This window comes from Drosophila arizonae, chromosome X, assembly GCF_054131065.1.
Source record: "Drosophila arizonae isolate 15081-1271.41 chromosome X, UAZ_ARI_1.0, whole genome shotgun sequence".
NCBI lineage: Eukaryota > Metazoa > Arthropoda > Insecta > Diptera > Drosophilidae > Drosophila > Drosophila arizonae.
In genome coordinates this window covers 16,767,252-17,001,556 of record NC_142927.1, presented here as the reverse complement: position 1 = coordinate 17,001,556, position 234,305 = coordinate 16,767,252, and the positions used below count along the sequence as shown (strand labels likewise).

General features: G+C 37.8%; 26 protein-coding genes, 1 long non-coding RNA gene and 1 pseudogene across 65 annotated transcripts; 18 read left to right on the top strand and 10 right to left on the bottom strand.

Annotated features, from left to right (window-relative positions):
- Nucleotides 1-6,448: 6,448 nt before the first annotated feature.
- Nucleotides 6,449-10,357, bottom strand: LOC149267955 (uncharacterized). 2 transcript variants are annotated; one of them, XR_016271029.1, is made up of 4 exons: nt 10,296-10,357; nt 7,688-7,943; nt 7,372-7,574; nt 6,449-7,259 (listed from the first exon to the last, which is right to left on the bottom strand). It is a non-coding gene; the product is annotated as an uncharacterized LOC149267955 (long non-coding RNA). The 2 variants fall into 2 exon arrangements; XR_016271028.1 differs by having other exon boundaries at nt 7,372-7,943.
- Nucleotides 10,358-13,206: 2,849 nt separating this feature from the next.
- Nucleotides 13,207-18,737, top strand: ppk8 (pickpocket 8). The gene is made up of 6 exons (XM_018015911.2): nt 13,207-13,654; nt 13,732-14,032; nt 14,087-14,235; nt 14,997-15,790; nt 16,397-16,759; nt 17,091-18,737. Exons 1-5 carry the CDS (start codon nt 13,422-13,424, stop codon nt 16,738-16,740), a joined length of 1,821 nt encoding a protein of 606 aa, XP_017871400.2. The 5' UTR covers nt 13,207-13,421; the 3' UTR covers nt 16,741-16,759; nt 17,091-18,737.
- On the bottom strand, nt 16,783-18,697 carry LOC108619356 (nucleolar complex protein 4 homolog B). The gene is made up of 5 exons (XM_018015910.2): nt 18,536-18,697; nt 17,736-18,468; nt 17,338-17,673; nt 17,070-17,269; nt 16,783-16,945 (listed from the first exon to the last, which is right to left on the bottom strand). The coding sequence occupies exons 1-5, from the start codon at nt 18,695-18,697 to the stop codon at nt 16,829-16,831; spliced, it is 1,548 nt and encodes a 515-aa protein (XP_017871399.1). The 3' UTR covers nt 16,783-16,828.
- Nucleotides 18,738-18,820: 83 nt separating the features above from the next.
- On the top strand, nt 18,821-19,495 carry LOC108619361 (uncharacterized). Its single transcript, XM_018015914.2, has one exon. The coding sequence runs from the start codon at nt 18,937-18,939 to the stop codon at nt 19,477-19,479; it is 543 nt and encodes a 180-aa protein (XP_017871403.1). The 5' UTR covers nt 18,821-18,936; the 3' UTR covers nt 19,480-19,495.
- Nucleotides 19,496-19,675: 180 nt separating this feature from the next.
- NdufV3 (NADH:ubiquinone oxidoreductase subunit V3) lies at nt 19,676-20,177 on the top strand. Its single transcript, XM_018015917.2, has one exon. The coding sequence runs from the start codon at nt 19,777-19,779 to the stop codon at nt 20,107-20,109; it is 333 nt and encodes a 110-aa protein (XP_017871406.1). The 5' UTR covers nt 19,676-19,776; the 3' UTR covers nt 20,110-20,177.
- A 287-nt stretch (nt 20,178-20,464) lies between these two features.
- LOC108619354 (uncharacterized) lies at nt 20,465-25,467 on the top strand. Of its 3 annotated transcripts, none has more exons than XM_089473146.1 (2): nt 20,465-21,187; nt 21,732-25,467. In XM_089473146.1, exon 2 carries the CDS (start codon nt 21,745-21,747, stop codon nt 24,631-24,633), a length of 2,889 nt encoding a protein of 962 aa, XP_089329272.1. In that variant the 5' UTR covers nt 20,465-21,187; nt 21,732-21,744; the 3' UTR covers nt 24,634-25,467. The 3 variants fall into 3 exon arrangements, with proteins under 3 accessions (XP_089329272.1, XP_017871396.1, XP_089329273.1); XM_018015907.2 differs by having other exon boundaries at nt 20,466-21,088; XM_089473147.1 differs by lacking the exon at nt 20,465-21,187 and adding an exon at nt 21,526-21,635.
- A 652-nt stretch (nt 25,468-26,119) lies between these two features.
- dsh (Segment polarity protein dishevelled) lies at nt 26,120-28,821 on the top strand. The gene has a single exon (XM_018015908.2). The coding sequence runs from the start codon at nt 26,600-26,602 to the stop codon at nt 28,415-28,417; it is 1,818 nt and encodes a 605-aa protein (XP_017871397.1). The 5' UTR covers nt 26,120-26,599; the 3' UTR covers nt 28,418-28,821.
- Nucleotides 28,822-29,160: 339 nt separating this feature from the next.
- On the top strand, nt 29,161-30,176 carry Pa1 (PTIP binding protein Pa1). The gene is made up of 2 exons (XM_018015916.2): nt 29,161-29,407; nt 29,479-30,176. The coding sequence occupies exons 1-2, from the start codon at nt 29,202-29,204 to the stop codon at nt 29,636-29,638; spliced, it is 366 nt and encodes a 121-aa protein (XP_017871405.1). The 5' UTR covers nt 29,161-29,201; the 3' UTR covers nt 29,639-30,176.
- A 455-nt stretch (nt 30,177-30,631) lies between these two features.
- Nucleotides 30,632-38,023, bottom strand: hop (tyrosine-protein kinase hopscotch). The gene is made up of 10 exons (XM_018015906.2): nt 36,444-38,023; nt 35,370-35,530; nt 35,100-35,306; nt 34,278-34,597; nt 33,743-34,205; nt 33,314-33,666; nt 32,152-32,645; nt 31,925-32,091; nt 31,688-31,855; nt 30,632-31,632 (listed from the first exon to the last, which is right to left on the bottom strand). The coding sequence occupies exons 1-10, from the start codon at nt 37,527-37,529 to the stop codon at nt 31,350-31,352; spliced, it is 3,702 nt and encodes a 1,233-aa protein (XP_017871395.1). The 5' UTR covers nt 37,530-38,023; the 3' UTR covers nt 30,632-31,349.
- On the top strand, nt 38,012-39,031 carry Tim8 (translocase of inner membrane 8). Of its 2 annotated transcripts, XM_089474125.1 has the most exons (3): nt 38,012-38,151; nt 38,205-38,296; nt 38,364-39,031. In XM_089474125.1, the coding sequence occupies exons 2-3, from the start codon at nt 38,207-38,209 to the stop codon at nt 38,538-38,540; spliced, it is 267 nt and encodes an 88-aa protein (XP_089330251.1). In that variant the 5' UTR covers nt 38,012-38,151; nt 38,205-38,206; the 3' UTR covers nt 38,541-39,031. The 2 variants fall into 2 exon arrangements, with proteins under 2 accessions (XP_089330251.1, XP_017871407.1); XM_018015918.2 differs by having other exon boundaries at nt 38,053-38,296.
- Nucleotides 38,205-40,376, bottom strand: LOC108619360 (uncharacterized). Its single transcript, XM_018015913.2, has 3 exons — nt 40,135-40,376; nt 39,551-40,079; nt 38,205-39,427 (listed from the first exon to the last, which is right to left on the bottom strand). Exons 1-3 carry the CDS (start codon nt 40,215-40,217, stop codon nt 39,062-39,064), a joined length of 978 nt encoding a protein of 325 aa, XP_017871402.1. The 5' UTR covers nt 40,218-40,376; the 3' UTR covers nt 38,205-39,061.
- Nucleotides 40,377-40,821: 445 nt separating this feature from the next.
- Nucleotides 40,822-84,511, top strand: dlg1 (MAGUK family member discs large 1). Of its 17 annotated transcripts, XM_089474103.1 has the most exons (19): nt 46,776-47,791; nt 48,183-48,314; nt 49,610-49,734; nt 50,354-50,512; nt 56,030-56,221; nt 63,578-63,601; nt 64,017-64,622; nt 64,701-65,514; nt 66,973-67,060; nt 67,170-67,383; nt 67,455-67,868; nt 68,789-68,891; nt 70,095-70,169; nt 71,369-71,413; nt 75,185-75,265; nt 78,587-78,736; nt 78,803-79,085; nt 79,157-79,248; nt 79,310-84,511. In XM_089474103.1, exons 1-19 carry the CDS (start codon nt 46,912-46,914, stop codon nt 79,414-79,416), a joined length of 4,584 nt encoding a protein of 1,527 aa, XP_089330229.1. In that variant the 5' UTR covers nt 46,776-46,911; the 3' UTR covers nt 79,417-84,511. The 17 variants fall into 17 exon arrangements, with proteins under 17 accessions (XP_089330239.1, XP_017871388.2, XP_017871391.1 ...); XM_089474113.1 differs by lacking the exons at nt 46,776-47,791; nt 50,354-50,512; nt 70,095-70,169 and adding exons at nt 40,822-40,996; nt 45,002-45,224 and having other exon boundaries at nt 64,701-64,947; XM_089474105.1 differs by lacking the exon at nt 70,095-70,169.
- On the bottom strand, nt 84,509-86,154 carry Gr10a (Gustatory receptor 10a). Its single transcript, XM_018015912.2, has one exon. The coding sequence runs from the start codon at nt 86,071-86,073 to the stop codon at nt 84,649-84,651; it is 1,425 nt and encodes a 474-aa protein (XP_017871401.1). The 5' UTR covers nt 86,074-86,154; the 3' UTR covers nt 84,509-84,648.
- Nucleotides 86,155-86,213: 59 nt separating this feature from the next.
- Nucleotides 86,214-93,305, bottom strand: Or10a (Odorant receptor 10a). 3 transcript variants are annotated; one of them, XM_089474122.1, is made up of 7 exons: nt 90,271-93,305; nt 90,094-90,172; nt 88,010-89,004; nt 87,767-87,954; nt 87,421-87,710; nt 87,189-87,341; nt 86,214-87,129 (listed from the first exon to the last, which is right to left on the bottom strand). In XM_089474122.1, exons 3-7 carry the CDS (start codon nt 88,540-88,542, stop codon nt 87,070-87,072), a joined length of 1,224 nt encoding a protein of 407 aa, XP_089330248.1. In that variant the 5' UTR covers nt 88,543-89,004; nt 90,094-90,172; nt 90,271-93,305; the 3' UTR covers nt 86,214-87,069. The 3 variants fall into 3 exon arrangements, with proteins under 3 accessions (XP_089330248.1, XP_089330250.1, XP_089330249.1); XM_089474124.1 differs by having other exon boundaries at nt 90,094-93,305; XM_089474123.1 differs by having other exon boundaries at nt 88,010-90,172.
- Nucleotides 93,306-95,735: 2,430 nt separating this feature from the next.
- Gs2 (glutamine synthetase 2) lies at nt 95,736-103,169 on the top strand. 2 transcript variants are annotated; one of them, XM_018016179.2, is made up of 5 exons: nt 95,736-96,064; nt 98,252-98,424; nt 101,465-101,805; nt 101,885-102,076; nt 102,136-103,169. In XM_018016179.2, exons 1-5 carry the CDS (start codon nt 96,054-96,056, stop codon nt 102,526-102,528), a joined length of 1,110 nt encoding a protein of 369 aa, XP_017871668.1. In that variant the 5' UTR covers nt 95,736-96,053; the 3' UTR covers nt 102,529-103,169. The 2 variants fall into 2 exon arrangements, with proteins under 2 accessions (XP_017871668.1, XP_017871667.1); XM_018016178.2 differs by lacking the exon at nt 95,736-96,064 and adding an exon at nt 97,826-98,044 and having other exon boundaries at nt 98,240-98,424.
- Nucleotides 103,170-106,316: 3,147 nt separating this feature from the next.
- On the bottom strand, nt 106,317-126,186 carry Evi5 (ecotropic viral integration site 5). Of its 5 annotated transcripts, XR_001916255.2 has the most exons (10): nt 125,671-126,186; nt 112,543-113,077; nt 111,415-112,450; nt 111,205-111,319; nt 110,821-110,838; nt 109,683-110,344; nt 109,507-109,624; nt 109,345-109,443; nt 108,576-108,795; nt 107,299-107,527 (listed from the first exon to the last, which is right to left on the bottom strand). XR_001916255.2 is itself a non-coding variant. In XM_089474117.1 (9 exons), the coding sequence occupies exons 2-9, from the start codon at nt 112,757-112,759 to the stop codon at nt 107,390-107,392; spliced, it is 2,403 nt and encodes an 800-aa protein (XP_089330243.1). In that variant the 5' UTR covers nt 112,760-113,077; nt 125,655-126,186; the 3' UTR covers nt 106,317-107,389. The 5 variants fall into 5 exon arrangements, 3 of the variants coding, with proteins under 3 accessions (XP_089330243.1, XP_017871662.1, XP_017871663.1); XM_089474117.1 differs by lacking the exon at nt 108,576-108,795 and having other exon boundaries at nt 106,317-107,527; nt 125,655-126,186; XM_018016173.2 differs by lacking the exon at nt 108,576-108,795 and having other exon boundaries at nt 106,317-107,527.
- On the top strand, nt 116,280-119,985 carry Sk1 (Sphingosine kinase 1). 4 transcript variants are annotated; one of them, XM_089474121.1, is made up of 2 exons: nt 116,280-116,686; nt 117,780-119,985. In XM_089474121.1, the coding sequence occupies exon 2, from the start codon at nt 117,817-117,819 to the stop codon at nt 119,848-119,850; it is 2,034 nt and encodes a 677-aa protein (XP_089330247.1). In that variant the 5' UTR covers nt 116,280-116,686; nt 117,780-117,816; the 3' UTR covers nt 119,851-119,985. The 4 variants fall into 4 exon arrangements, with proteins under 4 accessions (XP_089330247.1, XP_089330246.1, XP_089330245.1 ...); XM_089474120.1 differs by having other exon boundaries at nt 116,281-116,686; nt 117,777-119,985; XM_089474119.1 differs by having other exon boundaries at nt 116,281-116,697.
- A 70-nt stretch (nt 126,187-126,256) lies between the features above and the next one.
- Nucleotides 126,257-127,411, top strand: dod ((peptidyl-prolyl cis/trans isomerase) NIMA-interacting 1 dodo). The gene is made up of 3 exons (XM_018016183.2): nt 126,257-126,624; nt 126,720-127,046; nt 127,112-127,411. The coding sequence occupies exons 1-3, from the start codon at nt 126,567-126,569 to the stop codon at nt 127,219-127,221; spliced, it is 495 nt and encodes a 164-aa protein (XP_017871672.1). The 5' UTR covers nt 126,257-126,566; the 3' UTR covers nt 127,222-127,411.
- Nucleotides 127,412-127,976: 565 nt separating this feature from the next.
- On the bottom strand, nt 127,977-134,920 carry peng (Pumilio and CPL domain-containing protein penguin). Of its 2 annotated transcripts, XM_089474118.1 has the most exons (11): nt 134,266-134,920; nt 134,116-134,150; nt 133,989-134,031; nt 133,897-133,922; nt 132,687-132,717; nt 132,582-132,616; nt 130,177-130,393; nt 129,409-130,105; nt 128,937-129,339; nt 128,345-128,871; nt 127,977-128,272 (listed from the first exon to the last, which is right to left on the bottom strand). In XM_089474118.1, exons 1-11 carry the CDS (start codon nt 134,292-134,294, stop codon nt 128,096-128,098), a joined length of 2,220 nt encoding a protein of 739 aa, XP_089330244.1. In that variant the 5' UTR covers nt 134,295-134,920; the 3' UTR covers nt 127,977-128,095. The 2 variants fall into 2 exon arrangements, with proteins under 2 accessions (XP_089330244.1, XP_017871664.2); XM_018016175.2 differs by lacking the exons at nt 133,897-133,922; nt 133,989-134,031; nt 134,116-134,150; nt 134,266-134,920 and adding an exon at nt 132,811-132,856.
- LOC108619532 (uncharacterized) lies at nt 130,569-132,537 on the top strand. The gene is made up of 4 exons (XM_018016181.2): nt 130,569-131,327; nt 131,388-131,531; nt 131,595-131,998; nt 132,125-132,537. Exons 1-4 carry the CDS (start codon nt 130,875-130,877, stop codon nt 132,144-132,146), a joined length of 1,023 nt encoding a protein of 340 aa, XP_017871670.1. The 5' UTR covers nt 130,569-130,874; the 3' UTR covers nt 132,147-132,537.
- Nucleotides 134,921-135,065: 145 nt separating the features above from the next.
- On the bottom strand, nt 135,066-136,270 carry ND-24 (NADH dehydrogenase ubiquinone). Its single transcript, XM_018016182.2, has 3 exons — nt 136,109-136,270; nt 135,477-135,995; nt 135,066-135,396 (listed from the first exon to the last, which is right to left on the bottom strand). The coding sequence occupies exons 1-3, from the start codon at nt 136,145-136,147 to the stop codon at nt 135,226-135,228; spliced, it is 729 nt and encodes a 242-aa protein (XP_017871671.1). The 5' UTR covers nt 136,148-136,270; the 3' UTR covers nt 135,066-135,225.
- Nucleotides 136,271-136,436: 166 nt separating this feature from the next.
- Nucleotides 136,437-138,143, bottom strand: Zpr1 (zinc finger protein Zpr1). The gene is made up of 2 exons (XM_018016177.2): nt 137,344-138,143; nt 136,437-137,273 (listed from the first exon to the last, which is right to left on the bottom strand). The coding sequence occupies exons 1-2, from the start codon at nt 138,035-138,037 to the stop codon at nt 136,576-136,578; spliced, it is 1,392 nt and encodes a 463-aa protein (XP_017871666.1). The 5' UTR covers nt 138,038-138,143; the 3' UTR covers nt 136,437-136,575.
- Nucleotides 138,144-138,579: 436 nt separating this feature from the next.
- mei-P26 (E3 ubiquitin-protein ligase meiotic P26) lies at nt 138,580-148,008 on the top strand. 3 transcript variants are annotated; one of them, XM_018016172.2, is made up of 7 exons: nt 138,580-138,740; nt 141,601-143,042; nt 143,450-145,461; nt 146,480-146,930; nt 147,022-147,185; nt 147,301-147,533; nt 147,754-148,008. In XM_018016172.2, exons 2-7 carry the CDS (start codon nt 142,480-142,482, stop codon nt 147,856-147,858), a joined length of 3,528 nt encoding a protein of 1,175 aa, XP_017871661.1. In that variant the 5' UTR covers nt 138,580-138,740; nt 141,601-142,479; the 3' UTR covers nt 147,859-148,008. The 3 variants fall into 3 exon arrangements, with proteins under 3 accessions (XP_017871661.1, XP_017871660.1, XP_017871658.1); XM_018016171.2 differs by having other exon boundaries at nt 146,462-146,930; XM_018016169.2 differs by having other exon boundaries at nt 146,399-146,930.
- Nucleotides 148,009-170,914: 22,906 nt separating this feature from the next.
- Nucleotides 170,915-171,659, top strand: LOC108618352 (uncharacterized). The gene has a single exon (XM_018014323.2). The coding sequence runs from the start codon at nt 170,945-170,947 to the stop codon at nt 171,614-171,616; it is 672 nt and encodes a 223-aa protein (XP_017869812.1). The 5' UTR covers nt 170,915-170,944; the 3' UTR covers nt 171,617-171,659.
- A 4,126-nt stretch (nt 171,660-175,785) lies between these two features.
- Inx5 (Innexin 5) lies at nt 175,786-188,209 on the top strand. Of its 2 annotated transcripts, XR_016271322.1 has the most exons (5): nt 175,786-176,194; nt 182,332-182,993; nt 183,204-184,152; nt 184,218-186,848; nt 187,919-188,209. XR_016271322.1 is itself a non-coding variant. In XM_018016859.2 (3 exons), exons 2-3 carry the CDS (start codon nt 183,487-183,489, stop codon nt 184,752-184,754), a joined length of 1,203 nt encoding a protein of 400 aa, XP_017872348.1. In that variant the 5' UTR covers nt 175,786-176,194; nt 182,332-183,486; the 3' UTR covers nt 184,755-185,102. The 2 variants fall into 2 exon arrangements, 1 of the variants encoding a protein (XP_017872348.1); XM_018016859.2 differs by lacking the exon at nt 187,919-188,209 and having other exon boundaries at nt 182,332-184,152; nt 184,218-185,102.
- Nucleotides 186,847-201,059, top strand: LOC149267954 (uncharacterized). The gene is made up of 3 exons (XM_089475823.1): nt 186,847-187,558; nt 188,877-189,334; nt 200,884-201,059. The coding sequence occupies exons 2-3, from the start codon at nt 188,975-188,977 to the stop codon at nt 201,004-201,006; spliced, it is 483 nt and encodes a 160-aa protein (XP_089331949.1). The 5' UTR covers nt 186,847-187,558; nt 188,877-188,974; the 3' UTR covers nt 201,007-201,059.
- On the top strand, nt 191,513-199,232 carry LOC108620007 (protein boule pseudogene; annotated as a pseudogene). The gene is made up of 3 exons (XR_016271323.1): nt 191,513-194,347; nt 194,459-195,319; nt 198,117-199,232. The product of XR_016271323.1 is annotated as a protein boule pseudogene (transcript).
- A 432-nt stretch (nt 201,060-201,491) lies between the features above and the next one.
- On the top strand, nt 201,492-225,462 carry RhoGAP18B (Rho GTPase activating protein at 18B). 4 transcript variants are annotated; one of them, XM_089475822.1, is made up of 6 exons: nt 202,024-207,892; nt 209,575-210,873; nt 219,769-219,943; nt 222,133-222,139; nt 222,205-222,699; nt 224,517-225,462. In XM_089475822.1, exons 1-6 carry the CDS (start codon nt 205,565-205,567, stop codon nt 224,698-224,700), a joined length of 4,488 nt encoding a protein of 1,495 aa, XP_089331948.1. In that variant the 5' UTR covers nt 202,024-205,564; the 3' UTR covers nt 224,701-225,462. The 4 variants fall into 4 exon arrangements, with proteins under 4 accessions (XP_089331945.1, XP_089331947.1, XP_089331946.1 ...); XM_089475819.1 differs by lacking the exons at nt 222,133-222,139; nt 222,205-222,699; nt 224,517-225,462 and adding an exon at nt 201,492-201,904 and having other exon boundaries at nt 205,403-207,892; nt 219,769-222,087; XM_089475821.1 differs by lacking the exons at nt 222,133-222,139; nt 222,205-222,699; nt 224,517-225,462 and adding an exon at nt 219,432-219,480 and having other exon boundaries at nt 202,006-207,892; nt 219,769-222,092.
- Nucleotides 225,463-234,305: the final 8,843 nt, after the last annotated feature.

The window sequence follows — 234,305 nt, the reverse complement described above, 5'->3', positions numbered from 1 at the left end:
TGTACACAGTTGAGTTGATATTGATCATATATCAAGACGATTTTAAAAGTATATAGCTTAATGGAATACACATTGAAAATAATTGTCTAGATAGGGTCCTAATATTTCGTTTAGTTTATAAAATATATTTGTAAAATTATATATTATAGATATCGATGTAAAAGACATTCAGAAGGCAAGACAGATAAATGGACTGTGGCCTATCGACATCTGTCCTAGGAGAGATAGACAGATGTAGTACTTCTGCTAGAGTGCGTCAATCCCAGAACATTGAAGAGCTAGGAAGGTGACTATGGCATGCCTATAGCATGCTCAGATCCAGTACTTGGGAGATACATGCAAGTACTATGTCTTCTTAAGGGGCTTTCTGAATATGTATATAAGAAACTTCAGTTTTAAAAACTTGTAAGAGTGGAAGTCATCAAAATTTTGAGTTGAATTTCGGTGCTGATCCTTTAAGGATCGCCTTTAAAGGAGTTGACGGAACTGTAGGTTATACAAACTAAAATATAATTCTTAAGAGAACTCTTTATAAAGTTTTTTAGGAGGACTATTCATACAATCCCAAAGCTTTCTTATATATGTAGCCTAGCCTACCCAAGAATCTTTAACTTTATATAAAACATCTGAATAAAGTAACAAAACATTGCCTAGAAGCCAATATAGACTTTTTCGCTGTATGGGCGGGTATTAAAATGCGGTTGTGCGGTGTGGGTAGCGGATGGGGAAGCGGTATAACAAAAGGGTATCCAGCGTAGCGACGTAATGTGGTGATTCAATTCAGTTTGTGCAATGAGCAGCCGGCAAAACTTTGAAAAATGGTAAGAAAAATGTGGAACGAACAGAAACGGCGGACGTAGCAAGTGCCTGTGGCACACACACACACACACAAATACACATATACAGAGAGAGAAAAAGAGAGAGAGAGAGGCAGTTCTTCTATTGGTATTGAAATGCAAATGGTCGTTGCCTGCCGAAATTAAATTATGTGGAAGTAATGATAACCCTTCTGCTAAGCGACCGATGCGGCCAACGGCGATTCAATTGCCAGCCACAAGGACAGCAGCTTCACTTCTCCCCCTCTGCCCTCTAGCAATGCGTCCTGGGCGACGCAACGCCCCTTTTGGCAGCTGTCTTCTGGAGACTGCACTCACGGATGCTAAATTAATTGTAGTAGGTGTGGCATCAGCAGTAGCAGCAGCAGCAGTAGCAGCAGTAGCTCCTGCTAACTGTAATTAATTATCTACTCAAGTATTATAATGAGACAAAAAAATGATATAGCACACTCCCAAGTGGGAAAGGTGCTCAATATTATGGCAGACTATGCGCTCAATACAATTTATGGCAGGCCATAAATAATGCCAGAATCAGAAATAGGTCAATTTGCCATTAAACTTGGCGAAGTACCTCTGGCAATCTTATACATATCTTATATATAATATCGATATCTTGGTGAGCATATTTTATTTGTTTATTTGCTTATTTTACTATTTATTATTTATTATTATCTATTTAATTTTAATTTTTTTTATCATATATTACTTTATACGTACATATTTGATGAATTTCATTCGCTTGTGCGTTTCTTTTATAATATCATATAACAAAGAGTGAAATAAATTGAAATTGAAAAATTGAAAATAAAGAAATTAACCTTTTTTAAATTCACAATAGGCCATTCACATTTTACCCTGCTTTCCAACTTTTGAAAAGCTGGATCCGACGGGAGAAAATGCCAGAATTGGCAGCACTGTCTACAACACATACATACGTAATTGAAGCAAGCAGTGTGCAGAGGCCTGTATGCACGAAATATTTATAATTCCCAACTCATTTATTCGGCCTAGTGTTCGTATATGTCAGTGATGCCAATTTGTCCTTTTTCCGGACAGATCTGTCATATTTTTAAGGGCTTCGTCCGGAATAATATCAAAATCCTCTATCCGGAAATCTGTTCTTTTTTTATTGCAAATCGTATTCATATTTTCCCAGTTGGTTGGTTTTTTTTTCAGTTGATCAATTGTGGATGCAACAAAATTTTACTGATTAACATAGCAGATTAGTTGAATATCATTTTAGCATTAAATATACTAAATTGTTTTCCGCTATTCGGTTAAGAACCGTGCCAAAAAATTGGATTGTGTCGGTGCTTTAGGCGTACTGCAGAGTCTGAAAATGTTGCATAAATTGCAAATTAAAAAAAATTGTTAGCTCTGTTATCTGTCCTTTTTTCCGTATTTTGCGGAAATTTTTGCCTTTTTTTCCAAAACTTCACACTTGTCAACTGAGAAAATGCCAAGATCTCGTATCTTGTATCTTGTATCTTGTATCTTGTATCTTGTATCTTGTATCTTGTATCTTGTATCTTGTATCTTGTATCTTGTATCTTGTATCTTGTATCTTGTATCTTGTATCTTGTATCTTGTATCTTGTATCTTGTATCTTGTATCTTGTATCTTGTATCTTGTATCTTGTATCTTGTATCTTGTATCTTGTATCTTGTATCTTGTATCTTGTATCTTGTATCTTGTATCTTGTATCTTGTATCTTGTATCTTGTATCTTGTATCTTGTATCTTGTATCTTGTATCTTGTATCTTGTATCTTGTATCCTGTATCTTTCTAATAAAATAAATCTAATTAAAGAGTCCTAATAGACGTGCTGGTCGCAAATGCTAATTTGAAGATACGATTGTTTTTGAATTTGTCCAGAAAATAAACGAAGCTCCGAATTTGGCATTATTTATTGAAGCGACGCGACAGATAACGAGGTGATTGAATAGAGCAGGAGCGGAAGCAGCAACGGGCACAGCAGAAGGAGGGGCAGTTGAAACTGTAGCAATAAAGCGCTGTAATCCACTCAAGGCATTTCCGACGACCAAAAGGACAGATACACAGAGAGAGAGAGAGGGACAGAACGAGAGCCAGTTTAGGCCGTGGCGTAAGGATGGCGCAAGGAAACATTCGGAGTTGAGTTTTGGGATAGAAGGAGTCAAAGCAATGAGGACTGGCCGCCAACAATTCACAAAATTGTTTTCGTGACTTAAATTTTTGCGTTGTGAAGGACGTGTTTGGAAAGCATATGATGTGATTTGCCATCAAATTGAGTTGTCCTCGTTGTGCTAGCTGCCTGCTACAGATTGGCCAAAAAGCTGGAAGCAGGCTGCTCTACGAACAGCAGCATAAGCAGGAGTAGGAGGAGGAGCAGCACCAGCAGCAGGAGGAAGCAAGCAGAAGCAACAGCAACAGCAACAGAGACCAGGCCACAGCTCAACCGACAGACTGTCACTCAGCTCGGCTAGCTGAAATGCAATTAAATTTAGAAAAATATCAACAGCAGGCAGCTAGTTGGCAGAATAATAGTTTATAGCCATAATAATAGCAAAGTAGCTGCAACGGTCCAACACTCCGTGCGCACACAGCCAGGACATGGGCATGGGTCTAAGGATAGGATAACTGAGTTGTATGATAAGCAAGCAAAGTGCTTTGTGTTGCCTTTAACTAAATAGAAATGCGCCAACTAGCACGTAAACTTCTCTGTTGCCTATGCATATATATGTATATATATATATATACTCTACCCACTTTTGTAGCCTTTATTATTGTTGTTGAATAGCTCGTAGCGCCCCATTTTCTAAGATTTACTTAGGCTTAGGCATGCCAGCAACTAGGCCTCTTCCAACTGAATCAGAAACTGAAACTGAAACTGGGAAGCTGTTAAAAGTCTTGAGTAAATTCTCTCTTACACTGTGCGAATGTGTGTGTGTGCTCTGAGTTACATTTTGTACAACAACTAAATTACACTGTGCAAATATTTGTCTTACATACGTATTTAGACAAATATATATACATATATATATATCACTCTATATATGTAGGTATATATACATCTTTCTGTATGCATCTTCCATATAACTTATCTTCTGAACGACAATTGAAAGCAACACAAAGCAAAACCTCACAAAACAATTGCCAAAGCACTTTATGTCCTTTGCTTGTGGGCCAACAAATGCTCATGGCCCAAAGCAGCAGCATTTCTAGTTGGCCAAGTATTTGCCTGTGCATATCCAACATACAGTTACATATGTCTATATGTTTATTTATATACTAGCTGAAGGTCTGCACATGCCACATAGCAAATACTCTTGACTAAATAGCGCCTAGCAGTGAGATTTATAAAAAATAATAAATTAATTTAAATAATTAAAAATAAACTAGTTTTTATACTCACTAAATGAATAGAGTATATAGGTGTATTTGTGCAATTATTACATTAATTTGAAAAAACTTAATTTTTATTATTATCAATTATTGCTATTATTAATTAAAATTGGATACACACTTTAATTTAAATTAAATTTTCTCGATTTGTTCGAATAAGTTCTAAAGTAAACAAATTTCACAAGCAGAACAAAAGATTTGCACACAGAAAAAAAAAAGAAAAAACAAACAAATTACAATTAAAAAACATTAGCTGATTACTTTTACTTCACCCTGTAGCTAGAGAATATATTATGTAGGAAAGCTATACTACCCATAGGTAGAGCATGTGCGTCTATGTACCTTTATACCTTTGTTTGCACAAAGGTGTTTTGCAGCAACTTGTGCCACACATGTTTTTTTTTTTCTTTTCATTTAAAAGCTCTAAATTGGGTTACTAAAGCTTGATAAATCTAAATAATATTATAATTTATGAGAAAATGCAGAAAGTATTTAAAATAGTTATTTAGATATATAATAATAATAATAATAATAATAATAATAATAATAATAATAATAATAATATGGATAAATACATTACATTGATTACATATAAGTATATAAATTCTTTATATCTTTATATACATACATACATATATTCGTACACAATTCATCTTCGCTCAGCTCAATGAGTGCTGCTGCATTTGATCATTTGCAATTCATATATGGTGTGCGTGTGTATGAGAGAGAGAGAGCAAGAGAGCGCGTGCCAATTGCGCTCTCAGTGAGCAAAAAAATAACTGGTTCTGCTTGCCTCACACACCACAGACAGTGTTGCTTTTTTCGCAGCATGCAAAGCTAGATTTAGCTATAAAAAAAACTGCAAAAACAGCTGAATAGCGAAGTGAGCATATATTATTAATTTGTTTATTTTATTATTTATTATTATATATTTCATTTTTTTTATTTGATATATATTACTACATACGTATGTGATGAATTTTATTCGCTTGTACGTTACTTATATAATATCAGTGAAGTCAGTTAAGTAATTAAAAGAAGTAAACCTTTTTTTAATTCACAATAGGTCAGATTTGTCATTTTGCCCTGCCTTTCAACTTTTGAAAAGCTTGATCCGACGGGAGAAAAATGCCAGAATAGGCAGCACTGTCTACAACACATACATACGTAATTGAAGCAAGCAGTGAATACAGGCCTGTATGCACGAAATATTTATAATTCCCAACTCATTATTCGGCCTAGGGTTTGTATAAGTATAACTTCCGACGTTCAGGCAGCCGGGCGGTCGAGTGCCCCACAGCAGCAAAGGGTTGATCACATCTCCCCGACTGATTGTGAACTTCACACTCGTCAACTGAGAAAAATGCCAATATTCAAATTTCAAATTAGTTCAAACTACACTTTACTTCCCCCCTCATAATTCGTCAATATTCATCCCCCTCAAGAATATGTACGAAATTGTATATAATACATATACACCATTTACAAATTAAGCATAAAATGTGTTTAGAGTTAAGTTCAAAGTTATCTTCTAGTATATATATAGAAAATATATATGTACCACACACACTCAGCATAAAAAACATGTTGAGAACTTATAAGTAGATATATATCCCCCATCAAGGAAAGTTAAAATTAGCGCACACACAAGCAAAACAACACATAAACAAACACATAAATGGGCAATAACCTGTGAAAGAAATGCAATTTACACACACAAAAACAACACCCTACATAACATACATTACACCAAAAGAAACGTGTCAAAAATGTGTAAAAGGAGTTAAGGAATTGTGAAAAATAAAATTGAGAAATAACACCACCCTCAAAAGTCTCTGATATGGCGCCGTCACCGCTAAAAAAGTGACGAAATGAAAACTGCTGTGGGAAACACGCCGGATGGAAAAATTCCACCGGTAAAATGATCGCCTATTTTTTTTTTTTTTTTTTAATTTTTTATTTAAAATAAAATATATAAATTAGTATATATTTTTATATATATATATTTTATTTGCAATCTGTCTTGTACAAAACAATAAGCAAATCTTTAAACTATAACTATAAATAACCGGATGGTTTGAACTCCAACGAGATCAATCCATATATTTACATATTTACATATTTTTAGCTAATCTACTAGTATATAAAATAAAAATAATAAATAGTTTTAATTTGTTTTTATTTATTTACTCTTTATTTATTTATTTTATTTTTTAAACTAAGCCACCCCCTTCAGAGCCCTTTAGTTTAAACTAATTGCTAAAACGATTAAGCAGCAGCAGCAGCGCGTGTGACGATGACTACTTATAATAATCATCAGCTTGCTTAAGTAGCAAATGGCACAAAGATACTTTTACCGTACATGCATATACATACACATACACACATATACAAAGAAGAACCACAAAATTAGATGCATGTGCTAACAGCTCCAACCCTAACTCCTTTCAATCCTGACCCAAGGCCAAAAACTAGATGACGGATTTGGAAGACCCAGAGAGGAGAATGCTTTAAAACAATTAATTATACATTTTTGGTGCCAAGCGAGTGGCAGCAAAGCGCAGACATTTAAATAACTCTGCAAACACACACACACACACACACACATACACATGCACGCATTGCTATGAAGAGCGAACAAAAACAAACAGTGAAAATGGATTTCCATTTAAGGCGGCATGTTGAGCACATTGTTTTTATTAAGTGTCGCATGATATACTTATGCTAGTGTTTGTGTATGAGCATGTGTGTGTGTGTGTGGGAGTGTGCCTGTGTGTGTGTATGTGACACATAAACACTTCAAGTGGCAACATGGCGTGCAACTAATCCGCTGCCCAAAAAATATGTTACAAGTGGCCATAAGCAGCCAAAATTGAGCGAACGAGCGAGAGTGGGCGGCGGATGGTCGGTCGAATGGTTGGATGGATGGATGGATGGATGGATGGCTGGATGGTCGAATGTAGCTGGTCCACGGGTCAAGCAAGTCCCTCGAAAGCCAGCCGACCAGCAAGTGGCACAGTGGTCAGCAATCAATTGTAACTAAAGGGAATATATTACAGACAGGATTAAGGATCGAACTAAGTGATGCACCGAAGAACAAATGATACAGTCGAGCTGGAGTTAGTTCTTCAGCTCAATAAGAATTACATACTTTATATATATGATAGGCCGATGCCATAAACTTCACTTTTTTAAGTAACATATATAGTTCAAGCGGCTCCTCAGACAACTTGGAGTGAACTAAGATGGTTTCCAATGAGAGATGAACAGCTGAACCATTCTAGAGTCGATTGTCTTTCTGATCCCCAATCATTATGCCATTTTCATCAGTTGAATATATTTATATAATTCATTCTAGAAATAGAGAAACAGTATATATTAATAATCCGCAACTTAAAGTTATAATCATATTATTTAAACTTATTCCTCGAATACTTGAAGAGTTTCCGTTTTGCTTAACTACATACATATATAAACCATATATGTTCCCATAATAATCTTAGCTCGCCCAGTAAGTCCGGCATATGAATGTACAGATTGAGCCAAGAATAAGCTCTTGAGAAATCTATAATAAAAAATATAAATAAGTTAATTTTAAGAATTAATTTAATATTCTATAGACAGTCCACTGTGCCCTGCCGCAGTGGGGCAAACAAACATATCGTCATCATGGAAACAGACATCGTATGAATAGCATATGACGAAGGCAAACTAAAAGCTGCACTGCAAGAAAACAAGAGAGATTTGATAATGATTAAAAACAGTCAACTTACAAGGCAACTTAGTTTAAGTTAAGCTACAAATAATTAAATTTTTTTTCAAATACATTTAAATAATAATTTAAATGAACTCTTCAACTGACTCACTCTCTGCTTGCAGTGTAAAGAGCTAGAGAAAACTGGAGCCAAGGAGCGAGAGAGAGGGCCAGAGCGATAGAGGTGTGAGAGTGGTTTAGAGGAGGTCACATAATGCGCGCTAAATACATAGTTTGAAAATAGTTGTAAACCCTTTCATCAAGAGCACAACTGCTGCCCAGGACCGCACTATACCGCCCGACCGCCCACCCGTCCGCTCCCAAATCCCAATTTCGTTTATCCGAGCTGACAAAAACCCATGGGAACTCGACTCGTCGTGGCTTTACAGCCAAAACAAAATGCAGAGCGAAATGCAGAGGGAGTGAGAGAGGGAGAGGGAGAGGCAGAGGCAGAGGGAGTGGGAGAAGGAGTTGGAGCGTTGAGTGTGGGCGGCACGGCACGGTTAGCTGTCAGTTTTGGTTTGTGTTTCATTTTTGATAGTCGTTTGACCTTTTTTGGCATATTTGCAGTAACATTTTGTCAGTGGCGTAACTGCCATTCCACCAGAGCCATTCCGTCAGCAGAGCCACAGCCGACAGCCGGCCAAGTGTGAGGCGGCAGAGGCTGAGGCAGAGGCAGAGGCAGAGGCAGAGGCAGAGCTGCCCTCGCTACGACTCTCTGCTGCAGCGCTGATAAAAGGCGACTTGAGCATAGACCATAGACAGACATAGACACATATACTCTCTGTATGTGTGTGAGTGTGTGTGTTGTGTGTGAATGGCTGTCGAAATGAATGCTGCAACTAACGAAATGAATAAATGAAAATTAGTAGAAAAAGGCTTTTGTTGTTCATCAAGAGCATATGCATATGTATATATACATACACACATACATTTATGGCGTTGTAGATGTAAGTCCATTCCTCACACCTAGCAAATACATGTCATAAACCTGAGTTATATTGACTGCGTTTAGGCTATGATTAATTTAAAATAAGCTTAGAAAACTGTATTTTTTGGAAGATCTCTGAGCTGAAAATAATACTTATAGCATAATATTTATAATAAAAGCATCTATTGATTTTCTGCAATGTCCGCTTTGCTGGTTTTCGGCGCGAAAGCCACCTATTCCTAGGTATCGTTATCTAGATTTGCTCCCTATGCCCATCAGAAGTGCGGCTATATAAATACTTTATGGTGTATGGAAAGAGAGAGGGGACAGAGACTTCAAAATTCAAATTTCACTTCAATCAAAACCAATTTTCTCTAGTATATAATATGAAGATAAATCGCATATCGTAAATTCTGCAAATTGTTTGTAGTTAGTATTAGAAATGTGCAGCCAAATTCACAATGAACTTGAGAAGTCAATCGATAAATGAATCACAATATTTGATTTCGCATCGAATGCGGTTTTTTTTTTTTTTTTTTTTAGTCAGTTCAGAAGTCGTTAAATCGTTAAACAATTATTTAAAGCTATCGCAGCGCTTATTTCAACGCCGATCCATCTAGGCAATGGGCCACACTCCCGGTAGCTACTATTTTTTGGGGCCAAGCATACATAAATATTATCGTATAATTCGCTAGACCAGCGGGCTGAAGGGGTGCAGGCAGCGACTTGGATGGAGGCGCTGAGATGGCAGGTGGGTGGGGTCTGTGTGACGCATTGAAGCGAACGCATATCTATCATTAATATCGCTGCAGTCAGCTGCTGTTGTGCTACGAAAAAGGCTGCTGCAAAAAATATATACTTCACACACACACACACACGCACGTAAGAGCCATGAATGCCAATACACACACACACACACACACATACGCATGCTGGCATTGTGTGGCCTCCTCTCTAGCACAGCGCTCGCTGAGGTTTACTGCAGCAGCGGCAGCAGAAGCAGCAGAGGCAGTAGCAGCAACGCTACTGACTGCTGAACTACTGCCAACTGCAATTAATCATTTTTCTATCATTTTCAGATTTTTTATACATACAAACAGCCGGTGCCACTGCAACTGTGTGTGCGTGTGTGTGTGGGTTGTGCATAAGTATGTTCATATGCATGTGTGCATGCATTGGTATGTATGTAGCTATGTGCATGTGTGTGTGTGCATGTGACTGGTAAGTTATGATTTTTTCTCAATTGTCGTTTTTTTTCCTTTTCCATACCCTAAACCTATTCAGCATATTTAGACAGGAGTATATTAGACTATGAATAAAAGTATATGTACATATATAATTAATATACATATGTATGTTTGTACTAAATTTGAGTCATTAGGCCACCTACCATTTTAATTTTATGCTTTGTCGCTGTGCTCTCGCTGTACGTCAATTTCTAGTCGCTTCTCCTCGTCTACTGACAATTAGAGCGAGCATGTGCGTATAGCTTCAATAGCCATCTCGCTCTCACTCAACAGCTACATATATCCAGCAACAGCTATCTTTGTCCCGCTCTCTCTCTCTTTCTTTCTCATTGCGAATTTGGCGTATGCAGTGCAGAAATAAGCTGCGAAAAGCTAAGACGCAAACTCACATGGATAACGTTTTTACAACAATGCTATAGAAGCTCTCAGTCTCACACTAATACAACTGCAAGAGTTGCTGGCAAGAAAGAATTGGGAAACGAACTCTGCCATTAAGCTCAAAATACATGTGTACACTGTACATGTATATACATATGTATGTAAGTATTATACTTTATTATTTTGTGGAAGAGATATACATACATACATATGCACATTTTATATATTGCGTAACTTGATAACCTGCTACATATATAATTTCAAATTCAATTACATATATGTATGCATCAATAGCCAATAAGGAGAAACTAGAAAGGCCCACAAGACGATATGAAATTTTTAGCAATTAGTAGATCTATAAATGAACTGCCTATACGGCACTAAGTCAGAAGCAAATTCATTGAGTTTTTGCATGTAGCATGTACATACATATGTATGTATGTATATACATATGTAGAAATGTATTGAGGTATGCACGCATTTGCGAGGTATGTTCGAAAAGGAATGCAAATTTTTAGTTTTCAGTTTCATATTTCAAAGTATTTTTTTAGCTTTATATTTATAGTCAGAATATGTACATGCGAAGAGCTGAAGACGTCATTAAAGAAGGAGCTATGAAGGTAAAATAAAACTTGAATACAAAAAAAAAAAAAAAGCAAATAAAAAATAATAAGCTCATTGAGAATTGTCTAGCATGTAATTGGAGCTACTTTAAAGTAACAAAAAATATAAATTAATTAAGTAAAATTAATTCCCATTTTCAATAGGTTCAGGGTATACTAAGTCAATAGTCAATACTTTTCAAGCCGACCTCGTACATACCCTTGTATGTGTGTCTTCATGTGCGAGCGCTTTAAATGACATCCTTGCTTGCATCCAGGCAAAACGGTTTCTAATGGCGTCTTCACTTAGATTAGGTCAATTGGTAAATGCTGTGAGCACTCGATGCGACCAAACGAAAGAAAAAAGCCAGAGTAAAAATCATTCATTTTACATACATACACGTACACGTACACGTACCCGTATGTATGTATGTGTATATGTATATGTATGTACAGATATCTGGTCAGAAAGCCAAAGACGCAAACTTTTCGATGGCCATTGATGGTGATACGTCCGGCGTGGAGCACTGTGACCGAGCTGCGAGCTGGGCTAGATGAATGCGGAAATTTCCAGGTGCGGTTGCGGGCACAACCTCCGGGACCGAACACCACCCAGTCCGCCCGCCCAACGGGACTGTTGCAGCCAAACTGCTAACTGCTGCTAACAAGCTGGCAGCGAGCAGCGTTGACAGCGTCATGGGAACAGTGGGAACAGTTCGGGCTCAGGTCCGGTTGGGTTTAAGTGTTTTATGAACTCGTTTCAATGAAGTCATACAAAGTGCGTGAGTTGCACGGACACAGACACACAGACACACATACCTATATACAATATAAATATATGTGTGTATACATATGTATATAGTTATATGTATGCGTGTCGTTGCAGGTGACATGTGGCAACAGAAACCATGTCTCTGTGCCTCAGCTGACCTGCCCGTGGTGCTCCAACTCGACCCGTCGTCGTCTGTCGTCTGGGGCATTGAAGCTTTTAATTTGATTTTCGTTCAAGTGCGGTTTTCCAACCAATCCATAGTCACCTCTCTCACCCACACACACACACACAGTGGACAGGTATGTATATGTGTGTGTGTGTGTGTGTGTGTGTGTGTGCATGTGTTAGTTCGAAACTCAATTCGGCTTTGTCGGTTGCATTGAACTTGAGCTCCTGCTCCTGCTCCTGCTCCTGCTCCTGCTGCCGTTGCCTCTTCAGCTCCGTCTGAGCAGCCCGAGCGCATGTTGCGCTCTAATGAGCAACACACATCTTAATTACGGCTAGTCCAAAATATCCACACGAAAAACGATTAAAAGAGAGCAGTATGCATATCTTGAGCTGGAAACTCGTTGAACACTTCACAATCAAATTCAATTCCAAGTGCCTTTCTATGCGATTTTCATTGGTTGAAATGTTAGATTTTCTCTATATATACATACATGTGTGTGAGTTAACAATACCGAAAGGTGCCGGAGACATGCCAGGAGAGAAGACAATCAATCAAGCTTAGACTAACTAACTTTGTAGATATGTAGAGAAATCACTATAATTTTCATAAAACTATTGTATAATGATTTAAATTTCAGATTATTTATTCATTTTATATATTTTATAAAATACTTACTGAATTTAAAATGTATGTAAAATCATTTTTTTATCTTCATTTAATTGAATTGAATTATAAAATATTAATTGTGCAGTTTACATTATCAACACAACAAATATGCAAATCAGTCAGGTGTAAAAGTGGATAAACATAGACAGAAAAACAGTCAGATTGCAATGGCCAACAGTGTCCGATTAATGGATACCCTATAATCGAAAATGAAATGAAGATACCCTATAATATATGGAACCCTACATATGAAGCTTATGCACTTGTACATATACATATTATACAATTATATATATTATAATAGTTAATTAAGACTAACAGATACCCTACAATCAGCAGTAACTTCAATTTTAAAATATATACGTATTATATAAACTAGCCTTAAGCAGTTAGCCGTTAATCAGTGGGAGCTTAGACAAAACAAAAAACAAAAAAATTGGTAAACATAGGTCCTGTTTATATTTTAGAAATCATCAACATGCTCTAGGCTCAACCTCTCTAGGATTTCACACTGATCGATATGGCTTAAGCAGTATACTGTTACATAGACTTTCAAGCAAAACAGACTACCCCTTTTGCCAAGCCACTTACAAAGGCTTTAGATTAAGGAAAATATAGTACGTGCAAGGAGTAGAAGCCGCAGGAGCTTCACAATTGGCGACCATTTGCTAAGGAACTCGGCATGCGGCTGTTACGTCAGGTGTTGGCCAAATGGAGGAGGCGCCGTGGCGCTGAAACGGAACGAACAGCTGGGCAGCTGCATTGGCACACAAGGGGTCGGACAGCTGTGGATGAGCCCGCATCGGCTGTGGGCTGGCGCAGCATACTGGCGTTAAATACGGACGAATTTTGTCGCAACACGAGCATACACGGCCTCAAGTACATCAACAGCCGCAGGCTGCACGCCGCGGACAGGTGAGGGCGTCAAAGCCGGAAAGAAAAAAAAAAAAAAGGAAAATGAAGGTACATAAGCAAAGCAAAGATAAATGCAGATTCTTCTTTGGGCTCGCTCTGCTGGCGGTGCTTGGCTGTGCTGGTTTCCTAATGCAAGACGCCTTCGTCAAGTGGAACACGACGCCCGTGATAGTGGGCATCAATCCGGAACCGACGTACATCACCAAGGAGCCCTTCCCGGCGCTCACCATATGCAATCTGAACCAGGCGCTGGCCTCCCAAGCCGCCCGGCTGCCCAACGACTCATCGCAATTCGCCATGCTCCAAGTCCTCTGCCATCGAAAGCCGCGCACGCAGCTCAGTCGCGGCAACAACAACTGGGAGCAGCTGATCAGCAATGTGAGTACCTTGCCCACCATCCATCCCAGTTGATCTCTATCTCTCTTTCGCCAGATCTCACAGCCATGCGGCGACATGGTCATCGGCTGTCGCTTCGGCGCCGTCGACTATCAGTGCGAACGCATGTTCCAGCCAATCATCACCGACGAGGGCCTCTGCTGTGTCATCAATATGCTCCATCCACGCTTCATGTACAAGCACAAGTAAGTGCAGTAATCAGACTTCAAATACTGCTAGCAGATGCCCTGCAAAATGCATAATTTTATATGTATATACATATGTATGTATGTATTCCATTATGCATATGTATGCACATTGCTCCCAATAGCTACGACTGAGGTATTAATTATATGGATGTTTTTCCCCAAAAGTGTAAGCCATAGATTCATAGATCATTCCAATGAACAATCGGCCCAACGGCTTTTTGGTATACATATGTATGTATGTATGTACGTCATACATACACATGTATGAGCAGTTTAAAGCTTAATTTGGAGTGCTTTCTAAGCAACGAGTTGAATTCTCAGCAGAGCTTGCAAATAATAGTTGCTGGTTTGATTCCTTACTCTCTATTCACGACATCAACTGAAAAAAAAAATCATACTATCTCGCTCTCACATTCGGTTCTTTTCGTTTCTGTTTTCTGTTGAGCGCTTTGAACTTGTCGTGTTGCGCTCTTCTAACGCACATCGTTTAGGGAGAGAGAGCCGATTGACGCTCACACAATGAGGCGCAGTAAAGCAAGAATTAGGTACACATACACTTGCACACACTCAATTCACGTACGCATACATGCACATACGACGAAATTTCTCACCAAGCGGTCAGAGAACCAAAGCGATTAATAAGCGGTTTCTAGCCGATCGCGAACGAGCTCGTCAAAGAACCGATGGAATCTGTTGCTCTCTGAGTTTTTTCTAAAAATGTGAGTAAAAGAAACACTCAATTGGCATTTTTCTTGCAGTGTGCCGTTGACGCTCCGCAATTGGAACGAATCGAAGCGCTATCGGGCAGTCGACTGGCATGCGGAGCTCGGCTACAGTCGCAACCTGGGGAGCGACTATTATCCGCGCTCCTCGCTGGGCACGGGCGAGTCGCTGGGCATGTCGCTGATGCTGAACGTGGAGGCAGATGCGTATTACTGTTCGTCCAGCAACAGCATTGGCTTCAAGATCGCGCTGCACAGTCCCAACGAGTCGCCGAATGTGCGTGAGACGGGCGTGCTGCTCTCGCCCGGGCTGGAGACAAAGCTGCGCATCGAGCCGTCGAAAATGATGACGGAGCTGAGCCTGAGGCATGTGCATCGCAAGTACAGGCACTGCCTGTTCCAGAACGAGGGCAATCTCAGCTACTTCGCACACTACACGCAGCGCAACTGCGAAATGGAGTGCATGTCGCGGCTGCTGCTGCAGCGCTGCGGCTGCGTCGTCTTCTACATGCCGCGCATCAATGGCAACGACACCGTCTGCAGCATCCGCGAAGCGCAGTGCGTGGAGAGCGTACGGCTGCATACGATTGGGCATGTCGTCGAGTCCTGCCTGGACAACTGTCTGCCCAGCTGCTTCGATCTCACCTACCAGGCGATCACCTATGCCACCAAGATCTCCTACAACGACTTCCGGCACGCCAACGCCCACATGCGCAACCTCAGCCAGGCCTACGTGGAGCGGAACATAGCTGTTGTCAATCTGTACTACAAGGATCATACGTTCCGTGCCAACAAGCAGACCGAGTTCATCGGCATATCCGATTTTTTATGTGCGTCAAGGCCACCAAAGAAAGTTTTGCTAGTTTCGGCTGACCGACTCTGAAATACCCTTGCTACTTTAGATAAGGCATATAGGATATACAGTATAAATTATCATTGGTTTGAACCATATAGAATGTATATTTTTGAAAAAGATCCGATATACAAGCTCCTCAAGACCATGAAATATCCTTGGTAGCTGCTTAATATTAAACAGAGAAATCCTTACTAATTCCTTGGGATTATAATTTGTATATATAAAAGATTCTGTACGCAACATACATAGAACATATATGTATATTATAGATATTCAAGATCTCCAATATTGCTAAACATCCCGAGTATATCCCGAGTATATCGTTTTGGGATATATAGAATATATGTATGTACATATATATAGCAGAGCCGATTTCTCTCCGAAATTTAAGTGTAAACATGATTTCTAAGGAATTCAATATTCCAGATTGTCAGCCAAATTTCAAAGTACCCCATAGCAGGGATATACGAAAGCAAGGGTATTCCGAACAGATTGCAAGGGAGAAAAAACTTAAACCACAATTGAGACTTCTCTGTGTGTGTATGTGTGTTTTTTTTTTTTTTTCTTTCGAAATTTTCAGCCAACGTTGGCGGTTTAATGGGCCTGTTTCTGGGCTTCAGTTTTCTGTCGATAGCCGAATGCGTGTATTTCGCCCTCATACGTCCGTGCCGCATTTGCGCACAGTTACGGCAGCAACGCGCGGTATCAGCCTTAGAGCTAGGCAGAGGAGGCGGAGACAGAGCGACACCGCCAGTTGTAGTTCCAATTAAAAGAACCAAAGTGCACGTAAGTGCGATGATGCCGCACCAGCAGTGGCAGCGCCAGAGGCAGCGGCAGAGGCAGAGGGCATGGCAGCCGCAACAACACATTTACCCCGCCAACTGGTTCCAAGCGGAGCTGAGCCAACAATACAATTTGGCTTAATATTCTGCTTTAAATTTAGGTAAAGAATTTCAAATCTTACTATTAGCATTATAAACAGATATACACACATATGTATATATATTTTATTTTATAATATATCCCAGTATTTGGTAACTATATCATATTGAGGCAGCGCAAAGTTTGTTGGTCGCTCGTAGGCCATCGTAAACTGTTTTACTTCCTTTTTCACCTCATCATCGAAAATCTAAAAAGAGAGAATTCAACATTATATATATAATCTCTATATATCTTAATCTTAAAGAGAGAATTCAACATTATATATATAATCTCTAAATATCTTAATCTTAAGTATCAAAATCGATACTAACATTGCATTCCTTTATTTCCAGCAGCGACGATAGATCAAATTCGACCATGGGCAAACTTTTGTTGATAAACTTAGCGGCATTGGCTACCTCGGGTACCGCGTGCTTCTGCAGCAGCACCAGCTCCCAGAGCGAGCTTTGGAGGGCGCCCGCTTTGACCGGATCTAGTTCTGTTTCATCATAGGGATCCGCAATTTCAGCGACTGCAATTACAATATACACAGATATGTCACAATATCTTTCAATTTAATACATGAGGCACTTGGCTTACCGCTTGCCGCACCCGTTGCACAAATGAGACGCTGCAGTCCTGTGTGGCGCAGCAGTAGATTGCATATGAAACGTATCATTATGATGGCATCCTCGGTTGGACTCTTGAGGGCGAGTCTAGCCAGACGCTTGGCGAAAGCGGCCACCAAATTTTCTGGCAAATGCGTTGAGGTCAGAAATATATCGGCCAAATAAAACAAGCGCGCCTTGTACTTGTTGTAGAACATGCGCGGATAGAACATATTATAGAGCTTCTGATAGACATCTGGGTATGTGATATTTTGCTTTTGCATCAACGTGAAGATGCCCTGCAGAGCCAACAGGGCGATGGGTCCATCTGCAAAGATGAAATTTTCAATTGAATTTTTATGTAAGTTAATCAATCTCTCGTCACCCTACCAAACTGATGCAGTGAATCCATTAGAAAGTCTGTTAGCAATATGGGATCCTTTAGGTGTGGTAGTATACGTTCCAAGAGCACCACAAGAACCTGACGATGCACCTTCTCGTCCACGCCATTGCATGATGCAATGACACCACTCCAAACCTTATTTAAGAGCTGACGCGTTCGCTCATAATCAAAGGTGGACTCTGGTCCAATATGGAATTGTTTGTCGTTTAGCACAGTCTTGCCCAAGTCCAGCACATTGATGATGGCCAAATAGTTAAACGCTAAATTTGGTGTATCGACAAAACTTTTTGGTGCCAGACCAGGCAACAGTTGATATGTGAACTGCAGGACGTCCAAGCAACGAGTAAATTTGGCGAACTCCGCCAGAGCTGCGGTTGGCGTTGCCTCTGCATTGATCAGCGCCTCGAGGATGCTGCGCAGTCGTGTAACGGGCCAGGCATTGGAGCTGCTGTGCTTGGCCTCGGCTGCTATCAGCTGCATGCACACCTTAAGCGCACCGCCAGCTTCCTCCTTGGAGGTATTTCCCAAGTTGGCCAGCAATAAGGACCAAGCTTTATTGTATTGTATTTGACATGTTGCGTTGGGTTCTTGTGGCTTGGCTTGAGCATTACCCTTAGACTTTTTATTCTCGGCAGTCGAAATGAGTTTGCGCTTCAGTAGATTTCTGAAGATCACCTCAAGCACGTACATGATGCCGACGGCATTGCTGTCGGGATTTTCCTGTAAAATTGTGACATTGCATATATATTATTTTATTTTTGCATTTTATCAACAGTAATTTACTTACCAAGAGATTAACCATTTGCTTTAGAGCTTTTGTGTTCACAGGACTGGAATTCAAGAAATCGTTGGCTTTTTGCTGTAAAGCGGGTGGCACATTGGCACGCTTTGCGGCCAACTCTGCAGCCTGTTTATTGCCTGATTTATTTTCTAAACTATTTTGTTTCATACTGCACACTTTACCATTAGTTAATGTTTAAAAAACAAAACATGTAGAGAGAGAATAATAATAAAACGTGCGCGCAGTTGTAATGCTGCCAACTCGTTAAACTATTTACGCGGACTTTGTCTATAATTAGTACATTTTTGTCACTGCTTAGCACATGTGTGCGCTTGTATGTATATACGCTTAAGTATTCAGTGCAAGTTATTTTTCCTAAAATTGTGCATAATAAACAGTTAATCGACATGAATGTCAGTACGGATTTTAAGCCTGTGCTGACCCGCGCCGCGCTTGCATTGAAGAAATCAGCGGATGAAGCTGAATTTAAGGCTTTGGTATTCCAGGAACCACAAGCGACAATAACAACAAACCAAACAGAGCAATTATCAACAGATAGTAGCACAGGCAAAACAACAAATGTAAAGAGGCCAAAGGAAGAGGATAATGAATTCGACATTAAGAAAGCACGCCAAGAGGTGCTCAACTTTGCCATATCCAATCAACGGACGATCAAGAGCAAACGAAAAATGGAAATATTTCAGCTGGTCAAACTTGGCGCCAAGCCACCAAAAAAGGCATACAAAAACTACAAGGAACTGAAGGCGGAACGCAAACGTCTACAGGAAATCCGAGAGGAGCGCAAGAAATTCCATCAATTGGGCAAAAATCAAACTGGCGCAGCGAGCGTCAAGTGCAACAAGAAAACGAAGGAAAAGCGGCGAGCGCCTGTTGCTAATATAAGCCAGCATTATGGCAAGGCAGAACCGAAGTTTAAGAAACGAAATTAAAAGACTTAAAACTTTATTAGTGATTTTTCAATTCTAATGGGGAGCATTTTTGAATGTTGTAAACAAACTAATACACATATTAATACATGTACATATATTCCTGTGTGCGTCTGTATGAATAAATGATAGTTGATGTTTAGAGCTAAATGGCAACGCCACAAACTTGGAGCTGCCAATCTTCTGTAAATCATCTGATTTTTGTTGTTTTTTTTTTTTTTTTTGCACTTGATATTTGTCAGTTGTGCGATTACGTGAATTCTGTTGGACGTTTACGTTTGTATTGAATTTGCCATAAAAATGAATGCAGCCCCACGAGCCGCTTTCAACCAACTGCTACGACGCGGCTACAGCCAAGCTGCTAAGGGCACAGGTGCCTCAAGACCCGCACCAAGCAGCGGGAGCCGAGTCGCCGCCACACCTGGACCAGCAGCACCACCCGTAAAGAACGTAACTGGACTAAGCAGCGCCTGTGTGAGGCCGACATCGACACCAGTTGGTCCTGGAGCATCTCCAACTGGCGACTACAAAGTTCCCGAATATTTCTGTTTCAATCGGTTCAGTTATGCGGAAGCTGAGGTCGAAATGGCCAAATACCGTTGCCCCCAGCCATCCGCATTGAATAAAAACTAAAATATTGTAATTAATGAGCAAAGAGTCATACAAAGAAATGTTAAGAATAAAAATACATATATAATAAACGATGATACGGAAATATATCCTCAAGAATAGAGAAAAACAAAACACATACGGGCTCACGTATATATATAAATATATTTTTATACACATATTCATATATGTGTGTATGTATATACAATATATGCATGCGTAGATATGTATAAAAACATCAAAATGTAGTCACGTATGTATATACATGAATTGGGCATGCCCACCTGTTACACAAGGTTGGCAGCCCAACACATTTTGGCATCAGTTGGCAGTCCGCTTTGCTTCTTTTATTTTGCACTCGCTCTCTCTCTCCTCTTCCACTTCTATTACTCTTTATAATTTCATGGCGAGTGGCAGTGCTGTGGTGTTCTGGGTAATCGACATCGAAAATATTGAGCGCGGGAAGTGATATTATTACAGTTTAGCATCCAATTTGTTAATATAAAAAACAGAACTAAATAAAATAAATTTTTTAATTTAATTTGTGTTAAATTCCCAGTGTATCAAACCCCAACCAAAAACAATTATAAAAACAAAACTATACAATTTGTTGCACGGCGCAAGCCACGGGGTAGCAGCTCTGTTTGTGCGTGTATGTGTGGTACAGTTGGGTAGAAAAACATTGCTGGCCTGGCAGCGCCGCACAAATTTATGAGCTCCAGAGCAAAAGCAAAGCGAGCGAAATCAACCAAAAAGATCTTTGCAAAACAAAAACAGTGACGTTACGGAAATTTCAGCGAATAATATTACTGACAAAGACAACACAAATACAATCATTTAACTGCAAATAAATATGTATAGCGTTGCCAATTTGCTGTTATAATTCACAACAGGGACGTCTTGTCGAGCACAATCGAAAACGCAGTGCAGTGAAAGTGTGCGAAACAGAATTCACAGAAATCGCTTAGGAAAAGGAAAACCGAAAAATGTAAAACCATTTAATGTAAGTGCGAGACGATTTTCAAAATACAGCAGCTCTATAAAAAAAAAAATTTTTCATTGAAATGCGACAAGAGAGAATGTACATGCGTTATGTGTGTGTGTATGTAAATATATATTAATATTAGATATATGTGAGTGTATGTACATACAACTGGCGCGCAAAAATCAACGTAGTTCCTAATAGAGCACCAAAAATGACAAAAATGGGCGCCAGAGTTGTCGCACAATCAGAATAGGGAGGAGGACGTGATGAGCTATTTGAACACGAAAAAAGCACGAACAGATAAAACATATAAACTATATTAATATGATTGTAAGATTTGAAGGCCATTTTAATGCATTCAAAAGTTCTTAGATTCATCATAAATATATATATATATATTAATATAAATATTTATATTTATACAATATATATATATACTATTGAGTTTTATTATATATATTCGTATATTTTTGTACGATTAACATATCAAATGCCATTCACGAATCAACGAGACGCCCATCTCGAATTAGAGCTCTGACCGTGTTGCCATTACACTGCATTTCAAGTTTTGTTTTGTTTTTATTATGTTTTATTTATATTAATATAATTCCTAGCATATTTGCAATTACAAATAGTTTATACGATTTTTAATTCATTTTAGTGACTTATGAAAAATGCGAGCTGGAAAAAAGACGGAAGCTGAGATAGGAAAGACTCGACCGTGTATAGTATACGTAAAAAATCTAAAGGAATCCGAAGCCACCGATATAATCAACAACTCATCATCGACCACATCCGGTAAACAGACGAAAGCACTGCGTACCTCGACAAGGCGAACTCTTAAGGAAAAAGATCTGGATCAGCTAGTGGTAGAGACAACGCGAGCGACGCGCACTTCCAAACGAGCGACGACCGTTACAAACATTGAGCTGTCTCCAATCAAACTCAAATCAATTGTGAGTACTCCACGTACGCGTAACACGAAAGCCGACGAACCATCTACAGTACCGCGGGCCGCAGCTAGGACGGCAAAACAGCAAATCAAATCAGTGGCAACACCAGTGACCAAGCGGCGCAACACAGCGCTAATATTACCCGTGGCCCGGCCGTGCACTCCGCTGAGGAAGCGGCGTGACACGTTAACCCAGACCCAGATCCAGTCCCGGCCACAGACCGAGGAGATCGTTAGCGAGCCGAAAGCGAAAATGTACAAACAGTCAAAGCTGGCCTCCACGGCGGTGGCAACGCCGCCGCCAACTATTGCGGCAAGTCGTTCGCGCCGCTCGATCAAACCGAATCCGAAATATGCTAGCGATGATATGGTGACGCCAAAGTATGTGTCCGCACTGGCCAGCGAGAATCCCGGCAAGCGTTCGGTCAAGCATCTGTTTACCGACGACGATGACGATGAGGACGAAGATCTGCGCGATTTGATCGAGGAGGACAATGACGACGAACTGACAGACGCGGCATTTAATCCGCAGCTGCACAAATCCGACGATGACGATGACATCAGTGAACGCGACTTTCAGCAGCAGCTGCGACGAGAGAAGGTGCCGCCGAAACGTGGACGTGGACGTCCACCGAAATCGGCCAGCGCCGCGACAGCCGCGAGCAACAACAGTCTGCAGTCCCAGGCGGGACGTGGCGGAGCCACACACTTGCAGCAGCTGCGACGCACCTTGGCGCCCAATCTGGCTCGCTCCCACGTCAAGGTAATGGCTTCGCCGACGGTGGGCAACAAGCGAAAGCTCGAAGATAACAATGATGGGCCCATAGCACGCAAGCGCATGACCAGCGACTGGCCCGTTATCAATGGCAGCACATCTGCATCCAAGACGTCGGGTCTCACACTGTCCAAATCGAAGGTAGTTGTGAGCAGCAGCAGTGGAAACAACAACAACAGCAGCAGCAGCGGCGGCGCCAGCAATGCCAGCGGTGGCTTACGCATGCTGCAATCGACCAACGCCAAGGCACGACCGATGTCCGCTTACAAAGTGGCCACGCCCACAGGTGGCGGTGTGCGCAATGCTGGTTCCACTCAAGTGGTGCGCACAGGCACAGTGAGTCGTCCGTCCGGCTCGAGCAATGTGCTCAAAGTGCAGAAGGCGTCTGCAGCAGCAGCTGCGAATGCTGCGGTTTCAGCCATGAAAGCAACAGAAGCAGACGATGTGCCCACATTCACCATCGTCAACATTGATGACATTATTAACCAGGACGATGTGCTCATTACACGCTCCTCTTCCAATGGTGGCGGCAACAAGAAATTGCTCTCTGGCGCGAGGAGCAACAACAATGCACGCTCAAATCAATCCACTTCCTCCCCCATAACAGCGATGAGCAGCAGCCGGAATAGCGGCGGCACGCCAGGCGTCAATGCGGCAAATAAGCGTCTAAAGACAACAAGTGGTGTGGGAACAGCTACGGGAACTGGAGCGACGGCCAAGCATCCATTGACTGTTAATCATAATAAACAGACGTCGCTGGTCGTCTCTGTGGGTCAGGCGAAGCCGCGTCCGCGCATCCTCAATGCCGAAATGGGCAAGAAGACGCAGCCGATGATGAAGCCATTGATGAGCATGGGCAAGGAGTTGTGTCCGATGACTGATGGGGACAATACCGAGGATGAGGATATGGCCAACGATCTGGCTGACGACGACATCACCATATCACCACCTGCAGCAGCAGCAGCTTCAAATCAGGCACGCCTCATGCGTCGTGTACAGACGAATACCACAAAATGGATGCCCAATCGACGACAAGTGCTCTCGGCGACAGCGTCGTCCAATGCCAGCAACAATCAAAGACAACAACAACAACAACAGCAGCAGCAGCAGGATCGCAAGTTGACTAAGCTGCTGGGCGAGGGCAGCGATGATGATGTGTTCAAGAAGCCGGCCAGTCCGTCGACGTCGACGACTGCGGTGCGTCGCTATAAGGAACATGCAACAGATGAGGATACAGCGGTGATGGCCGCCGAACCGGAACCGGAGGCCAAACAGCCCAAATACTTTCCGCCGGAGACAACCACATATTGTGAGGAGGATGGCAGAATAGTCAAGAAGATAACCTGCTATGAGACCTGGCATGTGATCAGTACGCCCAAAGAGCCGTCGAATAAGACACGCCAGCAACGCACCTGCCTGGAAATGGCGCTGGTCAAGCTGGCCAATATGGCGACAAGCATCAAGGTCCCGTCCAGCAGATGGACAAGCAAGGTGACCCTCTACAAGCTGTCGCCAGCGCTGCAGCGCCAGACAATGACCGTATTCAAGGGAGATCTGAAGAGCTACAATATACCCGAAGAGGAACGCCACAAATATCAGCCGTCGTGCGTGCTCTTCCGTCGCTCCGTGCTCGACCGGAGCAAGTGCCGTGTACCCTTCGATCGTGCCATCATATTCAAGAACAAATGCTTCTATGCCAACATCGACGGCAAGCATGTGAATCTGTTGGGTGCACCCGAGGTGGTCAGCACCTTCAAGGATGTAGAGATACTGATCGATGTGGTTGACACGCTGGCTCTGTCCAGCGATCTTGTCGAGATGGTCACCTCCAAGTAATGAGTTGGCCTGGGTATGTAGGGATGTGAGATCACTGAGGAGGATTCTAAATACATACTCCAGTATGTATGTGTGCGAATGGAAATATATGCATACATACACACACACATAAAAGTAAACACCCACACACACACACACACACACACACACATATATATATATATATATATATATATATATATATATATATATATATATATATATATATATATATATATATATATATATATATATATATACACATATATATGTACATATATTCTATTTTTTTTGGATTATCTATAATCTATTTTTTTTTATTCGATTTAAATTAGTTGTAATAGTTACTTTAGCGTAATAGTAACTTTAGCTGTTCGTTATATCTACATAAATGTAATAAAAAAAAGAAAGAAAAAAAAAACGGATTTCAAGGTAAACTTCACTAAATCCAATTACCGATAGAAAATCCTGGAAATCTATATGGAGGTATCTATATAAACTGTTTCAAAACTCTGAATGGACGAATGACTTTCAGTGTGAAATGTATAATTTTAACATAACTTAAAAAAAAACATACATATATATACATATATATATAGTCGTAGGATTACGTTTTGAAATGATAAATATCACTTTTTAATTTGCAAATGAAAAAATTCATGTTTAGTTGATTAATATTCGATGTAATAAAACAAAATAACCATTGTACACCCAAATGGCCGGTGTAATATAATATTAATAATAATGATAATGATAATGATAATGATAACGATAAAATAATAATAATTTTAATTCTATGTAAAGCGATGAGAATGTGTAATCAATAAAATATTTAATTTTTTATTTCTATGTAAAGCAATGAAGGGCGTAATCAATAAAATGATTTGATTTTATTATGTGAAAAGAAAATAACAAAAAAGAACATATTTTAAATACTTTCGTTCAAACTACTTTAAATTTTTTCCTTTTAAACTGATCTTTTTTTGTGACCATTTACTGATTAAACATAATATCAAATATCCAATACTATGAATGACTTTTTATTCTATTAAATAGGGGGGAAAATTAACATATATAAAAAATATTAATTTAATCTGTAATGATAATGGAACAATTCTGGCCAGTGTGTACACACTTCTACTGCTATAAAATTTAATCGGGTCTTCATTGGATCTTAATATAAATCATTGTACTAAAATGCAAATACATAGCTGCATAGTTAGCGGCTAAAAATAGTTGGGCAGCAAACACATAATGGGCATACACTTGTTTCTACAACTTATGAATACAAAAAAAAAATCGATAAGTACTGAGTATTTACAGAAGAGTTAACTTTTAGCTAGAAAAATAATAACATAAGTTCAACATATTTATTACTCCTTTGATTATAAGAGAAAACTTTTCATATTATTATTTTTCTGTTCTCAACAACAATTGTTCTAAACATACGCCTATCGATAGCTATCGCCCAGTTGCGATATATCTTTTGTGTTTTTGGGTAAGCGTGGCAGCATCCCTGGTTCGATACGTGTATCGATATCAGTCTAGCGCTGTCAATTATTTACCTATATATATATATTTTGTCTCCCCAAAAATTATAAATTTAAACGCCCAAGAAAAAAACAATTGTACACAATATTGCAAAGTGTGCGAACGCGTGAAAAAAACGCCCGCAAATGCTCGCCAAGCATTGTTGAGCCGCAATAAACGCAGTGGAACGCCAAAAAAAAAAAACTACAAATGAAGGAGGCGGAGAGCTGCTGCGGCTCCATTGACAACCCAACCCAAAAAGCATAAGCGAGAGGAGTACATACATGTAAAAAGTAAAAAAAAAGTAGAAAGAAAGAAAGAACAAAAAAAGGGAAAACTACACGAAAATTTGGCGAGTTTGTGCAGCGAAAAAGAGTGTAGACCATATATATTAAATAAATATATACAAAAATATATAGTAATACAATTGGTTGAATCGAATTGAAATTCAGCCACAATGGATACAGAGAGACCAAATAGCCAAGAGACAAAAGTCATTTATCACATTGACGATGAGAGCACACCGTATCTGGTCAAAATCCCGATACCATCTGCTCAGGTCACGCTCAAAGACTTCAAAATGGTGCTCAACAAACAGAACAACAATTATAAATATTTCTTCAAGTCAATGGACGCTGATTTCGGTGTGGTCAAAGAGGAAATTGCGGACGATGCCACAATACTGCCTTGCTTCAACGGACGCGTCGTCTCCTGGCTGGTCTCGGCCGATGGCACCAATCAGTCGGACAATTGTTCCGAGCTGCCGCCCAGCGAATGCGAGATGCGTGTGCGTAATCACTTGGCGCTCCAGCAGCAGCAGCAGCAACAACACCAGCAACAGCAGCAGCAGCAACAACAGCAGCAACACCAACAGCAGCAACAGCTACAGCAGCAACAGCAGCAACAACAACAACATAAGCTCGGACCATTGCAAATGCTGCAGCCGCCGCCACTCACATATCAATCGGCCTCGGTGCTATCGAGCGATCTGGACTCCACCAGTCTCTTTGGCACCGAGTCGGAGCTGACATTGGATCGCGATATGACCGACTATAGCAGCGTGCAGCGGCTGCAGGTGCGCAAGAAGCCGCAACGTCGCAAAAAGCGGGCGCCCAGCATGTCCCGCACTTCATCATACAGCTCCATCACGGACTCGACCATGTCGCTGAACATTATCACCGTTTCGATTAATATGGAGGCGGTCAACTTTTTGGGCATATCCATTGTGGGACAATCGAATCGCGGCGGCGACGGCGGCATCTATGTGGGCAGCATCATGAAGGGCGGCGCCGTAGCGCTGGACGGCCGGATTGAGCCTGGTGACATGATCCTGCAAGTGAACGATGTGAACTTTGAGAATATGACCAATGATGAGGCGGTGCGTGTGTTGCGCGAAGTGGTCCAGAAGCCGGGACCCATCAAGCTGGTGGTGGCCAAATGCTGGGATCCAAATCCAAAGGGTTACTTTACCATACCACGAACGGAGCCGGTCCGGCCCATCGATCCGGGCGCCTGGGTGGCGCACACACAGGCGCTAACCTCGCATGACAGTATTATGGCGGATATACCGGAGCCGATCAAAGAGCGGCTCGATCAGAATAATCTCGAGGAGATTGTCAAGGCCATGACGAAGCCGGATAGCGGACTGGAGATACGCGATCGCATGTGGCTAAAGATCACCATACCAAATGCGTTCATTGGCGCCGATGCGGTCAACTGGGTGCTGGAGAACGTTGAGGATGTGCAGGATCGGCGGGAGGCGCGCCGCATTGTGTCCGCCATGCTGCGCAACAATTACATTAAGCACACGGTCAATAAGCTGACCTTCTCCGAGCAGTGCTATTATGTGGTGAATGAGGAGCGCAATCCAAATATGCGTGCCCAGATGCATCCGCTGGCGCATGCGCTGAGCCATGCCGACACGGAGAGCATCACCAGCGACATTGGGCCGTTGCCAAATCCGCCGATCTATATGCCATACTCGGCTACGTACAATCCAAGTCACGGCTATCAGCCGATACAGTACGGCATCGCCGAGCGTCACATCTCGTCCGGTTCGAGCAGCTCCGATGTGCTCACCAGCAAGGATATATCTGCATCGCAAAGCGACATCACCTCTGTCATACATCAGACCAATCAGCTGACCATCGCTGCCCATGGCTCCAACAAATCGTCGGGCTCATCGAATCGCGGCGGCGGAGGAGGCGGTGGTGGCGGCGGTGGCGGTGGCAATACCAACGATCAGGACGTATCCGTATTTAATTACGTATTGTAGAAATTTTTTGCAATGAAATTGTGTGTTTATTATTAATTAATTAATTAATATAATTATTCTTTTTATACATATACGAGTATACAACAAACAAACAATATAATATGTATATTTATAAGTCATGCTGATAATGATGATGGAGACGAAGATGGAGATGGCGATGATGAATATGAGATGCAGCTGGATGATACAATGGATACAGTGTCAACTAGAAATTAGTTCGAATTGCGCTTGATGAGGCTGCTCACGCGGCCCGCAGGCAAAATGAGAGAGAACATCGCATGTTGGATGAATGTAAGCCAGTTAAATGAGTATAAGAATGAGATGATAATTTTGAATAAAGTTCTAAGAATTTAGTAATCAAAAAGCAAAAAACAAACAAAAAAATAAAAAAATATAACAAATAATCTTGATGTTTATATTTGCATGCGCTGAGGGAATATCAAAGATATTTTTGTTAAAGCAGTTATTTAACAGCAAAATAAATTTGGAGAAATTCAGTAAATTATATTGTGTTGCGGTCGTCAATCTTTGTATGGACTAAGTGCATTATATGTCTGCTAAGTAAGTTTTGTTTACAGCATGGCTGGCTATTAATCAGATGGCATTTTAGATTTCCATTCAATTTGATCAATTCTTGTAACAAAATATTGGATAAACACAATAATAGCAATTTCAATTCAAATGAAGCGCCAAATTGGCAACCTTCCAACACTGTGTTTGCACTGACTGCAATCGATATCGATAGTTAATTATCGAGTTAATGTAAATTTAGACGAAACAAAATATGGCTGCAGAAGTGGAAAACTCGGCGGCGGTTGATAAAACATCAGCAAATGCTGAAGAATTGGAGAACTATTATTTAATGCTCGAAGCGGGCAATATACCAGAGCTACAATGGCAATTCCCTGGACGTCGCCCGCCTTCGCCGGATGCCAATGCCGGGAGCAACAGTAAGGAATTGGAAGCCGCGGCCGAAACTGTGGAACAAGAGTAAGTCAACACTGTGAGAGAGAAAGAGAGATAGATTCGATTTCTAATTATTTATTTACTATCAATCGCAGACCACAGAAGGCAAACGATTTTGATTTCAGCGACGATGTTGCCCCCACTCAAATGCGTGTACGCAGCCAGACCTCGACGCCGAAGTCCGCCAAAAAGAAGACGGCCAACTTTGCCGGCGTTATGGAGACGCTTAAGAAGAAGAAGACTGAGGGCTCCTAGCATACAATAACGCTGATAGTTAGACGATAAGAGAATAGTCAGATATGTAAATACAATGAAATCCGCTGTTCTACTGTATATGTATGTAGAGCCAACTAAATGAAAATTCAATTACATGTAGGTGTTAAAATCATGCTATTTTATCTAGATTAAGTACTGTAATACTTCCGGTTATTGAACTGTATTTTCAATTGATAAACTTCATAGAATATCGGAATATTGTTATAAGATAGAATATAATGCCAACGTTGTAGACTTTTTCAACTCAGTCAATAATGCAATACGATTTAGTTATAAGCTATACTTAACTACTTGTCTAAAAACATATGTATATACATACATATTTGACTAACTTTCTGTCATGAAATATTTATGTTTCATTCTTTCCAATATTATGTATATCTATCTCGCTCTCTTTCATTTTTCTGTGACTATAGGAGATGAAGACGTGGTAAACATTTTATTATTGCTATAAATGTATTTAATTTTGACTAAGAACTAGAAAAGGCATAATTAAATTTTTTGTTTCATTTGAGAAGTGTTTTAGTTTATTTCTAAATAAATCATATATATAACTTTGTACATATTAAATCCAACTGAAGCTAAAATGATATTTCATATTTGTTGCCTCTCTTTGTGATTATCATAAATGTTGATGAGCTTTAAAATGATCTATTACTCGATATTGATAATATCCATGGCTGTTAAACTTACATCTAAATATGCCATTTATATGAGGGCATATGTAATATAGCTATCTCGCTTTCTCTTCAATTATGTTTCCCTTTCAAATTGCTGCATTCACTCGTCTATGAGAACCATGACTTGTTCTCGCTCTCTCTCTCTCTCTCTCACTCTCACTCTCAAAATAAAACATTTCATTTTAATTTACTTCATCAATTCATTTTTATTGGTTTCAAATGGCATATATATATGTATATATATATATATATATATATATATATATATATATATATATAAAGTATGCTTGACTCGCGTTGTCAATCGTTTTTATTGTTTATTTTTTTTTTTTATACATAATATACATAACATATACATTAACTATATGTGCACAGATATTTGTTGAGTAACTGTTACATAAAATACGTTTTTATATATTGGCTTGATTAGATTTAAACATATATAAGTGGACTTCAAATACAGCGTGCACGCCACTTTTGTACATTTTTAATTATATATTTTCTTTATATATATGTATATATCAAGCTAAGCAAAATGTAACAAATGTTGTCTAAATGTTATAACAAACTAAAATGAGAATCCGATTAGAAGGTAAAATGTGTGAAATAAAAAAAAAACATCAGGCGATGTATGTGAGTTGATGATGCTAAAGTAGAGTAATTTATATATGTATATATATATAAATAACTTTATATATATAAAATGATGATGACGTATATTAATATAGCTTAAGTTCAAATGAAACTTTGTTGCCGTAAAGCACGTGCGTCCGACGTTTTAGAAACGTCTATGTGTGAGTGTGTGTGTGTGAAGTTGTTTGTGTTTAAGTAGTTAAGATAAAAAATAACAACTTAAAATGATAAAAAGAAAACATTAACAATGCAATTTCAATGCTGCTGTCATATCGAACACGCCCTCTTCCAATATCAGATTGGGGCGCACTATCTTATACACATGAACCATGCGCTCATTATGTTATCTGCTCGCCCGTTTCTGCCAATGATTCATGTCATTCGTTCTCTAACGTTATACTTCTGTTGAATTGTTGCTGTTGTTGTTGCTGCTGATGTTGGTGTTGTTGTTGCTGCTGCAGCTGCTGTTGTTGTTGTTGCTGCTGCTGCTGTTGCTGTTGTTGCTGATTGCCCGCTGCGGCAGCAATATTATCACCAGTTTCGCGTGTTATGATTTGTATAATTTGCTGAAATGATGGACGCGATTTGGGCGTCTCATGCCAACAAGGACGCATCAGCTCATTGTAGACAAAATCCGAGCATAGCTCAGGCTTAGGTAGCCTGCAAAAATCCAATCGAGTTAGAATCAGAGTTTGCGTAAATTGAGGCCACTTACCGTTCGCCCGCCCGCAGTCGATTTAGGAACTCTTCCTGCGTCAAATCTTGTCCCGGCACCAGATTTGGTATTTCGCCGCGTGAGAACATTTCGAACAGCGTCACGCCATAGCTCCACACATCGGAATACGATGAAAATTTGCAGGTTTCGATAGCTTCCGGCGAGTACCTGCAAGTGGAGTGGAGCGGAATGAAGTTCAATGAAATTGAATTTGAAATGAATGTATTTGCCACTCACCATTTAATTGGTATATCCCGCTGACTGATGCCGTAGTAGTAGCCATCGGCATTGGCGAACTGCGCCAGGCCAAAATCAGAGATTTTCACACATGAACGATCGACTAGAATGTTGCGTGCTGCCAGGTCGCGATGTATCAGACCCTTGCCCGATAAATAGTTCATGCCCTGCAAGCCATAAATGTTGCTTCAATTGATTCCATATGCATACAGCAAATTTGTACTCACGTGGGCTATGTCCAGGGCGAAGGTTAGGAGGCGGGCATTGGTGAGGCTGGGCTTGCGTGAGCTCAAATAGACAATGAACGAGCCAAACTCAAAGTACTCCATGATGATGCTCAGTGACTTTTCGGCCCAATATTTGAACTTGACCACATTGGGATGATCGAGCTTGCGCATGATGTCGATTTCGCGCAGAAAATCATTGGTCACCTGCACAGTTTTGAGCTTCTTGATGGCCACCTGCTCCTTGGGTCGATCCTTGTCGTGATATTCGAGCTCGCCCCGGTAAACGGTGCCGTAGTGGCCCTGGCCAATTTTGTGCTTCTCGCGATAGATGACCTTGCAGTCGTACAGTTGTATGACCAGCGGCAGATCGTGCGAATTGGCAAAGAATTCACTGCTCAGGCCAACGGCTCCGTTGCACAGCGTCAGGCTGTCCGTGTCGACCGAATGGAGGCGGCCATTGGCCATGCCATAGCCATAGCCATCCGAGTAGTCGACTAAATGGAAATGAAGATTGAGTAAATGATTCAGTAAAAATGCTCTAGCTTAGAGTTGGATTGAAAGTCTGATGAGGTGATAGCAGCATGAGTTGTCCTGTCCTTGTCTAGAGAACTTGGTGTATATATATGCACAGTAAATATATACAATAAACATTTGGCAACTTTTAACTGCGAGAGCTTATATATTGTATTATGTTCATTATGATATGTGCTCCTAATTATTTAAATTATCTTCTTGAGTTTCTTAAATATCCTAAATGATATGCTCTCAATAGTCACCCAGCTCCATCTTTATCTGATATGTCCTAATGCACCTCAGCACCTTCTACATCCACTTTATAAAACATTAGCCTTGACTATCTATCAGTCTGATATGATATGATATAATATAATCTTTCACTTTCTTAAATATCCTACATACATACATACAGTACATATATTATTGTACTCTGCCTATTCATTCATTCATCTTTCAGCTCTGTTTCTATGATATGCCTTTTGGCACCTCTTCTATGTCCCTTTCTAAAACAGTAGCGTAATCTATCCACACATGCTTAGAACTACTGCTCTTTATGCATATATAATACAGCCTTTTACTCTAAACCCTCTGGCGACTTCAGCCCAATCATAGACACACATCGTAACGCTTAGTAATCTCCACTTACACGACTCCATTTCTGTGTCAGGCACATCGTAGTTGCGTTGCAAACGATTTTTGACCGTATTCAATCGAGTGAAGATGTCGTGATGGCTGAATCGTTTGTCCGGATCATCGCTCCAGCCATCCATGATGGTGCTGTACATTTCGGGGGGACAGAGACGCGGATCCAGTGGCGCCAATATGCCACCATCAATGGACCGATGGCGTATGAGATCACGCTGCTTCAGCTGCTCCAGCGCCAGCTGGCCACGCGAGAATATCTCATAGATGGTGGTGGCAAATGCCCACAGCTGTGTGCTCGAATCCTGCTTGGCAGCCTCCAAGTTGTTGTAGTACTTGATCGGTATCCAAGGTGAGCTACAATAGAACGGATGTAAAAATATTCAAATAAGTCTCTGCTGTGTCTATTCGAATGGGTTGACTGGCTGCTCACTCGGATTGCTTGTATGGACGTGGATAGCCTGGATCGCTGATTTTGGCATCGAGTACATACTTCTCGGAACTGTATTTGGTAACATACAAGTTGGCGCAGCGTATGTAGCTGTGTATGATCTTATTGTCCTCCAGATAGTGCATGCCGCGCACCAGACCGTGCATCACATCCAGCAGGCAGTACATGCTAATGTTCGGATTCATTTGCAGAAACTTATTCAGCGGTCCGTATTTCGAGTACTCCATGACCATGGTATATGGCACCGACAGCGTTAGGCCGTACAGTTTGATGAATTGGGGCGACTGGATCAGGCTCCACGTTTGCGCCAGCTGCATGAACTCCACAAAGTTCGCATCGTACTTCAACATCTTCATGGTGACGGGCACATCCTTGAACGAGCCCTGCTGTATCCAGTCGCCGCGCATTGTGAACATCTTGTCATCGTCGCTGTGATTAATCGAGTCTGTGGCAGGAAGATGCGCAGGTTGAATGAAATAAGCAAACACGAAATCATAGATCAATGTCTTCATCTTACCTCTGTACCATTGTAGGTCAGTTTTCGGATTGAAGATCTGCGGATTACGTCGTTGTAATTCCGCTTCACTCAATTCCGCTTCAGTCTTTTTGGTTTTCAAATTTTTTGGCAAGCAGAGCAGCAACAACGGCGGCTTATCATATTTCGATGCCGGTATCCGTATGCGATCCGGACTATCGGTGTGTATGCATTGCGCCAGCTCTGATAGCTGATCGAAGTAGTGCTCGTTGCTCTTGTAGGCCAGCTTCCATTGCTTGTCCTTGCGTATTATCTTGAACGTTTCCGTTTGGCAGCGTTCGTGATCGCTGTTCTTCGCCACGCTGCAAAATGTGTGTAAATGTCATTTAGTCAAAGACCAGTAAGAGTACGATATGGGGTATGCCCGACTGGAAGATACCCTGAGTTTAGTAAATTTGGTTACCACAAATAGAACTAAAGTCAATACTTTATCAAGTAAACAGAAAACTAAATACAAAATTTGTAGCCTCTAGCTTCAATGATGTGCAAGATATAACTGAATTAATATAAGTATTTTAATCGATAGCATTAGATTCGAATCGGGAGTGATCGGTTAATGTAAAGGAACTAGATCTACACTTGCTATAAAGTTTGCTATAAAATAGATTTCAAGTCTCCATTTCTTATAGATCCTGAGAGCGACGTATTTATATATAATGAGAGTCAAACGGACGGACTACATATACTTTATGGTCTATACCACGCCTTCTTCTGCCTGTTACATGCATTTCCTCGAACCCTGCTGGTTCAGGCTATAAATATTTGTTCTATACACATATCAATATGTGGGTGTGTGTGGCTTACATTCTCGTATTGATATCAATATAATATGTGTTATATTCCCGATCGCACTGCCGCACTATATAACTGCCGCACTTGTCGCCGTTCTCGTGCAGTTTCATAAACGAGTAGCCGCCACCAATGGGTCCATGGCAATACAAGCGATCCAGTTCCTCGAGCGAGGGTGTCTTATACGATGGACACAGGTCCTGCATCCATTTGACAGTTAATCTGAAATAATATTAGTGTTAGTTATAGGTTTTTTTTTTAATTGCTACAGCCTTGTCTAGTTACCTTATGTAAATGCCCAAATATGATATGAACGACTTCATTTCATGCTCCGCCTCGAACCGCATGTGATATCCCTTGGGAAAGCCAACGATTTCCAAGCGCACCAGCTGTTCGCTTTCCTTGTACAGCGAGAAAATGTCCTCGACAACGGCAACGAGACTCCACTGCAATTAGTTCAGAGAGGGAGACATTTGAAGAGGGGGTGAACATAATATGGGCTGAGGTTAAAGCAAAACGAATGCCATAAACTGAATGTGTACGAGTGTAAAGGATAATTTGGATAAAGAGATTGCTGAGAGATAAATATAGATAATAATGCTGATGATATTTGTATTACATTATTTGAACATTTCCAAGGATTTTAATGGCAAACGGCAGATTATAGAATATAGATAGATTTATAGATGGTCTATATAGTATAGATAGTCTAGTATAGGGTATTGATTTGATTTTGAAGAAGAAATCAAAAGCTATAACTTTTTTTTTTTTTTTCAATATTTGATAAATATATAAAGATATGCATATAAAATATATTGCATACATAAATATGTATATGAGTTATCTGGAGGCAGAAATGCTATAAAAAAGTCAGTCCAATGTCAGATAAATTGAAATAACTTTCGAGTGCTTATAGAAGAGCAGCTCCAATTGATCTAAAGATATTAATATATATGTATATACATGTATATATATATTTATATTAATGTATATATAAATCTGATTGAGCTGATATGTAAACAAAGCTCTTCTTATGAATGGAGTGTATGAGTTGATATATATATATTGAAGTCAGATCTATATCTATATGCATCAGCTGGAAGCGCGTGGAGCCTCCTCTCGACGCAGAATCAACAATTTGCAGCCTCTGTTTGGACTAAAATAAAGAGAGAGTATTGTTTGGTTATAGACGGCCGATTGCAGTGATTCTCTGATTAAATTATTCAAAATTGAATTGCTTTGATTAAACATAACTTTCGCATGACTTTTGTAGATGATGATAGCGTCGCTTGAAATTCCTTGGAAATGTCCAAATGTTGAACGATTATGGTGCATAGCCAACGGCCTACGATTACAAACCTTCAGCGTGGCCTCGGATGTGACGCGCGCCACCTTGAGGCCCGGCTCCGGCGAGTCATGATGCCAGAGCCTCACATAGACAGGTATCGAGTTGGGCAGCTGCTGATGGGATGACCTGTGGCGGCTCGGCTGAAACAGATGGTGGCGGCCGCGCAAGGTGTGCGTGTCGCTGCCGCTGTCGTTGCTGCGCTGATTGGCCCCCGGCCCGGCACCGCTAATTGTGGCCGAGAGCGTCGTATTGGAGCCAGTCATTAGCGTTGTCGTCGATGTGTGCGTTGAGCTGCCGTTGTCGTGCGTCGGCGGCTCCGTTGTCGATTCGTTGGGAAAATACTCGACCGTCGCCTTAAACTGTTCGGTCAGATAGGTGGGCGCCAGATGGCAAATTTGATGGACATAATGCCACTTGAGGCTGTCCACATTCGGCGGATCGCTGCTCAGCCGACGAAATGTGCTGCGTATTTTGGAGCGCACAAAGATGCGATGCGCACGCCACAGGCTGCGCGGCAAATAGCTTTTGTATGCCTTCTCCACATCCTGGGCGATTAGCTGCTGCTCCTCCTTGTCGATCAGCATGTCCATGACGGCCAGGCCCATCACCTTGTCCTTGTGCTCCGGATAGCGGATCTCGTTGATCTCCTCGTGCAGCATATCGTAGCGCATCTGATGGTACAGATACTTATGGCAGTGCACATCAATGACCGGCAGTTGTCGGTCCAGTTCCGGGACACGGAAACGCATGCGGAAACAGTAGCGCACATTGCAGTTGAGCAGCTCGCCTGGCAGCTGCCACTTGTGCTTCACTTTGTCGGCGGGCGTTGGATCGTTGTTATTGTTGTTGCTGTGCTCACGGATGCCGAACAGCAGCACTGCCGTGGGCAGTATGTCCATGTGGCGGCACATTGTGGTGCATATTTCCTCGCAGTGGAGCGTCGGTGAGAATTTCTCGTAGCTGCCCTTGCGATAGTTGTAGACGTGGATGAGGCCATCGTTCTCGATGTTTTGGCTTGAGCTGCCACTCTGCAGGGACGCAGTTGCCAGGCTGGCACTGTCCGCTAGCGAGGTGCGTCCGCTACTGCTGTCGTCCATTGTTGCACCAATAACAACAACAACGGGAAACTCTTCGACCACCTCCCACCCGCCAACGCCTGCAACTCACAGACGCTAGCTACAATCACCGCTTGGCTAGGAATATGGTCGATTATATTGGGGCTTTGTACGGGTGCCACAGACACAGCTAAAGCCACAGTTACATTCACAGCCACCAAAACCAAAACAAAACAAAAACAAATTCAATCAAATATATTTCTCTTTTTTCTTTTTCTCTTTTTTCTTTTTTTTTTGCCTATTTTTGGCTCAGTTGGTGTTTGCGTCGGTGCTTCATTAATATGCCGTTTATTTGCTCAAATTTTCACGCACTAACTAGCACTTTTTTCTAATATTTAACTATCTACGTTGCGCAAAAAATGTAAATATAGCGGATGGAAAAAAAAAATAATATGCACTATTAGCATTGATTGTTTTTGTCTAGTTATTTTCTTTGAAGCAGGTATCGATAACTTGTTGCAGACTGTGTTGCGTGATTTTACAACACTCTCGGTATTTATTGTCAAGCGTCTGGCAGCACTGGCAGGTCTGTCAATTCTTTATATAACCTCAAATCTAAAAATTTCAAGTATCGGGCGAGAGGAGAAATAGTTTAATTTTTTGTGTAAATATATATTCACTGAAAACTTGACAAAAAGCTTTAACCATATATATCAGCTATGTCCGACTTCGAGAATCTAACCGACAATGATAAAGAGCTGCAGGAGTTTCTTATGATTGAGAAGCAGAAGGCACAGGTCAATGCACAGGTAACTGAATTGATTACACATAAGTACATGTCTTGAAATGATAATACATATCTAATTATGAACTTAGATACATGAGTTCAATGAGATCTGCTGGGAGAAATGCATTGGTAAGCCGAGCACCAAACTGGACCATGCCACAGAGACGTGTCTCAGCAATTGCGTCGACCGATTCATCGACACATCGCTGCTGATAACACAGCGCTTCGCACAGATGCTGCAGAAGCAGAGCTCCGGCGGCATGTAGGCGACTGACTGACTAGTCACAGTACCGTTGTAGAGTACATTTCATGTTGCAGCCAACAGCCAACAGCAAAAACCACAACAACAACAACAGAAGCCGCATCAGCATACACTTTTGTGAGCCCAACCTGAGCTGGAATTGCAAACTATTTGTTTTTGTGCTTTACACACACACACACACACACATATACACACTCGTTACCAACTAAATAATTTTGAAAATTACTTTGTAAGAAGTTTGATGTGCGATTCTCTCTGGACAATGCGGTGCAAAATTTTTATTCTGTCGTTCACCGTTCGTATTGCTAGCGACAAAACTTCCAAATTCTAAAACACTAAGAAACCCAAAAAAGAAGCAAACAAGACAAGACAAGCAGAAGAATTAACTATGTACATATGAAAAATGTACAATTTTATTTATTTTTTCTTTGTTGAAAAGTTTAGTGTTTGCTAAGTAAAAAAAAAATAATAATAATAAACATTATGACAATGTTAGTTAGTTACTGCTTAATGACTATTATTATCCTATGATCCGTGCTGAGCTTCAATCTGTTTCTTTTTCAGTTGGCGATAGAGATCGACCATTTTGTTGCGTTCCCCCTCGAGCATGTTGCGTGTTGCAGCGGGCAGATCTTTGCGTTTGCCCTTCATTTGTAGCTTTGTGGGCGCACTCTGAGCTGGAACTTTCTTTTTACTGGGCGGAGAGCTCTGTGTGGTCGCCGTTGCGCCATCAGCAATCAGCGACCTGAGCAACAGATTTGCTTTGCGTCCCGGCCTGGGCACAGTCTCATCTTTGTTTGCCTTACGCGGCAGAGTCTTCAGCGCAGGCGGCGCATGCACGATTTCACCAAATTTAATTACATCCCTCTTGTATTCCGAAAGAGGAGCAGGCTGTAAATGAATGAAAAGAAAGTCAACAATTGAAGCACATGATTATCTACATATACAGCTGCGGTCATGAGAATAGTACTGCAGCTGATCATTAAATTTATATATATTGTATATATAGCCCACCTCCTTCTTCGTCTCTTCATCGGCTTCCTTGAAGGCTCTTTTTATCAGCTCTTTGCGCGTCTTAGCATCCATGCCATTCTTGACCACTGCATTGGTTTTTCTGCGTCCATTTTTCAGATTGTGCCGTTCCTTTTGTTTCTGCTTGAGCAGCTCGTCAATCTCATTCTTGGGTCGCTTCTGTAGCGTTATTTCGCCCGTTTTCGGATTGCGTATAACATTGACACCATATTTCGCCTCGTACTGTGCTTCTCTCACGGATGCATTGGTTATGCGATTGACTCGCCGCAGATATTCCTCATCCGTTTCATTGTCGAACTGTTTGATTTTGCTTGCCTTTTGGCCGCCTGCCGTACTATTTGGCGTCTTTTTTGTTTTTGTTTCCTTGGGTTTGTCTTCTTTGCCGATATTACCGATTTTCAGCTTTTTACCCGCCTTGGCAGCCTCCACAATTCGCTTGAATTGCGTGAAATTGTGCGACGTCCGCTGTTCGTCGTTTTGTGTCGGCGGATTGTTCGTCACGTTGGCCAGCCTAGATGATAGAGAGGATTTGCTATAAAGTGAATAAACGAGCGTTAAATACATACTTTCTCTCTCTTTCTTCAATCTGCTTCAGTGGATCTCGCACTCCATGATGCTTGCGTACAGGTATTTTGCGTTTTCTCGCCATATCAACAAATGTTTCTTATAATGCAAACAACCAGATTGCTCTTGGTCACGTTTATTCAAAATACATGCAACAGCTGATTTTGTATATAAGTATCGGCGATACATCGATAGAGAAAAATTCTTAAACCAGTTTATTTATTTACAAAATTTATTGATATTCTAAGACTCCTTTGCTTGATATTTGTGGCATAAACTTGTGCCTCTGTTTAATTTATATTGATAATTGTATTAATGTATATGAAGAATTATTTTATTTATTATTTATAAGAGATATCGATTACCGTAAAAATCGTCGATATTGCGTATTTTGTTGCTGTTAAACAGACCCGGCATGTTATCGAAGGGCTTGTATCCAAGGACTGCATAATAATACATATTTACACACAAGCATACACATGCACAAATACGCATATATATGTATGCAATACATTTATTTTCTATCAATTTGTATCTTCATACAAATAACCCCATGCACATATCTATCCATGTATATGTGTTCATTGCAATTGCCGTGTTCTCTGCACTGCACATATGTATGTATGTATTTAGCGCGCATGCGTTAAATATGCGAGACAAGCAGAAAGACAGAGGCAGGCAAACACAAGCAGCCACAGCCACAGCCAGAGCCAGCAGCCCAAGTAACTAGCGAGCTTATAAGAGAGCAGAAAATCGTAATATATTCAACGTGCTTAATGCTGAACGCAAACAGTAATTTATTTATATTTATCATAAAATGCTCGAGCCCTGTGCCAAACAAATGTCCTTTTGATGTGTGAACGTGTATGTAATACAGATTGTGAATAGTTATTTATCTATTTTTTTTAAAATATTTTTTTTACCTACTGATTGTGACAACATTATTTTGATAAAAAATACTCAACTGCAATTTGCAGTGACAACTGAATACGGAAAATAGTGTGTACATATGTATGTATGTACGGGCATATATATATATATATATATATATATATATATGTACATATATATGTATGTACAATTGTACATTCGTTCAACGTGCGTGTTTTAAATTTTTTTTCATCTATTTTTTTAATACATATGTATTTATGTACAAGGATATACAAATTGTACAAGGGATGTTGTTTAAAAATGAATAGTGATGAGTGCCCCAGCAGCAGCAGCGGCAGCAGGCAAATAATCAAATACACAGTATGCAATACAGATAGATGTACATACAATTAGACACACATCTGCATACATACATATTTGCCCTCACATGTATGCCCGTACGTATGTGTGTGTGCGAGTGTAGCGTGACAGCCGCAGCATCAGCTGCCAGAGCATCAGTGAGCTCATAACGGTGCGCGAAAACGTCGAAAACTTACTTTTTGTCCCAACATTTTGTTCGTGAGTGAAAAAAGTTCTTAGATATGTGCATAAGCGAAAATCGAGTGAAAAAAAGTTGTTAGATATGTGCATAAGCGAGCATTGATTACATATATGTATGTATACACACACACACACACACGCAGAGTAAAAGCTAGTTATGTATAAGTAACATCAAAGTATGCTATAAAAATTATCGAGCATAATATCTGACACACAAGGATCGTTATGTATGCACGTACGTACATACACATCTTAATTAAATATACATATAACGAATGAAAATACAGTAGAAGTTCTTCTTCCATAACCAATAAGAATATTTAATAACAATTTCGTTGCTGAAGAAAAATTAAATATTTAAATGCCATCAGTGCATGAAAGCATAATATAAACATTAATGACACAAGCACATGTACATATGTATGTATGTACAGCTACACACAAACATATATAGTTGGCGGCAAATTCGGCAAAAAATGTTGCTGGCACAAATTTGTTGAATAATAAAACTGAGACGAAAACATGTAAATATGTTTGTCTGCTCAAATATTTTGCCGTAATGTTGCCTAAACATAAATATATACACATATATACACATACAGCTCTATCTGTCTGTCTGCATGTACGGTTTGTCTAAAAATACTATCGTACATAAATTCAAATAAATAAATCTTGCTTTCATGTATAATTGCAATTGGTTTTGCTGTGCGCGCCTTGTGAATAAGAATTAAATGCCAGAGTTTTAGTTTTAGTTTTATTTTTCATATATGTATGTTCATGCATATATACAAAAATGTATAAAAATACATAGCTCACATTCAATATAGAATATGGCTGTCAGCTAACTGTAAATCAAAATTCAAACGAACGTGCCTCAAGGTCATCTCATAAATTTATCGGTGTCCGTACGCAATTTTTAAATAATCGAAATGGAAATCGAATGCGTACATACATACACATATGCAGCCGTACATACTATCATATAAATACTTACTGAGCCACTTTTTTATAGCATACTTTAATGAGCTCTCCTTGGCGAGCTACTGTGCGAGCGAGTGAGCGAGCTAGCGACCGCACGTGTGTAACCTACAAACATACATGCGTGTGTGTGTTTGTGTGTGTGCGCGTGGATGTGTGCTTGCGTATGTAAATTTTTTGTACGCACATCAGTTGCGATAATTACACCAGACTATATTTGACATGGCTGAACCACTTGAGTTGTGCGATTTGGCTTGAACGAATACCTATAAATATGTATGCTTATTAAAAGCATTCCATTGCCGCATATTAATCATACGCCACGTATAATTAGAGTAATTGCCACAATGAAAGAAAGGCAAGCATTATGTGCCTACATTGCTGCATTACGCGCAACGGAACGTAAATTATTAAAAGCACGTTGGCAATCAATCGTCATTTGAGCCAAACGACAGGATAAGACGACAGTAATCGGTTTGTAATGCCATTCCAGCCAGCTCGAGGTGATTGAACTTGCCGGCGTTGCCACTTTAACCACACGCACATACCATACACTCACATACATACAAAGAAATGCCCATATATATGTACGTACATACGTACGTACATATACATACATAATACATATATTCGTATATTTATATACATATATGTACATAAATATGTATGTATTTAAGCCCGCATTTGTGCTCTCTCGCTCATCAGTATTTTGCCTTTACGCTTTGCTTTCGCTTTTTCTGCGCTTGCCTGCTTCCATTGTTTTAAGTAATATGCACATTACTTAAAACAAAAGACTGTGAGAATTTTGTTCTCATTATTTTCTTGCCTGTTGACTGAATTCAATCGATATAAAATTGAATCTAATTAGCTAACGATAGTATGTATGTGCTGGGAATAACATATACTTAACATACATTCTAAATGTTATCATAACGAATTGCTCATTAAAGGAAACTAAACATACAATAATTATGTACATATGTATATACATATGTTCATATCAGTTGGCAACAAATTAACAGTTAAACACGATCTAATGCACGCATGTCAAAGAGAAGAGCGCAGCAGAGCAGAGAAAGAAAGAGAACGAGTGAAACGAGCGAGTGGCAGTCATCGCTTGAGCACTTCAGATGCGAACAGTGTTGCCATAATTGTTTATTGTTTCGCTTATTAGTGACGCGATCAGCAGCAATTTAAAAAGTAAACACAAAACAAAGTGAAGTAAATGAATTGAAAGTATATTGCGCAATGTACAAAGACATAAATTGGGTCTCCAATTTTCCACGAAAACAGTGGAATTGCATTTTAATGGTCTACATTTTTGTTGTTTTTATTTATTTCTTCGTTTTCTGTTCCTTTTCGAGTCTCGAGTGAACGCTGGCAACACTACTCACGACAGGCTCGCTCGCACGCTCGTTTAGCTGCTCGCTCACTTAGTCAAGAGACAGTTGTTATGCTGAGAGCGGGCGCGGGTGCGACGCTTAACGGATTTCGAGCATGATTAGCGTAGTATTGCTGCAATGGTCAGGGACGGCACGCGTTGAGCCAATCAGTTATTCCCTCGTTTCGCTAACAATTCAAAAATAGGAAATATTTTTTAATATCTGACTGATCCGCATTGTATGTATATATACATACACAAATACATATACATTTGCGCACAACAAATACCCAAACAAAAAGAGAATTTGCTGAAATAGCGCAAAAAGAACCGCACTCATATGAGTATGTACATTTGTGTGTGTGTGTGTGTGTGCATATAGACGTCAAAGCAGACGGCAAATACTAGGAATCAGACAATAGCCGCAACACTCGCGACAAAACAATTTTGGGGCGACAAAAATTTCAACATTCAAATTTATTTTTCATTTATTTTTATTTTGTTTTAGTCTCACGAAATTCGGTGCAAATGCAATTGAGTGTATATACGTGTATCTGCCGAACTATATATATATATTTAAATTTTAATTTAAATTTTAATAATTTTAATCGAAATTGAAATTTCAATAATTGTGTTTTGCTTATTTTTTCAGTCTTATTGCCGCTTGCCATTTGCATGAAAGTTTGAATATGAATTGAAATCAATTACATTTCCTATGTGCACATGCGTGCCCCGAAATTATACACACACGTGCACACAAACGCACACACATGCAAGTGAACATACGTCAATCGCAGTGAAAAAAGTTCAAAGTTTTGTGACGTTAAAATCCGAAATTGAAATTGAAATTATAAAAGTAAATGCCAAAGCCAGAATAATAAAAAAAAAAAAAATAAATAAATAAATAATTAATTTAGTGAACATATATACATACATAGTTTTTAACTTAACCAAAATCAATGCAAATATAACGGGACAAGTAATACAATAAACTAAAGTATAGACAATATACATGCTTCTAAAAAATCTATATAAATATATACAAAATGAATAATATATTTGCAACTCAAATATTACAGCACAGTCCATTAAAGTAAAGTGATATATATATATAATTATATATATATACATACATATATATATCCATATACATATACATATACATATATATATGTATATATGTATATGTCTGTATGTACATATGTATATATATAGAGTTTAACGACTTTCGAATACAAAAACAAAACTAAAGCAACCACAAATACAACAACAACAGCTACAAAATGCCAGTGAAAAAGCAAGGTAAGCCGTTCCCCCAATTTATTTCAATATATGCACATATATATTTTTATACGATTTTCGAATATTTACTGTATACATTGTGTGGTGTAAAAGAGGAGTATATTGCTTTTGCACAATGTTTAGAAACTTGAAAATTAGGAAATTTAATAAACGCCCAATAAAAAAGAAATCAAAACTGATCTTTGGCAAATTTAAATTTTAGTTTATATGTAGTTTTGCGACTTCCAGGTTTCAGTCTCGACCTCCTGTTAATCTGCTCTTCGAATACTTCTACAACTGAATATATTAAATTATGTCTATATAGATCTAGGGTAATATGCATTAAAATAAAAATCTTGAATTAAATTTTATACATTTCCATTTTTAGATTAAAGGAGCATTTAGCAGTCGGCTATGCCCCACTCTTGTTTTCCTTTGTTTATTTATGCAATCAAATTAAAAATTTATTGACTAAATGGCGCAAAATAAAAACAAATAGACTTTCTGAGTTGTTTTTCCTTCACTAATAAACAATTTTAATTATTAAAAAAAAAAAAGAAAACAACAACAACTAAATTGGAAAATGTTGTAGAGCTTTCATCAGTTTTTAATGGACATTCATCAAGCTGTGCAAATAGATCAAAATTGTGCCAAACTCTTGAAGATAATTAAAATTTTGTTATTTTATTAGGTTCTTTATGGAAATGTGTTCGTTTTGCAAAACAAATATTAAATGTTTATATTTCATTTATATATATTTAGGGGAAATGAGTAGTAAACCCATGAAACAATTGCTTGTGGAGAAGCTCAGGATTGCTACAAAATTTTAAATTCTTTTGGGCGAATGAAATAAAGTTTTAACATAATTTTCAATTGAAAATATTTTTACAAAATTATATATTTGCTACGAGGTTGGAGCTATTTTTTTTTTAAATTATTATTATACATATTTTTATATTTTTATGCAAATTCGCAACAGTCTGCGATGCCCAATTTTGCATAGACTACAGGGTATATGAGACAAATTAGAAACAAGCTGATGTTGCCAAACTTTTTCAAATGAGCATTAAACGAAGGTCAGCATAAGTATGTGACGTGCATTGTCAAGACGCCAAAATAGTTATATACATATGTAAAATATATGTATGTACATATATTTATATATATACATATTTAGATTCAGATAGGTAGTATGCAGGTGTGTGTCCGACTTTATGGCAATGTCATCCATGTTTGCTGTGCACTGACCCCAAAAGATTTGTAAATGCCTGGCGAGGCGCAAAGCCTGAAACTGTGACGAAAACTGATGCAAAATGAAAAAGGTGGAAAGCATAAATAGTTGGCCTAAAGCGGAGTGTAGATGTGCCAGGTGTGGGCAGGTGCGGGCAGGTGTTGCCCGGTGAGCGGTTAACCAGGCGAACTAGCGGGCCAGCGGGCCAGCGGGCGGGACCAGATACTAATTTTGCTTTCTGTTATATTTTGTCGTTATTCTTTTTGTTTTTAAGTCAATCTTTATTGATTTATTGAACTAGTGCCGCACTAGCAGAGAAATCGTGTAGATGGTAGATGGTTTATTTGGATGGGTATTATTAGGCAGTACGACAACGTCTCCGCACAGAGCAAGTGCTGGCGGAACACTTGAGCTGCCTTGCCTTGCCCTGACTGGACTTGACTTGACTTGTCTTGTCTTGTCCTGTGCTGTGGGGAAATGGACTCGGATACGGATTCGGATAGGGAAAAGAGCAGCGATCCCAATGAGGAGCTGCTGAGCAGCGATGATAAGACATTTCACGATGATGATGTTGATGATGATGATGAGGAGGAGGACTCATCCGATCGGATCGATCCAATTAGGCGAATCGATGCGGAACAAGTGCAATCAACAGCAGAGCAACTGCTGGTGGTGCTCATGCAAGCGGAAGCCATAGAAATGCAACAGCAGCACGAACAACAACAACAACAACAACAGCAACAACAACAGCAACAGCAGCAAATCGATGTCGAGGTGGATGTGACTGACATGTCAGTGGCAACAGCTTTGGAACCACCAACAGCCACTCCAGAGCCACCTGGCCAGCGTGTGCCCGCCGAGCCACTGATTGCCAAGTATAGCGAGAGTGTGCGTGAGTCTGTGGAATGTTTCTACTCTGCCCAGGATCTGCTGGAGTATGGCCATATGCTGTCCACGGCGGAGCAGCGCACGCCGGATGTTGAGTCTGGCTATTTCGATAAGTCCGAGAGTGACGATGTCTCTCGCGAAGATTTCGAAGCCCACACTGGCTGCTTGCGTCGTCCCAAAGGCGCCCATGCGCTGCCAATCCTCTCCAGCCAAGAGTTGGCATCCACAACTAGCAGCTCGGAGAGCTTGCGCATTGAGCTGAGCCGCTTCTGCAGCTCCATGGAAGCATTCGAGCTGCAGCAGCAGCAGCAACAGCAGCTGCAGGTGGAGGAGCGGCAGCAGCAGGAGGAGGAGGAGCAGAAGCAGTTGCTCTTAAAGGAAGCGACCGCTGCTGGAGGGGATTTGGCTACGGACGAACGTTTCCTTGACACACAAAGTGAGCCATATGTTATGCAGGTGTTTAGCCTAGGTAAATTGAATGATTGGCCAAGCCAGCTACAGAAAGACAATGCTCTAGCAAATAGACTATATAGGAGGGGTGGAAATATTTCATTTATTTTCCGCCAGAGTTGGGGGAAAATATATTGAGAAATTGGCAATAGACTAGAAATATACATATATAGAAATGGGTATTATCTAAGAAATATTTACAGAAATGGGAAATATTTGAGCAATATTTAAGGAAAGGGGAAATTTTGTTTAGGATCTTAGATAAAAATCGCACTTTTCAATGATTGTATTTCTTAGTGTCGCTTTATCTAGTCTATAACTAGTTTCAAGTTTTCTCATTTATGTATATATCATGCTTATTAAATTAGGTCTAACAATTGTAATACTCAAATTTTCTTCAAACTTTGCAGAAGCTCATCGAGCCCTTGAATTGCTCGAGGATTATCATGCGCGTCTCTCGGAGCCACAGGACCGTGCGCTGCGTATTGCCATCGAACGTGTGATTCGCATCTTTAAGTCTCGCCTATTTCAAGCGCTACTAGGTGAGTGTATTACAATAGATATATAGGGCTCTATATGTATATACTATATGGTAGCTAATGAGCTATAGAGCTCTGCGTTATAGAGCTCTCGAAGTGCGGTTACTTTAAGCAAAGTTCTCATTGCATATCTTCAGTATGTGCAATGGGATTATGTTTTTATCTATCGAAATTACCATCCCATATACAGTTTCTCATCTCAGATGGAGAACTCTGTCGTATGCGAGCTGCTTCTAGATATTTAAGTGCTTGCTCAAGATATGCTCGAGTCTTGGGTTTTTTTTTTTTTTTTTTTTTTTGGATTAGGTTTCATCCAAAATTTCCAAATGCTGTGCATACAGTTCGCTCGTATTCCCCCTCCTCCTCCTCTCTCCCTCCTTCTTGTTCTGGCTTTTGAGCTGACTCAAGCGAATTGAAGCAGCTGAAGCAGCTCGTTAAATCGGATCCATAACTTGATACACACACTCGAGTCGAGCGTTGCATAAACAAACGACTCGTCGACAACGCCAACTCGACTCTTAGCTAATAGCTCGATATGCATGTATACAAAACAATGTATCTTGGAGGGGGTGGGGCTGGCTCTGTGCTATATAGCCATTGCTATATATGCATTCCGTTTCCTTCTGGCCACACACGTCGCCGTCTCGACCATGGACACAGCTGTGGATATTGACGTGTGCAGGAAATTAAATGGACGCATTCACATTTTTACATTTAGGCCACTTGACTTTGGGGCTGCTTATTGATGAGCTGGGCGTGACTACGCCCACACACACAGACAGACAGAACCACGAACCGACCCACTGAGGCTTGACCTAAAAACATGTTATGTGCTCATCAACGGACGATATTATTTCCCACTTCCACCAAGGCGATATACAAAATTCAAATTGAGTTCGAGCAAATTGCATTTAATACTAGTACTGCAAATACCCTGTAAAGTAGATTAATTTGTGTTTATTTTATTTTAGAATTGGATTAATTTAATGTTGTAATTTTCGTATAAGGCTTATAAAACTACTTTATAGATACCCTGTGAAAAGGGATAGTGCGTATTTTCTAATAAGTAATTTTATTTCAACATATTCGCTGTTGTAGGAGAAATATAATATATAATGATTTCTTATACATATTTCTATAAGATTTTTTTATCAGGCTTCAAAGATTACTCTAGACATACCCTGTAAAAAAGGAGTATATTTTCGTTAATAATAATATAAAGATTTAATAGTAAATTAAATGTACATATTTTTATAATACAAAATAATATTATATTATTAATTGTTTGCCTATTACAGATATACAAGAATTCTATGAATTAACATTATTGGATGACTCAAAGAGCATACAACAAAAGACCGCCGAAACCTTGCAGATTGCGACCAAATGGGAGAAAGATGGACAAGCGACAAAGATAGCCGATGTAAGTGGAGAAAGAGCTAACTATATAGTATATAGAATACATAGTATATATGATATGTATACCTATTCTGTTCTTAGATCTATAGACTGATCGTTGTAACTAGACTCGGTGTCGTAGATGTTGAGCTGAAAAATTGTATTATAATGAGATTATAGTACTCCTTGGAGAACACGATTCTCCAGCTCAAACTTAATATTAGTTTCTATATTAATATATTTTTGTTTTCTTTATGTATAAATATATATATATAGATATATGTGTTGTGTGGTACTTAGCTATAGGAATCCTATTTATATAGTTATATATGCGTGCCTTAGAGCCTTTCGATATCATTTGAGGTATATTTTTTGAATCATTTAATCATATAATCATTTTTCGATCTATATAATTTACTTCCTTATGCATATAGAAACACCCGTTCTTCATAAGTTTTCCTGTTTTCAAACTGTGTTTAGCCAACCTGAATATTTCGAACTCTATGCTCATGTTGCTCTCTATCTGTCTTAATTTTTCTCTTTATCTCTATCTATCTCTCACTCTCTCTCTCTCTCTAACTCTCTCTCACTCTGTCTCTATCTTATGTCTTTAATCTTCTATCTACTTAACCCACTCTATGCAGTTTATAAAAACTACCAATCTAAATCGCAATTGCGTCTATGAACTTAACAACGATGCCACAAATCCCAATCCAAGTTCAAATCTTAATCAAACGGTGAACGCGGCCGCGCATGCCGAGGCCTTGAGCAGAACATTTAAAAATGAATTGGAAGAGATTTTGGTAAGCGCATTAACTCATTATCATAAATAACATTATCCATACAACTACAACTATTCATATCATACATATTATCTATGCCTATTGATAAACATGCTATATACATCCATATATACAGAGGGAAGAAAATTTATCTTAAGACTTAAATAGAGCTGAATTATATAGCTTTAAGCTTATGTCTGATAAACAGTCTATAAAGTTATATTTCTTCAATGAAAAATCCAATTTTATTGAAATAATTATTTTTTATTAGTTAAGATGAAGAAAATTTAAAATCATAAATTTTCATTTAATAAGATTACATTAAAATGGTTGATTTGAATAAGTATGGATGCTACGACTTTAAAAAATATTTCAAGGAAGCGGAATAGCTCAAGAAATGAAGCTAAGCTCAATTAGCCGGAAGTGTATTTGTGTGCCTAAGGCTAAGGCTAAGCAATATCCTTCAAGCTCTTTGCCTACTCAGAATTATTTATATGACACCTAAGAGTGCCCTAAAGGGGTGTGCACGACTAGGATAATACCCTGAATATATACTGAAAGAGTCATTCCAATCATTAGAATTGACATATCAAACTATACATATGACATCTATTGTGTAAGGCGAAAGGTGTCGAAGTTACGAAATATATTATTTATGATCGGACTACGAAATGCACAGTAATATGCTTAAAATGAAGACTTCACAATATTTATTAGTCAAGAGTATTTTGTAAAAATATATATACTATATATCATTTTGATATATTTATTTTTATGATCAGACTGTGAAATAAGCATAAATATACACAAAGTTTTTTTTTATTATTCAATATGGATTATCTGTTACTTAACTTATATGTCATAAAGAAACTAACTTTATGACATCATTAAATGAAATGAGACTGCAGATAAACTTCCATCATTATGCTAAGAGATAAGTAAAACAAATTGTTGTTTTGCTTTGCTTAGTTTAGTTTAGTTTGTGTTTGAATGATGACTTTACTTGAATTAGACCCAAATTGATTGATGGCTTGCGAGGCGAGAGATCTGGACGGCTGCTAATGACGGTACTACTACTTGAATATTAACAGTTAAACATAATATATATATGTATATATATAAGTATATGTATATAACTGTATATACAACAGTTTAGCGAACTGAAAGTTCTGTTTGCGTGCGTAAAGGAGCGTAAATTTGAAATCGGTATGCCGTTCGCATGCAAAGGCAAAAGAAAAAGCAAAAGCAAAAGCAAAGCCAATGGGAAAGGCAAAGGAAGTTGAAGCAAAGTTTTTGCTCCGGAAGTGCCCAACTAGGCAAGTGTCAAAACATTTGAGGCGGGTCACTTTTACAGGTTTTTACTGTAATACAAGCACTGATTGCTTTTATCGCCAGCTCTCACTGTCGCCCTCACTCGCTCTCCCTCTCTTTCTCTCTTCCTCTCTTTTTGCTGCACGCTCGCTGCCTCTGCTTAAGCTGTTTTTGTGTGGGTCTGTGTGTAGCCAAGCAACCGTTAGGCACACGCGCACACCCGCACACCCGCACACCCGCACACTCGTACTCATTCACACACACATGCATATACACTCATACAAACAGCTTTAAATTTGATAAGGACTTAACTGTTAGCGTCGTCTGTTTCGTATTTGCAACATGATTTGTGTTGACCCAGTCAGGGGCAGAATAACGGGAACATGTTGTACAAGTGGGCGGCTGGGCGGTCGTAGCGTAGACCGTCACGCTTTCGCTCGTGGCCCGGATTCGTGTTCGGGTTCGGGCTCGGGTTTGGGTTCGAGTCCGCAGTCATTCGTCCGTTTTTCGTCATGTCCTGCGCCGACGCCCTGCTTTTGTTATTGCACAGGCGATATCCAGGCGAAGGTACGTACGTATTATGCTGTTGACATGCGTAGTACGTTAACGTAAAACGTAAAACTCAACGTAAGTTGAACGTGTGTACATATGCTAAATTGTAAACGATGTCTATGCAAATGTAGCGACAGCTTTTGCTGATTTTTTCTTCTGACCTGATTGCACGCCGATAGCTGATAGGTTTGAGGGTGTGTCTCTGTGTGTGTGTGTGCGAGCTCTTAAGGATGTGCTCATGCAACAAATGCAATATCATCAATTGTTCAACAGCCGTGCTTAACGTATTAACTAGTACAAGGCGGCACATTGCTCAAACGCCCAATACAGACCTTTCTGCAAGCCCCCACCCCCTGCCCACTAACGACGTCTTTAGCTGTTGTTGTTGTTGTTTTTGTTATTGCTGCTGCTGCTGCTGCTGTTGCTGTTGCTGTTGCTGCTGGCATTGGCGATTCGTGCGTCGCGCGTGGCAGTAACAGCAGCGCTGTCGACGTGTCGAGTCGCACAACTTTCGCGTATCCGTCAACTGTCCCCGTCTCTTTGTTTTCTGTCTCCGCTTCCTGTGCCCGTCCGTCTCTGTTCTTTCGTCTTTGGCCAACGTCTTTTTGCGCCCCATCGTGTGCAAATTGCCCGGCATTTCCAAATTGGTTCGACTCGACGATTTAACCACCTTTGGCGCGCGTGCCTCCACATAGCGGCTGTGCGTGCGTGTGTGTGTTTAGAATATTTAATAAATTTGCTTTAATAAATTAAATATCCAAATGCAGTTAAAGCTAGAGTTGTGAACAATTTAATATGTATATTTTAAAAATTAGTCCTAAAAAATACCATGCCTTTGCCGTTAACACATTATAAATGCATAATTGTTCAACACTAGCAGCGCGCAAAAAAAATACAATTACATATTTTTGGCACTTTGTAAATTGCACACTTTCCAGCGCTGCATACACATACACACACACACACATACTCCCACAGCATGTGGCGTACAGCTGTTAAGCATCAATGATGTACACACGCACATACAGTTTTTGTTAGGGCTGCTAATTACATGTTGCTATCCCGCTTCAACTGCCTTTTCGCTGTTCAACTAAAAAAGGAAAGCTGAAAAAAAACCAAGCAAATGTCATCCATACTCGACATGGATGCTGTCAATGTTAAACGCTGCCATAGTTTACAGAGGGTATAAATTGTGCGCTGATCTCAACGCTAAATGGTTTTACCTGTAAGCTAAATGTACATGTATGTACATATGTATATATATACACATATAGGTATACATATATACATATAGTATTGTATTTACTGTATATTACGCATACGCCTTGGCAAAGTATTCACAAAATATATTTTCGTTGTCTCTCCACTTGTACGCAGACATATTAACATACATACATATATTTGTATATATAAATGTATGTATATGTATGCATACATATATATTCATATGTACATTAATTCGCTCGCATTTGGGCTTTTCATTCAGTTTTTCTCCGCTGGCATTGGGCAACTTATTGAAACAACAGCAAATTATATATGTACATATACCTATCTATATATACAATATATCTATGTATACATATATATGTATATCTGACTCTTCTGTTTTGTTTTGGCATCTTACTTGACTGCCGCCCGTCGTCGCGTTCCGTCTTTGTTGTCTTACGCCAGTTTTTCGCGCACATTCGATAGAAGCGCTAAGAAACGCGGCTTTTTCTATTGTGATATCCGGAATTATACCTTTGTATAAACATATAAATATATATATTAATATATATAGGTATATTCCTGTGCGTTGTTGATTTATGGGCTCGCCTTCCGATCAGTCACGCAAGCTAATGCTTAATCCAATCTACAGATACAGTCAGAGAATAGAGTGAATAGCAAAAAGTAAAATTCATTTTTGAAGGATTACGAATATGAAGTTGCCATAGATATATTCATATACATTCCTACATGTATACATACATAGGCATGTACATATATTTGTAAAAGTATTCATTTCGTGGAAAACACACAAACACGCACACAAACAGATTTCAGCTACTTTTTATGTGTGAGCGCACATTTTGGTCCACCCCAAAGTAGACACATACCCTCCGATACCATTGACAGTGTAAAAAAAAAATATAATAATTCAAGAATATCAAATTTAATTCAACTATCTGCTTCTTCAATTGTATTACAATAATTTCACTAGAAGCAATCAAGCATCAAATTCTGAAGTGTACCTAATCAAATGCCGTGGAGTGTGCAGCTATAAACATCCATACACATGCCTGTTTTAGTTGCCAGATTTTTATTTGATGTCTTTTCGGGCTGTTCAACATGTGAACTTATAGTCTGTTGCAAATACAATATACACTCACACCCACATGCATGTGATTGTGCATGTGTGTGTAAATAGACAAATAAATAGGTAAAAATATTCCTCGTACGTTCAAGTCAAGTCAAGCAAAAAAAAAAAAAGAATCTATGGGAAATGAATACATCTACAATTATTGTATATACACACACGAACATATGCACATGTATTAGTTCTATACGAGATTTACATACATACATATGTACATATTTCTTCCAGTTTCCTTTATGTTTACACACACACACAGCATCCGCACGCACACGCACACACAGCAGCTTCAGGCCGAGGATTGTCGAAAATGAAAGTTGAGCTTGAGGGTGGATGTTGAGGCACGTACACACACACATATACGCACAGTCTCAAATACACACACAAACACAACTTGTTGCTTGCGTTTGCTCTTGAGAGTTTTTATACAATAACTGTGTATTACAATATGTACTTAGGCAAAGAATAACAAGCTGTAAATTCAACACGCTCAAAATACATAAAAAGTAACTTTATTCCAGTGCTTTTGTGTGCGTGTGCGCGTGTACGTGTGCGTATTTGCGTGAGCTTGTATGTTTGTTAAATTGTAAATGCAACGCTGTGGGAAATTTTTAAAGCCCGAACTACTAAATAAAAAAGTACTTTTCACAACATGATCGATTGGGTATCGATAGTGCGGCATTCGCGACGACGTTTCTCCAATTATGTTGGTGCGCGGTCGCCGGTACGAATGCGTCGACGTCGACGTCAGTTGACTGCACCGCCGCCACCGTCACAGCAGCAGCAGCAGCACCAACAACAACAGCAACAACAGCATCAACAACAACAACAACAACAGCATAAATCTCGTCTACAGGAGAATAAAGCTAAGGAGCAGCAGGAAATCGATGCCGACGGCGATAGCAGCAGCGTTAGCGGCCGTTACGTTTGCTGTTGTTCCAACGTAAGGCAATCGTCTTATATTTCACTCATACATTGATGGCAAGAAAAAATACTTTGAGCGTTTCCAGAATTAATTTAAATAACATTTAACTGATGTGATTATGTTATGGAATAATGTTTTAAGGAAATTAATTAGCAATAGAAAGCGAATATTTATAAGACCAGAGCTTTGTTTGGAGCTCAAAATTGTATACTTTTATTATTAAATTTGAAGTATATGTCTTTTAAGATCTTTGTGACCTATATCGGTTAGCAATCAATATACTTCAAATTGATTTAACGTTTCCTATGTCTCTTCAAGTGTCACTTGAGTATTTTCTTGAAATGCCTGTCAAGTGTTAATGCATTCTTTCATTTATATAAATATTTATCTTTCGCAGAACCAACGCATGCGCATTGAGTCCGATTGCGAGACTGCCAAAGATGCTGCAGCCGACGATGCTGGCATTCAACAAGTGCGCAACTCGCGCTCACCCCAGCAGCAGCAACAGCAACAGCAGCAGGTGGTACAACAGTTGCAGCAACACCTTAGTCAATCACAGTCCACGGCAGCTAGAAGCGGTACTCAGATAGTAAGTGGCTGCAATTGAATGAATTATGTTTGCTCACTGCCCATAGCTAAAGCTAAATCACGTCACACTAATGCTCCAGTTGAGAACAATTATGGGAAAAAAAAAACTTAGAGAAGGCTATAAAAACTGCCAAAGGGCGAAGCCACTGACTCTAAATGGCCAAACATTCCAAAAAATATGCTGAAATCAAATAATAATAACAATAAAAATAAAGACCGGATGGCCAAAATCACACACAAATCGTTTGGCCACAGTTAATTTCGCTTAATTAGGCGCTTGAGTTCAAATGAAATAAAATGGCTGCCAATACCGCTTGTTTCCGTTTCCGCTCAAACTGTTGCTACACAGCCTTTGTAGATTATTTCATTAATTGTAATTGAAACCTAACCAGTGTTTTTTTTGTTTTTTTGTCCTTACTATTATTATTGCCAGTTAATGTTCGTTGTAATATTGTATTAATATGTTATTACCCTGTATTCTCATATACTCTCACAATTTTCCAATCACGTTATTTTCAATAAACAACAAAAACTGAGATCAATTACCTTACTTAGTTATATTTTTTATTTGTTCACATTAATATTGATGTCATCTATAATTTTGGGCATGTCTATATTCTTATACTGTGTTACTATAAGATTATGTACTTATGTATTTAAGAAGCCATTAAAAACAATTGAATTAATTTTTCTGATTGTTTGATTTGAAAATATTATGGTTTGTATAATTTAAGATCTTTATTTTTTGTTTAAATTTATTTCACTTTTAATGTTGGTTATTATATTAAAGATATAATGTTGTGTTTGTCACTCTCATACATTCAGAGCACTGTAAATGTTATTTATTTTAATTGTTGACCTAGATTTGTAGTTTTTAATGGGTTTCACTATTAACCATCTATGGTTAGTGGTTTTACCTATCCATTTAAATATTTTGAATTTCGCGCCTAGCTTACAATCAACTCTGATTTATATTCGAAGAATGTTTTGCTAACACTGGTTGTTGCGATCGTTGGTATCGATAGACGGGCTTAAGGCTATCGATCTCTAGTCCCGTCTCTAGTGATCCAAGCGCAAGCGTCACTCCCTTGATAAAAATGTAAAAAGTAAACACGTCGTTGCTTACTAATTGTGCGTGTCAATGTGCAATCGTATGTTAACATAAATTTAAATTGACGTGCATTATTAATAAAAAAAAACCGATAGTATAGTGTAATAACTTCGATTCTCTCTAAGCTATAAACTATATAGTTTGGTGCTGCCAGTTAAAACTGTTGATGTATCAGCGGTAATATAACCGGTTACGCATACCAAAACACCACGACGATAGTTTGTTAGCATGCTAGAGGTGGGTCGGGATTGTGGGCTCGGCAACAATCGAACGGTTGCGCAGCTCTAGTCAGTCGCTGGCTCGCTAGAAAAATGCCAACAACACAACACGGGAAAAGAAGCAGGCATCGCATAATTGCGGCGTAAACGCATTAAGAAAATACATAAACGGTCTGTGAAAATCAGCGCCAGCAAGCCTATATACAAAATCAATGCGAACCGCGAGTAGAAATGTGCGTGTTTTATTTAGAAATGTGCTCGAAAGTGACCTGAAAAAAAATCCAGAACAAAAGCAAAACTCCTCTGTACATAAAATATTAATGTTTATCAATTTATATATAGATACGTGCCACAAACCACAAACCATAACAAAGTGTAATCAATGAAAAATTGGCTATCATAAAAACAGCTAAAACAAAAATAATGTCTTAAAGTTGTGCCTTTTAGCTTGCGCTACTTTTTTTTATTTTTTTACATTCGTCAGAACCGCGTACATATACGCTCACACATACATTCATACGCGTACGTTCACATACACGTATGTATGTTGGCTATACACATGCAAGGCATAGCGCAAAAAAATACCAAAATAGTCGGCGGTTGACACAGAGAGTGAGAGCCGAGAGCATTGCGACTGTTGACTTTTTTTTTGTTTTTTGTGTTTTTTGCTACTTACTCTGGCAAACAATAAATAAATATGTGTGTATGTAATTTGGAAAGCATAACATGAATGTATATATGTGTGTGCGATTAGAAGATTCTCTCACGCTCAGTAACAGAAACAGAACAAACGGTGCCCAGCAAGTTTTCAGCGATAGTTGTAGTTAGAACTCGCTCACGTTGGCAACGCGCCGCTTGTCTGTGTTGCTCTTACATATTTATTAGTTGTTATTATTTACTTATTTTTTTTTTTCGTTTTGCCTTTTTTTAAATTATTTTTTGCGTCTTGTGTGGATGACACTTGTTAGTGAGTCACGCGGCGGCGGCGAGCGAGAGTGCAAGTAACATACGCTTATGTATGTATTTGTGGGCGTGTGTACGTGTGTACGCTTATACTTTATATTAAACGCAAAGCTAAAGGGAAATTTATAACATTTTGTTTGCTTAGCACGTAGTGAACGAACGAGACGTTGCAACGTAACAATAATTAACGTAAACGTTTACGCGACTGCGACGTCACTCAACCGGCATTTGTGATTGTGCTACGTTACGTGCAACGTTCATTGCTGTGTGCGAGAGAGAGTGAGTGAGTGAGAACAAGCGCGTTGTGATAATAATATGACTACACGCAAAAAGAAGCGTCAGGATGGAAGCAGCAGCGGCGGCGGCGGCTTCATTAAGAAAGTCTCATCACTATTCAATTTGGATTCGGTAATGAAAAAGTGCAAATATAGTAAATTAAAAAAAGAAAACACTAAGTATTTATAAAATAGATCAAATGTTCCATGCTGATCAAACTTGATAATGATATGTTAGATAGTTATCTCTGCCCCTGCCCCAGCCTCTGCTCTATATTTATGCAATATTTTCATTCTACGGCAGCTAACAAAGTTTTCGGATCTTTTTATATATATTTTCAATGATGATTCCATGGTTTATTTTTAAATTCCGCCATATATTCAGACAGCATAAAAAGTATAACAGCAAAGGCAACAAGCAAATTCTCTCAGTGCGTCTTTGTCATCGCATTTGTATGTCCAAATTTCAGTGAATAAACAAATTGTCTTTACGCATGCGCAACTCAATTTCTCCCAATGACACATGCATATACATACATACATATATATATTTATATATAAGTAGGCAAAGTAGTTGCGAATGGGCGTACAATGTAGAATTTGCAAAAATGACAGCTGCATCTTTCTCTCGCTCTTTCTAACTTCCTCTCCTCTGCATGCCGCCACGCATAGTGTCACCTACTTAACTGTGCATGCATGCATGTGTGTATGTGTGTATGCATATATGCATCGGCATGTGCGTGTGTAAACACGACGTCCGTTTGCTCATCTAGTGTCTCTTGCTCTCGCACTCGCACTCGCGCTCGCTCTCTCGCTCGCTCTCTTTCCCTTACTAGATCGCTCAAAATAGAACTCGCTCGTCTTCACAATTAGCGGCTGCCTTGAGCACCACCCAAATGCAACAACAAAAGCTCAATGGGCTCTCTTAACGGTGTTTGCTTGAATAAGCAGGCAGACACATACTCATATCCATTTAACTACAGTGTGTGCTCGATATGAGAAACAGTTCTACCCTAAATTGAGCTTAATTATCGAGATTTGATTGACAATTAGTGTTAATCACTTCATTTAAGCTAAATATATATACGTACATATTTCAGTTACTCATATGTATTTATTCAATGAGTCTACCAAATGACTGCAAATTCTTAAATCGCTGCACGTCTTCTAATTTGTATACAGTTTGAATATTATTTGTTTGCCTTTTTTGGCAGCCAGATGGAAGGACAACAATGTTGATATTGAACCACATTTGGGGGGCAGTTTTGATTGGCTTTGGCTGCCGGTGGAGGTGCAGGTGTCGATTTATTTAGGCATAGTATATATACCCATTCAGATATATGTACATATATATATAAAATTGGCATTGTGGTCATTTCATACACATCGGCAATACGTGTGTGTGTGTGTGTGTGTGAGCGCATGCAGTTGGCTTTGCGTCAAATCGTCACAGGGTTCCAATCAGACCAAAAGTGAAGTAATGCGAGCGAGAGGCAGAAAGAGAGCATAGGACGTATAATCCACACCCAACCAAACATTTCGTACTCATTCGCATTTGGTGGCAATTCACGGAACCATATTTGGAGCCTATATATACTATATACATATAAGTATGTATGTGTATACCTGTATATATATGTATAAGTACACCTATAATCAGTGTAATAGAAGCAGTAATACGATAGTAAAATAATAAAAATAATTGTAATAGTAGAGTAGGGAGCCGATAGTCTGCCCAAGCAGTACTTAAAAATGGATAATCTTATAGACAAGCTTGACTGTAGTTTACATATTAAGGAAACTAAACGCACGGCTAATTCAAGGTGTAACTATTTTTTTGTTTATAGAAGAATATTTACTCATGCTACTTTAGCAAGTGCTGCCTTGTATTTGCCGTTAAGTAAATAAACTGTAATTGCCACACTCTGAAACTGGAACTCGTACATAAATATGTATGCATGTGCGTGTGTGTGTGTGTGTAAACCAACCCCAACCCCAACTCGAAAAGTAAACCCAAAGCCGAAACCAAAGCATATTTAAAAGCCATATGATTTTCACTGATAAGATAAGGTGTGCTTGGTAGCTGATATGAAGACTATGTTGCCGATAATATATAGTCCAGTGACTATATATAAATACATATGTATGTGTATGTTTAAACATAACAACAAAAACAAACCACAACAATTGAAAATATTTTTGCGGTTTTTTGTTTTCTTCATATCGTTTGGTGAATGAGAATATGCCCGCTAAAGCATTAACCACTGAAGCGACCTTCAATGAAAAAGGCTTTATAAAATTCCAATTGTAGAATTGTGATGCAATTGTTTACATAAGACACAGACCGTCCCCCTCCCCTCCCCATTCCTTTATATGATTTCATCCACCTTTAAATTGTCAACTTAATTAAATTGAATTATTAAGCATAGCAGAGCCGTATGAATCTAATCAGTAGGAATTCGGTTAGTTATTGATTGAGTTCAGGTTCGTTTCAGGTGACAAAAGCAAAGCAAAGCAAAGGCGAAAACAAAATGTACATGTCAAATATTTAACATATTGCTTAATTTACTTTACTCTCTTCAGTTAAATTAAAAGAAATTTATTTCTCAATATTTAACAAGAACTTGGATTTGTCTCTTAATGTATATAGCAAAAGTGCATGTTAAATATTTAACATCAGCTTAACTTCAATGCATAATATGCATTCCATCCTTGAGTGTGACTAGAGTTTGACATTCAAATGGAACGAGACTCTTCCTAGGGCATTACCAAAATACTAAAGACGTAAAATAGCACAACTGCATGTCAACTATTTGTTTGACAGGTGAATAAACTGCCATATAATGAGCCATGAAAGCTCCGCATTATGAGCCATGTGCGCTGGGTTAAGCAACAATTTGATCCAATTTGAAGTTGATCTGCGAATTAGTCACAGCACGTAGCTGGCAGACAGACGAACAGACAGACAGACAGACAGACAGTTGACCTGTTCACCCGGCTTACGTCAAAGGTTAATAAGCAATTTGAAGCGCACGTGAGCGCAGCCAGTTTTGCATTCGAGCTGCAATTACTTACAGTCCGCTTGCCTCTCTGTGGCTCTGTCTGTCTGTCTGTTTGTGTGTTTGTCTGTTTGTGTGTGTCTTAATGAACTCATCTACACCCAGTTGCTAATCAATTGAACTCGTTTTTTTCACGCGTTTGCGTGTGTAGGTGTCTGTGTGCGTGTGCGTGTGTGTGTATTGTCATGTTTGTCTCTGAATGTTGCAATTTCACATAGTCGAAAAGCTGTAATTCATTTATGTAACTTGTAACTTTGGCATTCCATTGATGTAGCTGTAAATGCGCATCTTGTGCTGTCCGTCAGTGCGTTCCACACAAAAGCGTACAAAAGTTTCTATAGATTGATTTTTGGGTGGGGCCTTTGCTAGTTTACATAGATACTTACATGTGTCGAGTGGGGTGCCTCGGGTGGGCTGTGTGTTTGTGTGCGTGTGTGTGTGTGGATTGAATTCCAGTTCCGCTATATGAATATTAAGTAAGATTTCAATATCATCTTATATATGCATACATATATATTTATAGATATCTCAATACAACATTAATAGGAATACACTTGACGCTAGAAAGCTAATTTCGTTGGCTCGAAACGTATAGGTAGTTCAAGTTAAAGCTGCAATAAGGTCTTCTTGGAATAGATGATCTATATAAATACATATTACATGCATTTATTTATTTCGTCTGTTAGTTTATTGTTGGAAATGATATATTACTGTAGCTCAAATTCAACATCACGCTGGAAACTTTCCTACTTCTTTTTTAAACCTAAGCCCGGTGAATTATGGTTTTGTGGAAATGTTTATAAATATATAACAGACAGATGGAGGTAATAATACATAACCCGATTCAGGTTACGCTTTAAACACTGATTTTTATAATCGATTATTGCCAAAAGAGAATTTTCATAATTTTTTAGGGTTAGATCATCTTTATTGTTATTATATATATTTAAAAAAATAATTATTTTCGATTATTATCTGTGTTAAAAAAAATTGTAAAAATGATTATTATTCATAGATAATTCTTGTTGTTATCGATTACATTTATGATAATGATCGTTAAATAATAATGATCATTATTATCAAACGGTAGTTGATATCGTTAAATGATTATTCTTATTTTTAATATTCTTATTATTATCTATAATATCGATGAATGACTCTTATTATTTTTAAAGCCAATAGATAATTATGTTTATTATAATTATCGATAAATAATAATTGATGATTGGAAATCGTTTTTAAAGCGTAGCCAACTATTGAGGCAAGGAACTTCTCTTAAATTATAATTATTTGGGATTATGAATACCTCCCGCGTGCCCCCTAACATCCGGATGTCATTACTGCGCAGTAAAGCGTAAAATAATTAGCAATTGGCAATTCTGTGCAGGATTTAGGGTATCGCCTAGTCGGACACTCCCTACTAGAGCACTTTTAATTGTTTACCATGAATCAGTCAGCTTTTATCAGTTAGAGAAATGAGTCTCGAGTTGGATTTCTGAGCAATATAATTGAAACTGCCTTTCAAGCATTACAAATGTCCATTAGAAATTGAGACCGTCTCAATTTGAATCAGAAATATTTAATAGATGATAATGATAAAAGAAATCGAACCAATGGTCTCTTAGTCATCGAATCAGAACATAACTCTTAAGCTTAAAGTAAACAAATCGCATTGCAAAACGATTGATCTCACAATTTAAAGTTTTTCTCTCGGTCCCATTCGATTTTCAGCTACACAGGGCATCATCGACGAAGGTAAGCCGAGATTCCAAAATGCATATTCAGTGTTTGTCACTTAAAACAATAAAAACCAAGACATCAATTAAACAACTGTCTTTATCTGTATTTTGTATACGTCCTGTGTTTTGTCAACATCCGGTGCGGAAGTGCATATAATATGATGTACTATATACATACAATATATATGTATGTATATATATATTTGTATTTGTGTGTGTCTGTGTCTGTCTTATCGTTTTACTTACAAGTCGTAAATGCATTTTCAATTAGTTATGCATGCCAAGCTAAAGTTAATTAATTACAACTATAACAAATTAATCAGCGCTGATCCATTGGCCATTGGAGTGTGCGTCCTCTCATCCAGCAATTTGTCACACATTGGAATGTGTTATCGATGCCATTGCTAATGCCTTTGTGATTCCATTTGCAGGTGAACGGCGATGACAGCTGGTACTATGAGGACATACAGCTGGAGCGCGGCAACTCGGGGCTGGGCTTCTCGATTGCCGGTGGCACGGACAATCCGCATATTGGCACCGACACATCGATCTATATAACGAAACTGATACCCGGCGGCGCAGCAGCCGCCGATGGTCGTCTGAGCATCAATGACATCATTGTCTCGGTGAACGATGTGTCCGTGGTGGATGTGCCGCATGCATCCGCCGTGGATGCCCTGAAGAAGGCCGGCAATATTGTGAAGCTGCATGTGAAACGGAAACGTGCCACCAGCGCTACAGCAGCAGCAGCAGCCGCAGCACCCACAGCCGATGCACTGGACAGTGTTAGTGCCACGGCCATGTCGGCGGCGTCGGCGTCGGCATCGGCAGCGGCAGCGGCCGGGCCAAAGGTGATCGAAATCGATTTGGTCAAGGGCAACAAGGGACTGGGCTTCTCCATTGCCGGCGGCATTGGCAATCAGCATATACCGGGCGACAATGGCATCTACGTGACCAAGCTGATGGACGGCGGCGCCGCCCAAGTGGACGGACGTCTATCGATTGGCGACAAGCTGATAGCAGTTCGCACCAATGGCGTAAGCATTCCGAGCAACTTTCTTTCTTCCATTCAATATAAACTAAAACTGTTTCATTCTTGCTGCTCCCAAAAACAGAGTGAAAAGAATTTGGAGAATGTCACGCACGAGCTGGCCGTGGGCACGCTCAAGTCAATCACTGATAAGGTGACGCTGATTGTGGGCAAGACGCAGCATTTAACCAGCAGTGTGTCACAGTCGGGCGGCAGTCTGGGCGGCCAGCTGGGCCAGCAGTCGCAGGCGCAGCACTCGCAGTCGCAGACCCAATTGGCAGCCACACGCCAACAACAGCAGCAGCAGCAGCAAGTGAACTCGGAATCTGCAGGTGCGCTTAACACTGTTGGGCAGTCAGTTGTTGATTCAGTCACAGATTCAGTCATCAGCAACTCCACTGTTACCACAACCACAAACATAACCACTTCCAATACCAACAACATCTCCACCACCAACACCATCAACACCTCCATATCCACCACCACCACCAACAACAACACCAATTTAGGCTCAAGCAGTAGCCATCTAGTGCAACATAATATTGCCGCAGTCAACAACAGCAGCAGCAGCGGCAGCAGCAACACTCTTAACCTAAACAACAACAATAATAATAACAACAACAACAGCAGCAGCAGCAGCGCCAACAGCAGCAGCAACAGCAACGGCAACAGCAACTGCAAAACCAACAACTACAATAACAACAGCAGCAACTTGGTTGCAGTCGCTGCAGTCACACAACCACAACAACTACAACAACAGCTACCACAAGCACCCGCCTCTGCCACTGCCTCTGCCTCTGCCTCCGCCCCAGCTCTAGCTTTCAATGCTAAGCTTGCAATGCCAATGGCTGCTGCTGGTGGCACAGAGCAAAGCCGTTCCCAATCACCCTTGCCAAGGCGTAAGCGAATCATATTTGAACTTCAACTAATCACAACTCTCGATAAATTAACAACTCTCTCTATATGCATTTCTCAACAAGAGCCGCTAAACAGTCCTGAATCACCTACTAGCCCACACTAATACATTGCCAATATATCAATATATCTGCATATATCTCTGTATGTACTATATGCATGTGCATATCGAATAGATACACTCATTTAGGTTGGCTACAAACCTGTACAGCATACAGAATTTAGACTGGGCTCTTAACTAACTGCTAATCTATTGTTGCTATCTCTTAAGCTCTCGTACTAACACCGCTCCTATATATGTATATACATATATCATATATATATATATCTCTAACTTAGTTGTGATAGAGTTCGATTCCCGCAGCACTCTACGGAGCGCTTGCACGGCTTTTGCTTGCGTGCTTGCTAAGCTGCTCGTGCTCCCGTGTTGTTCGTTAAACACTCAACATTTTGCAACACTGGCCCACAAAGCCGTGTTGTTCATTCCAATCTATACAAATCGAGACATTTGATCAAATACTGCAAATGTCGACCCGAATCTAACATGGCACTCGTCTTCGTATTTGCATGCATCAATCTATATATATATTTATAAAATATATATATATCAGTATATCAATATATTATATTTGATATTTGTCTTATGTGTTTATTATAAGATCATATTTATCATACATCTGAATGTGTCATAGGCGATATATCAAACGAACACTCCACACGATTCATATGGATTTTCTTTTAGTTTAATTTCCTTTTGTTTTTCTCTCTGCCTGTTTGTTATATGTTTTGCAAACATTTGATGTCCTTCCGGTTTTAACTGTTTGTTCAACGTTTTATATACATACTTATTATGTTCAAGTTTCCATTGGGAAATTATTGATCGATGTTTATCGTGTATCGATAGATCAACCTAAAGTACATTATATCCTATTCAAATGTTATTATCAAATGGGTGTTCCGTATTATGAGCGATAAATCTTTGATTTCTCTTAGCCATCCTCTTTTGTTATTCTCTTTCTCTCTATCTCTCTTTCTAATCCTCTGTTGTTGGTTTCTGGTATCTGGTTTCTCAACTTCTTTGGTTTTATCAACTTTTTTCTTTCTATTCTATTCACACTCTATATTCCACTCGTGAGAGATTCGAATCTGAGTCTCTTGTGCTGTGGCTGCTATTATAAATTTCCTTAAGATTTATATATATATCTATGTGAATTCGCGACCTTCACTAATTACCCTTACCCCTCTCTATTTCATGTCTCTAAAAATGCACGTGTGTGCATTACTTTGTGTGTATGTGTGTATACATTACCGTTACACGCGTTGTGCATTATTATTTTTGATTGAAAACCAAACAAAAACAAACAAATTAAAAAAAAAAATCAATACATAAATTGGAAAACAATTATATGAATATAAATTTACAAAATAAATAATATATATAGAGCCTGGCTCAAGATACGCATCGACAAATGTCCTGGCGACCGTGCCACCGGGCACACCACGCGCTGTCAGCACAGAGGATATAACCAGGTGAGTGAGTTGCGCCCCAGCCACAGTGAATATATACTATATAGCAAACAATTGCAGCTGCTTATGATCTGATATGTGTATTACATTTATATTTATTTAATGCCAACAGAGAACCACGCACCATTACCATACAAAAGGGACCGCAAGGTCTGGGCTTCAATATAGTCGGCGGCGAGGATGGACAGGGTATCTATGTATCATTCATATTGGCCGGCGGTCCGGCTGATCTTGGCTCCGAGCTGAAGCGCGGCGATCAGCTGCTCAGTGTGAACAACGTGAATTTGACGCATGCCACACACGAGGAGGCGGCACAGGCACTCAAAGTGAGTTGTTAAACTAATAATATTTAATGTATATGATATGTATGTTTAACTTATGTGCATTTAACCAACAGACATCTGGCGGCGTGGTCACTCTAGTTGCACAGTATCGTCCAGAGGACTACAATCGCTTCGAGGCACGCATTCAGGAGCTGAAACAACAGGCGGCGCTTAGCGCTGGCGGCTCGGGCACCCTGCTGCGCACCACACAGAAGCGATCGCTATATGTGCGCGCTCTGTTCGACTATGATCCAAATCGCGATGACGGTTTGCCATCGCGTGGCCTGCCCTTCAAGCACGGTGACATCCTGCACGTGACCAATGCCTCCGACGACGAATGGTGGCAAGCACGCCGTGTGCTCGGCGACAATGAGGACGAGCAAATTGGTATTGTGCCATCGAAGCGGCGCTGGGAGCGTAAAATGCGTGCACGTGATCGCAGCGTCAAGTTCCAGGGTCATGCGGCAGCTAACAATAATCTAGATAAGGTATAAATAACGCCTTCTGCTCAACAATTTAAAATTGCAACGAAGCGAAGTGAAGATGCAATAGGCAGATATATGTAGATATACAAAAGTTGAATGGAGTTAGTATAGCTCATAGTTATAGTAGATGTGCCGTTAGCCATATGAAAGTTCAATGAATTTTCCACGTTAATCGGCTCCATTTTTATAAAACTGTCTCAAGTCTTCATTGCTTAGTTCTAAATTCTGTGCTAGATATGAATCAAGATTTGTAATATATTCAGCATTATATATAATGTTATATGTAAATTATATAGAAGAACTCGCTTAGAAGCTATTAAGCAATATTGAGTTCCATTTGTGAATTCTTTGAGACATTTTAGTATACTATTTTGATAGCTTAGAAATCATAACAGGCCTACTATATTATTACTATACTAAGCTCTATATTTTGTTTGATACTGAGTGATATGTTTATGTAGAGCTGTATGCTAAAATTCTTGTTATATGAACATCTAGATTTGCAGTGAGCTCAGCATTATACAGTAGAATCTCAATAGTTCGAAATAGCAAGGGGATCAGTTTTTTTTTTTTGATTTACACAGAATTTCAAATTATCTAGAATTATTGAGAACTAATTGTGGGCTAGCAATTTTTTTCTCGATATATCGCGATTTTCGATTTACGAATTATCGAGACTCGACTGTATATAATATTTTGTATAGACATTTTGTTGTACCATATTAAAGGGTTTACAAACGTAACTGAAGTAGAAGCTCCACTTTCTTATATCATCATTATCAGCCTTTGCTACACTTCAGCCCACGCTTCGAGGCTTAATGACTGGCTATTTTTATTTTTAGCCAGACTTATTGTTATTATATTGTTGACTATAATGAATGTAACTTGTCACTAACTGAATGACATCCTCCCTCTTATTACAGCAATCAACTTTAGATCGCAAAAAGAAGAATTTTACGTTCTCACGCAAGTTCCCCTTCATGAAGAGTCGCGATGAGAAGAACGAAGATGGCAGCGATCAAGAGCGTAAGTAGCATAGCTCCAGGGCGTGGCATTCAACCAAACAGAAAATCTATTGAAAACGAGATTAACGCGTTAATCCAGCATTTCAACAACAACAACAACTACTACTACTACTAACAACAACAATTATTACAATAACAACAACAACGACAACAATAGCATCGAGAACAAACAGTGAAAAATCTTGAGCAACAGAGCAACAATTTATTTCGATAATAATTTGTTAAACGCTCTCTCACTTCCGCTGTCTGCCTATCTCTTTCTCTCTCACACTCGCTGTCTCTCTCTACGTGTGTGTGCTTTTGTCTCTGTCACACTGTATTAAATGCTTTTCGTGTGGCATCTTCTAAGTGTGTGTGTCTTCGCGTTGTCTAATTGCAATTACAATAAGTGTGTGTACACCTGCCTTTATCTATCTATCTGTCTCTGTCTCTGTTTCTCGTCGTCTCTCTGGCTGTGTGTGTTGGTGTGTGAGCACACGGCTGGAGCAATTTTAGGTTTATATGACGTACATATATTGTTATAAAGTCAATTTTAATGTTATTTATTTTTATTTTTTTGTGTTCGTTTCTATTCGAATATGTTAATTTAGTTTGTAAGTGGAAAATTTGTCGATTTTCAGTTTCTTTTTCGAAATATATATATGTCTATTCATATACATATGTATGTATGTATGTTTCATAATTGTTCTTTTTTGCTTATGATCAATAAACAATTTATGAATTATAAAATTTAACTGTACTACGAATTGTGTACACACTCACCCACAGTCGACTATACACACACACACACACGCAAACACCCATATAATCTTTATGATTTGATCATATTTCGGCTTGTAGACGAATATATTTGTTATATTTGTTATTTTTTTTATACATATTTATGTTTTAATATGTTTTCTATATGTTTGTCTTTGTTGAATTGAATTTGTAACAATTATTTCATGCATTTTACATTTGTTTTTCGTTTATTTTCATATTTGATTGTGTTGTTCCACACACACACACCCACACATTTGCGATGCCTACCTGCGATTCCTTCATTTTCGACAAAAACAACAACAACAATATTGAATATATATATATATACGCACACACACACACACATGATTGCTGTGATCACCTGGATTGTACTGTGATTTCTCTTGCTGCGTGTGTGTGAACTATGTGAACTTTTCTATATGTAACTATATATGCTATATAGCGAACGGATTTGTAAACAGCAACAGTGAAATCGATGTTAACAATGTTAATAATAATCAAGCGAATGAGCCCCAGCGTAAGTCTCTCTCTTCAGATCTCCCTCTCTGTCTTTCACCTTCTCTCTATACCCCGCTCTGTCACTGTGTGTGTGTGTGCCACGGACACAACCACACACACACACACACTTGTATGTGTGTTTACTTGTTACTTGTGGGTTATCCATCTCAAGTTGTTATCTGTGTACATTGAATATACATCAATATATATAACTATTATACTATATCTACTTATATACATAATGTACAACCTTTGGCATAGGCCTATGTATGTTATCTTACATTGGTTATGTTTAAGCATAAGTTTTGCACACGGTTTATGTTTTAGATGGGGTATTTGTGCTTGGGTCCCAGGAAGAGGGTCTCTCATACACACACACACATACACTTACAACCATACACCCACACATCTGTATACGAAAACAGCATATGTAATTTGAGCTCTACTAACAAAACGCACATACTTTAAAGACCTATCTCTCCCTATATATACATATATTAAAGTGTTAAGAGCTATATTTGAGTATGTAACCGCCCCAACTCTTTATGTATATTATATACCTACCTACATTTATATATATATATAAATCAACGTGCTTCAGCGTTCGCTACAAACAATGACAACGACAGCAATAGCAACAACAACAACAACAACAACTATAATAACCTATCTATGCTCATTACATTAATATATCTACATCTACATCAACGGTTACAACAGCTGTTTGTGCACACATACATACATATACATAATGTATACTGCGTGTTCTGGAATAGCTATTTAACGCTTATTACCTGTATTACCTATAGAAGCAGCTATTGCTCTAGCCACGTACTGCTGCTAAGCAAGCAAAAAGATACAGGAAATAATACTATAACATCATCATAATCATCGTCATTATCGTCATCAACTCGATTCTCGCTAAATCTAGCTATCTATCTCTCTGTCTGCCTCCTCTTTTCTCTCACTCTCTCTCTCTCTCTCCCTCTCTCTATCTCTCTGCCCTTCTTCCTACATTTGCTGAGGCACACCAAGTTGTGTCTCGAAACCAAATCGAAACTGTTTAATCATCTTTCATTGAAACATACATGAAACTATGAAACTACTTTAACTACTACTCTTACATAATTATCTATATTTTTACTGCTATTCTGTTTTAAACTGACCAAAGCGTATATCTTTTTCGATTCTCTTTTTGTTTTTCTCTTCATTTTCCAGCTTTTATGCTTTGCTACACACAAGACGATGCCAACGCTGAAGGAGGTATGTACTTGACTATAAACTTGATGCCTAACTTGAAGCAATTACATATAGACACACTCACACATATACATATATATACATATAGACATACACATGAACAACAATTAACTCTCACACACACACATACTTTTCTCTCTCTATTTACGTATATTTGTATTTACACTGACAAACTAATTCGATGTTTCATTCAGAAACACATACACATATTTGTATTATTTTTGTATATGTGTTTACATACATACATACATACATACATACATACATACATCCACGGTTACATCAACTACACTAATCCACATGTAATGCATACTAAACTCACTCATTTCAATAAATATATTTTAGCATTTTACGCATCTTTAGCAAGTGAAATATCTAACAATTACATACATATACATACTTACATACATACTTACACATATTATTTAATTAGTTTTGAATAGTTAATAAAGAATAATTTTGTGTTTTTGTTTCTCTTTTTTCTTTGGATCTCATATTTCTCATAATTATTTTATTTCTCGATTTATTTTTACAAATTACCCTTAAGTCCTCTCTTAACATAGACTTAAACATCTGATACATACATATATTACATATACCTATACATATTAATATTTATAACCATTTCAATGCAGATTGAAACATTTTAACTTTAAAAATTTAGAACATTTCTCAAAGTTATTGAAATATATAAGGAACTCAATTTGATATGACTTACCAGTCCATCTAGCTGAATATTTGATTATATATGTATTCATATTTATATTCTATAAACTTGATCAAGAAACGTTTCTTCATATATCTCAGAATTCAACCCAGATAAGGCCTAATTCTCTTTGGCTCTCTTTTGTTTTTCAAATTTCTCTTTGCTCTCGAGTTTCGTAAAAGTTATGGCATAGCTATAAAATGTAACTGTATTTTCTATAATCCAATATATACATATATCTGAGGTACATGAATCTATTATATATATATATATACACACTCACACACATACACATGCATCTTTGGCATATGTAAATAATTGATATTTAATTGTGATCATACTTTGGTTTCTCTTCTTCTTAATTGTGTACAGTACGATGTACTTATATTGTGCATATATACATATATATATATATATATACATATATATATATATAAACTATACATATATTGTGTATCTATAGCAAGCGAAGTGATTCGTCCCAAAACGAAATACCAAATATATTAATCGAAAACGAATTCTCTATTTTGATGTCTTGTATATTATTATTTTGATCGTTCGAATTGATTAACCGATATTCTATGTGCATATAATACGTACATATATACACAGAAATATATAGATGTATGTATGCATCGAAGTATATAGCATATCGGCCATGTCATATAATATATTTAATCCAACTAAAAATATTTCCAAATATCTTAATGTTTATTGTTTTTCTCTTATGTTCAAATTACCATCGAAGATGTTGCGTAAACATAAACATTATCTTCTTCAAACTACATAATCAGTGATAGAATTCCATTCATCTGGCATTACTTTTGCTCCGGAGCATATCTCTATTATATATATGTACATATATATCTCCAATATTTCAACTCTCACAACTTTCAGATCATCATTTCAGATATATACATATATATATATATTTTACTAAATAGTTTCTGACTTCAGATTCGTAGTTTTATTTTTCCACATTACAATGAAGACAAACCGATTCTAGTCGATTATAATATATTTGTACATAATCACATTTCTGTGCGTGCGTGTGTGTGTGTGTGTATTTGTCACTAATCGTTGTGCCAATTTAAGTTAACTAATAAGTAAGCTTATACTTGTTTAGTACTTAGTACACACACACACTCTCTCTCTCTCTCTCGCTCTCTCTTTCTATAGATATCCTATATATTGCAGTCTATCTTTATATTCATTTAGGCATTATTATTATCGTTTTTTATTTACGTTCCTCTTATATTAGTAATAAAATTCCACATGATTTTAGGGTTTTTATTTGATCTGTTGGCATATTTGGATCATTTTCTCTGAAATTCACTGTTCACCTTCATATTTCTTTTTTTTTGGTTTACTGCAATTCGAATAGCTCAGTTTAGAAAACCCGAAAACTCCATTTGAACAGTCTAATATATAATCATGATAAAAAAAAATATCCAATAACACGAACATACAAAATATCCGAAAATAACTGGAAAGAGTAATTAGCCTCGGCATTCCGAAGAATTTATACCTTTGTAGATATGCGAACGCTTTCTAAATGAAACTTGTATAAAGCATATTTTGAGTATATATTTATAAATAATTTACTTTTATAAAGTATGTACAAGTCAAAGTATATTCTGCATTGGGAAAAATGAATATATTCCTTATAATGCCTTCTCTAAAGTTAACTCAAAGAAAAACCTTTTTTCCACATGCACTCCAGAATTTTATCTGATGGGCAAACAAATATTTTTTCTCCACAATACCCAAATAATAATATTTGATGGCCATGGATAACTAAGTAATATCCAATCATTTCGTTTCCAATGTATGTTCAATAAATAACCAGCTGAATAGGTAGTTTTATGAAGTGGGTATAAACATATATCAGACATAAATCACTATCTATATATTATCTATATATATTAGATAAAAACATATATATTTATTAGTCCTTATCTATAAAAAAAAAAAAAAAAACGATAAGCCATTCTTTGGTTGCTTTTTTTTTTTTAATTTATAAATTTTGGTTTCTTCACACCAAATTATAGACATACACACATACACGCCGAATACGCATTCACAAGAAAGAAAATATACACACACAGACCACACGCATATATACACACAGACACACAGATTCTCTTAAAGATCGTTTAAATTTTTGCAGGTTAATCAAAATATATACAAATGATTAATTTTGTTTATCTTTTTCTTCTTTTTTCTTTAATTAATAATTTCCTTTTGACTTAACCTTTGTGTGTGTGAACTGTTTTAAATTTTACGTTCAACAATTACAAAAAAAAAAACTACAAAAAAAAAAAAAAAATAAATGCTTCATCTACTTTATGCTGCCTACTGCTATTTACGACTCTACTACCTTCTGTCACAAAATCTACTACTATAACTATTATCTACTACTATTACTGTTACTACTACTACTGTTACTGCTACCACTATTTACAACAACATCTACTATTAATTTTTATGTTCAACTATTTACAATATTGTTTTCAATTCCGTTTCGTTTGATAATTCATATATATTTGATGTGTGTATCTACTTCAACTTTTATTGTCTTACCATAAAACAAACCCAACAAACGCCACAACAACAAAAACAACTGAAATGAACATATAAAAAAAAAAATATTGTGAATACGTTTTTCAATTTGTTGTGTTTTACATAAAATTTACCGTTTTTGTTCTATAATATGAAAAACAATTTTCTTTTAATTGAATCAAACAAACTTTTCGACTGATTGAATCTATTATTATACCTATTATGAATACATCAATATATATATATATTTTAAAATATATATTAAAAAATAAAAAACAATACATATATATATTTGTTACAATCATGCGCTCGTTCATGTACTGCGACAACAACAACAACTACAACTACTTCTACTACTACTACTACTACTAAATTAATCAACTACTTTTCCCGAACATCACAATCAACAACCAACCAACCAACCAACCGACCAATCAATCAATCAATCAATGAATACATATGTATATGTATATATATATGAATCAATTATGTGCAAATGCGCGCAGGCGAGATTATCTACAGAGTGGAATTACCTGATATGGAGCAGATAACTTTAATCTACTTGGAGAATAACGATGCTGACTATCGTAAGTCGAGCAACTAAGCAACAATTTTTGTAAAAGATAAAAAAAAAAAAACAGACCATACAAATGCAACAACAGCTATAAAGGCCTTAAATATTACAACTTCAATTTCAATTCATTCAAGCTTACGTTCTTTATATAAATATATATACAAAAAAAAAAAAAAAAAGAAAACTAGGTTAAAATCAGAACAATATCCAGAATATATATATATTTATTTTTGTTCTGTATTTTGTTTTTAAATATATATATATATATTTTTTTTAAACTTTAGTTAGCAAACAAAACGAAACTGCAAGCAATTTTCCTATTTAAATGCCGGTTACTTGGTTAGTTTCCCATCCCTTTCTCTCTCTCTCTCTCGTTCCAACTATCGCACACTCTGTCTCTCTCTCTATCTCTCTTATACTATTTTTCTATAAATCCATCACTCATGCTATTCAGCTCGAATATTTGCAATTGATAGAAATATTTCATAATACTCAACGAAGGTCTCATTATAGAATTTTCCTATAGCTAGTATTATTAGCATTTTTATAGAGGAATGGTTTTTAGCATATTACGAATATAATAAATTTCCATTTCTACTATGCTTTTTAATTTGTTCTTTTGTTCATAGTGCTAAGTTTCAATTGATCAGAAAGGATCCAGTCTCTCAACTGCTTTTATTTATTATGATTTTGTTTATTATCAAAATTTTATTTATTTATTTATATTTATTTTTTCATTTTAAAAATTGAACTTGAGCCTATTTTTTGTTCAACTTCAGCGCTGAAAGTGTTCGATGGTTTATCGATAACTTCTGTCGAGTGTTCGATACCAAAAAATTGAATATATTGCGCATAATCATGTGAAATACGCTTAAGCTTTGTTGGTCGAGCGCGTATTTGAAGTTTGTTAGCCAAACCTTTTGTTAAACCCCTGCTACAGTTATGTTTTATTCCGTAGCTTAGGCACGAGTCACGAAATTTTCGAGTTACGATTTACGATTTACGATCTTAGAGTTTAGTTTCTTAGTTGGGTGCATTATTGCCTGCTCTCTTCTTTTTCTCTATATGATATCTTTCTCTCTTGCTCTCTGCCTCCTTCTTTTGTATATTTTCCAATTTCGCTTATTTATTTCTCTTGATTACGTTCCATTCCGTTTAAGTATACACATTGAGACGTTCTCTTTCGTTTCTTTATACTTGCTTAGTTTCATGCTGTGCTTTATTCATTTCACAATTTCCGTAGCGATGCAATGCAATCGGTAAGCCGAAACTATCCAACACTGATAGATGTATTGTTATTGTCATTGTCATTTATCGTATTCGTTATCGATATCGTTCCATTGCACGCACATTCCCACAAATTTTTGACTCATTTTCGTTGCAACACAACCGGAAGTGAACAACAGCAAATACCTTTTCCAAGCCCTAGTCTCCCCCCAAAGAAAAAAAGAAAGAAAGCTGAATCCCCATGAGCAATCGAGCAATCGATAAGTCAATTATTATTAAGATAACGAAGAGGGATGTGAACGACGACAAAACATAATTAGTTCAATAGTATAATATAATGATGTATTGAAAAATTGATGAAATTGAAAGCCTCTGAAGATATTATATTATAAATAAAAGAAAGTCTTGTTTGATTTAAGAAGTGTTCTTAATTTATCCACGATATATCACGTACTTGATTACTCCAGTCTGAAACTCAACTCATTGCCCCCGGTTACGAAATTAAACAATTTTTATCACATTTATTTCCTTTACCATAATTATTTTCTCCATCTTGATCAGAGTTTTACTCATCCAATTGGCTTTGGCGTACTTTGTTTTTACAACAATAATTGGCATCATTTCTTTTAATTTACTAATTAATAGTTCTATCTAAACATGAATTGCAAATGAAACCCATATGACAAGCTGTGACTGAGTGAGTAAACTACAAAAACAACAAATATTCCAAAACCCAAATGTGAAATCGAAACGAATGAGCGAGCGAACGAAATGATCGATAAATCGATAAAATCAACAAACCAAATGTTAAACTTATATATCCATCTATATGTATATATATACATATATAGAGTATATCTACTACTTAATGAAACAGTAAACGACAGTCAATTATTGTTTCCCTAGGCTAATTATATATACATACTTGTATATGTATTTAGTATAGTTATAGCAACTAAGTTAAGTTATAAACGAATTGCTACTAAACTCTCATATAAATCAAGTCATCCGTAGTACATATCATATAGATCAATTGTTGTTTGTCTTGCACTAACATCTTATGATTATTTCGAGTCTTATGTCTGAGTATTTTGTGTTGTGTTTTGTGTATGCATTAGTTTTGTGCACTTAATTTACTAATTTAATATATGTATGTATAATAATAATCCTAAGCTAAATCTGAGTATCGAATGCCTCAGATTTGGGTTAACTGTATTTAGTGTATTTTTGGCTAGTCTGAATCGTATATAAATAGCACACTTCTAACTGTAAATTTGCGTACAATACAACCAAAATGTATATATATATGTATGTTATATATCTACAATTCCACAATTTATTTTGTTAATTTTTAATTTAAAACAAGTATTTAGTTTTTCCTTTCTCCCATTTTCCTATTACAATAATTTTCTCAACATTCTTGTGCCAAATTTCCTCACTCTTTAAATCTATTTTAAAGCAAATCAAATATTTGGTATTTTCGTAGATTTCATTTTGATATTCTTTTTGTTATTTTATATATATATTTGTTTCTTATCTTTCTGTTCTGGTTCAGTATATGAAAGTGATCGCTATACTAAAGTCCCTTAGCCTAATCGACCTATTCGAGAGCCTTTGTAGACAATAAATTCAATTTAAAAATGCTTTAAACCTAACTAACCAGGACAAAAAAAAAAAAAAAAAAAAAAAAAAAAAAAAAAAATAAAATTAAAATTAAAATAAAAATAAAATTAAAAAAAATGAAAAGAAAACCTTAAAAAATCTTATTAATATAAATTTGTAATTATTTTTGCCTATAAATATCTCTCTCTCTCTTTCTCACTTGATATCGTATCCTTTTTGCTTTCTATTCTATTTATATTTTTATGCCTATATTCTATGCTATTCCAAATTGAAAACTTTTAACCGTAAACCCAAACAAAGCAAAAGAGCAAAAATCTGCTTGATTTCTTCTGTAAAAAGAACCAACAACTCTACTTACTGACCCCAAAAACTCAACTCCCAACTCTAATGTCCCCCATGCCCGAGGACCTAGACTCCATTCATTCTGTACATTTTGTTTTTGCACGCGCACAAAACCTAATAGCAATGCCTACTATGCTTACAGCTTCCGAGGAGAACGTGCTGTCCTATGAGGCCGTGCAGCGTTTGTCCATTAACTATACGCGTCCCGTTATAATACTGGGACCGCTTAAGGATCGTATCAACGACGATTTGATATCCGAATACCCGGACAAATTCGGGTCATGTGTGCCACGTAAGTGATAAAGAATTTGAAGAATTTGAATTGTTGATTTCATAAACTCTTTTTGCACACCAACAGATACCACACGGCCAAAACGCGAATATGAGGTCGATGGCCGGGACTATCATTTTGTGTCGTCGCGCGAGCAAATGGAGCGCGATATACAGAACCATCTGTTTATCGAGGCTGGCCAATACAATGACAATCTGTACGGCACTTCGGTGGCCAGCGTGCGCGAGGTGGCCGAGCGGGGCAAACATTGCATATTGGATGTGTCGGGCAATGCAATCAAGCGCCTGCAAGTGGCGCAACTCTATCCGGTTGCTGTGTTCATAAAGCCCAAGTCTGTCGACTCAGTGATGTGAGTATCTCCAAACGAGATAACTTTGTATGTGTGTGCGTGTATAATTCAAATACTTATGCTTATTGCAGGGAAATGAATCGTCGCATGACCGAGGAGCAGGCAAAGAAAACATATGAGCGCGCCATCAAGATGGAGCAAGAATTCGGCGAATACTTTACGGGTAAATTGAGAATTGAATTGAATTGAGCAATCAAAATGGATATTAATATATACCATTGCAGGCGTTGTACAAGGCGATACGATCGAGGAAATCTATAGCAAAGTGAAATCAATGATTTGGTCGCAATCGGGACCAACCATTTGGGTACCATCGAAGGAATCTCTATGACCAACAGCCACAACGACATGGACACTGCCGCCTCGAGTACGTTGTCGACCTGTTTCGAGAACACCAACAACAACAACAACATCAGCAGCAGCAGCAGCAACAAATCAGCCGCAACAAAAAACGTCACATTGATGCACCAACGCAACGACTACGATGACGAAGACGAAGAGGACGATGACGATGACGATGACAACACCAACAGCAGCAACAACAGCAGCAGCAGCAGGAGCAGGAGGAGCAACAACAGCAATACACATCAGTCAGCCCGATGTTGTTCATGTTTAGAATTGTTATTGTTTCTAGATAAACGAATAACAAGAAATCTGATTTGCTGGCGCCAGTTAAATGAGAGCCAAAACAATACGATATCAGGCAACAAACAGGCAATGTTTTAAGCCAAGTTGGTTTGTTCTTGATTTCTGGCTCAAAGCTCTGAAAATGAAAAGGAAAGCAAAATGATGAAGCGGCAACTGTTTAGTTTAAGTTAGAACAAAATTGATAAAAGAAGAAGAAGATGAAGATGAAGATAAAACACAAACCGAAGCATATTAATCATAAGATCTACTTAATATGGAGCAGTAGTAGAAGATGATGACGATGATGATAAGGAGGAGGAGGGACAGAACGTTCGTTAAGCGCTAGAGTTGTTTGTTTATGTTGATGTTTATACGAGAGTTATAGCGAGTTAGTTATATTGACGCTAATATAATATATGGTATATTATTATATACACACGCATACATTTGCTATGCGTACACGTATGCGACTGTATGTGTATATACATATATGTATAATAGGTATATGAATCATTAAGTGCGACAAGCGTCAAATATACTACAAAACGTTGAATGATAGCAATTGAAATTGAATGAGTTCAGGCGAATACGACTATATATACATATATATATATATAGGTATATATGGGTAAATAGACGTTGACGACGACGACGACGATAAGTTGGTGCATTTCTTGTTAGATGTATTGTATTTTTTTCCCCCACGCGCCTTTGCCTAATGCAACACAAATCACATAATAAGCTGCATATATACATAATAGTTTTTGCACTCACACATACACTCAATTACACACACACACACACACACATTTACACATAAACATGTATGTACACAAATACCATGTAGCCTAACTAAAGAAAAGCGTCAGCAACGAGCTATATATATTTATATATGTAAATGGGTATATAGAGCGGGAGAGAGGGCAATATCACTTCTTTCAATGCAAAAAGTCATTTAACTATTTAACATACATACACTATATGCTAGACAGTATTAACAAATTGTGAATGCGTCTAGCATACGCATAATACGATCAATATAACATATACACCCATATATATAATATGTATATATATATGTGGTATAATTTTACAATTGAATATGCAACAATACCTAAATACCTGGCTGGTATTTAACACATATATATATATACATAACATTTTTTTTTTTTGTATTGACAGCAACAGATTAGCTAATGTTCTACAAAGAGAGAAAGAAACAAACAAATTTATAAATTATAGACAACGCACATAACTGCTAATTATCCAATATATATACATATTATTATTTTTTTTTTTTCCAATTTTCTATAATTTTTCTAAGAAATTTAGTAAAATTCAAGTTAATCAAGTTAAATCTTATGGTTTTTTTTTGTGTATGTTTCACATGTCGCCGCCTTTCCGAAATATTTAGAAATCGAATGAAATGTATACGTTGTGCATTTATGTACATAGCTATATGTCTATATAACATTTATGTATATGTGGAAAGTGGGCAAGTATTTGCATATTATGATTAATACTATCATTATTATTATCATTTTTTTTTTTTACTTTACTTTCGTCCCTGTTCTTTATTTTGTAATATCAATATTTTGTAAATTATGAAACCTTCGATCGCTGAACAGTATCTATGTACGTGCAGACAATGCATACAAAATTCTTTTTCTTTCACATTGTACGCAAAATGCATTGTTGTATTTAATAAAACCAACCTAAGCGAATTATATTAATTTAAATCTAAAAAAAAAAAAAATTAAAAAAAAAAAAAACAAAAAACAAATGCAATAAATGTAATAAAAAATAAACTACAAAAACAAAAAACAAACAGCATGAAAACAATTTCATCAAAAGCGTAAAAACTTTTTAATCAATTTCCCCATTTCAAGTGAAAATCAAAAAGAGAAGAGCATAATAAAAGAGAATGTGTGAAATAGTTTAAAAATAATCAAAAGATGATTTTGTAAAATTGTTGAAACAGGACACATACACAAACATTTTTTGTGAATATATATATATATATATATATATATATATATATATATATATATATATATATATATATATATATATACCCCATTGAGCCACGACTGCGAAAATGTTAATGATGAGAGAGAAATCGAGAAATCGAGGCAGTAAATCGATATATGGCACAGATATTGACGAATCTTATGGCGAATATGGGCTGCAATTAGTATATAAGATAGCCAAACAAAAAGAAACAAAAATATATAGAAAAAAGGAAATGTTATAAGTCTTAGTCGAATTAGCACTCCCTGATGAGCGTTAGGACTGTGTGTGTTTGGGATACCCGAATTCTTGACTCGAATCATGCGATCAACCTAACTTAGAGTATACCCAGATATATGTATATGTATATGTACATGTATATAGATGTGCGTGCATGATATATGCATAGAAACACTTACTTTGATTACGATTAGTGCAAAGAAGACTCCACTCTCTTTAGTATGTACATATTGTACGGAATTTTTGTCTTTCAATCGATTAAACCACATTATACATTAAATTTATTCTGCCTAAACAAAAAGAAAACGAAAAAGAAAAAAAAGAAAAATAAACACCCGCCTTGCAATCTCTTTAGCGAAGTACATTGCGCCTGTGTAAGCTAAATTAAAACGGAAAGCAATCTGAAGTACATGAAACCTGATGGAAGACGAATGGAAATTTCAAGAAAATCGGCAAATTTTATGCATGTTCAAATGTTAGTTGATAGTTGAAACAAAAACAGAGTATTTAGCGAGTAAGTGTGCTAAACAAAATGAAATGAATAGATTTAATTGCATACGGTATGTATGTATGTTCAAGAAAATGATGAATAGATGTTGAAGAAGAAGCAGCAGATGTTCACATACTTATGGGGTTTTAAGCCCAAAAATTGCGGTAAGCGTTCTTTTCTATTAGAACCATTTTAGTGTATTTCAAAGTCAAGGTAACTGTTCCAAAGCCTTAAATGCAATTAATTAACGCATTTACGAGTATATCCAAGTTACACACATACACAGACACACACACATACACATACACAAATTCATTGCTCTACTATACATATATAAATATATCTATATGAAATGCCCCCCTTGAGAAAAACCAAAACAAATGACAATTTTTGATGTAGCCTTAGAAAGTATATGCAAGAATTTACAGAAATGAAAATAGAGCATAAATTACAAAAAAAAAAAAAAAAAAAACACAGTACATATATATATATATATTAGGGCTAATACTGAAAGGCATTTAACGATTCATTGTTCAAAAATCGAAAACCAAACAAAAACAAAAATGAGATTTATCGTAAATTTTGTCAGCGTATACTTAATAATTATTGTGGAAGCATTTCATCAAAATGGTGCCTTTATCAGTTATTGTTGTCGGTATTAAACAAAAGAGAGTAAACCCGAAAAAAATTAAATAAAATAAAAAATGAATAAAAATAAAAACAAAGCTAAATTAAAAAATTACATAAATTTATATAGTTAAGTACTATTATTAATCCATATTGCAGCACGTGCTATTTATAGTAAATGAAAAGAATTCAAATGAAAATCTGCAGTTGCGGGCTGTGATTTCTGCTCGAACATACACACACACACACACTCACATACACATACACATACACACTCATATATATATATATATATATATATATATATATATATATATATATATATATATATATATATAATTACTTCTTAATTGTCAGCTTAAGCAGTTCAGTTCAAATATATTTGCAAGTCGTTCGATTGTAGTTAAATCCATTAGAGACCAATTCTTGAACCCAAACTACCAAATGAAACATAGCAATTTATTTAAAATTACTGATATATACACATATATCGACACCATTATATATAAATATCTATATAATTGCTATCATCAAAAGATTTGTTGTTATTGTTACGGTTTTTCATTAAGAAAAAAAAAAAAAAAGATGAGAAAACAAAAAGAAAAATAACATAAAATGTATCCAAGTTCGATTGCCTTTTCGATTTGAATTATATGTTCTCCATTAGCGAATAAGTGCTTTAAGTACACATATACACACACACACACACACACATATACGTATGTTTGTGTCTGTATGTAAATTGAAATTGAATTGTTGAAAATTAGCTAAAAGCCGAACAAATTCCAATTGGAATCCAATCTGCAATTAAGCTGTTAACTGTTGTTCATTTTACTTATTCCTCAAATATTATTTTAATTTTGAGCATTTAATATCAATTCTTATCAATTGATTGGGAAAGTCTTTCGAATGGGTTTCTGCGCTTTGTTAAATATACAGTTAATTCCAAATTTAATGCGATTTTCCTGAGCAGTTGCTGAAACCATTGAGACAAAATGAATATACTATAGATATGTACATGTATATGTATACATATATATACGTTGTATGTGTACAGAGGCATTCAAGTGCCGTACGGATTAATGAAAACAATCTGACAGTTCGCGGTCGTGGCACAAATACAAATGCACTTATGTACATGCGCATACACACACACACACACACACACACTCACACAGATGTACACAGTCACGTTTGTATTTATAAATATATACACCCATATTCATATGCATATATGTGTATGCATGTTCTAGTTAATATTGAAGAAAATCTACAGCCACACCCACACCCACTCCCACATACACGCACACACAAATTAGTTGTAAAGCGAAAACAAAAATTCAATTTGTGAATTCTACATGATGTATTATTTAAAAAGTTCATCAAAACGATGCAACATTCGTAATAAACAAGAAATTCAATACGTAAACAATGTCTCTATCTAAGCGTAATACAATTGGACGTAGACCATTTCCAATTGGAAATCACCTTGAGCTGAAGTAGTGCGTGCGTGCATTGATATAATCCCATTAGTCTAATTGGAGTACTGAGAGGGGGCGGGTGGGCATATCATTTGTTGTGCCGCGTGCGCAGATAAATATCAAACTGGACGAGCGTAATGAAGTAGGAGAAGGCTGTCACGGAAATTAGATAGATGAGACGACGATCCAGATGCACCAGGCCACAGAGCATTGGCTGGCGGCAGTGCATCAGCAGCAGCGAGAACTGTTCCAACTGGAAGACAAGTGACAAATCGTTAGCTAACTGGCAGCCAATTGGATGCTGTGCAGTGTTTGGTTGGAGCACCTCTTGGTTCAGGCTTGGCGGCTGCCGCGCTGGAGATTCACTGAACTGCCGAACGGTGAGGGCCAGACGCGTCTGCTCCATCTTGATATACTCGCCAACCAGCGACACCAAATACGTGTCCAGATAGAAGGCCAGCGCATAGACGCCGCTCACTGCAACCGGAAAGGAGACGAATGCGCGCGAGCTCGTCGCCAGCAGATTGAAGATGGTAAACAGATTGGTCAGATTGTTGATCAGCGTGGTCAGCATCAGGCCCAGCAGCTGGAACTGATGCATCCGAAAGCTGTCCGCATACAGGCCGTGTATCTGGGCGTAGCGCTCCCGCAGCAACCCAATCCGATCGCACAGCCGACAGCCGTAGAGCAACAGCCTGCCGCGGCCCAGTCGCCTGAGCTGCTCGAGCTCGGCCTGCAGCTGCATGTGCAGCAGGCGAAAGTACAGCAGCACACAGCTGCTCACATAGTAGAAATAGTCGGCCATGCTCTCCGTATAGTTCCACAGGACGAAGCCGTAGATGGCGAACTGAATACGCAGTCGCCTTCCTCGGGCTGCTGCAGCCGAGTCGGAGTCGGAGACGGAGTCTGAGTCGGAGTCTGACTCTGTATCTGAGTCGATGCGGGCAACGGCAAATATCGCACAGATCTGGACAATCATCATCAGGTTAATCAGCACGAATTTTAGGTACATGAACAGCTCGAAGCTGTGCTTGGGCCAACCGGATCCACGGTACCTGGCGGCAAAGGCCGCCTGGAGGCGGGCGCGCTGCAGCGAGCAGCGCTGGTTGATGGCCTCGAAGTGGCAGGTGTTCGCCACATAGGTCACAATCACGGTGGCGTACTTGATGAGCGTGTTGGCGAACCCGACGTACAGCACCAGCTGCATGCGGCGGTCGTCCGTGGCGGTCAGCGCGCGGTAATTGTAGCCAAAGTAGCCGGGCAGGACGACAACCAGCAGCAGGCTCAGCACGTGGCTATAGGCGATGAGCAGCGACTTGAACGGCGCTCGCATCGGTCGCTGCGGCGCATAGTCTATGATCACCTGGCCGCAGATGCTCGCATAGATGTGGCCATACCTGTAGAACTTCAGCTCGTGCCGCTCCCAGAAACTTTGCGACTTGACGCACATGCCGCACGCTCGGCCAGCCGCAGCTGCACTGAACTGAATGCCTACTGTGCCACACTGTGGCATGTGGCATGTCAGTTGAACCAGCGCCGATGCTTATCTTAAATGTACACAGCCCATGCGCAAGCGTATCTAAAGTTTCTCGCTTTACTTTTCGACTCTCTAGCAATACAGCATATACATATATTAATGAGTTGCTGAATAGATTTCATATCTTTTTTTATTAGACGATATTCATTGTATAACTGAGCTTTGCTTCTAATAAGCGTCTAATATACACATATTCATATATTTCATATGAATAGCATATATAGCTCTACATGTGCTAGCGGCCATCTTATTCGCGGTCAACATAAATAACTGAGATGATATGTCCATCTAGTCATCTGTCTCTCTGTGATACTGTTATTCTGGCAGTCAATCTGTCGGCCCTTTTGCCAATCCCTCTTTGTTTCCTTGCGTCTTCTTCTGTCTGTCCGTACGTCTGCCTCTCTGATGGTTCACCAGTAATCATCCGTCTATCTTATCGTTTATCTGTTTATCTGTTCTTCCATTCGTCCATTTGTCTTTTCGTCCGTCTGTCTGTCCTCGAGCTGTCCTATCTTTCCTGTCTATGTGCCTGCCTATATGTATGTATGTCCGTTCTTCCGTTCCGTCCACCCAGATACTGGTCTGTCCCACCGTTCATCCGTTCGTTTGTCCACCCACCCGTCCGTCTGTCTGTCTATCCACCTGTCTGTTCCTCTGTCTGATTGACCTTCCAATTGTCCTTCTATCTTGCCTTCCGTTGTTCTGTCCCTTCATCTGCCTGCCCGTCTATCCGTTCGTCTGTCCGCTCTCCCATCCGATCTTCTGTCCGCCTGTCTATCCATTCGTCTGTCCATCGCTCTGTCTGTTCGAATGAATATGAAGATCTCGTAAACTATAATGACTAAAAGTATTAAATATATATCGCTCTATACCGTAGTACGAGCCATTGTTTTTATCGATTTTTTTTCTCAGATTCGATAATAATCGATGTTTTTCCTTTGGTTTCGCAGTCGTACTTGAATATGGACTCTATTATGCCTGCGGCTGAAAGGACTTGGCCAGGGCAATAATGGAACCAGATGTCTGCAATATCTGAAAGAGTGAAGACTTACGGTAGTAATTACATATGTAGGAAGCGCTAAAGTACGCACTGTGGTAAAGGAGACGAGAGAGGGCGTGAAGAACGGCACTGCCATTGTGAGACCGCGCTGTGAGCGCATTATGAAAAGATGAACGTAGCGACGGTGCTTGGGCAAACACAGATGCCATGGAGCACTGCCCATGACAATGGCCAGTTTAGTACTCTGGATGAAAAAAAGGAGAAACGAATGAATTAATGACGAACACCGTCCTTTGGCCAATCCAAATTGGCTGAGCACTAACACTCTCGGTGACCAGAGTGCCGCCGTAGCAGTAGATGAGCAGCTGGCTGAGCGCGGCCACGGTGTAGCTCACGTAGAGAAAGGTGTTGAGGCCTTTGTCACCGATGGTCAGTAGATTGAAGATGCTGAAGCCAATCACCATGCTGGCCGAGACGAAGTGGGCCAAGGTGATGGTGGCATAGCGCTGCCTGAAGTACTGCGTCAGCTCAAAGATCTCATTCTGCCGCTTGATCAGCTTTACCAAGGTCGCCTCGAAGACGGCGCCGTTGTCGCCGCTTATCTCTGGCAGATCTAAACGAGGAGCCTTGATAGCTGATAGAGGGCAAAAGAATGCTGCATTGCCTTACCTTTGTAGGGTTGAAAGAGCGTGTGAATATCCGCCTGGAGGAAGTCAAAGAGTGTGGCGATGTTAACACAGAACTCGAAATAGAAGGCGTCACAGCCGCCGAACATGAAGATGGTCACGTAGCCGGTATAGGCAATGAATATGAAGGTAAGCGGGTAGAACGGTGCATGTAGTAGCCACTCGGGCATGCTGCAAGGAGGGCTCTCGAATGGATGTTCAGTGCGTTGGCATCCCACTAACTTACGTCATATTGAAGGGCATGCCCCAGACGATTTCATCGGTACGTCCGTTTAGGTAGAGCAGCAGCACTACCATCAGTGGCTTCAGATTGTATAGGCTGCTGGTGGAGAAGCCAGCGGACACTGGCCAGAAGTTCAAGCGACACGTCATCAGGAAATGACGACGCATCACCTGTTCCTTGACAGGCGTCTGCCCGACGATGGGGAACAGCATCTGGCGCTGTTTGGTTAGGACGTAGAGCAGGTCCTCGCGAGCCTGCAGCAAAAAGAACATTTTAAACAGGGTGACCGCTGAGGTGCCAGCCGGACAGAATGTCTCCAAGGCGACCGTTATATCGCCCCGTCTGGCACACCGATAGCCGGCATGCAGCTCCGTGGCCACGCCTATGGCCAGCACCACGAAGTTGATGTAGGCTCGCCAATGCAACCGCTCAGGCCAGTAGCCCATCAGGTTCAAGCAGAGACGCGGCACGCCATAAAAGTATGTGGATAACGGTTGATTGCCGTACAGAAACCGGAAGTTAATGCCGATAGCCATGCCTGCAGCGCGTCTTCTGTTTGGGCCATGGAGCGCGCTTGGCTCTTTTATAGAACCTGTAAGCCGATTGGCCAACTGCTAATTGGGCTGTTGTTCAGGCAATTAGATAACTTTTTAGACTTTCGATAAAAGTTTTTGCACAAGGCTACGCAAAAGGCAATTTGTCCCAGGAAGAGCTGACCAGGTGGTCATAGGCCATTATTTCGAAATTTAATATTCGGTCATAGCTCATCTTATATATGTAATACCTCGTTTAGCCTTAATATTCATGCAAACTAGAATTGGGAACTCTGAAAAAGCATTTATCACATTAATTTTTCACGCACCTTTATCCTTTATCCTTTATCTGGTATTTTATTAAAGCTGTCCAATTCTCGTCCCATAAGCAGGCTAAGAACACCTTAGATCTATATCTACACTTATCTAAGGCATACTTTAAGGCAGTTGTTTTCAATCTTTTAGCTGTAACAATAATTTTATATATATTTTCGATATACATAATAAATACAATCTATGCATATATAAGTTATATCTTATATAAGAGATTAGTTCAAAAAGAATAGCAAATATTGGATTACGAATGTATATTACATTTTAAATTTTTTTGTCGAGTTTTTTGTGGTGATTGAGAAGATAAAGACAGCATCGAAGAAGCAGATGAACAATGTCAAAAGGGCTTCAGGAACTAGTGCATATTTCATGCGAATAGCTTTGAAGGCCATGTAATTATATAAGATATATTATTTAAGAGCCGTCTTGATATATACGAATATATGCAAAGTAACGCTAAATTTTGTGTGTTATTCGGCTTATATGTAATTTTTTTTTTAATTTATTAAATATACTATTTTAGAATATACCATACAAATACCATTTGCCCTTTTTTAATTCCAATGAAAATGACATTTTATTTTCATTTTATTTGCGTTTAAATTTGAAAAAAAAAAAAACGAATATTAATGTTAGGCACTGTATATGTTATTAATACTTAGCACTGAAATTACAATAGTTTTTTCTGTACTTATTATTTTTTTATTAACTATTAAATCAATGCTATTAGAATTTGGTATCGCCTGCTCTACTTATGACAATGGGTTTTTAATTTTAGTATTATAAAGTGGATAATCTATGAAAATTGTATTTAATTTACTTAAAGCTAAATTCCTTTATTTAAAGGGGATTTTAGAGAAACTTTGTCCTATATGTTATGCAGTATTTTGGCAAAGCCATCATAGATCATAATAGATAGATGCCAAACTGAGTAGTCCTTAAGATTTTACAGCTGCATAGCTCTATTGCATTGAGGCGTACGCTAAGGCATTTGTTTGCTTCACAAAGAATAGTTCAAATATTATATATTCGTATTATATTTTATACAAAGTAATTCGCATTTATTATTTGCTCGGGTCTCGAGCTATTGTTACTGTTGTTCTTGAGTTTGTTTTGCTAAGCTCATACGGACAAACAGTTTGCTAGGTCTACCAAGTCAGCCACGCCTCCTTCTGTTACCTGCCATACCCTGAGCCTGCTGTGTGAAATATATATACTCACAGGTGTCCTCAGTGTCCAAGCATGAAGTAATTAAATGAATAATCCCATTCCACGATCAATCAGCCAGGGGCTAGCTAGCCTATAGGCGTGCAGGGGGAAAAGGGTTGCGAGACGGGAAGTGTTGCAGGTGTTATTTAAGAGTCAAATGTGCGATAATCCAAAGCAGAGCGAACTTACATAAACAATCAACTAGAAAATTGGTCAGTTTAGATGGGCTCGATTTTTGCTTTTGCTTTCGCCCGATTGTTCAGAATTGTTGCAGTATTTTTGCAAATTGAATCAACGCTAATTGGCTGCTCAGAAATTGTTCTATTTTGCAGTTATTACTAAATCGCAGCTAGCTGGCAGCTGTGGAGGGGGTGGAGTGGGTGGAAGGGGGGGGGGTGGTACAACTGGCTTTGGCACTGGCACTGAAACTATCACCTGACCGCACTGCTTGCAACAACAACAACAGCAACAGCAACAACAACAGCAGCAGCAGCAGCAACAGCAGCAACAACAATAACAACAACACTGTGAACACTTACACGCAATCCAATTAGAACAAATTGAGGCAAGCCGTGGAGTCAATTGAGTACGTCGCATGATGGTGACTGGCATTGTTTCAAGTCTGTAGAGCGGGAGGATTGTCAACTGCTGCTGCTGCTGCTGCTGCTGCTGCTGCTGCAACACACCAACAGCACACCAGCAACACATTAGCAACACACCAGCAGATCACGAGATCAAGCCTTCTTCTTCTTTATGCTTTTCATATATATTTTTATTTGGATTATTTGCGCCCTTGACTGACTCGTCGTCATTATTATTATTATTATTATTGCTGATGGTTAAATTCTGGCTGCGGCATGGGATATGCTTGTGGGGTGCTGTCACCGCTGTACCGCTGCACATGACCATTAGATAAGTTTATTATAGAATAAATACGCGCTGTGCCCACTCATAAAGAAGTTAAGCAATTTCAGCTCTTTAAAGCATAAATGGTTTAATAGAGTTTGACGCGACAATTGGCGGAGGGCTGATATAAAAAAAAAAAAAAAAAAAAAAAAAAAAAAAGTGTCGCCTATTATTTATACCCTGCAATAATCGTAATTGCCAATAAGAGAGTGAAAAGAGCGAGAAAATGAGAGAGAGAGAGAGATCAAGAGAGAGAGAGAGTGATCAAGAGGAATAGGGAAAGAGAGATCACGACACATAGAGAGAGTAAGGAAGGTGAGCGAGAGATACGCAGTGAGATAGAGAAAAAGAGTTAGAAAAGAAAGAAAGAGAAAGAGATATATGATGATGAGAGGATGAGAAAAAAAGAGAGCAAGAGGTAGAGAGAGAAAAGGAGGGAGAGAAAGAGAGAATAGCGAAACAAATAGACATAAAAAAGAGAAATTAAGAAAGAGAGAGACATATTGACAGTGAGAGAGGTAGAGAGCGAGAGCGCGCAAGTGAGAGAAAGAAATAGATATAGACAAATATAAATAGAAATAGAAATAGATCGACATATACAGCTAGATCGAAAGATAGTGAAAGAGAGAAATCTATAATTAGAGTGAGAGAGAGAAATAGAAAGATAGATAAATATATAGATAAAGAGGCAGATAAACAGAAAAAGATAAAGAGATTAAAAGATAGCTAAAGACAGAGAGAATCTCAAGTAGAGAGAGGCGTAGTGAGATGAAAAAAACCTGAAGCGATCAAGAGATAGTTAAAAGAGGCTTCGAGAGATGCAGAGAAAGATAAAGTCTACTGTATATGTCGTCGATCTATATATTAATTTGCGACTCCAACTTTATTCGAATAATATCAAAGTCATGTTTTTTCAGTATATAATTATAATTATGATATTTGCAGATGATTTAATTATGCCAAACGTTTGGCAGAGATCGCTCGATAAGTTGCCCACTCGAACTCAAGTTCTGTTCGGTTCAAGCATATCTCCAAGTCGAATCTTTCCACTAGAACCAGAGCAATTATTTTTAGCTTGCAGTCCTTCAGTACAAATTTCGTTGTAGACATACGACACGAGTGCCTTGATAAGCCCATATAGTACAAGTTCAAAGAATCGATTTTTATGTGCCTGATAGCGAAGGCAAAGTTTCTGCTTGAGTTCGTGTGCCAAAAGACATACGTACATATGTACATATATGTATAATGGTCTAATTTCTGAATGTATGTGTGTGTGTGTGTGTGTGTGTATTAATTGTGGCTGTTATATAATTTAGTGGAAATTACGCACTCACTGATCATTGTCGCGCGCATGCGACTGACTGGCCGCAGCTATAAATTGCCATTTGATGAATAACAATTAAGCAGGCATTAATAATTAGAACACTTCGTTTTTTATTATTTGCGATCTTAATTGCTGTGCGTTTTCAACAACCACAAAAACACACAAAAAAAAAAAAAAAAAGAAGATAGAGAGAAAGAGAGACGAAGCTACAATCGAGAACCGTCGCCATAATCGTATATCATGTATTTGGCACCCATAAAAAAGTACGCACACTGCGGGGCCCAGAGCTCCTCCAATTGCCTCCCCCAATTACTCATACGCCGCGTGGGATCGCGTCTACCTCAGCTGCCTTCACCTACATAAACACATAAATTCGTGAGCGCTGCCACCGTGCTAGAGCTAGTGCTGGAGCTGGTGCTGGTGCGCGACCTTATCAGTCGACCAGCCAGCCAGGCAACTCTTATCTCAGTTGGCCACCAGCCAACCGATCCCGTTATCGGGCACCGTTTTCGTGCAGAAGAACGGCCTGTGCCAAACGATATCGGAGATCAAAGTTTGCGGCCGGGTTTATGGCCCGCAGCCCGCTTACCGCTACCCGCCACCCGCCACCCACCCGCGACCCACAAAGCCGATCGCTCGCTCACACGGCGCTGCTGAGCTGAGAGGCCAAAAAGAATCGCGTCAAACGCATCGTAAAAATTGCCAGACAAAAATGCCGATGGACGCATGCGCGATTCACGTGAACCGCGTTCGCCGTCCGTTCAACGATCAACTGGAACGTGAGACGTTGGGTGTGAAACGAGGAGCGGAAAGTGTGAAACGAGTGGAAGTGTGAGACGGCCGACGGGCCGGGCGTGGCGAGGCGAGGGACGGGCAATGGAGAACGGGGAACAGAGAACGAGGAACGAGCAACGAGGAACGGGAAACGAACAACAACTGGCGGCGGCCAGCAATCGATCAATAGAAATATAATTTGCACTTGTTGTCTCTTGCCATCTGCATATACACTGTAAAAAATAAAAATAACTTTGATATAATTAGCTAGCGCTTGTTACATTAATTATACATATATAAATCAAAATTGATTGATATCCGAATGGCTTCATATGATATGCGAATTGATTATATATCTGAATTAGATTTATTTATCTATTATTTAAATAATATTTGTGTATTAATTTATTTAAATTTTAAAATATATTCCATATATTAAGAAAAAGTTAATGATATACATGTACATATGTATATAAATCTACGTTTATTTAATGAAGATATACAGGTTTTGTTTGCAACTATGTATATATATATGCTTCATCAGCATGATATGCCAAGACGTTTGAGCCTGTCCGTCTTTGATTCATTCTCGCCCGTCTGTCCGCATGAATGAACGCATCGATCTCGGAACTCATAAGAGCTAGAGGCTTGAATTGTCTAGTTTCAACAAAATTGATATTCATTCCATTTTAATATTATCGATTAAACACAAATCATAATACAGTTAAAAATTATGTCTTGTAGAGCTAGAGTCTCCAAATTTTGTATTTAGTTTCAGGAGTATTTTATTTTGATTTCTATTATCATTTGAATGAAAAGAAAGAAAATGTAAATTAGTTTGAATATTTAGTAATCTGACGTTTGTTGGTTTAATAGAGCATGTAGATCATAGGCAAAAAACTCGAAACTCGGCTATGTTTGATGTTTCTTTTATCTCTTTTTTATGGACTTGAATGGGCTATTTGATTATTAAGGTGTGAACTTCGTTTAAGTCGTACATTTTTATAGATTTGCACTGCTTCCTGCTTTAATAACATAACTAATAATTTTAGAAACTCCCGGTCATTCGATATTCAGGGCATGTCCTAGTCGGGCATGCCGACTGGCGTTTTCTTACGTGTTTTAAAATGCTTCTTAGTTAATTTATTGATTCAAAAAAAAAAACTGGTTTAGGCATAGTTTGAAGCATTTCCGATCAGTTTTCTCGCAGTGTAATTGTTTGTATGTTAATTGTTCATTAAGAGTTTAAATAAAATTAAGTATTTTTATATCGGACAATCGTCCAGTCGTCTGGCTGCCTTTATTTGCGTTTATTTTTAGATTGCCTGGCTAATGCTGTTCTTACTACTTGACTTCCAGATTAATTTGTATGGCAAACGACGCGTGTAAAATGCTGAAAAAATGTTATGTTATGACCTTAACGCATATGTTGAACTGTATGACGTGCTACACTTAGAGTGTGAGAAACAGAGAAAGAGAGAGAGAGGAAGAGCGTGGGAGTGAGGGGGAGAGAGATAGAGAGACAGGTAGAAACCGGTAGAACGATGTAAATCTCGATTGGAATAAATCGAGGGACAGTTATAAAGAGAGAGAGAGAGAGAGAGAGAGAGAGAGAGAGAGAGAGAAAACGAGATAACAAGAGCACATTGGATGTAAGAAAGTTATATAAACAGCGAGATCGAGGGAGGTGGAGAAATAGAGCGATAGAGCACGAGAAAATACAGAGAGACGAAAAGAGGGAGGCTAAGAAGGAGTTCGATATAGAGAGGAATACATAAAGAGATATGAACAAAGACCTCAAATAGAAGATATATTACGCATATGTATATAAAGAAGAGAACTTGAGTTAAAGAAGGAAGAAGAGAGAGAGAGAGAAAGCGCGAAAGAGAGACAGAGAGAGAGAGAGAGAAGAAAGTAAACGGAGAAAGTGAAAGAAAAATAGTGATGAAGATAAAAGAGGAAGGGAAAGGGTAGGTCAAAGGGGAAATTTCAGAGAAAGAAAAAGATATGGAAGGGGTCTATAAAAAGAAAAACAAAAGGATAGAGGAAGAATCTGATCTATAAATACATAGAATAGAAAGTGAGGGAGAGCGAGCGAAATATCGAAAAACGCGAAAAGCAGCTCGAACTTATTATCGTTTCTCTTTCTGCACCTCCCCCAGCAAACGACGCGACCTTTGTTATCGTAACTCGCGCGCTAATAGCTCTTCAAATATACTCCAATTATACTCAATGTATTCATTGTATTACAGATATTCCATATCGCAGACACTCTTAGTTAAAAGTATGCCGTTGATAATTGGCCTTGGCAAACGATTGACTGTGGCCAATAACTCTGAAGATAAGACAGATCGTATACTCCAGTAGACATTGTATATATTTATATTATATATGTATATGTATCCATACATATGTTTAATGTGTACAAATATAAATATGCATAAGGCAGACAATTAAGCAAACAGCGCCAAACTCAATGTGTGAGAATCTTGAATGGGTAATTAGCACATGGTAGGTCTATGTGTGTTTTTGTTAAGACGTCATAAGTATAATCAAGAAAGAGCCGAACATCGCAGCGCCGCATCAGTTCTGGCCCACGTCCACGTCCGCAGTCGGCCAGCAAACTGGTATATAAGCTGACCAATCGCCGCTAGAAGTGCGCAGTTCGACCAGAACGTCTCTAAATCCTAAACAGTCTCCATAGATATCCTAAGCCCCAAATTTAAGTCGAGTAACCAATTTAACGGACACGGATTTTCGGTCAAAAGTCAAGAGTTCGCTAAGATCGCAATCAATAACAGCTGGAGTAAAGTTTATAGCCAAAAAAAAAAAAATAAATAAATAAATAAATAATAATAATAGCAGTTAATAATAAAAAACAAGCTCAAATCGACTTTTAAATACGTAATTTTCGTCAATTAACAACGACGTAAGATAAGGAGAGCAATATCAGAAGAGCTTATGCAACATGCATTCATCGTAAGTTGGAACAACTCCTATAAATAGCAGCACACATACGTAGCCTAACTTACATATACATATACTAACATGCATACATATCATAATTACACATACACACATACATACATCATTTTCTTTATCATTCCGATAGTTCAGATTCGCTCTTCAAGTCCCAAATTCTTCTAGTTATTGATTTGATTGATAGATTAGATTTTTATTTTTGTGACATTTGTTAGATTACAGTTTGGTTCGACATTGATCATTTATGTAAGGTCTAAAGGCCCTTTTCTTTATCGAAGACTGAATCATGGATCATTAGCAATGTAATAAATTTTGGATAACGTTAGCTAATAAACTGAATCAAGTTTTTGCTGCGATTTTTCACTTTATTTTTCAATGATCTTTTAATAATGTTCTTCTTCTTCTAGTCTTCTTGTATAATATATATATCTCTGTATGTATTCATAGTCTTTTTTTTTCATTTAATTGCTAATGATGGTTTTGAGAGTTTGTTCTTCCTCTTTTTTGTATGTAGATATATTTTATATTTTTTTCTCATTTTATAAGAAGAAAAATGGTCTTTCTGAAAATTTCTGCTTCTTCTCTGAAGATACTGTACATCCATATATATTTATGTATATGAGTATGTATCTCTGCTAGATATTCAGAGTATCAGCAGAGACCATATGATCTGCAGCCCGCCACAGATTAATCAGACCAATCAAGCCCAAAGATAATCACACAGATTTAGATAATCAAACCTAAATGGGCGAGCGCTCGTTGATTGTTTTTATCTAGTATGCCTGGGTGAGCCTCTCAGGCTCTCACTGTGATATACTAATATGCATATCAGTGCCAAGGGGTGTGCGTGTGCTTGTGTGTGTGTGTGCGTGTGTACATCCGACATCAGCCGATAACAATGACGTTGCATATCGCAAAAATAAAATAAAATAGTTGACGCTCTGCTATTATCTATGGCAGCATCGGACTTAGAGATGGGCGCGTGTCGTAAATAGAGAGCAAACTCAAGTGATATATTTATATATCCCGTGCGATAGCTGGCGAGAACGTTAATTAATCACTAGTTGCCAATGATTAGCACACGCTGAAGGAGTAGCTGGAAGGGAGAGGAGTGTGAATCATTGGGAATCTGGCCCGAGCCTGAGCCACAAGGCATCGTCATGCCAAAATGTATGCTAAATTAGTAAAGTGTTAAATTTAACGCTAAATAATTCGTAGTACACGCATTAATCAAGCGCTTATCAGCAACAACAGCAACAACAACAACAACAGTAACGTAATGGACTGCGCTGCACTGTTTTGATCGTAAATCAAAATACGTACAGTATATCGTAAATGTGAAATGATCGTATCGCATCGTATCGTTTACGACACGGGCACACCTCTAGATGGCACCGGGACTTTTGGCGTTGCTCGCGTCGATCATGCAGCAGCAGCAGCAGCAGCAGCAGCACAAAGAAGAAGAAGAAGAGCTAACGAGCAGAGACGCATGCGCTGGCCGCCAGCGACTGTGGCAGCGGCAGCGGCAGCGACGTTGACGTTGGGTTGTGGGCGCAGTGCGACCTCTGTCGAGGCGAGGCGACGCGTCGCTGCTGCGTTGACGACATCAGCAGCGCTGGCTTTTGTTTTTGGATTTTGTTTTTATTATTATTATTATTATTATTGAGTGTTCTTGTTGTTGTTGTTGTTGTAGTTGCTGCTGCTGCTGCTGCTGATGTTGCTGTTGTCCGCTCAGCTTGTTGTAAGTAGTAGCAGTAATAACAATGCCGTTGCTCTGCTCGTTTGGATTTTAGTTTGTCGTTATAAATTGAGTTGGAATAACGCATTCCAGCTTAGTCGTGTTCCAGTAACGTTTACGCGCGCAGCGACACAAATTTTCACTAGAGCAAACGTCCTGGCAAACCCAACGAAAGACAAATATAAATAAAACAGCAAACAGCAAACAGCAAACAGCAAAAGCTAAAGAACAAGAAACAGGTGCGCAGCTAACTAAACGAGTGCCAGTTGAAAGATCGTGTGTGCAAGGCTAACTGTTTTTTTTGTCTGTTTTTTTTTTTTTGCTTTATATAATTTGCATATTTCATTTCACTCTCATTCCACTCTCTCTCTCTCACACACACACACACACACACACACATTATCGTATCCCTGCACACACATTAACACCATCAGTATGTCTGCCAGAATTCTTGAAGACTCGCCCAATGCGCGCATCAACAAGACCATCTTGGACCGTTATCTGGCGCTGCCGCTAGAGGATAACATTGTGCAGGCCACCTACGTGTGGATCGATGGCACCGGCGAGGATCTGCGCTGCAAGGATCGCACCCTCGACTTCATACCCTCCAGCCCCAAGGGTAAGTGCCAAACACCCTGGACAAACCGAATCAATTAGCTGACCTAGACACTGCCAACTGCCGACTGCCCACTGCCGACTGCCGGCTGGCTGTGCTCTCATTTTAATCTAATCATGCGACAACTTGAGCTAAACATAGCTTTCCACTGCCACTGCCCCCGCCACTGCCTCTGCCCCTGCCCCTGCCACAGTGTCTTGAGTGGCTGCTATATCAGCTGATCCGAGCGACTCTTCAGGAACTGCTACGCACAGATTAATACGCACGCAAGCCGAGCTGATTTCCAGTAAAAATTCCAATCAGCGCAAAACCCATTCCCGGTCGCAATCAGTGTAAATCCCATTCAGAATTTCGTGCTGAATTTACGTTCTTAGCTGCTTTGGCCTTGACACCAGCGCGACGACGTCAGACGTCTGCCAAATGTTTATAGACTTTGAATTAACAAAAGCACAACAACAACATAGGCAAAACTTAAAACTATTCTATATAATTATTTTAGTACAGACGTTTTGATAATGCGATGCCGTTCATAAAGGCGTACAACTTAAAAGGGGTTTCACGCTGATAATTGATTACGTTTTAATGTGTTTGCCAGGCAGTCACAATTTTATAGGCACCCATAAACTAAATGCTGGCAATTAGACAGGACGCGTGTGCGCGGCTGCAGACCAGGCAAATCGAAAGAAGCCACACAGATTTTTGTTGTTTTATCCATGTGTATGTGGGATATTAGTTGGCTAACGCGACGTATGCGTAATATGCGCGCTTTGTTTCGATGCGAGCTTTTGAGACGAGCTACAAAACAAAAGCACAAAAAACAAGTGCAAAATCACGTCAAGACGGAAGCAGGAAGCAACAACAATGATAATAATAATAAAAAAAAAAAACAATAATAATAATAATAATAGTATTGCTAATGGTAATTGTTTGGGACTTTTCTTATTGGCATTCTAATTAGAAAACGTTGCTCTTGCTTTTGTTGAACTCTTTTTATGCTTATAATACTAAATAGTGTACGCTCTTCTTCTTCTTCTTGGCACTCAAATGTGCACAATTACTAATTAAGAATCTCGACTGTTAAATTTTCATATGCAGGTCACACACAAGCAAGCAAATAGATGATTTATTTGATGTATATGTTTATTTGCATATATGTATGTGTGTAATTTCGGCATACAGCTAGATTTGAGATGCAGACAGATAGGTGTGAAATGTGCCAGCACGTTTGCACAGCGAAAAGCCAGGCGACATCTGGCCGCTCGGGCGTATGCTTAATATTATTGCCGCAGCACACGCCGACGGCGCGTGCCTGAATAGCTAGGAAAAGACCGCGCGCACACACACACGCATATACAACTATCTATTTGCCTATGTATACACACTTATATGTATGCATATCTTATATGTGAGTTGGCTGCGATTCGCATGGACAACAAACAATTGCCAAGTCAATTGAAATGATGGAAAATTAAGTTGATTAATTATGCATTTGCTGCTCGCATTAGCTAAGCCACGGCCGCATTTTGCATGAGCAATTTGTGTGCAGGCAAATTGGCCCAAAGTGCATAGCAAATAGCCAGCCCTAATTTCGCCTTATCCTTGGCGACAATACCAGACCCCCCTCCCACCCCCTTAAGCCGTGTGGAGCTTAAGGCAATCAGCTGTTTAACTAGCCGACTGCCGTCTGCCGTCTGCCATGCCCCGGACCCATGGCCATATCTGATATCTGGGGCGCACCGAGTGGGCTGCGTGGGTGAGCGTGAGCGTGAGGCACGAGATAGTAAACGAAAACGTCAGCCCAAGGTAACAGCTGACGCTCTGCCGCTGCTGCTACGACAGTAACTTCTAATTATAGAAACTTTTCTATTGCCAACTAGAAACAACACATTGCTACGAATCTCTGGTCACCCCCCCCCCCTCTCTCTCTCTCACTCTCTCGCTCTCACTCTCTAGGTAACTTGATTAATGTTGTTTTTGTTTTTATTTTATGAGGAAAGAAGACTAACTTTTGTTATGAAAATATTTCAACAATTAGACACAAACAACACGAAAAGCCGCTAGAAAAATGCTAGAGAGGAGCGCGTGACACGAGTGTTCAGTTTGCGCTATATTCTTGAAAGATTTATAGATACTAGATATATAAATATTATAGATGTGTGTATTACATATAGATTATAATATAAATCTATATAATCTTAGTTTAGCCTATGAATGAATTGATTGATGTCATCTATTGTTGACATAAATGAAATTAGTATGAAGAGTAGTGAGCTATAAATTATTAAATGGCAAAAATAATAGATCCCTATTTGTATTTGAGCTAGTAACCATATATTATAGTATATCTTTCATATGATATTGAGACTCTTAAAAGTTCGTAATTCTGTAGAGTCGTAATTCACAATTTTGGGGGTCATTGACTACAGTTTCGGAGTCCCAAGAGCTGAAGCGATGAGCAAGCCGAGTCTAACTGTTGTCAGACTGTAAACAGTCACATGTCGTGACACCACGTGACACGCATCCAACTCGGCTCTACAGCTCAGGTTACATGACGAATGCACGGCCAGCCAGCAGCACTCGTTTGACAGGTTCACAATAGACAGCGATGATGAACAGGGTTGGGTTTTCCAGCTGTTGTTGTTGTGGTTGCTTCAGAGCATGATACGGGGGGCAGGCAGGGGCGCTGCTTGGTGGGAGGAAATTAAATGAACAAGTGCGCAATAGCTAATTTGTATTCTATTATAGGATATACGATATACGATATATTCCACACCAAATATTATATAGAATAAAGCTAGCATGCATATATAGGCGATAGCTGACAGATGAGCATTGCGGCTTTGGGGTCTTGGAGAGACAGGAAATGCTACAATGATCCGAAACAGTGGCTGCTGTTGCAAACGGAAGCCAATTAACAGTTAATTAGAGGAGTATCGCATGGCGAGGCCAGTGGTTGACTGCTTGACCGCCTTGTGATTGATCTCAGTTCGTCTGGTTGATCTGCCTTCATATTGATTGATCTTCGTTCATCTCCACTTTGCAGAGTTGCCCGTGTGGAACTACGATGGCAGCTCGTGCTATCAGGCGGAGGGCAGCAACTCGGACACCTATCTGTATCCGGTGGCCATGTACAAGGATCCGTTTAGACGCGGCAACAACATCCTGGTCATGTGCGACACCTACAAGTACGATGGCACCCCCACGGCGACGAACAAACGCAAGTCCTGCCTGGAGGTCGTCAACAAGTGCACGGCGGAGGAGCCCTGGTTTGGCATCGAGCAGGAGTACACGTTCCTCGACTTTGACGGCCATCCGCTGGGCTGGCCCAAGAACGGTTTCCCCGGACCCCAGGGCCCCTACTACTGCGGCGTGGGCGCCAACAAGGTGAGTCGGGAGGCCACTGCGTGTGTGTGTGTGTGGTGTGTGTGTGTGTGCTGGTACTAAGTTTCCATGTCCATGACAGGTCTATGCCCGCGACATTGTGGATGCGCATTATCGCGCCTGTCTCTACGCCGGCGTCAAGGTGTCCGGCACCAATGCGGAGGTGATGCCCGCCCAGTGGGAGTTCCAGGTGGGCCCCTGTCTAGGCATCTCCATCGGCGACGATCTGTGGATGGCGCGCTTCCTCTTGCATCGCATCTCCGAGGAGTTTGGCGTAAGTTCTCAAGCAACTGCTGCCCGCTCAGTCGGTATAGCCTTGTTTCCCCTCCCTAGATTGTCGCCACTCTGGATCCCAAGCCCATGCCGGGTGACTGGAACGGTGCTGGTGCCCATACCAATGTGTCCACCAAGGCGATGCGCGAAGACGGCGGCATCCAGGAAATCGAGAAGGCCGTCGCCAAGCTCTCCAAGTGCCATGAGCGTCACATTCGCGCCTACGATCCCAAGCAGGGCCAGGACAACGCCCGCCGCCTGACCGGCAAGCACGAGACGAGCTCGATCAACGACTTCAGCGCCGGCGTGGCCAACCGTGGCTGCAGCATACGCATTCCGCGCGGCGTCCACAGCGACGGCAAGGGCTACTTCGAGGATCGTCGCCCCAGCTCCAACTGCGATCCCTACTCCGTTGTGGAGGCCATATTGCGCACCATCTGCCTGGACGAGTAGGGCGGCATATGCACACTTTATAGCTTGACCTGGACCCGGACCCGCCCACAAATCACGGCGGAGTAACCATATAGACGTAGCCATACGCAATCAAAACTATATACTATATATTCTATGTGTAACCAACGTAGCCTTTCCTTCCTTACGTTTTTTTTTTGTCGACCTCTAAATGAATTACCATCTAAGCAGCTGTTAAAGATAACTCGATATATATATTTTTTTGTTTTTTTTTTTTTATAATTGTTGAGCATTGTTGTTAGGTTATAGACATTAACGGAACACGTTGAAGAAGAAGAAGAATAATTAGGTTTAAAGCTGTGCGTCGATCGATCAATTATTGCCTGCTCAAGGGCCCGCAAAATTACCAAGTATACCCAAGAAAGAAAAACAAAAAACACCCACCAAGCCCCAGACAAGACGACATACATACATATATACCGAAATAGACGAAGAAGAAGGGGAAGCAGAAGACGAAGAAGAAGAAAAGACGTCAATGGGGAATTAAAACATAACTATTAATGATATTATTTTAACATTAAATACCACTACATACATATATACACATACAAATTACACAACTACATACATACATACATACTTATACTCCTTAGTTAAGTAAAATGCACGAAAAAAAATTGAAATATTTGCATTTTTATTGAAGGGATCTCGAGGGAAGGTTTCTGTGGGTCAATTTCTAGCACTATCAAAAATAAGTATAATATATTATTATTATAATTTCGCATTGACGCGTCAAGAGCAACAGCTGGCAAACAGGTATTGAAACCTTTTTGGAGATGTATTTTGAAGGTTCTCTTTATACTGGCTGAAACCAGCCTTGAGCTCTGATTCGTGAAACTGATATGCTTACAATGAGATTTGCATAAACTAGTTTTAATTTTAATATGATTTTACGTCACAAATTATAGTTAGTTATTCTATATTCAATAAACGAGTCTTGGGCTTTTTCTTGATTTATAGCTAAACTTGACTTGCAAGTCTTGTAAATCAAGCAACATTGTGTGTGCAAACGAGTCTGAATGTTCTGGTCGGGCATGCCCGACTGGGTGATGCCTGCCACCTGCATTCCATATAACCATTTAGGTGTCCATTTATATAGTTCTACCATCAACCCAAAAGTGCCCCCACAAATAACTAAATAATCATAACAGTAATAAGATATCAAATTTGATTTTTCTACCATTTTATTTACTCGTATTTGTATATTCATGTGATTTATACTAAAATGTATACGCATCGTCTGTTTTTTGAGTTTCAGTGTTTTGTAAATTGTGTTTTACCAAGTGTTTGCATTTTGTTGTTTTAACAACGGTCCACAATATGTTTGATTAGTTATATAGCATATAGCATATATTCATATATAGATATAAATATATACCACGGCATCTATGCACATAATATGTTTCTTTGTTTTTTTTTTTTTTAGTTATGTAAACGAGTACTAAATGTCTTCAACTTTATTCGGTATTTTGTTTGTTTTTTTTTTTTAATCGTTTTTCTTTTGTATTTTATATATAAATTTTGGAACAATTACAACACAATATTTCAATAGTATTCAACTACAAATGTAATTATCATTTATGTTTACTTAAACAAACGTTTTCATTAATTCAAAAATTCACTTCTTAAACGTAGCTATTTCTTTTTCTCTGTGTATGCTGTGTGTGTGTCTGTGTGTTTGTGAACATGTGTCTCAAGTAACAATAAGGAAAACAAAACAAAATTATATCAAATTAAAACAAAGGCATAAAAACAGGAGAACTGAAGTGCATTAAAATAAATCTGTATGTAAGCTGATCATTGTCAATAGTATTTAAATGGAAGCTGATTTATTCGTATAATTAGTATTGTTTTTCTTTATTATTATATATATGTAATATACCATATGTATATACATATAGATATATGCATACATATGTGTGCGTGCACTGCGCTTGGAAATTAACATCGAGTGCTCCCAGCTGAACAGCAAAATGCACTTTGCTTACAATTAGCTCATCTCCAAAAACAAAAGAAAGTCACTGATAATAACGATGAGGATTTCAGAGATAAGTCAGCTCGACTTACCTAGTCGAAACAGGCCGACATCTAAATGTAAAAGTTTACAGTCACTGAGTAACAGCACTGCGAGTGGCACTGTTAAGTGTTGCAGTCTTTGAGGCTTAACATGAGATGGTTAATGTTAACAGTGACTGTTATTGAAACGTACTCGTACTGTTTCGCCTGTAAGGCAGTTTACTCAATATATAAGTATACTTATATATGTATATACATATGGTATATATATATATATATATGTGTTTTACAGATATGTTTGTCCTTTATTTATGCATTTTGTTTAATTTTCTTTTGCTTTTCTATGTGAGCTTAACTTGATGTAAAATCTTGTTGTGTCAAAAACAGTTTGAGTTGAAGCTAAGATAAACATAAAAGTAAAAGTAGAAGCAAAAGCCAAACTTAGTTATAACAGATATATTACGTACACTTGCAGATCATACACGTATCAATTGAATGTACGATAGTTATTGAATATATATGTTTAGATCTATTGTGCGCAATTAACTAATACGTTAAGTTTATATCGAGATTTACTTGAACATACATACTCAATAGACCATTTACTAACATGTTGTGCAATTCAATTATAAATTTGGAATTGTAGAGAGAGAGAGAGAGAGAGAGAGAGAGAGAGAGAGAGAGAGAAAGAGAAAGAGAGAGAGAGAGAGAAAAGAGAGCAGTATCTGTAAAGGAATGTGCGCTCTGAAAATACAAATGGCATTTAAGTAGAGAATGTTAATACTGAAAAAGGAACTGTAGATGATCTATTGGAATTTGAGCTCTATCGAGCAACAGCTTAAAGACTCTTTTGCTTTGATTTGGGAAATGTTCTAGTTTGGCACCTTCAATTGTAAACAAATTTTGTGACATTAACTGAATAGAGCTTGAGTTTAACCGAGAGGGAGTAAGAGATAGGGAGAAAGAGAGATGGAGAGTTAAATACAATTTTCACAACATCTTAATAAATGTCTATGCCTATATGTATGTATACTGATTGTATATTTGTGACACTCAGTTTAAATTTAACTAGAACTATATAAGTAGATGTATATTCCATATGGTCTTGTCATGAAGTGCAAATCAATGGAAGCGCGTTTGCTGCATTAGAATACAATTCGGTAAATTACATAAAATAAATGACTTTAGTTATACAATGTTTAACAAAAATAAAAATGAAAAAAAATTTATATATATATATAAAACACACATATAAAAAAAAAGTACTAAAAAAACAATGCTTAGGAATTAATAAAAACATATGCATGTGTATAAATTATACAATGTAAATTGAATTAATTATTGCACTTGGAAAACAGATCGAACTTAAATACACATATTCATAAAATTTGCTTAATTTTGTTGTTTGCATTTCTCTTGTTGTTTCTGCTTCTTCTAGTTTAAGTTTGACATACTGCTAAAAAATCGCTGGATCGCAGATCCATTTGCATTGCAGCTGTACGTAAGTAATTGATGCGCTTTATATATATATATCAATATCAATATATATTCATAGCATAGATATTGTGTATGTGTGTGTGTCTCTGTTTGTGTGTGTGTGTGTGTGTTTATATGCATTTAGCACATATCATATCGACTACTTCGTTAAATGGGATTAACCGAATATCGTTTTTGGAATATCGTAAGTTATTGGAGTCTTGCAATTCATTGCATATCTCGAGGTTCTGGTTCGCACTATTTGAAATAGTTAAGGGTTTTTATCTTTTTGTTTTTTTTTTTTTTTTTTTTTTTTTTGTTTGAAATAACATTTTGGCAACGCTTGTTACATGTTTGAACATTATTAAAAACTTTCTTGGGTTGATTTTCGCACTTCGTTATCGTAAAAGTTTATCTATAAATTGTTTGGGTATGCTTGCTATATAATTTTAGAATAGAATTACAATGGGTATTTCTACTGTATTTTGTATTTTTTGTGTGCAAACATTTGATATTATTGATAAAATAGGTATTATGTCAAACTTAGTTAACTACACGATGAGGAGTTACAAATTCGTTTTAGACATGTGTTTGTGTGTATGTGTGTATATGTGTGTTAGTGTATGTGTGTTTACAAAATATCAGCAATATCATTCTACACGTATATAGGCTTTAAGAGGTAAACAATATAAAATACAAATAAAAAACTATTTCGTTCTAAAGTCGGTTAAAACTCACATAATTTTTTCGTTTGTTTTTTTTTTTTTGTGATTTTTTGTGATTTTTTTTTTTTTCTCAATTTAAAACTTACATTAAAAGTGTAGGTTACATAAAATCCATCATTTGCTTTATAATAATGTGTGCATATAAATATATATATTAAAAAAATATATATATAGATATATATACTGTGACAAAAAAAAAAAAACTATACATATCAATAAATAAATATTACTTTTCGTTTTTAACATAACAGCGATAATTCCTTATATAAATACATACAATAAAATTGGAAAGAAATAATCATAATATTAATAATTATTGTTTAAAACATATTTTATAAATAGTATTTGTGTTTTCTCCTTATAATTTTTTTGTTTTTTGTTTTTTTTTTCATTGAATTTTTACTAATCATATATTTTTATTGACCATCGACACACCACAGCTGCGACCTTGTGACAGAAATTACATAGTCTGTTATGTATTCCACATACATCAGCCAATAATATGTAAATACATGTATGTATATATATGTATATAAAGTGATCTATATAGTTATCATTGTATGTATATGCATATACGAAGATATATTAGCCATCCGCACTGTGTAAGACGCCATCGGCTTTATATATTATGTGGATAGCTCCGTGCTCCCGCGACGCACCATGTTGAGGTCACTGAAGTCGATCTCTGTTGATTCGATGGATTGTATGGAGGCGCTGCGCAGCTTGTGGGCTGGAAATTTGCCACGACTTTTCAGTGCGGTCAACTGCAGCAGGAAATGATGTTGGCCAAGTTAGTTACGATTTCATTGATGAATTGTATTCGTGTTTGTGCGTGCATTACGTATACGTATTTGACTAGTACTAATAGTAGTAGTGGTGTATATGTGTGTATGTGTGTGTGTGTGTTTGTCTGTGTTAGTGTGCGTGCTTAAATATTAACCAAGCCTACTACAGAGCTCTACCAAATACCAACTACAAAAATACATATATACACAATAGTCTCTATATAAGCGACAAGATAAGAAATGCACAAAGAAATCAAATTTGAATCAAATGAAAAACAAACAATGAGGAAAAGCTCATGCATGTGAAAATATATTGAAAAATTCATTTTAATTTCACATATACAAATATTAAACGATATTCTGGTTTGTGTCTTTGCTAAGCGTAGAGCTTTGCAAATTTACGATATTGGCAGGAAAATGATAGCAATGTGATACAGTGAAACGTGGCTAAAGTGTCTACAGCACGCTGGGCGGGTATATATATATGTATAGATGTATTACAAATGAGAAGGGATACAAATGCGAGATTTTCTTTATTTTAATTATATTACAGTTTTTACTTAATAACATATAAAATTGTTTTGAGTCGATATGAAGCGAGCTCACAGAATAAATAGTAAAATCTTATTATAAATAATAACATATATATAACATGCAATTAGACCGATCCCCGTTTAGCATGCAAAACAGTAAATAAAATTATAGAAATTATGCACAAATCTTGGGAAAATTGTATGAAATCTAAGAGCGCATGCTTCACGCGGAAATAAAAGTTTATAAATGGAAATATGTTCATATATTATATGGGGACAAACAGCAGGCAGATGCAGAGGTAACACTAAATACATGCCAAATTGTAATATAAATTTTGGAATATGAACATGATGGAAATACCAAATGTACTCAAAAACAATCGACAACAAAGTCTATGATCTAACAGGCGCTTAGATCGTAACTATACAGAATGCTAATGCTAATATAGGATTGGGTAATGAGTTCGTTCTTCAACAGAGTTTTATATAGACACCTGATTTGCACATTTGGTCGTTGGCTGTTAAAGTGTTGAGGTCGATTTGGGTTTTAACTGGAATGTGGGGGTAGATGCTTTTGGTATTTGACGACGATGCTTTGCTGAATATTTGTTTTTGGTTTAGTTTTAGTTTTGGTTAGCACTTTATATATATTCGATTAGCTTAGCTTATCCACTTCCACGGCTCAGTGTCGGGGCTGGTTATAGGCGTTGGATACTAGAGACGCAGCATTGCGTTGCGTTTGATATATGTTTTTTGTTTTGTTTTTTTTTTTTTTTTGGTATGAGAAAGAGATTTAAATGAGAAACATACGATATTAATATCTTCAGCAGTACCGAAAGTACCAGAAACTCAAAAAATACTCTTGAAAATTACAAAAATAAACGAAGTAAAATGCACGTATACAAAATATAAAAGCGAATGCCACACCAAAGCTTATGGGTTGATAAGCAATTAGCATGAGCTGAAACACAGTCCTGAATGGGGTTTTTTCTGCTTGTCTTTAGTGTGTTTAGCTGCTGGCCAATGCAGCGCCAATTTCGTAGGCGCTCATAGTGCATATGCGAATGTGTGTGTGTGTGTGTGAGTGGGTGTGTATACACGGTGATTATTAGTGTGTGAGTGTAGCTGTTGCTTGGCGCTTTTAATTTGGCATTTTTGGATGGGTTTTTGTGGGTGCGCAGAATATTAAAGGCCCGAAACCGAAAATAAACAGCAAATGGTATCCAAGTAAAGGGCTTTGCTGGACCCATCGGCAATACACACCTCCGCCTTCATGTCAGCCAACCTGTCCTGCAGGTCGCGCACCTTATCCGAATCATCGAGATTGGCGCGCAGTTCACCCTCGGCAAGCATTTCCGAATTCTACAAGGGATCCGAATCTCGTTAATCTCGAGAGCTGAGTTACTATAAATTTCGAGGCCTCACCTTTGTCTCCAGTCGTGAAATCTCCTGCTTCAGCTCGGCGACCGTTTGGCTCTGTTCGGTGAACTTGATTTTGACATTCATGAGCTCATCCTTCATGCGAGATTCCAGATCCGAGTATCTATATAAAGTGCGTAAATTACTAACTGAATAATCTGATTGATGCTAATGGGACGCACCTGTGCTGCTGCTCGCGCGCCTTGTTGGCCAATTCCTTTTCGCGTGTGACAGCCAGCTCGAGCTCCTCCTTGAGCTTCTTCTGCTCCTCGTCCTGACGGCGCAGCTGATTTGTGGAGACCTGCACCTGAGTCTCCAGCTCCATGACCTTCAGCCGCAGCTCCTTCAGCTCGGTGAGCGTTTCCATTTCACGTATGCGCGTCGTCATTAGCTCCTCCTCGAGCTTCTGTGTGTGCTCCGTCGACTTGGAGTTGTCGAAAAAGTTGGTCAACAGCTTTTTGGGTGTGGAGTCCACGGAGGCGGCGCTATGCTCGTTGCGCTGATTCTCGGCCAGCTGACGCTGCCATTGGCTGCTCAGCTCCTGCACGCGCTGCTTGAGATCCTTGAGGGATAGCGAGGCCTCCGCCTCGCGCAACTTGCTCGCTATCAACTCGTCCTGCAGATGGGCCACCGAATTGTCGGGCGTTGTTTCGCGCAGCGTCTTCTTATCCTCCTCGAGCTCCTCGATCTTCGACTTGAGAGTTCGTATCTGATCCTCACTCTCGGCCGAGCCCTGCCGCACCTTGACCAGCTCCTCCAGCAAACAGGAGACCATCTCGTCGCGCTGCTTCAACGCCTCCTCCTTCATGCACAGCTCGTCGATCGACGATTGCCGCGAGTTATTCTAAATGGAGAAAAGTCTGGCTTTAGCAAAACTCTCACAAAGGGCGCTCATCAATATTTGCATGCAGACAACAGTTTGAAGGCTATCGAAAAATCGATCAATGATGTTCAATGGGTGTCATATCGATAGCGATAGCGATAACTCTAGTCATAATATATACATATCTGATTGGGCTTAATCTACTTAGGGTACATGAACAAATGATGTTAATTGTGTTATTGTTGTATTATGTACGCACGTGAATGAATGAATTATTATATTAGTAAACGACAAATTACCTATCAAATAAAAAGAAAAAAGAACGATAACAAACATGCAAAGTAATGCTACGTAATGCCGAAATTGGCATGCACCTGCCATGGCTGAGGGCAATACTTTGGAGGCCCAAGCACGACATGAGCATATACATATATACTCTATATATGTATGTATGTACACCTGTCTGTATATACATTTTGGCAAGCTGAGATACTTACGCTATCGATCGAAACGTTCTGCTTGACGTTGGCAGCAATTTTCATGGATTTTTTTTTTTTTATTTATTTAATTTATTTTTTTTTTTTTTTTTTTAAGCAAACGTTTTGCGATTGGATTACCATTTGGAATTTTTGGTTATTTTGATTTCGACATATTTGTTTGAGATATATGCATGTTTTTAAGCACCACAACCACAAGAAATAAACAGAATGGAAAAAGAAAGACAGAAATGATTAACAAACGTATATCTATAGATTTAGCACGACTTCGATAATTCAGTTTAGCACTATTTTCTCTTTAGAATTTCTTCAGTTTCTGCTGTTTTTAGTTACAAGACAATCGAGAATAGTGTTAAATTCGCTGTAGTCTTATACAACACTTACATTCTCCTGTAGCCGCAGGCTGAGGCCGCGCACCTCCTCGTTGGCATTCTCCAGCTGATGCGAGACCTCCAGATAGGAGCGTCGCAGCTGCATCAGCTCCGTTTGAATGGCATAGCTAAGCAATAGACAGCAGAAATGCGATTAGATTACGTCAAGAAAGGGGGAGAGTGGGAGTGAGAGAGAGAGAGAGTTGGAGTTAAGTTCAAGTACCTCGTCTCCTCCTCTTCGGCACGTGAGACCTGGCCGCGCACCAGACGATCGGCCAGCTCGGCACTCTCGGCCTCGAGCAGCTCGTTGCGCTGCTTGAGCAGACAATTCTCGCGGCGCAGCCGTCGCAGCTCGACCATCTCCTCCTGCTCCTTTTTCTTCAAGTCTTGATACTCTTTCTCCATTTTCTTCATGCGCTTCGTGTTCAGTTTCTGCGCATAGGCCAAGTTGAAGAAGCCCTCCGGATCGGCCTCGACGCGGCCGGGCAGCTCCTTCTGAAAGAACTTCAGCATGGCCTCCATGTCGAGGGACAGCAGCGACTCCTTGCCGGTGAGCAGCAGGGCCAGCGCCACCTTGAAAATGAACTCCATGCCCTCGCTGAGGAAGACATCCATAATGCGGCAGCTGAGGTTCACGTTCAGTGTGGTCGTGTAGAGCGTTAGGAACCAGCTGGACGCGTACATGGTCGTCTGGAAGCCCTGCTGCTGGAAATGTAGGTGCATATCGGGTATCTGCTCCTGCACCAGATTCTCCAGCTGGTACATGCACAGGCCCAGCTCGGACATCGATGGCTTGAACATGTGCCGCATGCGATGCTGCTGCATGATCTGCACGAGCACTGCGAACGCCTCCTCCTCGGGCATCTGCATCAGCAGCAGGCCCACAATGAAGCCAGAGCCCTGGCAGTAGCCGACCTCACGATCGTGCAGCGAATACGCTTTGATCACATTGAACAGCGCCTCCTGGCCGGGCCCGTCCTTCTCCTTGAAGAAGTCCACCTCCGGATAGGTGCGCGCTATATCACGCCGAATCACCTTCTCGCACGCCGATGTCGCCTTTATGTACTCCGCATACTGTTTCTTATCGGCGTCGGCGGCGCCGCTCAGCTGCTGCCACACGATGGCACGAAAATGATGCGGAATACCACGGCGCACCAGCTCGCGCACGCAGGGATTCTTGCGCTTCAGCGCGCCATCCCAGTCGTTCAGAATGGATGCCCATGTCGTCCAGATGTCCTCCTCGGCGACCGAATTGCCGCCTGCAAAAATCATTGAAATCCACATTACATACACACATACATATATTCAACAGCTGACACATATATGGGGGATATTGAGATTCGAGTCTTACTTGATGTCAGACTGATTTGGCTCGTGTCCGAGTTCTTGCGACTGTGCGTTGAGTGCAGCGAGTTGAGGCTTTTGGCATCGCTCTCGATTAGCTTGTTGGCCGCCTCCAGCTTGGCTAGCAGATCCATTTCAGATGTGGGCAGATTCTCGTCTGCTGGGGCATTCACTTCCATTTTCTTGTTGCTCTCCGGTGGCGTTGCCGTTGCGGTCAGTGTCATCTCTATATGACGGGGCTGCCACAACAAACTCTATTGAAGATGCGAGCGTGCTCTCTCTCTCACTCTCACTCTCTCTCTTACACTCTCTTTATGGTTGCTGTTTTAGTTCTCTTTTTGGCAGACACAAAGTTGTTGAAGTTGTGGTTGTTGTTGTTGTTGTTGATGATGATGTTGTTGTTGATGATGATGTTGTTGCTGTTGTTGCTGTTGGTCCTTGAGCAGTTATCCCCGCGGGCTGATCTCAACGATAGCTCTCTGAATGCATAGCTAGGCTCAGCTCAGCTCAGCTCATCGTCGCGGCTCTCGTTTCGTTTCGCACTGTAATCGATTGCAATTGGATAATTAATTAATAATAATCGTAAGTGTGGGCGGGTGTTATCTTTCGCCTTTTCGGGTCTTAAAGGTGCTCATACTCGAGCCCAATGAAATTGACAACTTAAGTGCGCTAAGACTTATCGAAACACCAGACTGACAGACGTCAACGACAACTGACTCTGCGATGGGGAAGCCAACAGAAAGTATGTGAGCCACATTCACACTCACACACACACATACGCACACACACATACGCACACACACATATGGTTTAATGCAAACAAACGTTGCGGACGACTTAGCTCAAGTTTGTATTCGTATTGTTTATAAGTCGTGCGGCCCCAAAAAAGAAATGGATCAAAACAAAACAGAAAACCCAGTCTGGGCTACCCTACTATCAACAACTGTATATACACATACAGACATACATATATAGATACATGTGTATGTATGTATATCTACTACACTCATACACATATTATTATCTACATATGTCAGCCGAACGGATGCACTCGGCTCGTATGGCTCGTCGTATGGGACGGGTGGGCGATCGGATTGCGCGCGCGTCTCGACCCTCGTCCCTCGTCCCTGACCGCATTGTCAATGGGCGTACTGGCCAGATAAGCGCGAATCAAGCTGCAAATTATATAACCACGATATTTAAATAGATAATATGTATATTATATATATAAATTATATATATATATGCATGCAGAAAGCTTAAGCTGTTAATTAAACTCCTCTTAGCACACAAATTTGGAATCAAATTTTATACCAGGTTATGTGGTGAAGAGAAAATATCATATATTATATTATCTTATACATTATTTATTACTTTATACTATTATTATTATGGTATTTTATATATCTTTATTAACACATATATATTTTGTTGAGAGAGAGTATATCATATATTATATTATAGTATACATATATTATATATACATTATTTATCACATTATATGATTATTATTATTGTATCTGATTTATCTTTATTATTTTGAATCTTTATTTTGCGCAATATACGTACTATTCGTATAGCAGATAGTATTATAGTAGTGTCTAATCTATATACATATACATATATACACATGAATATCCTGTGAAATCTTTGCAAGTTAAATTACTAAAAGTAACTATAATGATGGAACTGTGTTTAGATTATCAGTATTACGCAGATTATGCATTATTATATTATTATTATATTCTAAGTATTTTGTATGGAAAATATTTATTTAGTTATTAAAAGTAAATTTAATTATTTAGCTCCTGATTAAAGATATATCAGTTCAATAAGAGCTCTTTTATATTTTCAATTAAGTAAAACTTTACATTCACTTTCACTTTGGACTTCTTCAAACTACCCTCGCATATACCTCCAGTTTGAAAGCCATTGCGTTTAAGTTCTTATCAACCTAGCATTTCGCTTATCACTTAGGTGTGCGTGGCACAGGCTATAAAGAGAGAGTCCCTTAAAATAAACATTCGGCCGATAAGCTATGTGGAGCACCTGTTCGACGCTGTCCCCCACATCAAAAAAAAGTAGGTGAGAAAATACTATAGCCTTTATCGCATGCCCTCCGCTCAATCCCCACCTGACCCCATCCAGGTGATGGGGCTTGTATCATCAAACATGGCAGGAATTTCTGAATCACACACTGGAGGAACCTCTACTGCAAGTCTCTCCATGCCGATTCATAAATAACGTATTTATCTAGTTAGAATAAAAAAGACAACAAGCGACGTTTCTTATCGGCATGCAATGAACAAAGGAAAAACAGAAAACAAAAAATAATAAAAAATAAAAGGAATTTTTTATGAATTTAGATATCGATTTACAAGTACAAATATTAACTTAAATATACATTTATAAAACAACAAAAACAACAACGAGAGATAACATTACGTAAGTACATGTCGAGCATGTACATTTGCGATATGATCGAGTATGCGGACAAGACATCTCGCACAGGCACAGTATAACAGTATAACAGTCGCTTGTATGCCACCCACACGAGTCGAGCTTACACCCACTGTCAGCCGGCATAGCTGCCTTGGGATCAGCTAGCTTTGGGGTATAGATCGTTGTTATACCCTGTAGCTAATACGTAGTGTTGGGGTATAACAGAATAAAGAAAGCAAAACTATTATACATTGCTTGGACTGAATGGGCTCAGGGTATAACAAGGGAATATATAATGATACTTCTACAAATATATCATAATTCAGGTTGCCATCTATTTATGTGAGGTTATGATAGATGAGCACAATATATATTTATCTCTTAGTTATGTATATATAGATAAAAAGTATGCATATGTATTTTTATATATCATGACCCCACATACATATACATACATATATGAATATGTATACATATTTATAAAAGAGCTCATTCAACATTTTCTTTACAATTGCAACATCTGCAGGAAAATCCCTACTCTGCGCTTCTCATGCACTTAAGGTTTATATGCCATCAATTGACTTTACTTTCTTGCCTTCTATCAATCTCTATTTACTATATTTTCTAACATTCTCAACACGTTTACAGGGTAGCTGCCGTTTGAGCCTTGACCTCATTTTGCTGCTACCTATTTTATTTCATTTAAAACGCCTCAAAACTTGTCATGTTCAGCTTAATCAAAAATTTAAACACTTCCGCAAGTGCAGCCAAGTGGAAATAGCAAACGTACATACATTGAAATTTGCACACACAAAAATACAAAAATAAACAAAAACATAAAAACACTACAACAACAACAACAACAATAAAAAACGAGCCCCAAACAATAAATGCAACACGATGATAATGTTAAAGATGACTGTGTGTCGGCAAACACAGTTATAAATTACTGCATGTCCGTGTGTATGTGTGTGGGCCAAGTGGCTGGGGTTACGAGCGGAATTGCCTCAAATATAAATTGCATTTGCGAAAAAATAGAAATATACACAAAAAAAACAACAACAAAATTCAAAGTCGAAGTCAGTTAGCAAATGCGGTTCAATGCCATCAAACTTGGAGCGCATTCAAAGAGAGTGAGAGGGAGAGAGAGAGAGAGAGAGAGAGGACGAATAATATGCATAGTTAGATATAAATATATACGTATAGTTTCTATATATATATATATATATATATATATATATATATATATATTTATAACGGCCATTACACACATGTACGACAATACAGTTATGAACCAGACATAATACATACAACATCGATACGACACGATACGACGATACGTGTTGATTAGATTTCGAAAGACTAAACACACACACACACACACACACGCACACATGCAGGTATGCAAGTGTGCAGGTGTACGTGTGGTTGTGTGTGTGTGTGTGTGTGTGTCTGGGGGTCCGAGACAAGTGAAATCAAATCGCACAGCGCCAATCTCCCCAGCTCATTCGTTCCATACGAAAAATGAGGTTAGTTCGCTCAGTACGCGAAGATACGTGGAGTCGAGCGCACAGGAGCGAACGGCGACTAACAAAAAAAAAGCAAACAAACAACAAAAAATTGAAGATAAATACAAAATAAATTTGTAACAACAAAACTAAAGAAAAACAAAAGAAAAAGTTTGGCAGCAACAACAACATTTAAAACTGGTAATAATTAAGTAAGTGAAGACAAAGGCAAACGCCAAACAAAGCAGGGCAAAAGCCATAAATCTCTCCCCCTCATTATCTCTCTCTCTCTCTGCTTGTAATACCCTACAGCTGCTGCAATGGGGCATTACAGTCACATGCCAATGGCACATATACGATATAGTATGCGTTTTTTTTTTTATAACATTAATTAGAAATGCATCAAAGCAAGGCAACTGTTTCTAGAGCGTCAGCTTTTTCATTTCTTTTTCTGTCGTCTTTTATTTTTCTTGGGTTGCTCCAGTCGTTTCCACGAAACTGATAATAGCCGCTCCAAAGATTACAGGTTTTATCAAATAATTGAGCTGATTTAAAGGTAAATCAAGTACATACATACATACATACATAAACAAATGCACAGTATTCGGTATTTTTAGGTAGCTCTCCCATAGCTCGCCGATATAAACAAACATTTATTGGCCTAGACTTGAAATCTTAGCCAAAGCTCGAGATCTTAATATTCTAGATCTGAACTATTTTAAGACTTTTAGATATATGAGCTTGAGCTAAAGTATTTTATTTAGTATTTTGCATAGATCAAACCGTTTCTATTTGTATAGATATATAGATTTATATTGATCCCCATATAGATCATTCCATTGTTATAAATATATATAGATCATTCATAATATAGATCAAGATCTATAGTCTTCATATAGATCATTTCATTTCAATTTGTATAGATAAATTAGTCATTTCTATTCGTATAGATACCTAAACCATAAAAGATCTTCATATTTCCATTCATATAGATACATAAAACATTTTTAATATAGATCATTATAAATCTTCATATAGATCACTCCATTTCTATTTCTACAAATATATAGATCATTCTTAATATAGCTTATTAAAGATCCTTATATAGGTCAGTCAATTTCCAGTTGTATAGCTATATGGATCACTGTTGATCTTCATTTTCATTCCCAAAGACGAATAGATCTGTCTTAATATATTACCTCAGATAACTATAGCTGCTTTTCCTAGGGTATCTGACTTTCCACCTCTAATAATACCTCTCTTGATTACTGTTGTTGCATGTCTCATTCAGCAGGTGACCGAAAACAAAAGTTTGGAGGCGTTTGGCGGCCATGACAGCCAACCCAACACCGCGAGTCGAGCGACAAGAGTCGGAGGCGGAGGCGCAGCTGAAGCCGATGCATGCGGAAACGGCTGAGGCAGAGGCCGAGGTGAATGGGGCAGCTGAGGCGGCAACGGATGAGCTAATTGGCATTTTCTATGTGGAGAATCGGCGACGCAAGCAAAACATAAAAATTGTAGTCAAGCTCTGTCCAGAGGGCGTCTATCTGCGTCGGGAGACGGCACAGAACGATCACATCAATGAGCAGCTGATACGCATCGACGACATCATCGGCTCCAGCTGTGGCCAGCGGCTGAAGAAGCGAGCCCGAGGTGGCCTCACCTCGTGCAAAAGCACCAGAAATCAGCAGCAGGAGCAGCAGGAGCAGCACCAGCACCCAGATGCCGAGGGTGCAGGAGCAGAGGAGCAGCAGGGAAAGGAAGCCGACAACAGCGCCTACCTCTACATCTATGCGTATCTCAAGAAGGAGAAGCCGCTGCGACGAGTGCAGACGTTGCGCATCCTACGCTTTCGCACCAGCGACGACTATGCCGAGAATCTGGCCACCGCTCGGCTCTGGCATCGCACCATACGGGAGCACAAGCAGCGCTCAGGTGCCGCGGGTCAAGTGGCTCGGGCGGCGGGCAAAAGGCTGCTGATTTTGCTGAATCCCAAGTCGGGATCGGGCAAGGGACGCGAACTGTTCCAGAAGCAGGTGGCGCCACTGCTGCGCGAAGCGGAGGTCCAGTACGATCTGCAGATCACAACCCATCCCAACTATGCCCAGGAGTTTGTGCGCTCGCGCAAAGATCTGATGGAACGGTATTCGGGCATCGTTGTCGCCTCCGGCGACGGCCTCTTCTACGAGGTGCTCAACGGCCTGATGGGGCGCATGGACTGGCGTCGTGCCTGCCGTGAGCTGCCCCTGGGCATCATACCCTGCGGCTCCGGCAATGGCCTGGCCAAAAGCATCGCTCATCATTGCAACGAGCCGTACGAGCCGAAGCCCATCCTCCATGCCACGCTGATCTGTGTGGCCGGCCGCGCTACGCCCATGGATGTGGTGCGTGTCGAGCTCACTCACCGGGACAGACACTATGTGATGTACTCGTTCCTCTCCATTGGCTGGGGCCTCATTGCCGACATCGATATTGAGAGCGAAAGCCTGCGCTCGATTGGCGCCCAGCGCTTTACCCTTTGGGCCATTCGGCGGCTCATCACGCTGCGCTGCTATCGGGGTAAACTCTACTATCTGCCGGCAAAGAGCTCCACGGAGCAGCCAGCAGCAGCGCCTGCAGCAGCTCCTGCAGCAGCTCAATCCACGACAGGAACACCTCAGGAGCAGGCCAATAGCCAGGCTGAGCCCCAGCCCGCAGCCTTCAGCGAATTCAAAGACCTGCCCGACGACGAGGATGTGCAGCTGCGCGACAATCAGTCGGATCTGGATCAGTTTGCCGACGCCCTGTCCCTGGATCGTTCCATCTATCGCCAGAATGCGGATAGCTGGCATTCGGCAGTGTCGAGGCGCACGGCCTACTATTCGATTGGGGGCCAGAGCTCGCGCTCCAACCGCAGCCGGCTGAACGTGAGCCAGCGGATCGAGGCAGCCAATGCCGAGTTCAATCAGCTGATGCCGGTGAGCAAAATACCCGGACTGCAGATGCCGCTATCTGCCGCCGATGGCTGGCTGCACGAGGAGGGCGAATTTGTGATGGTCCATGCGGCCTACACCACCCACCTGGCCTCCGATTGCTACTTTGCGCCCGAGTCCCGGCTCAACGATGGCCTCATCTACCTGGTGATCATACGAGCCGGTGTCGGACGCTCTCAGCTGCTCAACTTTCTGCTGGGCATGCACAATGGCACTCATCTGCCCATGGAGCAGGATCCACACATACAGGTGGTGCCGGTGCGAGCGTTTCGCATTGAGCCTTGCGGCTCCCACGGCATCCTTACCATCGATGGGGAGCGCGTGGACTATGGGCCCATACAAGCCGAGGTATTCCCAGGCCTCATCAATGTGATGACCACAACGGGGCAGTGAGCAGGTTTAAAAAAGTTCCAGTTTTTAATTTTACAACATATATATATAAATATGGTTTAAGACTGTTTTTTTTTTTTAATAGATATATAAATGTTTTTTTTTTTTTTTTGTTTTTTTTACTACTGCTGAATATTACTAGAAAAAGAGAGCACAAATATGACACAAATAAAAGAGCAACCAAGACAATAATAATTTTTGCTATATATCTACGAATATCGTACAGCTAGCTGTACATAGATACATATATATATATTTAGTTATAGATGTGTGTATATAATATTTAGTGTATATATTTACATATGTACAAAACATTGTTTTGTTTTTGAAGCTTCAATTAACATTTCATTTTCATTAACAGCTTTGAGCTAACAGCTAAACTGTTTTCGTTTTGGTTCATCGATTCCTTAACCTTGGCTTATTGACTTATTATTATTAATATTTGTTTTTCAAGTGTAAAATTGTAAGCCAACTCGTTTTTTATTTATATAAAATAATTCATTCGCTTATAGATATTTTTAACAGCTATTAAAATCAATTAAATTAAACATATTCATGTATTTTGCGTTGTCAAACAATTATAGCAGAATGTTAACTTTGCGATAACATCGGCAATAATAGAACACATATACACACGCACCAGAAACTAGTTTAATTCAGATAACTGTCCACAGCTACAATTTTTTTCTTTTTGATTGATTGTTTTCAAAGGTGTTTGTCAAATAATCTGATAAATATGGGATATATGCGGGCATTAAGTATACAGTCAATTGAAATATTTATAGAAATTATTTAGTGGTATTCTTTGTTTTGAACTTTTAGCCACTAAAAATCAATGATTAACTGAAATTTGGATTAGATTGGCTTTTATATGGTTTAGATTGGAAAAAAAAAACATAAATTTCCTGGCAATCGATTGGACTTGCCTATCTTTATATTCATTACACAAATATATATGTATAAGTAATACATATATATACATAAACAGATATCAAAGCGTTGGGGCAATGGTCGAGTGCGCTGTTTATAACTGGACCCCATTTAGTTAGCAACTTAATTTCAATTCAAATTCGTTTTTGATAATGCTTTAATGCGATAGAATAAGATTATACGAGCTTAGTAAAAAATTGTCATAAATAACGCACTAAACACCTTTCAATGTTTAGTCAAACAATTCTACTTAGTTTAATCTTTTGACTACTTATTTAGCTATTTACAGCTTTAATTTGCTAGCGAGCATATTATTTTGGACGCCACTGTGACAGGCAGCAAAGTGTGCTGCATACGTTTAGGCTAAGTGCTGTTAATTTGTAAAAAAGCTAATGTGTGGACAAAGCACACATATTCATGCAACCATATATGTGTATGTGTGTGTATGCATGTGTGAATGCTATGAATAGTTGCTAATTAACAGCACCATCAAATTGTAGACAATAATTAACTGCCTGCATACGTTACTGTAGTTTGTTAGCAAGTGTATTTACATACATACATGTATTTACATATGTATGCATGTGTGTATTTAATTGTCGTGGATGCATAAACTGAAAAAAGTGTGCTGCTATGTGGTGTACATACATACATACATGTATTTATTTATATATACTTTATTTTTTGTACGACTTTTCAACCAAGTGGCAACACTTTGCGCGCACACACACACGCACATAATAATGCATGTGTGTGCGCTCATGTAGTGCATGCACTTGCCTACTTATTTCCACTCTGATTCATTCATAAAACACATAGGCATGTCTGTGTGTGTGTGTGTGTGCAGCGGCCAAGAACCAAAAAAAAAAAAAAATTATATTAAAATGGAAAAAAATGCCGTCTTAAATTCATTTCAGATGCGTTTTCAAGTGGCCACTCGAGCCAGCCAAGTAATACATGCATAAAAGCATTCGTAAACCGTTACACAGAATTAGACACACACACAGAGAGTGATGGAAAGAGAGGGAGACAGAGGGAGAGGGAGGCTTGTATTAGAGATGGAAATAGCATTTGTCACTGTATTGGCCAGACATTATTGCTTTTTATTGTTCATACAAATTGCATTTTATTTCTTTGCTGACTCTGTCTAAATATGTCTCCACTCTTTGCTCTCCACATTCCTCATTCTCCGCACTTACGCTCTTTCGCCATCGTCACTCAATCGAGTAGCCAAAGACGCTGGGCGAACGGGTAACGGGCCATGCGGACTGTGTGGGAATTAGTCAGAAACCTGCTGGCGGCACCAGCAGCCGCTGCGGCTACGGCTTCGAAAAAAATGTATAAATTTGTTTTTGTTTTATGTGTTCAAATTGATATAGCTCACGTATGACATGTAGGGTATATAAGTTGCGAAAGTGAGCGTAACTAAATGCGAATGCTTTGTTGATGATTTGCAAATAGTTTTCTATACAAATTTTAGGTATTTTTTTTTTTTTTTTTTTTAATTTGAAAATAAATTAGTCTTTAATAAAAATATATTTTTGATATTGTTGCATTTTCTCTTACAATAAAAGTAAAAACTTGGATTTACTAAATGTTATAAATAAATCCTTTTTTTTTTTAAGTTAGTATAATTTAATTTAAGATCATTTAAAATATATATTTTTTTTTATTTTGGTAATAAATGGATATTGTTTATCCACTGTTTATATAAAAAGAAAAATCCGGACTTTACCGTAAGCAAACTTTAAATCTATAAAAAGTGATAAATAAATGTTGTTTATCTAATGCCATATCATAAAAAAATGAATATTCTTTGTTTATTTAAACAAAATAAAATAAACATTTGTATAAGTTAATCATTTTTTCAACTGTACTAAATAATATAATTTTTCTACATTAAATGCTATATAAAGTAACTAAGCAACAAAGCTAATCGATTCGAACATTCGGACAGGGCATCTCATAGTGTAACACCATTCATTTTATTTGGTTTAAAATTTAAACAACCAAAATTTGAGGTGAATATTGCATTTTTGTGGCGTTGACATTTTGCATATCAGGTTCTTCAATTTGCAACTTGGCATATTTAATGACAATATATAACTGGAAAGTTCAAGCTTGTTTACAGAGAGAGAGAGAGAGTCCTGCAAGCGAGAATGAGAGAGATATTTGTGAAATTCTAATCCTGCCTGGGGGCGTCTCACTTACATTTTTAAGTGTTTTAACCTAATTAAATACAAACTAAGAGACGCGTTTACCGAGACCACGCCCCACCTGACCCGATGGTATGGGGTAGACACACATTAGCATAATTTCATTTTGCCGCACCTGACACCCATCGCCCTCACCACATCCTTCACAATGAACCGCAGCCAAGCCCCAAAAATCGTCTGTGCTTCATAACTGTAGCTGTTATTCGAGATTTTCAGCTATTTTTATGCAAAGTGGCAACGCCAGGATATTTTACGTAACTGATAATAACGTTGATTTTTGGGCAAATGTAATGCACAAAAGCACTCGCTTCAACAACAACAACATTAACAATCGAAATTAAATCGTTCCAAATTGTTTTCGGCTAATGAGTTGGCTATCGTTGCGGCTATATAGAATTTGATAGGAAATTGAAAGGGTAAGAGTCATTACGGTGCACATACACACACGCACACGCTTCGATTACTCCAAGCAAGCGTGCGTGTGTCTGTGTGGAACAGTTGGAAATTGATAGCGCATAGAATGAAGGCAGATGCAGAGACAAGCGAAAGAGACGATTGCAGCGATCGCTTAATCATCTGGCAGTAGAGCAGAAGCACGCGCTGCTTCAATTCTATTTGTATACAATCATGTTTTATCGCTTCCAGTGAGAAAGAGAGAGGAAGTGAGAGAGAGTGGTAGAGCGGTAGAATGAGAAAGCAACTGTGCGTATATATTGTTTGCATTAATCATTTTAATGGGGGCGGCACTGTGAGCCATGGACAATGCATAAACAAGGCTTAGACTAATTTCTGTGCAAAAAAAAAAAAAAAAAAAAAAAACTATCATAGGCTTGCAAAAAAAAAAACAAAAACAAAAACAAAAAAAACACACACATATACATGCGTGCAAAAACCAGCTGAATCAACAGCAAAAGCAATTAGGAAATGAGCCCCACAGGTCCCGCACTCAATCTTTCTGTCTCTTTCCTCCCGCTTGACACACACATGTGTCTCAACATCAGCGTTGACTGAGAGGGAAAAGCTTTCGCCAGAAAATGCACAGAAATAACAACAAAATTGATCATTGAAATGAGGCCAACAAAAAATATTGTAACGGTGTTACGACAACGACAACAATATAGCAAAGATAGAAACGACGAAAACGCACAGAAAAAAAACTGGAAATAGCTTGAGAAGTGCAATTCATCAAAAGTAAACTCCTAAAATACCGGCACGTATCGAAGTATGTATGACATACATACACGCACACACACACACAAACATACAAATTACATCTATGCATAGGATTGCATACATTTATGCTCGTTCATCTGACTTTTGCGATTACCCAAACCCATACATACATACATGCATGCATGCTTAGTATAAATGTGCTGAATTGCAAGTGTTGCCAGAAGTCGAAACTGTAAACAACATTTTAAAAGTGATTGACAACAAGCGTCAACAGGGAGCTGAGGGTAGGTGTTGCCGCCTATTGTTATGCTTTTTTTCTGCCTTTTGTTGTTGTTGTTGTTGTTGTTGTTTTGTATTGTTGCTTACTTTACATAACGGTTTTTTGCAATGGTCACTGGGAGGACGGAGTGAAGGAAATTATGAGCATTTGTACAGACATACATATGTATGCATGCTTTTTTTTTATCTATTATTTTTGTTACTTTTTCAGCTAAGCATTAACAAATGGCAGTTTAAATACATACACATGTACGTATTATTTTATACACACAGATAAATGGACGTGGCTCACTTTTCAAGTGCAAATCATTTTTAACATATTTTCGCGGCTTTTGGAGAAGGTCAAAATACTTCAAAAAGCAGCTTCAACAATACAAAAAAAAAAATTAATAAAAATTAAAACAATACACCCACACACACACACAGTAACGAAATATATGTATGTACTTATTGAAATACAAGCCGAAATAAATACATACATATATAGACGGCACACTCAAAAGGCTGAACAACTTCTAAACAAATTATGCATAGACGTACATACGTACATATACAGTTGTTCATATATTTGCTGGTCGTGCTGTATGTGAAGCATGAACATAAATAAATAAACAGAATTATAGCAAAACGCACGCGAGGCGTATAAATGTGGGCATGGGTGTATGGTGAATACATATGCATATATGTATGTGCATATGCCAGTATGGATGTGTGCATGTATATGTGCAGACACCCATGCAAGGTGGTAACGCTGCGCACAGAGAAAGATAGAGCGAAAGAGCAAGAGAGCATCAGCAGCAGACGTTGTGAAGTTTGAATTGGAAGATACAAGGTTACAACAACAAGACAACAAAGCAGCTGATGTGGTAGGAAATGGGCATATGAAAGTGTAAACGAAACGCAGAGAATTTTCTCCAATTGGAATAACTGTTGGCTGCTGGCACTTGTTGTTGTTGTTGTCGCTATTGTTATCTGATAATAATATAGGGCTATAATAAAGAGGCAATCCAATAATGTTAAAGGGACAAACAATAAAAAGTGAATATACATCTGTATAAATGAGAGCAAAAACGAAGTACAACTAGAAAGTTTTTTATTTATTGCTATTTGATGACGTTTTATAGACTCGGACACACATATAAACAATATATTTATCGGTGTGTAGGTATACACACTATCTATGTATGTGAGTGTAAATAGTAAACACACCTGCTTCAGCACTCACCGTTATTGCTTCTTATTGGTATTCTAAGCGAAGATGGCGAATTTTTCAGGCGAAGACGACGAGCGAAGCGACGTCGTCGTTCCAATCAGACGTGCATTAAACTGCCATGAAAGAGTTGTAATTGCTGGACAACGACGATGACGACTTTTTATTTAATTTCACTTCAAATTTTGACGAGACCGACTTTTATTTGCTGTAAACGTCACTTCTTCGGTTTGTCCGCAGACACTGGCACACACATACATACAAACACACACACACGATTCGTTTTCTGGTTGGAGTAAGTTTTCAATTGGTATTTGCTAAGCGGCAATGGATTTGCTTTGAATGCACTATCGCGTGTATCGTTAGCTATGTGGCTGTTGTGAAAAAAATACAAAACAAAAAACAATATCATTCACAATCTTTAAATTAGATTTCTTTGGCGTTCGAGTTTTTGATGTTTGCTGAATTTATAAACTGAGCTTCCAGTGTGACTGCACTCTGCGAACAGTGTGACCACAGTTAACTAGCAATCAAATGCCATACAAAATACGGAATCCATTTAACATTTCAACACGATGAACTAACAGTTTTTTTAGCTTCGATATTGACATAGGCGCATATCGATAAATGAAATAATTACTGAAAAACTAATAAAATAATATGAATAAATAGATTTTTGGTTGTATATATGTGTAATTCACGGTCTCTGCATCGATGTTCATCGTATGGTAGTATCCATAATGCATCCTCCCTTAAGGAGTTGTCAAATATCGCCACAAAGGCTTTGAGGGTGGTTATCGCTTACGATACCTTATCGCATTTGCTGTTTATCCCTCGGAGCATTTTAAGTTGTCATAAACTGGAACATATTATTTATTCCGAAAAATCTAGGACATATAAAAAACAGCAAGATGCCAGAAACTGAACACTTGCCCGAAGGATGGGAAAAACGCACCAGCCGCTCAACTGGTAAGGATAAACCAAAACTAAAAATTCCTGTAAAACTCCATTTGCAACCGGTAATTTTTCGCTTTTCAATGCGCAAATATATATGTGCTCTCCAGGTATGAGCTACTATCTCAACGTGCACACAAAAGAGTCCCAGTGGGACCAGCCAACCGAGCCGGCGAAAAAGGGGGGCAATGGCGCCTCAGGTGATGCCCCCAACGAGGTGCAGTGCCTCCATTTGCTGGTCAAACACAAAGGCAGCCGACGGCCTAGCTCCTGGCGCGAAGAGAACATCACACGCACCAAAGAAGAGGCCCAAATGCTGCTCGAAATCTATCGCAATAAAATTGTCAACAATGAGGCGACATTTGAGGAACTAGCGCGTTCCTATTCCGATTGCAGCTCTGCCAAGCGAGGCGGTGACCTGGGCAAATTCGGACGGGGTTAGTCTGGAATGAGATTCCATTTCAATGAATCACTTTCTTAACCCTTTCGAATCCTTGATTAGGTCAAATGCAGGCGCCGTTCGAGAAGGCCGCCTTCGCCTTGAAGGTGGGACAATTATCGGACATTGTTGACACAGACTCCGGCCTGCACATCATTCTCCGGAAATCATAGAGCAAATCAACGGATAACATGTAGAGGACACGGAATTAACTTATTACAAATTAAGCGAAATTAAAGCGCTTGAATGAAAATCCACTCTTATAGAGTATTTTCATTCGCATTGCCCTAAATATCTCTTAAATTCCCATTCAAATTGTTAGATCTTTCCTCTGCTTTGTTAATAAATAAGACAATATATAAATATCGTTCATCTCTGCCAAGTACGAAACTTCTAAGCATTAAGTTTTATTAACCGAATTTATAATGGATCTATAAGAGACCCAACCACAAAAAGAAATTTAAATTGTTTCTTAAAGACGCCATTTTTTCCTTTCTTTATATGAAAATCTCACCTTTGCGATTTTCACCACCCAAAATGTATTTCTTATAACCTTAAATATAAACAAATGCGATTTTTCCAACAAGAGAAATTTGGACTACATTACTTTTCTTATAAGCTTTTTCTATGCGATTCTCATTATATACAATATATACATATGTATGTATATGTATATGCCGTAGCGCTATTATTCTCGTCTCCATTATAACTCTACACAAAAATGCATTCTCGTTGTTGTTCGGCTCATTCGCTAAACAGTCTCCAGCCAACTCCCTGTTCTTCACTTCTGATTGCTTTCACCCTGACTTATCGAAATCATTGCAACCCTCGGCCCACTCACTCAACAACAACCGGGTCCAAGTTCAGCAACAGCTATGGTAATACATCCTTCTTCAATTGCCATTAAGATGATAACTCACTCGAGATATATATTATATATTATATTATATATTATTATTATTATAAAATATAATATAATGTTTATTTAATAATTGTTATCATTGACTAAAGCTACTCCATTGAATATGTTATCATATATCTATCTATCTATTCCTTTAATTTTTTCAACAACAATTTAGCTCCTGATGATTGAGCATCCTCGAGAATTTGGGACAGGTTCTCCTCCTTAAACAAAATGCGGCATTTGTTGAGCAAATCTGGCGAATTCTCCACTAGCTTGACGAGAATGAAACAAGCACGATTAATACCCAGCCAGAATTTAAGCTAAAGTAAACGAAATAACAAGTAATTTAGCATTTGAATGATAACATAAAATTCGAATTAATATGCAATTACCACATCGGTATTAAGATGATTGAATAACTGGTTGCCAAATGGAGTAGACTCGCGCTTCAGGTCGCTACGAATTATCTTCTTTATTACATGATGCATGCCAGCATCCTCTATTCCATTAACTGATGGGACAGCCTCCTCTTCCTTGGCCGGGGTCTCCTCTTCGACTGTCAAGGTCTCTTTTACGGCGTCCAAGGTCTCTGCCTTTTTCGGTTTTTTGGCTGGAGTGCCCTCCTCCTCATCCCCCTCTTCCTTGTCATCCTCCTCATCATTTACATCCTCCTTCTTCTTATCCTCGGCATCGGCCTCCTCATCCGAGCTGATCAGCGCAAGAGCAGCAGAATTGAGCTTATTTTTATTTTTATTTTTATTCTTGCGCTCTTCTATTGTATTGGATATGTAAGTCTCCACATCCTGCGGCTTTTTCTTAATCAACTCGCCCTCGTCGGATACGTCGGCAATACGCCAATTGACATCAGCTATAACCTGAGCCAAAGCTGTGACGGCTTTCTCATAATGCTCGCCAGTAACTGAGAAGAAAGAGAGAGAGAGAATTGTTGTCGAAAATATTCAGGGAAAAATATACAGTGCTTACGATGCTTCAATATATTTGCAGTGACGAGTCCAATATGATTGTTGGACAGCCAGAAGGCAGGATCCTCTGCCATAGCTAGAGAAATAGGAGCTTCCACCTGATCCAAGATCTCTTGACGACGCGTCGCTTTGTCCTTCTTGCCGAACTTCAAGCCCAACTCAATGGTCTCAATGAAGCTGGGATGGAAACAGGATGTATCGCCAGGGGCCACCATCCACTGGACAACACGACGTCCGTAGTTATTTGACACCAAAGTCTTCAGTTCACCATACAAGGGATCAAAAATAGATTTTTTGATAGCCTTCGTGTCATCTAATGCATTTAACAAGGCGATCAGAAAAGTATGGCCATACTCGTGCATGGAGATCTTTAGCAAATGTTCCTTGATATTCTTTATGACAGCCTAAGAGATTGGAATGAGATGATTGGTATGAGTGAGGGAGATTCGTTCGTAGTGCAACTCTTGACTTACTCTACGAGTTTTCGAAGTAGAGCTGTAGAAACATAAAATCGCCGCCTCGGCGCCATCCTTAGTGGTTAACATATACGGTATGTAAGCAGCCAGAGGGGTGACAGTCTCCTCCAGTTTCTCCTCGTCGGTGACCGTTATGTACTCGAGCAAAACGGCGTGCACCAAAGAGTTATCTAATAGCTCCTTATTGGCAATATGCTCCAGATTGGCTTTCACAGCGCCAATTATGGAGGCTTTCATATTAGGTGAGTTGTCAAATGTGTCTTTCAGGCACTTCACCTTGTCATCCTTGGCCCATTTATAAAGATCTCCGTAGAACTCTTGGCGCAGATAGCGACGCTCCTTCGAATTCCCATTCAAGTATATGTAATCCATGATCTTGCTAGCGATTTTATGACCACATAGACGGACCACATTACCGTATAAAGCTTTGACCAATGATTTCTTAGTGTTAGGTGATCCATACTTCAACATTCGATTTATACAGAAGTGTGCATATTTTGACTGGCACAGCTCCGCGGCTTTCGGAATTAATTTGTTCGATATTTTCTCCCGTAACTCCGGTGTTGCATACTTTAGCATACACTGAACCACTCGGGAGGAATCGTGAGCCACGATCATCTTCAATATCATGTCGTCGATATCCAATATTGCATACATTTTCTCTACCAATATGTGCTTATCGGTGGCGGTACGACTGCAATGGCAATGGAAATATCAATGTCTTTACGCGACTGTCTCTGTTGGAATCTGAGGCGGGATACTTACCATCTCAGCACTTCATACATTTGCTTCACTTTCAAGCAGATATCATAGGATCCGCGGCGACGTTTGCGTTGCAATCTGAGCTGCCTTCTATCCTGCTTGAACTGATTCCAATCCGTTTTTGTGTGTGCCATTTTTCGGTTATCAGAGGGGTTTGGCCGGCTAAGACGTGGACCTGTTTCTCCAGCTGCCGGAGGATTATCAACTTCAACCATATCCACTTTGTGTAGGGCAAATTGATAAATGAGAAATGTGTTTGTGTTTCGGGTTCAGCGGCAACACGTGCCGAGCGATTCGATATATTGAGAGGTATCGTTATCGATGAAAAACACAAACGCAGTGTAGTAATATGAACAAAAATACCTAGCAGCCGTTTTTAACTATCGATGACCAGATTGCAAATTCGACGATATTGTTAAAAATATATTTTCATAATTTAGTGCAATCAGATTGTTTCACCCAATTAATATAATTATCTTGTAGCTCCGAATATATTTTTGTTGCATATACATACATTGTATATGAATACCATATATCGGCTGGGAATATCGTCAAGAGTATATGGCCTGTTATCTCACCCCTAGTGTACAGTCGCCTCAGTCGCGACGGTGGATATATAAATAATTGTTGTTTTTTTTTCGCGGCAAAAAGTGCAAACATTCTTTTTACGACATCACAATTCAAGGAAAACAACACGAGCAATGGTTAAGCTGGGCAAAAAAAAATTAGCAGAGCTCTCGGAAATAAGCAAAAAGAAATCAGCCGCATGCTCCGACAGTGATGAAAATCCGAAAAATGGAGCCAACAATTCAAGCGATGATGATGACTCCGAAATTGTCAACGATAAGCAGGAAACTGGCTCGAAAAAACAACGGGCGTCCGTGGCATCCACAAAGATCACCATCAACGACAGCGACACGGATGGGAGCGATGATCTGCCATTGAATGGCAGCAAAGCGTCCAGCTCGAGTGGACCGCCCCGAAAGAAGCAAAAGAAGACGCCCAAATCGAAGGGCAAAGCAGCGCTGCAGGCGGCGGCTGCTGACAAGAATAAAAACAAAAAATCATCAACCAAAGCCGTATTAGATGACAATAATGATGACAATGACGATGACATCGCCAACGCCGATGATGATGTTGACAGGGAATTCGAGGTTTGCACACGGTTACAATACTTGCCATAAGGCGAACTATTATATTCGTTTGCATTACAGGTGGAGGCGATTGTGGGCCACAAGTCGAAGAACGGCGAGTCGTTTTTTCTGGTGCGCTGGAAGGGTTACGGCAAGGAGGACGACAGCTGGGAGCCGGAGGCCGAGCTGAATTGCGACGACCTGATCGAGGAATATCGCAAAAAGGTAAAAGCTATGCCTGGGCCATGCTTTATGTTTATGTCATTGACTTTCAGAGTTCATTTCCAGAACAGCAAGAAGAGCGCCGGAGCTGGTAAGAAGTCGCCGGCAGCGGCAAAGGGTGTACGCGGCCGAAAGGCGAGCAGCAAGACTGTATCCAACGATCCGGATAAGGAGTGGGCAGTGGAACGCATATTAGACTCAGTCCATGACGATGAGCACGGCGTTCTCTATCGCATACGCTGGAAGGGCTTCGGTGCCAAGGAGGACACCTGGGAGCCTGAATCGAATCTATCCTGCGAAGGCCTAATCGAAAAGTACAAGAGGAGACTGAACGAGGAACGCAACGTGGATGCGAAACAGTTGCGAGAATCGCCGAAGAAAACGAAGCGCTTGGTCAATGAGACAATTCCACGCTCCAACTTACACAATCGAATCGAGCGTTCCTCGAAGCGAGCTGCAGCGAAAAATCGGTAAGACGAGAAAGTTCTAGCTGTCCCTGTCCCTGTCCCCGCCCCTCTCCCTCTTACTAGTGTGTCACTAACTGTCGCTTTTCAATTCGTTTCATGTCACACCTGCTGTCCCCCTCGCACTCGCAGCGTTTTCTATGGCGAGGAATAGGAGAACGGGACTTGTAGTTCAATACGAGATATTTGACGACAAATAACAACAAAACAAAAATAACAAAGAGAAAAAAGTGCAGTATCGAATTCGGAGTAGTAATTGAAATGAATAACAGTTTTAAAGCGATTAGCTTAAGTTGATGAAACGTGAAACCACGTTCCTAGTTCTTAAGAGTATAAATTGTCTGAGTACGTGAAAACCATTAACCATCAAATAAAAAATAAAAAATAAAATATTAAAACAGAATTTCTTCTAAGGTTTTAGGTTATGACAAAAAAATATAATTCCCTCTTTATAATGTATTATCGTAGTCAACTAAATTAAACTACACTTTCTATTAAGTTTTCCATAAACAAATAAATAAGAATGTAAAATATGTTTCAAACAATTTACTTAGAACGAAAATTTCATTAATTTTAGAAAATAACTTACCATGGATAGTATCCGGCTTGCCTCTAGTATGATCCCTAATCAAAAAAAGAAAAATGTATGTAGCAACAAATAATATTTCAATTAACTTGAAATAAATTTACTCACACACTCACAGTGACAAACCCTCCTCCATTCGCTTATTTATTTTGGAATAAAAGAAGAATATTAAATATGTATTAAGCAAACTACTGAGAAATAAAATTCAAATAAATTTTAGGAAACAACTTACTCTGGCTATTGTACACCAATTCGGAATTCATAAAAATTGAAAAGTAATGTTATATAGTAACAATATTTCAATTAACTTGAAACTAATTTACTCACACATTCAAAGTTAGATTCACTTTCTCTTCTATATCAGACATTATTATTCACTTATTTATTTTTGAAAAAAAAAAAAAAAATGAATGAAAAACTTCGAAAAAATATTTTATTTCTTTTTTGATGCTTTCGCTTTGACGTACTCGCAACGAATGAGGCAGGATGATTTGTGAAACTCACCTAAACTCACTTATCATATCGAGGATATGTCAACCTGACATATGTCAGTGCTCGATGACAGTTGTACAACTATTTTTAAATGCAAAATTTTTAATTTGAAAAATTTGCTAATGCTGTCGGAACAGACGAAGGGCGAATCTAGCCTGCGAGTGCCTAATCGAGCCGTTTTGGAGTAGCCTGATGGAAGAGTTGCGCAAGTCACTTACACGAAGCAACACGAAGCACCGTTATGGCGGACGAGCGACAGCCAAAAATAGTTAAAATGGGAGAACACTTACTCTCACTTACACACACTAGCTGACTTTTTTGCACCTGCCGTCCTTTTCGCACTCGCAGAAAAAATAATTTTTTCCTTTCAACTTAGCTTTTAGGTTATGAAAAAGGAAAAAAAAAATATTCTTCATAAATTCCGGGCTTAGCGTAGTAAATTTAATTGAACTAAATTTTCGAAGTGTTGCGCAAGTCGCTTAACAGAACGAAGGACCGTTAAATCGGACGAGTGACAGCCAAGAATAGTTAAAATGGTAAAACTCTTACTCTCTCTTACACACACGCGCACACTCTACCTGTCTTTTTTGCATTCATTTCATGTCACACCAGCCGTCCCTTTCGCACTCGCAGAAAAAAAAATTTTTCTTTCAACTTAGCCTTTAGGTTATGAAAACGGAAAAAAATGATTCTTTATAAATTCCGGATTTGGCGTAGTAAATTAAATTGAGCTAAACTTTCATTGAGTAAACAATTAAGCATATAGAATATATTTTAACCAAACTACATAGAACTAAAATTTCGTTAATTTTAGAAAATAACTTACTCTGTGTGCTAAGCGGCACGCCATCCCTACTCGAAAAGAGAAATATTTATGTAGCAAAAATATTTCTATCAAATTGAAATATATTTACTCACACATTCACAGTCACATTCGAATCTACATTAGACTTTACACACGCTGATTTATTTTGGAATACAAAAATTATATAAAATATGTGTTAGGCAAAGAGAAATAAAATTTTAATTTTAGGAAAACACTTACTCTTGCTATCATACACCAATTGGCAATTCGAATAACTTAAAAAAAAAAATTATATTGCAACGAAAAATGTATTAATTGAAATATATATATATATATATATATATATATATATATATATATATATATATATATATATATATATATACTCACACTTTCAAATTCACTTCAACATTAGACATGATTTTTATTTTGTCACTTTACTTTTTTTTAGAGAAAAACTTCGAGAAAACAATATTTATTTTTTTATTTCACTTAGAAACTGTAGACAATTTTCGTTGTTTTCGCTTGGACAAGCTCAATGCGATAGAGGCAGGATGACGGGTGAAGCTCACTTATATAGTCGATGAAGCTGTCAATGGAGGATATGGTTGCCAGCCTATGAATCATATAAATCAGTATTCGATAAGCAGATTAACTACATAACCGGTTTAGTGTTGCCTAAGCACATGCAGCAGGATAGGAGCAACCATCACTAATTTCCAATTGGATTACAATCAGAAAGTTTAACTAGAACTTGGTCTAGGAATTTGCCGTACTCAGCATTTGAGGAATACTTAGGCACCATCGAGGCAGGCAACATATAAGAATGGCTCGCACGTACCAGACTGACTAATACTCGAGCATTTTTCTAACAGGATATATAGATATATATATGTACTATAGCAATAGGGCGTAGACATGGACAATTGCAAGAGACAAACTCTAGAAATTGTAGTTGTTTCCTGAATTACATTTGGTCAATCTTTAGCAAAATTCAACATTAACTTAATGAGACCCTGGTGTCAACACAGAAGTTGTTATAGCAAACTCTCAACTCTCTAGGATGCTTCAATAGGTGCTCTAAGACATGCATGCACAAATCATATAGCTATCGCTTGCAGTCAGATCTTAAATAAAACATAATTTATATACTTTTTAGCTGCATAATAAATAAATTATAGTTAGTAAACTCCATTTGTTTTGGGTTTATTGCATTTGAACTGTCATCTGACAATCTGTATTTGTATATGTTGTTGTTGTTGCTTTTGCAAGTTGCACAGTCGCACAAAAAAACGAGTTAAATTGTATGTTAAACAGTTGGAGCTAAGCTAGATTGGCATTGTGCGGGACTTAGAGACCCGCTTGTAAGCCAAAGCCTGGGCCCTTTGGCTCCTCGATAAGCGAAGTGGGCTCGCCTTTGGGTTCGCTGGCGAAGCGTCCGTTGCGTGGTCCGGGCGGCGAGATCTTATCAGCTTTAAGATCGTTCAGAATCTCTTGCATATCCTTGCCGGTCAGATCCTCCTGCAGCATGGAATAGAATGTGATATTAGTTATAATCAAAATATATGGAAATATGTATTTTGAATTCATTTCCCCCTCACATAGTAATCATCGTTGATGGACACCATGGGCGCATTGACACAGGCGCCCAAGCATTCCACCTCGGAGATGGTGAACTTTTTGTCCTTTGTGGTTTCGCCGACGCCGATGCCCAGCTGTTTCTTGCACGTCTCCAGAATCTCATCAGATCCGCGCAGCCAGCAGGGCGTGGTGGTGCACACCTGAATATGATATTTGCCTGTTGGCTTGCGCATAAACATTGTGTAGAAGGTGGCCACCTCGTAGACGCGCATGTTGGGCAGACCCAGTATTTCGGCCACCTTGTGCATGGCCGATATGGGCAGCCAGCCATACTGACGCTGTGCCAGATCGAGCAGCGGTATCATTGCGCCACGCTTGTGACCCTCTGGATAGATGCTTAATATGGCCTCCACGCGTTTCTTGTTTTCGGCACTGAACTCAAAGGGTATGTTGGGATTATCCTCGGGTGTGTCGCGATGCACGAACAGATTGTCGCTGCGCTGGGCACTGCTGGTGGCAATGGCGCGCAGGCTGCCGCGCTGCAAATACAATATTGTTATTGTTTGTTGTGCAAAAAAATTACATAACTTGTCGCTAGTAATTGGCATTTGCATGTCAGCACTGACAGTGCGTTGCACAGCGAATTACTTACGACAGCGGCCAGCGTCTTTGCGGCACAATTCGATAGCATATTATGCACTTTTTAGCCAAATAATAAAGTTAAAAGTTGTATTAAATGGGAAGTGTCGGTGCCACAACCAGTGCCACAAACGATTTCGATTGCTTCGATCAGCTGGAGTTGCCAGTGTTGCTAAAGCATGGCATATCGTTACATTAAGGAATCCAAGCAACTCACGATAATAATCGCATCAATAGCGATATATTTGTGGCGCATTATTTGAACACAGATAAATCTGCGCTGCAATAATATAAATGATGCATAATAAATGATGCATATAAATGATGATAAACTGGCTATATATGTTTGATGTTTTTATTATTTCAATACACAATATTTACTCAATTGCTAACTATTTTACGTGTTACGGATTCAATTGTTCAATAATTCAATTTCTGTTAAATGCATGTTTTTCATATAAATACAGAAATGTTATACAATCACGCATTCTGCTCATAGTTTTCAGTTTTCATATCATTCAGGCCAAGCTCCTCGTTGTCCTCAAAGCTGCGTTCGTATCTTTCCACAATGAGCTTAGCATCCGGCTCATCGTCGTCCGAGAGCGATTGTACATAGGTATTACCGGCTGGGTCCTCCAGCACGAGTGTGATTACATGCTCCAATTTGACAACCTTATCGAAGGTGGTTAGGAAGCGTTCCAGTTGCTGCCTGGATGGTTCATCGGCCGAATCGTGAAACAAGGTGCCATCCAGTTGTTCGCGCATGGCCACCAGCAGGCCTTCGACGGTGGTAAACCGCCCGCAAAGGGCATTGGGACCCACGTCCAAGTCCAGCTCTGGTATCGATAAGCTGCACGTTTCAGACTTCAGCACATCGCGAGTGAGATCCTCTTTGCTTTCGATGCGCAGCTTGAATCGCACTCCCTCCGGCTCAATACCACCGCCAGACTTCACCTCGTTCGTCTTGAGTCCGCATTTCGAGCAGACGGTGGCCATGATGACCACCTCCTTGAAGTGCGGTATATTGGTCAGCTTCATGTTCGTCTCGCACGGTGCATGACAGTTGGGACAGTTCGTGCTGAACTGCAGCACCTCGCCATGCAGATTCTCAATTGGCCACGAGTCCTCGGCAATGGGCTTCAATAGATTCTGATCCTCGTGATTTTGCTCATAGAGGCCTGCAGGGAAGCGCATAAATGTATTTAATTAGTTGGATATGGTGCGACTCAAACGGGTTTGTCGACTCACCCAGCTGCTCGTTTTGAGCGGTAGACCGCGCAAAGTGGCTCGTTTTCAGCTGTGGATCGCTGGCGGGTGCCAAGGGATTCTCAATGAAACTGTTGCCCGAGATGTCCTCGAGCAGCACGCGGAAAGGTTTCTTCACTAGTTTTAGATCACGCAATCGATCGATGAAGGCATCTATGGACTCGGCCTCCGTGGGATGCTCAATTCGGCGTTTCTCCTGATCCTGCGATAAGCCCGTTATGGTGCGCTCAATGATGCCCTCAATGGTGGTCACCTCACCCTTTTGTGATTGCACGGGTATCTCCAGCTCCACTTCTGGTATGCTGATGCTGGAATTGTCTGATCGCACAACACGACGATTCAGATCCGCTTCCTTCTCCACCTTCAGTTCGATGCGTACTCCATGCTTTTGTATTTCGGACGCCGATTGCATTTCGCAGTTCGTGAACCCGCAGTGCTCACACTTGAAGGACATCAGCACCACCTCCCGGAAGAAGGGTATCTTCGTCGGCAGCAACCGAGTGGTGCCAGTCTTGAAGCAGCTCATGCAGGCGGATTCAATCTCCACCAATTCCCCTGCCTGCTCGGCATTAATTTCTTTGAAGATGGGCTCCTGTTGTGCTTCCGCCGTTACGGGCGCTGGGCCCTTTGTGTCGGCGCTCTCCGCCGCTGTAGTTGCGTTTGCCGCAGTGGACATATTTTAGCTATTCAGTTGCTTGTTAAAAAAATGTAAATAAATGGGACTATGCTGCTCTAACAACGTGTAGCCAGTGCTAGATTGTTCTAAATAATCTTTTCAGTGCTGTAAAATGCCGGTGGATAATCATAAGATACTTTGCGTATTCGTTACTTACCTTGCTTTGAAATGCTTACGAAAACTATATTTTGTAAAAAATGTCAAAAGTAGTTCGGCCAAGTTTTCTGTGAAATTTTTAGCGAATTGTATTCACCGTTAAATTTTGTGTACTTTTGTGCGACTATTCAGAAATTTTGTTTTCGCGAACTCCACCGAGAATAATATAAGCCACATGATGCAATTACATTCCTATTGGCGTTTCAGAAAAGAAGGAGAAGAAGGGATTTAATTAATTAATTAATTACGTTCTATTTAATGTTCTCCTAATATCTGCTCATTTTGGATGCCAAATGGTCTAATTTGAATGAACTTCTTCGAGTGTCCGTTAAATTCGAATTGCACATTGTTAAAGATGGCAAATTATCGTTGGTTCGATAGTTCGTGTAGCCATTTTCATCGATGCGATATGAAATATTTCATCGCTAACCGCGAGAACCAGCAGCAGCGGCGGCCAGCAGTGCTGTGTGTGTGTGCGTGTGTGCGCGACGAAAAAGTATAAATCGTAACGAGCAGAAGAAAAAAACGTGTGAAAATTTAAAGAAAGGTATCGCAATCAAATAATTAAATTGTCAATCATATTACTTTATTGCACAAGACGCGAAGACCCCTGAAGGACTTTCTGTCCATGCGTTTGTGCTGTGTATGTTCATGTGTATGTGTATGTGTATTTTGTGCGACCAGCAGCACCTGGGCGGTGGAGTGAAAATTTTGCGTTCAAGGACAACAGAACGACAGTGCGCACAGCTGCAAGTGTGTACTACTGTGTGGGATGTCTCCCTCCCTGCCCCATTTTCTATGTCCACTATTAGAACTTTCGATATGCTGCTCCTCGGCACGCCAAGACACTCGCTCAATTGCCCAGGCTCCCGAACATCATGCAAACCCATACACATGCATTAATACGTTCGTATGTATGTATGTAGAAAAGTACCGACTTTTAAAAGAGCGGGCGCGTTTTTTTCCATTCAGTGTTTCTGTTGCAAAACACAGTTAGTATCTAATTACAATTTAACAACAGAGAGCTCCGGTGTCCAGGCTACATTGGTAGCTCTAGTGTACACTAGAGCCAATTTTAAAATAGAATCTTTTACATATTTTGAAAGAAATTCAATTTTCAACCAAAACCTAAGTGTATATATATACATGTACATATATATTTAAGTGTGTGTGTGTGTGTTTGGGGTTGCCAATGTTTTTTTTTGCGCCCTGAACGGGCATGCGCATACCAACACATGTGCTCTCTTGCTCTCTCTTATACGCGTAAAACACATGGGTCGCGCTGCACTGAAAATAACTGTCGCAATTGAGAGAGACAATCGTACAGTGAGAATAAACGTTTGAGAAAAAGTACGTAAAAAAAAGTACGAAAAATGCCTGAATATGCCAACAAAAAAACAAAAAACAACAGCTGCGCAGATTCGACAAAGTCGTTAGGATGGTATGGGTCGGGGGAGTGCATATCTGGCTGATGCCCAGTTCCAATTGCACGGGGCGCTTAGACGCGTAGTCGACAGTCGTGCACAGATTCTCGTAAACAAAACGCTCGAAATTTGCGTACCACGTGTGTAGTCTGAATGCGTGTATAAATATATTTATATCTGTCTATATATACATATAGATACGTGTGAGAGTGTGTGTGTGTGTTTGCCGGAGTCTATAAATGTAGATTGGTGCAATTGTTTCGTGCAGCTGATTTGTTGTTGTGGTTGGTTTATTACCGTTTCGATGTTTTTTTTTTCTTCCTCTTGTTTTTCGAGGGCTACTAATCAACATTTAAATTTGCGACACATCCGCTGCGGTTATTACTCAAAAAATATATACATACATATGTATGTATGTGAATCGTTAGAGCCCGCGTACAAATATATGTGAATATAAATAAGTGTATATATGTATGCATATAATATAATATATACATATACCATATATATATATGCATAATATTAAAAAAAAAAAAAAAAAAAAACAGATCTGTGGTCATGTGTGTTTGTCTTGTTTTTCTTGTCCAAGGACCCTTGGCATAGCGTCCTTGCATCAAGCAATATAAAAGGGCGAAAATCAAAGTTGAATTTATTGCAAACGGCATTGACTTCACTTACTACTACATGTATACTTGTACATGGGCATATATGTGTTGTATTAGGTGTGTGTATGCACACATACATAGATGTTGTGTTGCAGCTATGCTAACACAGGCGCCTGCGCCGCCTGAGCGACTCGCAATTTCTACGAGTACATGAAATGCACAAACACACACACATACATATGTATATCAATGGGCACGTGCGTAAAGAATCAATTCGCTTCTTTACTCAAGCTCTTATAGTCAGCTGCGATAATTACTATCGCGATCGAATGACATCGCTAACAAACTGAAGATCGGCTCGTGCCTTACAGTGTTACTGGGAGATAGAAATTATTGATGAATGTATATATAGGAATCATTGTTGAGAATGTTTCTTTATTTGCGGTAAAGACCTGGTAACCAGTCGAGAATAAGCGCTGTAAAATAATATGAAATTAAATATGTTTGCACTTGGTATTTTTGTTTTTTGTTTTTATAATGAAAGTAAATAAATAATGTCATACATACGAAGTTTTATACATATATGTACCTATATAAATAGACAACAACAAATCAGCTCTTATCTTAATGTGTTAATTTGAACAATCATTTTTATACACAATCCGAGACAGCTTAACTCTTAAAAGTCAGAAGAAGTAAGTGGGAGAGAGAGAGAGAGAGAGAGAGAGGGAGGGGGAGAGAGAGAGAGCTGCTAAATGCCGAATCGCTTACTGTTAACTGTTCCCTAAAGTATGCATCATTATGAGCTGTTCGGTATGAGACATTCTGTCGTTGTGTTGCATAAGCGAAAGGAGTATTAGCATTGAGCAGCAGCTGCTGCAGCTGCTTCAGACACGGAGCCTGAGCCATAAGCAGACCCGTGTAGACCCTTTCACCGTTCGACTGATTGGATGAGACAAACATTTCATCATTTACTTTACTGCCAACACTTAAGTCTGTTTCTCGTTTACGTTTATTCTCTCGTTTGAAACTTAGGCGTGTCATCGTTTGTTTGTTTTTATTTTTTGTTACTTTTTTATGTTTTTCTACGTTAGTTCGCGTTTCGGGTAGTTAGTTCTTGAAATTCGCAGATATATTTAGATAGCTTATTAACAATTGACTAAGACATTGGTTAATGCATTAACCATTAATAAAACAGTGCACATGATAGTATAAATTTTCTTTTGTTTTGTTAGTTTGTTTGTTTGGGTTTATTTTTTTGGTTTATTATTATAATATTTTTTTTTTTTTTTTGATATATTTTTCTAATTTGTTTTGAAAATTTTGGATTAATTCACGGTACATTTTCCATTACTTGCGGTATATTTATATTGTGCAGAACGACGCTGTTATCCTTCGCCTATCTGTCGTCGTCGTCGTCATAATTGTCGTCGTCGTCGTCGTTTTCGTCATCGTACTCGTCGCAACACAGCAACAAATTGAAACAATAGCAGCACGCAGTTCCATTGCAATAACGGTACCTATAACGGATCAGCACAAGAAACGAGAGCCCACAGGAAAAGAGGAACAGCAGAGCAGAAATCCAAGAGGCAAAATGCAGACGCATAAAAAGTGAAAGGAGGAACAGAGGAAGTCACAAGCAAAAGCAGAGCTAAACTGAGCTTGTTGTGTGTGTGTGCGTGAGTGTGAGCAGCGTGCACTAGCGTGAGTGCCTGTGTATGTTCGTCTTCGTGAGTACAGCAGCTATCGAGCACACACTCTCACATTGAACCACCCATTCTCTCGCTAACGCCTACCTGACTGGCTGTCTGTGTACGCGCGTGTGTGTGTGTGTATTAGTGTAGCAGTAGCAGCTGAAGAGAGATTCATACATCGACTGTCACACTTACACCCATTTGCAGTGTGCAATTGGCATGGCTGCAAGGAGTGCGAGCAAGCAACAATAGCAACCACAATTGGGATATGCAGCTATAAGAGAAGATTGATAGTTAAGTAAGCGTAAAGGACTTGAAACCAAAAATTACAACAACACCAGCAACAGTAACAGACAAAGAAACTTAAGCAACAAATATAACACACGTCTAATTATTCATTGAGGAAATTGCAAGCTACAAGAAACAGACAGAGACAGAGAGAAAAATTAGAAAGAAGGAAAGTGTGAAAGAGCAAAAGAAAATCTGCCCGCCCACCTAGTCACGATTGAGCAAGAAAAGGGATACCAATTAAACAAACGGCTAATTAACAAGTTGCTGGCATCATGAGCACACTGCTCGAGGAGCTGAGCCAATCACTGGCTACGGCGACAATTGAGGAACAGCAGCAGCAGCAGCAACAACAACAGCAGCAGCAGCAGCAGCAGCGGGTCTCGATGAGTACGACACTCTGCGAGGATTCGAACTCATCATCGGTGCTGGAAGACATCGATGTGAGCAATACGAGCAGCAGCAGCAGCACCAGCAGTACCAGTAGCAGCAGCAGCAGCAGCAGCGCGAGCAGCAACAGCAGCAGCTGCAGCAATGGCACTGGAACGGACACGGACACCGGCAAGGGCAGCAGCACCGTGGGCAGCATTGATACGACGCGCGTCAGCTCGTCCAGCATTGGATCGGCTGCATCGATTACATCATCGGTATCAACAACCGCCCCATCCACGTCCAATTCATCGGGCCTCGGTCTGGTGGTCGATGTGGACAGCAATATTGGCAGCAGCCAGGAGCTGAGCCATGGCTATGAGTCTAAGAGCGTCACGGAGCTGGATTCCCTGGAGGATACGTGCGGCTCCATGCTCAAAGATGCCGACAAGAACTGCATGCTATGCAGGTGAGTTTCTAACTGACAATATTTAACTTTGGCCATGATTTAATATCGATAAAAAGGTTACCAAAATTAGTAGCTAAAGGCAGCTGAAAACTAAAAGCGCGTCATTGATCTATAATCGATTGGCAGCTATCGATATTTTATATTTATATCCATAAAAATGGAAACTATGCTGCTCTAATAGTTATAAATAACTTGATTTATCGAAGACTGTATCGATGATATTTCTAAAAACTTTAATCAACTAGCCAATTATATAAAGATAATCTATATTTATAGCTATTGAAAAAGAAAAGATCTAAAAATGCTGCGCCTTTTACTACTAGTAAAAACCTTGATTTATCGTTACTATCGATGGCGCTAAGTAAATCGAAATCGAATTTTTAAAAACCATTTCATATCATTTGTAGTTCGCGTTTGGTTATGCCGCGAATCCTATCCTGTCTACATGTATATTGCGAGGATTGCCTGCTTAATTTGCTACGCAGCAAGGAGGCGGCCGCAGCCAGCTCACCGGCCACATCCCTATCGTCGGCGGCCAGCTGCTCGTCGGCCTCGTTCGATGGCAGTGAGAATCAGCGATTGCATACGGTGCTGGAGTGTCCGGTTTGCAAGCAGCTGACCCATCTGGGCAACAAGGGCGTCAGGGGGCTGACCATGGACTACATTGTGACAAATACGCTGGATCTGTCCAATCTGGAATCGGAGCATATACCGTGCACGTCCTGTAAGAGCAAAGAGGAGGCCATATCACGTTGCAATGACTGCGCCAACTTCTTGTGCAACGGCTGCGACAATGCGCACAAGTATATGCGCTGCTTCGAGAACCACCAGGTGGTGCGCATCGAGGATCTGCAGAAGAATGTGCAGAACGACAAGCTGATCATTCACAAGCCAATCTGCTGCCGTCAGCACATCAATGAGAATCTCAAATACTATTGCTTTACGTGCCAGGTGCCCACCTGCAACGATTGCCTGCTGAGCGATCATAAGGGCAACGATCATCACTACGAGACCGCTCTGGTTGCCGAGCAAACAGTTCGGGCCGATCTCGAGCAAACGCTGACGGAGACCATGAAGAAGGCACAATATTGCAACGATGCTGGCGGCAATCTGAGCAGCGCTCTAACCGAACTCCAGTCGCAGCACGACAATGTCCGACAGCAGATCGACGATGCGTACAAGGGCTATAAGCGCACTCTCGAGGTCATTCGCGATCAGATGATCACCGACCTGAGTCGCCTGCACTCGGAGCGCGAACTGAAGATCATGGATCTGATGCAGAGCCTTGAGAATAACATGGGCCGCCTGCAGCATGCCTCCCAGTTCGGTCAGCGTGCCATCGAGAAGGCCAATGCCATAGAGTTTCTGTTGCTGAAGCCAGTGATCAGTGCTCAGTGCGCCAATCTGATCGATCAGACACCCCAGAGCGATGTCAACTATCAGCTCCAGTTCGACTGTATGCCCGAGAAGTTTGAGCGTTTCGCGCGTGAAATGTTTGGCAAATTTCGCACGGAATCAACGAAAAGCCCAAATACAACTGGAACTGGAATGCCCGAGGCGACGGCCTCTCCGATGGCCACGCCCAAGCAGCACACGCCGCCGCCATCGAACTTGGCGCCCGGCTGCCATGGCGTTGGCATGCTGCCGCCTGGAGTGCGCAGCCTGGCCGGAGTTGGCAGCAGTTCCGTCAACAACAGCTCGGTGCAGGGACGGCTGAGCTCGGCAGCTGTCTTTAGTCCCATATCGTTGCCATCGTCGTTGCAGAGCTCCTTCGATGGCGACACCTCGGTCATGACCAACTTCTCCATGATGAGCACGCTGCCGCCAGATTCGCCGCCGCAGCTGCAGCAGCAACAGCAGCAGGCGCTGCAACAGGCGCAACAGCAGCAACAGCAGCAGCAGCAGCAGCAGCAAAAGCAACAGCAACAGCAGCAACAGCAACAGGCACTGCATCAACAGTCACAGACGCTGCCCGTGACCCAGCAAATATCGCAGATGGTGACGCCCCAAGGCATTGTCCAAGTACCACCACCTTCTGGGCATGTCAGTATCAATGCTGGAGCAAGTAACAGCGCTGTCGGCATGGGCCTGGGTGCCCTCAATGGACTGGGCATGAATGCTGGCGGACCAACCCCTCCGTTCAGCATGCTTGAATACAATCTATCACGATTGGCCAGTCTCACGGAGAGCATACCGGACGCCATGAGCGACACGTTGGGCGTGGGCAGCTCTAATGCGGTGGCTGTTGCTGCCACTTCCGGCGCCGCCGGCGGCGCTGCCTCCCATCATCAGCAGCCGGTCATTCCGCCCTCTGGCGTCACGCCCACCCAACCCATAACACTGGCCGACATTCTGTCCGGTGACCAGCGCGCGCTCAACAATCTGCAAGCTTTGGCTAAACTGGGACTCAACAACAATGGTGAGTGGCGCGATCTTCGAAACTGTCAGCTCTGTTCGATTGCCTGCTTCCATACCACTCGGCTCACATAGTACACTAACTGCAGACAGATAAACAAAAAGAGACATTTTTTGCTTTCGTTTATATTTGCCTCTCTATGCGATTCTCGAGCAATGCTCTTGGCTCTGCGAGTAATTTATCAATAATTTTAACTAATATATATAAATATATAAATATCTATTGTGAGCTTGTAGTGAATATTGTTTATATATTTCACTTTGCTTACGTATATATATATATATATATATATATATTTATATATTATAAATATATAAATTTCTTTCCGACTCTGATTGTTTATCTCAATCGCATTTCTTTGTAATTAAATTATAAAATTATGATTTAAAATGAGATCTTGTCAAATGGAACTGCGATTCGTAAGTTTTATTAGCGATTTTTATTAGCGAATTTAATACTAATTGCATTCACTAATCTAAATGAGATATCTTATCGTATCTCTCGCTACATAACTTTTTTTATTTTTCTTTTTATAATTTTATTATTTAGATTTATTTTTAATTAGTATGATTTTTAACAAGATCTTCTCAGCTTTTAACTACCTCTAAATTTGTAATATTATCGCCTTTCTATGCGATTTTCATTGATGCTGTCTGCAGTGTTTTAAGCGTATTGGCATTCTAAAAGAACTTATAATTTGGTTGTATTTGTTGTTGTTATTATTATTGTTTTTGCAAATTTTAAGTTTGTTTTTATTTTGTTCTTTTTTCTTTTTACCACAATTGACACCCCACCAAAACCAACAACAACAAAAACACCGCCACTACTACTACTACTACTACCACCACCACCACCACAACCACTACTACCAACACCAACAACAACAACAACATCTCCAACACTCCCCAAAATACCACTCAACAACAACAACAACACACAGATGAGCAACACGATTTGTTGTCGTCGAACGGAAGCTCAACGTGCCTTGATTATATTTTAACAGATTTCTGCATGCCAGCAGCCACATCACCAAATCTGCAAACACTGAATCCAATTGTTGGCGGTGTCGAGGAGATGAGCCTCAACAATTTCCATGCTGTGGCACCGCCCGGCACCACCAGCGTTGTAACTGGCCGCAACAAGGCCACGCCCATGCAGATACGCTGCAAATTTGGATCGCTCGGCACGGCCAAGGGGCAATTCAATTCGCCGCACGGCTTTTGTCTGGGCGTCGATGAGGAGATCATTGTCGCCGATACGAACAATCATCGCATCGAGGTCTTTGACAAAATGGGCGCGCTCAAATTTCAATTTGGTGTCGCCGGCAAAGAGGAGGGCCAACTCTGGTATCCCCGCAAGGTGGCTGTCATGCACAACAATGGCAAATTCGTGGTCTGCGATCGAGGCAACGAACGCTCCCGCATGCAAATCTTCTCCAAGTGCGGCCATTTTATGCGAAAAATTGCAATTAGGTGCGTGCCGAATGATTGTGAATGACCTGCCCCAAACTATATATTGTATATATTGTACAACATGCTAATTGTGTGATCTCTCTGCATATAGGTATATTGATATTGTTGCGGGTCTGGCTGTAACTGCCAAGGGACACATTGTTGCCGTCGACAGCGTCTCGCCCACCGTTTTCGTCATTTCCGAGGAGGGCGAATTGGTGCGTTGGTTCGACTGCAGTGACTATATGCGAGAACCATCCGATATTGCCATACGTGGTAAGTATACTCCGCATGTGCAGCTGCTGTCATGAATGCTACTCACATGTACTCACATTTATATTGCTATATACATATATACATATATAAATATATTCATATTTCTCGTTTGCAGACAATGATTTTTACGTTTGCGACTTTAAAGGGCATTGCGTGGCCGTTTTCCAAGAGGACGGCACCTTCCTTTATCGCATTGGCAATGAGAAGGTCACCTGCTTTCCCAACGGCATTGACATATCCAACGCTGGCGACGTACTCATCGGTGATTCACACGGAAATCGCTTCCATGTGGCCTGTTACTCACGGGAAGGCGTACTGCAATCCGAATTCGAGTGTCCACATGTCAAGGTTCGCATATGAAGCACGATTTCAGCGCAATTGCATTCGCTTGCTGAATATATATAGTTATATAGTTATAGCACCTATTTATATATATATATATCTATGATTACGTAGAGGAGCAATGGCGCTTGATGCATAGGGCGTAGGGCAATGGGTTGCTCCCCTGTGTGTCAATTGCTGTTGCTCTATGATAATATTATTAATTAAATCATTGTTTATTGTGCAGGTTTCACGTTGTTGCGGCCTGAAAATCACCTCTGAGGGCTATGTCGTAACACTGGCCAAGAACAATCATCATGTTCTTGTCCTGAACACCCTGTATGTTCACTGATTGCAAATCAAAGCGCGCAACAATCGTCCAGCTGTCGATCTGATCAAATACAACTATAAGTACTCGTCAGGCAAAATTTATGGATGTCGTCGACAGCAACAGCATTGTCAACATCATGAAAATAGAAAACAGCATAAGCAGCAGCAACAGCAACAGCAACAGCAGCAACAGCAACAGCAGCATCAATCAACAGGCACCAACAATAGCATAATCAATATCAGCAGGAAAACTAACAGCAGGAGCAGAAACGACGTGGAGCAGCATAGCAATAATCCCATTCGAGCTAAACCGTCGCCGCCTTCCATTTAAAAGAGCTCGAAATAACGGCCAACCAACTACCGTTGCATCAAAGACCACGAAACGAAATGGGAAGGCAAAAAAATAAATAAATAAATAAATAATAATAATAAAAAGAAAAAAAAAACGGGCGAAAATTCTCGAATCTCGAAATCGCGTTTTCAGCAGAATTGTTGTCAACGTACAACAGCAACAAGCAACAACAAAAATGCAACAATACTATTTTTGATCTCTAATTTAATAGCAACAACTAAACAAAAAAAAATACCTAAAACCTAAAACGATTAGCGCTACTAAAACAACAAATAATTAACAAGCATCTATAAAAAATCTAAAACAAGAAACAAAACAAACAACAAACAAAAAAAAACCTAACAAAATGGAAAAAAAAAAAAAACTACAAAAAAACAAATGAACACAAAAACAAAATTGGATGAAAACTAATCATATTTTCAACGCGTTTAGGAGAAGCTCTTTTTTAATTTTCTTTCCGTTTCGATTTGAAATATGTTCTTGTTACAACTTTCATACAATACAAAGTGACACTCACACTCCCAATTGGACAAACATACACATACACAAACAGAAACACACATACACGCTCACACACAACTTCATGTTACTTATTATCTATGTATAGGCATATTGTTATATCTACGAATTAGCTTTTTTGTGCAAAACCCCTTCCAGAATCTTTTTTCGACAAAAAAAAAAAAAAAAAAAAAAAAAAAAAGAAAAAAAATACCAAAACAAACACGCATATATTTTACATACAATATATATACACACAACTCATATATATATATATATGTATATAAATATATGAATATACATATGTGTATATATTCATATACATATTTGCGAAACGTGCACTTTTTGTGCACATTTCCAAAGTGGACAGGAAAAACCAGGCAATAATTAACAACAACAACAAAACATCTAAAATTATGTACAACTAACGTATATTTTCAATTTTAACAACTACAAAAAAAAAAAAAAAAACCAAATGAAAACGAGAGACACGTGTTTAGGTTTTTCCTTACTGCTGCTTATATAAGGTGATATTTATTTATATATATATATATATACATATGCGTATGAATATATAACCTATATATAAATATATATATGTATGTATGTATATGTATGTATTTAACAAAACAAAAATATCTTACAACTGACATACATATATGTGAATCCTACGACTTTGCCATATATATCTATATACATACAGAGAAAATAACACACACATATAAATATATCTATATATATATATATATATATATATATATATATATATATACTGATTTTTGTCACTGTATATATGAATTATATACAGATTGAATGCAAAACAAAAACAAAAATATTAGTATACATTCTGTGTGTGTGTGTGTGTGTGTAAAAGGGTTTTTGTGTGTATGTGTGTGTGTGTGTGTGTGATATATGTTCTCATTGTCGCGTTTGAGTGTGTTAGTAATGATAACAAACAAATTCAAAACATACAAACTAAATGTAAGCTAACAAACCAAAATGCAAATTACAACAACAACAACACAATAACAAAGGCATCAAATTTTGCAATGCATTAGGCCAACCGACTAACTAAACAAAATCAACACTAAAACGAGATACACAACAAACAACATGAAAAGGAAAACCAAAAGATTAAAAAAAAAAAAAAAAACTATTGTTAAGTTCTATATATATATTTACAATGTTAAAATGATATTCCTCTTGCTTATATACATACAAAAAAAAAAAAAACAAACAAACAAAAACAATACAAACATATACATATACGTGTGCATATGCCCACATTTACACAATATATATATATATGCTATATATATGTTTACAGTTGTATGTATATGGTATTTATGTAAAGTAAGGACTCTTCTAGTAGCACATATTGGGGCATGTGCCATTTCTTTCCCGTTGTAATAAAATATATAAGGCTGGTTTACTCCCAAGACATTATTATTTTTTAAACAAATGAATAACATACTATTATTATTATTATTATATAATTATTATATTATGATTAATTATGTGAATATTACGACTTTGTTGTTCTTGATTCTTTACGATGACAAAAATTATTTTTTTGTGAATTTTTTATTATAATTATATTATTATTATTATTATTATTATTATTGTCACTATTATGTAAATCGCAATTTATTTTTGACTATGTTCTAAGTGAAAAGTCTAGCAAACGATCATTTGTCGGTTAGGATCAATTATTATGTAAGAGCAAAGCAACTTATATTTCGTATAGGCTGTAACAAACACACACATACACTCACACACACACACACACACACATTTTATTATATACAACACACATACAGTGACACATACACATACACATACACATATACACATACGAAACGTATCGAAAGTGAATTTTACGCATATTGTATTTGTGTATGTTAAGCAGTTAATGGATTATATTAATTATTATTTTATATAACAAAAAAAAAAATGTAAAACAAAAAAGGAAAAAAACTCCTGTTTAGTGATTCGTTTAACGCTGTTGAATTTTAATGTGTTTCATATGAATATAACTTCTAATCTTGTCATTTATTTAATACTAGTAAGACGTGTACATTATATGGAATATATATATATATATATATTTATATATATATGCATATTATGTACATTGATGATTTTTCCTTAAATCAAACAACAAACAAAAGTTGTCTAAACCATTTTATATTATGTACTTTTTGTAAACAAAAAAAAACAAAAAAAAAAAAAAACATTGTCAAAACAGTTTATATTTATAATTTTCTGCTTAATTTTGTATATTTTGTTGTCATTTACTTTTGTATCTTTTGTTCAGAATTTTTTATTTTATTTTTATTTTTTTCGTTTGTTGCAACTACGTGTGAGGCTACACCAATTTATATATATATATTAATATATTATGTGAAACCAAGAAGAACTATCTAGCTCTAGCTAAAACAAAAACAAAACTAAACTAATTGCATAAGTTTGTGAAACGCTTTTAATTGTCTTACGATTAATTTTATTTTGTATCCTTTTTGTTGTTGTACAACTGAAATATTGAATACTTGAAAGCAACAAACACACACAACACAAAAACATCATATTTTGATTTGATGAATTTCTATTTACCTTTGTTTAATTAGTTAAGCTACTAAAGAATCACTTGCAAGAGCAACAGCTACACCTCCTATCCAAAGTTGTTGTCGAAGTAATGAGAAAAGAGATGAAATCATCTATATAACGATGACGAAGATGATGAAGAAGAAGAGTGGAAGAAAAATGCAATTTTTGTGAACAATTTGGCTGTTGAAATATAATTTTAATTTAATATATTCGTAAATACGTTATGATGATTTTAGTTAACTCTATTTAATTAAGCTTACATCATGTTATATTGTGTACAATAATTATTTTTTTTGTTTTAAATGTTTAGATCTAGACCCGCCCCATTGTCCTTCCCCGGGCCATCTACCCTCTATACAAACAATAATTGAAATGTGCTTAGTGAATTTACATAGATTTCTTATGCAACAAATGCAAAAACTAAATGAATGAACAAGTATTATGTAAACAACACTACAAATCTAGCAAAAACAGACAAACAACAACAACAACAACAACAACAAGCAACAAGCAACAGTAACAACAACAACACAAATGTGAAATATGCCAAATTTTGTTAACTTTCTTTTCTCATTTGCGCCTTAAATAGTCAAACGAAAATTCTGTGAGCAAACAAAACAAAACAAAACTCTTAAAGTTTATATATTTATATAAACATATGTTTTTGAAACAACAAATTACTTATTTCAAAAACGACTTTTTACACTTTGTTTCTAGTTATTACGAAAAAGCCTTCAAAAAGAAGAAAAAAAAAATGAAATTGTAATTCCACACGCTTTTATTTATAACATTTACAACTTTTTTTTTTACTTTTAGTTTGAAGTGAAAACAGAATAGCAAAAAAAAAAAAAAAAAAAAAAAAAAAAAGAAAACAAAGTTTTTGTTTCAAACAAAATAAAACATTTTTAGGTTTAATTCAGATAAAAACAAAATCTAAATAAAAAAATATTTTAATGCAAAATCCAAAACAAATGATATTAAGTTAACGAAAACATGATTTTTATGCAAAACTGTTTCAAAATGAAAAATGAATACAAAACAAAAACAAACAACAAATAAACTATGGAAAATTGAAAAAAAAAAAAATTAACAAACACACATATATATACACATAGAAACACAAAGAAACGTTAACTAATTGATTTCCTATTGCATACAAATTTATGAAAAAATGTGCTTAAGTTTAAATCAAATTTACAATTTAGTTGAGATTATGAACTAAAAAAAAAAAAAAACGTTTTACAAAACAAGTTTATGTAGAACGTTTAGCGAAAATATATATATATGCATATATACATATGTATGTACATACCTATGTAAGTTTAGCCAATGGCAAAGGCGGCAGAGTTGGTTGGCCATTGGGCGTGGCACTGGACGAAGCAACAACCGAAATTTCAAAACACAGACACACTCGCACTGAAGCTTAGGCCCGAGGAACTAGTCACGTATGGACACAACTTAACGTATAACGTAAGAGTACGAAACGAACATCACGCAGCAGACATGAGAGACGACGTAAGAGTAGAGTTTAAACTGACGTTACTTAACGCACGGACGCCTAACGTATAACGTAAGAGTACGAAACGAACATCACGTAATCGACAATAGTTGTGGCATAAGATTACACAACAAACATCACGCAACCGGACATATGGAGAAGTGAGAACGACGTAACGACATAACGGTAAAGCTTACGTTACTCTTGACACGCACAGACGCGCCCGCTAAATATTTTATTGAGAACCAACTCCGCCAGCTTCGGTGCCAACAACAATTTTTGAGGCCGTTCTTTTGTGGCTAAGCTGCAAAATAAAAAAAAATAATAAATGATTAAATTAAATATAAATAATAGGAAATACAAAACAACAACAACAACAAAAAGCAATTCAAAAGAAACGAAAAAGTGAACTAAGAAAAGGCATATTTTATTATTATTATATTATTATTATTATTATTATTATTATTTAATGACTATTCAAACAAAAACATTGTACAATGTGAGCAGAAAGAGAACGCTTTCCACCTATTTTTGGTTTATTATTCATGTACTTTATTGTGTTATATACTTTATAAATTTTGTGTTAATCAACTACTCAAGTAAACAAATATATAATCTAACTATACACATTTACATACACATACATACATAGATGTGTGTATGTTTGTATGTACACGCCAATGTATCCTTACATACATTCGTTGTACATCACACTCAAAGTCCTCAGAGTCAATGTTTATTTTTTAATTATGTAATTTGTTTTTAAACATATTTAATTGAAGACACCAAAAATATAAAAATAAATAAATTCAAATTGAAATTAAACAAATTTATGTATACACCAATAAATAAAAATAAATAAAAAAATTTTATTGAATAGATGCAAATTTATGAAAAAGAAAATTCAATGTAATGAAGAAATTTTGAAGATGCTGCCAAAGATTTTTTGTTTTCTTTTTTATTTAAGTATACACTGAAAAAAAAAAAAAATGAAAGATGTGAGATGAAAGCAACAACAATTATTATTATTATATATATATTTATATATATGATAAATATGAACTACAACTATTATGTACGACGATAATGAAGCGTATTAACTTTTTGTTTATATATATACATACATTTATTATAATTCTATTGATGATGATAACTACAACTATATAAAAAACAAAAATAATAAAATGCAAAATTCAAATGAATTGTGAGAAAAACGTAACGAAATATTTTCGGAATACTTGCTCAGTTGGCAAATCAACTAAACACACACACACACATACACATATATAAATATATGTATACACCTTAACATGCATACTAATCCACTACTAACGATGACAAATTGTGAACGATAAACGATTAACGATAACAGTAAATCGAATGATGCAGCGTTTTGCATTTTCCAAATCAAATTTAATATATAGAAATAAAATTAATTTGTTCCTCAATGCGCGAAGTCAAAAGCAAAGAAAGAACAGAACAACAATAACAAGCAAAACAAAACCAATATACTCATTTCACTTTCGGGAATGAGTATAGAGACAACATATTTGCAATTGAATGTGAGTTTCAATGCGAATTATTGAAACTAACTTGGTTGAATTAGATTATTGAAAACAAAAGAGCATATAAACTACTATATACATATACGATATACATATGGAATCGGGAGTAAAGCGAGATATATATATATACACACACACATACTCTACATATATATACATATATAGATATGTGAGTGTTTACATATAGCAATTAGATGTCATCGACGAGACCAGGTTCGACTGTGCAAGACGGAGCGTGGTTTTAGCTTAGTTTCTACTAATACACACACACACACACACACCATCAAAGGCCTGTGTACACCTCGGATAAACATTTTAAATATTCTCTCCATTTACAACACTAAAAGAAAATAAATATAAAAAAAATGAAAAGCAAAAAAAAAAAACCACCCACCCTAGATCCCAAATTTTTGCCTAGTTGCGTGTCTCATTCTTGTAGATTCATGTCTTATATTGTGCATTTAGTTAAATTTATTTATCAAACTACAACAACAAACGATGTTAAACAAAATCCAAACGCTTTATACATCAAATTATTTTAATATATATACACATATATATATATATGAAAAATATTGATAAAAAAAAAAAAAAACAAAAATATATCTATATATACATATACAACATATACAAAATATGATGTATTTTATTTCAAATTTTTAAATGTATTAGCAAAAAAAAAAAAAACAAAAAAAGAAAGTTGTAATTCTACTACTAAAAAAAAACAAATATTTAATATAAGTATAAAAAAACAAAACGCGAAGTGAAGCAAATGCAACGTCCCTTTGATGAATTGAAGGCGTGGCACAATTGGATTAATAACAAAAATGATATACATATACACATTTAATCTATATACATACATACATACATCTATATATATATATATATGTATGTATATATATATATATATATATATATATATATATATATATATATATATATATATTATAAATGTCATACAATAATGAGCAAAAGAAAAACAATCTAGTGTACGTCAATTTTTTGATGATATTTTTCGCCTTATTATAGACAAAAAAAAAAAAAAAAAAAAAAAAATGAAGGAAAATTAAAAATAAAATACAAATGAATAATAATGATTCATAATAAAAGCTAATTAATATTGATGAGAAATCGAATCAAATCGAACCTTAAGGGCCCCCGTGTATAGCTTGATTTTGGCCATAAACATGCATATATACACACATGCATATTCATATGTATATATATTACATATACGTATATACTTTTCAGTTCTTTTTTTTTTATTAAATGGAACTAAAGAAGTAGAAGCAATTAATTGAAGTCAGTCGCAAGTAAACAAATAAACTAAACGTGATTAAATGCTAAATTTAGCAAACAAAAATAATCAAATTGTTCTCTCCACGCCACCCGCCCGCCCACTTTCTCAACTATATATGCATATATATATATATATATATATACTAAATATATCCAAGACGACAAACTGCTTTGACTTTGCCCAGCGGCTGTAAAAGTTCCTCAATTATTATTATTTTTTATTATTTATATTTGTATATATATAAATATATTTTAGATCAAATTTGTTTTTGTTTTTTTCCTGGTTTGCGAATTTTATACTAATAACAAAAAGGAGAAACAAACTTGAGTTCTGTTCAGCTTGCTGAAAACTATAATAAAAGTTTAAAAAATAAATAATAATAATACAAATAAATAAAAATTATAATTTAATTTACTTATTTTTTATTTCACTCATATACAGTGTCTCGCACTTGAAGAGCTTTAAATGAAATAAAGTTTGCTTCAGGGGAGTAATGCATTCAAGTGTCGGCACTGTATATATAGTAGAGTTATCAATATTCCTTTTCAGTTATTCGAGTTGCACCTGATAATCTTATGTAAAGTGAAAGGCAAAGAAATTCCCTTTGTCGAACTGTGCCAATTGTTGTACTACGTCCTGCTCTGAAGTGCTATAGCTCATATATATATATATATATATATATATATATATATATATATATATATATATATATATATATATATATATATATATATATATATATATATAAAAAATACATTTAATTAGCGTTTAGAACCGCTTGGGAGTTAGGAAGAATTTGATATTTGAAAATATTTGTCGTTTTGATATATCAAGCGAATATTTGTCTAAAAATATAAATGATTTAGCTGCTTTATATTCTTAGCATAGAAAACATATAGTATCTATATACACATACAAACATTTCTTTTTGCATTTTACTAGCTTTCATATATATATACTTATATAACTTTTTCTGTCTCACTATATATGTCTCTTGCACAAAAAAAAAAAAAAAATAATAATAATAATACAGCTTAGCTTCTTAAGCTTTGTATTTTTTTTTTATTTTTCGTTTATTTTATATAAGTACATAAAAAAGTGATGAAAAAAAAAAAAAAAACATAATCTAAAGACAAAAAGGAGAAAAACTCTTAGTGAGTTTTGTTGTGTTACATTTGCGTACATATCAGTGAGAATTATTAAAGAATTTTTGGCATAGGGTTTATAATGCTAGACAAACATTTATATGGAGTAGGCCTAAACACCTAATGCAATGCGATTGCCACATCGATTCAAAACTATCGGCTTATCGAACTGCTCAAATGCGTTTAATTTGATTATATATTTTTTATTTTTAGTTAAACTTTATATATATATATATATATATATATATATATATATATATATGTGTGTGTGTGTGTATATATAAGTAATCAGATTTACATATTAAAACTTAGTGCCATGATCTTTGCAAGGAACAAAAATCGGTATATATGCATATATCGATAAATATATATATATATATTAATGTGCTGTAATAATAATAATAATAAAACTTAATTGAGTCTCTCACTCACTCCTTTTTGACACGAAAACACAGCAAGTTACATACGTACTTATACATACATATATACATATGCATATACATATTTATGTGTATGGGTATAACACACATATATATATATATATATATATATATATTTACTAAAATAGTATATCTAAACTAGCAGCAGAGGGGCGCAACATGTTTAATGCAACCAACTAAAGTTGGCAAATACAATTACAATTATACAATGAACAAGCCGTTATTCGAATTCTAGATTAGAGAGTTACCCAAGCATGGGCTTGGACACAAACACAAAAACACCAACACACACACACACACACACACTTACATATACATACGAAAAACGAAGCAATTAGAAAGCTTTTATTTTTCTAGAATTTTAAATGAAAAAACAAAAAATAAAATAAAAACAACATACTTAACAACAACAATAATAAAAGAAAAGAAAAATTAAAAACAAAAACAGAAACCCCAAAATGAACGTAGTTAATTATTCGCGAACAGCAAACCAAATAACTAAGCAACTAAAAACTTCCTAATTTCTCTCAGTGTAATGAACACAAATCGACAAAAATCTACAATGCATATACATATATGAAAAAAAAAAAATATATATATATATATATGTATGTGTATACATGTCTATATGTATATATATTACATATATCAATTTACATACATATAAATATATATATGTATATGCATGTATATATATACACACATTCAATATCTCTGGGTTGTTTGAAAACAAGAAAGAAACCAAAAAGTTTTTACGTGTATGAAAAAGCAAAAGACGTACTCTAGAGCATATTATATAAAACAAAATCTTCATTACTAAAACTATCCATGTATACATACAGACAAACACACACGCATATACATATGTATATATGCAGAAATACACTTAAAACAATTGCGTATACAAAGCGTATGCAAACAGCAAAATAATTGATAATAATAACAACAACAAGAAAAACAATTAATATTTAAGATTTGACCGACCAAAATAGAAAAACAAAAACAAAAAAACTCAACTCGCCTTGCGAAGCGAATTCTTTAAACAAAAGCAAAATATTGAAATGAAAAATGAATTCATGTTAGTGGGGGGACACACTACGTAGACAAAGTTTAACAAATATATATATATATGTATATACATATATATGTATATACAAATTTTACACTTCCATCATCACAATTTTGTATGAATTAAGCATAATATAAAGGGTATATACATATATATACAGTCAGACAACGATGATTAATGAATGTACAATGCGATGGAATGTTATATAGATATATGCATATATATATATGTATGTATATATATATATACATGTACGTATACATAATACCAACAATGTTGCCTGGTATTCGTAAAGCTAGTTAAATAAAGAACAACAACAGCAACAAAAATACATTTTGAAAGCAAACTGAAATCAAAAACAACAGAAAAATTAGTTTTTGGAAAAAAAAAACATTTAAATATCATTAAAAAAAATAACAACAACAAAAAAAAAAAAAAAACATAAATAGAACAAAATAACAATTTCCTGTGTTGTCAAAAGGCTTTAAGAACAATTTGTAAGTTAGCGTAATTTTTGTTTTGTGTGTTTTTGTGGCTTAATGAAAAATTTATATAGATTTCTAAGCGTGCCTCACATTTTAGACACTCTTTTTAGAGCAAGTAAACACACAACCAGAGGAAGAGGAAGAGCAAGAGTAGGACTAGGAGTAGGAAGAAGTTCAGACAGACAGCAACAATATTTTTGGGCACCAAATTGTATATATATATATAATATGTATGTATATATATATTTAAATATATTAAAATTTTTGTGTGTGCTTACAAACAACAAGAATTAAAATTTAAAAATATTGAAGAAGTATTTAAAAAACCCCTTCCCAAAAAAAAAAAAAACGTATTTTAAAGGGCGCAACGGTTTTTCAGCTAGAAATAAACAAGAACTAAAACCAAAAAGAAAAAACAATACAACAAATAATTAGAATGTTTTATGAATTATATACAAACTATATATATATATATATATATATATATATATACATGATACATACATACATGTATGTATGTATGGGTATATATACTTAGTAAACTACTTAACTAAACATAAGATGTTGATCAATTTTATGTGAGTTATTTATGATGTTGTAAAGTTGAAATGATGAAAACCAAAAATAATCAAATAAAAATGAAACTTGAAAAACAATTGCAGCAAATTAATATAAAGAACAAAATAGAGAGTTTGTTATTAAAATGAAGAAGAAGAAGAAATCGTAAACGAATTGTTAGGCATTTGAATGATTAACTAAAAGCGAAAAGTGTGCATTACAATAAAATCAAGAAACAAAAACAAAAAACTACAACAAAAATGGCACAAATATGATAAACATATATCAAAGGTATGACTAGATCTGGGTTACTTTATTTATTTCAATTATATTTTATATATATACATATGCAATTGATTTCACTGACGAAACAACAACAACAAGAACAACAACAAAACGTTTAGAACTCAAAAAGCTGCCTCAATGAACAAGAAAAGGAAAAGAAAAAACATGAATTAATAATGTAAAACATATATCTCTTATACAAAATTATACATATATATGTATATATAATATATGTAACTAGGTACTTGGCAACTAACGAAAAACAAGAGCAAAAACAAATACAAAACAAGAAATTTCAAATTAATATACAATGCAAAGCGAAAAAAAAAAAACTAAAGTGAACTTACAGAAAAAACCAAATTAATTATTAAAAAAAAAAAAAACAAAACAAAACAAAAATTTTACAGAACAAACAAGAAGCAAACAAATAATCGAGCTAAAACGTAAATGGTTAACGATGTTTGGGCAGCATTTAGTTTGACATTCACAAGGGTTAACACTTCGCGTTCCTCAAATCAACGGAGCACGTGCGCTGTCTCGCTCGCACACCCGCGCTCTCAGCTCCTTTTGTAATTTAACCCTTGGGCGCACGCAATGACACTCGATATTTGAATTGATTTAAATCTTAGTTTTTATTTTGGACTATGCGAGAGTATTAGGGTATGAATCATATATATATCTATATATATATATGCATACAACTATTTACAAGCTACGTACATATATATATATATGTATATATATATATACAAAACAAAAAACCTATATATACATAATGAAAAACTACTTAAAACGAAATCGAGAAAGAAAGAAAAACAACAAGAACAAGAACAACCAACTTATACCATTTTTGCTGACTGTACTCCTTAGGCTTTTTACACCTTTTACCATTTTATTCGCAGTGGCAGAATCTTTCCGAACTTTGCATGCGACTTAACTCTTTAATCAATCTACATGATATACATACGATATATACATACCAATTAGGTAAGCTCTACATTATATACATGCATACATACATATATCTATACATATATTTTACAATTCTGGCCACAGATAATCCTGATGAAAATTCCTTGCACTTTGTTTCTCTCATATGATATCATATGATATACGATTATTTCGATAAAAATCCCCTCCTCCAACCCCTACACACACCATGTCCCGCCACGCCCCGCCCCGCCCCGCCTGTGATAGTGTTAATGTAATATTGTAATAACGGTCAAGTGCCGGCGCCATTTTTTGCCAATTTATGGCACACGTTACCCGGCATTACCCGGCGCACTTATGAATATTTTCCAAACAAGCTTTTTTAGATTCAAAATTTGTTCTTTTGGAACCATTATTTAGGTAATTAATTTTTATATACAAAGAAAACTAACAACAACAAAAAGAAAAAAAAAACCAATCAAATTTTGAGCAAAACAAAAGCACATACATACCTATATATGTTTGTATGTATAAACATATAGATATACAACTTGAAAACCAAACGAAATATTAATGAAAAAATTGATTCCATTCTTGGAAGAAACGAAGCAGCTTAGATGCGTTTCTTAAGATTTCTTTGTATGTTATAGATCACCAGAAATATTGTCCGGTCATAGACATCACATATACATACATACATACATATATACACAGATGACATATACATATATACGAAAACGAACGTTTAATATGACAATATATTACATAGAGAGGTCTCTAGAGAACTCTACTAGCAACATATCTGGTTTACATGTTGGAGGAAAATCTTATACGATTTGATTTGGTTTGGCTTAATGAATGGATCATCCTATATTTAAGATAATTTTATATTGCCTATAAGTGAATGCCTTATGGCTTAGGATTTTGTTTAGGGTTCGGCGTAGGCTTAAAGAATTTATTAATATTTCTGATTCGAACCGGTACCTAAAGTTACTGAATGCCTTGGTTAGGATTGGTTTTAGGTTTAAAATATGTCGGATTCGAACCGGATCGGCTAAAGATATTTTGTATTCGCTTTACAACTTTTCTCAGTATTTAACTAAATTGTATGATTTGCCAGATCGTACACACACACACACACACACACTCACACACATCACATATACCACAAACTTTGAACCAATTAAGTATACAATAAAGCACAACAAAGCATTCTAAATGGTAAAAGTACCTTAAAAATAATATATGTATTAAAAAATGAAAAAGAAAAAGAAAAGAAAACCTACATAGAGAGAACATTTTTGGATCAATCATTTTTTGCTGTAAACAAAAATAAACAAAAACTCTCCGAGAACTTTTTCAAAAAATTATTTTCCATTTGCCCAGCTATAATTGAATTATGATTTTCTACTTGTACCCGTCAGAGGACAATATTTTATTGAATATTGTAAAGGTATCTGTATAAATATATATATACCTAACTATCTATTGAGCATTATGATTATCGAAATATTCCCAAATTCGGTTTGTATTTTTGCTATTGAGAGCATTTTATTCCAAAATGGTTTCATTTATATATATATGTATATATATGTATATGTATATATATGTATATATATATATATATATATATACATATATATCTATATATGTGTATGTTCTATACCATTTACAGCAACAACAACATCTCTAATCATATTTTTGTACATCACTCGATGAAATGCGTAAAATTGTTAATTAACGAAGCCAAGGCGGAAAATGCAAATGAAAAACAAAAGAAAATTTGTAGAGAACTCAAATAACATTTAAAAATATACCTAATATACATGCATATATATATACATATGTATATGTACAAGTATATACACATATATATGTATATATACATGTATATGATACATGATTTATTATGTATGTATGTAATAACTAGAATCACATAATTCCATCCACTTTTGATATTTTAAATAATAAAATATTATATATATACCAAATATATATATATATATATATTAAATATATAGAAATTATATTAAAGTATTTATGAAATTCAAATATTGTAATTGGGTAAACTTAGCGCAAATGCAGACAACCGAAAATTGAATAGTTTGCCTGTTGGCTTTAAAGTGTCATTCCTACAACAGACGAAGCAAACAACAATAAAACACACACACTCACACATATAATAAACAAACAAACAACAATAATAACAAAGCAACATTTTCTTGTGCTTTTGCACTCGAGTGCGTTCTAAGTCAGTTTTGGCCCAGTTCTCAAAGAGTTTGCTTAGGAAATACACAGCACACACTCACACACACACATACACACACACACAGTTATGTGAACAAAAATATTTATATATACGTATATATAGTGGCACCAAAAATCCAACTATATTGTCTTATTGTAGTAGTGGAAAAAGGTTATAAAAACAAAAACAACAACATATATATGTATATTCATATATATATATATATAGTATATAGTATATAATGATATAATGATATTTACACATCATGAATAGTTATATTACTAAAGAATAATAATAACAAACATTGCTTTAACTATATATTCAGAAAAATATATACATACATAATTATACCAATAACAAATATACAACAATATATATTGTGTATGTGTATATATATATATATGTACACATAGACATATGTATGTATGTATATACATAAGAGAAACCCAGAAAATGAAACCAAATAATGAAATACAAATCATTACGAACCTTTTCTAGAATGTTATGTCTTCCCTTTGAATCAATTAAGCTTATATAACTATGTATATGTATATACATACATACCAAAAATAACAGCAATAAAACACATTTGAAAAAAGTCGATTTATCAGAATCCAAACTGACCAAGCAGAAGAAGCAACCCATACACAGAGTCCATTTGTTCTAATACCCATTCACGAGAGTGAAATGGGTATATTAGTTTTTATTTTATTTTCTTTTTTCTTTTTGTATGAGTGGAAGGCACGCAACAAAGTTAATACATATACTAAGCAATAACTAACTATTTCCTAATTCGAATCCTGTTTCACAATGCAATAAAAAAGGAAGAAGAAAAAACAGAAGAAGAAGAAGAAGCAAACAGTAAAGCCACAAATACCTAAGTACTACTTTTACTATAGTTTCGCAGGTACTCATTGACTATTTAGAAAAACAAACGAAAAAAAGAGATATATATATATATATCTACCCATATATATATATATATACATATGTATTACAAATTTTAACATGTAGTTTGCCTTGTTCCAGCATCTGTTAAAGTTAACAATTCGTTTGACCAAGTGACAAAAAAAAAAAAAAAAACAAACAAACAAACAAAAAACAAATTTTAAGAGAAAACATCTTGAACGCGAGCAAAAAGAACTATCTGAAAATTGTACTTTACATATAAAACAGTTATACATATATATATGCATATGCATATGCAGACTAAGATGGCTAAAACAAATTGAGAGTTATACATATATATGTATATACATATGTATGTATATATATGCATATATCTTCAAAAGCAGACTACTCAGTGCAACAGATAAGACTAGAAATTGATTACCTGAACCTTGAGAACAAAGCTTGAGTTTTCTTTTACTGTACAACAAACAAAACAAACAAACAGCAAACATACATGCACGATAACACGTTTATCGTTTATCGATAAGTAACAACCAACAAATAGTTCAGCAGCTCATAGTTATATAAATCTAGATTCATATGTAGTAGTTTGCTTTACTCATATGTGACATCCAATAACCAAAATATACTCATTCAATCAGCATAGTTAACACATGATTATTCCTAACTAATCAACGATAACGATAACCGCATCGTTCGATCCACGCTTTTTATAGAGCCCACTTCTTTGAAATGGTTGTGAATTTCGTAAGCGAAACGAATTCGCATACGTTTTTAGCTAAAACCAAGAAAGCAGACCAACAATTGATTCTATATACACACACACACACACACACACACACACATACATACACAGTCACACATATTACTTCCTAACTCTTCCATATGTCATTTGCAATTGAGTACTAGCACAATTTAATACTCTTGCAATTGTTTTCTATACTAAAATCATCAAAAAAATATAATATTACAAAAAAAAAGTTTTGTTTTTTTTTTCATAATATTCATTGCAAGAGTAAAAGCTAATCAAAAACAAAAAAAAATTAATAAATAAAATAAAAAACGAACACAAGCCAACAAACGTAGTTGAGTTTACTAAACAAGAAGCTGACTATATGACTTGGTAGCGCCAAGATTTCCTAGAAGTTCTAATCAAAGTAGAGAGAGACTCTAAAGAGACCCTTTGAGAATTTTTTGAGCAAATCTTTTTGCAGTTCCTACGCTGCAATGTTAGTTCTTACAAAATACTAGAATCAAATAGAAAAATACTTACAAGACATATTTCTAGGGATTTTCTCTTTAAAGAGTATTTTAGAAATCTCTTGATATGATAGAAGCTTTCTAACTCTTAGATTCGTTTCTATCTCTTCTCAAGTCTGCGCAGACATATAGTTCGGATAAATCAAAGTTGGCCTCTATTATAAACAGCAATCGGATAGAACAAGAAATATATACACATACATATATACTCAGCCGTGTGCCCTCCTTCAATATATTTGAGATATTGACATGTTCCAGAATTATAGTAGAAATTAGTTGAGTGATTCAACACTTAGATGTGCTGCGGCTCTTAAAGATATCCTACAGAATATATATCTACATAGATATATATATATATATACATATATATATAACATTTATATATTTGCATGATAGGAGACCGGCTCCATGCATATTGTAAGTTAAGCATAGGAAATATGTCAAAACTTGAAGATGTCCTAGATGATTTGCTCATTGTGTTTTTTTTTTTCTTTTTTAAATAAGTGTAGCAATTGTGTGTATTTACATATTACAGTTTACAACAACAACAACAACAATGTGAGTTTGTCCGTAGCATTTTTAAAGTGTTTTCAATATTATTATAGAAACTGACCCAAAAAGAAGTCTATATACTATATATATATATATATATATATAACTGAAGGCAGCAACAATTACAGTGAAAATGTGTGTTTCTAGAACAAAATATATATAATCATTGCAATCAGGTACTGAAATCAAAATTTTAATTATACGATTAATAAATATATAACATATATAAAAAATACCAAATTATATACGAAATAAATGTATTATTTTTGTTAAAAAAAAAAAAACAAATGAAATGAAATGACGAAATATAAAACTATTCCAAGACAAATGTATAATAAAAACAATTCTTAACTAATAATACAACAAATATGTGAGCATGTCAAATATATGTATATATATATATAAATATACATATATCGGTTACATGGCGCAGAACACATTTTAAGGAGCTCAAATCCCAAAATCACATTCAATTAAACGATATTTTTTTGATTTAATTTTTTCCGATTTTATGGTGATACGACATGCTTACAACTACATATACTATACATACATATAAAACACTATATATATATACATATATATATTACACTATACACAGAACATAAACGTTTATAATATATATACGTACATCAAATATATATACACACATACATACATATATACCAAATATTTAAAACTATTAAGCTAGGTAGCTGCAAAATGCAAAAAAAAAAACAAATATATATATATATATACATACATATATATATAAATACCAAAAACAATGTCCAGACGTTCAACGAAACCAAATGCAATATTTAATTATACAACTACATATACATATATATTTTACAATTTATTTATATACATATGTATACATCATAGGTTATATTGACATATGCTACATCATTTTTTGCATAAGCCAACAAAATTGTTTGTTACATTTTTTCCCTTTCCAAGAAGCTCACACAAACAACAACAAAAATATGTATATATGTATGCACATATTAACAAATATATATGTGTATATATACATGAAATACAAACCAAGTTGCGCCAAAAACAAAAACATTTATATACATTTATCAAGGGTCAAACTAAAATTTATAAAACAAAAAATTTAGTAATTAAAATTGTAAGCAAAGACCAAGCAAGAAACACAAAATGTAAAAGAGTAGTTCGGAGAAAAATACTGAAACTAATTTTTGAAATAAAATCATTGAACAGTTACGAAATGAACAAATATATATAGAATGGAAAACAATTTATATTGTCACATTTTAAGAACACCAAATCAATTTAATAAATGAAAAATAGAAATAGGCATCTTGCATGAATGTATGTATATATGTATGCATATACTAGACGACTCCTTGAATGAAATGAAAGAGAGTGAACTTTGTGAGAGCGAACACGCGCTCGAGCACTGAAAGTCACTCAATTGTGAGCGGAACTATGCAGCCATCTAATATACACATACGTACATACATATACACATGTACACTACATATTTAATAGTATTATGTGTTTTTCCTAATATTTTAAAAGTACTTTTTTTTTAAATACAATTAACAAAGTGTTGAGTACATTAGAAGCGTGCGAATAATATTTTTACAACAATTTGAGGAGTTTTTAAGCAAAGAGAGGAATTTTTGAATGAAAGGTAAAGTTCAACAACTTTTATTAATATAATTAAAAATATTTAAAAGTAATTTATGAAAATGAAAATGAAATTCATAACGCTTCCGACAATAAGCTTTGGCCACACTAATGTTTAATAATATAAACAAATATATAAAAAAAAAAACTTAAGGACAAATTTATTTACGTTTTACAAGCAATTTTTTGCGTTCAAAGAGATGAAGAAGAAAAAGAAGTTGCAGTATGTACGATTATCCGATTTATATATATATATTATATATATATACATATGTAGTTACCATACATGTGCTATTTACTATACTCATATTTATGGAGAGTTGTATTCAAAACAAAACATAAAACGATTGATAAAAATTTTGAAAAGTATAAAACAAAAGATCAATACTAAAGCAAATGTATTTTCATGACCCGCATTTGAAGCGAACATATCAAAACAAAATTATAGCATAACGAAAATAAAATAATAATAATATATAAAAAATACCAAAAGAAAAACTAAACCTATTTCAATTGCAGTATCATAGAAAAACTGATGACAATTGACAGTTGATTGTTTAGCACTAGAACGAACTTACAAAATTAATAAATAATAATAAAAATAAAAAAATAAACGATTTGAAGTTGAACAAACAGTAGCGAGCAATAGCAAATATGTGTGTACTTATATATGAGAAACAAAAAAAAAATATATATATATAGTATATATATATATTTATATATACATATACTATATACATACTGCTACAAAAAGTTTGAAAGTTTTTTTTAGCTGTTTCATCAATTAATATTAAAAAAAAAATATAATAAAAAAAAAATATTTACAAACATGATGTGAGGAAAAACATGCAATTAAAAATAAAAACAAAAATGATAGAAATCAAAAAAAAAAAAAAAAAAAAAAAATAAAATAAACCAAACGAAACGAAAAACTGAAACCTTAAAATTAAGCATAAATATTTTTTGCTGTGTCTTAGTCCATGTGTCGTAACGAATTTATTGAACTTAATATACATAAATATAAAAACTAAAAAAAAAATGCATTCAAGATTTTACAGTTTTTTGTTGTTTTTTTTTAATATAAGCAAAAAAAACAGTAAACAAAAAAAAAAGGAAAAACATTTCTACAAAATTAAGCACAAATTTTTTCAACTACAAAATTGCCTTTTACTTGTATTTTATTTTTTACTACTTACTAAAAAAAAGATATATATATATATATATATTTAAATATATAAATATAAAATAATAATGTTTAATGGAAAAAACTACGCTGAATTCATTTGAATGTTTTGCAAAATTGCGCCTACCAAAATAAAAATATTAATAAAAAAACACTGTGACTAATATAAACTAAAAACAAACAACAAAACAAAAAGAGAAGAACTCCAAAAACAATTATTATGCAAAGAAAAAAAATCTATACACAAAACATGAAAAGAAAACTAAAAACTTAAAAAAAAAAAACTTTGCGATAATTGCAAGATTTAACTTAGGCCAAAAAAAAACAAACAAAAAAATGTGGCTAGAAACTATCTATACAAAGATGTATACAAAGACACACACAAATACAGACAGCAAAAATTGAACTAGTTAGATAACGGTACATACATTCTACATATGTACACTGAGCTAAACCAGGACACATAACCAGCACACACACACAGATACACACAGATCACAAACATTACACACACATGCATATTTAACAAATTTTGTGTACATATACAAATACACATATATTGAGGCTATATAGAGGCTATATACATACAGATATATATACACACATATATATACATGTGTATACTAGTAGGAACAGTTTATATACATTAGCATTATGCAGCAACTTTTATTAATACATATATATATATATATATATACTTGGATATTTGATGAAAGCAAAAAAAAAATGAAAATTTAAAAAAAAATGAAAACAAACAAAACCCCCCACAAAAAAAAAAAACAGCAATTTACTTAAATGAAAAAGTTTCTTTCAAATAATTCGCAATTGCAAAAACAAAGCAAGAAAACAAAAGAAAAACTAAACCAAGAAACGAGCAAGAAAACAAGGAAAATTACAAAAAATAAAATAAAAATAAAAAACCAAAACAAAAACAATATATATACACTTATTTAAATATTTAATACAAAATATATAAAGTAAAAATAAAAGGATTTATATGTACATATATATACATGTAAATCTATATATGTATACATATATTTATATAAAATACTTATATATATATGCATATATATATATATACCACTACATAGTTTAAATGTTTATTTATTGTATTTGAACAAAAAGAAATAATTCAATAAAAATAAAAACAAACCAAAAAAAAGAAAAAAAAAACAAAACAGATTTGTGTTTTATCTTGGACTATTCCCTCTCCATATTATAGACCATTTATTATTTATTATATTGATTGAGTCTAAAAGCCTGCCTATATATAGGCTTTCTTTCGTATTTCTTAACGGTAAAAATATCTAATCGCAATTTTTTGTTTGTAATCCGTCAAATTTTGTAGACACCGATTAAAAGTCAAAGCTGAACCCGATCATATAATCGAATCTAATTCCAGCGGCAATTACAGATCGTAAAGCTCTCGAGGGCCTTTGATAACTCCAAATATGAACGGTCAATTTCAATTAGTAAATAATTATTTAAAGCCCCATTCAATAACAATCAATTGTAGTACGCTATACATATGTATATGGATGACAATATATATGTATATATACCATCTTGATTATATAGTAATCATCTATTTATATCGTGTTTATATATTAGTTGGATATGATTTGGATATTGTCTTATATATCGATAGATAAATATTTTTCTGTATAGATAGATACAATATGCAGTAGAATTCGGTTATAACTCCGGATATAGCGTCTGTACGGTTACAGCGATGGAAATTCTGGTCCTCAGACAAACTGTTATGAGGAAACTTATACGGTTATAGCACCTTCCGGGTATAACGACGGTCCCTTGAATGTCGTTATAACCAGATTCGACTGTATATTACTAAATTTAACTTCATTGACTTGCTTATAGTAATCCTCTTATTCCTGATCTTAGTTTCTATATTAATCAGTTGGATTTAGGTATTGCCTTATTTTAATAAATTTATTTAAATTTATTCTTCACAAAACTAGTTTAATGTTTTTTTGCTTAATTTTTTCAAGATAATCCCCATCAATCCATAGAGCGCAAATATTTTATTTAATGATCTTGTTCAGCTTTTCCTTCGATATGTTGTCTTCAGTGACTCAATAATCCATTACTCTAGAGTCGCGTCTTTATTTCATGGACTTCTTCGATTTCAGGTGATAGAAAATCTTTTCAGAACTAGAGAGTATTAAGGCGATATTACAGTAATTGGAACAATTCCATTTCTACATTCTCGACATTTTAAAACAAATTTTCAAATATAAATTTAGTCTGTTTTGAGCAATTTGATATACACTATATTCGAAATCAATTGGAGTTTGGAGTTTGGAGTTTTCTGATTAGAATAGAGAGCTCATAAATGGGTTAATAATATAACAAATTCATAATTTGTATATATTTGCAATAGTCTGCAATAATGCCGATCAATGAACTAGTTGGTTATAGCACGACGGTCGTAAAATTATTTGATTTATGATCAATAGCTAACGATTTACAATCAAACGGTATCAGATCGATAAGGATTTGGTATAAATACCAAGGCAGAGCCGGGCAGTGATCAAGTCAAAGCTGAAAATCAATATGAAGCTCATCATTTCGAGTGTTGTGTGCCTCTGCCTGTGCCTGGCCAGCGTTGGGCACGCCCAGCCCGCGTCGATGCCAGCGACACTGGACGCCCAGCTGCTGACCATCGTGGACGAGATGACGCAGATTGGCGATAATGCGGCCAAGGTTTTGATCCATCAGTACGAGGAGATTGTCGTCGAGCCGCACGAGCAGCTGGATCAGGCTGTCGAGCAGGTGGAGTCGCGTCGCGTCGAGAGTCCCGATTGTGTGGCCGAGCAGGATGCTCAGATTAGCAGCGTGCTGGATGCTGCGCACCAGGAGCTGCACGAGTGCGGCCTGAGCGCCGCCCACGAGTCCGCCGAGATTGTCAGCGATGTGAACGCGGCCACGCAGCAGCTGGTCTTCGGCGGCTACTCGCTGGGTCGCACCTACAACAAGTGCCAGAGCTATAAGAACGTGGTGCTGCGTCAGTCCTGCATGGCCAAGTTCTATGTGCAGGCCACCGTCTATCTGGTCAGCGCCCGCTCCTCCCTGAAGACCATCACGCAGAGCACCAACGAGCGCATCCCCGCCGTGCTCACCCACAGCAACTCCTGCACCCATGATGCCTCCGGCAAGGCTGTCGGAGCCCTGGAGGCGGTCGCTGGTGACATCGATGTCTGCATTGCCAGGGCTGGTCGTCGCTAATTCGATTGGTTCAATTATACAATAAAAACGGGTTTATTTTGAATGTGATTGGAGTTTTCATTGAGATGATGTTTAGAGTATCGATAACTATCGATTTGAATGGGAATAGAGTTATCGTTGATATGACGTTTGGATTTGTCGATAAATATTGATTTGAATGGAAATGGAGCTATCGTTGAGAAGATGGTTAGAGTATTCATAGTTATCGCTATGTATGAAGCTTATATTGAGAATATATGTAGAGTAATGCTAAATACTGATTTAGATATGAATGAAGTTAACGTTGGATTACAGATAAATATCGATTTAGGAGTGTGAATAGAGTCATCGTTGAGGGGATGTGTAGAGTAACCAAAGATACCGCTACATATCAATTTTGATATAAATGGAGTTCATATTGAGAATATATTTTGTATTGATATCGATATGAATTAAGTTAACGTTGAGATAATCGATAAATATTGATTGGACTGTGAATAGAACTAGCGCTGAAATAATGTTTGGTCTGTCGATAAATATTAATTTGAATGTGGAGTAGAATGCAGTTATCGTTAAGATGATGTGTAGAGTATTCATAGACATACATACATACATATGTATCCATTTGGATATGAATGGAGTTTATATTGAGAATGTGTTCAGAGTATTGATAAATATCGGTTTCGATATAAATGATGTTAACGCTGATACAATCTGAAGACAAACGATAAATATCGATATTAACAATTTGCATGGGAAAAGTGTTTTCGTTGAAGGGGTGTCGATTTTTAATGTTTTTTTTATTAGCTAAACACCAATGCTGAATCTGTTTAGATATGTTTCATAAAGCTATTGAAATAGGGCAAAGACGAGATAACAGAGTATGCAAAATTATCTTTGATTCAGTTAGTGGCTCAAAAATTTGATCCCCAAATATTACACATACCAATCGGCATATTTAACACACAGCACCGCTATATAATATATAGCTTATTGTATAATACATTGTATAGCTGTATAATGGATAAGCTTGCATGGAAACGCCTAGCAGAGGAGTTCAACAAAACTAAGTAGCGGTGCCACTCTAGCTTACGCTTCAGTGGGCATGATTGTATATCAAAGAGTTAACGTAAAGCTGTTTTAGCCCAGATCTTTCTGCGCTGTATGAGTATGAGATCAAATATGTATATTTTATACATATATAAGCTTGAAAAGAGTTTCAATGCCAAACGATTGTACCTATAGAAAGTAGTTCAAAATAATTTTTGTAACATTTGGAAATCGACCGAAAAATGCCAAGTTGCAGTCAAGTAGAGGTCGTGTGAGTTCAGTGAGTGGAGTTCTTAAGAGTCTATGAATTTTTTCTCAATTGTATTTTCTTTTTAAATCAAAACAGATTTGTCATAATACTACAATAAATTTGCTTCCCTTAAGATACATATATCCCTAATCTAATTATTAATTTCGTTTCTTGTCAAGCGCCCCGAGTAGTAATCCTCGGCACTTGCACAGCGTCGGAGCAAAGTCCCTGAGCCATCAAGCAGATGTCAGATGCGTGGATGCGTGTAATCCTAATTCGCGAGAGCTGAGCGACTGACAGGGGCCATTTGGGGTATTTGGGGCATTTGTTGTGGGGCTTGTCGTGCTCTTAGATTTATTATTTATAATCGAATACAAGCGCCATTGAGAGACTGCTAAAGTTTTTAATCAAAATCCAAATGCATAATTAATTTGCTGAGCGGGCGGGCGGCTTTTGACTTTCAGTTTTTGACTCTCGCTTCTCGCTTCTCGCCTCTCGGCTTTTGGCTCTCAGTTTTCAGCCTTGGCATGCCGCGCTTTTAATTACGCACAACTTACTTAATTTCGTTAATTATTGGACTATGAATGGCAGTGGGTATCGAAAAGTCTCGTTTTACTTAAGTTTCTGCTTTTGGCCAGCGGTTTTAGCCAATTTTCTAGTTTGCATTGAACTTAAAATGCAACTGAAACTCCATATTAAGCCCAACTAAATGGCGAACTCGAACTAGAAAACTGAACAATCGACAGTGGTTTGAGGACGGTAGTATTCACGCTAGAGATACCCTGTGTTCCGATAACTGCAATCGATGAGTATCGATTATGCATATGCATGATATCTATATCGATGTATAGTTTATAGTAGGTATTTGGAGCTTGAAACTTTTATAGATACTATATACTGCTTTGTTCCTAGATCGATAATTATCGATTATCGAATAGAAATTCATAGCATATCGATTGCATCTCTTATCATTCTTGTTGTCTAGAACATAGTCTAAGGCCACTTCGAATATGCTCTGTAATCAACTTTGCACACTCTTATACAGCCCACCATTTTTGTCTATCTAATTACAGGGTATGCAGCTAGAATGTGGCCGCTGTTAGATACGCCTCAATTTTGCTATGGCTTCAAATCAAAATCAAAATCAAAATTAAAAATCCGGTGGCCGTCAGGCAACGTGTCACCGCGCTGCACATTCAATCATAAAACTATAATTATGACAGCCTCAAATCTAATGCAACGAATTGCAAATGCACTAAAAATGCATATGAAAGTGATTCATAGAAGAGATACATATATAATGCAACTAACTATGTGAACCTGAAGCTCGAAAAGTCAATGTATATTATGCAGAACATTGGCATGTTAAAGAAGAATGCTATTATAGGTTTAGATAGCGATCTAGTTTCAGAGCGAACTTAAGTGGTAAACTGGTATTGTTAATGATATAGCGAACTTGCTTAGTTAGCAGCAGTGCATATAAGCATTGGCCGTAACTAAAATAGACTAAATCGGGCGTGACAGACTAGAAGTCGCTCTGTATCAAGAAAAAAGATATCGCTAATGCTATGAGTACCGATGTAAAGTCGGATGATGGATAGATTGATAGATTTATAGATGTATATATTGATAGATATATAGATGTATAGATGCATAGATGTATGGAAGCATAGATGTATGTATGTATAGATGTATAAATGTGAAGATGGATAGAAATATAGATAAATATATGCAAAGATGTAGAGATGTATAGATGTGAAAATGGATAGGTGTAGAGATGTAAAAATGGATTAATGTATAGATAAGCAGATGCACTGATGTAGAGATATATGTACATACATACCTACATACATAGAGAAGTAGGATGTGCAGATGTATTGTATTAGAAATTTCTCAGAGTATTCTCGTATTTATCTCGTATATAGATACCTAGAAATACTTACTCTTCTATAGCAAATACCTATCAGAAAAATGTTGTTGTCGACTAAACCTTCTAGTCTGCGGAACATGGGGCAGAATTAATAATGATTGACACAATTACAAGGATGAATTGTTTTACAGGGTATAGCGACAACAGTGAGAAACGAGTGTGAGAAAGGCGCAAGCGCGCACGATGTGCTTTGCTCAGCTGTGTGCAACGCAGCGTTGCAAGTTTCAAGGGCAGCTGGGAGACGTTGCAAAAGTGCAGCGGGCGTAGGTAAGTCTAGCCGAGGGAGAGAGAGAGAGAGAGAGAGAGAGAGAGGGAGAGGCGCATACAGTCAAGTGTTGCATGACTCGTGCTTTAGGCACTTGTGGTCAATGTCAATACGTTTGCTGTTGCAGTAGCGCCGGCTTTGCCATTTGCCATTTGCACATTCAAATGATCTCTCTCTCTCTCTCTCTCTTAACTTGGCGCTAGGCTGGGGCTGGGGGCAGACAAAGTTCAAGCAACAAGTTCAATTGATGTCGTTAGCCAGGTAACAAAAACAATAACAATAATTATAGACATAAACATAAATAAAACATTAACATTAACTGGAAACTGTCGCTGAAACGAGGAGCCTAATCAAAATCCAAAACTTAAACAGAACTAGAACCAGTTTCACCTAAGCCGCAAGCCATGGCAACAGAACAAATGAGTCAAGCCTCAGTTCCAACGAACGCGACACGGCGAGAGCCGAAGCCGAGGCCGATGCCGAAGCCGAAGCCGAAGCCGAAGCTGCACGGCGAGTTTGACGAAGAGAGCGACGGCGAAGTGAACGTCGATTATGATGGCGAAGATGAGGAGGAAGAGCGGCAGCAGCGGCAAAGACGAAAGTGACGGAGGAGAGCAGCAGACAAAGTCGTTGGCGACGGCGACGGCAGCAGAGGCAGAGGAAAAGGCGAACGCATTGAACTTGTTAGCGATCGGCTTTGTTGTCAGTTATAAACTAAACGCAAGACGAAACGGTTCGTCAATTGAGCTGTCGCTAAGCAAGTGCAAGAGCTCTGTAAACAACAGTTGTTGCATCTTTGTTTAGAATTTTATTTTATTTTATTTTTTGTTTTGTTTTCTGTTGTTGTTTTCTTTCGTTTCTTGTGCGTTCGTTTAGTCTGTTCTAAGTCAAAGGATGACAATTTATGGCCTGTTGGTGCAAATCATAATTATCTGCAATTAGCATACAGCAAATGCAACGGCAACTGCAACGGTAACTGCCACTGTAACTGTAACTGAAACAAACGCAACACAACGTAACGCAACGAAACGTAACGTAAAGCAACGTAGCTGTGATAGAATGGCGCCGCCCGCTGAGCAGCCGGAGGATGATTTTGCCACCAAGGTGAGTGTGCAAAGGATTTGTGGCATTGAATTCCGTTTCAGGTGCAAACTGCGCAGCCCGTGCAGCAATTAACGTCGAGCTGTTAACCACAAATTTGTGGATCGTGGCCAATTAGCAGCCTTGTCCGTGGCACACGGTCAAGGTGGCTAAAAAAAAACACACACGCACACGCACAAAACTATATATATACATATATAGACAAAAATAACACAAATTTGATTTATATTGTTTTCTATCAGAGGCTAAATTAACATAATATGATCGATGGGCTTGACTTGAGATAAATGCAAACGGGGGGATAAAAAAAAAAAACAATAAATTGTACCGGAAATATTTTGCGTATTGCTTTGCTTCTGCTTCTTCCGCGGTTTCCTTTCAGACAGTATTAGTATTATAGTATTAGTTATATTGTATTTATTGTTTATTGCATATATTATGGATTTCAGCCCGTTTTGCCTATGCGCTTTTAATCTTGCTTCGATTTAAATTTAGTTATGCAGCTGCACAAGTTTTTATCAGATGATCGCTAATTGAACTGTACTTTCCCACATATGCGGCTATATGCATATGTGAGTATATCTCAGCATCATATGTGTTCATATATTCATAAGTTCACATGATCGAGATCTGCCTTTTTCCTGATTCAGCTAAAGAGCTTTTTTATACAGTTCTTCTTCATACGGCAATTATTGGATGCTGTTTGTGCGAATTCTTCCGTATATTATGACTAGACTAGATGTTTATGTGGCATATATGTATGTACATATATACTATCATGGGCTAGTATGCAAATTTGGCTAAAAACTGATCAGAATCTAGTTCGAGACGGTGACGATGAAATGCCTAAGATTGACGTAGGTGTATTTCCTTATAGAGGCATTCACAAACATATATTAAATATATCGATGAAGACTTGTTTACCTTATTCTAAATGAGCACCTAGAGGAATTTTTTTTTATGGCAACATTTTTAAAGTCTGCTGACACAGTTATAGCTGAAGGCCCACATATTAGTATAAATTGAAAATAATGCCAAACATGTGCTTGATAGGAAACTCTAGATAGATCTATAAATAGTCGAAAAAGAAATTTAAAAAAAAAAAAAAACTTTTTATTAAATATACAAAATACAAGCATAAAACTTAAAACAGAAAACAATATACTACAAATTAAAAATATATAAACAAATAAAAATGTATAAAAAGTTATTTAAATATAAATGGCAAAAAAAAAGTAAATATTTGTAAATATAAAAAAGTTGAATTGAACAAAAAATATGTATATATATATATGTAGAATACGAGTTTTTGAGTTAATGCCAATTAACTTATTAAACTCTTGTCAGACTTTTAATTAAAAATGAAAATAAAGCAAACGATTTATTGAATTGCTTTCGACATGAGCTTTAGCTGATAGTTATTTAAAATGAAAACATTTGCGCTTAAATGAAAAAATTAAATGCAAAAATTTGAAGTGAAAACGAAATACAAATGGCAAAACATTAATTTCCATTTGGTAGTTTGGCTTACATATTTGGCCAAAACGCTGCGGCCAATGGGCGTTACTAATTAAATATCAATAATTACTATGTTCGCTGCCCCAAATGGGATTTGGGCAATGTTTTGCAATGTAATTATGAATATGTATGTATGTGCATATATATTCATAATTATCTCTGACACTCTCTCTCTCTCTCTCTCTCTCTACTAGCCTGGACCAATCTCTAATGCGTAGTTTTAATTATAAAACATTCTTTACAAGTGATCAAATATATTAAGCCAGGCGTCTTGATCTATTTTTAGCTCTGATCGTATCTTACTCTCGTAGCTCACTCTCTGTGTCTCCCTTCTCCCCCCCTCCCCCTCTTCCTCCCTTTAAAATACCTAAGACAAATTTATTCTTATATGTTTAGCTTTGACCTGTGCTCTCTCAAGAGAGTTGAAGGAGAGGAAAGAGAAAACATCTGTCTATGCCCCTCTCCCTCTCCCTCTCTCTCTCTCTGTCTCTCTCTCTGTCCCTCTCTCTCTGTCCCCTCTCGCTCTGTCTATATGCACTCTCTATTCCTCTCTCTTCCCCCTTGCGTCATTTACAAAATTTCCTAAGCCCTATTCAGATCTTTAACTCCAATTAGTTCTGTTCATATTTCTTTATCTCCCTCTCTCTTGCTCTTCCTCTCTGCTAAGCTTAACCAGTCTTTAGTATCTCGCAAATAGATCAAAGTCCTATTTTTAAAGTGTTTGTTGCAAAACCTAAACCATTTATCTGTATCGTCAATTAGCTCTGCTTTTGTGTCCATTTCCCTCTCTCTCTATCTCTCTCTCTCTCTCTCTCTCTCTCTCTCTCTGTGATACATGTAGAGAATATATCTCAGCCCTGTTTGTCTTGGCCAGCATCTGTTGCTTTCGTGCATCTGTATCTCTGGCTATACGCTCTAGTATCTAAATTATAATTGCGCTCAGCGTTGCGGAACAGACTCAACACGTAAATCGTTAAAAATCGCAAGTCACAATTACTTTACAAACGACAGCACCAAAAACACCGAAAGATACAAATTGGAGTTCTTCTAGATTTATTTTTTGTGGGATTTTTCTCTTTTCTCGTATTTCGCTTAGTTCTTATGCCGTGTGCGTGGCAGCGCTTGTTCTTCTTATATTTATTTATGCTTCTCCGCTTCCGCGGTCGACTTGATGAGGGGCCCGAAATCGTTTTACAATACAACCAGAAATACTAATAAAGCCGCCGATCAATGGCCCCAAAAAACCAAACAAAAATTTAAATTAAAACAATATGAACAATTTGAATGGAAGTCAGGAAAAAACGAGGTAGAGTCGGCATGGAAATACCCCTTGAATATATGTCATATTATATGTATGTTATGTAAGTTAACATATGTTATTCACATATACATCATATATGTATGCTATGTAAACTGATGCGATGTGGCTTAGCTAAGAAAACTGAGGACAATCGAAAAGTTTCCACAACGAATAAAAAGTAACTCCATATTATGCCTTATGATTGATACATGAGGCGCCTTTTATAATAGTGTGATATGAATAAGATTTCAATTTACCATATATAAAGCAATTTCTAGATAAAGAAATTGATCTACAATTGATTCTATATAAAGAATTGATCTAATTCAGATCTAGAAGAGTTATGGTATAGTTTAAAGTTGCAAGTAATTCCCTTAAGCTCTGTTTATAATCTGTAGTTGCAAATAAAACTAGAAATGACGTCACATATGTCTATAAAAGTTATGGGAACTCGACAACTTCGTGATTATGGCTAGAGCTAAAACCATTAAGATTTAACAGTAATTAAATAATTTTGAGATAATTTTACTTTGTTCAGTTGTAGATGAGAGTCTTAGTTAACTAGAAGAGAAGTGTCTAAGCATAACTTAAAAGACCCAAAAATTCATCAATGCTGGCAAATCGGAGCAGCTATCCCAAGCTAAATTGATTTTTAGATGAGGTATTTTGGGAGCTTGATACTTGAGATGTGCTTGCATAATTATAGTTTGATATAATCACACTACAGTTCACGATTGTTGTGGGTAAGACGGCTAGACAGTCGGGCGGACAGACAGAGTGATAGACAGGCAGACGGACGGACAGTCCGAGAGGTAGACAGACGGACGATAGATAGCCAGATTTATCAGTTATCTGTCTGTAGACAAACGGACGGACAGGCAGTCCGAGTGGAAAAAAGACGGACGTACGCACAGAGAGTCCGAGTGGTAAGCAAACGGATGGACAGACAGTCCGAGTGGCAGAAAGACGGACAGACTGACGGACAACCCGATTTATCAGTTATCTGTTAAATATCTATAGACAAACGGACGTGCGGACCGTCCGAGAGATAGACAAACAAACGGACGGACAGGCATTCCGAGTGGTAGGCAAACGGACGGATAGACAGTCAGACTGACAGAAAGACGGACGAACGTATAGTCCGAATAATAGACAGACGGACGGACAGATAGCCAGATTTATCAGTTATTTGTTAAATATCTATAGACAAGCGGACAGACAGGCAGTCCGAGTGGACGACAAACAGTTTTATTAGTCATCTGTTAAATACCCGTAGATAGACCGATGGACAGAGGGATCGCTAGCCAGAAAGGTAAACGAACGGAGCCTGCTTCACTTGGTTATTCATCATGTCCAGGCATATATATGTATATTCAGTCCATCGTATTCCGTATTTGGGCAGCAATAGAGTTTCCCAAATGATCCTCATCAGTTCGCTCAGAGTATATGCTCAGTTGCCTTTTTCCAGCCGAGCTCTAGGGTATTCAAATAAAAGCCGAGCTCGCATCTGTCCGCTGTGTAATTCATTCGGAGCTCTGCGCATGAGCAGCCGAGAGCTGGGGCAGCATCTCATGCGAGCGCAGAGCTGCGATTCGAGACTTGTTTAAGCAACATTTTATTGCTGTTGCTTTTGTCTGTTGACTGTTGCTTATTGTTGTTGTTGTTGTTGTTGTTGCTGTTGTTGTTGCTGTTGTTGTTGCTGTTGCTGTTTGTCTGATTGAGCGGCATTGGAGGTCAAGTTCAGGGAATACCGCACTGCTTAGCGAGACTTTATGTATTTTTAACGATTTTCTTTTCTTTATGACTTGGAAGTCCGTATATTTGATATGTGAAATATATCATAAAGCAGAGACTTAATTTAGTTACTAATTACAATTACGAGCTGTAACTCTGGCTTTAAATTGTATTGTTGAGTTAATTTTAAAGCAATTTCAATTTAAGATTCCTTCTGAGTCATTGCGAATTTTAATTGAGAACTTTATTTTTATCTTAATTCCCAGCTTTATGATTACTTTATTTAGATACAGTATAGAATGTGTGAAGAAAGGGGAAAGTGCAGGAGATTCTATTATATGACCATATATATATATATATGTCTAATATGTATCTATACATATACAGTGAGTAACATTAAAATTCGGATCTTTTATTTTTCATTAATATTATATGTTTTATAAGCGCCTGAAGTTGAAAAAAAAAAAATAAATAAAAAAAAATATAAATAATATTAATGTTACTTACTGTATATAAATAATGACTGATGAAATCACATCAATCTCTATCCTTTATCCTCTCTTCTGTATCTTATATTCTCTATTCCCTTTTCCCGCTTTTCCTCTATTCCTTCTCGTCTCTCCTTCTCCTCTATTCTCTCTCCTCTCCTCCTCCTCTATCATCTATGTTCTCTCTGCCATCTTCTCTCCTCGTTTCTCTCTCCTCTATCTTTTATTCACATCAATCTCTATCCTTTATCCTCTCTTCTGTATCTTATATTCTCTATTCCCTTTTCCCGCTTTTCCTCTATTCCTTCTCGTCTCTCCTTCTCCTCTATTCTCTCTCCTCTCCTCCTCCTCTATCATCTATCTTCTCTCTGCCATCTTCTCTCCTCGTTTCTCTCTCCTCTATCTTTTATTCATCATCCTCTACTCTCTATGCTCTCTCGCCTCTCCTCTAGTCTGTGTCCTCTTTCATCTGTCTATCCTATAACTCTGTATCTATATCACAATCATATCCGTTACATATTACATATCGATAACAAATCCGATTTGCTTATTATCGATCCCCCATTTCGACTTGATTTTAGCAGTACTTCTCAAGGACTATAAAATCTAGCGATACCCAATTTAGAAAATGTATTATTCTGATAGATAGACAGAGTCTCCATATTTCATACATATCTCATCACATTCCTCCTTATCCAGCCGTTCGTAGCCCACTAGGGACATCCTAACCTTAACCTCTTTAGCCTCATTTCCATACAAATACCACAATCTGGCTAATAATTGAATTTTCAAATATTTGCAATAAAAATAAATAAATAAAGGTAAATGCTCCATTTATTGCTGGCATATGTTCACACAGTGACATATTTTGGCTATATATTTTTTCTATTATTATTACTATTATTATTTATTTTCGTTTTATTGGCTGTGAGCGGTGCGAGATGTCGCTCGTTGGCCAGGGCCGCAAAGGCAAATAAATTAATTTGATTTATGCTAATTAGTTTGCTTGTGCGTGTGCTTTGTTAATATGTTTTAATATATATATATACATATATTTGTTGTTGTTGTTTCTCTTTTCATGATGTTGCTGCTAATTGTAGATACCTTCAATAATTGGATTCTTGAACTTGGACTAATTGGCAATTGAAGTTTTGGTTTCTTTTCTCTCTTAAATATTTTTTTTTTTTGGCCACCAAGGACGTGCCTCAACGCAAAACGAATCAATTAATTAAGGCTGATTATGGGCGCAGTACACACACACACACACACGCACACAGACACACTGATACTTTTTTGTAGAATAAATGTAATAAATTAATTAAACAAGCGTTTGCGTTTTATTATTCATCTCAATTATCTCAAATGAAGTGGCCAGCGCAGTGGCTGTCAAACTGTGGGCGAATTTTCAAGTCGCGCCTAAAAGTATGCAACAGTTTTTGTTGCTCGACTTCAGGCGCTGCCACAGGAGAAAATGCACGGATTAAATGTGGAATGTGCTTTCGTTCATCGATACGCATCGATGCGGCCTATCGAAGCTGGGGCAACAAAATATTTAAAATTAGAAGCAACAAAATGACATATTCACACACATATTTACATATTATTTATATTTATTTATTAGAGAATTGTGTGTTTAAATTGAAATGTGAAAACGTAAACGTATATTTTATGTAAAACGTAATGATGAGGGGCAGCACACACAAATATGTAAAGCCGAGCGACAATCAACATTTTGTTTGTGTCGCTACCCTTAGGCCGGCAAGTGAGTGTGCGGTTGCAAGTCAGCTGCAGGAACCCTAAACAGCAACAACAGCAACAGTCACAAGAACTCAGAAACACAAAAAAAATAAAAAAATAAAAACAAAAAAAAATTAATAAATAAATAAATAAATACATATACAAATAGACGGAAAACTATATTTACAAAAACAACAAAACACGAGCTGTAAAAACTTACCGTTCAAACTTGCAGCGCAGTGGAGGAAGAAGAAGAAGAATAGCAATAAGAAGAAGAAGCAGGAGCCGAGCCGAGCTGTCACAGGCAGAAGAAGAAGCAGCAGCACAGCTGAAGTGCGAGTGAGAGGACAACATTAGCAGCGCACGGTGCACGGGCACTGGTGCAAGGGAGAGAGGGAGAGAGGGAGAGGCCAGTCACGCAGCAGCAGCAACAGCGCCACAGCCTACAGCCTACGGACTGAGCAGGAGTTTGAGAATTGGACACAGTCGTCGAGGTACTCTTTCCTGAGGCGGAGGAAATGTATTCGGCTGTGAAGCCACTGTCCAAGTATTTACAATTCAAATCGATACGCATCTACGATGCCGTCTTCACCATTCACTCCAAGTGCACGGTGGTAATCCTGCTGACGTGCTCCCTGCTGCTGTCGGCCCGTCAGTATTTCGGGGATCCGATCCAGTGCATCAGCGAGGAGAAGAACATTAACTATGTGCAGTCCTATTGCTGGACGATGGGCACCTACATCATCAAGGTGGACAACTCCACCGATCCCCGCCAGCTGCTGCCGACGCCGCCAACCAGCCGTGCCGGACGCGGCCGGGTCAGCCTGCGTCGCCTGGCCGACTACAATGAGGAGTACGCGCGGGCGATATCGATAGCCGAGGGCGTCGGGCCCGAGGTGCGCGGCCAGACGCAGCGCGTCTATTTGCGCTACTATCAGTGGGTGATCATCCTGCTGCTGTTCCAATCGTTCATCTTCTACTTCCCCTCGTGCCTGTGGAAGGTGTGGGAGGGCCAGCGACTGAAGCAGCTCTGCTCGGAGGTGGGCGAGGCGCTGCTCTCGGAGCAGACGTACAACACGCGCCTCCGACTGCTGGTTAAGTACTTTACCACCGACTATGAGGACATGCACTACTGCTACATGGCCAAGTATGTCTTCTGCGAGATCCTCAACTTTGTGATCAGCGTGAGTAGCCGGGATGATATCTGAGCGAGCTGCGGTTGACTCCACTTTTCGCTCTACCATTTCAGATACTCAACATCCTGGCGCTGGAGGTGTTCCTCAATGGATTCTGGAGCAAATATCTGCATGCGCTGGCCACGATACCGCTGTACGACTGGGATCGCTGGAATCACATCTCGTCGCGAGTCTTCCCCAAGATCGCCAAGTGCGAGGTGCTGAAATACGGGGCCAGCGGTACGGCCAGCATCATGGACAATCTATGCATACTGCCGCTGAACATACTGAACGAGAAGATCTTCGTGTGCCTCTGGTGCTGGTTCCTGCTGATGGCCTTCATGTCCGGCCTGAATCTGCTCTGTCGCCTGGCCATGATGCTCAGCCGGACGCTGCGCGAGCTGATGATACGCAGCCAATTGCGCTATATGACCAAACAGCATGTGCAGCACGTCTTCAGGGATCTGACCATCGGCGATTGGTTCCTTCTGATGAAGGTCAGCGTCAATGTCAATCCGATGCTCTTTCGCGACCTCATGGACGAGCTGTGCGAGCTGCGCAGCATCCGCAGCTCCACCTCATCCCTCACGCTGCTCGAGAGTCCCGCCTAGTCGCTGTTGCCTGCTTCACTTAACAAGCAAACAAACATACATACAAACAAACATACATACATGCAAACATACATACATACATACATACATACATTGAATTCTTTCAGATTCCAGCAATCCTCAATCGTTAACCATCCAACTCGCTGTGCATAGTTTGTTTATGTATGAGACGTATATATGTATGTATACATATATACTTGTATGTGTATGTATATATACATATATATATACATTTGGTTGTCTACATATGTATGTGTCTATATAGTTTTTACATTATAGATCAAATGAGTGGTATGCGCAAATATATATAGATATATGTATATGTATATATTTCATATTCTATTAAAATTGTTGATCTTTTGATTTTTGGCTGGCAGATTTATCGATATTTATCGATACATTCGCTTGGCAAGTTTCGAGACGATTACTAAAACATACAGGTAAGATGAGAAGGAGTCTCTCTACTGCACGGTGGAGCGAGAAGTACGAGATGCTCGTGCCCGAAAGATTGAACCTATCGGAGCTAACTACAAAACCTAGAAACGCTTCGTATGTAAGTTGATCATAATTGAAATAAAGCCTAAGGGTTTCCGTGCTAAAAACAATCTTTGACCTAATTTTGCATAGTTTCACAAACATATGTACATAAATTGTCTACAGATATGTACGACTATATAGAAATATAAGCTAAGAGTCGCTTTACAGTAAATATAACTGGATCTGGTCATACGATCAAATAGCTCTTAGATTGATTTTAGAAGAGCTGAGAGTGAATAAATTTACTTATGTACGTACATGCATATGTATGTATGTATATATGTACATATGTATGTATATTTAAATATTTTCTGAATAAATACATACATATGTACATACATATATAATCTATATAATTTACATGTTAAATAACATTTTTGTTTTAAATTATTTTACAGTTAAAAAAAGTTTGCTCAATATTTTAATTCATTTATTCACAATTTATAATATACAATGTAAAATATCTGTTTTTTTATTACAGTAAAGATTTCAGTTAGCACTGCAGTAGCAACAAATCAACTCAAATGCTAAGCAAGCTGTCTTTCTCTCACTCTCTCCTTTGTACTTTTGGCACTGAAACGCGCTCTATTGACAAACGCATGCCCACTTGCCTACACACGCACACACATACGCTTGCGCGTAGCACGTGCATAAGTCGCGCGCGTTTTGCCAGCGTTTTTCTTAGCTTCTGCTGTTTACTTCTGTTGCTGTTGTTGTTGTTCGCAGTCTGCTTTTCGCTAGTCGTTTTCGCTTTGCGCTTCTGCCATACACATTTTAATGTGCATTACTTATACACTAAGTAGTTGTTGCTGCTGCTGCTGCTGTTGCTATAATTTCGTCATTTATATTTTGTGTCTGTGCCTTGTTTCGTTCGCTCTTCGCCTTCGCTGCCTTAGACGCTGCAGCTGTAGCTTTTGTTTCGCGCACGTTAACAGCGCGGCTCGCTGCCTGCGTTAAGCACGCACACACACACACGTACACGCATGCACACACACGAAATGTAAATATTATTCAAAAGTCATCGTGTGGTCGTCGTCGTCGTCTGTTTTTGCGGGGGCTCCGCTTGATGAGGGGTGCGACCGTTCTGCCGCTGTCTCTGCCGGCGTTTTTTGTTGTTTTTGTTTTCTTTTATTTTTCAGTTTGTCAGTTTCTTTAGCTTTGGTTACATCTATTTTGTGCTTATTGTTTGTGTTTTGGTTTTCATTTTGATTTTGGATTTTGGATTTCGTGCGACTGCCATTTGGGCTAGCTTTAGTCGGTTAGTCGTGTGTCAACCGGGAAGCCGCCAAGTGGGCCCCATCGTCACCGTCACCGTTGCCGCCACCGCCAGCGTCGCTGTTTAACTGTTAATGTCGCTGCTTTGATTTCGTTTTCAGATGCAGAGCGCGCGGTTTCAACATTTCCAGCAGAGCTAACTTCAGTGGCATTTAATTAAAACGCGTACGTGACGCGCGCGACATTTGTGAACTGTGAACTGCAATTGGAAATTGCAATTGTCAATTCGCGCAGCTAACCGTCAACAACGGCCATGCCGTTAGTATCTTGAGTGCCAAATGAGTAAGCGTTGCAAGCTAATGCGGTTGGCTAACACAAAAACAAATCAAGTGTCCAACATCAATTTAAATCTAACCAAACACACACAATGCTCACCCACACAGAGAGTGAGTGAGAGAGAGATATACACACACACACACACACACTCGCACATGACGTAAGGGTACACGGCGAGAGACGGCAATAACCGTAGGCATTGATAAACAACAGCAAAGTGTAAAAAGCATTAACAGCGCCACGGCACAGTGGTCGACATGCCATTTAATATACAAGAATTTTGCGGTGAAAGCTTAAGTATAGCATTCAATCAGTTAAGCTTTAAGCTATCGCCGCTGTCACACACATCGCGGCGAAAGCGTTTTCAACTCATTCCCTTTATTCATTTAGCCTTTTGTTAAACGAGTTTCTAATGTTCGGAGCAGAATTTAGCATATCAAACAATGCGAGGCCTGATCGAAGCCAAATTGAAACTGGTATTTCATAGCTAGACAATACAATTTAAATATACATACATATTTGCAAATTTCTATAAATAAAGAAAGCATATGTTTTTTTCTTTTTTTGTTTATTGGTGCTTGTTGAGTTCGTGTGGGTGATATAATATTCGGAATGCTATTTTAATGTATAATAAAATGTGAAAAGCAAATTCTTCAGATTTTATTGTAGAGAAGTTCTGAATAAAAAGCTAAAAATGAAAATAATGAGTAAAAGATGTAAGCATAAAAAATGTATAAAAAACACTGAATTAAAAATTAAAATAAAAAATATAATGCAATGCAAATACAATATAATATGATGTAATAAAAAAATAAAATAAATAAATAAAATTAGAATAGAATAAAAAAAAGGAAAAATTTAAAATAAAAAATAATTTGATATATACATATATGCTTTTATAAATTAAAATAAATTTAAAAAAATAATAAAAAATAATATATATAATAACTTTTTAGGATTTTAATATTATGCAAATAAAAAGTGTTTAAAAATATATATACATATATTTATTTCTCAATAAAGAAATATAAATTTAAAAAAAATATTAATAATAATAATTATGTTATATTTATTAGCTGATTCGCCCTTGATCGTTGTGCTATAGACTTATCGATTTACCTATCTAGCAAATCAAAATTGCTGTTGAAAATCCACTCAGCTTAATCTAATCTAATATGACTTAATAAACTGATCCATATATTCATATAAGCGTAGTCTGAGTCATAGCTAAAAAGCTGATGCAGCTTGACAAACAAATTGATATCGCACCACTGTGTCACCTAGAAGTACTTCCACAACAACAACAATAATGGTATAAAGCACACACTAAACAAAACAAAAAAATAAAATTCAACACAAAAAAGAATTCAACAAAAATAAAAATAAATAAATAAAAAACAAACAAACAACAACGACGATTACAACAACGGTGACGTGCCCGCTGCTGCCGTCGCTGCCAACGTCGACTGCGGCTGGCGCCCATGCGGTCGCTAGTTCTGTGCTCTTTAGTTGGTCGTCTGGAACAAGTCCGCGCAGTCCGAATCAGATTCCGTCCACCTTTGGGCCTACGGTGGCGTGCACTTGCGCTCTTCTTCTTCTACATCTTTCAGCTACTATTTTTTTGTTTTTGTTTTTATGGTTTTTAATTTTTCTTTTATTGATTTTGCTGTAAGTGCCACAGAAACTACCGTTAAAGCTGCGTACAGCTTATCAGCCGTTTGCCGATAAGAATTGTGAGCTATATTCGCCGTCGTCGCCGTCGTCGTCGTCGTCGTTGGTGCAGTCGCCGTAGTCTAGTCGCCGTCGCCGCAGTCGTAGTCGTAGTCGCAGTCTTGAAGGTGTCGCTCACGTTGTTGTTGTTTTTGTTGTTTCTGTTGTGCTTTGGTGTTGGCAGCTTGACGGCCGAAAACAAAGGCCAAGATATTCAGTTGGCAGCTGCTGATCACGGGCAAACGAGAATCTCACGCGTATATCTATCTCTCTCTGTGTGTGTGTGTGTGTGTCTATATATATGTATGTATATATGTGTGTTAGCTTCATGAAGTAATGACAACAATAACAACAAACAACACAATAGCAGCAGCAGCAGCAGAAGCAGCAGCAAAAATAATAAAACGTATCAAAGTTCTGCTATGAGTGCAGGACCAAAGACACTGGGACTAGTCATGGCTGGTGATATCGAGCACAGGAGAGATTATCGCGCCTTTCTTCGCAGCATTTCGCAGGTGTTTACCGCGAACAGCAAGAGCAACCATCAGCAACAACAACAGCAAACCGTTAACAAACACAAGAGCAACAGCAACAGCAACCTGAGCACCAGTAGCCAAAACACCAACAACAACAACAACACCAACAACAATAACTACAATCCCGTCCTGCCCATCATCCGAATCGGAACAACACCCGATATATTCAGCGATTGCCAGAATATTAACAAACCAATGGACCTCAATATGGGAGTCAGTTCCATGTACGACTTCAGGCGTAATACGGTAAGTGGAAGATAAATAGATGATACCATATATTATCCACCATCATATAGTCCCACCACCCTCAACCATGCCCATGGAACCCACTGAATATGCAAATTGTGGGTATAATGATTTTATTCTGATTTTCTCGAATATAATATCATAGATTATGGTATTATAGATCTGTATTACGCACCCTATACTAATGAGAATCTTTTATGATCGACCATTTCTTTATATAAATCTAGAAATCTCTCTACAGCAAATTCTTTGACTAGCGTTGATTCGTTTATTAAGAATCCCATAATAGAATGAAGCATATTTATTTATTTATTCTTTTGTTGCTTTATAAATATACAAAAAGTTTAGGGCATGACTTCTATATATTTATATTTACTGACCATTGAATACTATAAACTTTATAGTATAAATAAATTCACTAACCTTAATTGTGGTTAGCAATCATATAAGAAATTTAAGTCAATTTATTCAGCATTTTGCGGTTGGTTTATAATAATTTCTAGGAAATAATATATAAATAGAAACATTGCAATATAATATATATACATAGCCTGAATAATAATTTCCTTATGCTGCTCTTAACTGATATACCTATAACTGTTCTGTCATTCTTTGGTTACCCTACATAAATGAGAAAAAAATTGTTTTCTCACGCATTTAATTCGCCTTATTCAAGCGCAAAGAAAAGGTTTTTAGCCTGCGAATTCTTGAACTTGGAATTGTTGTTAACAATGATAATGATGATGTTGATGTTGATGATAATGACATTAGTCGAGCATAATCGAGGGCCGTTGAAAATTTCACTGCATGCCTTTTCCGAGTCGTTTTGATTGTCTCTCTATAAGTCGTGCTATCGTGTTATTGGGCTCGACAAATTTGCATAGCCGTTGAGAGAAAGTGAAACCGAAACACGTTTCCGTGCTTATGCGACCTATTCTTCTTCAAAAATGAAGTGTTTTCCAAACGATCTCAATGGATCTGTCACAGGTTAAAAGAAATTCATTAAAAATTCATTTTTTTAGTTTTTAAGCAATTTTAAATGTTAAAAAAATATTTTAAAAATATATGAATTGATTTTGTATTGTTTTAAACATCACACTAACAACTTGCGCTTAAATTTTTTCAATATCCCCAATAGTTTAGATTCAACAAACTTTTTTTGACTATTTTAAAAATTTTTCTTAGTACTTATCTTGTGACTATGATTATGACTTTATATTATTATAAATATTATTATTTTATAACGTTAAACACTCATATTGAAATAAGCATGAGTTTAGAATTAGTATAATCACTTAAATTAGCAATAGCATTATTATCAGCATTAGTATAACTTTAATATTTGCATTAGTAATGTGAATTTCATTATAATAATTATTTTCATTCTTATTCCAATTCTTATTTTCATTAGCATTATTATGATAATTCATTAGCATAATCATTAATAATAAGTATGACTATTGTCATACCCATAATTATTATCATATTAATCATTATAATTATATTCATAAACATAATTATAATCATGATCGTAATCATTCTTATAATCATAACAATAGCCTTTCTTTCATTATCCACATTATACAGAACATTATTATTGCTATCGTTCTCAACCCTATAATCATAGCTCTATTCTTGATATTGATCTTGATCTTCAATCCTATGGAAACAAAATAATCGATTATTATGTATCGCATGGTTAATCGTGCCATCACTAATCTTTATCATCATTATACTGAACATCATCAACAGTGTCATCCTTCTTAAGCCTACATACACACACACATACACACACAAGCATTGTCATTCACATGCGGAAAACTGCATTTCACTCGCTGGCCCAAGTTGGCCTGGCTTATTCTTATGTAAACGGCCGTTGTCAACACTGCAAATGAGTGTTGTAATATGTAATGTCATAAATGATGTTCGCGTGCAATTAAATCAAATAAATTAACAGAATATTTCGGAAATGTGTAATAGTGGCAAAAGCAAAGCCAAAAGCAACAGCTGAAAGTAAAATGTAAAATGAAAAAAAAAAGAAAAAAAAAAAAAACAACATTTAAATCAAATTGATTGCAAAGAGGCGCCCAACCGCACACAGTGGCTTGCATTGTGCCGCCCCCAAACCAACCACATTTGAGGGGGGAAGAGGGTGGGGGGTGTGGTTGTGCTGGGGGTCTGGGGGCACTGATGCAACATGAAGAAAATGCATTGCGCATGTTGTGCATTGCGTGTTTTGCTTTGCTGCGTATTGCAGCAAGTGTTGAGTCTATGTGTGTGTGTCTCTCTATGTGTGTGTGTGTGTGCTGCTCTTTGGTTAGCTGACTTTGGGGCTTTTGGGACAGCTGTGTGACTAATCGCGTTTGGCTGTCGACGTGCTGCGCACGCGTTTTGCGCGCGTTTTTTGTCGCCCGCAAGCGAAAACTATCGCAGTGGCAAGTCAAGAGGCGCAACCTGATGCACGCTATGCTTGCTGCAGTGCGGCAATTGCATATAAAGTACACACACACACACACACGCACACAGAGATAGAGTGCATTGCAAATCTAAACAGCACGCAGCAGTTGCTTTATCAGGCGACGCGTCGCTGCCGCAGTCGACGTCGCTGTCAACTTTAATGCAATTTGAAGAGTCGCGCGCGTAAAACAATTTTGTCATCAGTTTGCATAGTTTGCTGCAAGCGAGCGCTGGCACAGTTACAACCAGACACACACATACATACACATACACATATATTTACTTATACATATGCATTATGCATTACTTCCATTTCCAATTGGCTTTATTTATGCCGTTCATTTTCTCGCTCTGATTTGTTTGACACTTTTAGCTGCCATGGAAATTTCTCTGCTTCTTCTGCTTCTACTTCTTCTGCCTTGTTGTTGTTGTTGTTGTATTAATTTATTTTCTTTGTTAATGCAACACAAGTAGCTGCTTGATTGACACTTGAGTTGCCATTACACATGCATAACTATTAATATACATATGTATGTGTGTGAGTGTGTACGGGTGTGTGTGTGTGTGCCTCAAAGCCTCTTGTAACATGGCGAAAGAGCTGCATATGGGCATCTGAACCTATACACTCTATAGCAGAGGAGTATTTTTATACTGATCCGAAAATATTGCGATTTTTTTTTATTTAATTTAATTTTTTTATTATTATAAAAATATCACAGTAAGAAATGGCGTCAGTATTATTTATAAAATATGATATAAGCTTAACTTCAATTAAATCATCATCATATATACATATATATACGCTATTTATAATCATAATCCATGACGCTATGACTTCCTCTGGTTTATACATAAATTTGAATATAATAATTTAATTATATAATATGATTCAAAGATACGACTTGAACTAGGGAAGAACCATCCATCTATCTATCTATCCATAACTTTATCGTAGTTTCTTATCAGACATTTGTTTGCTTCACAATTCATAATGAGTCATCGACTCTCTTTAGTCGCGATGCTCTCCTCGCTTCATTTGTGTTGCTCTCTCGCTTGCACACGCACAGACGCACAGCCGACAAATCCAATCAGACATCGTTCAACTGCCATATATCGCTGGCTGTGGATCTCTTTCGGCTGCTGTTGCTGCGCTTAATAAACTTCATTAAGAGCAAACGAAAATAAGAGGCGAGACGCAGCACAATAACCATAATCATCATCATATGGCAAGCGACATTCTTATTGGACTCTTGCAGCGACAGCGACGTCGCGTCGCAGCAAACTTATTACAGACGAATTAACTGGGTCCCCGAGACACCCTTTCTGACCCGCACGAGAAGCGGAAATTGAAAGCGAAATGAAAAAAAAATTTATATATATATATATATATATATATATATATATATAGTATATTATATTTCATGGGATTTTGATAGCTTAGCTGTATCGAATGAGGGATGCTCTTTGCGTAATGGCAAAGGTAGCATTGTCGATGACTGTAAAGAGGTTATTAAAAAGCTAGATCGATAGTCAAATGTATATCGATCTCGATATCAATTGAATACGCATGTATAATTGTTATAAATCGATTGGTGCATCGTTACGTATTTTAGTAAAAATCACAAGTATGTATAAGTTATCGACAATGTTATCAATTTAATAGTTATCGATATCATATTATGAAATATTTATAGATCTATCGACTTACATTTCTATTAATTAGACGAGCATTTATTCTGTATCGATAGGACTATTGATTGAAATGTATTGTATTGGACTCCTGAACAGTTATCGATGGTGCTACAGAGCTCCATTAGACCATTAACGATTATCAATAGCATTATCGATCTACATTTCAATTACTTTGGCAACGGGTTTAAAATAACTAATAGAGCCATAGAAAATGTTATCGATATTTATCTCTCGCTGTCGCCATCTTTGTTGTTATCGATGTTATAGATATTGACTTTTAATTTAAATATAGAATTAGTCACACTTAAAGGTATATTAAATATACTCTTCCAATCGATATAAATATAATATTAGTATTGACTTTCGCTTTCGCCTTTCTCGATTTGGCAAGACATTTAAACGTCAAATGTCAAACGAACGTTTTTATATATTTAAACAAAATATATGTATAACATTGTCGCATTTCCTTTAAGGTCAGCTGTTATGAATTCATTTCAAATTTGTATTTTAACAAATGAGGTATTTTGGAAATTCTCGATTTTTTTTGAAATTCTCGATTTTTTGAAACTCGTTTGAACAATAGTTACCAAAACTATACGTTGTTATAAGTAGAAGAAGGTTAAAGGCCCCACTACGAAGTTATCGAGAGCAGTACGACGCGAGGAGTTGGAATTAGACGCAACGGCAAAGCAAAGCACGCACGTTGTTTTCCGCCCTCTTTCATCCTCTTACTTGAAGCCCATATCTCTCCTTCTCCCCCGGCTGGTCATTGTGCCTGAATTCCTCGACTCGCGCGATTACGAATCAAGCGGTCTATACTGAATATTATATATAGTCTAATCGAGGATCTTGTTGATTATAACGGTAAGAGTACTAAACAAGGCGAGCGTGAAACACACAATCCAGTATCCGGTATCCATTACTATCCTATATATGTATATATATATATGTATATATATATATATGTTAATGCAGCCTCAAGCATCGACCTTTTGGATTAAGCTATCACCGGATCAAAATGGCATCCACTCAATTGCAACAGTCCCCACCTGGAACCAAAATGTCTATGGTCCCGGCCAGTGGCCCAGCAACGGGCACCGTCCCCATGCCAACTGTCGCCATGGAGGCCCCGCCGGCAGAGCCGATCTATGGCACAATGATTCCGAATCGTGTATTTGTTGGCGGCATCAGTCGCGACACAACCGAATCGGATCTGATGATTGCATTCAGTGCCTATGGGTCGGTGCGTAGCACCAAGATTATCGTCGACCAGGATGGCTTCAACAAGGGCTACGGCTTTGTCACATTCGAGACCGAGGAGGAGGCCCAGCGCCTCCAGAGCGTTGGCAAGTGTGTCATCTTGCGCAATCGTCGCCTGAACATTGCGCCCGCATTCAAGAAGCAACAGATCCGTCCCAAATTCCAGCCGATCATCGAGACTAACGGCACTGTTTATTTCACCACCCAACCGCCGCCGCCGCATCACCATCAGCAGCATCAACAGCATCAGCAGCAGCATCAGTCGATGAACACAATTCCCATCGATCAGTATGCCGCGGCCAGCTATGGCCCGGCCGGATCGGTTACCGACTATACGGGCGCCCCAGTGCCGACCCTCTATCAGCAGGCACCGGGCGGTGTCCAGTACCAGCCGGTCTATCAATACTATAGTGTGCCGGTCAATATGCCGGCCGTCTGGCCCCAGAACTATTACCAGGAACCGCAACCATCCAATTCACAAACATCGATACAACAGCAGACATCCTGGGAGTTTGATGGGGCCAACAGCAACAGCTGGCGCTCATCCTAATCAAGTGGAGCGCACCTACCATATCAGTAACTATATTTTATACGATTCGATTTGCCTATCTAGCAATTGCTTCATTAATTAGCTGTGGCTACATCTCTCTATCTATATAATAGATTCTACACTTGCTACAAATACTTCCCTTTCCTTCCCTCCAATATTCAATTGAGTGTATAAATATACTCTTGTCTTTCTCCTTGCTTCGAGATTAGCTAATATTTTAGATATAGATTTGTATGAGAGGGATTTTCTTTAATATTTTATACTTTTCTATGTACATAATATCTTCTTTATTTACTGAATCACATACATTCATATAAATTGTAATATATTTATAAGCCCTCATTCGCCTTCTCTATAGAACTCTCTCTGCCCTTCACTACTTTCTGTGTCTGTCAATTTCTTGCTCTTTCTCTCAATTTCTCCCTATCCTTTATATATCTCTCTATCTCTTTCCCAGCATTTTATCTCTCTCTCTCTTTCGCTTAATATTGTTTACTCTTTCTCTTAATATTGTTTACTCTTTCTCTTTCTATCTCCCTCTTGGGCTCCTTCTTTGTGACTCCTCCCTCTATCTTTCTCTTATACCTTTCTCTCCTCTCTCACTCCTTTTTATACCCTGAACCCATTTTCAATGGGAAATCAGGGTATAATGGTTTTGTTGAAATGTATGTAACAGGGAGAAGGAGGCGTGGCAGACCCCACAAAGTATATATATTCTTGATCAGGGTGACGAGCTGAGTTGATTTGGCCCTGTCCGTCTGTCTGTCCGTCTGTCCGTCTGTCCGTCTGTCCGTCTGTCCGTCTGTCCGTATGTATGAACGCGTCGATTTCCGAAGATATAAGAGCTAGAGACTTCAAATTTTTTTTAAATTGTCCGTAATTACAGCGCGCATATCAAGTTTATCATTAAAATTCGATAACTCATCCCGATCTTTTTTTATCGATAAAAAACCTTATCGAAAACCAGTTATAAAATTATATCTTCTACACCTTGATTGCTAGAGTCTCCAAATTTTTAATGTATGCTTATATGCAATTTATACAATTTCGGTTTTTGTTAAAATTTACCCCCCACCCTTAAATTCACCCCCTCACCCTCACTTTTGTAAAAAGCGTATTTCAAATACTAGAGACTTGTGCTTTGGCAATTACATGCATATCCATGTTATAATCATAATCTGAAAGTTTCATGAAGATCGTACGTCCATAAAAAAAGTTATTAAACAATTAAGTTCTCATAGTAAGCGCACACTGCAGCCCATGCGTGTTTATGCGTGGGTGCTTGTGTGTGTATGTGTTTGTGTATGTGTGTATATGTGTTTGTGTATGTGTGTGTGTATGTGTGTGTGTATGCGTTTGTGTATGTATGCGTGTGTGTCTGTGTCTGTATGCGTGTGTGTGTATGTATGCCTGTGTGTGCGTACGTGCCTGTGTGTGTGTGTGTGCGTGTTTCTTGTGTAAGCTGAAAGACGCGAAAAATTATTGAAATATCTATTGCTCCAAGGGTTCAGGGGATCTCGTAGTCGAGCAGTCTCGACTAGAGCTTTCTTACTTGTTATACCCTGAACCCATTTTCAATGGGAAATCAGGGTATAATGGTTTTGTTGAAATGTATGTAACAGGCAGAAGGAGGCGTGGCAGACCCCACAAAGTATATATATTCTTGATCAGGGTGACGAGCTGAGTTGATTTGGCCCTGTCCGTCTGTCTGTCCGTCTGTCCGTCTGTCCGTATGTATGAACGCGTCGATTTCAGAAGATATAAGAGCTAGAGACTTCAAATTTTTTTTAAAATGTCCGTAATTACAGCGCGCATATCAAGTTTATCATTAAAATTCGATAACTCATCCCGATCTTTTTTTATCGATAAAAAACCTTATCGAAAACCAGTTATAAAATTATATCTTCTACACCTTTATTGCTAGAGTCTCCAAATTTTTAATGTATACTTATATGCAATTTATACAATTTCGGTTTTTGTTAAAATTTACCCCCCACCCTTAAATTCACCCCCTCACCCTCACTTTTGTAAAAAGCGTATTTCAAATACTAGAGACTTGTGCTTTAGCAATTACATGCATATCCATGTTATACTCATAATCTGAAAGTTTCATGAAGATCGTACGTCCATAAAAAAAGTTATTAAACAATTAAGTTCTCATAGTAAGCGCACACTGCAGCCCATGCGTGTTTATGCGTGGGTGCTTGTGTGTGTATGTGTGTGTATGTGTTTGTGTATGTGTGTGTGTGTATGTGTATGTGTGTGTGTATTTGTTTGTGTATGTATGCGTGTGTGTGTGTGTGTATGTGTGTGTGTGTATGTATGTGTGTGTATGTATGCCTGTGTGTGCGTACGTGCCTGTGTGTGTGCGTGTTTCTTGTGTAAGCTGAAAGACGCGAAAAATTATTGAAATATCTATTGCTCCAAGGGTTCAGGGGATCTCGTAGTCGAGCAGTCTCGACTAGAGCTTTCTTACTTGTTCTCTATCTCCTCTCTGTCTCTCTCCTTTATCTCACTCTCCTCGTTTTCCCCTCTCCTACCTCTACTCACCTCTGTCTCTCTTTCCCCCCTCTCTCTCTCTCTCCTCTCTGCCTACTCTCCTCTATCTCCCTCCTCTGTTTTTCCACTCTCTTTCTTTTCTCTCTTTCTCCTCTCTTTTCTCTCTCTTTGTCTTTCTCTCTCTCCCTCCTCTATTTAGTCTGCCAATAACCCATTTGAGGACCGTTAAAGACCTCCTTCTAAAAGCGATTACTGAAGCAATTGTAATATTGGACTTAACTTCATATATAACAACTGGGATACACACTCTGATATACCCCCTAGATACTTACTATGACGAACAAAAGAAAGAAGAACACTAAACCACAAAAATAAACGATATGTAAGTAGCAGAGAAACAAACAACAGATGTAAGACTCCAACTCTGGGAAGGATGGACTTTGACATGATGATGAAAGGTGAAATATATGAAAACAAAATCGAAGTTGAAAGATGAAGACTCAGATGATGGCAATGCAGAGGACATAATACAAATTCAGAATACAGAGTATACACATATCGAACAGATCGAATGCTGAGCGAATTACAACGAAGAAAACATACACTATCAACAACAACAACAACAAAAACAACAACAGCAGCTGCGCAACTGTGGTCGTTAGATATATATATATATATACATATAACTATATATTCATGGATCGATACATACTCTCTGAACATATATGTACATCTACAAGTATGTTTATGTATATATATATAATTTAGAATATTTCGGCTCAATTAGGGGCAAATGCAAATCTATCGAAAACTCTCAAATAAGACTAACAATAATATAAGGTACAATAACGCACATGCACACACATGTTGGATATGTTGAAAGGTCTTCGGTTACTGATTAGGCTGAACACACTCAAACCCCACTCAACAACTACAGCAACTAACCTAACCCATATCTTCGGCATATCCAAAATATAGTGTTAATATATATAGTATTATATGAATAGGTATATTACTATATATATTATATAAATAACTCACATTTACATTTACCCCATTTACCTCAATTGTAGCCCAAATATTCTGGATTAGCTAAAACGAAACTCACACTTTCCCAACTCGAACTCCAACTCAAACTCCAACTCGAACTCAAGTGCTCAAATTCGGCTATACATGTTTTCGACTTCTTAAATACATATATCTATGTATATATGTATTCGTAAATCTCTACAAATTATACATCACATCAAAATTATGCAGCGTGAATAATTTTTTTTTGTAGTTATATAAGTAGGTCTTCTTGTGCATTTCGATTAGATGAATATAAAATTGTAAGGTTATGTGTATGTAACATCGAATGTTAAACAAAATTTTAAGTTTTTAATATTAGTAGAGCTATAATTGTTAATAAAATAATTGATAAAATACAAAATTAAAAAATTATATACAAAATACCGTATTTATTAACCTCATAGTGGATGAGGCGTGCTGGATCATATTATTTATAGGCTTACCTGTGGACCTGGTCCAAACTCATTAATGGACACATATTGATATTCCAAGATATTCCAAGATGGATGGACGATCGGACGGTCGCTAAAACAGTCGGACTACGGAAAAATTTAGACAGACGGATAGACAAATAAACGAACAGCCGGACGGACGGATGACTAAACGAGCAAAAGAACGAATGAGCAAACGGACTGACGGCGGAACTAATGTACGGACAGCAAGGCAAACAGCTATGCTCGAACTGTAGAGCTGTTCTATATTGTTTATAGATGTATGTAAAATGCCTTAAAGTCTTTGAAATAGTCTTATATGGGCACTCGAATGTTTTTGCGCCTGAAGCTGTTGAGTTACACTAAGAGATGCGTGTCAGAAGTCGAAGCCTCAGCCTTGTAGCTCCTAGTTACCAGTTCATAACTATAGTTATATGTCCCCTATATCATTGTATTGATTTTAGATATTATTGAGCTTAAAGTGAAGCTCAGCAAATTTTAGCAATAGCAACATTTTAAAAATATTTTATTCATATATTTATTGAAGTAAAAATAATAAAATAAATGTAAAAACTTAAAAAAAAGTGTTACATAGTTTCTATAGCATTCATACTACCCCTTTAGTAAGGGCATAGAAGCAACTCTTTTGCTGTTGCTGTATCTGTTGGATACATTTAGCTGAGGGTTGCTGTCGCTGCTGCCTCTGCCGCTGTCGCTGCTGCTGCTGTTGCTGTTGCTGTTGCTGCTGCCGCTGCTGATGCTGCTGCCAATAGCAACAACAACAATTGCGTTCATTGTGCTTAATTAATTTAGTTCAAAGATCAAGCGTTCGCGATGCCGTCGCGATTCCTCATGCGTTTCATGCACCCAGCTTCACGTATACATACATGCCTATAAATGTTGCATGCTGCATGTTGTTGTTGTTGTTGTTGTTGTTGCAGTTGCAGCTGCATTTTGATGTGCAACGTCTGTTGTTTATTTGTGCAGCGTTCCAGTTATAAACTCCCAACAATTTCTTCTTGTCCCGATCTCCAGATGTTGACCTACGATCCACAATTTCGTTGCAGCGTGCAGGTGCTCCATTATGTGGCATACCACATGCCACATGCCCTTCCACACTAGCTACTGCAGCTAGTGGCTACCAACTATCGACTGCCAACCCTCTGCCCCTTCTGTCCCCTCTGCCCCTTCTGCCTGCCCTAATCAATTGCTGTCCACACCCAAAAGGCCCGCAGTTGCGATATGCTTAATTAGGCAAACGGGCGTCGAGCATAAAAAGCGTCTTTTGTCGCTGCCACACCCCATACGCCCCCACCCCCCCACACAGACACACATACATAGAGGCCGACAGACACATGTTGTCCATGTTCATTACACACATTTGGCTTTCGAGTTGCGCCTCCCCATGTGGATCTGTTGCTCTTACACTGTGCTACAAAGAGTTGAGTCCGTTAAAGTGATGTTCTTAGATCTGGGGAAATGGATCTAGATCTATATTATATATACATATATGTATAGATGTATTGTATTCGCTTACTCAGTTACTTATATGTCTAAGATACAATCTGTATCTTCTTCTTCTGTTCTAGTTCGTGAAGCTGATTTTGATTGAATGTCTGGAGCTTTTATATTACCTTGGGAAAGTGTTAATAAATTTAAGCATTAGCCAAGTTTGGCATATTGTTAAAAAAAATATTAATAAGAAATATTAATAAATAATATTTAAAGAAAATTATTTTTAGTATAGCAAAGTTGTGGACCAAAAAGAAATTTTACTAATATTACATTATCATGAAAATTGTACGAATATTGGACAAAAAATATACTTTAGATATATAATTTTTTTAATATAAAAAATAAATAAAAAATATGTTGCTTTTAATAATTGTTACAAATTGTTTTTCAACTACTGCATTTAGTACCGAGAAAAATTAATTTAAAAAAATAATTAACATTTTATTTTATTTTATTTATTTTTTTTTTATAAATTCAACGATAGCTTTAAAAAACCTATTTTACGGTGCAGCCTAATTTATATTTTCTTTTGCACCTGTTTTTTGTTCTAATACTTTTATGTTTCCATTTTTATTTTTATTTATTTATTTATTTATTTTTTTTTTTTGTATTATTGTTCTACTCTTCTTTTTCTTTTGTATTTCTTGCTCTCTGTTTTGTTGTGCACTGTTTTTGCAGCGTTCGCGTCGTCCGCTGGGTGACCGGGTCGGCTGTGGCGTTGATGTCGACGCCGACGTTGACGGCGTGCCGCCCGCGTTGGCAGCGGCAGCGACAGCGAGCGCCACCCATAAGAAAATACGCTGCGGCATCTTGAGTTCCATTTCAGTTGATATTGCTTGAAATTCGCGAACGCGTCGATGCTCTCAGCTCGACTCGACGAGCGGCAAACGGGAATATTCTAATTGGAAGCGCTCATATTCGAATTTGAATTCCGTTTCGGTTTCGTGGAGACAAACGCGGCTTATCAAACGAAAACGAAAACGAAAACAAAGTTTCTGTTCAAAATCAACAATTTTGTTATATATATCAAATCTGTTTTTGTTTTTGTTTTTTTTGCTGTTCTATTGTTGTGCATTTTCTTTTAAATTGAATAAGGTTTTGTGCCAAAGAATGAAACAAATATATGAATAATTTTATTTGATATAAAAAGTATATATATATATATTTGTAATAATATATATATAAATATTTTATGAATGACACGCTGAATGAAACGCGCGCGTTTTCATTTCATTTTCAATTGCTGTAAATTGTATATATGTATATACATACATATATATACATATATGCACATGATATGATAAATATTAATCTGCTGCAGTCGCTGCCTTATGCCGCAATAATTTGAAGTGCATTATTTGCATATAGAAGCTAACATGGAGCGATAATACTATATATATATTTAGATATACACATACGTATATGCATACATATATACATATACATATATATATATATATATATATATATATAAGTCGATGCCAAGCCTGTTTATTACATTGTGAACATTGTAACACGTATTCATATTTGCCATCTGGATGATTCACAGTTATAGTCAATTCAATTGTTTCCATTCCCATGCCGCGATAGACCAGCCGCCCCGGCGTACCAAAGCGACTGAGCCCGAGCCACTTAGCCACCAACCGAGGTCAATTGGAGCGCGGCTTCTGTGCGATAAGCGATTGCCTGCCAGCTCCTTGAGTGAGATATCTAAAATACATATATGCATATACATACATATATGTATATAATATATATATATATATTTAATGCTCATCTTGCATTGAGACACTTTCGGTTTTCAAAGGTTCAAGTCCCGCTTGACCTGTTGCTGCCTAAAAGTATGCAAGACTCGAAATGCTTAAGCAAGAACAATTTAGAAAATACCAAGATAATCGGAAAACGAAAGAAAGCAGAAGAGAAAGAGAGAGAGACAGAGTGAGAGAGGGAGAGAGGAGGACGAGCAGCACGAGAGAGAACGGAGTCCGGAGGAACAGAGTGGAGGAAAGAAATATAGTGGAAAAGGAAGAATGGGAGAGTGAGAGAAGAGGAGAAAGAGAATGGGTCTGTGAGAGTAAGTCAGGAGCAGGAGGAGGAGGAGCATGAGAAACAGAGAAAGAGAGAGCGAGAGAGAGAATAGTTCGGCAGGAATAGAGTTAGTGAAAGAAATATAGTGGGAAAGGAAAAGTGGGAAAGAGAGAGAGAGAGAGAGACAGAGAGTCAGACATTTTGAAGAAATGAGTTAGAGAAAGAAAGATAGCTTGAAATGGAGAGCGATAGAAATAAAGCCATGGAGGAAAAGAGAAGAGACGAAAGAGACTGTGAAATGGTGAAAGTCAAAAGAGTCCGACAGGAGAAACAGTGTTAGAGTAAGAAGCAAAGAGGGAAAGAGACAGAGATAGGGGGAGAGAGATAGAGATAGAAAGCGAAAAAGATGGAAATAGAGAAAGATATTTAGACAGACAGAGAGAGAGAGAGAGAGAGGGAGATTTAGAAACAAGCCTACCTTATGCTATGCTTACAAATAATAAACGCATCTTGTATAATCTTAAATTCTTCTTACTCGCTCTCCCTTTATATTTTTTAATATAAGAGCTGTGATTTATAGTATCACTTCAATATTTTTGCTTCAATAATACCAAAGTAATTGTATATCAGAGCCCTTTTAGTATCGCTCACAATAATTATTATTTATGGGGTATACTTCAACCCCACAAAGTACAAAGTCAAACTCAGCTGAGGATTGTAAAATCATTCCGCGAATCGAAGTTCTGTAAAAATATACAGATCTTAAACCCAAAAGGGAGACGATTAACTCAGCTAAAGTCGACATACATTTATGTACATATATAAGTTGTATATGTATGCATATAGCTATCAATAAGTTGGACCCATCTAGTTTACTGTATTCAGTGGAATTAAATCTTTAGGTTTTCTTGGTAAACTCAAGCGTAAATAAAGGGAATCGAGTTAAAATTGAAATGATTTAAAAAACAGGAAATATGATTAAAATAAATCTTGAGCAGGGAAAAAAGTAATTCACTCTATATAGTAAAAATGAAAGAAGTAATTCGAGCTCGAAATGCTTGAAAACTGGTAAGCTGGCACGTTTCCGAAAGATATCGGACACTACATTTATATGATCTGAAATTTATACAAATCTTAAGTATATGGTAGATAGAAATAATAAAGCACTATTTGCCAAGTTCTTCGACTTTAAATATAATTTATATTTCTTGTCTTCTTCTTCTTCAACTCCTTCAATCCACCCTCGCTTAACAATTTTGTGGGTCATAACTGTGTACATACATATATAAGATAGCTTAGAAGAATCTTCAATAGATGGCGACACAGTTCGCATAAATCATTTAGTCGTATGCAACACTATTTAACAGTGTGCAACAATTGTTGAATTTGCACCGATTGCTCAAACGCTTGCGCCTTTGACTGACAACAGGTAGACGACATTCCAAAGGCCAAGAGCAGCGCCACCTGTGAGAATCCACTAGCTGCTTACGCAACAGCAGCGGTAGCTAACCAGCTTCTCGGTCGCTCAGTCGCTCAGTTGCCCAATTCGTCAGTTGCTCAGTCTCTCCTGATTGTGTAAAAGGGTCGCGGCGCTGTTGCGCACTGGCGGGGCATTTAATTTGAGTGACGCCTCGACAGGCCCCTGACCGAGGGACCCGTTGGCCGAGCCGAGCCATTGGGGGCGACATCTCGACATGCTTTGCTGCCGCCGCGACGACTCTGACTCTGACTCATCCATGGCGTTGCCTGTGAAGCGAACGTCAAGAGTCTCGAGAAGCAGTTACTCATGCTTAACTCAACCCCTTAACACTTATGTGGCCCACTCGAGTCGCATTTGAATATGTGAAATTAATGGCCGTTGTGCGGTTGGCGTAACCTCAAGTGAAACTTGAATTGTTTAACTTGCAGTTAAATCAATTGCAAAATTATTCAACCAGCTGCAATAAGAAGTCACTTGCAAAAGAATATTTTTCTCATTCTTTTATTTATTTTATTTTAGCTACATTCATACATATACATAGATTTTCTTATTATTACGTGCCCTACCTTCTGACCGCTTTATTATGAGCAGTTGACATTATCTTTATAATAAATTTTGTTTAAACAATAGAATGATAACACACTCGATGTGTGTGCGCGTCGGGGTCGCTTCAACTCTCTGCGACAGCCTAAGGGTTAAGTGCTGAGAGCCGAAGTTAGAAATGTAAAGCAGCGCAAGCGACAACAGCAGCTACACATGTATGTATGTAAGTGTGTGTGTGTGTGTGTTGGCTTGCCGAATGCATCGACACTAAACATGATCGCTGTCTCTGTCTGCGTCTGTGTGCAAGTGTGCGGGAGGAAGGGGTTGCACATATAATAGCGCGTGCGCGCATGTGTGTGTGTGTGAGAGCAATTGAAAGAGAGCGAGCGACGAGCGACTATTTGACAGTTGACTCGCATCAATTAAAAGCGCATAACAGATAAAATGAAATGAAATGAAAACTGTTTTTTTTTTCTCTCGTGTTTATGTGTATTTTTCGTGTCTTTGATTCTGTCGACGTTGTTGAAAAACATAAAAAAAAGAACGTTAAAATAAATGATGATGCAGCAATATAGTAATAATAACAAACAACGCGATAAACGCGTGTGATAGTGAATGGGAATAAACTAAAACGACGGAGAGTGTGTGTGAGATAGAGAGAGAGAGAGAGAGATAGCGACCAGCAAACTGACAAAGCAAAAGAAATGCCGCAACAAGTGGAAATGAAAAGCAGCAAGCGAAGCAGCAGCGAAATCAACGACAACAATAATAAACAGCACATTTCCAATCAGAACGAGGCGACACAGTCGCAGCTGCGCAGTAAGCGCAGTCGCCAGCTGCAGCCCCAGCAGCATATCTATGAGAATCTGCCAGCGTCGGCGTCGGCGTCGGCATCGTCGCAGCAGCTGCGCAAATACTTTCGCCGCGAGGTGATTTACGAAAATCTGTGCCACGGCTGCGGCTATGGCGTCTTTGCAGCACAAGGTCGCTATTGCCACTTCTGCCAGTGCATTGTGAGCGGCAGCGTCGTCGCAGCGCTGCAGCAACAACAGCCTCAGCCGCTGTCTGCGTCGAGCGGCAGCGAATGCAATATTTATGAGAACATTTGCGAGCTCTGCCGGGGCATCTACAGCGACAGCGAGCCATGCGCGTGTCTAAGAAGTGCCACGCCCACAGGCGCAACGGCAGCTCCGATTGAAAATACGTCGCTGCCGCAGCCGCAGCCGCCGCCAGCTGCGACGCCAGCGACTGCCAAGGCCGGCAAATCACGGACTCTGCTCGGCTACTCCAAGTCCAGCGCAGCGACGCTGACGCGCCTCTTTGGCTCGCTGAAGCAGCTGAATCGCTCCGGCTCGCTGCAGCGACGCCTCTTCCAAAAGGAGGTGGTGGGCGGTGGGAAGGTCGGTGGCGTCGGCGGCGGCGGCTCATTAGAAATCATTCACAACGTGGGCGAAGTGTTCCGCACGCAGGAGACGTTCGATATGCAGCGCATCTGCGAGCTGAAGCGCCAGCTGCAGTGCAGTCGCAGCGATCAGCACATCTACGGCAGGCTGCGCAGCGAACGGGAGCCTGAACCAGAGCCGCTGCCTCAGTCGCAGTCGCAGCCGGAACCGGAGCCGGAACCAGAGCAAGACAGACAGACAGAGGGCGCAAGCGCAGCGGAGCAGACGCGCAAAAAGCCGCGCATATCGCGCATGCGTCTGCTGCGTCAAGACGAGCAGCAGTTAAACTGCCAGGCAGCAGCAGCAGCTGCAGCAGCGCCGTCGACGTCTGCAGCTCTATTTTTGAATGAAAGCATTTGCCAGTGGATGAGCGCGCTGCGACGCGAGCTGCACAGCTACGAGGATGCCAACGGCGGCATTGGCTGCCAGCAGCCCAAAAGCGTGCCGCCGGCCTATGAGAGGGAGCGAGAGCGCGAACAAGTGGCTGAACCTGTGACGCTGCGACGCAGCGAGGCAGCGGCAGCCGCAGCGGCAGAGGCAGAGCCGGCAGCGCAGCAGCGTTTGGTGAGCGATTTTAAGCGCAAACTGTTGGCCAAGCCACATTTCCAATTAGACGCCCAATTGGAAAGCCAATTAGCGCAAAACGGGCCGCCGCATGGCGATGTGCAGCTAGACGATCGACGTCGGCGTCGCTGCGGCATCAATGAACGGCACGATGCAGCCTTTGTTAGTGAGTTTCTCAGCGGTTTGGCGGTCACTGAGTGCGCCAGGCCAGCGACAGAGACAGAGCTCGAAATAACTGTTACAACAACGCCGACAATGTGCAAAGCAGCGGCAGCGCTGCTCGCTGGTTGCTTGTCGCTGCCTCAGCTGTGGCAGACGACTGCGCTTGCGGCCAGCTTGCATCGCAGCGTCATTTTCTACTGCGGCTATGACAAATTGCTGAGCGCCTTTTTGCAGCGACGACAGCGACTGCGCAGCGATAGCATTGAGCGCTGGCTACGTCGCTATCGCCGCTACTGTGAGAGCGACAACAACAACAACAATATCGCCGAGTGTGAGTCAGCGTCGAGACAACAGCAGCAGCAACAGCAACGGCAACAGCGTCGGCAGCGGCGACGCCTATTGGGGCCGCCGACATTGGAGCTGCCAGTTGTGTTAGCGACGCCACCGAGTGACGACGTTGCTGCGGCCACATGGCATGTCGGCAGCATTAGCCAAGCGCTAGAATCGTGCGGGCGAGAGAGCGTGAGCGTGAACTCGAGCGCGATCGTGAGCGTAAGCGTGTGTGAGAGCGAGCAAGAGACGCGATCGGTGTGCGCCAGCAGCGACGACGGCGTCGTTGTTGGCAGAGCGCTGATGGCGGCACCCAGGCAGAGTGTCGTGACAGAGCGCTCCAGCAGTGACGACAGTGAAAACAATAGCAGCAACAATAATAATAATATCAACAACAACAACAACAACAACAACAACAGCAGCAGCAGCAGCAGCAGTAACAATAGCGACAATAATAATAAGGAGTGTGACAATGTTAACCAACATCAACAACAACAGCAACAACAACAACAACAACAACCAACAATAACACAGGTCAATAGCCATTCCAAGCAAACAGATTTACAACAAATTACAAATTATAAAAATAAATGAAAATAACGAACAACAACAATTTGGGCTCACTGCCAGCTGCAATTGAGGCGTAAATTAATATAGCAATACAACGGTAGTTGCGCTAAGTGAGCGCGCGAGCGCGTGAGAGAGAGAGAGGGTGACAGAGAGGGGCATAGATAGAGGGCGCAGAGCGCTGTGAGTGTGAGCAGAGCAAACGAAGAGCGTAAAGAGAGCAAGTTAACGGGCAGCGGAGCTGCAAAATGTGTAGCGAAAAGGAACAAACAACAGAAGGGAATGTGTGAGGGAGAGGGAGAGAGTGATAGAGGGGTAAAACAAGGCAAAGCTGTTTTATTTATATTATATTGAAAGCTTCTTAAAGAGTCTTGAATTGAATTGCTTTGAGATGTGTGCAAATTAGTTTTATAAATAAAAAATAAAAATATTAAATGGAAGGAATGTTATATAATTATATAATATATAGAAATATATATACACACATATAATATATGCAGCTCTCTAAAAACAGATCTCAGTAAAATAGTTCAATAAAAAATATGCATAAATCAGATTAAACAATACTTAAAGTTAGCTAATTATAAAAAATACCTATATACATATATACATATATGTATGTATATATGCATATTTATATATTGCATATAGTATTTGAATAATAAGTGTAACACATGTGGGGAGTGATCGAGCTTTATAATGCTCTCAACGATTACGAGCCAATTAGCGATAACCAATTCGTTTTCCATATGCAAATTATTTTTAACGATCGATTCTTGCGAATGTATAAACAGAGGGAGAGAAAGAGAGCGAGATAGTTGAATTGATTCCCATTCGATTTTGTATGGCAAATTTCAAATAACGAGCGCTCGTACCGAATTGGCTATAAAATATTTTATGATTTCTGTAGAGATAATTTTAAATCAATATATGTGCAATAATAAGTATTAGTAATCGATTGAGAGAACTGAAATATAAGTCAGCTGTGGAATATTGGTAATCGGAAATACATGGCGAGTTTCTCTTAATAAATAATTTTAATATTTTATTTAAATTTTTATTAAATTTTAAAAAATCTATAAAAGTTGGAAATTTTATATTTTAATTTATAATAAAATTGTATAAAACAATTAAATTGCATTCAAGTTTGCTATAAACTTGAAAAGAAATAAAAAAAAAACAAACAAATTAAAAATAAAATTGTAAACTCTAAAAAATGTTTAACTATTTTTAAAAATTAAAAATGTAATTTGTTTTTATAAGAACTCGCCACTTCAAAAAATTAAATGCTTATAAACACTTGTTACTTATTCTATTTGGAGTATATATTTTTTTAATTTGAATAAAATTTCCAAGCTTTGTTCAGTAAAATAAATTCACTGTTTTCAAATACTCATTAAAATACTCAGATTAGGCATAAACAAATTCCAAAAGTTTTCTTCACCTTACACAAATCAGGAGAAAAAAAATATTTCTTAAGAATTCCAATTGGCAGTTGGGCAAACGTTCCAATTAGAAGCAGCAGTGCAAGAATTAGTTCGAATTGTTGTTGTTCCGCAAATCGGTCTCTGTGGAATGTGATTATGACAACAAAAAGTTTTTTTTTTGTTTTTGTTTTGTTTTCTGTTTTCTTTTCTAACTAATTGTAGAATTGTGTGATAAAAGTGCGTCGACCGGCGCCTCAGGTGCCCGTGCGTAATCCAACCACGGCGCTTACTAAGAACCAAAATGAGAAAAGCAACAACAACAACACCAACAAACAGATTGAAAACAACAGCAGCGAAACGAACGTTGCGATTAATCAAGTGAAAGAGCTGCGAGCAGAGGCAGAGATGGAAGCAGCGGCTAAGACAGGGGCAGAGCAGCAGCAGAACCCGCTGCAGCAGAAGGAGAAGGAGAAGGAGAAAGAGCACCAACAACAACAGCAGCAACAGGAGGAGGAGGAGGAAGAGGAATCCATTTATCAGACCATCTGGCAGTTTAAAACCTTGGAGCCAGTGCCAGATGACAATGAAGGCGAAGAAGAAGAAGAAGACTTTGAGATCATCGCAGCGACCGATGCGACGGCCAGCGATGACGATGCAGACGCTGAATTTTATGCGGATGCCGAGACCGACGCAGACGTCTACGTCGACGCCGATGATATTCAGGCTGAGGAATTGGCGCTGCAAGCGGCGGCGGCATTTGCGGCTGGCGCACGTCACAGGCTGACTAAGCAAACGACGCCGGCGCCGCTGTCGCCGCTGCCGTCGCCAACGGCGTCCATGGATCAAGGCGCCTGGGAGACGGATGACGAGTTTATGTTCGCCAAGGCTGACGAGCAGCAGCAGCGGGAGCAGCAGCAGCGGCAGCAACTGAGAGATCAGCAGAACGCCGAGACGCTTAGCGTGGGCAGCACGGTGACCAACAGCACGGCGACGCTTGGCTCCATCAGCAGTAGGGGCAGCGCTGGCAGCAGCAGCCTCGACAGCAGCGCTGCGACTGCGCCGCAAACACTGACGCATCCGCTGCTGCGCAACATATGCATTTGCTACAGCCTCAAGGAGCCGCAGAAGTATAGCGTTATCTTCTACGACTACGAGCGGGCGCAGCTCCATCAGCATTTCATGACCCGCAGGCGATGTCCGCCACCGCCGCCGCCAGCGAAGTGGGCAGCGCAGCTGACGACGACGTCGCCGGCAATTGGGAACCTGAACAGCAACGATGACAGCGGCTGCAGCTGCGAAGCGGATGCCGACGAGCTGCCCGATCACATACCGCATCCGCTCAAAGAGGATTGGGCCCTGGCCGTGCTCGCTGCCGCAGCGAGCAGCAAACGCGGCGTCGCTGCTCGCGCCGGCCGCAAGCTGCGCGTACGCTCCAGCGGGCGTCTGCTCATACCCACCTCGGTGCTGGCGTGGCGCGAGCAGCTCCAAGATGTCAACTACTGTGAGGATGAGGAGGATATGGTAAGTGTAAACTGACAGTTGCGCCATGACCACGCCCCCACCTCCAGCCCCTGCCGGCAGTCGCCCATTCCAGTGCCCGCATTTCAATGGGAACTGCAATTGCATTGTTTTTCGCTGTGGCCTCATCAATTAAGCCCTGCAAATTGCAAGAGCGACAGATAGAGAGAGAGAGAGAGAGAGTGAGTGAGGCAAAGAGAGCGTGCGTATATGTGTGTGCTTGTGTGTGTGTGTGTGTGCAACGGTTGTTCCGATTGTTTGTTTGCTTTGACTTTGCGCCGTTCGCTACGGCACGTCTGAGCCGCAGGCCTCGGGTACTTTACAGTTTTTGCGTTTGCATAAAATTTTACGAACAGCAGCAGCGAATGCCAAAAGGGGGCCGAATGCATTTCAAATACTCTCCATCAGCTGGAACGAATATATAGAGAATATAGGAATTCATGATTATTTGATGCATTTTGTTTTTTTGATGCGATCATTAGATCAATTACTTAATTTATTCGAATTTTTGAATACGAAAATGCAGTGCTAACAATAAAAAAAAAAATAAAAATAAAAAAATAAACTAAAAATAGCTTTTCCGTAAGCTAAATTTATAAATCATTTCTTTAAATTATACATACATTTATTATATATTTATTATATATTTCCAATATATTTCTTATATAATTATACTCATTCACGAAAGCGAAATGAGTATATGGGTTTTGGACAATGTTCGTCTATATTTTCTATAGTTTTAAAGCGAGAAACTCAAAATCGAACCACCAAACTTTAGGCTGAGATCCTCTATATATACGTATATATGCCGTTTGGGGTGTGGCAAGTTGGAAAATTAGATCTGTGAGCGTTTGGCAATGTTCTTAGGTTACCAAAACTAGCTTCTTGTTCGCTTTTAAATGTTGTCTAGCTATATATTAAATATAGTTAATTGTATTTACATTTATCTATATAGTAATATTATCTGTCCTCTGCAAAAGGGTCCACTTCAGTCCACACTGTAGTGTAACTTGGAATCTTAGATGCAAGTGCTTGTTCACTCAATTAGGTTCTAATTTGTACTGATTAATTTGACAATTTCGATCATTGAGCGCACCTGGCGCACCTGGAGAGCGAGCGTATTGAGAGCGAACATAGAGAGAGCGATACTCTAAAGCTTCGCTCTCACATCTGTAACTCCAATTGCTGCTCTTTACAGTGTTACTCGACCATGATGTAAATTTACAATTCAGATGATATCATATAATAATGTTAAATGACTTCATTATATAATAATATCTAATACTATCTATCTATTGCATTTTTAAATTAATTTTAAGCAAAATATATTCTATGCCTATATCTTTCTGCTTACAACTAGTTTAGTTAATATTTATTAAAACATTATTTTTATTGTATTTTATTATTATTATTATATTTTATATTCTTATTTACTTATTTGATATTTTTTTATATTCATAACTCTTTTATTTACTTTTTTTTTATTTTTATTTCTTTCTTAATTTTTTTTTCTGAAAATCTTTTTTTTTTTATTATTTTAATTTTATTATTTTATTAATTTTAAAGTAAAAAGGGATAATATTGTTTTTTAAATCCTTCTTATTTTATTAATTATTTTTATTGTTATGTTTTTTAAATTATATTTTAATTCTAATTTTATTTAAATTTTTATTTTCATATAATATATCACTTGTATCCATATTATTTCTCTGTTTAAGAGTTGAGTTGAGTTTCTTTTGTTACAAATATTAAACTGTATTAAATATTCATAGCAACATTATTTTTAATTAAAACAAGTTCTCCCATTCGCATTTTCAAAATGTTGCTTTTATTCAAAACGCATTAATAAAATCTTATATGAATTCTATTTGGCAGACCGCGAAGCTCGAGCGCGTTCGAGCTATGAAAACATGATAATTGCTCTAATTGGAATAATTTATTTGGCATTCAGTGAAATCTTCAAGTTTTGTTTAGAAGGAGAGGAAAATGATTTGATTCGTATTTCAAAAAATTCCAATTGGAATAATTTGTTGCTTGGCTGTGGCGTAGAGGGAAAACAAAAATTTTAGTTTAACTCTGTTTATGATCAATATAATTTTAATAGGGTTTACTTTACATATGAATTTAGTTAGTGTATTCGGTGCGTCGACTTCAGCTGCTTTAGACGTGTTTCGTGTGTGTAGTCGTAATTTTTATTACGCTTTGTTTATTTCATGTTGTTTTTTTTTTTCAATTATTTTTTTTTTGCATAATGTATTTTTATTTATTTGCCTCTCACGTTTTGATGTTGTATTTGTTGCAAATATTTGTTGTTGTTGTTTGTGTTGATTATTTCCCTTTTTGCATTTATTGCATTTGCCGCTGCATGAGAAATTCTATGGAATTTATTTTTTGGGCAGCTCGACTTGGCAGGAACCCCCACCCTTCCAAAAAAGTTGATTCACATATTGTTACAGCCCCGCCCCGTCCCGTACCACCATCTCACGTTCTACAGTATATCCCCACAGAGAGACAATTATTTTTGCATACAAACAAGTTGGCAGAGTTTTTTTTTTTTTGGAGAACCGGTTTCTGATTTTTATGCTGTCGTTAATTTCCTGAGTCCCCGCTACCCCTCGCCTCCTGCCGGCAGGGGGCCTCGTCATCAGCGTCGCGCAGCATTTATCAGCATTTAATTGGTTAATCATTAGTCAAATATTTTTGTAAGCTCGCCCGGGCTGGCGCTCATGTTCATGTTCGCGTTCGAGTTCGAGCTGGGTTCTGTGTGCTCTGCTCACCTTTTTACATAATTATAGGTGGGCTGCGCCTCTTGAAAGCCAACGGCTGAGCACCAAGCACCAAGCACCAAGCACCAAGCGCCCAGCGCCTTCTTTTTCCCTCATTTTCTAAATTTGTTTTTATCGCAACGAAAAAAAAATGAATAAATAAAATAAAATAAAGCGAAGCTTGGGCTTCATACACAAATAAAGGGCCGGATATTACGAGCAGCATTTGGAGAATTGTTACAAAAATAAAAAATACAAAAATTACTTATCGCAGATTGCATGAAAGTTCGACTTATTTTGTTTATGGCAAAACTAATGTCACGTAGCCAACCTTGGGCTTAGCTCTTTATGGCAAATGCTTTCTGCTCATGTCTAACTATAAATAGATACGAAAACTCATACTAAAAGTAGCTCTAGGAATCATATGTATATATCTAGAAAATAGAAATTGAAACCGTTTGTTGAGGCAGTAGTTTTGGTAGAGTTATCTAAAATTTGGTCACGCGCTGTTAGAGCTATAAGAAAATATATACATTCATATATATATATATAAGTAGACTTTTCGATATGTGTTATATTTGCAAGCTGAACCAAGCAGTTTCAGACAGCTACGAATTATAATGGCTATGCAAATTGAATATGATTTAATTTAAAGAAAACATCTCTAGATGTTGTCATAAGATGGCAAAAGAAAAGTTTATCAAAGTTCAAGGCTCAAATTGTTTATTAAATTATGTATTTTGATAAACTTGTTATAGATATTAAGAAATTGACTAACAATTGAATCGGAGCCCATTACCGCTAGACTACGATATATTACATATTTATCGCAATTCAAGTCTATAAACCTAATTTGTAGACTATGTCACACACACAGCAGCTGCTGCTGCTACTGATAGCTTTGGCCCTGAGCGCGTTGGCTGCGAGTACTCAATTTGAATGTTGGCATGTGTGTTTTGAAGTCATCTTATACAATACATTCATCTATATAGATTGTATACATATACATATATATGTAAGCTTGGATATGGCTAAGGTTAGCGCAAAATATCATTGAGTCGAACGGATGTTTGGCTATTGTAGCATTGACTTTGCCTACGCAATGCTAAGTCAACAGAGCACTCGCCCGACACTTGGCAACCCAAGTGTGAATATGTGCCTCACAGACAGTCTCTTGGCCTGTTCCATGGGCAGAGCGTCCGTGAGGCACCGCATAGGAGGGTGGAGAGTCGAAAGCACTGCCTGTACAGGTATCGACAGAGTGCAAACAACTCTTCAGCAATATGTGAGCAGTCAAAACACAATTTCAACGGGTCAAATGCGCCGCCTTTGTTTGGGCTGTTTCGGTTTTGTTTTTGTCTGTGAATCAATGAATGAGAGATAGCTAGATGCGGCAACATACAAAGATACAGATACGAAATAGATACAGATAGAAACATAAATACATAGATACATAGACACATAGATACATAGATACATAGATATATAGATACATAGATACATAGATATAAAGATATACAGATACAAAGATACAAAGATACAAAGATACATAGATACATAGATACATAGATACATAGATACATAGATACATAGATACATAGATGCATAGATGCATAGATATATAGATACATAGATATATAGATACGTAGATACATAAATACACAGATACATAGATACATAGATACATATATACATAGATACATAGATACATAGATACATAGATACATAGATACATAGATACATGGATACATGGATACCTGGATACATGGATACATGGATACATGGATACATAGATACATAGATACATAGATACATAGATACATAGATACATAGATACATAGATACATAGATACATAGATACATAAGATACATAGATACATAGATACATAGATACATAGATACATAGATACATGGATACATGGATACATAGATACAGATACATTTACATTTCTATTTATATCTATAGATCTCCAGATGCAAATACATTTATATTTCTAGTTACAGATATAGAGCTCCAGATGCAAATATATACATAGATAAAGATACATTTACATTTCTAGTTATAGTTATAGATCTCCAGATACGAATTCATATGTAGTTCCAGATACATTTACATTTCTTGTTACAGATATAGAGATCCAGATGCAGGTGCATTGAAAAATAGCGATAGTTACATTTACAGGTACAGATACCGATACGGATACAGATACATGAACTGGTACTCTGAGGCACAGCTGAACATGTGCTGCCACATGTTGGGGCAGTATCAATTAAATTTTTTATAAATTTATATTTCTATATATTTTATATTATATATATATTTTTTATATATATAAAGAATGAAAAGGCAATAGAAATATATAAAATAAAATAAAAAAAAGAAACATATTAAACAACAAAGGCAGCCAGAGGCTCGATGCAAAGTCGCTCGTGCAGCGCATATAAAAATTTAATTTTAATTTCGGCACAGCAAAAGCTACAGCTACAGTCACTGATACAGCTACAGATACAGATACAGATACAAGTGCAGCCATAGATACATTTGTGCGCGTATGCAAATTCGCTGATGGCCAACAATGGCAACAACTAATGCGAGGCATATTCTAAACATGCCCAAAACCGTGCTCAGCGACTGCTGCCACGCTAATTGCAACAACAATGCCAGCAGCAGCAGCAGCAGCAGCAACAAAATGTATAGCAACAAATTAAATGACAACAACAACAGCAGCAGCAGCGGCAGCAGCAGCGACAGCAGCAGCAGCAGCAACTACGCAATATTTGCCTTTTTGTTTATGCCCAAACAAACAAAAGCAACAATAACAAATTAAGCTAAATAAAATTAGAGTTTAATCTACCGCTTCTTATACCCTGTAAACTTGGCATGCTTGAATGGGGTATATTGCAATGCAAGGCTGTTGAACATATATAAAGACACGTACATCTATTCAGGTCGAAGAATATGAATTTTGTTATGTTTAATTAAAATTATATTATAATTATAATTAATTATAACTTAGCTTTTTAAATCCCTCAAACTAGATGATTTCTAATATGGGATATGTTGTACTGTCAGGTGAATATAAAAATATATAAAAACATGTGTAGATGGAGTATAGATATTTAAATATTACAAATATGTAATATTACAAAAATATTAAAAATATATACATACAAAGACTTTAATGTTTAGATACTATTTATCTACTACTTATCTATACTCTATCTATATAGAGTATGACTACTTGAAAATTACAAATAAATATGTATAACAAAAAATAAATATAAATATAAAGACTTTAATGTGTATGGAGAGTATGGATACTTGAAAATTACAAATATATATCTAAAAAAAAAAAAAATAATAATAATAATAATAAAAATAAATAAATGTATATATCTTTATATTTTTTTAATATTTAAATTTTTTTCATCTATTTCATCTCTGTGATCTTGAAATAAATATGGAACTAGATCAACAGAACTTATCAGAATTTGTATCAAGCAATAAATGTAATCTTGATTATTATTTATAGCTCATGCATAATTCCATCCATTTAATATTAAAAAAACATAATTTTGCTCGCATATTGACTTCATTTCACTTAAGTACTGGGTAGCTCCAAGTTAAGAGTAAGCAAGCCAAGTTTTTATGAATGAAAGAAAAAACAAAGAAATAGCGCTCTATTTAGCTATCCCTTACTGGAGACTAGATACAGTCAATAGTCATTGAATAAATTTTGCAATTGTAGTTATATATATTGTAGTTATACGTATTAAAGCACATTCATGATCAGAGCATCAAGAGTTGAGTCTTCCACAGGTTACTCATTTCATTGTTGTGATTCCAATTAGAATCTGCTGCTCACACAATAGCCATTGTTAAGTCTAACTGCAAGAGCACTGAAAATCGTTCCATTTACAAGGATGACTCACCTAGAGATATTACAATGTCTTAATGGGAATTTAATGAGTGACACGCCCACCTACAGTTTGACTGTTATTGAGATATCGGTGAGCCTTATCGGGAGGAGGCATTATATAAGTATTTGTGTTACCTTTTTCAGGTGCAACAAAAGAATTTTTCTAGGGTATTTCTTGGAGTTTTGACTTTTTGTTTATTTTCATTTTTAATTTTTTTTTAAATTTTATTTTTGTGAATTATTTTTTATGATTTCGACTGATTTCGTGACAGTTGCGCCATGGAAATTATTTACATTTGTTGGCGGAACAGCAGCTGTTTGGCCAAGTTCCTGGAATGCGCAATTTATTGCCACACCGGAGGGAGTAAATGAGAGAGAGAGGCAGAGAGAGCGTTAGCGATCTATGTATGTGTGTGCGACTGGCACAGACGCCACAGCGCCTGGGATATGTAACTTAAGCTGGCTACGGCGCGTGTTTACAGCTGCTAACCTATGGGTTTCGTTTCTAGCTAGCTGGCCCGGACTGTGGGAGGTAGGGGGGGTGGACCAGTGGCGCTCGCCTTTCTGTTTATGTGTGGCCGAGAGCCGAAAGAAAATATCTGAATTAGTGCATACATATGGCTAGGTGGCTAGGTGTACAAGGGAAAGCGTATATAATACTCGAGGCCAGCCGATGGACGACGACGACGACGACGACGGCGATGACGACGCCGGAACGACAGTAACGGAACAGCGAAGCGATAGATACGATACGACGATAAATACAAGCAAGCAACAAGAATCGAGCAACACTTCTTTTCTACTTGAGCGTTCCGTTATCTGGGGCGCATTAACCGTTCGCGTTTGGCATTGCACGCGTCGCTCTTGCTTTCCCAGCAAATCGAATTCAGTTCCTTATCAATTTTTCTGTGTGTTCATTTGTGTTTGTGTTTTCATTTTTAATTCATTTCTTGTACATTTTTTTTTTTATACCCTGAACCCATTGAAAATGGGAAATCAGGGTATAATGGTTTTGTGAAAAAGTATGTAACGGGCAGAAGGAGGCGTGGCAGACCCCACAAAGTATATATATTCTTGATCAGCGTGACGAGCTGAGTCGATATAGCCCTGTCCGTCTGTCCGTCCGTCCGTCCGTCCGTCCGTCCGTCCGTCCGTCCGTCCGTCCGTCCGTCCGTCCGTCCGTATGAGTGCGTCGATCTCAGAAGTTATAAGAGCTAGAAAGCTGAAATTTGGCATGCATACTTGTGTGTACCATACGCAGTACGAGTTTGCTTTATTTTTTCGATAAATCGTCCGATAACTTTTTTATCGAGAATAATCGAAAAATTGATTTTGTTTTTTTAGCCTAATTTGAACAATTTTAGACCTGGAATCTTCAAATTTGTGTTGTATATAAAGTTAATCGATACAAAGATTTTGTAATTTACAGATTTTGGATACCACGCCCCCTTCTCCCCCAATTTGTAAAAAACGCATTTCAAGTACTAGAGACTTGTGCTTTGGAATGTACACACATATTTACCATATGATTACACCCTGAAAGTTTCATTAAGATCATATGTTTACAAAAGAAATTATTCGACAAATAAATTCTCATAATATTGCCCACATTGCAGCGCAGCCCAAGCGCAGTCGCTGCTTACTGCGCAGTTAGCAGAGCGCAGGCTTATACGTGCGTGTGGATGCATCTGTATGTATGTGTGCATAAAAGAAGTGCAGAATGATTAGAATATCAGATTAGAGGGTTCAGGGTATCTCCTAGTCGAGCAGTCTCGACTAGAGCTTTCTTACTTGTTTTAATTTTTATTTTTTACGTTTTTTGCTTTCGTTTTCGTTTGTTCGTTTTTCGTTTCTCGTTTCTCCGGGCCGGCAGCAGCAGATAAGAGATGTCGGGGAAGGGCAAGCCCAAGCGTCGACTGACAACGGTGAGGCGTTCGCTGGAGTTCTGTGCAAAAATAGTAAAACTAGTGAAAAATCAGGGAAATCGTTGCATCGACATCAGCACGAAAAGCTGCAATTAATTTGCACTCGTTGCTTACAAATTGTATCTCAATCACACCCAGCATAGCCCCCTCTGTCCCACACCCCTCTCGCACACACCCCACACCCTCACATTGCCGTAATCTCAAAGAGTTTCGCTATCTTTCACGTTTGCCCTGCATCTGCATCGATATTTATGCGCGTGCTGCGTGTCTTGTCTGCTTGCTCCACAGATTGTGCCAGTGAGCGATATTCTGCGCGCCCAGCAAATCAAGGAGGACAACGAGGTGCAGCAGACGCAGCAGTCGACCATCCTGCAGCGCTTCAAGAGCGCCTCCATTGCCAACCTCAACGATCTGCCCGGCGAAGAGGACAAGAAGTCGATTAGGAATCGCATGCGTATGAAATGTAAGTGTTATTCAAATGGCATTAAGTATACGCACCGTGGGCCGGGCCCCCTCTGAGCGGACTTTTATTATAACTATGGGCGGCTTTGTTTATACCCTGAACCCATCAAAAATAGGAAATCAAATTTTTTTATTGAGAATAATCAATAAATTAATTTCGTTTATAAACGTAATTTGGGTACTATTAGACCTAGAGACTTCAGCTTCAGCTTTTGAAAAGGATAACCTATTTTAAATACTAGATACTTTTGCTCTAGAATATACACACATTTGACAGTTCCACTACAAGAGAAATTATTCAACAAATAAATTCTCATAATATAGTCGATGCAAGCTGCGCAGTCAGCAGAGCGCGTGCTTAGGCCAGCGTGAATATAGGCTCCTTGTGGGGTTCCGGGTATCTGCTAGTCGAGCAATCCCGACTAGAGCTCTCTTATTTGTTTTTTATTGCATGAAGAGTGAAGAGAGAGGTAGAGGGTAAAGTAGAGGGAACTAGAGCGAGAGATATTGAGGATGAGTGGGAGACAGTAGAAGAGAGAGTAAGTGTAAGAGAGATACGGGAGAATGGTTTAGAGGGAGAGAGGGAGAAAGAGAGAGATTGTGTGATTGAGGAAGTTTGGGTGAAAGAATTATGAAGAGATCGAGAATGTGTGTATGTGACGAGAATAGCATGAGAGAGAATTGGATAAGAAATAGATACAGGAGAAAAAGGAGATATAGAGAAAACAAGCCAGAAGAAGATAATAAGGTAGTGAGGGAGACAAGGAGAGAGATATATGGAAATACACAAATAGGCAGATACAAGAAAAAATAGATGAAAAGATGAAAGACAGTGAGAAATAGAGAAAGATTTAAAGGACAGACGAACAGACGCAAACATGAGGCAATCAGCGAAAGAGAGAGAGAGAGAAAGAGAGAGAGAGAGAGAGAGAGAAAGAGAGAAAGAGACAGAGATGGAAAGATGCAACAGAAATCATCCTAAGATATTCTAATTACGCATCATCTCAACTGTTATCTTCCAAGGGGAATTCCCGCCTTCAGACTCTGTCTGATAAGATAACATATGCGGGGTCTCTCTGGAGACACCTGAGAAACAATTGAAGCTAGTCACTCTCCCAATTCTAATTTGTCATTGTAAATCGTTTTGAGCTTTTGTTTTAGTCAAAGTAGGTCAGTTTTGTGATACATTTTAGAAGATCCAGTGCCGAGTTTTATTATATATTAGTCTATTTTAATTTTGAAAAAATTTTCTTTGACTGGGCGAGCCGGCTCGCCCTGATCAGATCGTTCGCAATGTGGCTGGACGCCCTGATGTCTGTGCCGTTGGCAATAGTCAAGCTTGTGGGTCTTCAGAAAACTGGTAAATAGCAGCCTGACTTGGCTTGGCCGTAAAAGGCGTCACACGCGCCCACACACTGACACGCCCACATATATACATATATACATCGAGTCAGAGAGCTATGAATGGAATTGGAATTTGGAAATGCGAATACGAATTCGAATCATGGAATGCGGTTTCAATCGTGCAGAGAGCGAACAGGCATCACGCGCTCTCACACTCATTCTCTCTCTCTCTCTCTCTCTCTCTCTTTCTCTCTTACTCTTTCTCTGTGTGTCTGTCTCTTTCAATTGGTCTCTCTCTCTCTGTCTCGCAGTTTTAGTTAATGAACGTCGCAGGGGATTTCACTTTTTTCGTCTCATTGTTAGTGTCACAAATGATTCACTGTGGGGAATCTTGGAAGGCACTTAGCATACATTATTATTGTTGCTGTTGTTGCTGTTGTTGTTGTATGGCGTAAGCCTTACTATTCCAGTCAGCGGCTTTTCTCTGAGATTTCGCATGCAAAACGCCCGCATGGCCAAACAAGGCACATCCATCGACTGCAAGCGATAAATAATACTATATGAGAGTAGAAGCGCAGTCGCATCGCGAGGCCCAGTAGAGATTCGGTTAGCTAGCTGAGTTGTTGTTGCTATCATATAGAGTCGCAGTGGGTGGTCGGCCAGATGATTGACTGGGTGTGGGATAACAAATCGAAATATCGAACGAATTCCATGGACAGACTCTTAGCTGAGAGTAGGAAAATGCTTGAAGAGCTGCACATGAGCTTTGCACTAATTCAAATGACATTCTTTGTTCTCCTTTTCATGACTCCAATGATGCCTTCGCCACCTGATGCCGTGCTACAGTTCATATGTAAGTAGAAAATATGCCTATATCTCTGTATCCACCTGATTAACCGAAACTCTTGGCACCTGCAGCAATCGATCGCCCAAGAGTGAGAAGAAATCGCGCACACGTCGCAGCCAGGTGAACAGCCTCTGTCTGGATGAGCAGTCCAAGTATCCGCTGTTTGGGGCACGACTGAATCTGCTGGAGCTGAACATGTCGGATCATCCGTATGTGCCGCGCTTTGTCGTCGACGTCTGCGCCCACATCGAGCAGCCCGATTGCATCAAACAGGATGGCCTCTATCGCGCCAGCGGCAACAAGCTGCTCGTCGACGAGCTCAAGCGCAAGCTGACCCATGTGTATGATCCACGCTTGCTGCAGACAGATGACATACACACGCTCACCAGCCTGCACAAGCAATTCTTTCGCGAGCTGCCAGCTCCGCTGATCACCCAGGAGGCGTACGATCGTCTCGGATGCTGCCTGACCGACGATGCGGCGATCGAGCTAATGCATTTGGCATTCGATGAGATGCCCGAACCGAATCGCTCGACACTGCGTTTCCTAATCAAGCATCTCACCAAGTGAGTGGAGATCAATGAGAGATTGGAGTTTAAAGAGCACAGAGAGCAGTGAAAAGAGCAGTTGGGATAAACTATTGAAGAGTGTAGATGTAGAGAACAGATCAGCTGAGATTATTGTTTTAGCTATATGAATGTATTCGAGGCGAGAGTGCTATGTTATGTCGCGAGTTATATTAGATAGTTTGAGTATAGAGCATTAGGTTTATAGAATTTTCTACTTTATAGTTATTATGTAGTATATATTGTGTTAGGTATATAGAACTATAGTCGATAGCTTGATTAGAGCATTATATATAAACAATTTAATGTCTTATGTATATTATATATAATATTTAAAGTCTATAAATTATATTCTGATATCTATATAATGATGCTTATATGCCAATATCTGACATATAAGCATACATTGTATAGATATTTGAATATAATTTGTAGACCTGCATCTCCAGAGAGAAATAGAATTGTTATAGAGATAGATATCAGAATATAATTTATAGATCTGTATCTCTTAGAGAAATCTAGAAATGTGATCTGAAATAGAAATAGAATATAGAATATATAGAATACTTTTTGACTAGTCATGCTGCACATATAACTTGAAGTCAGTCTTTAGTGAAATTGATCGGCGTAGACATAGACATTGACTATATATAGTAAGGAAAGACATATTAATAGTGTTTGCTAGTCCTAGTTAATAGTTCGCATTATAAAATATAGACTGATATATGAGTGTTAAGACTCATGTTAAAGTGAAACTTTGAAGCTGAGAGGCATGGGTAAAAAGTGTGGATTATATATAGTTCTAGTTAACTTATTAAAGTCAGTTGAAATGAATTGTGAGATCAAGCAATAATTCGCATAGCCGACAGTTGAGAATTCGCATTTTAACATATAAGATTTGATATGTAAAGCGAATGTTAAGTCACATGTTTATTAGAATTTGTGTTAGCAAATGCATTGCAAATCTTTGAAGAATGGAAGTTGTCAAACTGTAAGAGATACAGCTTAATAGACATGGCTACAAAGTATAGATCAAGCTTACACATCAATGATAGTTTCAATGAACTGTGAGATCCGCTAATAATTCAGATATCTGACTGTTGAGAGTTCGCATAATTGGCGTGCTATAAACTATTATATATTGTTCAAGTATAAATATGGATGCACTTTCCAATGAGTTGATCAAAATGATAGTACGCATTATAAAACAACAAATTGTAAAATTATGTAAAGCTAATGTTAAATTACATGAGCATGTTAAATAGGAACTATATTTCCGTATGCTTTAACAGTTAGCTTACATTTCACTAGCTTTGTCACCACGAAATTTGAAGAATTAGGTAATCAAACTGTAGGAGCTGCAGCTTAATAGGCATGGCTTTTAAGAATGGGTCTATTAAGTATTATTCTGCTAATGCAATGCTTAGTGAATTGTGAAGATTGGCAATAGTCAGCTCTAGTTCGATGAGTAGTCCGCACTTAAAGCAATTAAATGCTATGCTTAAAGTTAATGTTAAGTCACATACGAAGTCAAAATTTAAACATGGACAACTAGGAGGAGTTTCATTCGTAATTTTAACTTTCGTCTTGTATTATTTGAGTAAATATAAATATGATATAGCATAGCTTACGGTGCTTGAGCTTAGTTGAGCTCAAACAAATTTGCACACAGGCAAATTGAGAATGCTTGCAATTAGTATATGCAATTAGTATTTGTTCTAGCCATGGCATGAGTAGCTCTAAGCAAATGTTTTGTTGAATTAGTTGCAGTAATATGTGCTTAACTTATGGAAATCATTGTATTGTTATCATTGCAGCGTTGCGGCATTCAGCAGCGACAATCGTATGCCTGCCTCAAATCTGGCCATTGTCTGGGGCCCCTGTCTGCTGGCTGCCAACAATATCAATTTCAATATTGGCCGCATGAATATGTTGGCCAAGGTGCTCATTGAGAACTATGAACGCATCTTTCGTCCGGCAAATGAGCGTCTTGTCTGCTAGATATATAATGCATGCATACATGCATATATACATACATACATACATACCTATGTGTATGTATGTATTTATTCACATATACACACCTACATAGATACACACAAAGATATATATATATATTAATATATTTATATAAAGGAACCGTAGGCGGACAGAGATCAACAAAGGAGGACAACAACAACATCACAGAAACATGTGGCCTTTGCTAGCGGTACGAGAGATGCAGAAATTTATCACAATTTTCCATCATTTATTGTAATAATTACGATTACGATTACGATTACGATTATTATTAATATTAATATTATTATTATTATTATTATCATTATCATTATTATGCTTGTCTTGTTTTTACATTTGCCTGCAAGTGCTGGATTTAGTCGAATCCCATTTTGTGCTTTAACTTTCTCTTCTCCTTCTCGTAATGTTTATTTATTGTTAAAAACAAACGGTGTTTGAGCCCAAGCAAACATTTCATATAGTCGAATTGAGCAAACACACGCAAAATACTTACCAAAAAGACAGTAGACTAAGTTGAACTAGTAGTACAGTGAACACTAACTATGGCTAAATGTGTAACATGAACTCACATACATACATAGATACAACATAATATTTTTTTTTTTTTTTTGAATATATGTAATAGAGGTTGGTTTTGTGAGCGTGACCAAATGATAAGCAGCATACTCTAGGCATTATCTATGCATAATGTTCTTTAGCGATATATCAAGATATATTTATCATAAATGTCATGTCTTTTTTTTTTATTCCTTTTTTTTTTGAGTCCACAAATGAGTTAGTTGTGTATGTATATATATAAATATATATATATGATATACATATATATGTCGCATATACTAAAATTAACAAGCATTGTAAATGTTTTAATTTTTTTTTTTTCGGAATGTCAAAAGAATATTTGTTTGATATTTTAATAAATCTGAAAAGTATTTCAAGAATAAATATAAATTAAAGCGGTGGTATTTATTTATGCATTTTGGTATGTGTATAGATTTAAATGTATACATGTATGTATGTATATATATTATATGTATACCTTGTTTAGTTTTTTTTATGTGAGGGAGCAGAAGTCTTTGAGCATTGCTCGCAAAGAACTGTTAAACGTTTTATTCTTCACACTCCGTGAGATCAATCGAAAAAATCTTATTAGACTTCAGGTCTTTTCGCTTTTATATATTATATTTGTGATGATCTTTAAATGAACATTGTTTAGTGGGCGATACGATTGACGTGCGCTCAATGAGAGCTACTGGGCTGTCCATATTCGAGGAGCCCATCTGGCAGCCCTATATCTCTCCACAGAGGCAGGCACAATACGCCGTACAGGCTCAAGGCGGCCATTTGAGAGATATCTTATTCAAAAAGTGATGTACACAAACCTACTTGAAGCAAATAAAATGAATATTATTGAAATTAAAATAAAAATAAAATAAAAATGAAATTGTATTTGGCTTTCATTAAAAAAAAGCATGGGTTCGTCGAATATGGGCAGAATATGTGAACAGCTCTGCAGGATGTGTAGATAAATATCTGAAGAGCCTGAAGAGCCTGTAGTTGAATCCAAAAAATACATTTCTGTCCGAACTCATTGAAGAACCGGCATAATCTCTCTCTCTCACTCTCTGACTTTTTTTCAGAGTGGCCGTAAAAGTAGTTAGATGATCTAGTTTGAAGTTCAATTTTTAATATTTAGATTTTGCAATAACAATAGCAAGAATAATATTGCATTAAATAATTGTATTAAAGTAAATCATAAAGCTTCAAGTTCTTGGAATATTTGAATTTTCAATGGTTTTCCACATCCTTCTAGCAGTTCTGCTTATGGTACAGGGTATTTTCTAGCCGGCTATAGCACTCTTCTTTATTATTTACATTTAAAAACAATTATTAAGTTGCATTCTACAATGAGTTACAGCAAACCGAGTCTTTGGCAAGTCTTACCCCTGCAGGGGCTGAGCAGCCGCTCAGCTCGGAAATTGTGGGCCATGGCTTAGCTTTGTTGAGTCAGTGCTTGACTTTCGTTTTCCTTATCAAACAAGATTTGTGGTGCATTTAATTGATATTGAAATGCAAATGGAAATGGAAAATTGTCGGAGCAACGGCAAGAAGCTGTAGCTGAAGCTGAAGATGAAGCGGATGTTGATGTTGGAGCTAATAATGCTCAGCTCTCAGCTTGGGGGCGGTGAGCAATGCACTTGGGGGTGGCTCGGTGGCGATGTGTGCTTGAGTTCAATTTTATTTTTGAGTCTGTTTCGTTTTGTTTTCTTTTCTCTTCTCTGCTCTTCTCTTCGCTTTTGCTTTTTTGTTGTGCTTAAGAGTTGGGGCTAGGCAACCGCAAAATGCAATTTGGCCAAGCAAATTATACGTAAAGTTTTGTGAGACGCTCCGAGAGCAGCGGGCGGTGGTTAGCCAATGTAATCAGCCGAGCATGTGACGTGTCCTTTCAGCGAATGTTGAGCCACACATACACACACACACAAACACATACTCAAATTTGAGATGGCGTCTCCTTGGCGACAAAAACTTTTGCCGGCCAATCAGCTAGAGCCATGGCCAAAAGCCGCAAAACCCAAACACAGTTCCAATTCGCATTTGCGGCCATTTCGGCTGAAATCTCTAACAAAATTACAAATTATGCCGAGAGTTGAGAAAGTGGGCGTTGCGGCAAGTCTTGGACAAATGAAAGGGTCACACACACACACACACACACACACACAGACACAGAGACACACAGTCACACTCACACTCACAGTGAGTCGAGTAAATTGATCCACATGCGACAAATAGTTGTGGATGAATGGGAGGCAAATGCAATTATGAGTCACAAAATGACTGCAAAAACAGAGTCCGCATTTAATTGAGAATGGAAATTGAATAAACATTTGCAAGTTGTAATCGGGTTAGGCCAATGGGAGCTGGAGCTGGAGCAACGATGTCACTCGGCTTATAATTAAATTGTTGCCGGCCACAAAGGCTTCTTAGCGTCTGTGCAGCAGCCAAGGATTCAGTCTTCATTTTGCAATTGGCTTACGGATTGAGGGCTCTGGCAGCCTTTCACTTTGGGCTCAATGCGAAGCTGCCAATGTGTTCAATTTCATACCCTAGCCTGGCCACAGACTTGACTAACAATTTGTCCAGCATTAAAGTAGTTAAAGTCAACTGTAAATTGCGATTCCTTCTCCCAATATTTGTGATTAAAGCAAACTAGAGTCGCTTAATTTAGCACAAACTGTTTACAGGGTATTTGCTAGTCGTACACTTATCTTTACCTCTTGCTTTTTCTGTATTATTTTCTTCTTTTTTTGTTTTTCCGTCTTCTACTTGTGTGTTTTTTTTTGTTGGCAACACTCAGCAAATAAATTTTGCGATTTCATTGCGGCCAAGCAGTTGACTGCAGAACAGAATAACTGAAGACCAGTCATTGGATGAGTGGAGCAGGATTACCACTTGCCCGACGAGCGGCCTGACCACTGAAACGTGCCTTAACTTATAAAATATGGCAAGTGCCAGCTGCCAATTGCACTGGACCGCAATACTAACAATTTGCCCCTTAGCTGAAGCCAAAATACTCTACGTACGACAGTCCTTCATTATAAGTCGATCTATTATTATATAAATAGGTATTTGAGTTCAAATAATGTTAATATATGTATTAATAGAGAAAATATATGAAAATTCTTATTGAATTCATAAAATATAATAGTTAATGATTAGTTATATTGCTAATGAAAATGCCAATGAGAATGATAGTGCTAATGACATTCATAATGAATGCTAATATAAATGCTAATAAGCATAATAATGAGCAATGTTCAATTTTAATAATAATGATGATGATAATGCGTTGGCAACTTCATTCATGCTAATGCTAATGCTAATAATAAATGAAAGATGTAATGAACATGTGAATGTTATGCTAATGCGAATGCTAATAAATGTTAATAAAATTAATAATAAGAAATGTTATTGATAATAATGATATCGATGACAATGAATAAAGATGTCAATGCTAATGCTAATGTTAATGCTAATGTGCTAATTAGAAATGAAAATGATAATGAAAATGCCCATACCACCATTAATACAAATACTAATGCTAATGCTAATGATCCACTGTCAATTATATTATAATGATCAGGTGTGATGAAATTGCCAATGCTAATGTTGTTGTAGGTAAAATTATTTTAAGTAGCGTTACTCAGTTCTTCACTCTGACTCATGTGATTGAGTGCATTACCAGCTCTGCGATTAAGAAACTAACCCTTCCTTGGTCTGCATTGTGTCTTGAAATGAGATGCTTAACCCACATTACCCTACAATGTGAAGCCTATAGAGTGAGGCATTTCTATGTGCTCTAGCTGAGCATTGTCCTAAGTATTCCTGCTTATAGTACCCACCGCAGACAGTTTTTCAAGCATCTTTGACATCCAGACTTGATTTACTATAGTCACTACCTTTACATCTACGATAGCTTCTGCTAGAACCGTCCTTTCTTCAGTCTGTTTTAAGATAATGATAATGATGATTGATAATATGAATATTAATTTTAGTATTCAATCACTAGAAATATTCAATATATTTATTACTATTTAGTTTAATGCAAAAACTAAACTAAAGTATTATTATTCAAAATATTATTAAGTTCTCTAAATATTTAATTAATAAATGAGAGTTTGCATATAATGAAATTGGACATTTCTCTACATTTATATTTAAATGCGTATTACATAATAACTGTTAATGTAGTGCTTCGTCTGTTTAGCGTTTAAGCCACTTTCATCTCTCAGTAGCTGCGTTACAATGCCCATGACATAGTAATGAGAACTGTAGCTTAAGAAGCAAGTGAAGGAACAGAAGTACCAACAGCAGCAGCAGCAGCAGCTGGAGGAGTTGGCACTTGTTGTTGGCCAAGTGGTTGCTATTTGGAACTAGGAATTTGCGGGGACGAAGGCTGAGTTGGGGTGTCAAGGGGCGCCACCTGTTGGCGAGAGCTGGGCCAGGCAGCAAAGGCCGCAACCGACGCATTTTCTTCAAGCGTTCGCTAACCACAGCCACAGCCGTAGCAGCAGCAGCAGCAGCAGCAGCAGCAGCAGCAGCCGCAGCAGAAGCAGCAGCAGCAGCAGCAGCAGCAGCAGAAGCAGCAGCAGCAACAGAAGCAGCAGAAGCAGCAGCAGCAGCAGAAGCAGCAGCAGCAGCAGAAGCAGCAGCAGCAGCAGAAGCAGCAGCAGCAGCAGCAGCAGCAGCAGCAGCAGCAGAAGCACTCGACATTAAGATGCCGGCAATGCGTAATAACTGGGCGGTGCTAAAGCCGTAGTTGAGCCTGAGAGTTGGCTGACAGGACGCTGAGCTGGCAGCAGTCAAGGATGTGACAGCGCTGAGTCCATTTGACACAAGCATAATATAATAAAAACCGCAAACAAGTGATGTCAACCCGCCCAGAGCGCCCATTCAAGTGAATCGGACTGGGGCAGAGGCAGAGGGACTGAGGCTGAGGTAACCTTTACATGGACTTCATGGCTGTGGTCCAAACGGACTGTGAAGAGATGTCGCCTGTCTGTCTGTCTGTCTTGCAGCGCCTAGGCCATGAGCCGGCCTGAGCTGGGCGCAGAGCTGGGGCCTGGGCGTTATCCTTTAGGCGTGATTAAGCCACAAGTGCGTGACATTTTAATGCGACATTTATGCCCAAGACAAGAGATTATTATTGAAAACGCGCCACTGCAGTTGCGTGACAACAACAGCAACAACAACAACAAAAACGAGAATGAGCACGAGCACGACTAAGAAAATAATAATAACAATGATAATAACATCAGCAAGGATAACAACAGCAGCCGACAGCAGGCAGCATCGTTAGTTGCTTAACACCACAGCCTCTTGCTTGCTGCTTATTTATTTATTTTCTCATTTGACACCTAAGTGACACATTTTGTTTGACGCAACCACCGGGGGCGTGGCATGGCCAACAATAACTGAATGCTGGCCAGCAAAGGAAGAGCCTAGAGAGAGAGAGAGAGAGAGGAGAGAGAGAGAGAGAAAGAGATAAGGGTGGAGGAACAACAAATGCCTGTATTTTTAGCAATCTCTATTGTCCTCATATTATTTCAACAGCTACGTGCCCAATTCTCAATGAATGACTGAAAAAATAAAATAAAATAAAAAAATACATCCTCAATAGAGCTTAGCTTAGTGTTAGTATACGTATGTACCTGTGTACTACATCAATATATCAATCAAACATTCTTGTTAACAAACTTTGCTCGGAGTAATTTATATTCGTTTCTTCAAGCGTTGAGAAAGTGAAATTTATAAGTGAGTTTTTGTTTATAAATGCCTGAACAATACATATGTCGGATATATACTATATATGGCTATCTGATTGCTGAACATGAAGCTAGATGAAAAGAGAATAATATTTGATAGTAAATAATTATATTTTATGAATCTTAAATACATTTTGATTGCAGCTTGAATCGTCTAGATCACAAAAATCTAGGTAATCTTGTTATTTTATTTTTAATATATTGTCTTATTAAAAATTAAAAAAAATATTTCTTTAATAATAATGATAATTTTATAATTTGTTTACAGTTTGTATGTCATTTTTATATATATGAGTATGTATATATAAAAAATAATCACACAGGTCCATGTAATTTAATAATAATAATAATTTCATAATTTTTTTTACAGTTTATATGCTATATTTATGTATATATGTATATGAATATGTATATGTAAATAAAATAATCACACAATTCTATGGAATCTTGTTATTTTAATATATTGTATTCCAATTTTTTTTTATGAAATAAATATCTTTTTAATAATAATAACAATTTAAAATTTATTTTCACATTTTTCATGTAATATTTACATATACATGTATACAAAAAAAATTAAAAAAAATCAGTAATTTATTTGCAGATCATATATGTATGTACATATATATAATGTGCATAATATATAATATAATATGTATGTATATAACATATGATACAAAAATGTAAATAATAATAATAATAACATTAAGTAATTTAATTTGTAATTTGTTTTTTATAGTTTGTGTACAATATTATTTTAGTATTAATATATAAAAAATAAATAATTATAAATAATATAATATTATATAATATAATGATATTTTTATTTGTTTATTTCAGCTTAATTAAAAAAAAAAATTTAATTTAAATTAATTAAAAAAAATTTTATTATCAAAATAAAGGAAATTTTTTCAATTTCGAAAATGTGCGTATAGCATTTAATTATTTAATTTATTTTCCAATTTATTTTGCAAAGAATTTTGTTCTTATGTTTGGAAAAGTTCCGTAAAATATAAACAAAATGTTTTCTATTTGCGAAATTTTAGCTAACTAAATATTAGATATGGAAACTAGTGTGAGCTTAAAACTTTCTGGCTATATGCATTCACATCCAATTTTTTACTAAATTCGTAGAGCTCGTAGCTCGATTAAAATCCTGCTGAAAGCTATGCTTGCTTTGAGTATTTCGATTAGCATTTGTAGTGAGCTCTGTCAGTGTATCAGCTAGTCGTTCAGTGGCCTAGTGTGGCCAGCTTTTGTGCTTTGTGTTAGGCTTTATCCAAAAAATGACAATTTAATTAAATTCTTTGGAAAATGCTTTCGCTTTTGTTCTGCTTGCATGAACTGCGCTCTTTTGTCTTATTATCCAATCCAATTTCCTGCCAAAAGTCCCAAATCGCAGCAGCTGCCCCTGCCCCCTGCCGAGCAGCACACACATGCAGACACATCCTGGTATATATGGTATATATATACGTAGACATATGCATATGAACACCCTGGAATTTGGCCAAGTCGTGTGGGGGCTGCTGCTGATCGACCAGAGTGGGGGCCGCCGAGAGCTGTTGAACAGGTGTGCCATCTAGTAAAATCTATTCAAAGAAATGCTCCCCATATGTGTGTGTGTGTGCATGTGTGTGTGTGTGTGTTGGTGTTATAAAAACGTAATAATAAAGTTGGCGCTTTGCTTTTATTGCCATTTGGCAGTGTTTGGGCATGCGGATGTGACGACAGTAAAAACTATTTGCACACAGACACACACACACAGACAGACAGACATGGAATGTTTACAAACAAAATACCAATGGACACAGATGCCATAGAGTGTTGTCATATCAGTGCTAAATTTCCCGCATGGCGCTGCAAGGTATGCAATGCCGATGCCGCGCGCTAACTGAAGCCGGGAATGCAGGAAACTGGCCATCTCTATGTGAGTCTCTCTCCATCTCTCTCTCTCTCTCTCTCTCTCTGTGTCTGCTGTCTATTGTCTGACCCCTTGCCAGCTGCAGTTCTGTAATGCTTAGAGCCCTTAGCTGGTTTTCATTTCAAATTCAAATGCTGTTTGCATCAAAGACGTCACGTGGTGACGGCCACGCCCCACCTTAACTCAATTGGCGTCGTTATTATGACCGACTGTGCTGGCCAAGTGACAACGACATAAAAAAAATTCTAGCAGAAGAGGACAAGAATATGGCGTATAGAAATTGACGTGTGTTCTGGCCAAGCTGCTGGCCGCCAGAGGGCGCTTCATGGTCGCGGGCCAAATCGAAAATGAAGTCAAATTGCCAAAGATGCCACGTTTGGACAGCAACAGCTGCCAGGCACTATGAAATGTGTGTGTATATATGTATATGTGTGTGTCTGCCTCTGCCTCCTCTATGTGTGTGTGTGTGTGTGTGTGTGTGTGCACTGTTTGGTTAAATGGTTTGTTTACTTTGATTACAAAAATATGGTAAATGTTTGCACGTTTGATGTCTCACTGAGTGTGTGAATGTGTGTGTGTCTGTGTGTGAGTGTGAGTATGCGTTTGCTAGAGATGTGTAAATAACGTGACGCAATTGACGCCAAATAAATATTGGTTAAGGCATAGAAAATGCCTAAAAATATAATTAAATTTGATATACGTATGACATACGATTATTTTAGTAGTTTTTTTTAACAATGCTCAATCAATTAATGCACCAATAAAATTTTGCAAATTTTCTGCTGGTCTTTAACTTGGTAACAAAGAAAAAATTATAATAATAATAATAATAAAAAATATATATAAATCTAAATTTTGTTTCAATCAATTTTAAAATGTATAAGAAACAAGATATTTTATACTGATTGATAAAATTTCCATTATATATTATCAATTTAGAGTCACTGTCTTACATTATTTTAAAGTTTATAATCAAAATATTTATTATTTAAGAAATCTATTTCAAATATCTTTTTCATAATTTGTTACCTATTAGAAATACTAGCCATATAATTTAAAATTAAATTCAAATTATTTTTTTTTGTCAATTGTCTTCAAAATGAATAACATAAATATAAAAAATATGTTAAGTAATATAAATATAAACATAACAAGTTTAACAATTATTTAAAAATATTTTTGAGATTTTCTGATATAACTATTAAGAATTGCTTACTTTAAATTTATTTATAATATTTTTATTAACTTAAATTTGATTTCGATTACAATTTTGACTCATTAGGTAATGCATATTTATAATACATAAAATATGTATTAAATGTATACTATTATTTATTTATTTATTT

Coding starts and splice junctions, on each gene's coding strand:
- ppk8 (XM_018015911.2), top strand. CDS start 13,422: ATGCGGCTGTTACGTCAGGTGTTGGCCAAATGGAGGAGGCGCCGTGGC. Junction 13,655..13,731: donor AGGCTGCACGCCGCGGACAG/GTGAGGGCGTCA, acceptor AGATAAATGCAG/ATTCTTCTTTGGGCTCGCTC. Junction 14,236..14,996: donor CGCTTCATGTACAAGCACAA/GTAAGTGCAGTA, acceptor TTTTTCTTGCAG/TGTGCCGTTGACGCTCCGCA.
- LOC108619356 (XM_018015910.2), bottom strand. CDS start 18,697: ATGAAACAAAATAGTTTAGAAAATAAATCAGGCAATAAACAGGCTGCA. Junction 18,469..18,535: donor AGCAAATGGTTAATCTCTTG/GTAAGTAAATTA, acceptor ACAATTTTACAG/GAAAATCCCGACAGCAATGC. Junction 17,270..17,337: donor TGCAACGGGTGCGGCAAGCG/GTAAGCCAAGTG, acceptor TTGTAATTGCAG/TCGCTGAAATTGCGGATCCC.
- LOC108619361 (XM_018015914.2), top strand. CDS start 18,937: ATGAATGTCAGTACGGATTTTAAGCCTGTGCTGACCCGCGCCGCGCTT.
- NdufV3 (XM_018015917.2), top strand. CDS start 19,777: ATGAATGCAGCCCCACGAGCCGCTTTCAACCAACTGCTACGACGCGGC.
- LOC108619354 (XM_089473146.1), top strand. CDS start 21,745: ATGCGAGCTGGAAAAAAGACGGAAGCTGAGATAGGAAAGACTCGACCG.
- dsh (XM_018015908.2), top strand. CDS start 26,600: ATGGATACAGAGAGACCAAATAGCCAAGAGACAAAAGTCATTTATCAC.
- Pa1 (XM_018015916.2), top strand. CDS start 29,202: ATGGCTGCAGAAGTGGAAAACTCGGCGGCGGTTGATAAAACATCAGCA. Junction 29,408..29,478: donor GCCGAAACTGTGGAACAAGA/GTAAGTCAACAC, acceptor TATCAATCGCAG/ACCACAGAAGGCAAACGATT.
- hop (XM_018015906.2), bottom strand. CDS start 37,529: ATGGACGACAGCAGTAGCGGACGCACCTCGCTAGCGGACAGTGCCAGC. Junction 32,646..33,313: donor TGACACAGAAATGGAGTCGT/GTAAGTGGAGAT, acceptor ATTTCCATTTAG/TCGACTACTCGGATGGCTAT. Junction 31,856..31,924: donor CGGGATATACCAATTAAATG/GTGAGTGGCAAA, acceptor CTCCACTTGCAG/GTACTCGCCGGAAGCTATCG.
- Tim8 (XM_089474125.1), top strand. CDS start 38,207: ATGTCCGACTTCGAGAATCTAACCGACAATGATAAAGAGCTGCAGGAG. Junction 38,297..38,363: donor AGGCACAGGTCAATGCACAG/GTAACTGAATTG, acceptor TTATGAACTTAG/ATACATGAGTTCAATGAGAT.
- LOC108619360 (XM_018015913.2), bottom strand. CDS start 40,217: ATGGCGAGAAAACGCAAAATACCTGTACGCAAGCATCATGGAGTGCGA. Junction 40,080..40,134: donor ATTGAAGAAAGAGAGAGAAA/GTATGTATTTAA, acceptor TCTATCATCTAG/GCTGGCCAACGTGACGAACA. Junction 39,428..39,550: donor ATGAAGAGACGAAGAAGGAG/GTGGGCTATATA, acceptor ATTCATTTACAG/CCTGCTCCTCTTTCGGAATA.
- dlg1 (XM_089474103.1), top strand. CDS start 46,912: ATGGACTCGGATACGGATTCGGATAGGGAAAAGAGCAGCGATCCCAAT. Junction 48,315..49,609: donor CCTATTTCAAGCGCTACTAG/GTGAGTGTATTA, acceptor TGCCTATTACAG/ATATACAAGAATTCTATGAA. Junction 67,869..68,788: donor CTAACAATAATCTAGATAAG/GTATAAATAACG, acceptor CTCTTATTACAG/CAATCAACTTTAGATCGCAA.
- Gr10a (XM_018015912.2), bottom strand. CDS start 86,073: ATGCCACAGTGTGGCACAGTAGGCATTCAGTTCAGTGCAGCTGCGGCT.
- Or10a (XM_089474124.1), bottom strand. CDS start 88,542: ATGGCTATCGGCATTAACTTCCGGTTTCTGTACGGCAATCAACCGTTA. Junction 87,711..87,766: donor GCTCTTTCAACCCTACAAAG/GTAAGGCAATGC, acceptor CTCCTCGTTTAG/ATCTGCCAGAGATAAGCGGC. Junction 87,342..87,420: donor GCACTCTGGTCACCGAGAGT/GTTAGTGCTCAG, acceptor TTTTTCATCCAG/AGTACTAAACTGGCCATTGT.
- Gs2 (XM_018016179.2), top strand. Junction 101,806..101,884: donor GCGGCGTGGGCGCCAACAAG/GTGAGTCGGGAG, acceptor TGTCCATGACAG/GTCTATGCCCGCGACATTGT. Junction 102,077..102,135: donor GCATCTCCGAGGAGTTTGGC/GTAAGTTCTCAA, acceptor TCCCCTCCCTAG/ATTGTCGCCACTCTGGATCC.
- Evi5 (XM_089474117.1), bottom strand. CDS start 112,759: ATGACACTGACCGCAACGGCAACGCCACCGGAGAGCAACAAGAAAATG. Junction 109,625..109,682: donor GCGCGCGAGCAGCAGCACAG/GTGCGTCCCATT, acceptor CACTTTATATAG/ATACTCGGATCTGGAATCTC. Junction 109,444..109,506: donor TTTCACGACTGGAGACAAAG/GTGAGGCCTCGA, acceptor GATCCCTTGTAG/AATTCGGAAATGCTTGCCGA.
- Sk1 (XM_089474121.1), top strand. CDS start 117,817: ATGACAGCCAACCCAACACCGCGAGTCGAGCGACAAGAGTCGGAGGCG.
- dod (XM_018016183.2), top strand. CDS start 126,567: ATGCCAGAAACTGAACACTTGCCCGAAGGATGGGAAAAACGCACCAGC. Junction 126,625..126,719: donor ACGCACCAGCCGCTCAACTG/GTAAGGATAAAC, acceptor TGTGCTCTCCAG/GTATGAGCTACTATCTCAAC. Junction 127,047..127,111: donor CCTGGGCAAATTCGGACGGG/GTTAGTCTGGAA, acceptor ATCCTTGATTAG/GTCAAATGCAGGCGCCGTTC.
- LOC108619532 (XM_018016181.2), top strand. CDS start 130,875: ATGGTTAAGCTGGGCAAAAAAAAATTAGCAGAGCTCTCGGAAATAAGC. Junction 131,328..131,387: donor ATGTTGACAGGGAATTCGAG/GTTTGCACACGG, acceptor TTTGCATTACAG/GTGGAGGCGATTGTGGGCCA. Junction 131,532..131,594: donor TCGAGGAATATCGCAAAAAG/GTAAAAGCTATG, acceptor GTTCATTTCCAG/AACAGCAAGAAGAGCGCCGG.
- peng (XM_089474118.1), bottom strand. CDS start 134,294: ATGTCTAATGTTGAAGTGAATTTGAAAGT. Junction 134,032..134,115: donor ATTGGTGTATGATAGCAAGA/GTAAGTGTTTTC, acceptor AAAATAAATCAG/CGTGTGTAAAGTCTAATGTA. Junction 129,340..129,408: donor CTACTTCGAAAACTCGTAGA/GTAAGTCAAGAG, acceptor CCAATCTCTTAG/GCTGTCATAAAGAATATCAA.
- ND-24 (XM_018016182.2), bottom strand. CDS start 136,147: ATGCTATCGAATTGTGCCGCAAAGACGCTGGCCGCTGTC. Junction 135,996..136,108: donor CAAAGACGCTGGCCGCTGTC/GTAAGTAATTCG, acceptor TTGTATTTGCAG/CGCGGCAGCCTGCGCGCCAT. Junction 135,397..135,476: donor CCATCAACGATGATTACTAT/GTGAGGGGGAAA, acceptor TCCATGCTGCAG/GAGGATCTGACCGGCAAGGA.
- Zpr1 (XM_018016177.2), bottom strand. CDS start 138,037: ATGTCCACTGCGGCAAACGCAACTACAGCGGCGGAGAGCGCCGACACA. Junction 137,274..137,343: donor CGCTCAAAACGAGCAGCTGG/GTGAGTCGACAA, acceptor GCTTCCCTGCAG/GCCTCTATGAGCAAAATCAC.
- mei-P26 (XM_018016169.2), top strand. CDS start 142,480: ATGAGCACACTGCTCGAGGAGCTGAGCCAATCACTGGCTACGGCGACA. Junction 146,931..147,021: donor ATGCGAAAAATTGCAATTAG/GTGCGTGCCGAA, acceptor CTCTGCATATAG/GTATATTGATATTGTTGCGG. Junction 147,534..147,753: donor TCGAGTGTCCACATGTCAAG/GTTCGCATATGA, acceptor TTTATTGTGCAG/GTTTCACGTTGTTGCGGCCT.
- LOC108618352 (XM_018014323.2), top strand. CDS start 170,945: ATGAAGCTCATCATTTCGAGTGTTGTGTGCCTCTGCCTGTGCCTGGCC.
- Inx5 (XM_018016859.2), top strand. CDS start 183,487: ATGTATTCGGCTGTGAAGCCACTGTCCAAGTATTTACAATTCAAATCG. Junction 184,153..184,217: donor TCCTCAACTTTGTGATCAGC/GTGAGTAGCCGG, acceptor CTACCATTTCAG/ATACTCAACATCCTGGCGCT.
- LOC149267954 (XM_089475823.1), top strand. CDS start 188,975: ATGAGTGCAGGACCAAAGACACTGGGACTAGTCATGGCTGGTGATATC. Junction 189,335..200,883: donor ACGACTTCAGGCGTAATACG/GTAAGTGGAAGA, acceptor CTTCTGTTCTAG/TTCGTGAAGCTGATTTTGAT.
- RhoGAP18B (XM_089475822.1), top strand. CDS start 205,565: ATGCCGCAACAAGTGGAAATGAAAAGCAGCAAGCGAAGCAGCAGCGAA. Junction 207,893..209,574: donor AACAACCAACAATAACACAG/GTCAATAGCCAT, acceptor AACTAATTGTAG/AATTGTGTGATAAAAGTGCG. Junction 210,874..219,768: donor GTGAGGATGAGGAGGATATG/GTAAGTGTAAAC, acceptor CTTGCTCCACAG/ATTGTGCCAGTGAGCGATAT.